Source organism: Pleurodeles waltl, chromosome 12 (assembly GCF_031143425.1).
Source record: "Pleurodeles waltl isolate 20211129_DDA chromosome 12, aPleWal1.hap1.20221129, whole genome shotgun sequence".
Classification (NCBI taxonomy): domain Eukaryota; kingdom Metazoa; phylum Chordata; class Amphibia; order Caudata; family Salamandridae; genus Pleurodeles; species Pleurodeles waltl.
Window position 1 is genome coordinate 82398521 of NC_090451.1, and position 288358 is coordinate 82686878.

Consider the following 288358-nt stretch of genomic DNA (forward strand, 5'->3'; position numbering starts at 1 on the left):
CTCATTAGTCTTCAGTCATGCAGACACATGACTGACTGCCCCAGGATTCCCACTCTCAGAGGCATAAGATTGAGCACAACACCTCAGAGGCAGACCTTGAGTCAATGCACAGTTGGCCGCGGACTCGTAGGCGTATAGGTTCTCGTCATCTTCCTTTGAAACCTGTGGAACACACACATACAAGGTCTTTCCTTCTCTGCTCTTGGGTCCATCACCTCCATCCTCACAGACATTATCTTAAGTATCGTTCTCACTGGCTTCTTCCTTTCCCATCAGACTTGTTGCCTCCTCTTCCTCCTAATTGTCCCTACACCCACCGTTTTACAGACATATTTGCTATCCACCCCTCTGTCTGCCTCTCTCACCATCCCAATCATACACACTCTTCAAGTCCTCCTTTCCCTGCTGTCTCCTTGTCTTCAGCAACCACTCATCCTCCAGTTTAATATTCTGAAGATATCAAATCCTTTGCCAAGCACTCACTTCTGTCAATTGTCAATTACAGGTTTCCGAGGACAGCATCTTCAAGATTTTCCAGGCTTAGCACCTTATCAGGAGTGGCAGTTCTCTTTGTGTTGAGGTGACAAAGGTGCACAGGACTCCCCACAGGGACAGTGAGCTGTAGAAAACCAGATCATGATGACATTTAGGATTTGTGTAGCACCTCAGATATTTCTCGATCACAACTGTTTTTCTGTACTGCGGAATTAGCTGACAAAGGTTGGTGTGATTTCTGTTCAGAGATGAAGTAACTAGATACCTTGCCATTGATGGAAGCCATCATCATGTTCACAATTAACTGAAAGCCACTTGTTTAGAAAAGCTGTGCTTTGCAAAATGTCCAGCTTCATTATTTCTATTTTGAAAAGCCACCGAGCTCATTCAAAGAGCCGATCATTCTTCTGATGAAATCCTTACTGTTGATCCCAGACAGAGAAGGGCAGGGCAGCCTAATAAGATTCTGGAATTATATTGATGTTTATGTAAACAGACAACTGATATTTCAAAAACTGAGTTACTTTTTACAATTGCCTTTTCTTGACTGGACAGTCTCCACAAATCTATGACCCACCACATAGCATCATGTATGTGCATTTTGTACATCTACAGTTTTACCAAGGCTTTCTCAGCTCACTGCCAACAAAAAGAGCCCTGATGAAGGCAGGGTCAATACATAGGATTGCTGAAACGTGTAAACTTTATAATATTATAGACTAATGTCACAAGTTAGTGTCATTTTATTAGATAAGCATTATTCGTCTTAGCCAACCATTTCAATTTTCTTATTCTGGCTCTTTTCGAAGTATAAAACGAAGACAGCAAGAGATTATACACATTAATGCTTGTTCAACAGGAAGTTAAGTGATTTGTTTACAAATGCACACAGTGAGGTATTTTGTTAAACTTCAGAAAACACATACAAGACGCCTTGTCATTAAAATTAGATATATTCTGAGAATGGAAGCAGGCCCAAGTTGAAGCAGAATGTTTACTCAACATAGTCTTCAGAGAGCAGTAAATTAGCATTGAGTGGCAGTAACATACTCTCAGACAGTGTGTTCCATTGTAGGTCCATGGGAGACTGATCCAGGCCATATTTCAGGATACTCACTCAAGATAAGTAAGTTTAGATTCTGCAAATCTAATTGGAGCACATTCACATAGAAAGTGATTAACTTATCCTCAAAATCTGGACTGGGTCTGTCCCTCTTGCACCCTTATTGCACATCCTTGCTCCAAGAGGAAGGTAACCTATTAATACACTGAGCAGTTCCAACACTTAGTGGGTGGTACAGAAAGCATGTCATGAGACACTGTGGACACCAATGAACCCATGAAGATACAAAAAGCAAAAAACACAGTGTACAGTCATTCTTTACTCTGATATGTGAAAGTAACAAAGACTTGTTTCTTTTAGAAAATGACTACTTCACCAAAAACTCAGAGCAGCCTGTAGACAACAATGTACAGTGATAGAAAAGTGGTTGTTGTGCTTTTTCAAAAATGTTTGAGTTTGTTCTCTTGGCTCATTCCTGCATCCACCCAGAACAGCATCTTTAAAAAACTCACAGCAGATTTTTTGAAACCACAGAAGCACCCCAAGAAAGGTTGACCTAGCCTCTTTTCACATTCTTTCAAGAAACAACTTGACTAGCTACAAGTGATCTCATGTGCTAAATCCATTGTAATCCATTGATCTATCTCAGTAGTCTTCTTGTTCTGGACCGACAGCTCTAACTTCCTCCAATTCTCCCCTTTGAACCAAACCAGGGAAGTCATGGCAGATATTGCTTGTTTCCTCTATTTCGCAGTTAGATCATCTTCATGTTAAACTTTCTTGCCCCACCTTGCCCGGCAGCAGACGTGGGACCATCCACCTTCCGGAATGAGTACTCTACTGAAAAATTGTTCTTGTGCTGTCCTCTCCCACGGCTCCAGACGAAAAGGAGCAAGAAGCAGAAAAGGACCACCCCCAGGAAAGTGATACATCCCATGGCGGTCGATACCAAAATGGTCTTGAGGTCGAGGGTGAACTTCAGAAAGACTTGTGTGTCATTGTGGGATGTGTCGTTGAATTCGCTGAGGTACAGAGTCCGATTTGCATATATGGACCCATCTCCTGTGTGAACCTTCACTGTCAAAGTGGCAAAATAAGTGTCGTTGCCCCCAGCATTGCTGGCAATGCAGATGTAGGTGCCGCTGTCCTGCATTTGCGCAAAGCGTATTTCTAAGGTGCCACTGGAGAGGACAGTTGTCCGCCCAACACTTTTGGTGGTGATCATTCTCCTTTGGGGAGACACCCACACAATAACGGGGGTAGGCTCCCCATCTGCCCGGCAAAGGAATGACACTGGCTGACCTTCTTGGACAGTATGGTGCTGAAGCTTTCGGTCCCTTATTTTAGGCTTTTGGCAGATAAAGTACTCAAACAAAACAGAGTCTGGGAAGTCCCTCAGGGCATTGCCCTGGATTTCGGTGGGTGAGGCACACATAGGCTGATGGCCATCAAAGTTGAGAGTCTTTCGGCGCTGCAGGATCCAGAGGAGGCGACAATCGCATGCCAGGGGGTTCTGGTCGATGCGGAGTGTTTCTAGAGTGTTGACAGATTGGAAGGTGGCCTCTTCTAATGTGGACAGAAAATTGTTCGAGACATTAAGGAGGCGAATTTGTCTGAGGCCAAAGAATGCCTGATGCTCCACCAGAGCTAATGTTGTGCCTACTATATGGAGTTCACGAAGCCTAATGAGGTCCCTGAAGGAGGCCCTCTGAATCTTGGTGATGGGGTTGTAGGACAGGTTCAGGTGTGTCAGGTAGATCAAGTTTCTTAAAGCTGCTGTGGGGACAGATGTGATGTTGGTGTAGGTGATGGAGAGTGATGTTAGATTCAGTCCCTGGAAACACATTGGCGGAACATTCTCCAAAAAAGGCCAGTTGTCAATTTCTAGCTCTTTTAGGTTGTACAACCTTTTAAAATTCTGCTCTTCTAGTGCGCCAATGCTAAGGTGACGGAGCCTAAGAACCTCCAAGTTATGCAGGTGAGACAGGGATTCAGCTGACAATGTGGTCAGGTTGCATTTTTCTATGGTGAGCTGCTCGAGCGATAACAAGCCTGAGAATGCCTTCTGGGATACATACACCAGGTCATTGTCACCCACCTCCAGACTCCTTAGGTTTTTCAGGTCTTGAAACATGTGGTCCAATAAAATCACAATTTTGTTCTCGCTGATGTCTAAAAGAGTTAAGTTGGTAAGTTTGGTGAAGACCCCGGTGGGGATGAGCTTCAGCTGGTTCCCGCGGAGGTGCAAGGACTGCAGGTTGAATAGGTTGCCGAAGGCCCCTGGCTCGACCGTGGAAATTACGTTCTCACTGAAGTCAATCTCTTCCAGGAGAGGGTAAGGAGAAAGGTCACCGGGGCTCAGGCAGCGGATCTTATTCTTGCTGAGGTCAAGGATCTTAGTCTCTGTGGGGATGCCCTCAGGGATGGCGGTGAGACGCTTGCGGTGGCACACAACAGACTTGATGTGGGGTGCACACTCGCAACGGGCTGGGCAGGCTAAAGCAGAGTTTGTGTTGAGGAGAAGCAAAGGAAGACCTAAGATAGGAAGCCAGCATGATCTCATTGACAGGAACATGGTCTCATGGGTACACAAACATCCTCCCACTCACCTAGAAACAGAAAAAAAACACAAGTCAATTATCTCTCATAACAGCAATATTTACCTTAGAACTCAAAGACATTATTGGTGAAGCTTGATTGGAAAAAGTGTTATCAGTCAGTTTTTAAATCCCTCAAGAGGCTAATAATCAGTACTAATCCATTTGCAAATTCTAATAGTGCCTATTCCATAAATTGCCATGTGAGAACTCTGTATAATTCACCAAAATCTAATATTCTGAGTGGAATTTTCATACAAGGGAAAAGGCAGGAATTCTCCAAAACATTTGAGGCACTCTTCGGAAAACCAGAGGGAAAATCAGATAATTCTCGTGCACAGCACCCACAATTTAAAAAATATCCATGAGACCTATTTTACCAAAATATCTGTAAATCATAATTACTGTTAGCTGCTTTTCAATTTAATGGCAATTTGTGAATAAGAATGGAAATTACAGCATGACATTCCTGCCAATGGTTGTAAGGTTTTACAGAACATGGCAAAAAACGTTTCTGAAACTATGAGCAAGCATGTGAAAGATTTTTTTAACACATAAATAATTTGCTCACTGCCCAAATTGTACTACAATATACTCTTAATTTATTTTAAATGAATGAGTTTATCTCATCACCCCAAAATGGAAACAGAATAATGTTCCAGTCATGAAATAAGTAATCTATAATCAATCACTTCTGAAAAGTCTGACTCCCTGGTGCCCCATGTGTGCTTGTTTTGCTGTATGCAGCAAAGAACATTCACACAATACACCAAAGATGTCTTCCGTCTGCTGGCGTCCAATTTGCTATACCTGACTTGCTATTTAGCATTAATCAATACTTCTTAGAGGTGACTCTGACAGGCTAGCAACAGAAACCTGTGGCCATATTTGCTTGCTGCAGTACTCAAACCATCCTACAGTCTTGTTTCTTTTACATCACATCAACGTGACATTCAGCATACAAATCTTACGCACCCTAGGAAGACCAGATTGCTAACCGCTTTCCAGCTGCATGAATTCATGCAGATAAAGATGGACTGCTCAAGCTGTTTTTGTGCATGAACGGTTCAGTGCAGTGTAGCCCCTTGTGGTACCTTCCACACCGCATGGAGGAACTACCCGCGGAATCTACAGATGTAAAACTTACATAGACGTTCACATGGAACTCATTTATTCAATTTTCATTATATTCTCAGATAGGGGCCCTGTTCCCTCAGTTTATTCCAGTCACTATTGAGAGAACCCACTCCCCAGGTCACCCTCAGTCCTGAAGAGACCCTTCTATCTCTTAAAGGGTCGAAACCCTGTCAACCTGTCTGCGGACAGACCATTGACGATCACAAAACTATGCAATCTTAACCTAGTGTTTCTGTGTTTCCTGATGAGAATATCATATATGGCTATCTGCTAAAACCAATATATCTGTGCGATACTCATTGTCTCAAGTTTCTTGGTTATGGTATGTCACTTGGTGTTAATTGGCACTTTACACTGTTTTTTTACTTTTTCCTAAATTCTTGTATTTTCCAGTGTACAATATATGGTACTGGAATGGCTGAAAATATTTAAAATATGCTGGATTTCTCTTGATTGAATCTCAACAGTGATTGTGCTGTTTTAATGAAAATTGTATAAATGAGTTTCCTGTTTGAAGCTACAGATATGTTAAATCAATTTTCATTGTATAACTTTAGTTTACCCCCTTAAATGGGAAGTGTTCAGGATAAAAAAAACTCCAGTCCCAAGCCCTTATTGCACATTACAGCCTGTGCACAGTCAAACTTTAATTGCTTTTAATAAGGGTTTTGAGAATAAGAACCCTGATATTTCCGTTTTTACCACACAATGACTAGTGGTAAGATATCTGAGGAATTCATTAACATATTTCACAATAAAAAATCAAAATTGGGCAAATAATATTCCTCCTTCAAATATGAGTTGTCAGTAGTGTTTATGTACATCAGCAAATAGTCTAGATTTTAAAAATCAAAATGTTCCTACAGAGCCACAACAGATGGACCTGGAGTAAAAAGTGAGAATTGATCAGTCACTCATTTCCTTTTATTTCGGTCAAATTACCATAAAAAGACAATACAGATCTTCCATATCAACATTAGAAAAACAATAAAAGAGACACTTCAAGACTTATAAAGAAACAATAAAATATCATCATCATTTCAGTGCAATGAGAATTGATACATTTAAATTCTTTCACATCCTATACATCTGTTCGTTCAATATCTTAACGGTGAATATGACAGGTCAGAAACTTTTAACATTTACACATGCAAATCGACATTCAGGGCGAGGTCACTAGTCTACGTACTCCAAGGTTTCCTTATATATGATTCACATGATATTGAAATCTAAAACACAAAACATTGAAAGATCTGTATCTACTGTATCAGTTCACACAATGGAACTTGATTAAGTATATGTACAAGCAGATGGTGAGTATCTTAGAGTGGATATTTCTATGGTGTGGGCATCAGAAGCGGGGGGCCTTGTGATCTTCAAGGAGGGGAGTGTACAGAGCCCACCACTATGCTAGTGAACTAGTTCTGCAAATGGAATTGCCCAAAACAGAGCGATATGAATTTAGATAATCGTGCATGCATGAAAATGCACCAGGCTCTTGGGCGTTCTGTCTCATTGGAGCGTGATATTGGGTGACATGGTCGATCGAGCCCTATTTGAAGGAACCCTGAACAGTCTGATGCCTAACGAGAAATAGATTATCTCTTTTGTCCAATGCTGGCGTGTCGACGAAAAAATCCATTATGAGAATTCCATTTTGAGATTAAATCATAGACGGAAAGTTTGGTGAGTGAAAGAGAGCAATACAAAATTTATTTTTTAAAACTTTATGTTTTAGAACTACATAATACTTGAACAGCAACATTGTTATCATTCAGAATAGGAAGTTGAATGCCTACCGTTCAATAAAACACACTGGGGTTACGTTTCAAAGGTTTTGTTGCTATAAACTAAATATCTGCAAAAAGATGGATTTGTAAGTGGAGAATGGAGAAGCGGAATACGGTGAGAGCACCAGCGAATTATATTGTGAATGTTTGTCAGACTCCCTTATGTTATGTTAAGTTGCTTATATAGCGCATGGCTACCCGAAGGCCTCCCAGCGCTTACTCACATATTCAAGGGGTGTAGAGGAAGGCGTTTCACCATGATTTTTGTTTCGTGTGAATAAAAAATGAAAAAAGTAAAAGTAGGCAATATACACATTTCCCGCCTACTAAGTCCTGTGGGTAAGCCAAAGGCACTAGAAGAGCATGAGTACTCTGGTAAATACAGTACAGTATAGTAAATACAAGCCTCTAACACACAGATTTCAGTAGCAATGTTGAGTCTCATCCTTCTTTGCTTGCAACACCTCAAAATACTACAAAAGGAATGGCTATTAGAATGCCATGAAGTACAAATGGTCAGAACATTTCAAATTAGGCAGAAAGAATATATCGTAAGTTTATGGTTTCAATTTATATTATGTGTGTTTGTTTAAATAAAGGAAAATAAGAAACATTTAAAGATTACTTAAAAGTATTTTACTTTCATTTTTTTAAACAGTTGCGCATGTCCTTTGATCCCCTTGGGAGTCCAATTTTGGCAATAAATGCAAAACTATCAGAAAAAAATAGAAAGGGCGATATTGGAAAACGGGGTGGGGGCGAGCCGAACATACAGAAAGTAGACACAAATGTTATGTCTTCAAGCTTTTTAGGCAGGTGCAATCAATGGTCTTCCCGGAGAAATGTCCACAATTTTCTTCAAGAAATTACTAAAGTACTGAAAGTGGTGGCTAGGGAGTGGGTAATCACCAGAGGTGACTCTGACCAAATGGTAATCTCGTTCAGATAGGTTTGATGGGAGACAATTAACCATCCATGGCAATCACCTCAACGAACACTCTCTTTGTACCTTCACATAATTTGGTGCTCATTATGAGTGCAGCAATCTGTTAACTGCTGTACTCAGATTAAATGTAATGTAATAAGAAAATGGCTCTTCTGTACATTTTGATTTCAGAACCTGACCTTAGTGAACCGATGTTATGTAGAGGACCGTCAGAAGGGGGCTGTGGGTTGAGCGGTCTTTTTAGGTCGAGCATAGCAGTGCGCAAGTGCTGCTTTTCGATGTGTTGTAATCTATTCTGTGGGCTAACCACGCCCATCTCACGCCCATCACTTTAATTCTTTCCTGAGCCTGCCTTTCAAAAATCCCTTCATTTCATTGGTAATTGCTTTACGTTTGTCCCGCCTTCAGGCGGTTTTATTATACCTTGCAGACTAACCCTGTTAAATGGATCAGTTCACTTCTGTCCATTTAATTAGTTTCAGGCACACTACTTTTTTCTTTTGACTCGGCTCACACTGCTGTCCCCCTACACCTTCCGCCTGTCCCTGAGTTTCCTGTTCGTGTCTGCCTGTTCCCACCACCCCTCCCACGTCATTCTCCGAGGCTGGAATGACTGCCGGGAGAAACAGGAAGGAGGTGGAATGCAGCACCGAGATAACACACCTCCTCTCCAGCTCCAAGCTGTGCTGGGGACCTCAGGGGACTGCACGAGAAGTTCAGATGTGAGCACCGTTCAGCAGACCTGCCTGCTTCCCAGCTGCCATATATAAATTAAAACATGAAAATCATTCACTGTAATAAAATAAAGTTAGTACATTCTGAGTTCATAGTTGTTTTCTTAATTGTGGGCACTTCTCAAAATTGTCCGGAAGCCTTGCAATAACTCTGATGCCACAGGCTCTTAAGATGTATTAAAATATCATCAAGCTTAATCTACTGAAAAAACTAGATGGGTATAAGCCAATCGTATAGCTGCACATGGAATCAGAAAAGGCGATAACAAAAAGTCAATTGAATTTATTACAAAAAAGGCAACACATAATTTCCTCTCATCGAGATCCAGCTAAACCCACCTTCCACCCACCACTGTTCCCCCGTACCACAGTGAGAAGTCTACCGTGGGGACAGTAGGCCACTGGCTTTTGCAAAAAGATATATAAAAAATATTGGTTACTATTAGAATAGTGTGGAAAGTAAATTAGTACAATACAGAACAAAATAGTCTATCTAATGCTCCCTCAGTTCTGTGTTTTGAGCAGAAAATGCACAACTCTGTAAAGTTACCATCTAGTGGCTTAAGCACAGGCCACATACAGCATGCACATCCTTAATTAAAAATGGTCTCATCACCTTATTCATTAGGAGGAAATACCATTAGAATAGCACTGTCGTTCCTCTGCTATTCTCATATCTTCAATTTAAGCTTCAAAGCTGTATTAACGTATTGGCCAGATAAAGGTTTCCCCTGGGCAAGTCTCAAATTCAGATGTCTCATTATTTGAAGGATTACAGTCTCGGCGTGGATGGCACTGTCCTAATCCTATGGTTAAAGATTTTGCTAAAAACCAGATATTTGAGGTGAGCAATTTTAAAGTGTCACTAATGTTGAAGGGCGCTCTACACAGGAGATGCTCTCCACCTAAACTTGGGAACGGCCCAGAGTTCTCTGCTTTTTTTTTGCATAATTTATGCAGCACTCTAAGCCTGAAAGGGTATTAAAGGGTATTGTTTTGACTTATACTGGGTGCTCCCTTGTGTCTGAACAAAGCTAAACCTCTCTGAGGAGCTATAATGATAGCGAAACACGTGTCAGGGGTTGGTTTTGTTTGTTCCAGGTTTTACCAATCCAAAGCTGTAATACTGTGCCTGGAGTGGTAGAAGGCTTTTGGCATTATACAGTTTGGCGTGGATGGCACTGTGCTAATCCTATGCTTAAAGACTTTGCTGTATAAACCGGCAAAATATTTTGTCCCTTTCTAGCTTGGCGTGGATGGCACTGTGCTAATCCTATGCTTAAAGATTTTGCTTGAAATCAGACATTTGAGGTGAGCAATTTTAGAGTGTCACTGTTGTTGCAGGGTGATCCTTACTAGAGCTGCTCTCCACCTAAACTTGGGAACTACCCAGAGTTCTCTCCTTTAATATATATATATGTGTGTGTGTGTGTGTGTGTGTGTTTTCATATCACAATTACATCTTAGTATCTCCATGGCTCTCTTTTCTTGGAAGTCTCCTATGAATATAGTCCTAGAATTTGGTTTCTAGAGCTGCTGAGTTTCTCGACCAGTCTACAAATCAAAAGTGATAATTTGAATACTTTGCATACTCTAGCCACTAATGGTCCTCGGATGGTGCCTCAGGTAAGACACCTTTCACAGGCTGCGTGATTAAGGTCTTGTCATCATTTAGCGAACCCTTTGCCCTATATAATAATTGTCAAGCATCCATAGTCTCTTAATGGGAGCATCCTTGCATCCGGGGGGTCAGTATGTTATTAGTCGAAGGGGCAGCTTCAAATTAAGCATATCTCGAGGTGGATACCTACCTTTGATCCCAAAGCTTCAGCCCCAGATGCTACTTTCATTTGAGAGTGTGCATAAGTGCTGCATTCACGGTCTTCCATCCCCTCATGGAAGAACATGATTTTCCCACTAGACTGGGCTAGTGATGACTTTTGTTTTCTCAAAGTATTGGCTCAGGTTGACGTCTCCGAAAACCTTATTCTTTAACAGTCATATGTCTTGTCCAACTTCATAGTCCTGCTCAGTAAAACATACAACTAATGATCCTTATGATACTGGTAGCTCCCCTAACCATTATCATAGATTTAGCTTTATTAATTAATAGGTCCAATGGGTTAAGCATACCATTGTATGTCACTGGGATTCTACGATGAACATTTAGTGTTTTTGCTATCATCACTGTGACATCCAGGAACAGAAGGATTGGGAACCATAAGATCAGATATCTTTGCACCACTTGACTTTGGATCAATCAGCACTTTAAATACATTTTTAAAAAACATAAAAATTAAGAGTTCTATGGCAAATTTCTTCTTTCTTCCCCGGCTTTGGATATTTACCATACAGGATAGATAATGTAAAGAGGTACAGTGTAATTCAGAAGGCCACTATCCATTCCTCATATCCCTAAGTACAGACCACAGCAACTCTCTACTGACCACATCAAGCACAGTCCTTGGTTCCAAGAAGCCCATCTACAATCATTTTCAGCTACAGTAATCTGTCTCACAGTGTATAGAAAGGCATAGCATGAGCAAAACATCTGCATCAATCAGAACATCCTCTACCATCTCTTTGTTCAGGTTCCTTCTAAATACAGTCCTCCATACTTTCCCGGATTCATTTTGATGTCTTCTGTCCCTGCCTTCCACACTTTCAGCTCATGATGCCTAGCTTATAGCTCCATCTTTTTTCATCAATTGCGCCTCAAATCTTTCTGATCTCATCCTATGAACTCTGGTAGATTTGATCAGTCAATAATTGGGCCAGCAAACCATGTTCTGGAACCTCCAGAACTGAGAAATTATCTCAAATGATAATCTCTAGTTGCTGAAGTAGTTTCTCATACACTTGTTCTATCTCACTGGGATATCATTTTCCCATTTAGGATCTTCTGGAGGTGGCCACCAACATGTATGCACAATTTTCATCTTTTGGGTTCACCCGTCTTCAAACCTCTCATTCTATCACAATTGCACCTACAATAGGTATATGATCACTTTCAGCTCTATCTGCAGCCTTAAAGTTCAGCACCTCTGAACAGGAGTCAATATTAATTAAATATTGACCAAGTCCAAGCTGCATCCCCACCAAAAAGGTATTTCTAGACTTTAGTTCCCATGCCGTTTGACCATTTAGAGACTGAAGTCTACAGATCTGGCATACATTAATCTCCTATTTTATCATGTTTTCATTCAACTTCTGTCAAAGTTGGAATACCCAAATGTCTTCTTCTAAAATTGCCTCCTCTTAGGATTCACTTGTTAGATCCACTGTGTGATTGTAGCCTCTCCAAATGTACCCAAGCAAATCTTGAAATAGGCAAAGTGTCTCACAAAAAGGACTGTAACTTGTCCCAGACTTTGGGCAGCAGCTGTATACATCGTTTCAACAGTAACCGTAGACCCATCAATCCACTTGCCTACCTATCCGTTTTTCCATCCATCTTATACAGTAGTCTTATCAGTACTCAGTTCTGGTCACAAGGTCAATAATTTGACCTTTCAATACGTCTACCTGTTGATCAACCAATGCAATCATACAGATATTTTACAACCAGTCCATCTGTCAAACCTCTCAATAGCTCCTCCTGTGACATCACCCACCTGACAAGCCACCAACATCTCATTGCCCCTGCTGGCCATTCATCCATCTGTTCAAGCACTCACCTGTAAATAAATCCTTGGCAGCTCACTCCACCAACTCATCAATATCTCTCCCTTATATACTTATGTATATTAATTTATCAGAGAACTTGTCTCTGTCTGTCCTTCCACCCTATGGGCTCACATCTAATCACTCACCTCACTCACCAATTCAATCACTTATGAAAATCTCACAGGTCACAATGAAATAACTGATATTACTGGTGTTGAAAGAAGAACATTTAAGTTAGGATGCTGGTCATCGAAGGAACTAAGGGCCATATGTACCAAAGTATTTTTCCATTGACACAGAATGGGTAAAACCCTTTGATACATCTGGCCCTAAACGTTTTAAAATAGGCTTTCTGGCCCATGGAACAGTGTTTCAGTGTACAGATTGCCTGCTATATTAAAACAATGATAATATTTGCCCTGGTGGGGACATCTTGGTGTTGTGAAAAGAAATAATTGTGTGCAGGAGCCTTGGAAACAGCAGGAATGGATATGGATGAAGTAAAACATGTTTGGCTTAATGAAGAGAGGAGAGCTCTTGAGATATATGATTTTTTTTGCTGAAAGTAGAAGAGAGTAAATGTTACCTCGCTAAAAAAGAAAACATGCAAAACTGGCCATTTCACTGCATTTTTTAAGAAAATGGCGAATGATTAATGCAACTAAAATTGCTATAATTTACTTAGGAATATAAAATCCAAAGCTATGTGGCTGAAAACCAAACACATAGGAGGCATTTGTAGTGCTACAGGTAATTGTGGTTAGAAAGAGGATCCCCCAAGAGATGTTAAAGACATGCAGGCAAGCGAACCTTAGCCCAGTGATGAGGAACATAGCGGCACCTAACTGGACAAAGAGTGATGCTGACCACGTGAAGCACGGAATGTGGCCATAGGGCTTACTGATCAGAGCTTCATCCTACAAGCATGGGTTGCTCCTTCATCCCTGAGGTAGACAGTGCAAATAAGGGGGACACTTGTCAACAGTATCCGCCTCTGGGAATGGAGCCTCACAGGAGTCTTCGTACACCCTTACGTATTAGTGTTCCAAACTACTTCTGATGATTTAACGGCGGATAACAGAAAGTCTTGATAACTTTAATATCTGATTACACAAGGCTTGCTGTAGTGAGTTGATGGAGATTAAATAGATTCAACTGGTGTTACGGATCACGCCCTTCTACTCAAGCACACGCTCTCAGATCTTCATTGCGATTGTTTCTGAGACAAAACGGAGATCCAATAGGATTAAAGTCATAGTAGAAGTCCAAACCTTACTATTCGTCACTGTAGAGTGTATGTTCGGGGAGCATGAGCTGATGATGTAGTAAACAAAATGGTGACAATTGGACATTAGCTACTATTGGACAGAGGAAGGATGTGTTAAATGCGTGTTATAGTATGAAGGGAGCGGTGAGATGACATGTGCTTTAGAACTATGGGACAGTCGGACACATGCTTATGGAGAGATGCAGAACAAGTGACACTCTGATGTCTGCTGAAGTTGTGATGAATCAAAGAGGCAGACAGATTTGTACTGGTTGTAGGACAGTGTAAAGAAAAGGCCGACAGCCACGTTTGTGGTGTAGTCAGAAACAAGATGGCAGCCGAACATGCGCTTGAGGCGTAATCATGAACAAAGTGTTGGCAGGGCGAGCAGCAGACTCTGAACGTATGACAACCATAGCAACACAAGGGCATGCGCTGAAGCTGTGATAAACACCACATTGGCTTAATATGCCCTTACAGTCTTTCTTCTAATTGGGACTACCGCAGGGTGGCAGCTGGCTGCATTTAAGAAGAGCGATGGGCAAAAAAATGCAAAACAATAACAGCTAATCATAGCAGACAAGTACTTCCGGGTGCAGTGCTGCATCTGCCCTCCATTTAAATGGCTTCTCATTAACGACTGCCATGAGAGCAATTCTCCGTTTATGGAAGAAAGTGCCTAATGAGAAGGAATGGATGCAGGATATGGCAGTCGGCCTCCTTGAGCAACTGTTATACGTCGTCCTCTGGCAAGCTGTGCTTTATTTGTAAAAGAATAAGTGCTGGTGCCCAAAGTGTAGCCCAGAAGTCCGCGGCCGGCTCTATCGAATGTCGGGGTGCCAAATGCCAAGGCTGCGTCTTGATTCCACTTCATGCCTCTTTTTTTGTACAGTTTTTTTAGTGTGCAAACTCGACCCAATGGGGTTGGAGTGCTTTACATGAGCACCAGATAGATACACTGCACAAGGACACATTCATTTGTGCTTTTTAGGCAGAGGGAGATTAAGGGATCTGCTCAGAATCACAGGATGTTGAGCCGAAGCAGAGATTCAAACCTGTTTCCCCAGTTCCAAAGTCGGCAGCTGTGGCCACATCCTCTTTTATTCGCCACCATACACTGCCTACCCATTTATTCCACTCTGTCAGGTTCTTTTTCACTGCTCCTTTCTTTCTTTGTCACTGTTTTTCTGTCTTTCTCTTCCTCCTTCTTTCCCCTTTTGTATTTTTCTGTCTCTTGTACTGGGTTATAGTCTGAGGAGGAAAAATAAGTTCCAGTCCCCTGAAATGAACGCCGGTGGAGCCCACCGGCAGCCACCGGCTCACATTAAGCAGTTTTGTTAAGTGTATGTATGGGGGGGAGAGGGACATCCCTACTCCTCGGGCATCAAGATGTGGTCTGGACAGCAGGTAAGCAACAAGAATTGTTGATGAACGGGGACTGACTGGGAAACAAAAGATGCTCTGGCATATTTGTTAGATCGGCCCTCGCTCTCCACATAGCGAGCAAGTCTGACCACTGCCAGGAGGGTTGGGGTGGGTTCTCCACCAAAGAAATATTTGAAGAAAATACAAATATGATGCGTTTTACAATATATTTTCATGATAGAACCTTGTCCAATAATTGAATGGATGAATAGAGATAGGAAGCATGTCTCAATGAATGATTAAATAGTTGGATTGGTAAGGAGTGGGTGGATGAATGGATAACAAAGAAAAATACTTTTATCTACGTGGAACAAAGGGTCTCAATGTAAAGACCAAGGGTGTGCACTCTAATTTTCATTTTAGCTTCTGCATTAAAACATCACCCTCTCCAAGCACTACCACCATCAATCCTTGCGAAACATGCGTAGCCGGGATGTACTGAACACATTGCTCTGGTTTAGCTCCTCAAAGAGTTCATCACAAGGCATCAAGCTTTGATATAAAAAGGGGAAGAGAAAGAAGTAAACATGTAGTGGCCGAACTGCACACTGTGAAATTACATTTTTTCACAGGGCCTCTAATTTTTGCATCTTCATGTGAGATCACCTTTAAATACATCAGCTCAGGGTCTGCACTTCACAAAAACGAAAGACCGTAAAGGTATTTCATCAACAGTGAAACACTAGACCACATACAAAGGGCCAAAGACAACTGATTTTCTTCTTGATTCACTAATAGCATCATCATCGAGGTAGTGGCAGATAGGTATGAAGGTTTCTAAATTCACTTTTAACAATTGTCACTTTTAACAATTGGTATAATTTAATACTCTGAAGTAAGTTGCAATGGTCACATTTTAAAGAAATACACTGTTTTGAATTTTGAAGAGTCTTTATGTATGTACTAAACTCTCTGAGACAGTCAACAGAAGGCACCTCACCCTCCCGTCTCCCTACCGCTTAATTTGAGCCTGTGGTTTGCGGTGATTGGCACCGGTAGTTAATTGTCAACACAGTCACTTATGACAGTCTGCCACATGGTGGTGCTGTTTGTCTAACTTAGAGAAGAGCACAATAACATTTGTTTATTAATTCACTATACTTTAAAAATGGCTTGTACCTGCCGCCCAAGCCATTTTTACAGCTCTAGGGGGCAGGAATAGTCTGAACTGGCACACCTGTAGGAGTGTGATGCTTAGTAGTTTTGAAAGTACTGTCACTGGCAGTGCGGGCGGGAGCCATGGGTGTTGCAAGCTGCAGTGGCCTCCTGTTGAGGACCCTAGCATGCGTGTTTTTTTTTACAAATTAAGCACTGCTTCTTCCTGAATCCCTGAAGGTCAGCACTGCTGGTGAGGGCCCTGCAGACGATAGGAACCAACCAAAGGCATAACCAAATGGTTTTGACACAAGCATGGCATGACCAACATGCTTTAAAACTACTTGTTATGCATTGGTTGTAAAGCGCCGCAGTGTTGCAAGCAGGTAACATGTCCGGCCGGGCCCCAGCAATAAAACCTGATCCCACGCTGCCAGCCCACCAAGAAAAAGCGCAGTGTGCGGTAGGGCCAGTCCAGGCCCACACGTCTTAGAGGTAAGAGGTGGAAGGTCAAATGAGCTCCTCAGCTGCAAGAACATGGACCCTCGGGCAGGCCCCAGCTCTGCCCACAGCTCTGAAGAGTGAATAAGCCACTCACTGTGCAGACTTCAATGATAAGCTTCTTGGTTGTTCACCACACCTTCTTCAATCTTGTCAGTGGGCGGTGTGGGTCAGTGATGCTACTAACCGTGCCTCACACCACAGTGTGAGGAGAAAGGAGAAAGAGATTAGACAGCCTAATAAATGTATAGCCCCTTGCGGCGAGGCGGACCACTGAGGCCAGGACCAGGACTTTGTAAGCCCAGAACTCTCTGTCTGGTTGGCTGCTGCTGGTGCCTCCATGTTGCCATCAGGCAGATTCCCTGCCTGCCTCAGACTGCCACTTGACCCACACAGCCAAGGCAGACACTTGTTATTCATGACGTCAGTATTAAATAACAGGCTAATGTTCACTATTGGTAGAATAAAATAGAGGTAGAAAAGGAGGGTGGAGCCCCCAACGCCCATATGTGCAAGCCACATCTGAGTGTGGCTTTAGGTGGGGACTCATCGTCTACTGGTTGTTTTCAACTCCATTCACATTTTGCTTCCACTGGCCAGAGAATAAACCAGAGGGCTATCGGGCAGCCCACTTTAGCCACTGGATTGTTTGCACTGTGATTAATGGCATTTTTCCTGAGTACGTGTGCATATCCCCCTAAAAAAGTGTACTATACTGCTAGGATTGAGGGATTAATTATTTACTTTGTCACTGATTTTCCATTGTTAATTGTTTTTTTTGTTTTTTTTTGGCATTCTTCTGTGTTTAAGAGTTGCCTTCAGTTTTACAGCAATTCACAGTTAATAGTGTCCTTGCAATAAAAATCAAAATTTTCTGTGATGTGCACTAAAACTAAAAAGCATTTCAATACCTGTTCTAAGCTTCTGGGAAGCAACCACACAGCCGCATTAAAATCAGATGCATTCTTCTTTTTGGACTTCTGAAATTTTATTGTAGGCACGTGGCCATCATGGCTATCAAGGAGCATGTGTTCATTATTTTCTTCTTTTTATTGGAGTGGCATATGCTCACAATAAAAAAAAACATTCCATCCACTTGGCAAGACCAGATGTAATGGATTTGCCAAACCTTGTTATATGATGGTCTGTTCTGGTTCTCCTAATGATATTGGACTAGCTCCTTCACCTTCTTATGCCTTTGGCTCAGCTTATTCATCCCCTGAAGTCATAGGCCCAGTCACTTCACTCTCCGATTCTATTGGTGGCTCAGCTTTTTAAATCTTTGATGCTATTGGCCCAGCTAGTCCACTTCTAGATGCCACTAACACTGGCCCATTTCCTTCAGCCCTGATTCTATTGGTATTGGCCTGACTCCCCCTCCACCGGATGATAAGGCCTTAGCCCCTTCTCTCCATAAAGCAATAGCCATTGGCCGGTTTCATTAACGTCTGATTTTATTCCCATTGGCCCAGTTCAAATGCTTCTTGGTGCCAGTGGCTATGTTCCTCCATTTATTGATGCTCATAGCAAAGTACCAGCTCCTTAACTCTCATTGCTGTTGGCATTGGGCGCACACCCTCATATCCTTCTGTCATAGCTGTTGGCATCCCTCCTCCACTTTCTGATGCCATTGCCACTGTACATTCGCCCATCATCAGCCATTATGATCTCTTAATAGACTTTAATGTTTGTTTGAGAATACCGGCTGCTCTCGCCAACATAGGTTGGTGGAGAACTTATTTTTTCTATGACTCCCACTCAGTAATTGAACCTTTACGTGCGTACAGCAAGGCATACTTTGCCGAGGGCCTTTTAGCAGAGACAATAATTTAATTGGTGCAGAGATGGTTACCCAACCCCCTCAACTTGGTCTGATCAGTGAGAGGCAACCAAGGGAGCCTTTGTCCCAGGGACTCACTTGTAGTAAAGACCTGAGCATGGTACATGTTGGTATAAACCATACACCCTCCCATATTTCTGATGCACGCATAGAATCCATGTCCCTACGGATCAGATCTGTACATGGTACATTTCTCTATGATCCAGACATTAGGTAGGACAAATCCCCCATCATGCCCAAGGTCTGATGTCCCTATTGATCACATGCCCCCATGGACATGATGTTATGTGGGGAAATGGTCCTATAGACCTCAAAGCCATCCTGTTGTTATGCAGGCCAGATACCGCAATGGACCACATCCCACCATAAGCCAGAAGTCCACGTATACCTGAAAATCTATGACCTGCCCAAAGAAGTGACCCCTTGGAAGACTTCTGACTTCATAGGAGCCAGACAGTAGAAACTCTAGCTGTCAACGAGTATAATCTTCTCTTGTTTCAGAAAATCCTGCCTAAAATGGAGACAAGTGTGTCCTGAGAAATATAATCTTTTTGGGGGCAAGCGGTCCTCGTGCTGCTTCTGTCTGCACCTCATTAGGTATGGCAGACATGTGCCACTCACGCCTATGGCAGCCCTACCTTATGTAACCAGCATTCAATAGCACAAGGATGCTGCCTCGATTACCAATGAGATGTTTGCAAGGTGTATTGCCAATGGAAGACTGGTAATTTAGTGCAGACACATTGCCTCAAATGCCAACAAGGAACTGGCACTCTTTAGTTTGGTGGCTCAGTCTTTAAATGCAACTGAGGGATGGGCCCTGGGAGAAGCGATGTCAGCCATGTAAGCCAACTCAGCACTATATTGAACTGAAATGTGTGAGGGCCTTGAAGGGACTAAAATCTAGAGCTTGGTATATTGGCACTCTAGACCAAGGTATAAGCAGCTTAGAGAGGCTGGACTCTAGAGTAAATAAATCACATAAATCTGTTAAAGTCGGTGGGGGAATTCATGGCCACCCGTACACCTCAGTCCTGACCGGCGCAGCCCAAATTCATTGGTACATCACTCAAGTTCTGGCCCTTGCTTATTCTGCATCTAGGATATTCACAATGACCATGGGAGCTCTGACCTGCAACCCTCTGACACATGGTGTACTGCCAGGGCCGGCTTTAGCACGGGTGGTGCCCAGTGCAATAATCTTTTATGGTGCCCCCCATATGACTTCCTCCTCAGATTACCTCACTGCCAGCAGGGCAAAAGTGTCCCTCATCTCTCCATAGCCCCTCTTTCACATACATTTCATTTGTTTTAAAGCGCTGGTAAAGGCTTGCTTTACTAATCCACTCAGCTATCTACATAAAATACAGATCTGTGATCTGCATGGTACACCTTAGTTGCAGCAAACATATTCACCCTCTGTGTTACTTTATGGAGGGTCAAAACTGCCACTAGCAAAATCTGATCTCTCTTTCTAGCAGGAACATTAATCACAAGAGTCATCTTGACATTTTTATTTCTGCCTGAAAGGTGAAGCACAAGGAACTCTGCAGCAGGTGCTTTTAAATTGTACATTATTGCTAAACACAGCCCCCCTGAGTTCAGTGTCCCCCTTCAGGTCAGCTCCTAGTGCGGATGCACCAGTCCCACTGCCCTAAAACCGGCCTCCACAGCAACCCAGTCCTGACTCTCAGCATCTCCATACCTGGAACCAATGCAAATCCATATTTTGGGGAAAAGAAAAAAACATGTGGGGGAATCAATGCCAGGCAGCCTCTGTACTCAGAAGCCCCTTGCATTTTGCAGCATTGGGGGTGTGCTCCTGGGAAACCTCTGAAGGACTCTGCACTTATTTGTAGAGATAAAGATAGCCACATAAGACTGAGAGAGGAAAAGAAAAAATATACAAAGACATAGAAAATAGTGGATAAGAGAAAGAGGAAAACAGAGAAGTGGAAAGGGAGGGAAAAAGAGGAAATCTTACAGCAGGGAACACTCAGTACTTCATTAGGCATCAGATGAACACAGCCTCTCATTAATTCGATAACGGATGCATTCACAAATTATACAGGTTCCACCACCGTGCGCAGAGCAGATGGCACGAACCACCTCCGGCTCGCATAGGGATGGAGGCAACCGAAGAGCTGGACAGACAACTTCTGCTGTTACAGAGGGCAGAGCGGGGCAGGACTGAACTTTCTGCCACTGCGGGCTGCTTCCGGGGCTTAATGGGCTACCATCACCGACCATGAAAGTACCCAATGGCCCATTCTAGTTGCTGCCTCACGCAGGGTGTGGCTAGCTTTCCTAAGGCTTATTTTAGTTTCTGGTCCAGCCCTGGAAGAGACAGATACATAGGAAGGTGGGTAGGGGGCTTCTCGATTAGCAAGGCCAAGTCGTGAGAGAGGGCACAGCAATGCTGACTAATGCAAAAGGCTTTGAAGAACATTCAGGCAAGGGTTGCCATGGACACTCACAGGGGCACTGCCCAATGGGACAACCTATCACCAAGCTCTTGGAAACACGCATAGCCTATGAAAATGTAAAGCACTGTATTCTACAAGACCCACGTAACAAAGACATAAAAAGTAGATGTTACTCAGTCTGCTTTCTTGGAAATCAAATCTCTATGGCTTGTGGTCACGATTGTAGGCAGAGAAGGAACCAGCGAAAGTTGATAGGTCAGACATCCTTACGGATTGTCACCATCTATTAAATAATATAAGCAAATGTGGAATTGGCAGGACTATGCCACCTTCGCGGAGTGTAATGCATTCAGAATAATGCATGGGAAAGGCAGCACAGTAAGGCTTCTCTACTAAGGGGGTGAGTTTACAGAATAATTTATAGCAAAGTAAATCATATGCTGTAGGCCTTCTCTGCATCACAAGCTTCTGGCACAAACAGAATAATATATGGGATCAGTGCGCTCCATGGGAGCTGCTCTTCCCTTTGATACGTATGAAATATGGTGCTAAAAAGTGCTGACAGAGACGATGTTTGCAAGTCTGAGGACTCTGGAGGTAAGTTCTATATATATAAGTGTATCACAAGCTGAGGACAGAAGGTCAGGTCTACTGTCTAACACCTCTTCATCGCATCCATGACACTTTAACTATGCTGAATCCAATGGCAGGCAATATCTTTTGTTTTAAAAATAAAACTGGTTTATTCCTCTTCAATTCCCATTTTGATTGTTTACCTTTTCATTTGAGAGCTGTAAGTGCTCCCTTAAATGTTATAAGATTAAAAACAACAAATACAATCAAATTTGCAACAAAGGCGCATGACCTGCATGCATACTTTTGGACTGAACATCAACGGTTGCTGCAAAATTGCAAAATCAATGCGGTCTCTCCATATTATGGAGAGAAGACAAGCGTGGACTCTAGACCATGGTGCGGAATCCAAAAAGAGGGGTTCCTTCTGCTGCACAGCGTGAAGGGCAGATTCACCCCACTACTGCTGCACTTACTTGGGTATCCAGACTTGGATCTGTAGAGGCTGCCCCCTTCAACTAATGTACTTCCTAATTGTGATGTTTTAATTATAATGCCGCAGGCAGCACCATGTTCTTGCCTGAAGAATTACTTCACGCTAAAGTCCCTGGTGTGATCATCTGAGCTTGCTGGAGTCGTGTCTGCTGGTATCATAGCAGGGGATAGTCTGCTTGCCTGTTTCAAGTGCCCATCAAAAGTACCTAAAGTAGGACTATCTCCCTTTCAAATTATACAGCCTCTTTCTGCAGGCCTGATTCCTTATACTGCATGCATGCTATCTCAAACAGCCTCCCCTGCATTAAGCACTGACCTTTACTAAAAACTTCTGGACGTGGCCTCTTTCTGTGGAATGGCCCTCTCCTTTCCCTACAGCCGCTGCGTGCCTCCTACCTCTGAGCAGAACCTACCTCACATGCAGGTCTGCCCTCATCACTAGTATTGTATTTCTGCAAATTGCTCACAGCTCATTTCATAGATTGCATCCTCTCCTTCTTTGGAAGTCATGCCTCTGCAATTCTTCCACACAACGTGTTTTGGAGGAGGGCGCAGCAGTCAAGAGCTGCACGTCATGAAGGTTAGATCCCACACTCCCCAGTGGAAATCTACCACGCAGCACTTCATGAAGGTTAGATACTCCCTCAGGGGAAGATACTATACAGATACTCCCTCAGGGGAAGATACTATACTACACTTCAGGAAGGTTAGATACTCCCTCAGAGGAAGATACTATACTGCACTTCAGGAAGGTTAGCTACTCCCTCAGGGGAAGATACTATACAGATACTCCTTCAGCGGAAGATACTACACTGCACTTCATGAAGGTTAGATACTCCCTCAGAGGAAGATACTATACAGATACCCCCTCAGGGGAAGATATTATACTGCACTTCAGGAAGGCCAGATACCTCCGCAGGTGGTTTTCTAGTTATGGGTTGAGGCTATGTAGCCTAACCTATGTCGACATTTATGTCCTCCCTTTGTGAAACTGACAGACCTATAATTAAATTGTGGGTGAGATAAACATTGCTTTTATTGGTGTCTTCCTACCACAAGATTAAAAACAAGAGGGTTGAGCAACAGACACTGTTTCTTTCTTCCTTCTCCATGTCTCAGCACTCTAATACTGCTGCTGTGGGGTTTGGCGCATTTCTCAGGACTGTCACATCAAATACTGTGAAACAGTCCCTGATTCATAGGGCATGTTATGCAAGCTCATTCAGAATATCTTTTGGTTACCGTAAGATAGGGAACAGCAGTGGAAACACCCCTTATTCAAAGAACTGGGAAATGACTGGCAGACAATGTGCAAGTGTCCCTCCTTCAGAAGACAGGTTCAACAAGGGTAACAGCATTGCAAGGGTTCCCAATCAGATAACATGAACACATCAGGCGGGAGAAGTTCAATCTTTGCTTAGTCACAGACATGTACAGCCTGGCAGTAGCAAATCAAGCTTCCCCCTCTCATAGAAGGCAGTAAGTGCAATCTGCCATTCAACAGAAAAATGATCCAATAGAGCAGAGTGGTCCAAGCTTTCATGGCTCATAGAGCAGGCACAGCTAAGGCATGAGTGAGAATGTAGGTGATGGACGGGACTGTGCAGCAAGTGCTTCACTCACTTAAAGGAAAGTATAGGTGGATGAGTGAGTGAATGTGAGAGTTCTTACAACACTCTCAGGCAGGTGATATTACATGTCAGAATCTTAAAGATCCCGCTGATGTCACTCTCATCCTCGGTCGCCACTGCTTTGACGCCCACAGGGTGAAAACTGGGACTACTCCCATGTAAGAAGCAACTGTACCCCATGGATCAGCACCATCAGGACCCCACATTATCAGTGCCATTACTGACCTCAAGGCACGAATAATACACACCTGTCCTAGCAGGAGGACTTCTACTGAAAAAAACTGATCAGCACTGGCAAGACCAATAGTTTGGCCTTTGTAAAGTGAATGCCAAGCGATCAGCTTTGCCAATGCGTGTTTGTAAATCACTGTTAAAAAATGAAAGCAAAAGAAAAAACATTTAAAAATACCTGAGGACAAGCAAAACTATCCTAAAGTATTTTTAAACTTTGCACTGAAGTCAATCGGTTTCACTCTTTAGAAATGTCATATTATTTCACAAATATTTTTCACACAAGACACTCTCTGGAGTATTTCAGAGGGCTGCTGCTCTAGATCCTGGTTCCGGTAATGTTAGCCTTAATATTAGAGAAATCAACAGTAAAACCGGCCCATCTGGCCATAGAACAGGCCCACAAACTGATACAAGCCAGCCAATGGACCGATCTGTGAGACCAGATCGGGCACAGACTTATTGCCCTATTGACCAGTCTGACCCTGGAGCTGGGTGGTCCCAGAGAAGCCAAAAGCTGGTTGTTATATGGAAGACTAAACATTGTGGATGCTCATAAACATTTCCAGGGCCCGCCTACATGCAAATACATATGTAAAGTTGTGTTTTTGGGGTATAAAATGAGAAAATTTAAGATTGGATGGCTAACGAAAAGACAATTTGCATGTATCCCCTGCCCTATTGCGAAAAGGGTGCTTCCCTGTTGGCAAAGTCCAACTATGGTCCGCCAATGGGGGTCACTCCCCTGCCGGGGTGCTAATGCTGCCATTGGTCACACTGACCGCTCAGTTCAAACAAGTCAGTTTGCTGCCTCCGGGCAAGCCTGACGTAAACCATGGCGGTCTTGCACGGCACCACCCAAAAGCATGTTTGGCTTACTGCAAGAAAACTCCCAGTATATCAGGAACACTTCTAATGTGGGCACTGGACATATACCCCCAGTTCATGGCACGTTTCAGGTACCTGCATTAAAGGACGAGAATTCCTCTATCCTGCGCAGGCAGGTGAAACAGCTGTACATAGTTTCCCCTGAACCTGGTCCACATTGGCTTGACGGCAGGGACCCCGGCGGGCAAACCCACTTCCTTCATTGAATGGGTTGGCCCCATGTCACTAGTGCCGTACTGGGGACATCTGTTTCACTGTGGGCCAGGTGGCCTGTTCAGACCTCAGAATGAACCCTTGAAAAACTATTCTGTAAAGAGACATTTTGAGACCAAATGAGGGATCCCAATCTATATAAAATCTATATTTTATATAGGTTTAGTATTTGAATAATGAGCAGATCTGCACACCTGGAAGAGCAGATTATCTCAAATAGGGCCTGATTTAAAGGTTGGCGGACGAGAGTAAAGGCAGTCAATGAATTGGGCGCATAGGGTTCTCCACTGCAGCTGCAAGACGAGTCAGTGCATTTATACCTGCAGACAAATTCCACTAAGATTATAAAACTTTCACCATTCTGCCCGGTCTCTTGAGTTAGCTACGAGCATGTGCAGAATAGCGAGCTAGCTTGGAGCTAATCCTTTCCGCTGACGATCCTATTACAGATTCGGCTACAGGATCTAACAGGCCCATAAGACCTGCAGGGAACATTTTATTGCTGTGGTGGAGGGATTATCTACTAAAAATATTTTCAATCCTCATCCCGGCACAGTTTTTTTTTTTAATGTTCAGAGAAACCCAACGAAAGCTGAATATAAGTAGGGGTTGGCGGAATACCATTTATGCTTTTACACTACTGCAACCGATGGAAATTAAACTGCTATTCTTTTTTTAGGCCAAAAATTGTGATTTGCTTTACATTTGGCCATCTGTCAGCACTGCATTTGGAGATCAGTGGATCTTCTTACCCCGGGGATTAATTTGTGACAGAAAAGCAGATCAAGAGAATGTGAGGTTTCAGGAAAAGGATACATTTCACACTTAGCTCTGTGGGCGGTGTTATGACCTCAAAGCTTAAATCTCCGCCTCTTAAAAGGCAACCCTAAACAGGAAGAAGAAGCAAAGAGGGCTGGGGGTTTGTGGGGAATCATTCTGTGATACCTGGCTGCAGCGGCCAAACCAATCCTGGAGTTGTTCCTTGAGCCGGGCTAGCTGTTTAGCCTTGCACAGTCACCTGGGCAGTATCTCTTCAGCCATGTGTAGTCACCCAGGAAGTACCTCTTTGGTCATATGCCTCACGCAGCAGGTTGTCCTTCAGCCATGTGCAGTCACCAAGGAAGTAGCTCTTTAGCCTTGCACAGTCACCTAGGAAGTACCTCTTTGGTCATATGCCTCACGCAGCAGGTTGTCCTTCAGCCATGTGCAGTCACCAAGGAAGTAGCTCTTTAGCCTTGCACAGTCACCCAGGAAGTACCTCTTTGGTCATATGCCTCACGCAGCAGGTTGTCCTTCAGCCATGTGCAGTCACCAAGGACGTAGCCCTTTAGATGTGTGCAGTCATACAATAAGTATCTCTTAAGCCATGCATGCTCACTCAGTAAGTTCCTCCTCAGTCATGCACAGAAATCCCTTGAGATAGCTTTTTAGCTGTGCAGAGTCACACAGGAAGTAGATCTTTAGCCATATGCAGTCACACAGGAAGTAGATCTTTAGCCATATGCAGTCACACAGGAAGTAGATCTTTAGTCACATAAAGTTACCCAGGTGGTGGAATGTGCTGCTCTCTGCAGTCGGAAGCCTGGAAGATCCACCGCCATTGGGAAGGTAAGTTATGTGATGATGGAGTCAAGCTTTATGTCTGACCAGCATTCAGAAAATGTGGGATTAAGTGAGGATTCATTAGTGATGTGGGAAATGAATGCAGGTCCACCGAAGTGCAGAAGTTCACTGAGCAGGGGAATTAACCAGATGTCATTGTATTGCATCACAACAATGAAACAGTGAGTGACTAGTGCCCTATGAAAGTCTGTAACTCAAGACTAGTGGTGGGAGGAATGAGTGAGGCTGCATTTGAGGAGGCCCCTTATGTGATAAAGTAATGAGACCATTAAAGTGGACACCAGAGTGACATGGAAAATGAGGAAGACCTCACTCAGCTGGAAGAAGTCACTGAGGTGGAGAATAAGTCAGATGTTACTGATCCTTCCAATGGCAATGGACATGGAAACACACCAGATCATGTTGTAAAGTCTAATGGCAATGAAGTTGGGGATGTGCCAGAGGTTACTGAACCTTATAGTGGCAATGACAATGTGAACGCCTATATGTGACCGAAGCCTCTTTAGAAAATGACAATGGAACCAGCAAAATATTATTGTAACTTGTAATGGCAATGAAGAAGAGGAGGATCCAGATGTTGCTGAAACTTTTAAAGGCAATGACTTCACACTCAGCCAGATGTTTTTTAATGTTATAGTGGCAGTGATGAGGTGAAAGTCCCCAGTGTTACTGAAGCTGCTCTAGGCAGTGACAGGCAATGGTCAGTTATTATTGTACCGTGTAATGGCAATCAAGCAGGGTCTTGAGCCAGATGTTGATGATTCAAACGGCAGTGGTGTGAACAATGAGCCAGAAGGTATCGACCCTTATAGTGGCAATGTTGAGATGATTGAGCCAGATGTTATTAAAGCTTCTATTCGGAATGACAGGAGAAACAGATCTTATTGTAATTTGTAATGGCAATTTAGTAGGTATAATCCAGATGTTGAGGATTCTAATGTCAGTTGTGTGCACAATGAACCAGGTGTTATTGACCCTTCTTGTAGCAATGGTGGGGTGCAAGAGTCAAATATTCTTCTAGCTTATAATGGCAATGATTTTTAGACTGAGTCTGTTGTTACTAGACCTTATAATGGCAAAGGCATGGGAAATTGGTCATATGATAGGGGTCTACGAATAGGATTGACTTTGGGAACAAACCAAATGCGGTCAACCCCTACAGTGGCAATCAGCCAGATGTTTTTGAGCTTACAGAGGTTTGGAATAAGCTGGATAACCTAATCAAGGGTGCAACATGCTGAACGAGAGAGCTGGTAGAGGAGTTACTAGGGGCAATGGGTTTTTTGGACTAATTGGTCGTCCCGTAAGGGCGACCGTCAAAGCCTTTGACATGTGGAATGACAAAAACGATGGGAAGATTATGCATCTGCTGTGCACAGTAGTGGAACGAGTGATGTTCCAATGAAATGTGATGTTCATGACTTGAGCAAGAACTGAGTTCTTACTAGATCACCCAAGTGCCAGTGAGGGGTAATGAAGCAGAAACCCCATGAGGGGGAGATTCACTATTTGGTTGTAGTCCTTTGGTGGTTGAGTGAATCTAGCAGTGCACGCTCTTCTGTTTTGCTGTATGTAGCCTGGGAGACCCTGTGCTGGTGCGCACATCTGGCTGTGGGATGCATTTCCAAGCAACCAGACTCCAATAAGATGCGTTGATGCACTCCCGACCTAACAACGTACCGTGATTGAATCTCATCCTCGACACCGATGAAGGAACATAGGAGTGAGTGAGACTCCACTGCGGCATAGGAGGCACATGTGATAGGCAGATTCATAATCCAGTACAGCACAAGGTCTGTCACATGAGAATGAGTGTCATTCCATTGGAGGAGATGGGCCAGAGCCATGGGAATGAGTACGATTTCCTGCAGCACATGGGTTGGACGAGCAGCAATACGTGAGCCGTTCTGAGGTGTAATGACTCTAATTGATATGCAAATGAGTGAGATCTTGCCGGAGTATATGAGGTCAGTGATGTGTGAATGAGCGAGCGAGCGAGAAATCACTGGAGTTTATGAGTGATGTGAGAAAAGGTGAGGCCTTGCAGGAGTTTATGAGTTCAGTGAGGTGGGAATGAGTGAGACCTCAATAGAGGATAGAATTTATTTAATTCCCCATAAACAAACTGGTGTGAATGCATGGAAGGGTTATCTTAAATACACAAAACTAATCTCAATAGCTAACAATAACCAATAATATTGGACTAACCACTAATCTTGGGTTCCGGAGAAGAGTGCTGACCGGAGTAAAGCGCTTCAAAGCCTCGTCAGGGGTAGTAAGTGCAATATAAATGCAGTTACGTTTCCAATATGAAGTCAGGAGGTGAGAATGGGTGAGGCTCCCCTGGACTATATGAATCCAGTATTATCAGAAGCCTACGAAGCCCAGATGTGAAAACGGTTGGTACTCCACAAACAAGCCTGGGACAGCTTTGTGAGACAGAAATGCGTTCCGGCCTCTGCTTATAAAGACATCCAGTTTCCGATGCTAGGCGCTGTGAAAAGCCTTGAACAGAAGAGGCGAGTCAACTGGAAAGAGTTGTCCCCAGGGCTGTCTTCACAGCCAAGGGCTCTGCATGGCAGCGGCTGAGGAGAGGAGCCGGGGAGTGACCTGTCAAGCAGCTATCTGGTGCTGGAGGCACAACATGGCCGGTAGGGCCGGGGCCGACAGACGCCTGGGGGACTCGAGGGATGTGTCACACCCTCCAGAGGTGGCCCCCGCTGTCTAATGTATTCAGAGTCCTGACAACCTTCCCTGGTGAAGCATAGCCGGAACCACTGGAATTATGAGGCCAAGGAAGACCAAATTATGCGGCATGGTTTACTATGCGGCATGGTTGGCTAAATTATGCAGCAATAAAGTCAAATTATGTGGCGTAATGCAGCACATTTTCTGATAGCATTGCTTTATTATTTTTTGTTCTTACCACATGCTAAAACTCTCTGGGCATAGATTTAGGCCTACATTACGACATTGGCGGGAAGTACAGCCGTCTGCCAAATTATGACCACAGCTGGATTTCCGCCACACGAAGGGCGGAAATCCGGCTGTGGCCATGCTGCCAGATGGCGTTAAGGTGACGCTGCTACCACCAGCAGCGCCACGCCAGTAGACCGCCACCAGCCATATTATGAAAAATAATACAGCCTGGCCGTGTTCTGCTTGCGGTAGTTGTTGGCGGTAGCAGCGAACTGTCCCATCCCCTGCCGGAAGACCCCCTGGATTCATGTAAGTTGGGTTTCTGACAGAGGGAGAGGAGTGGGAGCTGTTGTGTGTGTGGGTATGTGGGGGTGTGTGCATGAGTGTGTGCGTGAATGCGAATGTATGAGTTGTGTTGTTTGCGTGCTGGAATGCATGTGTGAGAATGCGTGTAAGTATGGATATGTGAATGCGTGTCTGCGTGTCAGTGTGAATGTGGTGCGGATCTGTGCATGAATGAATGGATGCATGCATGTATGAATGCGTGTATGCCTGGGTGAGTGGGTGTGTGTATGCATGGTGTGTGTCTGCATGCGTGTGTGTAGGGGGGTCGTGGGGAATTGCAAGCGGGGAGCGTGGATGGAGGGGGGCATTTGGGGAGTTCCGATCAGTGACAGAGAAAGAATTCCCTGTCACTGATAGGTCCTACCGCCATGGTTTTCGTGGCGTTGCAGTAGGCAGGGTCAAAATGCCTGAGGCAGTACAATAGTGGCTACCGGGCTGGAGATTCTTATCTCCAGCCTGGCGGCTGCTACCGCCATAGTGGTCGGAGTGGTACATTGGTGGGTTGGCTTCAGCCATAATGTGGCGGTATGTACCGCCAGCCTGTTGGTTGTACCACCGCCACATTACCACCGACCACCGGGGTCAAAATGTCCCCCTTAATCTCTTTAGTATCAGTTTAAGAACAAAATACAGTAAGAAATAACTGAAATTAACAATTAACTTTGGTAAAGTGTCATCTACTATGATTAAACACGTATTGCCTAATTTTTTGTAATTTTTATTTGATTACCCAGCCAAATTCTTTTGTTAAAATCTGCAGATTATCACGACGGATCAACTGGCAAATGTAGAAAACCATAATTAAGCAGAAAGGGTAGTAAGCGCTAAATAAAGCATCCCAACGGACGGACCTGAGCATACCTTGACCTGTTCAGCAGAGCCAGCCTTTGCTAAGATATCACCCTGGACGTGGGCGGAGAGAAATTTGGTGCCCTAGCTGATGGCAGTAAAATAAATGAGGAAGCAGGGGTTCCTTTTTAGATTGAGCGCGCAAGTGCTTTTCGACCTGTTTTAAGTATTCTGTGGGCTTTTAAGCACGCCCATCTCGCACGCATCATTTTCACTCATTCCTTGGCTTGCCTTTCAAAATTCCCTTGATGTCATTGGTAAGTGCTTTACATTTGTCCCGCCTTGGGGCAGTTTTGCTACCGCCTTGCAGACTGGCCCTGTTACATGGATTATTGCACAATTGCCAATATACTTCAGCGTGGGCAAACTATTTTTTTCTTTTGTCTCTCCCCTTTGTGCTCCATGGTAGCCATGGCACTCATAGTGTAGAACAGCACGAACTCCATTGGTGGTATTGAAGCGCTGGTCACATTGTTCACACTGTTGCCTAATCAGAGTAATTTCTTTTAGCTCTCCCCTTTACGCTACATAGCTTTCACAAGAACACTTGTAATTGATAAATGCTTTATGTAAAAAACACAGAAATCCTCAAAGCACTTTCCTGACACAGCAGGAGAGCCGATACTACAATATTCACTGCACTCGGGAAACTCGCCCCATAATGCTTTGCAGGGCATTAATTTTAGAAAACATTTTTGCTCATAACTGTAACTGTGGTAGTCTTAGGACAATGTGACTGTGAAAGCTGAATTAATCACTAACAAATTTGCATTTATTATTTAGTTATTAATTTACATGAATTAGGCTAACATAGAAAATAATGTGTGTCTTGGGAAATGTGCTCACTTGAGTGGCCAACATCACGTGTGTAATATTTACTAATGAATTCACAGTTATAGTTAATTAATATGTATGTGTAGAATAAAACGTTCACGACAACGTGCTCTTTCTGTCTACATCATCTTTGGGCCCCCACACTAGGTTAGTGGGGACCCCAAAATAATAACCCCTCCCACCATAGTATTTTTGTAATCTCTCTCATGGCTAGAACTTTATATTTTACAGTTGGGAGTAGTTTGTGTTTTAAGGGCCTTGTTTGTAATATCATTGCAATAGGCCTTTCATGTTGTTATGCCCTCTAGGGGATCACTATATGGTTACATGACTATGTTTTTCGCAAATGCTATTTTCATCGTGGTGTTCTTAGGGGCTGTTCTAAGCATTACAGTCAACATATCAACATAGTATAATATTCGAGGCACAGAAACTCACCCCATAATGCTTTGCAGGGCATTACCTTTACAAAACATTTGTGCTCATATGGTCCTAGGACAATGGGACCACCTTCAAAACAATCACCACAACGTGCTTTCTTTCTACATCATCTCTGGGTCCCCACACTAGGTTAGTGGGGACCCCAAAATGATAACCTCTCACACCATTCTGTGTCTTTTTAAGTTCTTTCATGGCTGGAACTTTTGTTTTGTAGCTGGCAGTAATTTTTTTTAAAGGACTTTGCTTGTTAAATCATTGCAGTAGGACTGTTAGCCTCCAAAATGTCTAATGCACTACACCCTCTAGTGCCAAAAAATATATGTTTACACTGCATTACGTTCTGCCATTCTCCTTTCATGTGGTTAAGCCCTCTAGGGAGCTAACAATATGGTTACATGAACATTATTCTTACAAGTGCTATTTTTATTGTGGTGTTCTCTAGGGGCTGTTCTGAGCATTATAGTCAACATACTACAATAATCACAGGCACGAAAACTCTCCCATTAATGCTTTGCAGGGCATTACCTTTACAAAACATGTTTGCTCATAACTCAGCATGTGGTGGTCCTAGAACAAAGGGGCCATCTTCCAAATGTTCACTACAATGTGCAATTTCTGCAAACATCATATCTGGGTCCCCACACTAGGTTAGTGGGGAACCCAAAATAATAACCTCTCCCACCATTCAGTGTCTTTTTAAGCACTCTCATGGTTGTCACTTTTGTTATACGGCTGGGAGTAGTTTGTGTTTTAAAGGGCTTGTTTGTAACTTCATTGAAGTAGGCCTGCCAGCCCTAAAAACGTGTAATGTGCTATGCCCTCTAGGAGCTAAATATATGGTTACAGTGCATTACTTTGTGACATTACCTTTTCATGTGGTTATGCTCTCTAGGGGCTAACTAAATGGTTACATAACCATGTTTCTGACAAATGCTGTTTTCATTGTGGTGCCCTCTAGGGGCTGTTCTGAGCACTATGACCATGATTCAGGCCGACTTAACATCCTTATTACATTATGACTGTCTGAACACTCTTGACATGTTTGGGTCACCCTTTCTAGTTTACTTCTCTTGTTACTCCTCCGTGGCTATCTTGCATCTTGTTTTTTAGGAATTGTGTTTACCAGCCAGCAACTCTGATGGTGTGGTGATGAAAGTGATATTCTATTGCAATTAGCATGGCAGATTTAAATTAGGTTGCTAAATGGCAACATTTTCATTTTTTTTTTGGCTTCAGATAGAGAAAGAACTTAAATTGAAGCGCTTTAGTTATATGTAGAGCCCCTGGAATTACGGGGCAGGAAAATACCAAATTATGAGGCAGGGGTGACCAATTTATGTGGCAAGAAAAGTCCAGTTATGAATTTCCAACACCAATAGCTCCAACTCAAGCAAAAGCAAGACATTTTGCTTTGCAAATGTTTGTTCAGTTCACTGGTCAGTACCTGAAGGAGCATACACTGGCCCTGAACACAAATGTCCCCAGACCTCCTTCAGCTCACTTAAATCACAGATAGCTTAGCTGCCTCACGCACATGATGGTTTTGTTGATGTATGTCAGCAGGGGTCAGAGGGTGAAGGGAGAGCAAATAAGGGGCTAAAGGAGCGTTAAAAACATCACCCGCAGTATGATAATGAAAGACTAAACCACTTTAAACTGGCAAATCAGACAGAAACGAACAGGCAGGGACAAGAAAAAGGCTGGGGCAAGAGGAGAAGAGCGCTGCTGTTGGCATAACCTTAATTTACACACCTCTATGCGCTCCTCAGAATATTGCGCCCTGGGCCCGGCTCGCCCATGCTATCCAGCCTGTATTACAAGGGTTAGAGGCCTCAAAACAAGCAGACAATAGGAATGTCATTTACCTCAATGGATTGTGCCCTGAAGACGTCTGTTTCTGGGGGCCTGGATCGAAAACTACATGTGGGGCTCCATGTCTTCAGATTATGTCAGGTGGCACAAACACCTAATCCAAAGTATTAAAAAAAATCCTCCAGGGAAAGAGAAAATAAGGCAGGTGCAGTCTGTGGTGCCACCTAGTGGCGGTCTCATCATTAATACATTTTACAGAAAAAACAGGCTTGCTTTATAAATCTATAAACATATTTTGCAGCAGTAGCATGGGGACCTGCAATATTACGACCTTGTGGCATAGTGTAACCTTATCCCTCTGTCTTGTGATGTCCTGCCTAGCATAACCCTGAGACAACCTCGGGCTGCCTGTTCATTCACACTTCTTTGTCATCCCATACACTTGGTTGTCAGTGCAAACATTGATCCACCAGACTCCTCAGTAGAGTGCTGGGTTGAAGTTGACTTTTTTTTCTAAAATAAAATATAACCATGCCAACTGTGGTGGCTCAGAGCTGGCACTTGTTCCAAGAACCCTTCCCCTCTAATGTTTGCAATCTGCAGTGAAGTTGATGTAATCTATTCCTCATGCCTTTATGCATAGTGGCAACCAGCACCCAGGGGTGGTCGGTCTATAAGAAAACTGGGACACTTCCTGTTAGATATGATTCTTTTTAAAGGCTTGTAGAGCTCAGACAAAGTCAGCCATAAGTGAGGCCCAACCTGACGTGCGAAAGACTTCGCATAAGCCCCTACCTGCCTACAGGGCTGGCTATGGCACTGGAGGTAATATTTTTTGCCGCCCCCCATCCCCTCTTTCACATACATTTAATTTTTTTTTAATTGCTGGTTAAGGCTGGCTTTACTAATCCACTCAGCTATCCACATAAAATACAGATCCGTTCTTTGCAGCAGGCATATTCACCATCTGTGTTACTTTAATGGCGATTCAAAAGTGCCACTAGACAAAAATCTGATCTCTCTTCCTAGTAGGAACATTAATCACAAGAGTTAGCTTGACATTTTTATTGCTGCCTGAAAGCTGGACACACAAGGAACTCTGCAGCAGGTGCTTTTTTAATTGTAAGTTATTGCTAAACACAGCGCTCCCCCTGAGGTCAGTGCCCCTCCTCTGTGTCAGCACCCAGTGCAGCCGCACTAGTTGCACTGCTCTAAAGCCGGCCCTGCCTGTCTGTCAATATCACCAGGTCTGCTGCGAAACTGAAGTTAGGACATTGCGCTGCCCAGCGTAAAGCACTTCAACGCCTCATCAGGGGTAGTAAGTGCTATATAAATGCAATTACAATTGCAATATTCCCCAAAAATTCTGAAAGTATCCCCGAGGCAGGAATGCTCAGTAATGGTGTCGAATGGTTAAGGCGGAGGCAGTGAAATGCATCCTTCCCTTGTGAGTAATGAAGGAGAGACATTCCCTAGGACGGAACATTTGTAATCTTCTGACAGCAGGGAGAGAAGCGTGGTAGATTAATCTGTCAGAGAGCAGCTAGTTCCTCAGCTCGTCAAAGCGCGCTGAGAGCAGATTTGTGCTATCCATGTGCTCTCCGCAAGCTGATCTGGCCAACAAACAGGAGCGGCGCCATCTTGGACTGTGCAGAGAGGGTTGGTGCATCTCTGATCCTATAATGCCCTCGAGGTCTGAAATCATAATTGATATTTTTGGTAGCGTGTACATCACTGGGCAAAGTAATACCTAGAAGATTTGGTACTGAAAAGCACTGAGTTGGACAGGGTTAGACCTTGAGTGAGCATTAATGCCGAAACCTACTTTCCCCAAACTGTACATCCCAGAAAACATCTCCAAGTTGTAAAATGAACACAAAGCAAGTTACTTTCTGTGAGTTTGAATCCTCATGTTTGAGGATCTTCCACCTGGAGATCTGGGAAAACATTCGATTTTTCTAGTTCTTTCGTTAGAGTACATGAAGAAATGTGCTTTTATGTGGAAGGAAGGGAAAGAGCATAGGAGAAATGCAAAATAATTAGAAGATTGCATTAAAAATTACAAAAAAATGCCCCACATCCCAAATCTTATGTGCTTGTGGATATTTGGAGGGACATGTATTATGCACTGGAAGAACTAGAGTAGGTTATCTAAAGTAGACTATCTGGAATACAGTAGGAGACTGTGAGACAGGAAAGGACCATAGAGTGAGAAAATAACAAGAAGTGATTCTGGGACAGGAGAAGATGTTAAGATGGGAGAACATTCTGGGACAGAGACTCTGGGGAGAAAGAAGCACTTGGGACGCAAGGAGAAATACAGTGTCAGGGTCCATTAGTATAAGGTTAACTGTCCGTTACACTATGGTTAGAATAGTACGTCAAAATCGCAATGAAGTGTGAATTTCTGGGGTTACAAATTTGGAAATGAGCTTCAAGCTCCTATTTTTGGACTCAGTCCCAAATTAACTTCAAAAGCAGGACTTCAAATTCAGGATTGGGAACTTTGTTATTAATGTACATTGACAACCGCAGACCCCTTCACCCTCCAAGCCCTCTATATATCGGTGTCTCTAAATTTTGCACTGTCCACAGTTTTGCAGGAATGTACTTGCAAAAGATCTGCCTTCCTTTTCTTTCTCTAGAAAACATGGAAGAAAGATTCATCCCTCATCTGCAGTGATGCCCTGAAAGGTGAAGGAACATAGATACAATCCTATTTTCTTAGCAGAGCATCATCGATTTCAATATCAGGACTTTGGGTCAATCTGTAAGGCTGAGATTATGTGTCAGATCAATTCTGATTCCAATATGCCTCTATTATCATTTGTTTTAATTGTTATAGTAGAACTGGATCCAAAGAAGTCTCACACTCATCCCTAAGGCTTTTGAAACTCAGAGAAAGCAACTGGCATAGCCCTTAAGAGACAAGTGAGGTGAAGTCAGATACGTTGTCCAGGACCGGAGCAAGGATTTCTACAGCTATAGGAGAAATGACATATTCATGCCACTCTCTCCCTGGCAACAAGGCCACAGTACTTGCTTTTAGAGACAATTGATTATCCTCTGCTGATGACATCCTAGGTAGCTTACAAGTAGGGCTTGTCCTACAATCAACACCATACCTAACACCAGAACCACCTGAACATCAAGTCATCTGCAGAAGATGACATAGAAGCATTAGATATAATGCCAACCAAGGGGTATTCACTTACAATATTTGGTGGTCCCCAAAAAAGGACTCAATTTAAAGTAGTAGGCGTTCCTTTCGAATATCGAAGATGGAATATTAGGGTATAGAAATATCAAGAACAAAATATCGAAAGGTAAGTAGAGGTATAGGTACCACAATGTGGTGATGTGGAGTTAGGAAGAGTAATTCTTTACTTCCTCTATTTGCACCCACCTTCCAATATTTTGGTTCTCAATGTTTTTTCCATACTTTTTTCATAACATGATATTTCCATCTTCGATTATCAGTAGTATAATCAGAGAAGCTGAAAGAGAACACGCATAGCATGTTACAAAGTCCTTATATGTGAATATATACCGCATCCCTGATGCTGACCATCAATGTGATACCTATAAGAAATCCTTGTCAATCAGAGGATTTTCCATGTCTCCCTTAGCCCAGTGCGCGGCTTGGCTCTTACCGTCCTACAGCGGTGTAGAGGATCCCACATTTGGGTGCAGAGAGATGGCTTGAAGAACAACAGGATCGGTAACGTGGTCTTCATTCACCTAACAGACGGTCCCTAGAGGAAAAACCAGAAGAAAAAGTTCACAAATATAGTCTGATTTTTGTCTTTATTATTAGCTTAAAACACACCATTTCTCCTTGTGGATATATAATCAGCTGTATATTGTTAATCATAAGCAAACCAAAGCATATTTACCTAGATATTCCCTTTAAAGAATTACACAATGAATGAATAAAATGCAGCTTTAACATAAATATATCTGTGTATGTATATATTTTCATTAAATTTTTTGGAAAACAAGAGTTTAGCAAGACAGAAGCTTTCTCTAGACCAGATCTAAAAGTAAGGCTTAGTGGGACTCCATGAGACTCCTAATTCCTGTAGGTCTGTGGGTGTCCCTGAACTAGGTCAGGTTATGGTTGAAAGAGGTTAGTTCAGTCAAGTGTGATTTAAGAATATATGCTCTCTTACCATAAGTCAAACTGTTGCTATGACATTATTGCTGTTTGATGGCAAAGTAACCTGAACGTCTAAGTTCTGATATAATAAGGATGTCTTTATGTTACTCAGACATCATGAAATGTAATGTTACCCAGTGCTTAATTTATAAAAATATATTTTCCAGGGCCTAAGGGATCACTAAGGATGCAACGGCAGCTTGAACTACCCACTTCCCCTGCCAATCCTGCAGAATGCTAATACCAATGCTCTGAACACACGGTTATTATTTTTTTGTGCATATTCCATTGCTAAAATGATGTGCTTTGCTGAAATTACACGTACAGGGCCACCGTGTGGTGGACTGTCATAAAAAGTGCCAGTGGAAGAAAGATAGCAAACACCAGCACAAATTGAGCACTGATTAATACCATTTGTAGCATTATCAAAGATAAAATCAGCTAACATTCAGCTTCTTCGAGAGTCTTTTCTTACAGCCAAACCTGCTCAGATCTGTCGTACAGTACGGAGTACGTACTGAATCTTTGCCACTCTCTACATTTCCCCAAACGGTGACGCCCTGCAGAAAAATGAACCGTGTGTTGGTTGTGATACACAATAGAATATTATGCACCCACATACAGGATGGGTTGTCTTGGTCCGAGCTTTCCAGATACACAGTTTTTGAGGGTGCTCCTTGTCTAACGCTGTGCAAAGCCATGGTCATGGTGGATGATGTTGGATGGCAGAACTGTAGTCAGAACTACTAGAATTGTGTGATTGAGTGGCAGTGGCATTTTCTTAATTATTTTCGATGCCAAATAATGTATCATGAAGCATAATTGACAGGTTTTACCAAAAATGTTTCTAGCTTAAATAGATCAAAAGTTAATAAAAATGAAGCTGCGTGGGTTGCAGTGCAGTGAAAGGTCTTTCTCAAATGCTGACTGGTTACTTTCAGTTGCTTATTGCTGTACCTGGGCGTTAAACTGGTACTAATAGGAGGAAACCTTTGCCCAGGCAGTGTTAACATATGTTAAAATAATGCAGTAATACTATCACAAAATGGGCCACATTATGCTAAATAATTTTCCTTTTCTTGTCATATGATTTGGTTAAGTCTGTCGCATAGTTTGTCGTCCATTGTTGCATAATTCCAGTGGCCCTGACTGTTCTTTTATATTTGGGCACACTTGGTTTAACAAAGGCCAGAGCATGGTTCTTTCCCAGGTTATCAGCTAGGGCAGGGTTAAGGTGGAACATGACGGCACCCAGGGTACAGGCAGGAGAATGACAACTAAGAAGGCGACACAAAAATGCAAAGTCATAACTTCGTGGTTGTCCATGAATATTTCCCCATACCCCATTTACATGTAAATTTACTCATGACATGGAATGGGATAGGAGTGTAAATGAAAACTAAAACTGCCCTAACACCTTCATTTGTTCAGGGGTATATGTAGCCAGAAATGTATGCACTAGCAATATTATTTGACCGGTGGAGGAAATAAACATTACATGTGTTAACTAATATGCCTAGACTATGCAGGGACTGAGCACTGTAGGCAGTAGTAGGATTTTGTTTCTGCTGTAGGGAAGGGCCTTGCAGGCCACTGCATGAACCCACTCACCTCACAAGGGGTGCACCCCCTTATTACGAGCTCTGAGATACCCCCATACTCGAGATGTCCCGGATCTTTAAGACGACCATCACTATAGCTATCCCCATCCTGCCCATAGCGCTCCACTTCCGCTGCCACCCGTACACGAGAAGTACCCGCAGACCAATCCCAGAAGGCTTTGAGCACCCTGCAGCTCAATTTTCCTGGAACTGAGCAGCCCCAGGCTGCCACCTGGGCCCTCCGCCTGCCCACCTGGAAGCGATCAGGCCTCGGATGCTCCACAGAACCCCTGTCCCCATCTCTGACCAGGGCTGTCACAAGAGGGGAGCAGCTAGAGCTGTTTTCCCCAGGCCTCTCTCTAACGTCTTTATAATTGGCGACTTCTGACGCATCCAGTTGTAGATTATAAAGAAAAGATGTCAGAACTCGACTATTATAAGTTATCAGGGGCGTAGCTTGGTTAGTAAGATTGGGGAGGGGAGTGTGAGCTTCAAATTTCCCCAACAACGATGCTGGCATATCATGATAAAATAAATTGTATAAGCAGGGCATGAGGGGGCTTACAGGGCAGTGGAAAAGGAGAGCAGTGTGGATCAGGGTTACATAATAGACAGTGTGTTGTAAAATAACCAACAGTTTTAAAAAAAGGTCAACGCTGAGAAGAGAGATGGGAAAAGGGAGTGAGTGTGTGTTTTTTGTCTATGAGTGCATATAGAAATCGTAGGTGAAATCTCTGAAAGCACCTGCTCCCAACTATTTACTAGAGAATCTATTTATCAGGGGGTGTAACACCCCAACCCCACCCGAGCTAAGTTATTGCAGTTGATTTCTGATGTCACAATGCCTGCTACCAGAGAAGGCAGCTGAGATGAAAGGCAGATGGGGTCATGGAGCATAAATGAAAGAGCTGTTTAAAGAAACAAAAATTGAACTTGCCTTTATTTCTTCTGCTCTATTTTTATAGCTTAAACTAGGAAGCGGAGGGAACAGGTTTATTTTTTTGCACCCGTTCAATACAGAAAAGCTAGAATCTTTGTGCATTTTTCTACACATTCTGAGCTACTGCAGCTTTTTTTGTAAAAAAAAAGGAAACTGACTTGTACTGAAATATTTCCAATATCTGTTTGCAACAAATATCTAACATGTTTTTGATGTGCTTAATTTTGCCCTAGGGGTTTTATTTGTATTCTTCATGTTTGCAAACACTCTCCCTCTCTCATATGCAATAGCTATACACCAAAGTTGTAAGTGGCTTGTGAGAAAGGTGTTGGTGTGACCATGTATTATATGGGATAAAGTACCTCCTGGTGTACATGAGAAGGAGACTGCAAGTCACCCTGGAGTTCCATACCCTAATAAAGAAACTCAGCCTTCGGCTTGGTTCCTCTATATGGTTATGGAACTCCTTGGTGACTTGCAATATCTTTATAATGTACGGCAGGGGTACTTTATCCCATATATATTATAGATCACAAAAGCAGACATATGGAGACAGGCAACATCAGTTGTCAGTAGGTGGGGCCATATAGTGGGGCTGCTCTGAAGTGAGCCCTAGAATATTCTTCTTCTTTCAAAAGAGGTACTCATGTGACAGAGAGCTACCCTTTCCCCGAAATCTAAAATAACTCTAGTGACCCAGGCCTCACAAAAACCCTCTGACTGGCCTGTCCCTGCCCTTTCTTGTACCTGCGGAGGCCTGTCTTTCAAAGGTTTATGTTGCAGAATGTCCTTCTAAGGGGACATCTCAGAGCAGCATATTTGATAGTGCACTGGGCCGGCTGGGTTGAGCTACTTTGCTTCATGTGATGTTGTTTTGTGTAACAGCTGTAACAAAAAATGATGGCATGCCTTGCGGAATGTGGAGGGGGGTTCCAGAATATCCAATATCTCATTTATATCCATATTGTTTTTTAATGAATTACCCGAACCCCTGGAATGGTGGATCCCTCCTGCGTCACGCCCCGGGCTTGAGAAACAAAAGCTTTGCTTCCTCGCGAAGAGCTCAGAGGGGCTCCAATTATGTTCAGCAACATGCCCCCACCAAGACCCCACCCTAGCCATCCTGAGAGAGAGAGACCCCCCCGACCAGCTGGCTAGCCCTCCCCGCCCCTACCCTAACCCCAGGATATTAATAGCCACCCCACGAGAAGGCCTGGAAACAATGAGCAGGGGTGACACCACTCGTGCACACCTGCTGACACTAGTGAGTGACCATCACCCGTCAATCCACAGGGAACCCTGCACCGACCACCTCTCTGAATGAACCCTATGGTAGGGACTGCCCATGACGCGTCGGTCCAATTGTTAATACCATCTCTAATATTCCATAGAAATTAACTGTTGCCTGAGGACCAGTGGGGCTGGGTCCAGGGGGGTAGATATCAGTGGTGCAGAGCGTGCACTGCACCCGGGCCCAGCCTGCCCTGCACCGCTTCTTGCCATCCTTTTGTAAACACAAAGCCAGTCGGGCTGGCACTGGTAGTTTAGGTGGGGCTGGAGGGTATATGAATAATGGACATAGGATTGTTCAGACTCATTTTTAGTAGCTGGCTGGACTCAAGTCATTTTAAGGCCGCTACGTTTTCCCGTTTAATTATGGATATACTGCACTTACCAGCTAACCTCCAATTGCAGCAGAGTTTGCAGAGTTTGCAGAATTCAACAAAACAACGAGTCTACATCACAGAGATCAAAAGTTAGCAGGAAAAAGGCACCTTGTGTGATCCTGTGTGAGGGGAGACCCTCTGCTAAGGTTAGCTGGGTACCTTCTGGTTTCTGTTTGCTGGTTTTGGGTGTTGAGTTGGTACTAAAGTGATGAAAACATAACCAAGACAGCATTCATGGGTGTTAAAATGACAAAGTATTGAAATATTACCACAGAGTACGCCACATATTTTTTGGTACTTAATTTAGTAAACCCAGCTGCATGATTTAGGCCTCTTTTCCCGCATAATTCCAGAATCCCTGCACCAGGGCTTGGCTGCTGATTTGTATGACTTTAGATAGTTGTTTACATTGAAACTTGTTTCAGTTGCCCAAACAAAACCTTGAAATTCTGTATACTCAGGTCAGAGGAATGCTGGGAACTTTAGATCAGGGTCAATGGAATTATACAAATCCGTGGCTGCAGTGATTTTCGCATTAATATGTCTTTGCCGCATTTGCCACGCAACCCATCATCTGCTGCATAATCTACAGATTTTAACAAAAAAATAGATTTTAGCTCAAACCGAACAAAAGTTACAAAACATTGGTGACTGGGGTTCCTGCACACCAGAACGTGTTTCCCAAAGTTTGACTGTTTATCTTTAAGTTGCTTATTGCTGTATGTGGATGTTAAATTGTTGCTAATAAGGTGGATTATTTTCCCATATACTGCTACCAGGTGTAAAAATGACAAATTAATGAAGTGATACTATCACAAAATGTGCCTCTTTATGCTGTAAAATTTGCCTTTTCTTAGCGCATAATTTGTTCAACTCTGCCGCATAATTTGGTCCTCTGCTGTATAATTCCAGTGGTCGTGGCTTAGATGGACAAAAGGAGACAGAACCTAATCTGGCCCTGCAATGTTTTCTCAGTGTTAAAAGAGAGTTCTGCTGACCTGAAACAAATGCTGCCTCTGTTGGCCCCAAAGCATTTGGGGAAAAAAATTAACCTGAAGCCAGAACCAACCCTGAGTTGTTCCTGCTCTAGGCAAAAATACTTAAGAATGCCCATCACACCTCTCCCCAGAAGGGATGAACACACCCACCTGAGGAAATCAGAAAATTATTTAACTAACATATACTTTTCAATGTATGCAAGTTTTACATATTTTGTAAGTAATATGCAGGCTTGCCAGCCCTTTGAAAGTAAACATATCTCTACAGAAACCCTTATACTTGTAGTTCAAGATGTGTGGTACTAATGAGACACAAATTCACTCATGAAGAGATTGCTCTAGTACACTGTGCATGCTCAGTGTTGTGATGTATATTTCAAAAGCATCTGTTGTGAGAGGTACCTAAAAGACATGTGTGCGGTTTTACTAAGGTTCGGATCGGTTTCTATTGTATTAGAGCTTTGAGATGAACTCCCAAGCACTTACAATGATATGCGATCCGCAAAAGTAATAAGCAGTGTGAAACATACAAATCTGTTTACACATCATGTTCAGTTGTGGCCCACACGTATCTTTTTCGCACTTAAAATGAATAATTGTGTTTAGCAAAACGTTTGAAACCGAATGAAGACGTTCGAAACAAAATGGAAATATTTTCAAACAAACGCAGGGTACGCAGGTTAGCTGATTTAGAAAAAATATGAGTTTCACTACCACTCAGTAAATAACATAACTTGGTTGTATTTTTTTTTAAATGGTGCCGGTTTTTTGTGTTGAGCGATGGCTGCTGTATGTAACAGGTAATATTTACACCCCAATACCACACTTTAACTTTTACATTTATTTTGAGAAACAGACACTCTACCAATTAAAAAAAATCAAAATGGACAGGATTGATATCCAGGGACTGAAGGAGTTTTCTGCACCACGTTTCGAACTGCCTAAACCTAACAACGTTTGGGTGTGTAAGGTTTAGGTCCAGCTCTTTCCGGACATTCACAACATATTTATTTTTCCCTACAACTGTTCATCTTTGATGGCATTTCCTTCCCGCTGTGATTTCTAACAACCAATTCATTTTCCATACAGCTCAACGTCTTCATCGCCCTGCCACTACCTCCCAGAGACCTCTACTTCCGCCCCAGACACTCAATCACTTCCGTCGCGCGCGCCCTCCGTCCCCGCGGGCCCGAGTTCCGTGTCCTCACTTCCCCGTCGCCATGTTGTGTACACAAGATTGATTCCTGACAGTGTTGCCAGATTGGGCGATTTCCCGCACAAATGGGCGATATTTTTCCCATTTGTGCGGGAAAAAAAAAACAATTGCGGGAGCCTAATTGTTGGGCTATTATTAGCCCTGTGTGCGTAAAATTGTTTGTGGGGCGGCGGTGCCGGACATTCACTGCCCCAGGCCCCGCCCCGTGAGATAGGTGTCAGGTGACATCCTCCCCTGGACCCTCCCTGAGCCTGCCTGTGCGGCAGCGCGGGCTGCTGCTGCCTCTGTGTGACTGTGCGGCGCACACCGTCATGCGTGTGACAGTGTTCAGCTCATCATGTTGGGGCAAAGGGCCGTCAATCTAGTAGCGCGCGAAAGCGCTACAAATTGACGGCCCTGCCAAAACTTATTGGCTTGCCCCCGCGGCATTATTTAAAATGCCTGCGTGGGTGGGCACCGCATGCGAGCCGAGGAGCGAGCGAGTCAGTCAGTGAATGGCACACTGTTTACTCACTGGCTGCGCATGTGGTGGTGGTGTCTGGTGTGTGTGGCTCTTCTCTTTTTGAGCCCTGCCACGAGCATCAGCCTGCACAGGTGTGGTGGTGGTGCCCCTCCCCCCCCCTGGAAAAGTCTCTTTTGTTGTGCGCTTCAGCCTTGGACCCCGAATTAAAGCCAGCGCCCAGCCCCAGAGTGCGAGATTGGGGCCCGGTAGAGGGGAGACACCCCCCCTGGCCCCTTCCTGTTGTGTAGGTGCTACCTACGGCCCCTACCTACACTGACGTGCGGCCAGTTGGTGCGCAGCTGCGGAGGACAAGGTAAGTGTCCTTCAATTTGTGCCTTTGTGACTTGTTGAGAGTAGATGTATTCCTTATTTTTAATATTCAGGGGCTAATTGTGGATTGAGAGTGCATAGGATCTAAAGCATGGCAGGATTGAATAACAATGAGTGGCATAGCCAGTGCTTAATTTGTAAATAAAAACGTGCCGGTGTCCAAAGCTCTCCTCTTAAACATGCAGCTGCTGCAATTAAATGTGCAAACATGGAATACTAGGGCAGCGTAATCCTAAAGCCATGTTGCGCCTCTTTAGTCCATTTTAAGCCATTTCACCTCACTCCTGCAGCTTTCTGCTCTCTCCCTTTCTGGCGCTCTTTTTCATTTTTGCATTCCTCCATCTTTCCCATATGTGTCTTTTGCTCGCAGTAAATGCTTGAGGCAGGAAAAAAGAGTGCCGTCCCTCAAAAATAAGTGCCGGTGCTCTGCACCGGAAACAACAGACACAAATTAAGCACTGGGTGGAATCACATGAAGGTTGGCGATGACAAAGAGTTATTGTTTTTGACTCGTAATGCAAGGGAGTTACCAGCTGAGTAGTGCAGTGTGTGCTTTGCAGGGCAGTGAAATAAAAAACAATCATTCAGTTTGGGTATTACTTAAACCATTTTATCTGAAACCTTTTTGCACGTTTGGTAGCAGTCTATCTTATACTGCCAGTAATGCAAGTCTAACCTAATGACTTACATTTGCACAACACGCAATTCTCCATTGCAGCAGTGAAGATTTAATTCTGCGGCTTTTTGGTTACACACAGACCTTTCAGTGCATTAACTAATAGAGGTTTCATAATATACAGTGATTAACTTAACTTTTTTATTTTTTATGTTAAGGCATGAGTTATGTATGTGGCTAACTGAAAGAGAATATATATATTTTTTTTTTAGCCACACGTTTAACCCTGCCCCATTGCATGCAGCATCACTGTTCCCATCCTTTTTTTAATGCACTTTGAGCTGTGTGCTCAGCTGATTTATTCATTTATTTCACTCCAGTTGCAGGCAGTGCAAGCACAAATGTGGTCTCATTGGCTGAGCTAAGCGAAATGAGGGTACATGGTCAGTGCACAGCCTCACTGCATGGTTCTGTTCGTGATCTTAGTGTCTAAATTATTGACATCACTTGTAGTCATGCTCTGCTCAGCGTAGCCATTGCTTGCATTTGACACAAAACACTAGCCTTTACCAATAACTTAAGTTCAAGTTCACTGAGTTTTGGTCACTGTGTTCTGGCCTCTGGTAGCAACTTGCAGAAGGGTGTCTATCGCCTCACACAAACAGCCTTTTTCACCTCACACAAGGATGTATTTTTCGGCAGGGCCCTGTTGACCTCCACTGTCCAGGGTAGAGGTAGCCCGCTAAAACAAGTGTAGGGGTAGTGCCTGAGTACGTCTGAAGGAGGCAGGAAATGAGTGAAATGTTGGTCTGCTGCCCATTTAATGAAAAGTCCAGAAAGTAGAACAGTAGTAGAGCAGACTGCAGATACACACTGGGAATGCTATATGGCTACTTGTATTTCACCTTTATCTACCGTGTGCATCTGAAAGGCAGTGAAAAGAACAAAGGTTGTGCTTTGAATCCATTTGGGGGGGTGTTGATTATCATAGGTTAATGACGGAGCTAATGTAGCAAATGTTATCTGTGCATGTTGGGGCTGACATATTGGAATTAACAGGACTTGAACTGTAAAATGCAAAGGGAAAACAGGATTGGGTCTGCTTTCCACAAACTTGAGTTTGGCATGAAAAGTTGAGTAATTATGAGGGGTAGTCCATTAAGATGTATTACTTTTTGCTGTTATCGGTGAGTTGTTGCTTTATTATAAAAACAGTTTGAAAGCTAGAGCATACCTCTTATTTAACCTTGAATACGAAGGAGTTGCCATCCTTTGGCTCATTCTCCATTTCAAAACATGACAAATCCAAACAGTCAATTGTCTGCCCTGAAACAAATCACTTGCCCCGGCGTGTGTAATGCAATGAATAATCTAGGCACTGTGAGTTTCACATATTTGCTTACAATAGAAATTTGATTTATGCTTTAAAATGTTTGTCCAGCCTACGATTGCATTAGTTCAGTGTTAAAAGTTTGGGCTACTCTTTGGGCTGGGACCAGTTCATTTGGGCTTACTTTGGGCTGGTCGTTCAGCAGCTTTGGGCTATAGAAGGCTTTTAAAATCTGACAACACTGATTCCTGAGGAAGCCCCGCCGCGGGCGAGGACTGCTGCTCTCACCGGGTGCCCACTCTGGCGTTCATCACCAGACCGGATGCGGAGAGGCCGACAGTTTATGCAAAATACAAGACATCTGCATCTCCATGGGAGGGAGGGATTTCATGTCAGGCATTAAAAAAAAACACAGCCTCTGCGAAGCTTGTGAAAACAGCAACTCATTTACTGCTCAACCCAAACATACAAAGCTCAGCCAACTTCTGGGCCCGTGCCAGCCACTGCTTAAGCCTTCGCACCTATGACTCCATGTTGGTCCTGCGTCACCTGCTTCGGATGGTTAGTCCACTCAAGGCCGAGGTGGCCATGCTGCCACTCTGGCATTGATTTCCCTGGTAGATCTTGGGCTTGGGATCTGCTTCCAGAGCTGGACGGACTGTCAAAAAGTATATGAAAAATTATTCAAATTTGACTCAAAAGCAGACCCAAAAATACACAACTCTCCTCTAACACTGAGGAAGTACTGCAGGGCCAGATCAGGTTTTGTCTTCTTTTGTCCGTCCAAGGCACAGCCACTAGAATTATTGCAACAGACGAGGACCAAATTAAGCAGCAGGGTTGAACAAATTATGCGCCAAGAAAAGGCAAATTATGCAGCGTAAAGTAGCACAATTTGGGATAATATTACTTCATTATTTTGTCATTTTTACAGCTGGCAACAATTTTGTGGGAAAATAATTCTCCTTATTAGCAACAATTTAACATCCACATACAGGAATAAGCAACTTTAAAGATAAACAGTCAAACTTTGCTAAAAGAGTTTTGATGTGCAAGAATCCGAGTTGCCTTTTTAAAAAAAACTTTTGTTCAGTTTGAGCTAAAAACATTTTTTGGTTAAAATCTGTAGATTATGGAGCAAATGATGGGTTGCGTGGCAAATGCAGCAAAGCCATAATAATGTGAAAATCATTGAAGCCACAGATTGGTATTATTCTATTGGCCCTGATCTAAAGTTCCCACCATTCCTCTGACCTGAGTATACAGATTTTCAAGGTTTTGTTTAGGCAATTTAAACAGGCTTAAGCCTTCTATGTGAACAACTATCTAAAGTCAAGCAAATCAGCAACCAATCCCTGATCCAGGAATTCTGAAATTATGCAGCAAAAGAGGCCTAAATCATGCTGCTGGGTTTACTAAATTAAGTAGCAAATAAAAATAAGTGGCATATTCTGTGGCAGTAATTTAATCTTTTGTCATTTTAACATACATGAATGCTGTCTTGTTTATGGTTTCATCACTTTAGTACCAATTCAACACCCAAAACCAGCAATCAGAAACCAGAAGGTACCCAGCTAACCTTGCAGAGGGTCTCCCCTCACACAGGATCACACGAGGTGCCTTTTTCCTGCTAGCTTTTGTGCCTATTGATGTAGACTCGTTGTTCTGTTGAATTCTGCTGCTATTGGAGGTTGGCTGGCAAGTGCAGTAAATCCATAATTATATGAAAACTGCAGCTGCCCTAAAATGACTTGAGTCCAGCCAGCTACTAAAATGGAGTCTGAACTATCCTATGTCCATTATTCATATACCCTCCACCCCCACCTAAACTATACAGAGAGTAAACACAGTGCCAGCCCCCAGCAGGCTTCGTGTTTACAAAAGGATGGTAAGAAGCAGGGCAGGCTGGGCCCCGGTGCACTGTACAGACTGCACCACGGATAGCTACCCCTCGGGACCCAGCCCCACTGGTCCTCAGGCGACAGTTAATTTCTGTGGAATATTAGAGATGGCATTAACAATTGGACTGACGCGTCATGGGCAGTCCCTAACATAGGGTTCATGCAGAGAGGTGGTCGGTGCAGGGTCCCCTGTGGACTGACAGGTGATGGTCACTCACTAGTGTCAGCAGGTGTGCACGAGTAGTGTCACCCATGCTCATTGTTTCCAGGCCTTCTCGTGGGGAGGGTATTAATATCCTGGGGTTAGGTTGGGGGCAGGGAGGGCTAGCCAGCTGGTCAGGGGGGAGGGGACTCAATCTCTAAGGATGGCTAGGGTGGGGTCTTGGTGGGGGCATGTCGCTGAACATCACTGGGGCCCCACAGCCCCTCGGAGCTCTTCAGGAGGAAGCAAAGTTTTTGTACCTCCCGCCCTGGACAAGACGCAGGAGGGCCTCAGCATTCTAGGGATTGGGATAATTCATTAAAAACTATATGGATATAGGTGAGATATTGGACATTCTGGGACCCCTCGCCACATTCTGCAAGGCCCGCCATTGTTTCGTGTTACAGCTTTTGCACACGATGACGACACATGAAGCAAAGTAACTCCACCTAGCCGGCCCAGTACACTATCAAATATATTGCTCTGAGATGTCCTCTGGGAGGGAAATTCTGCAACATAAATCTTTATAAGACAGGCCTCTACAGTTTCAAGAAAGTGCAGGGACAGGCCAGTCAGAGGGTTTTTGTGAGGCCTGAGTCACTAGCATTATTGTAGGTTTCGGGGGAGGGGGTGGCTCTTTGTCACATGAGTACCTCTTTTGAGAAAAGAACAATATTCTGGGGCTGACTTCAGAGCATCTCCACTATATGGCCCCACCTACTGACAACTGATGTTACCTGTCTCCATATGTCTGCTTTTGTGATCTATAATATATATGGGATAAAGTGCCCCCGCCATACATTATAAAGATATTGCAAGTCACCAAGGAGTTCCATAACCATATAGAGGAACCAAGCCGATGGCTGAGTTTCTTTATTAGGTTATGGAACTCCAAGGTGACTTCCAGTATCCTTATCATGTACACCAGGAGGTACTTTATCCCATATAATACATGGTCACACCAACACCTTTCTCACAAGCCACTTACAACTTTGTTCTATAGCTCTTGCATATGAGAGAGGGAGAGTGTTTTGCAAACATAAAGCATGAAAATAAAACTTCTAGTGCAAAATTAGGCACATCAAAACATGCTAGATATTTTTACAGAAATTAGAAACATTTCAATATGCCAGTTTCTTTTTTTTTTAAACTGCAGTAGCTCAGAATGTGTAGAGACATGTAGATTTTACTAACCAAGCTACGCCCCTGATAACTTATAATAGTGAAGTTCTGACATCTTTTCTTTATAATCTACGACTGGATGCGTCAAAAGTCGCAAATTATAAAGATGTTAGAGAGAGGCCTGGTGAAACAGCTCTAGCTGCTCCCCTCTTGTGACAGCCTGGTCAGAGATGGAGACAGTGCACCCGAGGCCTGATCGCTTCCAAGTGGGCAGGCAGAGGGCCCAGGTGGCAGCCTGGGGCTGCTCAGTTCCTGGATAATTGGGCTGCAGGGCGCTCAGGGGCTTCTGGGACCTGGAAGTGGCACAGCTGTGGCATTGGTCTGCGGGGACTGCTCGTGTCCGGGTGGCAGCGGAAGAAGAGCGCTATGGACTAGATGGGGATAGCTCTAGTGATGGTCATCTTAAAGATCCGGGACAACTCGAGTATGGGGGTATCTCAAAGCTTGTAATAAGGGGCTGCACCCCTTGGGGGGGGGGGTTCATGCAGTGGCCTGCAATGTTCTTCCCTGCAGCGGAAACAAAATCCTACTACTGCCTCAGTGCTTAGTCCCTGCATATTCTGGGCATATTAATTAACACATATAGGCCCTCATTATGACATTGGCGGTAAAAACTGCCTACCGCCGAGGCGACGGCTGCCAAAAGACCGTCGGCGCGGCTACCATCCGTCCGCCATATTATGACTACAGCCGGATTTCCGCCACAAGAAGGGCGAAAATCCGGCTGTGGCCATACTGGTGGATGCCGGTAAGGTGGCGCTGCTACCACCAGCAGCACCACGCCAGTAGACGGCCGCCAGCCATATTATGACAAATAATACAGCCTGGCGGAGTTCTGCTGGCCGTAGCAGCGCCCCATCCCATCTCCTGTCGGAAGACCCCCTGGATCCAGGTAAGTCAGGTCTACAGCAGGGGAGAGGGGTGTTGTGTGTGTGGGTGTGTGCGTGAATGCAGGTGTGTGTTCAGTGCTGATTGTATGTGTGTATGTATGGAAGTGTGAGTGCGTGTAAGTATGGAAGTGTGAGTGCGTGTAAGAATGGAAATCGGAATGTGTGTTTGCGTGTATGTTTTGAAGTGTGTGCAGATGTGTGTGTGAATGGATGGATGCATGCATGTATTTATGTGTGAATAAGTGTGTGTCGGCGTGTGTGTGAATGGGGGCGTGGATGTAGGGGGTAGTGTTAGGAGAGGTATGATAGGGCCTACCACCATGGTTTTCATGGTGTTACGAATGCCACTAAAACTATGGCAGTAGGGAGGGTCATAATCCCGCCGGTGGCACAATGGCGGCTGCCGGGCTGGAGATGGTTATCGCCAGCCCGGCGGCTGCTACCATCATGGCGGTCGGAGTGGTACATTGGCAGGTTAGCTTCAGCCAACGTGCCAATGTCATAATGTGGCTGTAAGTACTGCCAGCCTGTTGGCAGTACTACCGCCACATTAACGCCGACCGCCGGGGACATAATGACGCCTATAATGTTTATTTCCTCCACAGATCAAATGTTATCTTGAGGGCATACATTTCTGGCTACATATACCCCAGAACAAATGAAGGTGTTAGGGCAGTTTTAGTTTTCATTTGCACTCCTATCCCATTCCATGCCATGAGTAAATTTACATGTAAATGGGGTATGGGAAAATATTCATGGGCAACCACGAAGTTATGACTTTGCATTTTTGTGTCACCTTTTTGCTTGTCATTCTCCTGCCTGTGCCCTGGGTGCCGTCATGTTCCACCTTAACCCTGCCCTAGCTGATAACCTGGGAAAGAACCATACTTTGGCCTTTGTTAAACCAAGTGTGCCCAAATATTAAAGAACAGTCAGGGCCACTGGAATTATGCAACAATGGACAACCAAACTATGCAATAGATTTAACCAAATTATATGGTAAGAAAAGGAAAATTATTTAGCATAATGTGGCCCATTTTTTGACAGTATTGCTGCATTATTTTAACATATGTTAACACTGCCTGGGCAAAGGTTCCCTCCTATTAGTACCAGTTTAACACCCAGGCACAGGAAAAGCATCTGAAAAGTAACCAGTCAGCATTTGAGAAAGACTTTCCACTGCACTGCAACCCGCGTAGCCTCATTTTTAGTAACTTTGGATTTATTTGAGCTAGAAACATTTTTGGCAAAATATATCAATTATGCTTCAAATGATACATAATTTGGCAAATCCAAAATAATTAAGAAAAGGCCACGGCCGCTCAATCACACAACTCTAGTGATTCTGACTACAGTTCTGAGACCTCACTTCATCCACCATGGCTTTGCACAGCGTTAGATATGGAGCACCCACAAAAACTGTGTATCTGGAAAGCTCGGACCAAGACAACCCATCCTGTATGTGGGTGAATAATATTCTATTGTGTATCACAACCAATACACAGTTCATCTTTCTGCAGGACTGTCACCATTTGTGGAAATGTAGTGTGACAAAGATTCAGTACATACTCCGTACTGTACGGTAGATCTGAGCAGGTTTGACTTTGAGAAAAGGATCTTAGAGAAGCTGAATTTTAGCTGATGTTATCATTGATGTTACAAATGATAATAATCAGTCCTCAATTTGTGCTGGAGTTTGCTGATGCTCAGTACCAGCACATACTTTTTAAGACCATTACTTTTTATGACAGTCCCCCACACTGTGGCGCTTTCTGTGTACTTTCAGCAAAGCACATCATTTTAGCAATAGCTAATAGCAGCAAAGTCTGGCGCGTTAAGGCTGTGCGTCTGGCCAGGCTGCACTTTTTCATTTACAGTGTGTTTGTGATGGCAAGTCTCTCCCAGGTAATCATATCTGGGGAATTCTGGTAATGACGTTTATTTTTCAAGAGCCAGTGTCAAACTGAGCTTCCCTCTAAAATTAAAACTACATGTGTATTATTTAAGTGTTGTTTCAAAGAATGTCTCAAAGTGCTCCCTGTGAAATTTGTAAGGTGAGCTTTCTGGCAGGATGTAAAATTATTCAAATTCAGACCTATTTATAAGACATCCCATGACCTTGGGAAAAGGGCTTTATCTCACAGTCTCAAACCCGGTGGCTGAAAACCTATTAGGGAATCTATTTATCAGGGGGGATGTAACACCCCAAACACCCCCCCCGAGCTACACCCCGATAAGTTATTGTATTTGAGCTCTGATGTCACAATGCCTCCTCCTGCCCCACCCTAACCCCGGGACATTAATAGCCACCTCACGAGGAGGCCAAGAAACAATGAGCAGGGGTGACACCACTTGTACACACCTGCTGACACTAGTGAGTGACCATCACCCGTCAATCCATATGGAACCCTGCACTGACTACCTCTCCGCAGGAATCCCATTTTAGGGGCAGCCCATGATGCGTCGGTCCAATTGTTAATATCATCTCTAATATTCCACAGAAATGAACTGCCGCCTGAGGGCCAGTGGGGCTGGGCCCAGGAGGGTAGCTATCAGTGATGCAGCACATGCAGTGCACCAGGGCCCAGCCTGCCCTGCACCACATGTTCACATCCTTTTGTAAGCACAAAGCCAGGACTGTTTAATCTCTGTGTAGTTAGGGTGGGGGTATAGGAATAATAGATATAAGGTTGTTGAGACTCCTTTCCAGTAGCTGGCTGGACTCAAGTCATTTTAGGGCAGCTGCCGTTTTCCGTATAATTAGGGATTTACTGCACTTACCAGCCACCCTTCAACAGCAGCAGAGTTTGCAGAATTCAACAACAACAAAAACGAGTCTACATCAAAAGGACCAAATGTTAGCAGGAAAAAGGCACCTCATGTGATCCTGTGATGGGAGACCCTCTGCAAAGGATAGCTGGTTACCTTTTGGTTTCTGATTGCTGGTTTTGGGTGTTAGATTGGTAGTAAAGAGATGAAACCATAACCAAGACAACATTCATGTGTGCTAAAATGACAAAATATTGAAATACTACCACAGAATATGCCACATATTTTTGCCACTTAATTTAGTAAACCCAGCTGCATGATTTAGGCCTCTTTTACCCGCATAACTCCAGAATCCCTCCACCAGGGATCAGTTGCTGTTTTGTTTGACTTTAGATAGTTGTTTAAGTTGCCCACAAAAACACCTTGAAATTCTGTATACTCAGGCATAGGAATGCTGGGAACTTTAGATCAGGGTCAATGCAATTATAAAAATCTGTGGCTGCAGTGATTTTCGCATTATTATGGCTTTGCCGCTTTTGCCACACAATCCATCATCTGCTGCATAATCTGCAGATTTCAACAAAAAAAAAAATCAGCTGAAAAAATGGCAACTCGTGTACCTGCACATCAGTACGCTTTTGACAAACTTTAACAGTTGATCTTTAAGTTGGTTATTCCTGTATCTGGATGTTAAATTATTGCTAATAAGGTAAATTATTTTCCCATACACTGTTACCAAGTGTAACAAGCATTTGCAGTGGAACGGATCTCGCGTTTGCTTAAGTTAGAGCTATTTGCATTAAACTCCTAGCTGGACTTTTCTTGCCACATAAACTGAAAAGTAAAACAGTTTCACGTAAGCGAGCCCACGGCCAGCATGAAGCGTGACATAGACACACAAAAAGGAAACAGACGTTCGCTTGCAGTAAAACGTATCGACAAAAGAGCAATTATCTATGTTACCGCAAAAGTGCAATTAGTCATGTAACAGGGTCGATGTCATGCAACGCTCTTGACTACTGCTCAGCGAGATCGCGCTGCCTATGAAATAAAGAGAACAAGCATTTTCAATGCAATGGGTCTCGCATTTTTTCGAGTTAGAGCTATAGGCATTGTAAAGAAAAAAAAAAAACAGGGCGATCGCGCTATGTAAAACGCAGCGCAATCGCGCTATGTAAAATGCAATGCGGTCGCGCTATGTAAAATGCAGCGCGGTCGCGCTGCGTGGAAAATAAACAGATAAAGTAGTTCAGACTCCAGGCTGAAAACATCGAGCCTCGTATGTTTTTTGTACTTTTCCGGTGCTGTGTAGGTGGACTAAACACCGGAAAAGGCATGACATATGCATGCCTTTCACAAATGAAAGCAATCAGATTTTAAAAGGCAAGCCCATGAACCAATGTAAGTGACTGACGTGGCATGGGCGTGGTTTCAAGACCAAAGAGAGACTACAGAATGGACGGAGCACTTTGTGCTCGCCCATAAAAAGTAGTCCAGAAACCATACGGAAAACATTGAGCCTCGTATGTTTTCAGTAATTGGTCGGTGCGCTCGAGAAGAGCTAAACACCGGAAAAGGCATGACATATGCATGCCTTTCACTAATGCAATGAATCGAATTTTAAAAGGCAAGCCCACGAACCAACCAAACTAATGGGCGTGCGGTGGGCATGGTTAAAATCCCACAGAGATATTACACCAGGGACAGAGGGATTTGGCCTCGACCCTAAAAATGATAACATAATCAAGTAATAGTATCACCAAATGTGCTGATTTACACTGCATAATTTGCCCTTTCTTGGTGCATAATTTGCTCAACCCTGCCCTATAATTTGGTCCTCGTCTGCTGCATAATTCCAGTGGCCATGCCTTGGACGGACAAAAGGAGACAGAACCTGATCTGGCCCTGCAGTGCTTTCTCAGTGTTAGAACCGAGTTCTGCTGACCTCGTGAAAAAATGCTGCTTCTGCTGGCCCCATAGCATTTGGGAAAAAAAACATAACCTGTAGCCAGGACCAACCCTGGAGTTGCTCCTGCCTTAGGCAAAAATAACTAAGAATGCCCATCACACCTCTCTCCAGAAAGTATGAACATGCCCACCTGAGGCAATCGGCAAATTATTTAACTAGCAAACATTTTCTGCCCTATTTTCTACACAAATTATTTAACTAACATATACTTTTCATCCTATGCAAGTTTTAATATTTTGTAAGTTATATGCAGGCTTGCCACCGCTTTAAAAATAAACATATCGCTACAGAAACCCTTACCCCTGTAGGCCAATGTGGGTGGCATTAATGAAACACAAATTCATTAATGAAGAGATTGCTCTAAGAAGCTGGCCATGCCCAGTGTTGTGATGTATATTTCAAAATCATCATCTTTTGTCAGGGATACAAAAAAAAGGCACGTGTGTCGTTTTACTAGGTTTATGGTCGGTTTCTGTTGTATTAGTGCTTTGAGGTAACCTCCCAAGCATTTAAATTAATATGCGAGCTGCAAAAGTAATAAGCAGTGTGAAACATACAAATCTGTTTACACTTCATTTTCACATGTGACCCACATGTATCCTTTTTCGCACTTAAAAGGAATAATTATGTTTAGCAAAACTTTTGAAACGAAATGGAGACGTTTGAAACAAAATGGAAATATTTTAAAACAAATGATAGGCTACGCAGGTTAGCTGATTTTAAAAAACTGTGAGTTTCACTGCCACTGGGTAAATAAAATAAGTTGGTTTTATTTGATTTTTTGGTACTTTTTTGAGTTAAGAGTGATGGGTGCTGTATGTAGCACACTTTAACTTTTAAATTTATTTTGAGAAACACTCTGCCAATTAAACAATTAAGATGGATAGGATTGGTTTTCAGGGATGGAAGATGTTTGCTGCACCAAGTGTTGAACTTCCCAAACCAAACTTTTGGGTGTGTAAGGTTTGGGGCCATCTCTTTCCGGACATATTTATTTTCCCTACAACTGTTCGTCTTAGATGGCATTTCCTTCCCCCATGATTTCTAACAACCAGTTTGTTTTCCTCACAGCTGAGTGTCTTTCTCTCCGAGCCACTTCCTCCAGGAGACTTCTACTTCCGCCACGGACACTCAATCACTTCCGCCGCACACGCCCTCAGTCCCCGCCCACGCGGTCCTGAATTCCATGCCGCCACTTCCCGGTCGCCTTACTGTGCACACAAGATTGATTCCTGAGGAAGCCCCACCACGGGCGAGAACAGCTGCTCTCATCGGGGGCCCACTGTGGCGTTCATCACCAGGCCGGATGCGGAGAGGCCGACAGTTTATGCAAAAACAAGACATCTGCATCTCCATGGGAGAGAGGGATTTCATGTCAAGGATTTAAAAAAACACAACCTCTGCGAAGCTTGTGAAAACAGCAACTCATTTACTGCCCAACACACACAGCTCAGACAACTTCTGGGCCCGTGCCAGCCACCGCTTAAGCCTTCGCACCCGTGACTCCATGTTGGTCCTGCGTCACCTGCTTCAGGTGGTTGGTCCACTCAAGGCCAATGTGGCCATGCTGCCACTCTGGCATTTATTTCCCCGGTAGATCTTGGGCTTGGGATCAGCTTCCAGAGCCGAATGGGCTGTCAAAAAGTATATGAAAAATGATTCGAACTTGACTCAACAGCAGACCCAAAAATACATAATTCCCTGATAGGTTTTCAGTCACCGGATTTGTGACTGTGGGATAAAGCACTTTTCTTAGGGTCATGGGATGTCTTATAAATAGGTCTGAATTTGAAGAAATTTACATCCTGCCAGAAAACACACCTTGCTAATTTCACATGAAGCACTTTGAGACATTCTTCAAAAGACCACTTAAATAATACACATTTAGTTTTAATTTTAGAGGGAAGCTCAATTTGGCACTGGCACTTTTGATTACATAGGAGAGACTTGTCATCACAAACACACTGTAAATGAAAAAGTACAGCCTGGCCAGACGCACAGCCTTAAAGCTCCAGACTTTGCAGTTATTATCTAAAATGAGGCACAGCCATGGAAGTGCCTGTAAATATAAACTCATACATCTCCGAAGAGATAGTTCTCTGAAGGAGAAGGCCAGATGCAAGCAACTGAAGGGAAAAAAGCTCACAGGAGGAGAATTAGATGAAAAGTAACCTTTATGTCTGATGTGTTTTTTTTATTCCTTGGCCTTGTAGCAAAGAGGACTGTCTGAAGTAAGACACTCCAAAAAACAAAAGGCAAACTTTGGCAAAAAACCCTAGTACTAATGTTGCAGGAAAAATCATAAATGTCCCTGATAATGGAGTCTGAACGCAGACATTGAAAAATGAGTGAAGTGGAAATATGAAGATAAACCCTTTTTGCATAGTATGTTAAAAGTGACAATATTCTCTCAGCTAAAATTTGGTAGTATGCATATCTTACTCCAAGCCTTTTTACGCTAACGTGATCGGGTGTGCTTACAGCTAAATTGAGTACAGAGATGTGGTTAATGCTTGAAATCTTAGGATTTGAATATACTAGTTTATGGAGTATTCATGTTAAGTGACATTCTTAATTATATTGGCCGGTCATGGTTCACTGCAATTCCCATTAAGATTAAGAAAAATGTACAACCATCTTAATGGTGATGAAGGAGCCCCAGAGGCCTTCATTGCATTACTACACATTAAGTTTGATATTCTCAAAGTCATTATTTTAATTCTGAAGGCAGCCTTTCACCAATACCTGATCGATCCTCCCCGGTATCTTCAACACCGTTGGAGCAGTAAAAATGGCATCTTTTAATTGTCCTTAAAAATATGTGAAAAATGTCAGGGAGAGACAAGGCCTTCCAAGCACAACAGATATGTTCAAGGTATTTTCTAAAATTATGGCAATTACTATGTTTACCGATAACTTCAAGTTAATCATTCCAGATGGCCGGTATGAAACAGCAAGCTTTTTTTTAATCAGGTTAGCAGGCCTAAGGCAGGGACATCTGGGAATCAATTCTCAGACTTTAAGATCTTTATATGGAATTTTACTTGTCTTCTTGGGTAATCAGTTGAGGAACTGGGTCCAGTGACGATTTTCGAAAATGTAAGCTACTAAGAAACTAATGGCGAGATCTTTTAAACTATGCAAGTATACTTTTTATTTGATTACCTATCACTATAAATACAATGCTTTCTTCCCCTGGTAGCGTGCTAATCAATATCTTCAGTATCCACATATAAAGGACGTTGGAGGTTGAACCACATTGAATTCAATTTTCTGCTAATATATAACTGCTCAACAGTTTTTTTTTTATAAATTGCACATTTTTGAAGGACCTCCTGGACCTCATAAATTTGGATAAGAAGAATGAGTTCTGCAAACCCAGAAAAAACATTACTTCCAGGCCTGGTGACTTCATGGAAAATTAAAATATTATGGTATTATGCAGCAGTGTGTTTATGTTTTAACAATTCCATTCAGACCCTGACATCAATCTTACAAAAAGTAATGTGCCCACTAGTTAACAGTTTCTGTAAGGATTCGAGGTTATAACCCCCAACAAAAAGGGCTCAATATTTTGTCATTTATTTTGATTGTTTTCTGTTTGTCTAATATCCATTTGTGATAATAGCAAATGTAGTATCAAAACTCCTATCAGAGAATAGGTGCCTTCAGAAAGCCTTGTAAACTAAGACAAGATAATATACTTTAAACAGGTAGACCTGGAAAGGGGCTATAATTATCCCAATGTTTAAAAAATGAGACGCACGCTGCCCTGCCAACTACCGTCGAATTAGCCTGCTGGATAATCTTAAAAAAATATTTGCTAGGCAGGTACTCGACAAATTGTTGGGTTGGGCAGCTAGCAAAGAGGTATTCTCATACCTGCAGGCAGGATTCCGGCCCAAGACAAGTACCATTGATCAGGTATTTAGGTTTTCAGTATTGTACTGGAAGCAGGTTTTACTCCAACGTCAAAGGTTATATGTAGCCTTTGTTAATCTTTGAGACGCTTTTGACTTAATTCCATGAGCTAATCTGTGGCAAATCCTAAGGAAAATGGGAGCCCCTAGTAGTTTAGTGGATATCATGATCAGGTTACATCAAGGGAATTATGCCCAGGTCCGCTGGGTAGGGCATGGAGAAGTAACATCTAGAATTCCAATAAGTAGGGGTGTCCGGCAAGCGTGTGTGTTGGCCCCCTCACTCTTTTCTTTATATGTGAATGACATCACCGAATATCTCGGCTAGTGTATAAATGATTCACCCACCATTAACGGTGAGAAAATTCCCATCCTTTTGTTTGCAGATGACTCACTGCTAATTTCCAAGTCCCCACTGGGACTGCAAAACCTGGGTCTTTCTGTAGAGAAAGGGGATTTGCGATAAACTGCTCCAAGACCAAGTATATGGTCTTTGAAAATTCTACACCAAGAATGAGGAGCATAAAAGTGGGTGATTCTAATCTTGAAAGAGGGCTTGAATTAGATTATTTGGGTACCACCTTGTCTTCCAAACTAAAATGGGACTCACAAGTAGCAAAACGTTCCCTAATTCTAGCAGACAGATCTAACGCCATTCTCAGTTTTTTTAGAGCTACAAGCACCTGTTCTATCTCACCAGCCGATCGAGGCATATCGAGCTAAAGCCTTTAATGCAGCAACCTATGGTGTAGAAATCTGGGGGTATGCCAACACACATAAGATAAAGGTAGCTGAAAACAATTTTATTAGAGTGCTAGCGGCTGTACCAACTAGCACTCCTCTTATCCCCTTGTGATATGATATGGGTATAAATCGGGTGAGTGACCAAATATAGCTAAAACCCCAACTTAATTGGGTTTGGTCTACCTCGAGCTGGCCATGTATAGCGCATGTTTAAGACATTTGGTAATGCTTGACTTAGCCCGGAAAGTTCCATGGATAAGCTTTGTTTACACCTGGTTTAAAAAATTTAAGCTTAATTTGCTCTGGGAACAGCCGGATTATATCCGTAGAGGAGATAAACGGGTAGTTAAGGGGGCTTATTGGCAGCATATCAGAGAGTGTCAACAGTGCAGCGCCAATCAGGGTCACCTTACAGAAATATATTTTTAGAGTTTAAAGCCGTGCCTAAATATGAAGATTTCCTGGACTGTTACCCCACCCGAGGGCAAGAAATCTGTTCCTGCGTTTTAGATATGGCTGTTTGCCGGTGAATGCCTTTTCCAGCTCGTGGGGCAGAGACAGGTCATCCACCTTATGCCCCTTGTGTAAATCAGTGCCCGAAACAGTCAACCATATTGTCATCTTCTGTCCTGGGCACTGAGTCTCCAGGCGGCGGAGGCTTAGGCCAGATTGCCTATCCCTGGGGATTGGGGACTTTAAACTGGCACTGCGCCTATTTAGGAATAGTACGGATAAGGCCATAATTTACCCACTGAGCTGTTTTCTCTTGGGTGTGTGGTTCAGAAGAGAGAGAGCTCTGGCTAGGGAAAGGGGAGCTGGGGAGATATTTTATAGTAAGTCCTAGGATTTGAGATAAGGACTCTTTCGCTAAACTTGCTGCCAGCACCTGCATTTTGCGAGGATGGCGAACGGGCTAGCCTCTAGAACTGACACAGAGCTGTGCCCTGATTGAGTATCGATCACAGCGCCAGGAGGGCTATAAAGGTTTTAATTGATGTGCTTAATTTATTATCGAAATGGTTTTAATGATCTGTAGCTGCCCAAGAGCTAACAAGACATTTGTTAAGATGGGCCAAGCACTATTATGGCAGGTAATACTGGGCAACTAAGGAACAGAGCTCAAGGTAGATCGGGGATCGATTGGACTCTGCAGTTTATAGAAGTATTTATTTTAACGAATTTAAGTTAATATTAAATAGGCTCATATTTATAATTGTATTGTTTTATATAATGTATATATGTATGCTTTTATAGCAATCTGCTGAAATAAAGTATTTGGAATAAAAAAAAGTAGACTCATCTTTTTTTATCATATTGCTATGGAGCTGTGGCCATATAATCCATTATATGCTTCCTTAAATCACCCAGAGTATCTAGTCCTGCAAGAAGAGTGTGCCTGCACTAGAGCCAAGTAGAGAAAATAGGTGAACATTGGGGTGTTTCAACTGAACTACAGTCAGTAGTCTCCCGTCCTCACTAAATCCTTCTATCGCCATAAGTAATAACTCTAATGTTAAGTGAATATTAATAATAAAAAAAGTAGTGAATCCACATTAGGAAATCTACTTTAATTTCCGCAATTTGTTGTACTTTAAGTGGTAAGCTGGCACACTAGTTCACCATAATGTATTGTTCCACAGTATTATAGAAAGCATGGATATCATTTTTTAAATATGTAAATGTGTATGTCATTTTTTTTAATGTGTTCAGTTTAGACTACCATTTCTATTTTCATAGATGTATTTAATTGTAAGGCTATGCATTTGTCAATGTATCTAAATAAAAATGTAAGAAAATAAATAAATAAAAGTTTTTAAAAAAATCCTTGCATGGTGAGATTTTGGTATGTTTTGATGGCTTCATCCTCTGCTGTCCATCCTACATGTTTGGATTACAGCGGCAGTGAAGGGGCAGAATTTTCCTCGACCGGCTTCACCTACACGAATAGTGAGCATTGGAAGGCAGCAACATCCGCACGTCAGAATCATTCTTTACAACTATGAAAGTCTCATTGGTTTAGCTACAATAGGATTAACTAAGACCTTGCAGGTTGTCCTCAGAACCTGTCCAGATCACCCCTTAATGGTCAGCAGGTGTTCTGACCAGAAGTGCAGATCTGAAACGATAGGCAGAGTTTGACCACAGCAGGAACATCTTGCCTGCTATTTTCACGGCTCGGCGGGGAGCACAAGGCCTGCTGCAATTTGAACGCAGTTCTGTCGCTGTGACTCAAGAGCATCAGCAAAGCCCTGCAATTACACCCAGGACTCCCTATCATTTGAGAACCTGCCAGTCACCAGGCAGAATAGGCGCTATACTTGGGTACACCCCTGGGCTGAACCACTGACAAGCTGACGTGCACGTGCGAGAAGAGCCCCTCCATTGGGAGTTATCCTTTCCTAAGTCTGTTTCTTTCTTTGTAGGATAAAGGCAGGGCCACTAGAATTATGCAATATTGCAGCTCTGCCGTTTTATGCATAATTGTGGATTTGCCACATAATACAACACCTGTTGCATAATTTGTAGATTATTTTTTTTTTAAGTATTTTGCTTAAACAGATCAAAAGTTACTAAAAGTGCTACATCTCCTTTTACTGGGCAGTGGAAAACCCTGTGCAAAGACTTACTAGTCAACTTTCAGTTCTTTATTGCTGTATTTGGATGTGAAATTGGTAATAATAAGTCGATTCCTTAGCCAAAACAGTTAACATGTTCACAAATGACAAAAGAATGAAGCGCCACATAATTTAAACAATGCAACTGCATAATTTGGTCCTCCCTTGAAACATAAATCCAGTGGTCCTGGACACAGACAAGAACCAACATCCAGGTTACAACATGATATTTCAAGAAGCCTTTGTAAGACTATGTGCATCTTTGATACAGATTAAGGTCTCTCCTTCACATCTCTGTGTTAGCCTAGTGCCATTTGGTATAGAACAGGTATCTTAGGATGGAGATAACTGGGGTGGAAGGTACTTTCTCTGGCCCGTGTGTGTCTGACTGTATGGTCTGCATTTCCTGATGCTTAAAATATAGAGCCTGCAAGGGTGTTAGGTCTCTTGGCCTTCCCTGAACCCGCATGAGTTGATGCAGTGTCCTGTGTTCTACAGTTTCAAGTGGCCCTACAATGAGTCTACAAGGGGTTACGTCTAGTCACCTCCCTATTCGCAAGTATTTGTGAACACTATTCACAAGTATTTGTGAACCATTTGTCTTGGACTTTGCAGTTCTCTGTTTCACCACCAGATAGTTTTCCATGAGTAGGGCTGTGTGACCTTCCCTAGCCCATGAATGTGTAGACCTCATGTCCTGTTCTCCACAGTGCTGTGAGACACTAAAGTTGAGCCTTCAAAGAATATGGTCTTGATACCTTCATGGCCATATACCTTCAGTATTCCTTCCCTCGTCTTGCACTGCTAATCACCCCAAATATTACAGCACTCATGACAACTTTTATAATGTCAATAAAAATATCAATGAAACATTAGAAGTCAAATTATTAAAGAAAAAACTGTGTATGGTGGAGACGTGAGTTATAGTTACCTTAGGCCGGGAGTTAAAGTTACTTGAAATAACTCTAACTGCTGAATTTCTATGGTTTTGTGCAGGTAAATTTAGAACCTAACTATAACGTCCCTGTAACCTTTGTTTTTTTTAAGTGAATTTCTAAGGTTTTTTAAATTCTATTTCCTAACTATAGCGTCCCTATGACCTTTGATTTTTTCAGTGAAATTCTATGTTTTTTTTTAATGTAAAGTAATTTTCATTATTATACTTTAATCCAACGACCACCGTGCATGGCCTTTGGCCATGTACATCAGGCGTTGGCCACAGGGCCTGTATCTCTGGGTGTGAGAACAGGTGTGAGAGGGTGTCTCTGGGTGTGAGAGTGGATGTGAGAGTGTCTGGGTGTGAGAGAGTCGGTGGGTGTGTGAGTGTCTGATTGTGCTCCAAGAGATGAAAGATGCATTCACTTCCATGAAGGATTTCAGATCGTTTTTCAATACGGAAATGCAGAGTAAGCACACTTGTTTTGCCTTCGCAAGCCCAGGAGTTAGGATCATTTATCCGTTCCAGAAGTGGAGCTTCAACTGGAGCACCTGCTATGTTTATATTTGTAACTGCTTCCTGTTGAGGTTCAATTTCTGTGAAATAAGCATCATGGCCAGGACAGAAGCTCACCTGCTCGTTTATCCAACAAGAGAACACAGTTTTGCACAAAATGTATACCCAAATAGAGCACTTTCTACTGGTTAGTCAGTGCTACCTCATTGGGTTAATGTCCATTGTTGGCGAAGGGGGACGTAGGGCCCCCTTCCCAGGCCAATTTCTACCCTGGGGACCCGATCACCCGGGGCCCACTATAATTCCATTGGGGGAGCACACAACCCCTCCCTCCCCAGCCAATTTCATCCCCGGGGACCCCATCCTCAGGGCACTGACCTTTTATTATTTTTGGTGGGTGGGATGAGGGCTGCATGCTCCCACTCACTCCGGCCAATTTCAGCCCCAGGGACCCCACGCCCCAGGTCCCAGATATGTATCCTGGGTGCCCTGGAGGGCAACCGGTCACCATTGTTCGGGACTGTGGGGGGAGCCCCACGATCCCAGCTAGCTCCCCGCTTCCTGCAGGAGCCGGCATTGAGATGGAGCTGCTAAACATGTAGCTCCCTCTCTGTGAGAGCATTAGTTTCCTCTGTTTCCCTGTCTGCGTGCGCAGACAGGGAAACAGGAAACCTCCACTTCCAGCAACTGAGAGCTGTTTGACAGCTCTCAGTTGCTGGAACTGGAGTGTTTGCTCTGACTTGGCAGGAGCTGTCAAAGCTCCCACCAAGTCAGAGCAAACAGCTATGTCCTGGAATAGGCACCCTGGCACATAGCATGAGCTGGCCCTAGGGGTGGCGGTTCCCAGGGCCCTTATTGGCTTTATGAGTGGGGCTGCGTGGCTGCCCTCCAACATTACAATTTGCTCCGGGGAGGTGGCTGTCCCTGGAGGCAGGGTTCCACAACGGACCCCTATCTTATTTAATATCAGCCCCACGAAGGTGGTGGTCACCAAGGCTGCAGGAGGGCGGTGTGGCCCCCGCACTTAATTTAATAATTTCACTGTGGAGATGGCATTCCCTGGGGCTGAGGTGGGGGGGAGCCCCCATTGCATTTAATTCTAACTTGGACCCCAGGAGGTGGAAGTCCCTAGAGCTGTGGTGGGGGGGGGTGGACAGCCCCCCTGCATTTCTTTTAATGTGTTTCCCAAGGAGGTGGCGGTCCGTGGGGTTGTGGGGGGGCCATATGCCCCCAGCACAGTATTCAAAGTTGATCCCGGGATGTGGTGGCTCCTGGGGCACAGGGGGTCTGCAATATTCCCCCTACTTAAATAAAAGTATTTTACCCCAGGAGGTGGTGGCCCCAAGGCGCGGGGGTCGTGCAGCCCCACCGCATTTAATGCAATAATTGCCACGAGGACTTATGGTCCGTGGGGCTTCAGTAAGTTCAGGAGGGGTGTCCTGTGCACCCTCCTCCTTATTTTTAACATGCCCACGGGACCTGGTCCACTTGGAGGCTTCATTTAAACAAGCGATGGAGCCCACACTTTTTTTTTTTTTCATTGGATCTGCGGAACTACTGTGACTCCCGGCGAAAGTTAAAAAACAAAAAAAAACACCTCCAGCGCCAAGGGGTCAGGGTGTCCTTATCCTGGTCCCTTTTCTTATTGTTAATCTTTTTTTCTTCCCAACATGGTTGCTAACAATTCCTTGTTGAAGCCAATCAGATCTCAGCACGAGACCAGGAGGGTTTGTGGAGGCTACACGTCCCTATATATACCAATTTGTTTTTTTCTTTAATTTCTCAAAAAATAGTGAACAGATTTGCACCAAACAACAAAAAATTTGATATCTGTACCAACAGCTACCTTTCTGCCAAATTTGGTGTAATTCTGTCCAGTCGTTCGGGCGCTATACCTGTTCGAAATCCCTATGGAAAATGTGTTTTGGGACCCCCCTTTTTTCTCGGCAGTGATGAAAATTTCATAAAGATTCAGTGAATGGCACCAAAGTTATTAGCAAAACAAAAAACGCCTTTTCTATAGAAACTAGGTCCTAACTATAACTACCTAGTGGTGACTGCAGTGGTGGGATATATATATATATATATATATATATATATATATATATATATATATATATATATATATATATATATATATATATATATATAGAGAGAGAGAGAGAGAGAGAGAGAGAGAAAGAGAGTATTTAATGTTAAAAAATATAAAAAATAGATGATGTTTTATGATGAAATATTTGAATAACCCGTTTTAATTTAAAACTAAATGTAACTTTATTTTTTTCGAGAATTAAGTTAACCTATATGAATATCACACATCAGCATTTGTAATTTTTAATACAAAGGTAAATATAAAATTTTTACTTTATGTAGGATTTTTTTTTTAAATAAATCTTTCAAAAGTGATTTAAGTTAACATATTTATATTTATTAAATATTACATTCAAAATGAATTTGTTAGCCCGGATATAACATATTCCCTCCTTTGCTTCACGCCTTTTTTATATGCATGGGTACATGGAACCACTTGCGTCTTATTTGGCCATCTTGCCAATCTGGCATGGATGCAGTCATCTTGAACCAACATTGGCCACACCTAATCTAGCCTTACTCTTCGTGGTGCCAGTTCTGCCCTCTGACCACACAGATAATCATCTCATTCTTTCCAGTCAACTGCATCAAACTGAACAATATGTGCATGCATTAAGAAGGAGGCACCACTGGGTGCCGCATGATTGGATAAGTCATCATGTCCTTCGATACTGATCATGTGACGTGAAGGTACATCACTGTCTATTAATTTTAAAAAAAAGAACAGTTATTAAAAACGTGATGATGCTTTTTGCCACCAAACACTGGTTTATTAGAGACACAATCCACTGTTAAAACGATTAAAAGGTAAAGACATATTTTATTCTAAAGGATTAGCAAGACTGATTGGATAACATGCATTATAAAGAGGTCAAAAGTCACAATGTGAAACTAGTGGTGTTGGGGGATCAACGGGCAGAGGCCCTTATTTGTGACCTAGTGTTATGAGTGACATCTTCATACAGTCCTGAACTACCTGTGGTATTCTGAGGCTGGTAGTTTCACTGTTAACATTACAAGCATGGACTAAAAAATGTCTGGTTTCTGTATGGTGGAAGCTAATAACCAGGGCCAGTTGAAGGTATCCCATATGACATGGACCGCGGTTTCAGAAATAATGCGTACTATTTGACACTAGACAGGGAAGGCGCAGAGGTAAGATGCTGCAATATTGAGCAGTGATGTAGGGGGTTCAGAAGTAAGCCTTGATGTAAGACTGGGGAAGATGTATTTGCAGTGAGAGGTTGTTTTGTGCATTTGAATGAGGAGAGGTCTGGGTTAAAAGGTTGCAATGTTAGACTTCAGAGAGATTCAGAGTCGGGATCATGAGTGGTATACAAGATGCTCAGGATTGTGGAAGTGACAATATTAAACTGTGCACCTTATTGTGGGCTTAGAAGGAAAAAAGTCACAGGTGGACAGATTTTGAAAAACAAAAACTGGGAAATCGCAGAAACACAGAGTAGGATTATAATTGTGCATCGACTGAAAAGCACAAAGCACTTACTTGACATTGCTTACCAACAAAGAAAACACAGACAATGAAGTGCAACTTTAGCACACAACCATTTGTATTAATCTTTTGGTTTCAGGTAAAAGCTGATAACAAATTCTGCAGGGGAACACATACAATCCTGCCTACTTCTGTTTTCAGTCGACCCTCTCTAAAAACTAGGACATGTGCTAAATTTACTGAAATTTGCCAGAACAGATGGTGAAACACCAGGACTGTCACAGCAGACCCAGGTTGCCTGGCCACTCTAGCTCAAGTGTAGTTCCAGGAGGAAGCCTGTCTAGTTACTTCACATTCATAAAGCCTGCTTTTCTTTCATGTCATGGGCACAGTAACCTTTGGTGCACCAGCCCTCTGCGGTTTACATTTAGTGACCTTTTGGACATCTGACAGGGGGTCAGTGACAAGAAGTGACCTACCTCTTTTGTGTAAGGGGGGGTTTACGTCACTATATGGTTGCACTAAATTGCTCCAAGTCGAGGTCTGGCAGATAGGAGAGGTAACAAGCATTTGTAATGCAATGGGTCTCGAATTTGCTTGAGTTAGAGCTATTAGCGTTGCAAATTCCTAAATAGACTTTTCTTGCAACATAAATTGAAAATGAAAAGTAAAACAGTTGACATAAGCAAGCCGATTCAAAGCACCACAGCCACCATGAGCATGAGCGCGAAGAAGAGACACAAAAGGAAAAAGAAGTTTGCTCACAGTCAAACGTATCGGCAAAAGTGCAACTATCCATGTAACAGGGTCGATGGCCAAAGAGGTAACAAAACTGCCCCAAGGAGGGACAAATGTAAAGCATTTACCAACGATAACAAAGGATTTTTGAAAGGCAAGCCCATGAACGAGTGATAGTGATGGGCGTGGTTAAAAGCCCACAGATAGATTACAACAGGCCAGAGCACTTGCGCGCTCGACCTAAAAAGTAAAATACTATGAACATAAAGAATTTCTGACTTCTACAGTGAACATTTTTTTGAAGCCCCAGGCAAAATGACATTTAGATTTTTCAGCGCTCTCTCTTCCCAAGGGCAAGGCCTTTCTTTGTAATCCTTTTGCTCTAATTTGTCTTTATCTCATGTCCAAATGTAGTGGAGTCACAAGGCAGCTGTCTGTGGTGGTTTTAAAGAAGCACCCACCCTTTCTGCTGCTATCACTTCAATACATTGGCAGACAGGTTGTATTAATAATTTTCCTGACTTGTATCCGTGAACAGCTATTACACTTGAATAGGCGAAGCGGAGGCAAATACAATTTGTATACTACTTGGGATCATCATTTTAAAGAAAGAGTGGACAAAATAGACATTCCGCCCCTAACCTACCAAGGAAAAAAACACTAGGGCCCTTATTAAGAGCTTGGCGGGCGTGGAAGCTGCCCGCTAAAACTCTTTGGATCGGAAACCACCACTCCAGCTGGCGCTATTATGAGTTTCCCGCTGGGCCAGCAGGTGGAAACAGCATTTCCACCCACTGGCCCAGCGGGAAACTCAACACTACATTGACACCGGCTTGTTATTGAGCCAGCGTCAATGTTGCGTGTGTCGTGTGAGACAGCACCCATCGCACTTTTCACTGCCTGAAATTCGGGCAGTGAAAAGCGTGATGGGACTGTCCATGGGGGCCCCTGCACTGCCCAAGCCAAGTGCACGGACAGTGAAGGGGCCCCCGGCACCCCGTCTCCACCAGCCTTTGCATGGCGGAGGGATCGCCATGCAAAAGCCGGCGGAGAGGTGAGTCATAGCACTGCCCTGGCAGATTAAGACCTCAGGCATCGCCAGGCTCTCGACTGGCGGCAACCTGGCGATGCTGGCGGTCAGACTGTTGTGGCTCCGCTAGGGTCATAATGAGGAGGCGGTTCGCTGGTTTGGCGGCAGTCCAACTGTGATTCTGGCAGTCCCAGGACCCAGAACGGCAAGACTCTTAATGGGTACCTAGGAGTTTAGCTGCTAAGCTCCCGTATTTTGTGATAACACCCCACTGGCATTTTAGCTAACATTAGACTGCAATCTGGGACAGGTAGTTTCACATATAAAAATCTCTCAGGTTTCCACTTTCCACGGGCAAGGGGCATTTTCAATCCAGGATTATTCTCTGCATGCTGGGACTAGTAGTCCTGATTTATTTAATTTGCAAACAGGACTCCAAATCAAAGAATGCACAGGAAATAAAATCCTGAACTGAATGGGTTACTCACATGTGGAACGGGGAAGCTTGAGTATAGTGCAATTACTATATTTGTTGAAGCCAGAGCTCACAAGTTTCCCCATGTCTATGTGGGAGTAACTCATCCAGACCAAGTTTTTTTGAGTTCTGGGATTTGCAGTCCTGATTTTATATTTGAACCAACTCACTACAAACCCCATTTTGCAAAATAAAAGTGACTCACACCCTTCAAGTTTCCAAGGATGAGTAGCTGATCCAGCCCACTTTTTTGCACTGTTGGATTGGTGATACTAATTTTATATTAGGACAAACAGGACTACAAATCTCAGAATGAACAGGAAAAAAATCCTTCGTGTAAGTTGTGCAAATGCCAGAACTCGCATGTAACAGTGTATGTTTGCCAGTACCTGATCCAGGCCATTTAAAAAAAAAAATCAGCATTCTTGGTCGTGTTGTTCTGATTTTATACTGGATTACACAGGACTACAGAGCCCAGACTGGAAAGCAAAAACCTGGACTCTGTCGGCTACCCACGCACGGATCTGGGAAAAGTAAGTGCTCTGCTGAAATGGATGACCAGCTCATGCATGTGACCTGGAAACTTAGAGGCACCCCCATATCGGAGACCAGAGCTTTCAGCATGCATACAACTGTAACTGAATGTATGGAGTAACTGCGCCAACAAAAACACACAGACCAGCCGCCCCCACCTTGTGCCCGCAACGGATGTAAACACAGTATATGTTGCTGCCACTCCCAGCAACAGGTGTCCCTGGGGCCCTACCTGGTGACGCACGCACGCCCACGACGCGGCACGCAGGCGGAGAGGGACGTCACCGAGAGAACAATCGACTTCCTGCGTGCGCGTGGGGCCTGCCGGACCCAGCCCTGGGTGCACGAGCCACCGCCGGGCTTGAAGAGGACAGCTGGCGGATGATGCAGGGCGGCGGGTGCCCGGTGGGGCTCCGGCACAGCCAGGCCCAGTGGGGGCGAGGCATTAAAAACAACCAGAACCCGCTTCTGAGAGCGAGGAACCTGAAAACGTGAACACTGGATAGACACAGACATACCTGCTGCCCTATTCTGAACTCCCCATTTGTGCCTCCAATCTCAGGTCTTCTTCGTAAACAAAATAGGGCTGTTATTTACCTCACTTTACCCCAACCCCACCCCCCCCCAAAACAGTATCCACAAACAACATCCTTCCTCAGGTCATACAGAACACCAGGGCTCTCAAGTTTCCCTTGTCCACGTGTGAGTGGTGCATCTGGAGTCTTTTTTATGTCATTTGGAATTTATGGTCCTGGTTTTATTAGGCAGTCAACACGAATCCCAACATGCAAAGAAAACAAGCATTTGCAATGCAATGGGTCTCACGTTACTCAAGTTAAAGCTATTAGCGTTGTAAACCACTAACCAGACTTTTCTTGCCACATAAACTGAATAGTAAAACAGTTTCTCAAAATCTTTGAATAAGCACACTTTGCACCTTCGTTTAGTCCTCACATCTATTCACACATGCTATGTTCCCTTCCATAATTCTCACGATCAAACCCACTTTCTGAATGCTTTCACCCAAGTCTCCAAGTTACACACCTGTAGGGTCACAATATGGCTCAGTGTCATAAAGACATCTTGTGTCAAATTCTAGGCTTTCATTTGACACAGCACTGCATTCTGGGGTTTGTAACCTTTTGTAATTCACTGCAATCCACTGGACAATGACACGTAAAGACTAAACTGAATGAAAATTCTAGGATTTGAAAGGTCGTGTCCTTGTGATTTAAGGGTAATTTGGTTGCTGTACATAGTCTACTCCGCAGGTCCTATAACTGGACCCACATTCCTTCACCCTCTAGCAATACTCAGACAAGATGCTTCCTTTTATCACTCTCCCAAAACCTTTTAATAGTTAAACATGCTACTTCTTTCCACCATTTTAACCAGGGTCCTTACATGCCGTTACTCTTTTTTGATGTCCATATCAGAAACTTCATTTCCCTATCTTATCATCTCAGTGCTTAATTTGAGCCAGTGGTTGCATGCCTGGCCCACCAGAACATAATTCTTTGGAAGCAGCACTTTTTTTCCCTAACTAGAGTTTAATCCAGAGAAAGAATGTGAAAACACACAAATGGGAAAGCGGGAAGAGAAAGACTGGTTAAAAAGAGAAAAGGGGGGAAAACAGCAATGTGCAAAAGTGAAGTAAAGAGGCTTGTGGTGATTTAGAGAGGCACAAGGTGGAATGGAGATAACACAACCTGGTACTTGGCACCCTGACATACAAAAGGGAGTGCCACAACCTGGTACTTGGCAGCCTGACATGAAATAGAGACTGCCGCAACCTGGTTCTTGGCACCCTGACATACAATAGAGTCCGCCGCAGGCTTCTGAGCAAACTTGGGACCTGGCACTTATTCTTTTACAAATTAAGCACTGCAGACATGGTGAATGTAGCGGAACACAATGCAACAATTTTTATGTAATAGGGTTTTAGCCGTTCTTGGTGGTTTGTGCAGCCTCCAGGCCAAGACAGCAAATTTGTCTATTGTTGTAGAGGTTGTCGAACCACATGGTTCGACGTGTTCCTGTGCTGTATATTAAATGAGCACAGATGGTGGGCTCGAAGAACAGGATACATGTCAATTATTGATGAGATTGGATCAGTGTCCCAGCGGATATCAGTGCCGCGTCCCCACACAACCTGTTGCTACCATGCTCTGCCATCCAGTCCAGGTCACTGGGACTTTCCTGAACTTCAGACCAACAAAATAACCCTTGTGTATTGGGCGGATGAATCAAATGAGGTTGTGCATACTTTTAAGGTAGTGGTGGGGTAGTTTTAAAGTGTTATGGGCGGTAATGGACTGCTGGTTGGTAGTGTTGTGGTGCTTAGGTGGCCATGCACTGGTGTGGGTGTTCATACAATAGCGAGAACTGGTACTTAGGGGTCGGTCATAGCAGTATAGAGTTGAAGGGTGTTTTTGTAGAGCAAGAGGAGGGCAATGCAGTGGTGTGTACCTGAAAGGTTAGGTGGTAGTGGTGCAGTGATTAAGAAAAGGCAAGGCCTGGAGTGGTCAGACTAGGAATGATGATGAAAAGAAAAACCCTTGTGGGGTTTTACTGATAGACGTGAAATGGAAAGCCTGGTGAGATGTAGTGATGATTGATTGTGAAATGGAAGGCCCTGGTGAGATGTGGCGATGATTGATGGTGAACTAGAAAGCTCTGGAGAGGTGTAATGATGGATGATTGTGAACTGGAAAGCTCTGGTGAGCTATGATGATGAAAAGGCAAGGCTGGTGAAGTCGGATTAGGAATGAGGGCGAAAAGGAAAGCCTTGGTGAGATGTAGTGATGATTGAGGACTGGAAAGTCCTTGAGAGGGGTGATGAAGATTGATTGTGAACTGGAAAGCCTGGTGAGATGTGGTGATGATTGATGGTGAACTGGAAAGCTCTGGAGAGGTGTGATGGTGGGTGATTGTGAACTGGAAACCTCTGGTGAGGTGTGATGATGAATGATGATGAAAAGGGAAGGCAAGTGAAGTCAGATTAGGAATGAGGGTGAAAAGGAAAGCCTTGGTGAGATGTAGTGATGATTGATTGTGAACTGGAAATACCTGGTCAGATGTAGTGATGATTGAGGACTGGAAAGTCCTGGAGGGGTGTGTTGAAGATTGATTGTGAACTGGAAAGTATGGTGAGATGTGGTGATGATTGATTGTGAATTTAAAAGCCCTGGTGATATGTAATGATGATTGATTGTGAACTGGAAAGCCTGGTGAGATGTAGTGATGATTGAATGTGAACATGAAGGCCCTGGTGAGATATGGTGGTGATTGATGGTGAACTAGAAAGCTCTGGAGAGGTGTGATGATGAATGATTGTGAACTGGAAAGCTCTGGTGAGGTGTGATGATAAATGATGATGAAAACTCAAAGGCGGGTGAAGTCGGTTTAGATATGAGGGTGAAATGGAAAAACCTGGTGAGATGTAGAGATGATTGTGAACTGGGAAGTCCTGGAGATGTGTGATGAAGATTGATTGTGAACTGGAAACCCTGGTGAGATGTGGTGATGATTGATTGTGAACTGGAAAGCTCTGGTGAGGTGTGATGATGAATGATTGTGAACTGGAAAGCCTGGTGAGATGTAGTGATGATTGATTGTGAACTGGAAAGCTCTGGTGAGGTGTGATGATGAATGATGTTGAAAACGCAAGGCCGGGTGAAGTCTGATTAGGTATGAGGGTGAAAAGGAAAGCCCTGGTGGGATATGGTGATAATTGATTGTGAACTGGAAAGCTCTGGTCAGGTGTGATGATGAATGATGATGAAAAGTCAAAGGCGGGTGAAGTCGGTTTAGGTATGAGGGTGAAATGGAAAGACCTGGTGAGATGTAGAGATGATTGTGAACTGGGAAGTCCTGGAGAGGTGTGATGAAGATTTATTGTGAACTGGAAGCCCTGGTGAGATGTGGTGATGATTGATTGTGAACTGGAAAGCTCTGGTGAGGTGTGATGATGAATGATTGTGAACTGGAAAGCCTGGTGAGATGTAGTGATGATTGATTGTGAACTGGAAAGCTCCGGTGAGGTGTGATGATGAATGATGATGAAAAGGCAAGGCCAGGTGAAGTCGGATTATGTATGAGGGTGAAAAGGAAAGCCCTGGTGAGATGGGGTGATGATTGATTGTGAACTGAACAGCCTTGGTGCGGTGATGGTGGAGAGGAAAGCTGCCATGAAGCTTGGGGATTTGCAGCCTTTAAAGCCAGACACTGATGCACTATTATTGAGCTCTCAGTGTGTACAGCTGTGTCTGAAACTAACGCGCCGCTGCGGGACTCAAAGGGCTCAGCCAAGCATGAAAAGCAGAAAGGACAGGGAGGGTAGAGGGGGCAGAGGGAGCGAGTCTGGCAGAGAGAGAGAGAACAGACGGGGAGTGGGAGAGAAATGACAGAGTCCATAGGGGGTGGACGCCAGTCATTAAGGATTTAGGTGAGATGGGGAGACAAGAGAGGGCAGGAGAGAGAGCATGGTAGCAGGGAGGAGAGGTGGGGTGGTTACAAGGGCACCAGTGAGGAAGAGGAGGCGTCAGCGGGGGAAACAGGCACAGTGGACTGGGAACCCAAAGCAGCCCTGGCAAATTTTGTCAGACCAGTCCACATAAGGTGCATTTGGAGCAAACCCAGCCACTACACTGCGGTTTGGGGAGGGGGTGGGGTTCTCCTCGACAAGAAAATTTGGGATAAAAATGGCAAAAACAGTGCATTCTACAACACATTTTTCATTATATATTCAACTGTATTAGGTTCTAAGGTTTTAAAGCATATTAACTGATGACATTACAGTGCATCAATATCCAACAATCTTTATTGGGGCTCTTCAATGATTCCCTCACCGTCTAACTGTGCCTCCCATCTCTCCATAGCCCTCTAACAATTATTTCATTTGTTTTATAGCACCTCTCTTACAAGCGTAGGGTATTGGAGCACTACACATCATTCACACATATATACAGAGATAGCAAATCATATGTGTGTAAATCAGTGTATAGAAAATGTTATGTAAGACAAAGGGGACTACAAGGTGTAAGATTCACGTCATCGGTACTGGCAGACATTTTTTAAGAGTGGCTGGTCGGGGGAAGCAAAAACTCAGGATTAAGAATGTAACAGTGGTTAGGGTTGACCTTAGTAATAACAATTTACTTCTACCCAAAGACATTTTTAGCAAAACTACGATAATCAAAGACTGAGAAAAAAAATAACTTTCTAACCTGTCCCATGCAGTGTTCATGCAGCTCTTTGATGGCAGTTCATATCTCACTCTGCTAGATTATGATTGTACCTTGTGAACTGCGTATTAACAATAGGATCTCTGTGACAAAAGTGCTATCCCACTGAGCTATGCACATAAAATACTGTTCTGTGATCTGCATAGGGAACGTTCTTTGCAGCAGGCATATTAACCCTCTGCGCTACCTTAGATGAGTCGAAACTGCCACTAGACAAAACCCCGATCTCTCCCCATCAGGTACATTAATCACCAGAGTTATTGCAGCACTTTTATTGTTGCCTGAAAACTGTTGAATATACAAGGAACTCTGTAGTGCTTTCAAAGCTGCCACACTACTACAAAACCAGCCCCCCAGTTACAAAAGCACCCCCTATCCTCCAGCCTCCCGGGGAAAGGCCTGATGCCCGCTGTCATCAGAGAGGTGTACACAATGCAATGATCAGGCAGCAGTAGTAACGAGGTACCATAGGCCAGAAAAAGCAGATAGAAAGGAGGGTGACACAGCATCAGGAGGTAGAAAAAAACTTCTGAGTCACAAGGGGAAGGTAAGGTGACAAAAGGTTGCCAAAAAGAAGAAAGCGCTTGGATGCCCTACTAATTAAACCCATGTGCGCTATAGTCATGCCTAATACTAACAGTAAGTGATATAGAAAGGGAAGTACGCAGTCGCGGGTCGCAGAGGGGAAAGGGGCAGGGTGGTGTGTGGCAGGGGGAGGAGGGGTAACGACAAAAAAATATAATTAAAATATAATTTAAAAAAAGACTTACCTTCCTCGACTCGCCGCGCCACGCTGCTCTGTTGTCCTCACTGCAGGCACAGGCTCCCAGCCTGCCCTGCAGCCAATACTAATGCTGCTTTCATGCTCCAGCCAGGGTGCCTAGAGGCAGAGTGGGAGACTCTGCCTGCTTTCTCCAACCCGGCAACACAGTGCCGGGTTGGAGAGAGCTCAGTGCGCAGGTGTGTTTGACCACCCCGAGGCGGCCAGCCAAACATACATGTGCACTGCGGGGGAGTGCTATGCACTCACCCTCCATCCCTGTCATCGCCCATGGCCCAGCCCCTTTTACGATAAAACCACGATGAACACATTTTATTATGGTTTTATTGTAAATGTTTTGCAGCTGCTGCTGATGGTGGAGAGGGGCAATGCTCCTCTGCCATAGGCGAGGAACCGCTGCTGGAAGTATGTTGTAAAGCCAAGGAGGAGGAGGGAAGGGCTCGGGGAGGTATGATATTATAATGGGGGTGAAGTAAAAAGGGCCAGAAGGAGGGAATAGTGAGGCAGACTGATAAGACCGTCTGGTGGGCACAGGAGGATGCTGGAAAGGGGCAAGATTTTGGAGTCAGAGCATAGATAAGAAGAAGAGAGAAGAGAACAAAACTGTTAGGCCAACAAAAACAAAATTTAGGAACAACAGAGTCGAGAAACAGGGTCCAAACTTTACAACAAAGAGGGGCGAAAGGAAGGAAAAACACTAAACTGACTTAGAAGCCACTGTAGGGTGAAAAACTCATAATTGCGTCAGAATTCACGATGATGCACGTCATTAGTGAGGTAGAAAGATTACACGTTTAGGCAAAATGTGACATAAGGAAGCAGAAACATTCCGCAATGAGGCTAAAATAGGCACAGAACGACATGAGGGTCTGTGGACAGAGGTAGAGAGAGCTGTAAGGAGGCCGAGGCAGATGGAGGATTGTAATTTTATTTATACAGCACTACCCCTGACGAGGCGTCGATGCGCTTTTCAGCGAGTAGCACGCTACTCCGGAACCTAAAATGATTAGTGGTGGATTAATAGAGGGAAATATCAGTTAATTTGAGTGACAGACATGCGAGTCTGTTTTCTGGACGGAATAGAATAATGGAGGGATAGAGGAGGGAGAAGTCTAGAAAGCGGTAGGTGGGAAATCAAAGTAGTAAGATGAGGTTTGGGATGAGTGAAGGGAAAGATGGGGAAGAGGATGGAACAAATAGACACAGAGGTACGAGGTGATGTTAGAAGGCACAGTACCTCAAAGAGGCCGAGAGAGCTTCAGGAGGGCACAAAGAGCTACAAGGAGGTACAGAGAGCCACAACAAGACACAGAACCTCAAGGAGGTGCAGCGGGCCACAGGGAGCGGCACAGAATGTCACACGGGGCACCGAGAGCCACGGGAGACAAAGAGAGCCCTAATGGGAAACGGGGTACAGAGAACTGCACGGAGGAAGCACAGAGATCTACATGTGACGAGTGCTCCCTGAGGCTCCCAGAGCTCCCAGACTGAACAGGGGTCACATGAATGCATCCCGTGCAGCAGGGGTCCAAGGTACCCCTGGTGCTAGAAGGGGGCACGAGGTGGGCGAGGGCACAGGGCGGCAGTGGGGCCAATACTATGTGCCAGGGAGCCAGAAAGAACTGCAAGGACGCAGCGAGAGGTACAAGGGCGCACATACAGCCATCCGGTTTTCACTGGCACCACTCCTGGTTTGACCCCCTGCACAATGTACGCTTCCGCCGTCCCACCGCACGTGCACCTCGGAGTACGGTATGCACCACTACATTGCTTGGCTGGAAGCTGTGGGTGGCCGCTCTGGGGTTTCCAAACACTCTGGAGCTCAGTGCGCACGCGTCTTCTAGGCGCTCGATGCTGCTGGCTGCTCCCAGGCGGCAGAGGCCCGCGGTGCCAGCCGGGCAGAGCATCAGCTGTCTCTCCCCGTCGGGATGTTTGATTGAATCAGACCCGCTGCTCCCTCACTCCCCCGGGGGCCCCGAGGATTATCCGCTCAGCCTCCTGAGCCATCTGAGAAAACCCCATGGCGCATTAATCGCGGAGCCTCTGCGAAGCTCTCGCTGGGGGCAGCAAGCAGGGTTCTGCTGACGAGGCAGTTTGCAGGGCTTCTTTTTATTTATTTATTTTTATTGCCGTTTATTTTGTTATGTATTTATTTCTGTACGTATTTTCCATTGATATTTATTCATGTTTTCATTTATTTATTCCCGATAGCGGGCTGGGCCTGCTTTCCACTGTAGTAACTTCACTCCTTAGGGTTTCACGAGGGGGTTCGGTAGCGCCCGATCCGTCCAGATGGAAAGGCATCCATTAACCAGCAGTGCTCAAGTTGTAAAAGAGTAGGCCCCGGGGCCCAAAGTTTTTCTCAGAAGTTCGTCACTGCACATCTGCAGTTTAAAAACGGTGTATATAACAGATGTTACTATTAGACAATTATTGACACCCGATTCACAAAACTCAGAAGAATTGACAGCTGAGGCTGCTTGGCCAGGCTTTGAACTTATGGCCTCCTGCACACAGCATTTGACAGCGATGAACATTCAGCTCACTGAGCCATCCGCATGGCACTGAGGTGGGGGATCTGAGATGGACATCTGCCTTTGTTAGTGAGTGTCTGCTGTAGCCAACCTCTGCCAGAGGCCCTTGGTCCCTACTCTAAACTACCTCACAAAGTATGAGGCATCATTCCAGACGTGGTTCAGCACAGAAAGATGGAGGTCTGCCACACTCCAGGCCCCGGGCCCACGCTCCTCCCTGGACTCACCATCTCAGCTCCTTCAGCCCCACTGGGCACTATACTCAGCACATATAGGAGTGAAGCAAAGGGGGAGGCGGTGGATCATTCTGAGTGAATGGGCCCTTAACCTAAGAGTAGCCGAGTTCCTTATTTGTCTGCTTTCTCGAACCTTCAACCCAGTTCCACGTCCCAGGGCAGGAGGAGGTTTCAGTTAGAGCAAAGAATTGCAAAGGAGTAACTCTACTGGTGAGACGTAAGCAAGCCCTAGAAGAGGGGTGTCCAGGATGGGCCCAGGAGGGCAGGATCCATGCCAGATCTTTAGGATAGCTAAGTAAAGAAGATGTAAATACAATCATCTACATAGGCATTACTTATCCTAAAAATCTGTCAGGAAACTGGCCCTCTTGGATCTAAACTGGACCCCCCTGCCATAAATATGAGTTGATCAAAGTAAGAAGCAACTTTAGGGCTGAGATCCAAACCACAGTGGTTACAGAATGCGTAAGAGGTATGAAAATCGTAATTATGCAGCGGAAGAAACACCTATTTAGCCTTTAGGGATTTAAGTACAAGGTTGTGGCTTGTGACAAAGAGGTAGCCATAACATCTTGACTGGATAGGGTCTGTCATCTCCAAAATGTCTTCTTAGGCACGAGGGGAAGGCCTCTCTAAGACATGGCACACCAGGTAATTTATTGTGAGGGAATTCAATCTCCAGTCACATGGAGAAGTAGACGATACAAGGCAAGGTAACAAAGTTGCCTAAGACTAGGCGTGGGCGAAATATTCTGTTCCATCTGCAGAATTGGCTGAATTTTAGCAGCTCTGTGATTCTCGTGTAATGCGGAGTTCCGGCCAATCGCTGTATGGCAGAATCTTTTCTTGCACGCCGCTCTAGAACGGCAAGTTGGCGAACGAGATTTGGAATCCCTTAGCGTGATTTTCAGTCACTAGGAGGACATTTGGCAACATTTATCTAACGCAGGTGGGGTTACCAATCATGTTCAGAAGGCTGGTGCTCAACTAGGAACTCTACTTGAGCAGAAGCAAAGTCAAGTCGAGTAGCAGCGCCCTTTGGCTCCATTCACGTTGATATTTCAGTGCTGAATGTGCTCCCGGCCAGTGGTCAAAGTGCATTAAAAAAAGTATGGGAACTGTGATGCTGCATGCAATGGGGGTGGGGTGGGGTGAGTCAGTGTGGGGCCGGGGTCAAAGGTGTAGCTAAAAAAAAAAAAATATTCTCCTTCAGGTAGCTACATATATAATAACTCATGGATTAAATGAAAAAAAAAAAAGTTACGTTAAATAGTGGTAAGCGCACTTTTGTGTATTTTGAAACCTCTATTAGTTAATGCAGTGAGAGGTCTGTGTGTAACCAGAAAGCCACAGAATAACACCCTGTTTGGTGCAGTGGAGTATTGTCGCTTGTGCATTGTTAGTGCTACGAGGGTGCAGCCTGTGACAGAACACACTGAGAATGTGTAAGTCATTTTGTTAAACTTGCATTACACCCAGTATAAGAACGACTGCTACCTAAATGTGCAAAAAGGTTTTAGATAAAATAGTGCTTCCAAAATATAGGTTATAGTAATACCTAGACTGTACCTAATGATTTATTTTTATATAACTGCTTTGCAAAGCACACACGGCACAGCTCACCTGGTTAACTCCCTTGCACTATCAATCAAAAAGAATTAATCTTTGTCGTCATAAAGCTTCATGTGATTCGATGAATTAAACCAGCACTGGCTCCCAAGCCACCTTCACATTTGTAGGCTCAGCAGCTGTGTGCATTTGCATTTGTTTCCGGTGAGGATGCACCTGACAAGAGGCCTGGTTATTGTAGAACTGCCTGCCCCTCCCTCGGTCTCGCAGCACAGGAGACTCCCTGGATGAAACGGAAGATGAAGCATTGGCTCGATCGCAGTTTACCGTCCCGGAACAGTTTTCTTTTCATAAAAAGCAACAGTGGCGGCCGTCCTTTAGGGGGGAGGGGCCACCCCCCCACCTTTTGCCCCTCATGAAGAGTGTCTGTCAGGCTGAACAAAGGTCAGCCTGACAGACACTCTCCATGTTCAGGTCAGGCAGCCAGGAGCAGACATGCGCGATTTGCGCAGACTCCTGGCTGCCTGAGCTGAACTTTGCTGGGCTGCGGAGGTCACAGCTCCTATGGGCGTGACCTCCTCGGCTCAGCAAAGGTGCCTCGAGGCCCTCCCCTGGGTGACGAGGAAAGCGTCACCCATTGACACTCGCCCTGGGCGCTTCAGGTTTAAGCCCTGAAGTGCCCAGGGCGAGTGTCAATCAGTGACACTTCGTCACAGAGTGGGGTGGGGTCAGCAGTCTCACTGACTCCATCCCATTGGCACCTAAGGTCAGCCAATGAGGGAAGGCAGCAGTCCCAACTCTCCTGGGACCTGGAGGCTGAAGGTAAGTGTGTGTGATGTTTTAAATTGAATGTTTGGTGCACGCATGCATGTTTGAGTGTTATGAGTGTTGAGTGTTGTTAATGGATGTACGTGCGTGAAAGAATGAGTGTGTGCGATCTTTTAAAATGAATGTTTGGTGCGTGCGTGCATGTTTGAATGGTATGAGTGTTGTTAATGGATGTGCATGCGTGCGTGTCTGTGTTGAAAGAATGAGTGTGTGTGTGTGTTTGTGTGTGTGTTTCCTGCCCGCCCCCCTCCCTCCTAAAGCTGCCGGCCACCACTGAAAAGCAGAGGAACGTTTTTTTACAAATTAAAAAAGTAGGGGCACATCATGCCCCTCCGATCCCTCCCACTTCGACCACTGCTCCCGGCATTGACTCACAGCACGACCAGCCAGCGTGACTTGCCTATTTGTGCCCGTTGGTGGAACGCTGGAAACCTGCAGAGTTTTTATGTGACTCCTCTGAATTCGGAGTCAAATTTCAAAAGTTCGGCTTACCCCTCCTAGGACCACCAAATACTGCCTATTTAGATCTCACCTAGCAAGAGCTTAAGCTTTACAAAACTTTCATAGTATACATTCATAGAAGGGCTCTCGTCCAGGCCCCTTCTCCCATTGGGCTGTTAAAGTGTCTTTCACATTTTGCTTTCACCAGTTACAGCAAACCACATTTGACAGTAGGTCATCCATTGGCTCGCTTCACTCTGAGTGACTCCATTGTCCTCATGTAGACGTGCACATTACATATGTTTGCAAATAATGAAGACAGATCGCAGTCTTTCCAAGGCCAAAGATATTACCCTTGCCATTGCTTATATTTCAGAGTATTGCAAACGCTCCAGAGTAGTGAAAATCCTTCTCCTTTCCGGGTAGAATTGAACTAAACTTTCACGCAGAGGCCTGGAGTATAATGTCTTATTTTTGATCAGATCTGAATCTGATTTTAAGACTCAATCTACCTTCAGACTAAAGCCTGAAGTCCAGTAATACTGGCGCCAGTTCACTAGTACCTTCCTCTGCCCCCCATCATATGCCTTTGTGCTGTAGTGCTCTGAAGCAAGTGAAAGGTGGGGTTGGCGCTTTACAGAAAACACACATTGCAATGCTAGATCTGGCAATGACTCTGACGACAATCTCTCCTTTAGCATTAAAGCTCTGATTACAAGTTCAGGGTCAAATTCCGATCCCACAGGGATTGAAATTCCAAGTTGAGTGATATTTATAACATCCTTGTCGCCCCCTTCAAGCCGCCATCTCCCATCAGTTGGTTAAAAAGGGTGAGGTATTTACCACATCAAGAAAATGCAATTCTCTCTGGGGGTGAGGATTTTTTTTGTTAAATCGGGGTACAGTAATTATATAATATAACAAGTTTTTCATCTGAATCTGTCTGTAGAAAGCAGCAGGGGTGTGATTATTATTGCAAAACTCATAATTCTAATCCCTCTACAGAGTACTCTTTGCACATTCATTGGAAATATTCTCCAATGAGGATTCATGGGCCAATGACACCAGTCGGCCAAACCTTAGGGCAGTGCTTAATTTGTGAAAAAGTAAGTGCCTGGGCCATTGGCAGGGGTTCAGTGCAGGTTGCACCTCCAATTCCCTCTGCCAGTGCTGCCAATGACGGTGCCACCAAAACTACTATCCATCATACTTCTCCAAGTGTGGCAATCCAGACTATTCCAGGTCCTCACGGCCAAAAGAATGGCTTGGGAGGCAGGTATTAGTCATTTTAAGGTATTTTGAATTAACAAACAACTGTCATTGTGCTTGTCTCTAAATTATACAAACAGCGCCACCATGTAGCAGACTATCATAAAAGCCTGTGTTGACATTTACGTACTGCTGCCGAGCACTGGAAACCAGCAGCTCAAATTAAGCACTGCCTTAGGGCTTTGGACTCACACATAGGACTGGACTACAGTCACACAGTTTTGAGCAACTCATCCTCACATACTCGACTGGACCTCAGCATCACACAAAGGCAGTTCTCTAGTTTCACACTGGGCTGGGCTTCAGTCTCACACACAGGACTGGACCCCAGTATCACACATGGAGTCCTCCAGTCTCATACATTAGGTCGGGCTCCACTGTCACAGATAATACCCTGGCGCCAGACTCACACATAAGACCAGATTTGAGTCTCACTTATAGGAGTGGGCGCTAGCGTCATAAAAGGCAGTCCTCCAGTCTCACACATCGGAGCCGACTTCAGCATCACACATTGTACTGGGCTCCAGTCTCACAAACAGTCCTCACAAATAAGACAGGCCTTTAGTCCCACAGCTAAGACTGGACCCCAGCATCACACATAAATAGTGCAGGCAGATGACTCCATGTCACAGAAACACAAGTTTAACAGTTCTAGTTTTTGATTTACATATTAGTCTTGGTTTATTTTAATTGAGCCAATTGCACCCACTCACTTGATAACAATGATATGTAAAAGCAAAGTCCAGGAATGGAAAAGTGCTGTCCCAGAGAAATGGAGCCATCTGGACACAAGACACATAAACAGTTCTTCATCCTCAGATATGGCGGGGGTCTAGTACCACACATAGCACTAGACTCTGGTCTTACATAGTGCAGCTGGCTTGAGCATCATGCGTTGTAAAGGTGTCCAGTCCCATCCGTAGGGCTGGACTACAATTTCACACATATGGCTGGGCTCCAGCCTAGTCTCACATATAGGCAGGACCACTGGAATTATGTGAATGTGCGGCTATGGCGTTTTCAGCATAATTATAGATTTGCCTCATTTGCTGCATAATCTGCGGATTTTAACAAAAAGTATAATGCTTTTAGCTGAAAGGGTTCAAAAGTTACTATAAACAAAGTGACATTTTCCAGCGCAGTGGAAGATCCTTTGCAAAGGTTGACTGGTCACCTCTCTGTTGCTTATTGCTATATTTGGGGTTGAAATGGCTAGTAATAAGGCATAAACAATGCCCAAACAGTATTAACAAGTGCAAAAGTGTAAAAAAGACAAAATATTGAAGTAATACTATCACAAGACGTGCAGCATTACACTGCATAATTTGCCTTTTCATGCTGCATAATGTACTCAACCGTGCCGCTTAATTTGGCCCTCCCCTGCCACATAATTCTAATGGCCCTGCATATAGGACGTGACCCCAGCATCACAGGTAGACAGTCCCCCAGTCGCACCAGTTGAACTTCATGCCTAGATCGGGTTCCCTTGAGAATAGAGGGTTTATTCAGAATAAGATTGGGTGAAACATGGTGGGCGACCCCAGGTGGTTCCTGCGCAGGTGCCACCTGAATGTGAGTTCTCACCAATCATAGCATCTTATAAATCTCACACAGCCCACCAATCACACTTGTTTCTTACCGTCTTATGGCTGAGGGTAGCTTTGGGCACGGTAGGAAGGCTTGGGTTGAACCAGGTCAATGCTGGGGCCTTGGTTCACCTACCCGCGACCATCTGGAAGAGAAGACGAGAAGGGGTGTAAAGATATACTGCGACTCTTTAATGGTAACTAATAAATCGATTCAGCGTTACACGTTGATGATGTCATGGTAACACATAAACGTTAAAGCAGTAGAAGAATGCAACAAACAGACTACCACTTTTATCCAATTATTTTTCTCACATTAATTAAATAAAGAATAAACTCCTTTAGAACACCTTCAAAGATAATTCATACCGCCAAGCAGCACACAGGAAAAGGGGAGAATAGATGGGGATCCCCCTGGTAAGCTGGTGCACCTGTGATAGCAGCCATTCAACTCAACTGTACAGGCCATTGTTTTTGTTTTTGAGAAGTTGAGGTTCATGCCACATATATATTTCCCCGCTAATGTTCCTGGGTAGAATTATCGTGCAATCGTCGTTCGCAGGCTTTTAGATCACTCGGCAGGCATAAGTGACCCCATCATTGTAGAAACGTGTTAACTCTAGGATGCATATCTGCAATAAATATTATAAGTACCAAGTTGTACACAGTTGTTTAAGGCATCTTGAACCACTGCACTGCTTCCGTAAATGATCTAGGAGTGTATGTCCCGGTATACTGTGGTCGAAATATCAACCTATGAAAATATTGCTTCCGCAGTATCGAGTACGACAGATATGCATAAATTTACTAATCTTAACTCTATATCTACTTATCTTGATATTATAGTGGTAGCAATATAGAATTCAATATTTTTGCAGGTCGATATTTCGACCACGATTTAGTGGTATTACACTCCACTGCACCACGCCTGCTTTCTTTACTCGTCGTTTCTGGTTAGGCTGGTGGTTTGAGGACCAATCAAATTTAACAAAGATAATGCACAATATCCGGTCTAATCACAGACCCATCGGAGAAGCGTTCACTTGTTTCTAAAAAATGGCCTGCACCTAAATATTGTTCCTTTTTTTTTCAACCAGTCTTCCCGCATGTCCGTGCGTCAAGCATGATTCTCATATGGATGATCCCAAACTGAAGTGGCATGGTGTGCAAAATAACTATGGGCAGGATTGCAACCTGAGTAATTACCATGTGTTCAGATTAACTCAAGCATTCCGCCCATCACTTTTTGTACATTTCAGTTGCCGGGGGGAGACTCGAGTTGATTGGCAAACCACCTCCATTCCAGGACCATACATTTACATAGAGTAGCTGGATGCTGCCTCTGATTGGTGGCTGGGAAGCGAGTCAGCAATTGAATTAAAACCTGGCTCAGGATTAAATATCTACCAGTAGGTCTCTCTTGGTCTGCACCTCTGCTAATTCTGAGATTTTTGTCCTGCTCTGGAATTAACCTCCCAGCAATCTCTTTCTTCCAACAGTCTAGTATGTCACCTCGTGATCTTTCTAGGAACATTAGACTCCCCCTCTTTGTCTGGGTGAATGTTTAAACCAATTTACATCAATTAGATCATTTACATTACTGGAGTAAGTTTGTCTTAAAACATGCTTATCACTACAGGCCCATATGAACTCTTGCCATTCCTAGGTATATAGGTATCCTCTGATCCCCACCGATCCATCCACCTGTCATCCAGGAAGATTGCCACCCTTGCTCAAGACCATCCTCCCATTTACTGTGTCTCTTTGGTCTCTGGATGTTGAAACAAAGAGCTCCTGGGGCTTCTGACTCTGGGGTACATCTGGGTAGGAATCAGGAGAGAGTAGAAGGTTTCATTCCGCCCATTGAATTAGCAGAATTTTGTGATCCCACATTACTCTTGTAACACGGAGTTCTGGCTAAATTCCACCAATCACTGCATGGAGGAATTTGTTTCTGCAAGGCTTCAGAAATGGAAGCGTGATCCAGATTTGGCGTCGCCAAGCGCCATTTTCTAACACGAGCGGTCCCGGTCAGAGAGTTGCTTCTTGTGTTGATTTGCTGGCAAAGAGTAGATTTTCTACTCAAGCGGTAGAAAAATCAACTCGAATGACGTCGCACTCTTGCACACCGCATTGTGTTGTTTGCACTGATTTTTCAGCACTGCTCATGCTACTGGCACTGACTTGCAGCACGATCAGTGCCACATGCATATTTTTCAGCCCATTGGTGGAACTCTGCAGACTCTCGCAGGTTTTTATGTAACTCTGCGGAATTCCACTGAGTGAAACTCGGCTAGTTCTGCCCACCCCTGGTAGGAACGCAAGGAAACATTGGGTGCCGCTTGCACATGTTCACAAGGAGTGGTGCAAAGCCTGGCAGCCAGTGGATTCTAAAAGTGGAACTAAATGAGCAAGCAAGCATGTCTGAAATGAAGGAAGGTGTTACAGGGTTTTTCTTTTTGCAAGCCACCCATTACATTCTGTGTCTCTATTTAAATAAAAGTGGCTTAAACCAAATGGGGCTGTGCCACAGCATGGTATCATTGCTGCCTTTAATTTTTTTTTAACAAAGTCAGCTTTTGTTGACATGAAAATCAACAGAACAGCAATTCAAACCTGCATTTCGGGAAATTGATATCAACATGTTTAGCCCATGACACCAGTAGTTGTCTTTTATATATTGATTTTTGCAGAAAGAAGTCAACTTCCACTCACCAAGCATCTGGGAACTGAAGAAAGCTTTTAAACCGTGCAGTGATGAAGGGAGGCCCGGTTGCCACACTTCTGCCCCCCTGGCACTGCCCAAGGCAGTCCGGGGGAGGGCGGATGAGGGGCTACGAAGCCTCTGCCAGTCCAGAAGTCCTGCATTTTAGCCTGAAGGTCTGTCATGGGCAATACAAGGGTTGGGATTCCAGGCATAAGAAAGGAGCACCCAACTGAACGAGATGCAGCTCCCCTTCAGCATGCTGCACCAGGCTGCACATGTCCTCCCCTCCTTGAGGCCAGGCCTCCAGGACCAGGACTAGCTGCCAGATTCCTCCACCAACACAACCCTCAGGACCACCCACTCCCACTTTCACACTGTAAGCCAGCTCTGACTCCACTCTGGGCACAAGAATAGCTCCCTGGCAGCCTTATGCAGAGCTGCTAAGATGTCCATGACCATCGGTCCTGATGCCACTGCAGTGGCTTGGACATTGAGGGTGAATGAAACCTCGACACGTGCAGAAGTACGCACTGAAGCCCTCAGTTCGTCCGTCTGAACAAACAGTCTTGTCCAATCACCGTGAGCAATCTGCCACACTTGGCTTTGAATTGTTGGGAGTGCTGCGTCTCCCCATGAATGGGAGGGCAACCCCCCAAAGCTCCTTAGCACCAGCCGCCACTCAAGGAGGGATTGTGGATGGGTAGCTTATGACGCACCGCCAGGCAGTCTGATTTTCAACAGGTAGGGAGGGTGGGCTGGATAGGTAGTTAGGCAGGACACAGTTGGATTTTGGAGAGGTTGTTCTGCAGGAAAGGGGTTGGAATTTTGATAAAAAGTTACGTAGGAAGGGGGTTGGATTTGGGTTGGTAGGTAAGAAGGCTAGTGTTGGATTTCAGATAGGTATATAGTCTGGAGGGTGTTGGGATTTTGGGCAGGTAGAAAGCAGGCACGGCCCATCCTTTAGGGCAGAGGGGCCACCCCCCCCACCTTTTGCCCCTCATGAAGAGTGTCTGTCAGGCTGAACAAAGGTCAGCCAATGAGGGAAGGCAGCAGTCCCAACCCTCCTGGGACCTCCGAGGCTGAAGGTAAGTGTGTGTGTGTGTATGTGATGTTTTAAAATGAATGTTTGGTGCGTGCGTGCATGTTTGAATGTTATGAGTGTTGTTAATGGATGTGCGTGCATGCGTGTGTGTGTGTTAAAGAATGAGTGTGTGTGATCTTTTAAAATGAATGTTTGGTGCGTGCGTGCATGTTTGAGTGTTATGAGTGTTAAGGGATGTGCGTGCATGCGTGTGTGAAAGAATGAGTGTGTGTGTGTCATGTTTTAAAATGAATGTTTGGTGCGTGCGTGCATGTTTGAATGTTATGAGTGTTGTTAATGGATGTGCATGCGTGTGTGCATGTGTGTGAAAGAATAAGTGTGTGTGAACTTTTAAAATGAATGTTTGGTGTGTGCGTGCATGTTTGAATGTTATGAGTGTTGTTAATGAATATGCATGCGTGTGTGTGAAAGAATGAGTGTGTGGGCTTCCCGCCCACCCCCACCTCCCTCCTAAAGCTTCCGTCCGCCACTGGTAAAAAGATTTAGTAAGAGGAGATGGGAGACCTATGTATGTGAGAAGGCACAGCACTTGTAACTCATTCTCAAAATCTAAATTCCAAGAGTCAGGATTGGTAATCTTGGGTGCAATGGGATGATGAGCTGAAATACTACTGCTGAGGATCAAGGTCACCCGAGGTCCAGAAACATTCTTTACTCTCTGATTTATAACTTCATCTTCCTGGAAGAGGTTGAAGACTAGACGCAAGCCTGGGTGCTTGTGCCCAGGCGCCAGAGGGCCCAATAAACAAACACCATGAATCCCTGGTTGGCAGAGAAGGATAAGCAAAGACACAGAAACCAGCAACAACTCTTCCCTGGAATTACACTGAATATACACACACACTTGAAAAGGGTAAACAGTGCTGGACTGGGCGTTTAGGGAACAGAGCATGGTTTCTTTGAAGAGTGTTTTCTGTATTTGCAGAAGATGGTTTAAGAGCCCTACACACTCACTGCCCACCCATTTCAGAGCTGCACGTTTCAAGATGCCAATCTGTCAATGGTCTATTATGGGTATATCCAGTCGCTTGGTTGTGGGGGTATCCAGGTAATTGACCATGAAAGTAAGTTGATTATAATAAGTCCCAGTTAACTGATTATGTCAATGCCCAGAAAATTGATTATAGAAATACCAAGTCAGTTGATTATGATAACTTAAATTCAATTAATTATGGTAAACCTCAGCTGTTTGATTATATGAATGGTCAGGTAAGTTTTTCTTGGACTATCCAGTCAATTGATTGTCAGAATTGCCAGTCAATTGATTACTGGAGCAGCCACTCATTTCTTTATGAGAATGCCCATTCTATTGGTTATGGAACGCCCAGTCAGTTGATTATGGAAATGGCAAGTGGACTGATTATGGGAACGCCATGTGAATTGATTATGGAACGTCCTGTCAATTGGTTATGGGAATCTCCAGTAAATTGACTAGGGAATACCAAGTGAATTGGTTTCCTGGAACGCCAAGGCACTTGATTATGGGAATGCCAAGTGAAATGATCATGGAAACGCCCAGTCAATTGATTAGAAAATGGCCAGTGAATACATTATGAGTATGCCAGTTAATTGATTAGGAAACTCCCAGTGAACTGACTAGGGAATGCCCAGTCAATTGATTAGGGAATGCCCAGTGAACTGATCATGGGAAGATGCAGTTAGTTGATTATGGGAACAGCCAGTCAACCGATAATGGGAATGTCTACTATGTAGATTATGGGAGTGCCAAGTCAATTTAATTAAGTGAACATACAGTTAATTATTTATGTGACTGTGGTCGTCATTTCAATATTCCAGGATAATTATGGACCTGCATTATTGGCCTTGTATCTAGACATCAATCAACGGGTCCAGCACCAAGCAAATGACTGATTATGGGGTTACAGAGGCAATGAATATATTGTAAAACCCGGCTGTGTATGACTCATGCTCTTAAATGTTCAGAGGAGGCTGCAGTAAATTGTGAAGAATGAAAGCTGGTGTATTCTCAGTATCAAAGCATGTGGGGACTTCCAACCAGCTGTACGGGACTCGACTTGGGAGCCCGGTATACCCGCTGACGTGCTGCAGCCTGGTCTCCTGTACTTCCAGTAGGACATTTGATTCTGCACATCATCTGAGATCACCAGCTTCAAAGCTCTAGATTCAGGAACACTGCACTTCATGGATCAGGAGGTCTCAGCTCAGGGTCCAAGCTTCTGGAATGTGCTCAGTGAGACTCTGAGTGAGGATTAAGATTATAAACACTTGAAAAAATCGAATAGAGCATTTTTTTATATTAGCTTTTTTGTCATCTAAATGTGTTTAAAAAAAATATTCATTTGCTTCACACTTTAAAATCTGTTCGAAAAAACATATTTTGCACTTTGGAACTTTGAGAAGCCCTAGCGCTTAGAGTGTGTTGTGTGCTCTGTGCGCTGAAGTCTGGGTATGGTACCAACATACCTTTGTCAGAATATCATATAAATGGTATAAATACAGTTTTCTAAGTATTACCTACAAATAATCACCTCGGAGATAATAATAGAAAATTGGCACCCGACAGCACGGTCTTTTTGTAAATTTAATTTTGGATGCCATAACTATGTCAGGTGATGTCTCTGATATCCCTTTATATGTGCTGTGTGGTAGAGTGGGGTGGGAGGCCATGCGAGACTACATACTCATCAAGTAGTATTTGTATTACACATTCAAAAGTCCATTGCATTTACAGTATATTTTATTACAATTTCACGCACAGGGAGATTAAGTGATTTCCTCAGAATCACAGGATGTCGGGCAGATGCCGAAGCTTAGGTTAGGATCTAGGTCCCCAGGTGGTAACTGAGCCACTCTTAGGCCATATCTTCCAAAGGAACAACGGGCCTCTCATCCCTGGGCTTGAAATAAAATACATAATTTTTTAGGGTACATTGGACCTGTTAGACTCCTTAGCCCCGGTGCTACTGCACCTGCTGCACTGTTCATAGCCATGCCTCTGATATCTTCTCCTCTTAAACCCCTTTCTGTAATTCAGCAAAACAATAGCACCCGCATTTAGTTCTGATGAATGCCAAGTTCCTTCTCCAAAGCAGCTGCTAGGCAGACGTAATTAAATATTGAAACACAGTTTCTATTGGTGCTGGACCCGTTGATTGACGTCTAAATACAAGTCTAATAAAGCAGGTCCAGAATTATCCTGGAATGCTGAAATGACGACCACAGCCAGTGCATGTAGGAGGGAAGACCGGTGCTTGAAAGAGGTACATAGGGGGGTCTTCCCAGGACGTGACCTTGGTTGGTTTGTGGAGCTTAGAGAACGGGAGAGGGGCAGGTGATGAGAGGAAGGAATGTCTCCTGGGATGCTTCTGAGATGTGCTCACCAGCTGCACTGTGCTTGGTGTAATTGCATGTGACTGGTCATTTTGCATACAGCGTCCATCACCGTGGTCACCGGCCTGCATTGCAGAGTTGCCAACTCAAATGGTACTTCGTGTGTCAACCGTAATCAACTTTGGTCACACTGTCACCCAGTGAGGAGCCAATATCACCTGGTGAGCACCAAGGCGAGATGGAAACCTCTGCAAATAGTGGGTTTCCAGCTTGTCTTTGTAGGCTGTGCTCAGCTGATATATTATGTGCCCACGACATCAGTGACAATCTATAAAGCTTTTGTGTGTTTGTTTGGGGGGAAGGGGGTGGAGGGCGTAAGTTCTTCTAAGGCAGCGCTCCGCACAAAGCTCCAACACCTCTTGGCTTGGTAAATACTTATGAGAAGCTGGCAGGTCTGTGAGCAACACAAAAAGATCATGGACAGAATGCTGAACATTGTCAAACTCTCACCCCCCATCACAGTCCCATCCATTGTATTTTTTGCTTTCCATGCCACCCCAGTTTGGACCCAGCCATATGCAAATCAGTCTTGACCCTGGTCCCCATGGGAACAGTCCAGCTCAAGCTGCCAGGACAGGTCCTCCCTGTACTGAAAACAAGCACCCTGGGACGGGATTCGGGCAATCACCCCTCATCAGCCAGGCCAGCTTGAATCCAAGCTGTGCAGTGAGCACGGGATCCATATCTGGGCATACCCTTCCCACTTAGGGCGACTATAGCGACACAAAAAGATGATGGACAGAATACTGAACATTGTCAAACAGTCAGAGTACCAAATGCCTACTCTTCATAGCCATGATTTCACTTCATGCCTTTTTAATACTTCACTGAATACTCTCTCACACTTTATCTCACTTTTTCAGGATCTTTTTATCCCTCTGACACTGGTTTTCCATCCTTCTCTTACTCCTTCTTTCCACCTTTCCTGTTTTGCTCTCTCTTGCTGGACCAAAGGCTCAGGCCTCAAGGCTAGTCCACCACTCTGTCACAAAATCATCATTTAGAGTTTGGCAGAGGGATTACTCCATCACAACGGTGACGGATATTCCATCCACCGAAATATAAATCCCATTATTTCCTATGGGATTTATATTTTGGGGGACAGGATATTTGTCACTGTTGTGATGGAGTACCCCATCCGCCAAACTCTAAATCAGGCCCCTAGTTGTCCTAGCACTGAACTGATCTGGTGTTGCTAGAGGCAATCTCTTCCCAAGATCCAGAAGCATGGACGCGAACTAATGTCAATGCCTGGGCAGCAGAAATTACTGCAAGCATCATAACGTGTGTACTTTTATAAAGTGTATGTGCACTCGTGGGTAGCCCACTAAGCCACCAGACCAAGCTTACTGATGTCATCAAATGACATCACAGAGGCCACCACTTTTCCCTTAATTTTCCTCTTAACTGCCTTATATACTCCTGGGTACCAATAAAACCTGCAAGAAGTGGAAGAAAACCTGCAAGAAGTGGAAATCCTTGAAAGTAAATCGGACTCACTGAACCTACTTCACTTATCGTTCCTGCTGGTGCCCCCCTGATGCTTTAGATGATAGGTATCCAAAGTAGTGCCAGGGGCAAGTGATGGGAAGAGGGGGTCAACTGCAACCCTTGACCCGCCTTACTTGACATCCGTTCCCCGATGACTACATGAATGTGACATTAACTTCTTAAACCAACCATCCAACAAGACCTACCACCCACATGGGAACGCACTACTGTAGAAGAGGTAGGAGTAATCCCACTGCACGACCCAAAGAAAGGCATAGACATGTAAATGGACTACAGCATAACTGACTGACGCGAGACGTGCTTAAATGAACCAGTGAGGGTTCTCCAGGTGCCTTGAGCTAGTCCCATGGATAACTATTTTCAGCCGTGGGGGTGCTTTGCGAGGCCACCCCTTCCGCTCGGCTGATGGACACCTGCCAGTCCTACTGAGAAGTTCCTGCCTGCCTTGTGGGGATCCTTTTGCACCTCATGTTAACAGTGGCAGTTTCTTCATGAGGATGGGGAGCATCGCCCCCACCGCCTTGTTTGAGCCGCACAGGCAAAAATAAAATGGCAATGAAGAGATTCATTGCCATTTTACTTTTACCTGCACAGTGCGCACTGCAGCAGTGCACCAGCCACGAGCACAGAGCCACGGTGGGCATGTCCTTTGCTGCCGATTGGCAGCAGAGGACAGAAGCAGGGCTGACTCGACGCTCCAAAGTGTGCATGTCACTTTGGCTGGCTGTTCTGCGCCGCCCAAAGTGACATGCGCACTTTGAAACTCTCCACTCAGTCTTAAGACAGCTGGGTGGAGACCAAGCACGGACCTCCAGAGCCTGAAGGGGCATCCAGCCATTCTGCTCCATCCAATCCAGGCGCTTCTATCATGCTGGTTAACAGCATGACAGCAGTGTCTGGAATGGTTAGGGGAGCAGAAGAACACAGAGGAAGGCACGCAGCCTGTGGGTAAGTGCTGTTTTTTAGGTCGAGCACGCAAGCGCTTTCACCTGTTGTAAGTGTTGTGGGCTTTCAACCATGCCCACCTCACGCTCATCATGTTCACTCGTTCTTTGGCTTGCCTTTCAAAAATCATTTGATTTCATTGGTAGAGACTTTATGTTTGTCCTGCCTTGGGTGGTTTTGTTACCACCTTGCAGACTGCCCTTTACATGGATTATTCCACGCCTGCCGTATACTTCTGTGTGGGTGAACTACTTTTTCTTTTGTCTCTCCCCTTTGTGCTGCATGGCGGCCATGGTTCTCACAGTGCAAAAAGGCACAACAGTGTGATCTCAATTGGTGGTATTGAAGCACTGGTCACATTGTTCACTCTTACCTAACCAGAGTCATTTCTTGTGGCCCTCCCCTTAAAACACTTGAAATTGGTAAATGCTTTACATAAAACAGAAATCCTCAAAGCACAGAGGGAGAGTTGGTACTACAATATTCACTGCACTCTGGAAAACTTGACCCACAATGCCTTGCAGGGCATTATTTGATGAAACATTTTTGCCCATAACTCAGTCTGTGGTGGTCCTAGGACAAAGGGACCACCACCAAAACGTTCAGTGCAATGTGCTCTTTTTGTCTACATCACTTCTGGATCCCACGTTACTCCAAAATAATAACCCTTCCCACCATTCGGCGCCTTTACGTGTTCTCATGGCTGGAACTTTTGTTTTACAGCTGAGAGTAGTTCGTTTTAAAGGCCTTGTTTGTAATATCATTGCTATAAGCCTGTTACCCTAGAAAATGTGTAATGTACTACGGTCTTTAGGGGCTAAATGTATGGTTACGCTACATTATCCTCTAGTGGCTAACTATATAGTTACATGACTATGTTTCTTACAAATGCTATTTTCATTGTGGTATCCTCTAGGGGCTGTTCTAAGCATTACAGTCATATCAACATATTAAAATATTCGTGTCATGGAAACTGGTCCCATAATGCTTTGCATGGCATTTTACAAAACAGTTTTGCTCATACCTCAGCCTGTGGTAGTCCTAGGACAATGGGACCACCACCAAAATGTTCAACACTATGCACTCTTTCTGTCTACTCATCTCTGGGCCCCCACACTAGGTTATTGGGGACTCCAAAATAATAATCCCTACAGCCATTCATTACCTTTTTAAGCTATCTCATGGCTGGAGTTTTTGTTTTACAAGTGAGAGAAGCTATGTTTTAGGGCCCTTGTTTGTAATATTGTTGCAATAGACCTGCTTACCTTGAAAATGTGTAATGCATTATGTTCTCTAGGGGCTAAATATATGGTTATACTGCATTACGTTTACCTATTTTTTTATGGGGGTATGCTCTTTTGGAGCTAACAATGTGGTTACATGACCAGGTTTCTTGCAAATGATATTTTTGTTATGGCATTTTGAGCACTACAGTCCAATGCCAAAAGTTTATTTCTGAGAAAGGCTTAAATTATAATTGTATATGTTTTAATAATCTTTCTTTATTACAATTATGACCATGATTCAGGCCAACTTAAAATTCTCATTACACTACGACTGTTTGAACACTCTTGATATGTTGGGGTTACCCTTCTAGTTTATTTTTCCTCTGTGGGTGTCTTGTGTCTTTTTGGGGGAATTCTTTTAGCCAGCTAGCAACTCTGATGGTGGAGTGTTGAAAGTGGTATTCTATTTGAATTAGCATGGCAGATTTAAATTAAGATGCTAAACGGCAACATTTTCATTTTTTGCTGCAGATAGAGATAGAAGGTAAATGGAAGTGCTTTAGTTATATGTGGGTCCACTGGAATTATATGACAAGAAAAAACGACATTATGAGGCAGGGTTGACCAATTTATGTGGCAAGAAAAGTCCTGTTATGAATTTACAATGCCACTAGCTCTAACTCAAGAAATTGTGAGACCAATTGCATTGCAAATGTTTGTTTTATTTTGTTTCAAACATGTAATGCATGTAAGTGTGTAATGCATGCATGCGTAGTGATTGTGTTTTACTTTGTATTTAGTGTTATATTTTTATTTGGCGTTTTGGAGGGAGGGGATATTTTATTTCTGCCGTTTGGAGGGGGGGGGGTGGTTTACTTTGGGGTTTTGGAGGGAGTTTTTTGGGGAAGTGGTGGGGCACTTCACTCGCCCCATCACTTACAAAGGGTACCAACTGCCCCTGATGTTTGCCTATGCTGGATATTAATACACTTTCAGTAAAGCTGAATGCTGGCGGGTCCCTTCGTTTTTCTTTTTCGCTCTCAGAAACAAAGCATCCAGGGGTGGAGTTATTTTTGAAAACAACAAATCAACAACGTTGACACTAGGGAGATTTCTACTTATCTGACAGGGCTATTGCTAGTTTTTGTTTCCTGTGCCCTCCATACTTTGAATGGCAAACCTGGACAAGAAAAATCTGCATTGGGTGATGCACTGTAGAAGCTCCTGGAATGAAGGAAGGCCCAACCAGATCTGGCAGTTGTTATCACGCTGGATCGGGGCCAGTCTGGCCCCAGTGAAATAAGCAGAATTTGTCTTGTTGTAATTTGCAAACACCGGGGAACATTCAGCAACAATTCCGCACATTGTCTGTTTTCTATTCGAAGCACCAACATGCAACACCAATGGGGCCTTCTTATGTTACTTTACAGCTGGGCCCAAACAAGAAGCCACCAGCCCTGCCTTCGTTCGAGTATGATGCTGGCTCAGAGCCATTGGAGCCTCACACGTAGGTGCCTTAACCCCGCATTTAAAAATGCAGCCTTTCTAACTAATTAAGGAGTCCTGTTGCTCCTTCTTGCCAATTTCTTTGTGGTAGAGTTTAAAAAAAATAAATGTATAAGTTGACTGTAAAACTACTTTTCATGACTCCGCCCCTAGTGACTCCACCCCCTTTTTGATGCTGCATATCAGCTCCCAATTTATGGGTTCCTGGAGTAAGGTTTTTCCAGCACTGCCTGTAGGTTGGGATTCTGTCCCAGTGTACTGTGGGCCACATCTCTGTGGTAGGTGGGCTTCTACCAATGACTGACCACCAGCTCCACCAATAGAGATTAGCCCGGCAGACAATCAGCGCCCCCCCCCACTAATAAATGTGTCATAATCCCTGCTGCGCTAACACCTGAATGACACCCAATATCTAGGACCACTCCCTGACGTGGACAATGATTGGCTGGCTCGATTATTCCTTTTCAAGTTGCTCAACTTGGGCAAAAAATTCTAATAGAGGCAATTCTGTAAAAACAGACCCTGTAAATAGCACATGTATAAAGACCCAAATATCCTGTCACTCTTAGAATTAATCCCTGTTGGCTACAAAATCTGAAGAAATGCATGCAAACTTAGCTACACTAGAGTGAATGAATGATGTGCTTATAAGAGCACATTCATCCAGGGGCATTTTATAAAGGTATAAAAGGGCAGTATGGAAAGAAAGAAAATGAAATGTCAGTGCGTCACAGAAGGTAGTGTGGTTTGTGATGCAACAGAGGGGTATTTCAGTGCCACTGGAATTATGCAATGCAGACCCAGCAATTTTTGCATAGTTATAGATTTGCATCATTTGCCACATAATACATCATCTGCCACATAATCTGCTGATTTTAACAACAAAAAATTGTTTCTAGCTCAAACGGTTCAAAAGTTATAAAAAATGCGATGACGTGTTGCAGGGCAGAGGAAGGTCCTTTGCAAAGTTGGGCTGGTTACCTTTTCAGTCGCTCATTGCTATATTTGGGTGTTAAACTGGTACTAAAGATGTGCAACTAATGCTCAGACAGTGTTACCAAGTGTAAAAATGACAAAATAATGAAGTAATACTATTATAGAATGTGCCACATTACTCCATATAATGTGCCTTTTCTTGCTGCATAATTTACTCAACCTTGACACATAATTTGGCCCTCTCCTGTCACATAATTCTAGTGGCCCTGGGTATTGGTAAATGGTTCAATGAACAATATGTCAAATAATATTGAAAAAAATGCACAAACATGAATACGGGTCTAGTCTATAGATATTGACGTAAAGACTAAAATACCCATCAGTTGGTAGAGGTCATTCCCGAACAGTTTCGCAACACCACATGGGCATAGATGCAATCCCGAGCAACCTCAACAAGTACATGAGCTTGAATACTGAGCTCCCCTAGAGACACTGACGTAAAGACTGAAGATACCTACAACAGACAGAGGTAATTCTCCAACCAGACATTTACTGTCGCAAGGGACGGATCTGAACTCCATCACATCTGTGAGTGCGTAATACAAGTCTCAAGGGAGGTGTAATGTGCCTCTTCCACCGAGTAAGTGTATCCCTTACAGTTCTGTGACTTGTATTTGCAATGCATAAGTGAAATGTGAGGTCCAGAATCCTTCCTTTGTTTCAATTACAAAGCGCCTAGAAGGAGCAGCCAAAGAGATCATATGAATGAATTAGCCTGCCCACCTCCCTCTGCCACCCTTCTCCAATCCCACCCATCTTATCTTCAAATCGTTGGTTTCTTCTCTAAATGCCAAATGGAATTGCCCATTCTGTAGACAATCTCACAAAACCAGCACTGGTGAAGCTGCACTTTTTCCAGTTAGGAGACACATCCAGTGTTTGGGAATTAACAAGGAAAGAAGCAGTATTACAGAGAGAGAACAAAACGCATTCATGTGAATGACTAGGAATATTGATGATATCAATGGCAGAAAAGGTCGATCAGGCTGAAAAAGATGCTCATGTCTTGATGCTGTAAGACCTCAGAGTGCATTCAAATCCTGTCTTTCGTTTCCTCCTTCTTTCTCCACTCTGCCTTTCTCCCTTTTGCTCTTGGTCAGAGCCTAAAAATGAGCGCTGGTGCCCACCACCAGCACACCTGCAACTAGGGGCACAGATCCAGTACTTGGTATTCAAGTCTCACAAATGTAGGGGTGGCATCAGCAGAGCTTTCAACAGGTGGGCAAGGAAGTGAAAGGGACACAATTTACAGATTGTGTACACGCTAAGGTTTGTGCAGGGCCATGGAAATTATGCGATTCTGCAGCTATCTTCCCATCATTATAGTTTTGCCGCATTTGCCAAATAATCCATGCTGCTTAACCCGCAAAATTAAAAAAAGAGTTTGTTCCTAGCTCAAATGGATCAAAAGTTACTTAAAACGTGGCAATGTCTTTGCAGCAGAGGAAGGCCCTGCACAAAGTTTAATGGTCACCTTTCAGTTGTTTATTTCTGTATTTGGCCGCTAAACTGATGCTAGTCAGGTGAAATATTTGCCCAGGCAGTATTACCATGTTTAAAAATGACAAAGCAATGAAGTAATACTATAACAAGCATTTGCAATGCAATGGGTTTCGCATTTGCTCAAGTTACAGCTATTAGCATTGCAAATTACTAACTGGACTTTTCTTGCCACTTAAATTGAAAATGAAAAGTAAAACAGTTGACATAAGCAAGCCGATTCAAAGCGCCACCGCTACCATAAGCATGAGCACGAAGGAGAGACACAAAAGGAAAAAGAAGTTTGCTCACAGTCAAACGTATCGGCAATCGTGCAATTATCCATGTAACAGGGGCAGTCTGCAAGGCGGTAACAAAACCATCCCAAGGAGGGACAACCGTAAAGCATTTACCAATGATAACCAAGACGTTTTGAAAGGCAAGCCCATGAACGAGCATAAGTGATGGTCGTGCAGTGGGCGTGGTTAAAAGCCCACAATATGTACAACAGGTGAAAGCGCTTGCTCACTTGACCTAAAAATGGCTGCATAATTTGCCTTTTCTTGCCACATAATTTAGCCCACAAACAATGTAATTTGGTGCTCCCCTGCTGCATAATTGCAGTGGGCCTGCTTCTAAAACAATATTGTTGTTTAAGAGAGGGGATGCAGAAATTTTAAAATTGTCATTTGCATGCAAAGTCAGAACATTTACCTTGGGCATTTCAGGTGAAATTGGTAACTGCCCTAACTCAAGTCAGGAGACGATTTCCATCACTGTCACACTTCACCTAAGATCCCAGCTACAAGCCAGTGTCAGTTTACTGTTGCAAGAGGTCATGTTAGTGTGAAATCCTACAGTACATCTTTGGGCCGTCTGCCTGCACCATCCTGCAAAGTAAGAGGTGCCATGGTGGTGTCTGGGGATAGTGCGATGGGACGTTGAGTGGTGTATGAGAGCGTGCAAGGTTCCTGAGACCGCTCGGTGTAGGGACAAAAAGCATGAAGTGGCCAGTGTGTGGTCCAACGCAAGGTAGACTGAGATTGCAGTCAGGATCTAGTGGAGGTTAGGAAGCTTAGAACTAGAGACGTCTCACAAGAAGTGCTGGTCCACCTCAGGAGATCTGTGCTAGAAGAATTGTTTTCTGTAGAAGTGAAGCTCATTTGTGGCCTTTACGATTTTTTTTACTTTGTGAACTTTACACTATGCAAAGGTAAAGTGGTTTGAAACAAGTTTGCAAACCTCCTTATTGGGATACTTTGCACATCCCTATGTAACAGGAAATATTTGCAGGACTCCACACAGTTGAACAGGGCTGCTAAAGTGGTTGTCTCCAAGAGCCTCCCTGAAAGAGAAGAACATGTGCTTCTACTAGTTCTTTGCTCACTTCACTTAAGGATATTCCTGACCTCAGTCATGATTCTTCAACCACAAGATACAAACCCAAAAGGAAGCAATTAAATCTTTGAGGAGCAAACGAAATAATGACATTTGTAATACGGTAAATTGATTCTGAATGCTATAAAGTAAAAATTGACCTGTTGTCCATACTTGGTGTGCAATGTCTATGAACTGGTTTGCACATTTTCATGGCCTGTGAACTATTGTCAAAAATGCTAAAAAATGCTTTGAAGATTTGTTTTGGGGCACACGTCACCTTCCAGCCTTTTCATGAAAGGATGGTAGACACGGAAATCCAGTTGGATGTAAGTGTGATCACCCATGCGGTGATGATTGGCTGATTAGGATGCCTGGTTCTCGATCGAAAGCGTACAAATGAACATCTCCTTTGTCGGCCGCTTCCTGGAGAGAAGATGGTCAGTGCTATCTTCAAGCCTGGGCCTTTGAATCAATACCTTGTGACCCTGAACTCCGAGCGACCTACATAATCTGAAGTCCATTGCAATTAAATGGACAGGGTGGTAGTCTTTTTTTATTAATAAATGACTGTCCTATGCTTTCCGTCCTTCTCTCATTCATTTTTGGACCCTGGGAGGAGGAACACGGTTTGAAAGTTGGCCTTGTCCAGCTTTCCATCACTGACAGCATGGTTCCATAGTCCATATCAGGTGCACATTCCAGAGCTGGACATCATGGATCCCAGTGCAGAACAGAAAGGTGGAGCAGCTGTTTGAAGCTGTCGGTCCACCTTTCACTGCCTGTGGTGGTCCACACCTTATATTCAATGGGGCATATGCCTGTGATGGATGCCCAGAGGTGCTGAGAATCTCTCATTCTCCTCCCAAAGGTTGCCACACTTTGTCTCATAGGGTTTTCTCCTTTAAGAGTATGACTATGCAGACAAATTCCTCTCTCATAGTTGAAATGGTAGAGCTGGGTGTGTGTCTATACTAACACTTGGCGCGTGTGGGGCTAGCATTATGACTCTGAGGCGAAAAGGAACTAAAAGCAAACAAACCTTGGTCTGTCTACTAGGATATCCTTTTTGATGGGTGGCGGCGCATTCTCCTCCATGCATATATTTTTGGTCTAATTGGAGACAAATTCTCTGACACAACATTGTGGCTACTCTTCGAATATTCAGTCGTTCGTCGGGCTGTTTTTAGGAAAGATAATAATGGGGGTCATTCTGACCCTGGCGGCCGGTGGCCGCCAGGGCCACCGACCACGGGAGCACCGCCAACAGGCTGGCGGTGCTCCCACGAGCATTCTGACCGCGGCGGTTCAGCCGCGGTCAGAAGCGGAAAGTCGGCGGACTTTCCGCTGCTCGGGGGAATCCTCCATGGCTGCGGAGCACGCTCCGCAGCCATGGGGATTCTGACACCCCCTACCGCCATCCTGTTCCTGGCGGGTCTCCCGCCAGGAACAGGATGGCGGTAGGGGGTGCCGCGGGGCCCCTGGGGGCCCCTGCAGTGCCCATGCCCATGGCATGGGCACTGCAGGGGCCCCCGTAAGAGGGCCCCGCAAAGTATTTCAGTGTCTGCCATGCAGACACTGAAATACGCGACGGGTGCAAACTGCACCCGTCGCACCCCTGCAACTACGCCGGCTCAATTCTGAGCCGGCGTCCTCGTTGCAGGGGCATTTCCTCTGGGCCGGCGGGCGCTCTTTTGGAGAGCGCCCGCCGGCCCAGAGGAAATATTAGAATGGCCGCCGCGGTCTTGTGACCGCGGTGCGGTCATTTGGCGGCGGAACCTTGGCGGACGGCCCCCGCCGTCCGCCAAGGTTAAAATCAGGCCCAATGTCTGCCAGTAATGGAGATCTCCCTATAGTAAAGGGTAGGGAAGTGTAAAAAAGTTTATTAATCTTTATAAAAAATAATACACATATTTCTATGTTAAATGCTGATGTTAATTAATATTGGATATGTATTTTAAACATAGAACAAAATAAAAATGTTACAGTGTTAACCTAATTTAAATTTAAAATGCAATTATTTTGAATATTTTAAATTGAATTAACATCATTTTTTATGAAGTCTAAACTACAAAATCCTATATAAGGTAACAAATATTTTATTATGTATTAATAATGATTAAAAGTGTAAATAAAGTAATTGAATTGTATTTTAATAATAACTAATGTTACATTAATTTTGACATTAAAACGGGTTATTAAAATATTTAAAAATGAAATAAATAATGTCTTATTCGTAAATGTATTTAGATTTTTAGATGTTGTAAATAATTTAATTTAATTTCAAATTAATTCCTAGATTTTATTTTAAGCCCTACCTCCATTATTTTCTATGGGAGCATTTTGCAGCACCTTTGGTTGGCCACGTATTGCACTAGACATATTCGAGCATTCATTTACTACTGTTTTGGGTTCTTTTTGGGTGTAATAACTTTAGAAGCACTGCTTGTAAATAATTATGGGCTTACTCTTTATTGGATGGGGAGTATGTTCTTCCCTCAACCCCTTCCTAGCCTTCAATAAACCTCTCCTTACTCTTCCCTAATCCCGTCCCCTTTAGTTCTAAATATTTCCCATTTTCCAGCTGCTGCCCTCTGTACCTCAAATTTACTTCTAAAACATATACTTATGTGTGCGTAGATTCCACAGTTTGGGAGGGTGGGGGGGGGGGGGGTGATCTCCACACAGAAAAAGATAGGAGATGAAGGTGGGCCCCCACATCTAGGTCACTGAATAGTATTTTGTAGTACTTTAGTTGTGCTATTGGCGTACCACAAAATGTACTCCAAAAGCAGCTTGTGAATAGGACCCTGGTCTCTGAAGTCCAAGGGCCGCTCCTTCCACATTCCATCACAGGTATGCTCTTGTGATGCACTCTCCGGTGACATGGTCGATGAAGTTTTGAGGGTTCTGCTTCATAATAAACTCAGCTCCAGCCTGTACGGCTCTGGCCCTCGAGTACCAGCTGTGGTCACATCACTCTGTGTATCCCTTTGTAAGAAAGTAAACATGCGCCGACACCAGATACTGGGGGAGTGCTCAGATAACCAGGAGCTGGTAAATGAATGAATAATTTAATGAACGGGGCTGCTCACAGGTCAGAAGGGAAATACAGTGCAGGAGAAAGGGTCTGAAGGAACATATTGAGACAGGGAGAGCAACAGTGCTTAATTTGTACACAGCTAAGTGCCCGGGCCCAAGGTACACTGACTGGTACACTGCATCTAGCACAACCCAAGTCACTTTTCAACTGCAGGTTTAAGTTCAAGATTTATCATTTTTTTAAGTTATATTACATAGTTTAATGCTGCACTAATGATCAGTGCCTGCATGTGTATTTTTCTCATAATTATGTACCGGCGTTTACAATTAAATGCTGGTGCCAAGCACCAGAACACACAGGCACAAATTAAGCACTGAAGGACAGGTGAGATGGAGCACAGACTGGAGAGGCAAGGTTTCAGGTGTGGTGAAGTTGAAATCAGACAAGATTTAGGGAGAAGCAGAGGAGGGCCAGACTGAGGTAGGGTGGTTAGATATGTAATGGACAGATTACCTCTAGAGGTGAAATGGGAGGCCTATTCTTCTCGGCCTTTCTCATGAAGGTACATTTCAGCATCAGCTGTGTGGCACTTGTGATGGGGGTTGGAGGGTTGGGGTGACTCAGAGCCCAAAACCCCTGATTCAGAGCACCAGGAATTGCCGGTGTCAACTGGACACAACAGTATGCAACTAACACCAATAGGCTAGGCTTTTGTATAGTGAATACAGATAGCAACAAAACACCCACCCACTTGGACCACTAAATATGTCGCCTCACAGGCAACACATTTACATGCATGCAACATGCTGTGGGCTAAAAAGGCAGGACTGGCTGGAGGTGTGACACAGAACATGAGATCAGCCCACAACTCTGAATGGGGTACCACTTATATCAGTGCTGAAAATAAGACATCTCATGCGAGAGTGAGGGAGGGGCCATCACAAGCAGGTGTGTTTGTGATGGTCTGGAAGCAGGAGCATGGCGCGGACTCCAAGCCCCTTGTACGCGAACAATCATATGACTTCATATACTTTGAATAGTTGCTTCCACTAGTTGACCAAAAAGGTGACCATTTTTCAATTTTTAAATCTAACAAGCATAATGATATCAAATTAATTACATTACAAGGCCCTTGTACAGGTAATGATGTTGCAGAAAATCAGTTCACATTAAACGGGCTCTAGAGCAGTGGAAATGATCATGTGGCGTCTGTCCCACATATTGACTACATTTGTATAAAATGTATTTAACTTTCTTTTGCGTGATTACACAAATGTGCAGACAAATCCAGCAAAATTACTTAACATCCACCATTTAGTGTTATGTTATAGTGCAAAATGTGTCCTTGTGTGCGTTTTGGACACAAAGACCCATTTTATCCAAAAAAAGCAAAAAACAGAAGTGACAAAAACAGCAGCCGCTCATGTTCTGGTCGGTTCTTTGTCCCTGTGCTCCCACAGTATGATTTTTTTTGTTTGAATGTGCTTTAAAACCATGACCTGGCGTAGTGATGTACTTTTGGCTAACGCGAAGTGCGCGAAATTACGCCACATTGTGACTTCATAATGAAAATTTCATCCGGGCTCACTCACGACGCCTTTAGAGCCTCCCAAAGCCTCACGAACGCTGTCAGTACCTCCACTCGCTGCTGCAGAACAGGCTTTTTACAGCACTCAGCGCCTTCAGCGAGTTTCCCAAAAAGAATTGGGGTGACCTAAAAAATCCGTACCCAGTAAAGTTGCCAAAAATGAAGCAGTCTACTGCATATGGGCCTTATATCGAGTTTGGCAGAAAAGTCGCGGATACCCTGCCCTCTATATCAGTCTGTGGCACTTGTAAAACGCAGATGGCATATGAACACACTCGTGATGGAGTATCCCTCCGCCACATTCTAAATAAGGCCCTAAATCATTTGGGCTGACAAGTATGTAGTGTGCGGAAGGTTCCCGATCCAAGCGGCTCCCTCGGTTACATGAGCTAGATGCTGTTGCTCGGTCTTTCATGCTTCACTCCTTTCACAGTCTTCTTCGTTCCGCTATCCCCGCCCCCTCACCTTGCTGGCTCCAGTACCCAGCATGCACCTCTCTATGCAGGCGAGCACTTTCCTTTTACTCCTTCCTCCAGTCCCACTCCTACTGCATTTTTCATGCGATTCTGTGCTCTTCTGACGACTGCAGCTCCATTAGATACCTGGAGCTGCCGAGGTACCCTAAGGAACTTAATCCACTTGTCAGACCTGTCGACACTTGTGGTGCAGCGCGGCTCCTCTGCTATGGCGGTGGAGCGTTGTTCCCCCGCCAGCAGTAGCCGCTGCAAACCTTTAATAACAAAACAATAATGAACTATGTATATTATCGTTTTGTTGTTAAAGGGTGAGGCTATGGAGGATGACGGGGACGAGGGGAGTGCACTGTGCACTCCCCTTAGTGCGCATGTGTGTATGGCCGGCCATATCGGGCTGGCCAAACACACATGCGCACTGTGCTTTCTCCAGCCCGGCACTGTGTTGCCGGGCTGGAGAGAAAAGGCACGGGCTCCCAGTCTGCTTGGGAGCGCTCTGGCTGGGAGCTCCGGCCAATCTTAAAGCTGCTTTGAGCAGCGTCAGGATTGGCTGCAGGGCAGGCTGGGAGCCTGTGCTGCCTGCTGAGGGGATAGAAGATCGATTTGGCACGGCACGCAGGTAAGCTTTTTCATTTTTTATTTTATTATAATTTTCCCCCTGCCCGGCATGCGCCACCAGACTTTGTTTTAATCCCCACGAGCCGCAACTGATGTGGTGCCACCCTATGTCACACAGCTGTCAAAGTGAGTCAAAAATATGTGTACCATGAACATGGGGTGGGGTCCGTATGGGGGCAGGCTGAGACATGTAGCAAAAAAGAACAAAATATTTTCTAATTATTTTATCGAACTTTCACCATATGGTAACTGGATATCAAATATAACACACACACCTTAAAAGAAACATAAAAGCAAGTTAAACTAATCTGGGAAAAATGAATTGCTTTGGTAGGAAAGCTGTCGTGGCTAATGGATTCAATTCACATTTTTTATGCATGTAACAGGAGCTTAACATCTGAATAAAAGTTGGTGCACTAGAAAATAGTGATGTGTATTTATAGTGCTGTGAATTCCAAGTCAGTAACAGAAAGCACTGTAAATATGTAAGTCATTAGTTTAAAAAATGTATTGCACCCTGTACAAGAACAGCTACCATAATGTACCACAAAATGTGCACAAAGATTCAGTGTTTGAGCGCTTATACTACTTTCAGAAATTTTATTTTTAGTACTACCCAATCAGACTGTATCTAGTGCAAAAATTTTGATTGTCTGCTGTCGCCAGGCAATTATGTGAGAATCACCAGGAGAGTGGCTTCTGCTCCCCCCACGTTTTGGGAGCTAGCAGTACATGGTTTGATTGGGCAGACATTATGTGCTACCACAAAAAAGTGCTTGCCCTCCACACAGCTGTGATCATTTTGTTTCTTCATTCAGCTGCTAAGCTTGAACTCTCATGGCCACACACATAACATCTAATGCTATCAAAATAGCATTACAGTGTTATGTGTGTGCCCTTGAAAGTTCAAGCTCCGGCATAATGACTAGATAATCTATCATGTTTTTCTCTGGCAGCAGCACAGATGGGAGGAGGGCAGTGATTAACCAAGGTGGATTTTTAGGTCTGGCCCGACAGTGCAACTCTCACCTGACCTTTTAACCTACACCAATATTATTCCACAGTTCTTTACTTCCACACAAATACATATTCGTTCCATGCTATTTACTTGAAATGGTTCAGATTACCATATAACATTCCTCTAAAGCCAGGCCTATTGGCATTGCCAATGCCTGCTTAAAAGGTTCCCAAGTAAAGGACCCATTTCAGGACTGATAACAGCCTTACACTACCTCTCAAAAATATGAATTAGTTCTCTCAAGGAAGCATCGAATGATTCTGTCAGTTAAAGTCTGTACTGGACCCCAAGTAGCCTTTCAATTAGCTGTTTAACCAATTGCACACACTTACATTTCTTTCGGCTAGGAGGCATCCTGGAGACAAGGCTAGTTTCTTCTTTAGCTGTTTGTTCCTTCTCATGCTTCAGGGAACAGAAGTCCCTTCAGCTGGTGATAACTCAAGGTTGGCATTCACTATTCAGGAATTTATGTTTTCCACTAATAAATATGAGACCTGTTGAAAATGTATGGGAACATTGTTCCCAGAAAGCCCCACCACTTCTACTTTTGGTTGTGTCAGCGCCCTTCACACAGTCATCAGATGAAGAACTGGTATCACACAGCGAACGGATAGGTGAACCAGAGTACCAGAATGCCTTGCGTGGTGTGCTTTTCAGCTGAGAAGGCGCTATAGGTTTTGAAATGTTCCAAGGACATCGGTGGCAGCCTCAGAACCTTGTTTTTATTTATTTTGGGATGTGTTTGAAGTACTTCTTAGACAGTGATTGGTAGAAAGCCCAGCCCCTTCCAATGCCCTGCCCCATCCTCTGATGTGGTGAGTTTTTAGAGACTGGCAGGTTTGCAACCCTGGCAACCGGTGGCTTTTTGGGAGGATGCAGCCTGAGTCAGTAATGATGCAGAGACAAGAGTCAGTCTGCTCACCTGTAGGGCATCCCTTGCCAAATCTACCCACAAGGCCACAGCACCACTGTCCTCTGGTGTGCTCCAGCCTCCAGGGAAGAGGGCAACCAAGCATCTAAGGCCCTTCTGACCTCCAGGTCTTCAGCACAATTGACCTCAACTCTGCACCTTGACTTTTGATGTACTGGAGGGAGAAACTGGAAATATGCAGCTGGGAAGTTGTGTGCAGGGCTACATTTTCACTGTTTTCTCAATGATAACCCGTATTGACCCAACAGCAAAGTTCCTTTTTACTTTTCTCTTTGGAACTGAAAAATATATAAAAACCAAAGCCGACAAAATGTCTGCGGGACTTTAGAAGACATCAAGGACAATTTTTTTTTTTAATTGATGTCTCTGGATGGGGTCCTTGGACACTGCCTGGAATTGAGCCCCGGTAGATGGGGTCCCTGGGCCATTGTATGAGTTGGGGAGTGGGCCCTAGACTCTCTCCACAAATAAAGATTTCATCGGCTCCTGGAGGATGGGGTCCAAGGGGCCATCAAATGGCTCAGGGAAGGCACCACACACCCTCTCCCTTTAAAATATAATACATACATGGAGGCCCCTGGGGATGGGCTCCCCGAATCCTTTAAATGGCACAGAGAGGGGAACATCCCTTCTCCTTATATTCATGATGTGGCTCCCCGGGACCTAGCCCTCCCCGGGGTGATCCAAATTGAAAAAGGTGCACGTCTTTTTTTCACAATTGACCGCAGTACTATCATCTTTGGCCAGAGGGGATCCCTCTGAGCTGTCCCCACAAGGCCCACGGGGTCAGGGTAGCTCTAACTTGCTCCATATATGTTTTTTAAAACTTGTTTTTGAGGACACTGAGAATGAGTCCCGAGTCCTAAAATGGCTGCCAAACCTCTTTGACGTAAGGCAGCCAATCAAATCTTATCTTTTGAGCTGATGGTCCTGCAGTATTTCCACGGCCTGTACATTTTGAACTTTAATTTCTCCAAAACTACTGAACAGATTTTCACAAAATCACAAAAAGCACACTTTCTTTGTACAGATCTACCTTTCTGCCAGACTTGGTGTAATTCTGAGTAACTGTTTTGGCTGTTGCTGCATCTAAAGTTCATATGGGAAACTGCATGGGGAAATCGTGGTTTGGGACGCCCTTTTTCTTGGTTCCTGCTCGACGTTTCACCTCAAAACTTTCCAGTAACAGTTTGTGAAGATTCGTCAAACAGCAAAACAAAAAATCTATTTTCTCCTAACTATACCTACATAGTGGCAACCGCATCAGTGTGAAATACACAAATATGCAAAGAACATAACAAATTAACAAACATTTTTTTTGTTTATATATATATACTGATTTAGTCCACACTGCTAGCTTTTTGACGAGCTTTAATCACAAGACTTTTACTGTTACACAATTAAATAGCATCTATTCTACAGCAGTGCTCCTCGCCATATGCCCAAGAAAGCAGGATCCCTGGAGTGTTTTTCAGGATAGCCACATAAGATACATTTACATATAATTAATTTCCGAGGCCCGCATTTACATAATTAGTGGTTGTCTACGTATGCTGGCATGGGTCCAGTCTCCTTCGCCCAGCACCGTTCGCCCCCTGATTACAGTAATAGCTTTAGGGAGTAGAGGAAATGCTGGCACACACCCCAGATCTCTTACAAATGAGGTGACCCCGAGCCTGCAGTGATATAATGCACAACTCTGCTGCCTAATACTTCACTTACAGAGTACTGAGCACGTTTCCCCCCTTTCACAATGAAAACTGACATCTTGGGAAATTGTTTTCTGCAGCACAGCAGCATTGCTGTTCTGTCCTTCCTGTGCAGGGAGGGGGGTGCTGAAAACTGCATAGAGTCCTGCCCGGGTGTCTGGTGTCTGTGCTGAATGATGCATGCCACAGGCCTTTTTGGAAATTATTGAGCCAAGGACCTTGAACAGGGCAGATGTGTTTTGGTATTAGCAGTAACATTTATATAAGAGATAAAGTACCCCCTGCTGTACATTATAAGGATATTGCAAGTCATGGAGGAGTTCCATAATCATGTAGAGGAATGAGGCCAAAGGCCAAGTTCCTTTTAAGGTTGTGGATCTCCGAGGTCACGACCACTGATTTTCCCTGTGGGTTCTTTTATGCAGGGCCTTGCAAGCCTTCCTTTCCACAGAGGAGTGCAGGACTCATTGCCTGGCGCTTTTCTTGGTGGGGTGTCAATGAGCTGGAACAATCAGCATCAACAACCCTGCAGAATGCAAAGTTTATAATGTCTGCATCTATGTGTACAGCAAGCACCTGCGGGGCAGTGGGTAAACTGCCCCACTCGGAGCCAAAGTTGTCCCCTCAGCGCACGGCTATCGCTGCTCACTGAGCGAATTCCATCCCTGCAGCCGGATGCCCCGCCTCTTCCTGGTTCGTTCAGGAAGTCGTCACCTGCAGCAGGCAGATTGGCCTAAATGTGGCCTCAATGGAAGGCAGGAGACTTTACACACCTCATAGCCAGGGCCTCTCCAAATCTTGATCGCAGCTTTAGCCAAAGGCAGAGTGTTGGGTAGAAAACTCGGTATAGATCTGAGGGTCACCAAGAAGCACAACCAACGGGCGTGTAGTACTCAGGAGTGAGTAGTAGTGAAAAAACGCGAGGCTCATCGAGACGAGGTCTCCGATTACCAACGCCTTTGGAAGTTGGGTACACAAGTATAGTGTAGGCATTTGTCACTCTTGCCCCCCCGCCACCTCCTCAAAAAAAGAAAATCAAACGTGATCCCTTAGCCCCCAATATCACAATCAGATTAATGGAATCTCTGCCGCATTATTGTTGCGGGCAAAGACTTTAACAGATCTGGCTCAAGGACTGGCCTATTCTTGGCTTTGAAGGTTCTTGGCGATGCAAGTCCCACGGCTGATGGGAGCCTGTCCAGAGGCTGGTGCTGTACCAGTTCAACATCTGTGCTCAAAGCTGAGGTTTCTATCGAGACAAATGGAAAAACACAACATTTCAACGTTGTTTGTTAAGAAGGTGGCACATAAATACATGAGTCAGGCAGTAGGAGCCTTGGTCTGTACAATATCTAGGACTGATTCCCAAAAAGTCCCACATGTTTTGATAGTATTTCTGCTAATATATACAATTGTTTCAAAGGAGCGCACTCTCTGGGTGGCAATTGCCAGGCAAGAGGTTTTACAAGGTGAAGTATCCCTAAAGTTGTGTTTTGTTTTTTAAAAGGGATATTAGCAGCACAGTTTAAACTTGTTTTTCGATGCAGCTGGAAGCACACACAGAGGGCACAGCCTCCAGAGGTGACCTCACTCGCAGGATAGTGGGAAAGTTCTGTCCGGCAGGGAGGGCTGGGAGGAGACAGTCACATGCCGGGCAACGTTTCCTGACAAGCCAGAGTCTCTGGAAAGTGGCTAAGCCTGGGTTAGAGTGATTGACATGCCAGAAAGTATGTGATATCAGTGCCCCAGAAAGGCTGCTGGGCTGGGGCAGGGTCAGCTACGAGTGTGTACCAGAACACTGAGAATGAAGGTATATGTTCTATATGTAACCAATGTAACAGCATATTCTGTACATAAACTAGGTCCATCTATGTACTCCATCCAGATCTTTGATTTACATGTCACTCTTGTCTTAACTGTATACGGTCTGTGAGTGATGAAAGTTTGTACTAGTCTGCCCTGCCGAGTATGTTCTGCAGGGAATGGAAGATTTCCCTTCCTGCCTTTTTTGAGTGAGGGAAGCTTGATTTACCTCTGCCATGCAGTACCCGCTCTAGGAGAAAGCAAAGCTTGCACTGCTGCTGCCCAGCTGGTACTTGTCCTGTGATGGGGTAAGCGCGTGCTGCCACCCTAACCTTACCAGTCCTCTGAAGAAGTGTAGCATGTGCAGGATCTGCCCAAGGGTTAGCTTTTCAATAAAAAAAAGATGCTCCTCCATCTTTAGAAAAAGAAAGGATATATTGAACACATTTGCAGAACAAGCACTATGAACCAGGGATTTTTCACAACATTTGATATGAGATAACAAGTCCTGATGAAGGCCCCGACCCCTTAGGGATTGCTTGATGGCTGAAACGTATCGATAGAAAATAGAGGCAGGGTCTGTTGGTCAACGCTTATTTTATTTTTACTTTTGTGGAAGGAAGCGCTAGTAAAAACATCGTAACTCTTCTCCACATAATTTTAATATAGCTCTAATGATTTAACAACAGGAGAACAGAAATATTAACATTATGAACATAAGTTCACCCAAAGCAGGGAGCCCATAGCTAAGAAACTTTCAACAAGTGAACAAGAGTACTCTTGGATGCTTCCCTGCGTTAGATGTGGGACATTGCATGAAGGTGTACACGAATGGATGATAACCCCGTAGGGGGTTTGACTGGTTCTGTAAGTTTTATGTCTACAGAGAGTAGATGTCCTTTAACACCTCTCACTCCCTTTTTAGTGGGTTAGTGACCTGTGTTGCACCTGCCACATATGTGCGAGAGAATCGTGTGATGTTGTTTCGCCTCCTGCCACCGCCCCTTTACTTATTCTTTTTGTTAGGTAAGCTTGTGGTGCTGCTCTGCGTGTTATACCTTTGTTCTGTTGTGAAACTTGGTGCAAATGTTTCCACTAAACAAAATTCAAAATGGTCCGTAAAGCCTAAATGGACTAACTAACTTTGTAAACTTGTAAAACATGGCTGATAAGTGGCTACATGCAATGTATGACAACATTGCCAACTCTGACATTTTAGACAATCAGGCAGTGCATGCTGGAATTGTGAGTCCATATTGACAGTGGGAAAACAAAACTACAGTCCCCACAATGCAACATCCAGTAGGCTGAAAAGCCAGAACTGGTTGATGGTATCCTATGTCAGGTACCAGCTGGCAGATACGGGAAATGCAAAATAAAATGTAATTCCGGACGTTCTGCCTTTTTTTTAAGGGCAATCAGGGGTTCAGTCGCACAATGGTTCAGAGGGCCCAGATAGCCTTTTCAAAGCAGAATGGAGCATCTCACTGCTAATGGGCTAACATTAACACTCCTTGGAAAAACCAACAGGCATGCTGAAAAGCCCTTCTTTGCCAGAACAATTCTAGCAGCACCATCTGAACCTATCTCACGACGCACTGAGGCAGGAAGTAGAATATGCTGGCACCCCTCTTACTGGGCCCATTCTCGGCCTGGGGACTGATGTGATCTAGATGGGCCCCCTGCAGCACTTATATGATGTGCACTGCCCTGAACAGGTGCAGCACGTGCTGCAGGTACTGCCCCGTGAGGGCAGTGGTACACGTCTTACCGGGTGATTTAGACCCATGTTGTATGTAGATATGTCACAAGGGGAGGGCAGATGTTGTTCCTTGCCTCAGCCCTGCACATTTCAGGGCCCTCTTTTGTTACATGTTTTTAAATAAGAAAACAGAAGACGTCACCTATTCTTTCTTGATGCAGCAAAGGCGGCAACACCACCAATATGCATCAAATACTGAGGCTTCGCTTGTCCCACGGTCAATGTCCACTTAATTACAGCGGCTCCTTAGATCGGAAACCAGAAAGTGACTGACATGCCTGGTGCCGGCGATAAGGAGGAGGCAAACTGGATCAGATCCATCTTAGATCCTGTGTCTGAAACAGGCAAAATGTAAAGAATGTAGTGATAATGCCTGGAAAACCAAAAATATCAGTATGCTACTTTGCGTAGCTTTGCACCACATGTGCACCAACAACAAAACAAAGTAAATAACTCCTATTCGAGTTATTCCTTCTCATGGAAGATTCTTCCAAACACAGCTTTTTTTACATGAGTAATTCTTAGAATTTATGAGGAACTGCCCAACCTCAGCACCTTCAAGGCACAGTCTCTGAGTCTGCTTAGCCCACCTTTAGGACGCGAGTTTGATTGGCCAACTATCCGTTCCGCAAGTAACCTCAAAGTAGTTTGGAATTACATGATATCAGTCTGCAAGAGAGTGATAACCCTGCATCACGAAAATAAGCAACATACCCAACAGGGACTCTACTTTCTCAAGATGTTTTTCAGGAATTCTTTACTAAACACTTAGGTGGAATCGGCTATCCAGGATCGCCCCTGTGGAACTTCTATGCAAGGGTTGTAAGATAAGATTATATTTAATCCTTGATGTCCACTGATCAGTCTGTTAACAGTGGTTAATGCTCTTTGCAGAGGGTGTTAACTGCTGCTAATTGCTCACGTGGCAGTTATGGACCTGTGCAGAATGGGAGGTTGCATAATTAGGGAAGGGCAATTAACAGCTGTTAATGCCTGGTAGCGGGTCGCATTAAGGCTTCTCATTCTACCAATGTCCCCCTACAGCCCTAGACACAGTGACCTGTGCAGAATGGGAGGTTGCATAATTAGGGAAGGGCAATTAACAGCTGTTAATGGCTGGTAGCGGGTCGCATTAAGGCTTCTCATTCTACCAATGTCCCCCTACAGCCCTAGACACAGTGACCTTGTCTGCACAGTGTCCCTGCTTCACTCTCACGGAACCAAGAAACTGCCAAAAAAAGTAGCTAATGTCAGCGATCTGAAGGGTCTGGTTTGCTCTGATAATTTCAGTGTTCCATAGAGGGTGACTTTTTGTTAATAGCGCCTTGACAAGAATGCTGAGGTAAGCAAGGAGATTCTTGCCTCCAGCATAGCAGCTATTTATAATGCAGTAAAATATACATTCACCATGAAAATTGATTCCCCAAGTCACCAGGGTTCCTCTCAAGAATGAAGGCGCGGGCAGGCAGGGGTCAGCAAGTTCTGAATGGGAAGGCCCGGGGTCCGCACTACATTGTTTTCCTTGCACCACAGCCAGTGCTTAATTTCTAAATGAATAAGTGCCCGGGCCCAAAGTGTCACTTGGTAGCCCGCGGCCGCGATGTGGACTATAGGGGGCACTCATTATCAAAGCTGTGTACTCTTAGTTCTTCCTCATGCTTCTTTCATCCACCACGGACACTCCCTGCCTCTTTATCTCACTCTTTCCGGTACTCCTTCATCCCTGCTTTCCTTCTTTGCCACTGTTTTTCTGTCTTTCTCTCCCTACTCCTCCCCCCATTGTGTGCTTTCCCCTCTCTTGCTCCGGGTCAGAGTCTAGTGAAGAAAAATTAAGTGCTGGTCTCCAAAAATGAGGGCAGGTGGTCTCCAAAAATGAGGGCAGGTGGGCTGCACCTGCAACATCAGCTCAAACTAGTTACTGAGCGGAGGAGCTTGTCACGGTACCGCAGCTTCAGTGCGCTACAGAATTGCTGTTAGTTGAACCCGGGTTCAAGTTTTCCAGTGAGCATTTGATGGAGGTTTAGCAGCCACTTTGGGTATCCATCACCAGGGGGCAAGAGAATGAGCCAAGAAGTTATAAATAGAACATACAAAGACATCAGAACTGGCACTCCTTCATACACAGCTGGGAAATGAACTAACTCAGGTGGATAGTGCCACACCAGAAGGCAGAACATCACCTGCCTGGAAAGAAAAAATGCAAAAAAGAGAACACACGAGGACACACTTTGTCCACCTATGACCCCAGAATCTGGAACAATGTCCCCATCTACGTCAAAACGTACCCCAACCATTGTAAACAATCCTGAGTTGTAACTCAGACCTCCCGCCATTGTTCGATGATCTCCTGCGCGTGAGCTGGGCGCGCGCTCTACAAACACCTTTCCATGCATGGGTACAGGGAAGGGTGATCCACAGTGGAATGTGGCCTCAGACACCAACCACCCTACACCAGCCATGAAGCCCACCTTTCTATTGCACTACTGAATATCGAACATAGAAATATTATGATGTAAGAATATAGTGGACAAAAATTGAAGAATAAAATATCAAAATGTAAGTGCATATGGAGGAAGTATAAATGTACTGTTCATGACTCCACATCCAGGCACATTGAAGATAAATATTTTCAGGTATATGTATATAAATATATATATTTAGAGAGAGAGAGCGAGAGAGAGAGAGAGAACGAGAGATACATATATAGAGATATATATAAAGATATATATATATAGATATATATATGTGGAGTGTAGAAAATCTACAATTACTTACCTTTCAATATTTTGGTTCAGTTTCAATATTTTGTCCTCAATATTTCCATACCATGATATTCTGCCTTCTATATTCAGGGGGCTTTCCCACCTCTTTAGACCAGAGATTCTCTACTAAAGCTCCTGTTTTTCAGCGACAGGCAGGCGTCCCTAAGCCTTTCAGCACTCCCTCAGGCAGAGAGATGTATTGAGGCAAGGGCAAAGTGGGCTCTAGCCCAGGGACCCAACCTTCCAGGGCCCCTGACACAGCCAGCTCTGTTCTGCAGGGTCGGGCCCGGTGACTTGCAGTCATTCTTAAACCGATTGTTTTAAATACCGTTTTCCTTTAATTTATTTTTTAGTGCTGGTGGTGTGTGGGAGTCTATTACAAACATTTTGCAGAGAAATGTTATGTTTCATGCAACATCCATAAAACACTTTCTTTAGATCAAAACAGGACCTGACCAGAGGCATGGGAGGGTGTCACAGAGGTTCTTTGCAGTAATATTGGTGAACTGCTGCAGTGTTGCTAAACTGAGACACATGTCACTGTCCTTGAATATTTCATGTAAACATATTTGGAGTCTGGATCTGCCTGTGCAGTCAGTGACCTGGCCAAAAAGGGCAAGAAGGAGCTGAAATTGGATCATAAGTACAAGTCTCTTCAGACCATGGCCCCCGCTCACCGTGCCTGGGGCTCCTCAATGCAAGGCACTTTGAGTTTTTTTAGAACATGGAGTGGGATCTGGGAAGGGATGAAGTTAGACTGCCAAGTGGTGGAATGCAAGATCAGTGGTGTGTATTATGAATGAGCGCTGACAGCTAATATTAGAAGTGACGTAGGAGGAACTTATCAAAAACAAAAGATATTTGTTCATAAATGTTGCTGGCCCCAATGTACAGACTGCACCGCAACCTATGTTTTGTGCTGCTGTGCCATTTATTTTAGAATTGATTTCAAAATATAATTTAATTAGAGGACACAACGCAATCTTTGGGAAGCATTGCAGTATTCGCCCGTGTTGTAAACTGTTATACAATTACTATAATGCAATACAAAACAATATTATGTGCAACGGGCAGGGGAGAACCAACTTAGTTGGGAGGGTTGACTAAATTATGTGCCAAAAAAGGAAAATTATATGGCATAATAGGGCGCATTTTCAAGTAGCAATAGCTTGTTTTGAAATGTTTAATCATTTTAACACTATATTGGCAAATATTTCACCTTAATATTATCAGTTTGGCAGGTAAATACAGCAATCAGCACCTGGAAGGTGACCTGCCTCTGTATGACCAAGGACCCGTGTGCGTGTGGTAACACGTGTGGTAGTGTTTTTGTAACTTTTGATCCATTTGAACTAGACATTTATTTATTAAAATTTTGAAATTGCAAATTTAGTGTGGCAAATATATAATTATATGGAAATACTGAAGCCACAGAACTGCATAATTCCAGTGGCTCTGATTATAGGCCAACAGAATACAGTGCTAGGTCTCCTACATTTCATATAGTAGACAAGCCGTGAGTTGCAGATTATGAGGTCTGCGAAGCTGCAAATTATTTTTTACTCTTTTGAAGATCTAGTGAAAATGTTTTCACATTGCCACTTTCGGGCGAACTTTTGACTTTCACGACAATTTGTGTTGCACACGTCATTATCTAACACTACCAGATAGATTTTGCATGAGATGTACTCTGTACACTCCTCAGAGTACTCATGGTGCCTGTCTGTTGTGCAAAGCCATTGTGCATAGAAAAACAACTCCAAACAAAAACATGCAGAGAAACTTTTTGCACAAAATTTCCAGCTTGGTTGAGTTCAATTAATGTAAAAATGATTTCACCATATGCGGAGAATTATCTTGCCATGTGGTAAAAAAAAACTTGCTGCCGACATATCTAGAACACTGACATAGCGCTGCAACAGCACACTCATGACGCAAACTCCCAAATGCAGCAGAGACAGCCATAATTCATGTCACTCGTGCAAAAGGCCCACCATGCAGCAGATGCATCCCTAAAATGCACCTCTGGTGCAGGAACAGTGATGCAGCAGACGTACCCGTGCTCGGCTACCTGTGTACGGCATGTCAAACATGCACACATGCAACACACCTGCAACACAGACACACACTTGGAGCGCAATGATCCTTGGAAGAAATTGCCCCATGCAGCAGACTCTCATTAGTAGCAGGCCGGGTGATGCAAGAGAGTGGCCAGTGCTGCACACAAATCCCTACTCACATTTGCAGCAGTCATACATGGCGGAGACTCCCCCCATGCTGCAGATTTACTTCTGCAGCAAACTCAGTAGCGCAGATAAATCACTTGTTCAGTAGACTTACCTCTGCATTTGAAATGTCTGTGCTGCAAACTCACACCTGGTCATGCAGCACACTTACACCAATTTTCCTGACTCAAACCCATGCAGCAACCACACTCATGCAGCAGGCTAACATGTTCAGCAAACTGTCCGCCAGCAGTAGACTCACACATGCCGCAGACTTACACCAATGTACCTGACTGAAACCCATGCAGCAACCACACTCATGCAGCAGGCTGACTTGTTCAGCAAACTGTCCGCCAGCAGTAAACTCACACATGCCGCAGACTTACACCAATGTACCTGACTGAAACCCATGCAGCAACCACACTCATGCAGCAGGCTGACTTATTCAGCAGACGGTCCGCCAGCAGTCGACTCACACATGCCGCAGACTTACACCAATGTACCTGACTGAAACCCATGCAGCAACCACACTCATGCAGCAGGCTGACTTGTTCAGCAGACGGTCCGCCAGCAGTAGACTCATACATGCCTCAGACTTACACCAATGTACCTGACTGAAACCCATGCGGCAACCACACTCATGCAGCAGGCTGACTTCTTCAGCAGACTGTCCGCCAGCAGTAGACTCACACATGCCTCAGACTTACACCAATGTACATTACTAAAACCCATGCGGCAACCACACTCATGCAGCAGGCTGACTTGTTCAGCAGACAGTCCGCCAGCAGTAGACTCACACATGCTGCAGACTTACACCAATGTACCTGACTGAAACCCATGCAGCAACCACACTCATGCAGCAGGCTGACTTCTTCAGCAGACTGTCCGCCAGCAGTAGACTAACACATGCTGCAGACCTACACCAATGTACCTGACTGAAACCCATGCGGCAACCACACTCATGCAGCAGGCTGACTTCTTCAGCAGACGGTCCACCAGCAGTAGACTCACACATGCAGCACACTTACACCAATGTACCTGACTCAAACCCATGCAGCAACCACACTCATGCAGCAGGCTGACTTGTTCAGCAGACTGTCCGCCAGCAGTAGACTCACACATGCCGCAGACTTACATCGATGTACCTGACTAAAACCCATGCGGCAACCACACTCATGCAGCAGGCTGACTTGTTCAGCAGAAGGTCCGCCAGCAGTAGGCTCACACATGCAGCACACTTACACCAATGTACCTGACTGAAACCCATGCAGCAACCACACTCATGCAGCAGGCTGACTTGTTCAGCAGACGGTCCGCCAGCAGTAGACTCACACATGCAGCACACTTACACCAATGTACCTGACTGAAACCCATGCAGCAACCACACTCATGCAGCAGGCTAACTTGTTCAGAAGACTGTCGGGCGGTAGTGGACTCAAACATGCAGCAGACTTGCACCAATGTACCTGAGTCACATCCATGCAGAAACCACACTCTTGCAGCAGGCTGATTTGTTCATCAGATTGTCGGGCACCAGTAGACTCACACATTCAGCAGTTTTTGGCAGTCTGGTATTTACCTTTCTGCCAGACTAACGCTTGATTACAGATTCACAGCAGTCAGTAGATTCACAGTTGACCTGCAGCAAATACACACCTTGCACAAGGACACACACTCTGGCTGCAGACTGACATCTAGTGAACAAAATCTGGGCATGGGATTCAAACTAATGCAGCAGAAATAACAGCCGGGGAGAGGTCTTACTAGCAGCAAACTCATCGGCATCAGGCTCACCTGCATCAGTATAATGCGCAAGACTCCCAACGCACAACATGCAGCTTTGAAGCTCTGCCTCGCCCATACAGCACTCACTCATGCAGCAGACCCTTCTGTGCATCTTACTCAACCAGACAGCAAATGTGCACATGCATGCAATTCACTGCGATGCAGTGTACTCAAGAGTGCAGCCAGCATCAAACACACATTCTTGCAACAGATGTATGCATGCAACAGACTCACCTGTTTGGCAAATGCACACCTGTGCAGCAGAATCACTCATGCTACAAACTGGATCCCTAGAGCAATGTCCCTCCTACTGAACACTCTCTGAAGTAATGGATGCATCTAATGCGACAACTCACTTGTGCAACAACTCAGCCATGTTGCGGGAACTCACCTAGTAATAATAATAACTTGTTTGATATAGCGGATCGAACAGTGACTCACCTGGAGACCTCTTCCATACAGAAGATATTTACATACAACAGACACACACCCATGCATAAGACCTGTGTGACAGATTCACCCTTGCAGCAGACTCAATGGTGCTGCAGACTCACTGAGAAAGCACTCACTTGTGCAGCAAATACATCCCTAAGACTCACCTGCACAACACATACAGCCATGTCTGAGGCTCACTTTGAAGTCATCTCACCAATTCAGCAGACGCCCTGCACAATATACTCTCTATCACAGAGTAGACTTGCATGCCTAGCACACTCTCCTTGCAGTAGAATTCACTATGCATAAAACTCCCCCTTGCAGCAGATGCAACTATCCAGCGTTTGCCCTTGCAGCAGACACGCCTGCACAGTAGACTCACCCATGCAGCAGACTCACGTCTGCAAATTCTCCTTGCAGCAGGCACTAGCATGCAGTAGGTCCACCCGTGCACGTTACAATAGTGCAACACATCCTTTTAGCAGACTAATATGCACACCAGACTGACCTGTGTAGTAGACATGCATCGGTAGCAAACTCTGCTTGCAGCAGACTCTACCATGCCCAAAACTCTGCCACTCAACTTATAGATCTGGGCAGCACTCATGCAGCACACTCGCCTACATGCCAGACGGACCCATGCACGAGAACTGCATCGGTAGTAAAGTCTGCTCACAGAAACTCAGCCACGCAGCAGATACACTGCCCAACACTCACTCCTGCAACAGACTTGCCTGAACACCACACTCAATTATGCAGCAGGGTCGCATGGATGGCAAATTCCCCTTGCAGCAGACAGTACAATACCATGCAGAAAATTCACGGAGCAGCCTCTACACTTGTGCAACACTCACGCATTTAGCAGACTTGCCTTCGCACCAGACTGACCTGTGCAGTAGACCTGCATCTGTAGTAAGCTCACTTGCAGCAGACGCTACTATGCACAAAACTGAGCCATGCAATAGCTAGATCTGTGCAGCACTCAGGAAGCAGCCACCTGCATGCCAGACTGACCCACGCAGCAGACCTGCATCTGCAGCAATATCTGCTTGCAGCAGACTCTACTATGCACAGAACTCAGCCATGCAACAGATAGACCTGCACATTACTCCCTCCTGCAGCAGACTCACCTGCACACCACACTCAGCTATGCAGCAGAGTGTTATGGATATCAAACACTCCCTGCTGCAGACTTCGTAATACTGCAGAGTCACCTGTGTTGGCAGCAGTAGCATCATGAATGCGACTGACTCTCCTGGAGAGCAGATACACTCCCTGCAGCATACTCGGCGGTGCAACAGACTAACCTCCTGGAGCAGGCTCACGCTCCAACACTTACCCATGCAGCAGACTCGCTAATGTAGCAGTCACATAATCTGCAGGAGTCTCACGCTTGCAATAAACAGAAATACGCAACTGATTCATCATTGTAGGAGACACACGTCATGCAGGAGCCTCACACATGCAGCAGAATTACCAGAGCAGTAGACACACGTCCTACAGACACCTCACACATGCAGCAGATTTACCACTGCACGAGACACGCGTCCTGCAGGAACCTCACATGTGCAGTAGACTCACCAGTGCAGGAGACACATGTCCTGCAGAAACCGCACACGTCCAGCCGACTGATCAGTGCAGGAGACACACGTACTGCAGGAACCTCACACATGCAGCAGAATTACCAGAGCAGTAGACACACGTCCTACAGACACCTCACACATGCACAGATTTACATTGCAGGAGACACACGTCCTGCAGGAACCTCACATGTGCAGTCAATTCACCAGTGCAGGAGACACACGTCCTGAAGATACCTCATACGTTGCAGGAGACACACGTCCTGCAGGAACCGCACACGTGCAGCCGACTGATCACTGCAGGAGACACACATACTGCAGGAACCGCACACGTGCAGCAGACTTCCTAGTGCAGGAGACATGCTCCCTGCAACAACTCCCACTTGCAGCAGACTCACCAGTGCATGAGACGCAGATCTTGCAGGAACTTTAACTTGCAATAGACTCGCCAGTTCAGGAGACACGCGTCCCGCAGGAACCTCACACTTGCAGGAGACTCATCAGTGCAAGAACCACGCACCCTTCAGCAACTCACAATTGCAGCAGACTCGCTATCGCAGGAGAAAAGGGTCCGACAGGAACCCCACACATACAACAGAGTTTCTAGTGCAGGAGACGCGCCCTGCAGGAACCCCACACATACAACAAAGTCACCAGTGGAGGTGACACGCGTCTTGCAGGAACCCCACTCATGCAGCAGAGTTACCAGTGCAGGAGACACGCGTCCTGCAGGAACCCCACACACATGCAGCAGTCAGTCAGTGCGCAGGGACTCACCCTGCAGACTCCGCAGCCCCTCTTCCTGCTTCCATGCCCGGTGCTCGGCGTCCCCGGCTCTGCATCACCCCGCGGCCGCCCTCATCTGCAGCCGCTGCGGCTCTCTGGCCGGCTCGGCGGTCCCGGTGCCGCACCGGGGGGCTCCGGGAGTCCCTTGCTCCCCTCCTCGGGGGTCTGCAGCCCAGAGAGGTCGGTGCCCTGGCGGTGGACCCCGCGGAGGTCTGCGGTGCCCGGACCCGGCACTGCCCGCGGCTGAGAGTGTGACGGACTGACTGTCTGAGCCTCCGCCTCGGGGGCGGGAGCCGGACCCTGGCGACCCCCTCCCGCAGGAGCCCGTGTGCGCGGCTCGCCTCAGTGGGATCACACACACGGTGTGTGGCAATGTGCCCGCTCTGCGCGCACCCCTGTGTGTCACCCCCTCCCGCTGCAGCCAGTGTGCAGCAATGTCTCAGTGTCCACACTCCGTGCTCACCCCAGTGTGTGTCACAGTGTTTGCCCCTCCCACTGCAGCCTGTGATGTCTCAGTGTCCACTCTATGCTCACCCCAGTGTGTGTCACTGTGTGTGGCCCCCTCCCACTGCAGCCCGTGTGCGCGGCTCGCCTCAGTGGGATCACACACACGGTGTGTGGCAATGTGTCCGCTCTGCGCGCACCCCTGTGTGTGTCACTGTGTGTGACCCCCTCCCACTGCAGCCTGTGTGCAGCACTGTCTCAGTGTGTCCACACTCAGTGCCCACCCGTGTGTGTGTCACTGTCACAGTGTGTGCCCCTCCCACTGCACCTCTGTGTGTGTGTCACTGTCACACAGTGTGTGTCTCTCCGACTGCAGCCTGTGTGCAGCAATGTCTCAATGTGTCCACTCTGTGCTCACCCCAGTGTGTGTCACCGTGTGTGACCCCTTCCCACTGCAGCCTGTGTGCAGCAATGTCTCAGTGTCCACACTCTGCGCGCACCCCGGTGTGTGTCACTGTCACAGTGTGTGCCCCTTCCACTGCAGCCTGTGATGTCTCAGTGTCCACTCTATGCTCACCCCAGTGTGTGTCACTGTGTGTGACCCCCCTCCCACTGCAGCATGTGTGCAGCAATGTCTCAGTGTCCACACTCTGCGCGCACCCCTGTGTGTGTCACTGTCACAGTGTGTGCTCCTCCCACTGAAGCCTGTGTACAGCAGTGTCTCAATGTGCCCACACTCTGCGCGCACCCCTGTGTGTGTCACTGTCACAGTGTGTGCTCCTCCCACTGAAGCCTGTGTACAGCAGTGTCTCAATGTGTCCACACTCTGCGCGCACCTCTGTGTGTGTCACTGTGTGTGACCCCTTCCTGCTGGAGCCCGTGTGAGCAGCTCGTCTCAGTGGGATCTCTCTCACACTCACAGTGTGTGTGACAATGTGTCCACAGTGTGCGTACCTCTGTGTGTGTGTCATACAGTGTGCGCAGCTCGCCTCAGTGGGATCTCTCTCACACACACAGTGTGTGATTCTCCCACTGCAGCCTGTGTGCAGCAACGTCTCGATGTGTCCCCTCTGTGCGCACCCCTGTGTGTGTCACTGTGTGTGACCGCCTCCCACTGCAGCCTGTGTGGAGCAATGTCTCAATGTGTCCACACTCTGTGCGGACCTGTGTGTGTCACTGTCAAACAGTGTGTGCCTCTCCGACTGCAGCCCGTGTGCAGCAATGTCTCAGTGTCCACACTCTGCGCGCACCCCTGTGTGTGTGTCACTGTCAAACAGTGTGTGCCTCTCCGACTGCAGCCCGTGTGCAGCAATGTCTCAGTGTCCACACTCTGCGCGCACCCCTGTGTGTGTGTCACTGTCAAACAGTGTGTGCCTCTCCGACTGCAGCCTGTGTGCAACAATGTCTCAGTGTGTCCACACTCTGTGCGCTGCTCTGTGTGTGTGACACAGTGTGCGCATCTCGTCTCAGGGGGCTCTCTCACACACAGTGAGTATAGAAATGTGTCCACACTGTGCGCACCTCAGTGTGTCCCACTCAGTGTGTGATTTACCCAATGGAACCTCTGTGCGCAGCTCTGTTTCTGTGGGCTTTCTCTCTCACACACACTGTGTGCGCAGCTCTCTGTACGTCACACAGTGTGTTGTGTTCTCAGCTCTGTCTCAGAGTGTCTCTTCCCACAACAGTGTGTTGAGCTGTGTCTCAATGTGTTCCACACTCGGTGTGTAGTGACTATGAAGGCTGTATCTCATTGTTTGTGTACTAACTTCTCAGCTTGCTCTCAACTCCGTGCGCAGCTCTGCGTGTGCGCGCTCGCGTGACTCTCACGCGCGATGCTTGTCATTCGAGTAGCTCTCGCTGTGTAGGTGAATGCAGCTCACTGCTTGTGCACGCCATTCGCCTTACCCTGTGTGCGTAATACTCTTGCTCGGCGTGTGTGTGCACGCGTGTTTGTGTGTGAGAGATGGAGCCGCCTGCTGTAACCCTATCACCATGTACCACGGCTCTTTCCCTGTCTGAGTGCGCTCCTCGCTTCTATCCTGCCTGTGAGTGCGCCCATCTCTCTCATATGTGCAGCACGTGTGTGTGCGTGTTACGTTGGTGTTCTCCATTCACTTCATGTGTTCACCGTCTCTCTCAGTCTTACATACCCAAGCAGATCGTCACGCACGGTGCGTGACGGCTACGCTCGCTCCATCTTTACTTTGGGCACCCAGCTGCCCTCATCACCAGCTGTAGCACTCACTCATTTAGCGTTAGTTCCTCTCCACCTCACTGTGTGTGCAGCTCTCCCATTTTGCTGTGAAAATCTCTCTCGTACGTGTCTCTCGTAGCTTTTTGACTATAGCTCCCTCCCTCCCCCTGCAGGAAGCTCTCTTAATCATGGTGTAGCGCCCCTCTTAATGTCTAACCCACTCACTACGTGTTTGCGAAGCTGGCTTTCCTTCACTGTGTGTAGAATTTCCATAGAGTTTCTATATCTAACTCCATATATACCTTGGTAATGTACACAATCTAGGTACATGGATGTGGATTAAGAACAGTAAATCAACACCTCCCACCGGGCACTTGCCTCTTCTATATGTTGTCCCTCAATGTTCTGGTCATGATATTTGGATTAGTTCATATTCTGATTTCGATATTCCCTACCACAATCCAAAAATGAATACCTTGAGTTAAGCAAGTTTTGCATCTGTAATAATCTGATTTGCAGCTTTATACACAAACACATCCCTCTTTCATCATTAATGCAGATTAGTTGCCTGGAATACAGTGTGACTGGGGGGGGGGGGGGGGTGCATCAGATTTGCCTTCTGACAGTTATCCTATGGCCCAAAGAGATATGGAGCTGAGAGTCAATGATTTGGGATTGACCCCCATGTTGTTTACCTAAGACTGTCTGTGTTCTGCCTCCTGCTGGAGGTTGGCAAGCCACACAATTCAATGGTGGAGCTGAGTCAGAGTCCAGGCTGGGGACCTAAAATGCCCTAAGTACCAAAGTAGGAGCCACGTCTTCCAAAGACCCATCCAGGGAGGCGTGCAGCGAGTGGCATGTAGAAGTATGACAAGAATCTCTCAAATTCAAAATTACTTTTTTCATTTCTGAATGTTTCAATTCTCTACACAAGATTACATTACTACCTTGAGCTGCAGTTTACACAACCCACAAAGGAAATCTTTGGATTTAGTGATGAAAACCCTGATATCAGTGAGATGGATGAAGAGACTAACAAATTTGTTGTGTACTCTACAGAAAATGTTAATATTATTACCACATTTGAAGTCTAGTATATTGAGACACTTAAGCACACAATATGCTGAAATGAATCATGCCTAAGTGTTTCCAAATGTTGCTGTTACATAAATTAGTCAAACTGAGAAAAATGGTGTTACCAAGATCACACATTTTGGTCACGTGAGGAGGTTTGGATCAGACTGGTGTAATTCAGGCAAAGAAAGCATCACTTTGCTTTACTTGCTCTATATCAGAGGCCACTAATGTGTACATTGCAGTTTCTAAAGAGGCATAGTACACTGTAACCTATTACAATGGTGAAAATTTAAAGGTAAAGTAGCTGAGGGCTTCATTTATACGTAAATGTCACAAGCCTACCATGAGTTAAGTGACAAAAACCTCTTTCCAAAACACATAATATCGGTAGAGGCAATACAAGAATATAAAACACCATTGCCTCATTGTATGAAAGTGTGTAGGTGCTTTAGGCTTTGGCAGAATAAGTGAATAATGAATAGGTTATAACATAATCGGATCACTAACAGAATATTGGAAACAAAAATATTGTGTGGACAGAATATCATGTGAAAAATATCGAGGACCAAAATATTGAGAAGATGAGTGCAAATAGGTAAGTATAGAATTACTATTCTCAACTCCACATCTACATACCTCAAACGTGCCGGTGCCCAAAGCCCTCCTCTGAAACATGCAGCTGCTGCAATGAAATGTCCAACCACAGAATACCTAGGCAATATAATCCTGAAGCCATTTCGGGCCTCTTCACTCCATTTACAGACACTCCTGCCCTTTCAGTTCACTCTTGCAGCTTTCTGCTTTCCCTCTTTGTGAAGCTTTCCTGTTTTTCTCTTCCTCCGTCTTTCCTATGTGTCTTTTGGTCGCAGTAAATGCGTGAGGCAGAAGAATAAGTGCTGACCATCTAAAATAAGTGCTGGTGCTCTGCAACAGAGACAACAAGCACAAATTAAGCACTGTATATATATATATATATATATATATATATATATATATATATATATATATATATTCATGGTACATATATATGGAGTTACATATAGTAAACTTTACCTACTTATACAAATTTAGCTACACAATATTTTCGTCCTCAAAATTCTTGACACAATATTTTGTCCCACAATATTTGTGTTTCTGATATTCTGTCTAAACACCAAACATAATCAGAGTGTATGTGATGGAATACAAGGGAAGAAAAGGCAATGGGGATGCCAAACATGAGATGCTTGGCTATGTATATCACTGGCAAACTGAAGAGGGTGTAGAAACAGAATCATTTAACCTAGTTTTGCTTGCCCTCCGACATTCCCCACCACTTTACAGAGTCGGCTACCACCTTATCAAGCTTTTGTATTGTCAAACTATCCAATCCAAAACAGTAACTACCCAGTGTCATGAAGGTAATCAAAATATAGGTTGTTTTACTATCCTTACCTCCACATCTCTGCACCTTGATGATCAGGTGGCTGGTGGCCCCCCAGCACCTAGATCTGCAGGGAAGGTGTGCCTGGTTCGCTAGGTGATTTATGTATTTACATTTCAATAACCGTATGACTGCACTTATGTGATCAATCTCGATCTGAGCATCCCCAGTGAGCATCCACCACAATACGCTTCTGGGAGCAGCCAGCAACCACCTCTCTGCCGATACAGTGAGGGGCCTTTAAAACCCCATTTAACACAAACAAGTTAATGTATGCTATGATGGTTTCATGAAGGACATTGAGTTACCTGCCACACCAAATAGGGGTTACACAGTAGTCCTAGGCTGCCATCTAGTGGCACTGCCAACTTATTGCAAAAGGCTAATAAAAATTAACTTTCTTAATTTCCATTTTACCCCATATGCTGAAATTCCTCACACTGTTCCTGCTCACCATGATCTATTTGCCGTACATGGGGGCACCGTTTTACTTCACCTCCTCACGCCTCCATAATGATATGTTCTTTTTCCCAATTTTCCAGAAACTCCTAGCCTGCGTGCGGATTATAAATGCTTAGTCCCGATTGCAGCCAATATTCCATACCCTCGTTGTCTGAATATATACAGGCCATCGATCACTCTTAAGCGGCATCTTTGCAGGAGATGGGCAGATTCTCTCTCCCAAATCCCTTTCAGTAGCATCTCATCAGCTTAAAATGACTAAATGAGCAGATGGAGGAGTTGAATTTGCCAGAAATAACTGGCCCGGGCTCAAGTGTTACTAAATATCGTTATCACAGCTGGGGACAGATGTTGTAGCACATTAACAGGGTGTGAGCTCTTCAGTTGTGGTGCCAAGATTATGTAGGTCTTTAAAAGTATTAAACTTCCACTCAAGTGCCTTCCCTAAACCTCCCAGCTCAACACGGAGACATGGCAGCTCCTGCATGTATAGTATTCTGGTGTTGGTCCCTAATGACACCCCAGTGAATTCTGGTACTTGCAGTCTTTCATATCACATCAATTTTAGCATTCAGGTGTTGGCTCCACGTGAGCCGACAGGGTATTCTGGCATTTGCAGTATTTCACATATCAGCTATTCATACTTGGCCTAATCTAAATTCCTGATCAGTTTGCATATAAGCAATTTTCTCAATTATATTTGACAGGCTTTACCGATTTTTGGAGAGGTCAGCTTTTCAACAGCTTTGAATGCCGCAAAAAATAGCAGCCAAATGCCTTCATTCCGAAGCACGGATGTAGTCCGTGTAAACCATATATCCCAAAAATACCTGGGCAACATCTATTTGTACATAACATTTTACACGATCTTCTGCATATCTGGAATGGGGTGAGCACAATATCGTATGACACAGAAGTCTTTAAAGCCCATTTCTCCACAATGGGGTGATTGCAGGTGAAGTCACAAACACGGTCAGTAGAGTCGAGTGGCCTTGATGGATCTGTGAAATACTCTTGGCAAAGGAAGTGGTTTTGTCCCAAAGCAGGATATGTGGCTGCCAGATACACGCGGTGGCTACTTACTGCAAACTTCTCTTCACCTGGTTGAAAGAAACCTTAATGACTAAAGGATGCTCTGAAAAACAAGGTAATCTTTGTAAAACAAATTTCAGCAGTTTCTTACCCTTATACAAATTAATTTTAATATATCTTTGTTAAAAACCAAACATGTTTACAGTAATTTTAATAACACAAAAGGATGATGGACATAGTGCTGAACAATGCAAACACTCACCCCCAGTCACAGATCTGGGTTTAATCCATCGTTCTTTTGCTCACCATGCCACCCCAGTTTGGACCCAGCCATATGCAAATCAGTCTTGACCCTGTTCCTCATGGGAACGGTCCAGCCCGAACTGCCAGGCCACGTCCTCCCTGGACCAGAAACAAGCATCCTGGGACCGGTTTCAGGGTATCACCCTTCATCAGCCAGGCTAGCTTGAATCCAGTGGCACAGTGAGCAAGGGACCCACGTCTGGGCATACCCTTCCCACTTGGGGGCAACTTTAGCAACACAAAAGGATGATGGACGGAGTGTTGAACAATGCAAACACTCACCCCCAGTCACAGATCTGGGTTTAATCCATCGTTCTTCTGCTCACCATGCCACAGCAGTTTGGACCCAGCCATATGCAAATCAGTCTTGACCCTGTCCCCCAGGGGAACAGTCCAGCCCGAACTGCCAAGCCACGTCCTCCCTGGACCGGAAACAAGCATCCTGGGACCAGTTTCAGGGTATCACCCTTCATCAGCCAGGCTAGCTTGAATCCAGTGGCACAGTGAGCGAGGTGGATTAATCCCAGATCTGTGCTGGGGGTGAGTGTTTGCATTGTTCAGCACTCCGTCCATCATCCTTTTGTGTTGCTACAGTAATTTTAATCACTGCTATCTTATGTTTAAAAAATAATCATGATTAAACCTGGCTCCAAGAAGATATAAAAATATACGTTTTTGAGGGATATTTGAGGATTCCATCATGGCTGAGAGTGCACTGGGGGTTTACAATAGAGAGACACTTTGTGACACTGGGGACACCTTGTGATACTGTTGGTGCAGTCAGAGAGACACTTTGTGACACTGGGGACACCTTGTGATACTGTTGGTGCAGTGAGAGAGACACTTTGTGACACTGGGGACACTTTGTGGTACTGTTGGTGCAATCAGAGTGACACTTTGTGACACTTGGGACACTTTGGGGTACTGTTGGTGCAGTCAGAGAGACACTTTGTGACACTGGGAACACTTAGTGATACTGTTGGTGCAGTGAGAGAGACACTTTGTGACACTGGGGACTCTTTGTGATACTGTTGGTGCAGTGGGAGAGACACTTTGTCACACTGGGGACACTTTGTGATACTGTTGGTGTAGTCAGAGAGACACTTTGTGACACTGGGGACACTTTGTGATACTGTTGGTGCAGTCAGAGAGACACTTTGTGACACTGGGGACACTTAGTGATACTGTTGGTGCAGTCAGAGAGACACTTTGTGACACTGGGGACACTTTGTGATACTGTTGGTGCAGTCAGAGAGACACTTTGTGACACTGGGGACACTTTGTGATACTGTTGGTGCAGTCAGAGAGACACTTTGTGACACTTGGGACACTTTGTGATACTGTTGGCGCAGTGAGAGAGACACTTTGTGACACTGGGGACTCTGTGATACTGTTGGTGCTTTGAGAGAGAAACTTTGTGACACTTGGGACACTTTGTGGTACTGTTGGTGCAGTGAGAGAGACACTTTGTGACACTGGGGACACTTTGTGATACTGTTGGTGCAGTCAGAGAGACACTTTGTGACACTGGGAACACTTAGTGATACTGTTGGTGCAGTCAGAGAGACACTTCGTGACACTGGGGACACCTTGTGATACTGTTGGTGCAGTCAGAGAGACACTTTGTGACACTGGGAACACTTAGTGATACTGTTGGTGAAGTCAGAGAGACACTTCGTGACACTGGGGACACCTTGTGATACTGTTGGTGCAGTGAGAGAGACACTTTGTGACACTGGGGACACTTTGTGGTACTGTTGGTGCAGTGAGAGAGACACTTTGTGACACTGGGGACACTTTATGATACTGTTGGTGTAGTCAGAGAGACACTTTGTGACACTGGGGACACCTTGTGATACTGTTGGTGCAGTCAGAGAGACACTTTGTGACGCTGGGGACACTTAGTGATACTGTTGGTGCAGTGAGAGAGAAACTTTGTGACACTGGGGACACTTTGTGATACTGTTGGTGCAGTCTGGGTTTAAGGTCCACACTGTAGCAGGCTCAAGCTGGTTGCCTCGTTTTACTAAATGTATCTGTCAGTGCTTAATGTCTAAACATATAACTGGCAGGACCCCCATCAGGAGGCCGCTGCAGCTGGCACCACCCATCGCCCCTCCTAGTGCTGCCAGTGCTAGTACCAACTCAACCATTAACCATCACTCTCCTACAAGTGTGACCATTCAGTGTATCCCAGGCCCCTATAGCTATAAGAATGGATTGGTTGGCAGGCACTAATAATTTTTAGTGTATATTAACTAATTAAATAACTTTTAGTGAGATCACCTCTAAATTAGACAAACAGCACCACCTCGTGGCAGACTATCATACGTGCTGGTGTTGACAATTAAGTGCCAGTGCTGAGCACCGGAAACCACTGGCTCAAATTAAGCACTGATGCCTAAGTGGTATTTGTATATTTCAAACCTAGCCAAATGGCAGCAGAGCACTGTACAGAGTCAAAGGCAAAGATACAAATAGTGATTGGAGGGGTAGCTTGGATCATGAATCAATAGTGGAATATTATTGTGTTGTGACATAGCGCTCTTTAAGGAGGGGTGTCTTCAGATCTTTCCTAAATTGGAGCAGAGTTGTGAGGGTCCTTGTGCGAATTAAGTTAAATATAAGGTACTAAAAACAAGCTACTTTCCAGTGTACGGCATAATACCAGGGGGGCATCATTGCATATATTATGTTTCCTTATTGAAATGTATATATCATGTTTCAACTATTTCTATGGTCTAGTGACAAGGAGAAAAGTCAAGAGTTGTTTGTTGCAGCTCGCTTTATCACTGTTTTTATAAGTTTTCCCTGTTAATTTTTAACCGAAAGAGACCACACAGAGTTCACCAACACCTGACTGCTAGGAGAGCTAGTGTGGGACCATAACTGCCCGCCTTGTTTTCAAGGATGTAGCATTCCTTGGGAAGCATGTGTGGCAGCCGGCTGGTTTAGTGGGTGCAGCCTTTTTACTCTATTCATGGGGTAAGTTCTATCGGTATCTGCGGAAATGCTTGCAACTTCTCACGAGGGCTGGATTTAGGTTTAGGAGGATGGGTTACTTCATCACAACAGTGACAGATAGGCCGTTCACCGAAATATAAATCCTCAGATGGGATTTATATTTCGGCGGATGTGCTACCCGTCACCGTTGTGATGGAGTCCCGTCTGCCGAATTCTAAATCAGGCCCTACAACTCTAAAAGGTAAATCTCTGTAACCTTGAGATGATCTGACTGAAGCAGAAAACAGACTCTGATCTGTTAGAGAGACCTGGACAGAATCCCAGGTCAACATCTCTAATTCTTCTCCAATGTAGAGAAAATTATAGTCAAGAGTTGCCCAGTCTATGTCATGGGTAGTTCAGGCCATAGCTGATGCCTGGCTGTCATGCAAAGCCTTCAAACTGCAACCGATTGTGCATTAAATCAATATATAGAATTCCATCAGATAGTTGCAATACAGCAGACCAAGTGCAAGAGTTGGAGTGGACTTTATGGAACCGACTTCTACCACAATCAGTGCCATTAAGTTTATTCCATCCATACAACTTTCTAAGAACACTCCCGCCACCCTACCCTACTTGGTGGCAATGGGAGTTTACTCGAACCTCACATTCCACAGATCGAGGTCTATGTTCCTTGCATTTAACCAGCACAGTGTTAAGGTGGTGGTTGCAGCAAACATGGATGGGGAGTAACTGGAAGCTGAATGCCAAGGCAGAGATCCTAGTTGTTGGCATTAATCGACAACAACGGGGCAGGGCTCTGTGGCCGGGTAAGTCCCCCGCGATTGATCTCAAGAGATTTATCAACGCAATCCAATAAAATGGCAACCTCTTCTAGCTGTGGGCAATGTAATATTGCCATTCCAGGAACAGGCACATGCACATTCCACTCGGCATCCTTCTCTCAAACGCTAAGTCTGCCCATTTATGCACTGTCAACGTCACTGAGTGTCTTGTGTAATGTTCACTTTTATAGCCTAGTGCCCACCAGAATTCTCATGCAGCATGTTTGTTACACTGGTGTCATGTGGCTTGTCCGATACAATGGTGAACCACGCTCCTATGTTGACTATTTCCCCACCTCAATTCCCGCTTATGTTCAACACCAAATGTTACTCTGTAATGGCCACTTCTTGGTCTTTGCACTATTAAAACCTCATCTTTCATCTTGAATTCATTCTCTTGCTTCTTCCATATAGCTCACTGCTTACTCTTCTCCCATGGTCAGGACATATTTTACTAAATTTCCTCCTACAACCTAATGCCGTGCAAATTTCACTCAAGGAGCGGCAATATTTTGTGAATACAGGCTAGATGTAACTGACTTTGTCACATATAAGCCTCTGTGGTCTTTCGGTTGAGCATGTATCTTAGTCATAGCACGTGCCTCCGTCGCCCTAATCCCTTATGCATATTTTTCAGACCGTTCAATACTCCTAACTACATTCAGTCACCTTCATCGTGCCTCCAGTGCCAGCTCACAATTCTCCTCATCCTAATTAAAATCTGATCACGCCATCCTTGCTCGTAAGTCATGTTCTGAAGATCACACCAAGAAGCCATTTTCTAAACTCAGCTGCATGTTAATCGATACTTTCACCCACTGCTTGCCCTGAGGAGTAGAAACTGATACGGCTCTGAAGGAGTATTTATTTTCCTTCCAAATCCTTCCTGCATCTGTTTCAAAGTGTGATGGTGCATCCGCAGACCTGTTGGCAGACAATCCAACTTTGCCAAGTATATGTACCACTTCACTCCCGAAGCCCACAAACTATTTTTTAAAACAGCCTTTTGTTTACGCGCATTGAACAGTCCCATCCAATCTACAGCATGCAGGAGTCCAAAGATGTTCTTGGAAGCCCATCCCGGTGCTGTTGAACGCTGGGGTTATGAATATCAAGGCTGCCTACTCTTAATTTCACATCATGCCTCTTTCTTCCTCCACCGAGCGGCTCTTTTTCGTTCCTGCTTTCTCCCCTTGTCATGTTTTCCAAACTTTCTCTTTCCACCCCTTTCTGCCTTTCACTCTCTTGCTCTGGCCAAAGTCTGATGACGCACACTAGCGCCTAGAGACTCCTGTATGTGGGATTACAGCGCTTCACAGGAATTGATAAATAGGTCCTACAAAATGAGTACTCATACTGAGCCCCTGCAACCTCCTGCACAAAGTAGGCACTACACATACGCCTTTCTGTTAATTTTGTGCTATAGAAATACCACATCCATACACACATACACATATGCAAGAGGAATGGCTATAAATAAGATTTCTTCACACCATGTAACTTTGGAAACATTCTTTTGGGAGGAATTGTCCTCGCTTCTGAGATTTTCCCCTCATGGACTGAGGGGACACGTCCTTGTGGCAGAATGCTCCTATAACGATAATTACTTCACCGAGAAGAGGCCTGCAAGCTATGTAGGAAGCCGTCCACCCCAAGAGCCCTCTCCTCAGCAGACAACCTTATTAAACGCCATTAACCTTGGCGCCGAGATGAAAGCACCAGCAGTCCTTCACGGGCATGAAAAGCCCCTGCACGTTAATGTGTTTTTTCACTCATGATCCTGGGGAGGGTTTCCCGCCAGAATTCTCTCCTCTGAGGTCACGCGGTGCCTCGCGTGCTAACAAGACCCCTCCCCTCCCAGCCCTCGGCCTTTTGACCTGTCCTCCTCGGATCATGCGTCACATCCGGAGAGTCCTCAGCAGGTGAAAGACGGTCACTGGAAGTTAGGGTGACCACCCGTCCGTTAATTTCACGGACTGTCCGTAATTTCGCCCTGCCGTCCGTTGTCCGTGATGAAAGTCTTCACGGACAGCATTTGTCCGTAATTTTAGCCTTTCATCTAAAGGACAACGGAGGCAGGGCGAAATTACGGGCAGATCAGTCTCCCCAGCTGGACTGGAAGGCAGGGAGTCTCCTGTGCTCTGAGGGAGGGGCAGACAGATAAGAATCAGACCTTCTTGCCAGGGGGTCTCCTTCCCTAAAGACATGCAAATGTGCCCAACTGGTAAATCTGCAAATACAAAGGGGCTTGAAAACCTCCATTGACTTTACTAAAAGGAGTCACTTTAAGTTTTCTGGTGGCAAAGATATTTCTTTTAGAGAGGTATTGTAATGGTGTTCCAAAGTGAGCTGTGGGGTGTGTGGTTTTAATGGAGTGTTATAACATTTTTTAGTACTAGGTATAAACTGTATATTATTCAAATCTGTATTTGAAAAGCACTTTTTTTTTTATTTAACCGAAATGTGTTTGCGCATTTTGTAGCAGCCTTTATTATGATGTAATTGTATTTTTCACAGTTCTTTCAGGTACCTCGGTACCTCATAGTACTAACAAACATTGGCAAAGCCAATAGATCTCATCTACGAAAGAGTTATTGGCCTTGCTAATGTGTTTTAGCCCTTAGCAATGTTGTACACCAGAGTAGCTGCTGTTCAGCATGGCTTAAAGTTAGTGGCATAGCTGTGTGGAGTGGAGTAGAGTGGCATAGGAGCAGTGGTGTAGAGCCCCGTGGTGCAAAGTATAGTGCAGTGGGGTACAGTGCAGTTGTTTAGAGTGCGTTAGCGTAGAGTACAGTGGTTTAGAGTGCAGTGGCATGGAGTGGCATGGGACAGAGTAGAGTGGCATAGAGTGCAGTGGAGTAGAGTGGCATACAATGGAGTAGCAGAGAGAGCAGTAGTGTAGAGTGGTGCAGTGGCATAGATTGCAGAGTAGACTGGCTCATCCTCCTCTTTTATTATCTTTGGTTGGTAGTCCGGGCTCCCATTTCTGAGATAAATGTAGAGTCCCAGACATACACTCTAGTGTTGTGAGACCAGAGACAAGTTATGGGTACATCACATCCTGACATTAGGTGTGAGACTGTCGCCCACAACATCTGCCCTGCCTCGTTAAGTTGAAAGTCCATGGGCGGTTGGGGTAAGCCAGATGTTTTTGTTCAATTTGTTTAAACTAGCATAAGGTTAATTACCTTAATGTTTCCCAAACTGTTTGCCAGGGGTTTTAAAATGTTCAGAAACATAATCAAAATGTTGCTGTTACTTTCTCTTCAGGAAAGATCGGGTAGATTTGTGTAGGGGTGATGGCCTTGCCGCAGTACTGAAGGGCATTAATTTACTACTGAACAAGGACGTAATGCGACACCTGAATGTAGCATACCAGGAGGCAATCACAAAAAGACCACAGTGAATAAATAGTGCTATGTTAAAAAAGAGTAAATAAATGCACTGACAACATAGTGAGGCATGGCCTCTCTTGCGTGTGTCTGTAAAACTGACGTTTGTTCTTGAATTTTTGTCCTGAATTTTGACCCTTTGTCCTGAATTTTTGTCCTGAATTTTGACCCTTTGTCCTGAATTTTTTATAGTCCTGTCCAGAATTTGCCTCAATGCCAGGTGGTCACCCTACTGGAAGTCCCAGTCACACCCGCCGATACCCTATAATCAGTGTCATAAAGCAATGAATGAACCCATCTTTGATTCCGTTTACAATGTCCAGGGAACTTGCCTCTTCTTACATGTGGAACCTGAAACGTCAAAAACAAGGTTTAATTCTAAATGTTATTAACGACTCTCTGTGGTAGTTATTCACAATTATTGCCAATGTGATCCATTATTTCAGTGATCTGTATTGTCAGAGCTACAGAGGTCCATTAGAATCATGTGGCAGTGCACGTCCAAATTATGTGGCAAATTCATTAAATTATGTTGCAAGAAAAGGTAAGTTACCTAGCATAATTTGCTACATTTTATGGAGGTTTTATTTCACTTTTTCGTAATTTTTACACACACTATCACAGTCTGGGCAAATATTTTCCCACTACCAGTACCAGTTAACACCTGCCGCTGCGTGCACCACTTGTGGTGCTTTTCAAGTTTAAGGGCCTGATTTAGACCTCAGTGGAGGGGTTGCTCCGTCACAACAGTGAAGGATATCTCATCCGCCGAAATCTAAATACCATTGTTTTCTATGGTATATAGATTTTGGCGGATGGGATATTTGGCACCGTTGCAACGGAGTAACTTGCCAGACGAGTTCTAAATCAGGCCCTAAATCTGGACCAGAAAAAAACTTTTTTTAAATTGAAAACTGTCATTTATGCACCAGGGAGATTGATTATGAGGCAAGTAAGTTCAACCATAATTATAGAGAAAATGTCACTGCATCACATACCGCTAGTGGTCCTGCATTGATAAGAATACTAGTCTAGCTGCATATCTGTGGTAGTGCTTAATTTGTAAAAAACATAAGTGCCGGGGGCCTTGTGCGGATGCCACTGCAGGATGCATCACCCACTGCCCCTGCTGCCAGTGACAATACTAACACGGGTACCGACCATCATACACCTACAGTTGTGACAATTCAGACTTTTCCAGGCCCCCAAAACTATAGGAATGGCTTGTGTGCTAGAAATTAGTAATTTTAATGCCTATTTAATCAATAAACAACTGTTGTTGTGTTCATCACGAAATCAGACAGACAGCACCACCATGTGGCAGACTGTTATAAGTGCTGGTAATGACAATTAAGTTTCAGTGCCGAGCACCGGAAACCACTGGCTCAAATTAAGCACTGATTCTGTGGACATTCTTACTGACCTGTAGTAACATGGTTCTATCTGCCTAAAACATAGTTATCATTGGAGAGCTTGCTATGCCAGAATTATTCTAAAGTGGAAATTCTTGGAGTCGGGTAGAACACGCAGAATATACTTCCTTTGTCTGACCAGAAGAATAAGTGCCACGCTTTATCTGTCAAAGGTAGTAAACAAATATTGAGTATGGATCTACTCAGACTTCTTAATTGGTCATTAAATCACAGTAGTAAACAAAAATGCAAAATTCCACTGTGCCTGTGCAGAATATCTAGTATTCCACTAATTTCACAAATTTTGCTTCACATGAATTTCACGGCTGCAAAATTTCATGTAAATTTCCTCAGCAGCGGTCTTGTTCAAGAAGAAAATGTTTTGTGGGGGACATTTTCTCATTAAACAAATCCAATTGGTTGTAGTTCATGTGATTTATGAATGTGAGCTTATTTACGTCAGCTGCTGTTCCCAGGCTACACTACTGTCAGGAACATGGTGGTAGGAGCTTGCGTTCACTTACTTAAAATAAGAAGAGGCCTCGGATTTGTAAAAGCTCAAAACTATCCGCATTAGAAACACATCAATCCATCAGCGAGATTGCTGTTGAAGGCCTTCATTCATTTTCTTTCTGCCCGCTCTGGTCTCGACTTTCAAGATGGCAGACGCCCAGTTCACAAAGAAAGGTCAGCGGTCTAGTTCTGGGCATGAGCGGTGTTCAATGCTCACCACGCGTGTGCTCAGAGAGAAAAATGTCGCACTTCAACTGAATTCTTGAGGCGCCAATAGGGTCTCATTTTTGCACATTTTCTTCAGAGGATTTTCAGTCAAGAAAAACAAGCCTAGAAATACTGTCTCGTTACAATGCTTCTCCAGTATCTTTGATTAGTGTCTCGGCTTCACTTCCGTGCCGCAAGTATCTCTGAGCTATCTCTTATTTCCGAAATTGAAGGAGTTTTGGAGAGAGTAGTTTTAGCTCCTTCAATCTACAGGTCAGCTACAATTTTTTGTTCAGAACTTCATTGTAAATCCTGGTAAGATATTCCTCCCCAATTGCAGTAACGTCAAGAGGAATGTCTCAGTCAGAACTGTCGCTTACAGGAATTTTCAGATGTTCATGCAAATACTGTTGCGAGCAAAAGAAACTACATTAATATCTCTCTCGCTCTGTCTCTCTCTCTCTCTCTCTCTCTCTCTTTCTCCCTATATATATATATGTGTGTGTGTGTGTGTCTGTGTGTGTGTGTGTTATTTACTCCATTTGAAGACTTCAAATCAAAAACTCAGTGAGAAGAACTGAATACTCATGCGCGTTGCCCAGGAGACAATGGCTTATAAGAAAAGACTTATTTATTAGACCAATCTATGTCACTTTACTATATAATCTATTAATCATCAGTGGCATATTTCAATAAGAGAGTAGCGCAAGCCTTGTTTAATTGGGGTAATTGATACATGTATTTGTGCATATTTTACATACAAGTTTATGACAATTTAAAAATGTTAAATAAACCAGACATGCAAACTGTACATATGTGATTATCTCTAATCTGCAGGTAGCGGACTTCGTAAGGTATAATAAGAGAAAACACGAAGAATCGAGGTGGAGTTCCCTGCAAGGCAGTCTCTCTTGTTCTCTATCCACTTCCCCTTCCCCCCACTGTTGTTCCATGCCGACTGTTATAAGTATTGTCGGTGTGGATATTGGCGAAGGGGCGCTGGGTGCAGCTTCTGTGTAATTCAACTGAAAGGTACTTTGGCCGTCTTGACAGCGACTTGCTGTAATCCAAGATCCAGAAATGCACACTTTCCTTTCAACTCTATAGTTAACTGAAATTTCAATGGATGAAATCAATGTGCGTCATAAGAGTTCAGATCCGGAAATATACAGTGCCCAAATCTGAGGAATAAACCTTGTATGGCATCATTAAAAAAACATCTAAACTAAGTTTCTTCAGCTGAACCTTCACAAGTATATAGTAAGGTGTTGTTACTACTCAGCCCTTCATGAGGGAAGAAAGTCCCACTGCATGCAGTTCATTACCACCAATGACTGAAACTGGTATGAATACCATCACAATTCCTATTTATTTGTTTTTTATGTATGTTTTTAAACCATACAGGAACATGTAATCATCAACAACTATTGTTCTTAGCTTACGAGAGTTTGCAGGCGTTCAGTATAGGATGGAGCGCTCATTGCGCAGTCAGGCAGCGTGCTACTGGACGCCGCCCTCAGCACACGTTTAAGAATGCTTGTTGCCCATACTTCACACCACGGTCGCGTTCACCCAGAGGGCCGTCTTGCTAGCCACGTGGAGTGTCTAGTGAGAAGGATGGCAGTGCGACTGTTGAGCTCAGCGCTGGGCAGATGTCAAAGTGGTATTCTTCCTGTGCCAAGCTTACGCTTTGAATTTCAAGAAAGGGACATGGACACCTTATAACCTGCTCTTTCCAAGATGGTGGGCTGCCCAGAAAATTCTACCTGAGGTTCCCAATCCAAGATTATTTTTTCCTGTGATGTCAGTTCCTGTTTGGATCACATATAAGGAGTCATTTGTAAGTGATGGATGTGTTACAATGCATTTGTTCCCTTATTTTTTGTCTCATTCTTCTCCCACTTGCTACAGTTTCTGTTCTTGATTCTTTATTTTAGCAGTCGTAACCACTAGTGGATCTACATCAGGATGTTTTTGTGTTGCTGTTTACTCTTCCCTTATGTGTGGCAGAAGTTCCTGTACCTCAGCTATTAAGCTGCGTATTCATCTTTATCTGCAATCACGCTGCCAGGTGCCACGGAGTGTTTTTTTTTAACCATTTGTGGGCCTTTTTTTCTCGAACCTTCTTAAGTACACACACTCTGTAATAAGAAAATATTTTTAAGGCTGGTGTCCCTAATCCTTTTTATAAAAGCCTATTATATTCATGGTTTTAATGAGGTTGCCGGTATTAGTGCCATTCTCTCGCACACTAAAGGGCGGGAACTGGGGGCGGAGGGGGTAGACTGAGTGGGAAATAAAGTTGTTAGGAGTATTTTATTCAAAAGATGCATTTAGTGAGACAGGTACCCATCAGTCAATTCTTGTCCCTTGACTTCTCTAGGACCGCACTGATGGTGTCACTTATCAAAGATCTTGGTACTCCCATAGCCTTGTGGGTGGGCACTGATGTGGCTGAATTCAGGCCCACTGCAGGCTAAATAAAACCACTTTTTTATTTTCACACACAGCATCTGTAGGTGAGCTGGGACAGAGGCGCTGTGAGGCGTGGGCACAGTGGGTAATTGCCCAGGGCATCCACCTTCTAAGGGACCCCCGTGGATGATACATTTTCCTCTATCTTACTTTACCTATTCTTTATCTCAACCTTTAATGTAAAAATAAATATTATTTATTTATGTATTTATTATTTGGCATCATGAGATTTGGATAAGTAAAAAATGAGTAATAAAACTCAACGTTGTCCTGAACAGGAGCCCCAAAATATTTCTCTCCCGGGGCCTCCAAATCCTTCAGATGACACTCAGATGACAATCAGATCTCGGAAATTTTATATTAAAGCGGTGCTTTAAATGGGCCGGTACTGTCCGGTACTGAGTACCAGCACTTTTTTATTTTGAGAGGGAGAGTACTTGCACTTCCCAAGAAAAACGTAATACTTTTCATTGGAGAGTACCGGCACTTCTCACAAACAAGCAGGTACTCTGATACAGAATACCTGCACTTCTAATTTTCCATTTCAAGCACTGTATTAAAGAGAACTAAAAAACTGAGAAACCTGAAGCTTGTGTTGTCCCTTAGCCTTTCTAACCAATCAAATTCTATGCCTTAGATTTCCCATTGCTATGATGATCTGAGAGTGTCCGACTGATATTGGCACATCGCGGTTTGGCTCATTGGATCCCGGGATGTTAGGTAGATTATCAAGACAATGGAAGACGATGGGAACGCCCACATTTAGTATCTACTGTGGTTTCTAGTGACGGGAAGATGGAGACGCGTGCTATTGAACATGATTTGGAATCTCTACAGGGCTGAGTGCCTCAAAGCTCTTAACTCATCTACTACAGGTGTATGAAATTAAATGTTTCAAATCTACTGGAAGGCTGTGCCGAAATTTGCTTAATATACTTTGCAGAATGTATGCGAAATGTAAAAAAAAAATTAAGGAAATTATGTATTATTATGCAAATGATGGCCTTGGCATTTTGCACTATTTTTAGGCATAAATTAATCTTTGTAATCAGTTTTTGACGTGAGGACACATTGATAGATTTAAAAAAGTGCAATATCACGCATGACACGGACAACAGTCACTTACGTTTGGTTTGTTCTGATTCCTTCTGTGCCCTTGCAATAGGATTTTTACCCAAACAAAATCTCAATTATGCACCAGGCCGTACCGGGCATCTGGCGTTTCCCCGGGATGCTGGAAAAGTAGGGGCGGGTTTTGATATTGGGGGTCATTTCTGTAGCAGTGCAGCAGTTTTGAAAGCACTACAGAGTTCCTTGTATAATAAAGGTGTCAAAATAACTCTGGTGATTAATGTACCTGGTGGAGAGAGATGACAGTTTTTTCAAGTAGAAGTTTTGACTCATCTAAGGTAGCGCAGAGGGTTAATATACCTGCTGCAAAAGATGTGTACAATGCAGATTATCGAACACTATTTTATGTGCATAGCTCAGTGGGATGCTGTTTTTGTCACAGAGACCCTTTTGTTACTGTGCAGTTCATAAATTACAATCATAATCTAGCACAGTGTGCTATGAGCTGCCATCAAAGAGCTGCATGCAAACTGCATGGGGCAGGTTGGAAAGATATGTTTTTTTCCTGACTCTTTCATTATCCTAATGCTGCTAAAAAGGTTTGTTTGGGTAGGAATTAATTCTTATTAGTAGCCTCCCTTGACCACTGTGTTATGTTCTGAATCCTGAGTTTACGCTTTACCAGACCAAGCAGTCTTAATAAAATGCCTACCAGTGGGGATGACACATGTCGCCTACACCTTGTAATCCCATTTGTCTTCTGTAACATTTACTATACGCAGATTTACACACGCATGATTCATTGTCTTTATGTATGTATGTGATGTAAAGTGCTCCAGCTCCCTACGCTGGTAAGAGACGCATTATAACACAAATGACATACATGTGAGAGCCGGGCTATGGCGAGATGAGAGGCACCGCTAGAGGGTGATGGTGAGGGAATCATTGAAGAGCCCCAATGAAGATTGTTGAATCTTGGTGCACTGAAAGGTCATCGATTTCTATGCTTACAATTGAATATATATTGAGAAATGTGTTGTAGAATGTGCCATTGTTGCCAAAATGTTCTTGGGGGGAGGGCCCCCCAAACCCCCCTTGTAGTGGTCAGGCTCACTCGCTGCACTCACTATGCACTATATGGGGACTGGTCTGACAATATTTGCCAGGACTGCTTTGGGTTCCCAGGCCTGCATTGATCATGCAGCATAACATAATGGTGTGATCTAAAGTATCTTGTGTAACAATCTTAATGCAAAATGCCGGAGATCACATGAAATTATGCTGACGTAAATTTCACCTCGGCCAACTTTTGACCAGATCCCCTTTAAAGTATTTGGTAAATTGCAGCAGGTTCAAGTAAATTTTGATAGAGCGATCATTGTGGAGCTAAGAACTAGGGCTTTCAAAATTAAAACCTCCATGAAGAATAGAGGATTATCTGCTAACGGAGTTTCTGTTGGAATGATACAGCATGCCAGTGATATCCTCTCTGGTGAAAAATTATGTGGTAGAATCACCATTGCCACAGGAGTGGCACAGCAGATGTAATTCTGCTGGTGGATTCCACAAAGAACCCTTGTTAAGAGGAACTAGAACTTCCTCTACAAATTGTAGGATTTTCCAGTACCACGCAACTCTAAATCCTGCAGTTTCCAGGTTTGTAGGACGAGGGACTTTGACTGGTTCTTCCACAAAAGTACTTGCAACAAATACCCAGTGCTTAATTTGTGCTGGGTGGCACCAGTTCATAGTTTAGGGAGTAGGAATTATGTTTCATTATTAGAGCAAGATAGGAAAAGTGGAAAGAGAGAACGAGAAGTGTAGGATAACAGTGGCAAAGGGAGAGACTGGGATGAACACCATCCTGCAATAGTAGGATAAAAAGACAGGAAGTGCAGGGTGGATGAAGAAAGTTGCTTAAGGAGGATTTCAGAAGTGGCAGCCTTGGCATTCGGCACCCCCAGGATTCTGCTGTTCAGTAGGGGTCTGCAGCCCAGCCAACACAAATGGTGCCATCGCGTGCCGCACGATATCGGCTCCCTTCACACGATATTGACTCCTTTCACACGATATTGACTCCCTTCGCATAATTATCTAGTAAGGAGCCGATATCATGCGGTAGAAAAAACAAGGGCTGGAAACCCTAAACAGAGCGGGTTTTCAGCTAGTTACAGCTGCCAGGTTTTCCAGGGTGCGACTAGTAATTCCAGTTCAAGTTTTGTTCTTAGAACTGCAGGACTTGTATTCCTGGCTCTATACAGTGTCAAATAAGCCTACAAGTCCCAGAATTCTGAGAAAAAAAACAAATCTGGGCTGTCCTAGCGAGTCACAGAGGGACCTGGGAATTTGTCACCGATGGCTAGCGGTTAGAGCCTCTGCCAAACCGATGTCCATTAGAGGGTTTGAAAACAGCCGAAAACACCAGAGGCTTTTTTGAGGGGCAATGGGGCTGTAGAAGTGCCTCACACTCTGCATATAGCCCCCCATTCAAACCGCGAGAAATGTTGAGTGGTTGGCAGTTCTGGTAAAGTCACCCACAACATCTGGTGTCAGAGAGGATATTCAGTGCCTGCGCTCAGTGGGCGTGAGTTACCTTCATTATTCCGACAGCAGCATCCTATGGGGACACCTGTCTCCTCTCACTAGCTTCAGTGAGCTGCGCGGGCTGGCGGAAGGGCATCTTTCCCCTGCTGAAGGTCACTCTAATCCAGAGGGCCCACACATCCACTAATTGGCAGACCTTGCTTATAATTAACACACATCTGCTGAGAACCATAGCTTCAATGTGCGGGGCTCATGACCTACAACGTCACCTCCTTTAATGAAGCAGGAGGTGTCATCTAGCCTACAAGTTGTAATGATCCCAGCTCCTGCGCCTCTGCTTGAGCGGGTTGTCTGATCCTGGGAAAACCAATTCTGCCTGCTTCCAATGTTCTACTGATTCTTCAAAATACACAGGTGCAAGATTGTCGGTCGGGTCACATAAGTGGTGCAATCTAGGAGTGGGTGTAACTGGCGTAATTCTCTCAAGCATATTTAACTCATAATTACCGCGAAGTTACTGGTAAGTATGCACAATTATTTGAGAAGTGTTATCCTGCATTTACCTCTATTTTCTTAGTGCAAAATGCACCTTTGCATCTAAAATGGGCCCAAGGATGCATTTTGCGCTAAGAAAACAGCATTAAGGGCCGTATTTATACTCTGGTTGCGCCGAATTTGCGTCGTTTTTTTCGACGCAAATTCGACGCTAAACTAACGCAAAATAACGCCATATTTATACTATGGCGTTAGACGCTTCGGGCGCCAAAGTGCCCGGAGTGGGCGTCATTTTTTAGCGTGAACCCCTTCCTTGCGTTAATGATATGCAAGGGAGGCGTTCCCGTCTTAAAAAATGACTCCCAGGCCTTTACGTGGTATTTATACTCCCGGGCAAAAATGTCGCCCGGGAGTGGGCGTGGCCAAAAACGGCGCATTTGCGCCGCTTTTTAACGCCTGGGTCAGGCATGGCGTTAAGGGACAAGTGGGCTCAAAATGAGCCCAGAGTGCCCTCCCCTGCCCCCAGGGACCCCCCCTGCCACCCTTGCCCACCCCAGGAGGACACCCAAGGACGGAGGGACCCACCCCAGGGACATTCAGGTAAGTTCAGGTAAGTATTTTTTTTTTTTTTTTAATAATTTTTTTTGGCATAGGGGGGCCTGATTTGTGCCCCCCTACATGCCACTATGCCCAATGACCATGCCCAGGGGACATAAGTCCCCTGGGCATGGCCATTGGGCAAGGGGGCATGACTCCTATCTTTACAATGATAGGAGTCATGTTGATGGGGGATGGGCGTCGTTAAAAAATGGCGCAAGTCGGGTTACGACGATTTTTTCCACGTAACCTGACTTGCCCCATTTTAAGACGCCCATACGCCATTTTCCCCCTACGCCGGCGCTGTCTGGTGTACGTGGTTTTTTTCCACGCAAACCAGGCAGCGCCGGTCTGCTTGCGCCGGCTAACGCCATTCCATAAATACGGCGCCCGCATGGCGCTTCAGAATGGCGTTAGACGCCGCAAAATTTTTTGACGCTAAACTGCGTTAGCGCAGTTTAGCGTCAAAAAGTATAAATATGGGCCTAAATGCTGCAGGACACGAACAGCAGAAGCCACCAGCCGCTCACTCTTTCTTAGTTCATTGTTCCTGGGATCCTGCGGTAGAATTTTCTCTACAAATTACTCTTAGTTACTCAAGCTGGCATAGTTGCGTATTTTCACATCACAAGAGTAATGCGTAATTAGTGCAATTACTTTGATCCCTCTGGCATAATTTAAATTTCACCCAGGCCTAGTATTCTCCAGATTGGTATAACTGGTAGTTACCATACCTTTAGTTTCCCTCATTCGTTACCATAAATGTGGCCCTATCCTTATGCCAAGGCTTAACCCCCAAGGGTGGCACTCATGACCAGGATAAAGTCCGACAAGGTGCCAAGCAAGTACAGAAATACAATTGTGGCTCTAAATGAAACCATGGTGACCCTTTACTTACTAACTCTCAATATTTCAAGCCACATGAGCATAGTTGTGAAGATTTTTTTTGCTCACTTCCTTACTTTTTAGGTTGAGCATAGCAGCGTGTAAGCGCTGCTTTTCCAATGTGTTGTTATCTATTTGGGCTTTTAGCCACGCCCACCTCACGCCCATCACTATCACTCGTTCATGGGCTTGCCCTTCAAAAATCCTTTATCATCATTGGTAAATGCTTTACGTTTGTCCCTCCTTGGGGCGGTTTGGTTACCGCCTTGGACATCGACCCTGCTACATGGATAATTGCACGTTTGCCGAAACGTTTGACTGGGAGCGAACTTCTTTTTTCTTTTGTGTCTCTCCTTCACACTCACGCTCATGGCAGCCATGGCGCTTTGAATCGGCTTGCTTATGTCAACTGTTTTACTTTTCATTTTCAATTTATGTGGCAAGAAAAGTCCGGTTAGGAGTTTACAACGCTAATAGCTCTAACCCGAGCAAACGTGAGACCCGTTGCATTGCAAATGCTTGTTGCCATTGTTAACACTGTCTAACCGGTTGTCGCAAAAGTTCTCTGCATATGAACTTTGCTGTGAAAATTGAGACACTTCCGTTGTTGCAACAAAAACAAGATCACCCACATGCAATTTTAGAGTCATGAGGAAACATATTTTATGGTTAACACACAAGAAAACTGCACACCCATTTTTAGTGTCCAAAGTCACTAGTAAATATTGCTAGTTTGTGTGGAAAAACTGTACGAGTGTGCAGACGTAGGAAAAGTTGGAAACTACACAAACTATGAGTAGGTCAATCACTGGGATCAATGGGGGGCTTTTCTCGCCTAATAAATACTTTTCACACCTCTACTTCAATTACACTGCCGGGTGAGAGGATTGTGGTAGGGAATATCGAATCCGAAATGTCTGTGGGTCACAACAGTGGTGTAACAAAGCTTGAAGAAGCCCCCTGCAAAGTACCTGCAGGGGCCCCCTTCCACCTGGACTCAGTCAGGGGCTTGTTGTCTGTGCACATTACTGTGCTGAGGGGGCTGCCTGGAGCTCAATCAATCAATCAATCAAATATCAAATAATTTTTTTTAAGTGCACTACTCACCTGGTAGGGTTTCAAGGCGCTGGGGGGGATAGGTGCCGGTAACTGCTCGAAAAGCCATGTTTTTAGGTGCTTTCTGAAGGTTAGGAGGTCCTGGGTCATGCGTAGGTCGGTGGGTAGGGAGTTCCAGGTCTTGGCGGTGAGGTGGGAGAAGGATCTGCCGCCGGAGGTGGCGCGTTGGATGTGGTGGACTGTAGCGAGGGCGAGGTCGGCGGAGCGGAGATGGTGAGTTGGTATGTGGAAGTTTACTCGTTCGTTGAGGTAGGCCGGTCCAGTGTCGTGGAGGGCTTTGTGAGCGTGGACGAGGACCTTGAAAATGATCCTTTTGTTGATGGGCAACCAGTGTAGGGATCTGTGGTGGGCGGAGATGTGTTCGTGGCGAGGGAGGTTGAGGATGAGCCGTGCGGTTGCGTTGTGGATTCGCTGGAGTTTTCTTTGAAGTTTGGCTGTGGTCCCTGCGTAGAGGGCGTTGCCGTGGTCTAGTCTACTGCTGATGAGGGTGTGGGTGACTGTTCTTCTTGTTTCTAAGGGTATCCATTTGAAAGTCTTGCGAAGGGTGTTGAAGCAGGAGGATGATATGACATTGATTTGCTGGATCATGGAGGGGGATGAGTCGAGTGTGATGCCAAGGTTGCGCGCGTGGGTGGTGGGCCACCAGGAGTCGTTCCATGCTGTCTTGTTGGGGCCGAAGATGATGATCTCTGTTTTGTTTGAGTTCAATTTGAGGTGGCTTGTTGTCATCCATTTGGCGATGTCGAGGAGTCCGGCGTGCAGGTAAATCTTGTCGGTGGCTGGGTTTCTGGTGAGGGAGATGATGAGCTGGGTGTCGTCAGCGTAAGATATGATGGGGATGCTGTGGGGACGGAGGATGTTGGCGAGAGGAGCCGTGTAGATGTTAAAGAGGCTGGGGCTGAGGGAGGATCCTTGGGGGACCCCACAGATGATCTTGGTGGCTGTTGACCGGAAAGGAGCGAAAGGAGCGAGGCAAACTCTTTGGGTTCTTTCGGAGAGGAAGGAGGTGTGCCATTCCAGGGCCTTGTGGTGAATTCTGGCGTCGAATAGGCGTGCGCGGAGGGTTTGGTGGCATACAGTGTCAAAAGCTGCAGAGAGGTCTAGGAGGATGAGGCCGACGGTCTCGCCCTTGTCCACTCTGGTCCTGAGGTCCTCTGTGCAGGCGATGAGGGCGGTCTCAGTGCTGTGGTTCTTGCGGAATCCAGACTGGGAGGCGTTGAGTATGTTGTTTTCTTCTAAGAAGTGAGACAGTTGAGCGTTATCTATCTTCTCAGCGACCTTTGCGGGGAAGGGGAGAAGAGAAGTGGGACGGTAGTTTGTGAGGTCTTCCAAGTCTGCTTTGGTTTTCTTGAGAAGAGGGTTTACTTTGGCATGCTTCCAAATATCTGGGAAGGTTGCGGTGTCGAAGGAACTATTGATGTCGGCACGGAGCTGGGGATCGATGATTTGGCTGGCCTTGTTGGAAATATGGTGGGGGCACAGGCTGTTGGGGAGCCTGAGTGGATGGAGTTCATAGTTTTGCCAATTTCGTTGTCGTTGGTGGGGGTCCAGGTGTTCAGTCGGTTGGTGCAGCAGGGTTTTGTAGTGTTGGTTGTGTCGGTGGTGGTGGGTGCTGATGATGAGAAGCTGTCGTGTATTGTTGGAGAGGGAATTGAAGAGGTCTTGGGAGTGTGGGGGGTCGATGGTGCTCAGGGGCCACCCTGCACTGTGGGGGCTGCAGAGGCCTTTGTTACACCCCAGCTCACAATATCATGACAACAATATCGAGGGGCAAAATATCAACAGCTACGTTTACAGAGGGAGGTAAGAATTTACTGTTCTTTACTCCACTTCTAGTACTTTGAAGATATATATGTATATATAGTGTGTGAGATCAAATGCATCATGGCAGAACGAGAACGAATGTTGAATAAAACACGTGAGCACATCACATTGGTGTCTGCCCCTGGTCTTTTTGGATTGACAAATCTTCAGGAAACAAAAAAAAAGGTGCCCCTGGAATTCTTGTTGCGCACGGAAAGTTTTGGGGTGATTTGTTAAGCAGGGGCAAAGATAAAGGGGGTGGTCAAAAAATTTGTGTTTTCCATGTTAATTCCCTTAGGATCTTTAGATATGACTGCAGCCCGAACCACTGGACGGAGTACACCAAATGTGGCAGAAAGTTAGCTTTCAGTACACAGTCTACGCTTTCACTTATTTGGTGTAAATCCATTCAGTAGTTTGTGAGAAATTAAAGAAAATCCACATTTGTATGTCTGAGCTCGCGAATAAATTGTGAATATTCGTGTACGCGCGTGCGAATAGAAGTGCTGTAATTGGCTGGCCACAATCTGAACAGAAAGTTGCGGCCACCATATTGTCAGCGGTGGGCGCCGCATAACGCAAGTGAAGGGGGGGGCCGAGACGAGGTACAAATAAAAAAAAATTAAAAAAAGAACTTACCTCGCCTCCGTACCTGCCGCCTACTGCTGCCTCGCGCTCCTCTTCCTCTGGTGTCCCAGCATTCATTGCTGGGACACTAGCACAGGCTCCCCAGCAATCCTGGCGCTGCTTTTATGCAAAACCTTGCATGAAAGCAGCACCAAGATTGGTCTGAGTGGCAGTGACTGCTGCTCAGACACGGTTCTGGGGTCTGTTCAGTTTCTCCAGCCCGGCTGTTTACATAGCTGGGCTGGAGAAACCAAAGTGCGCATGTGTGTTTGGCTGGCGTCAGACGGCCGGCCAAACACACATGCGCACTTAAATGCACTCTCTCTGATCCCTTCTCCCACCTCCTGTGGCCAAGCCCCACCCCTCCCTGCACTGCTGGCTGAGCCAGGAGCAGACAAATGAAATGATCTATCGTTTTATTTGTCTGCTTCTGGCACAGCCAGTAGGGTGACGCTCCTTCGCCATATCGAAGGAGCCACTCCTGCATTTTATGCTAAGGGAGAGGGCTGAAAAACAAAACGAAAAGTAGAATAAGGGTTCAGGGTGGTGGTACTCTGACCCCGGGAGTGTGAGACACACCCACTCACAGACCCACTCAGACCATCATGCACCCACTCACAGACCCACCCAGACAATCACCCACTCACAAACCTATTCAGACCCTCAGGCACCCACTCTCAGACCCACTCAGACACTGACACACCCACTCACAGACCAACTCAGACTCTCGTGCACCCACTCACAGACCCACTCAGACCCTCAAGCACCCACTCACAGACCACCTGAGACACTGATGCTCTCACTCACAGACCCACACAGACCATCATGCACCTACTCACAGACCTACTCAGACACTGATGCACTCATTCCCATGACCCACTCAGACGCTGTCGCACTCACTCAGACCTTCACGCACACACTCACAGACCCACTCAGACCCTCATGCACCCACTCACAGACTCACTCAGACCCTCATGCACCCACTCACTGACCCACTCAGACACTGGCACACCCACTCACAGACCCACTCAGGCTATCACGCACCCACTCATAGATCCATTCAGACCCTCATGCACCCACTTTCACACCCAGACAGACACTCTCACACCAAGAGACACTCTCTCATACTTATTTTGACACGAAGAGAGAAAGACTGTTCGGCTGTGCATGGTGCAGGGTTGTGTGGTTATAGGGGTGGGCCGCGGGCCTGTGGCAAACCCCTGCTGTGCACAGCCAAAGGCTGGGCGCAGTGCTGGTTGGAGTGGGTATCAGGGGTTGGCTGCAGGGCCTGGCCACAGGCCTGCCACTCAGGCCAACCCTTGCTGGGCACAGCTGAGGACTGTGCATGGCAGTGGTTGGATTAATGTATAGTAATGACAATTACTATATGTTGAAAAAAACATAGAAATTCACTGAAAAAAAGGTTACTGGGACATTATAACTAGGCTCAGATTGTAAACATACAAAACCATAAAAATTCACCTGTTATAGTTATCTCAAGTAACTATAACCCGTGCCCTAACGTTACTATAACTCGCGCCCCCATGCACAGTTTTTTTGTAAACAATGATACTGCAAATATTACATTGATATTATCAGTGATGTTATCAAAGATGTCATGAGTGCTGTAATTGTATGGGTAATTAGCAGTGCATGGCGGGAGTTATAGTTACTTTAGGGCACGAGTTATAGTTACTGGAGATAACTCTATAACAGATGAATTTCTATGGTTTTGTACGTCTAAAATCTGAGCCTAACTATAACGTCTCTGTATATATAGACCCTTAATGTTATAGTTATAATAAATTGACCTGTGAATATTCTAGATTTGATATTCCCAGCCTACACTGATTGAAAGGAGGGAAGTAACACTTATTTGTTGCTTTGCGAAGCTTTAAAATTATTCGACCGTGTGCGGTAACTGAATAGTACTAAAAGTATTGTGTTCCAAACATTGTTTAAAGTATCGCCCCGTTGGAGTTAACATAAGATGTACAGAAACTGGAAGATATTTTTGTAAACGTTATTTACGACACTAGATCAGATGATACTTCTGTACATAATATTCTGACATACCAGCAACCGCAGCCCAGATCAGTACCAGATTTTACAAGCTATCCCCATTGAACACGTTTGCATCCAGTAAATCTAAAAGTAGCTCATTAACATATTTTTATTCTGAAACTGCAGCATGGAATCTGCCCTCCTGGACCCCTTTGGGCACCCTCATTTGGTCTTTCACTCATGAACTCACTCACACTAATATTCCATTCTTCCAAAGCACCAAATCTGGCCCTCCACGAGCACCACACATTAGGAAATTGTCATCGAGTATGAGAAAAATAATGAAGACCTCTGGGGAAGGGGATATTCACCTGGGAAGAATGATGAAATAGAGGTATTAGAACAAAGGCACAGAGAGGAGGGTGATACAAGCTGAGACAGCTGCAATGAAGACAAAAATGAGAGGCAATGGAGAGGAACACTGGAGGGGGATGGAGAAAAAAAGCAAAGAACGGAAAAAGGGGTGGATGAAAGCCAGCGAGAGTCAGGGATAAAGGAAGATAGAAAAACAGGAGGGAGGAAACAAGGGAGGAAGGGCTGCAGGGATTCGAGGATGTAGATGAAGAGAGGTAGGTGGGAGGGGGAAGAGGGCCGAAAGATACTAGAAACGAAGGAAGAGAGGCAGGGGATGGAAAGCTCGAGGGAGATGCTGTTGAGATGGCACAGGTGAGAGAGATCATGTTTTGACAGCATCAGTGGTCCTGGGGTGTGATGAAAACACACGCTCCGGGGGATGCATCCATTATTATTCTGCACTGAGCCAGGAAGCATCACTCCAGCCCTGGCGCCTCTGCACAGCTCCCCGACAGCATCATTTGTGGTACCCGCCTCAGCATCACTGAGCTCTGTCTCATGAAATATCCAGAAACAGATTTGGGGACGAGCCGAGCATCCTGGGGCCTGGAGACAGCAGCTACCACCAAGTATTCAGTATTCAGCAGGGACCTCCGCCTGAGCTAATTCAATTAAAACCACTGCAGCGGGGGGAGAGGGGTGTTCAGGAGACGGAGGGGGCCTGGGTCTCAGCTTTGGGGTACACGGGGACGGAAGGAACAGAAAAGAGGATGTCAGAAGGAGGGGGAGGCTGACAGAAGGCATTTGGTACCCAGGAGGGAAGGAGAGCTAATGGTGGGGTACACAGAGGAGGGGAGAGAATGAGAGCAGAGATTTGGGTACACGTGAGGGAAAGGGAGGAGATAGTGGGGTTCAGGGTGGCCCATTTTCCAGTGTGTACCCATACAACCTAAGGCGATGCATTTGTGTGAGATATGAGAGTCTCAGGGGGGCCCACCCCCTGGTGCATAGGTGCATTACTTTATGTCAGTGGGAGAAGGTGGGTACACCGAGGATGTGAAAAAAACTCACAGCAGAGAAATAGAGATACAAGAGGGCAGACAGTGAGGTTCACTGAACAGACGGTGGGGGGCACATGTGAGTCAGAAGGGGCGGGGATCAGCGAGAGGTGCACAGCAGAGGGTGTGATGCACAAACAAAGGGAACACGGGCGTAGCTAGGCTTAATGCGGCAGGTGCAGTGGCACCAGGGCTCAAGGGTGTGAGGGGCCCACTGCACCCCAAATACGGCTGTCTTTAACTACCCGACCAAAGGGGTATGGGGGGCAATTTTCTATGCCTACATTATGACAAATGGCACCTGTGCTATTCCACTGAGAGAGAGGAGGAGGAGAACAGAAAGTGTGAAACCCAGATGGGAGGGGTGCAAACAGGGGGGGGCTGAAGTGCGGGCAGTGGGAAACACACAAGGGCAGACCGAGAAGAGAGGAGGCAACACAATATGGCACATAGAAGATGAGCCTGGTACTGGAGCGTGGCCAAAGGCAGGGAGATGGTTCCGGGTTACTGAGGGAGGAAAGGGAACTGGGGGCCAATAGGAAAGAGAGCCAGGGAGAGAAGGCGAGCAGGGTCGGACTACATAAACCCAGGCACCAAAATAAAAGAGGCCGTCATTACTAAAGCAGATAGCCAAAAAGTGGTAATATCAGGAAAATAAACATTAAAAACTGGCCCGCCCGGCCATAAATCTGGCCCACAAATAAATAAAACAAGCATTTGCAATGCAATGGGTCTCGGACTTGCTCGAGTTAGAGCTATTAGCATTGTAAACTCCTAACTGGACTTTTCTTGACACGCAAATTGACAATGGTAAGTAAAACAGTTCACATAAGCAAGCCCATTCAAAGCGTCACGGCATCAGCGTGAAGCAGCACACAGAAGGAAAAAGAAGTTGGCGCTCGCAGACAAACGTATCGGCAAAAGTGCAATCAGCCATGTAACAGGGGCGATGTCCAGGGCTGTAACGAAACCGCCGCAAGGAGGGACAAATGTAAAGCATTTACCAACGAAAATAAAGGATTTTTGAAGGGCAAGCCCACAAACGAGTGATGGCGATGGGTGTGCAGTGGGTGTGGTTAAAAGCCCAGATACAACACAACACGTCAGAAAAGCAGCGCTTGTGCGCTGCTCTGCTCGACCTAAAAACAGCCCACACCGTGATCTGTCAGACCAGCCCATTGGGCATTGCCTGACTGCCCTACAGGCCAGTCCGATCCTTGAGGTGCAAAGTTAGACAAAGAGTGGAACAGGCAAATGGAGAAAGGAAGCCTAGAGAAAGAACGCAAGATCTAAATCGTAGCGGTTGATACTCTGACGCCATAAGTAGATCAGGCTTCCGCGGCTGCACAAAACTTGTGCAAATTTTTCACATCCACCTAAAAATAGTACCTCCCTTTTCAGTTGCAAAGCTGGCTAAAGGTTATGGAGACTTTAAATATTGACCACATATTTTGCCGGCACTCTTATAAAAATTATGTTATAAGTTGCTTCATTGATATTGAAACATTGTAGCTGTCTATTTGAGTGGATGTTTTGAATTACATTTATTTTTGTCTCCTTCGCGTACATTCTTAATAAAATGTGTGGTGTGACTGATACTGAGGATTAATGTTAAAAAAAAAAATTGTTACACAGGCACATTGATTCTTGATTTTTACATTTGTATTGGAAATATACAGCTGTCATGTTTATTTGACAGCATATTATATCTTAGCACGTTTGTGGCATAGACTTGCAATACAAAAAATAACTAAAAACAACCTATTGCACCTGCTTTCCAAGGTCAGACTTATTTGTTTTGCCAAGGCTTGTTTATGAGTGTTCCACTGACTGAGCCACTCACCAGTGGTGCAGTAAGGGTGCAATGGGCCCTTATGTAAGCAATTAAAAGAATCTCCCATCTCCAAATGGGTCGCAAAATATAGCCATAATTGGGGTGTAGCGTGCCCCTCACACACCTGGACTCCAGTGCCACAGTATAGATAGCCACACGACAACTCCTCTCTTCCTAGGGCGGTCTTGAGTCTGTTTAGCCACCAGTCTCACCCTGCACCCTGTGTTTGATAAATGTGTTCTATGGTGCCCAGCTAGCCACATCACATCGGGCAAGTCGTCAACTACTTGTTTAGCCCAGTAACAACCAATCTATATCAAGCTCCTAACTTTTCTCATTACCTTACATGGCTTTTGACGTTTTGACCCATGTATGCTTTAGAACCGGGCCTTCTTCAGGACAACAAGGAAAGGAGCATCTCTGTTAATCGAAAGCTTGTGCGCAGTGTATCTTCGAGGTCCATTGATCCGGGCACCAGGATAGCGGATTGTACCAGTTCTGTGTGCATACCAGGACACTGGCCCTGTAGTAACACCTCCAATCACCAATAAGTGGTTTTTAAGAGGATAGCCATTCCTTTGCATATAACTGTGCATAGGATCTAATTGATGTGATATATGTTGTACATTTCTCTTCAGTTGTGACCTCACTTTGACGAGCACTGTGAGATCCCACCTTGTGGAACACCCTCCTATATAACGCTGTGGTCTTATAATTCTTAAATATAGTTTTGTTTTTGGCTAAGTGGTGTGTTGTTGTAAGTCACTAGGTAACCTGCTTAAGGGGGATTCTTTGACCCGTTAGCAAGAAGCTGGTTTCTCACAGTTACATCCCGTGCAGCCTGGCCAGTGGCAGTGAAGGTGACACTTGCACCGAAAACCACTGCAGCACACACGCCCAGACACACACACAAGCGCCCAGGCATACACACAAGCACATGTCCACGTGCATACACATATACACCTATGTCCATAGGTCAACACATACACAGAGACACACACATGTCCACGTGCATACACATATACACTTATGTCCATAAGTCAACACATACACAGAGACACACACACATGTCCACGTGCATACACATATACACTTATGTCCATAAGTCAACACATACACAGAGACACACACATGTCCACGTGCATACACATATACACTATTGTCCATAAGTCAACACATACACAGAGACACACACATGTCCACGTGCATACACATATACACCTATGTCCATAAGTCAACACATACACAGATACACACACATGTCCACGTGCATACACATATACACCTATGTCCATAAGACAACACATACACACGCACACACAAACACGTGTCCACGTGCATACACATATACACTTATGTCCATAAGTCAACACATACACAGAGACACAAACACATGTCCACAAAGACACACACACACACACACACACACACACACACACACACGTCCACAAAGACACACACACAAATGCTGCATGACAATAACAGAGCCTGCTTCGAGGTAATGCCCAAGCAGCGGAGCTGGGTTTCCAGAGTGCAAGCTTCCCTGACACACGGAACAGGTTCAGTGTAGAAAACAGTACGGCTGCCTGCCTTCCTTCCTTCACCCTTTAGGGGAGGAGGGGAAGCTGTTGTAGGTCTGAAGTTAAACATCCTCTTGGAACCGGGGTACGGTAGAGCAGATATCCGCGCCAACGAATGCTTTGATTTTATTTAATAACATAATGTACTCTGGCAATTGTAGTCTTGACCCCACCCCCTGAAACCAGTTCGGATACTCTCCAAGACAGCTCTGACGTGTAAAAGAGGCCAACGAGCATGGTGTTGTTGCACACCTGATGTCAGACGGAAACTTCAAGGCACAACATTTCCAGGTGGTACCCAGACATATTAGGGTGTGCCTACCCTGAATTCTCAGCAAAACCTTTTTGTTCGGGGCAGAAAATCTGCGCGGATGCAAAGGCGGTTTTTTTCTACCTTGCCCCGCAATACCTGGTGCGGCTGTGCCCGCTTCCCTCACTCCGCACAGGTGCGCCCTCTCACCGTCACTAGCTGCTGTAACCTACTTTCAGTGCCCGTGGAGGCCGGCGAGCCCAGGGCGCATGCGCGCTGGCTCTGCTGACTCCCTCAAAAACGCTTATTTTTCATATTTTCTCAAAGTCGCTCGGGACAGAACTGCTGTATCAGCTGAAATGCTCGGGGAAATGTCAAGGGGTGGAGGGAGGCGGTTTGGGGTGGAGGAGAGATCTGCGCTTTAAAGTATTTCGAGGTATAGATCGTATTCTGGGTGTGAGGCTGCCTGAACAAAAGGACCGAAGGGAAGTCCAACTTTGAAACGACCGGACATGACATGAACCGGGCTGGGGGAACTTTACTCCGTATAGTAGATGTTGTCCTAACCCTCCCCCCATCCAAAATCTGTTTTAGATTTAGAGTTATGAAACGGCAACTTTGTCATGTTTTTTCCTTCTTACAAACTAGGTATAATGTCACAAACAGTCATAAATCATAAATTATTTAATTTTTTTAGAAGCATTTTTTGTTTTTTTACAGTGTATGGTTATGAGTAACTGAGTATTTATTGTCAGGTAGCACCAGGCAGAACTGCTGGCAATACCTTAAAAACAGTGCCTAATTACACTACTGTAGAATAGTTGTGACATATACATGCACCTGTAATAGGAAAATTACATCATGGCGACGTCACAGTTGTACTCTGGGAGCCAGCAGATGGTGTGAAAAGCATCTCCAGGTAACAGTTACTTGAAACCATAATTAAACAGAGGCCTTCACACAACATTGTTGTATAGCTGTGTAACTAGATAGTGACCACATAACATACTCCTAGGTTTCTTATTAGGTAATATATAGGAACCTATACAAAAACTGCATTCCGCAGTAATGGTGCTGCAGTAGCATAGCTCATATACTGCAGAGTGCAGCTGTGGGTGGCTTTGACTTGCTAGGCCTGAAGTAGGGACTGCCCACAGGCCAGGAGTGGGGACAACCCCCACTGCACATGTCACAAGCATATGCAGAGTGGTGGCTGGCTGGTCTTGATGGGTAGTTTTGCTTTTAACAACCCATACAAGGGTTAAAAACTAAAAAATCCCCACAATCATAATGTTGTTGGTTACAATACCAGTAATGGCTAGGAATGACACACAAGGCATGAATCATGTATGGGTGCCATTAGTCTCGCTTCATGGAGAGAAGTGGGACCATGCAGTGGAGGCCTTTTCGGCTCTTCCCACATAAAACACAATTTCCATCACATCTGATCGCCTCCCGGAAGGCAGAACTTTCACCCAGAAGTGTTCAGCACCTGGAGGAAGGGTAAGGGTTGTAATAGCAGCTTTGAACCACATACAATCCTCTTTTGTTCTTTCCCCACAAGGAGCAGTAGCCGTGCCTGCCTGTATGAATGCCCACCCACCCTAACCTTCTTTTTCAGCAAAGGCCTGGTAAGCATTCTTTATGTCAAAAAGAAAACTTTGTAGGGCCTAGAATGCCTTCCTTTGTCACAGGAGTTTGAGCCTGGTACAGGACTGGTTGGAGGACAGACTGACCTGGTGGTCCAGACCCTCTAACCCCACACCATTGTTGGGATCTTTTACAATCAAACGAGTAATAATTTCAGGAGCAGTCACACTCTATTGTAAAAAAGTTTAAGATGAGCTGCATAGTCTGTGTGAGCTGGACCAATCACTGCAGCCGTTAATCATAGACTTAAATAACCCCATCCACCTATGAATATGAAGCTCTTTCTAGATCTCGCCTCCAGACAGCTTTTAGCTATCTCTTGTCTAAAGATCTCTTGTGAACGATACCAAAAATCTACATTAAGCATTGTGGTAATCCTACAATTGCTTGGCTTCTTGTCCCTCTCATTTGTTTTCTTCTTATTCAGTGGCTTTCCTTTCTCTTCTTGTGTTATTACCACCCCTCAAGTACATATTCTTTACCACCTAAAGCTGTAAGAATGGCCCGAGAACTCTGATGTTATTTGCTTAATATATATTGAATTGTTAAACAAACTGCTGATTTGCTGTATTTAAAAATAAACAGACAGTGCCACCATGTGGTGGAATATAAAGGTGTGCTGATTTTGTGAATGAGTGCTGGTGCTGAGCCCTGGCAACACCGGCACAAATTAAGCACTGGGCAAAGTGAAGAAGTGGGTGTTTAGTCAAACCTGATTCTAAACTATTCATTTACAATCTAAATTGCAATGTTAGAGCTTCCACAAGAAAGATGTTTGAGCTTGAATGGAGCGGCCTCCGGATATCTTGTATCGAGTCCGACAAGTACCAGATACCTAGGCCTGTATTTATACTTTTTTAGTGCCGTATTTGCGTCATTTTTTTATGCAAAAGCAGTGCAAACTCACAAAATACAATTATATTTTGTAAGTTTGCGCCACTTTTGCGTCAAAAAATGACGCAGATACGGCACTAAAAAAGTATAAATATGGGCCCTAGTCTCTGACTCAAGGTTTATGACTGGCAGGTTTCGCAGAAACAATGTTACTAGGTAATGAGGTGAGTGACCATGAACCATCTGGTGGATGAGACAAAGGCTTTTAAAGGCTGATTGTTCTCTTACTGAAGCCACTGGGGGGTTCATTTCTTTTAAAGACCAAAAAGAAGTGAGTCACCTAGTTCTGAACTCCCTTGAGATTTGCAATATTTTCTAAGAGACAAGAGCATTGGCTGTTGCAGTAATCCAGGCGCGGCATGACCACAACGCGGATTAGAGTGATGTTCTAGGAGCAACTGATTAATGGCAGAAACACTTCAAACATTTAGGAGTCTGCATGATGCTGTTTTGGAAACATTAATTTTTGGGTTGGGCTGTAGGACAAGTCACTATCAAAGAGCACTGGGTGCTTAATTATCCCATGGGATTGTCTTGGGTAATATCCATTCCACGTGTCAGGATAAAGGGGAAGCAGAAGCATTGACCGGGATAACGTTTATCAAACACCAAGTGGGATTCACTCTATGCGCAGTGTATCCTTAATTAAAAGAAGATCTGGGACTTACTTAACTAGTAAATGTACTTAATGATAGCCCTAATGTACATTAATTAAGAATTATGGGTAAACTAAGTACACTCCCAGGCATGGACTTAGGACCTATCTGAGGTCAACCACTCAGTCTCCCCTTTACCATGGTCTGGGACCTGCCCTATCAAGCACATCCCCTAATTTGGAATAGAACTGGGCTGCAATCCTCGAAGCTCACCAGTGAATAGTAACAGGGACTAGGAACAACATTTCATCAAATATACTCCTTTATTACAGAGTGGGACACGCTCCACCAACACAATCACAAAAAGAAGTGTGTTCCGCCCAACCTAGCCCTCCAATCATAATAGAAAAGGTAATGTGACCACCCAGCACTCCCACTCAGCCAATCCCTTCCAGCCTCCCCTCTTTTCAGCAAGAACACCCCACATCTTGAGTATCCTTCTAATAAGAGCAAGAGCTGGGTATCACAGTAGCAGGTGCGCCCCACTAATAAGAACATGCACTGTAAGCCTTCCGAACAGGCCCGACCCCCTAATAAGAACATGTGCTATGACCAGGGCCTCTGAGTTAGGCAGCATGGGGGCCAATTATGCATCTGGTTAACTAAATTATGTGGTAACAAAGGAATATTTTGTGGCATAATGCAGCACATTTTGTGATCGTATTAGTTCATTATTTTGTCATTTTTAAAAACGTGAACACTATTTGGGAAAAGTCACCAAATACAGCACTAGGCATCAAAAAGATGAGACAGTCAACCTTCCACTGTGCAACAACGTGTTGTCACGTTGTTGGTAACTTTTGATCTGCCCAAGCTCAAAAATAACTTTTTGTTGTTAAAATCTGCAAATTATATAGCAGATGATGGGTTATGTGGTAACTGCGGCAAATCTATAAGTGCGTGGAAAAACCGCAGCCACTCAGTTGCATGATTCCAGTTGCCCTGGCTATGAGCCAATCCAGCCATCAACCCCCTCTAATAAGAACGGATCAGGCGCTGAAGCCTTTAACCGCACCCCTGTAATCAGAAGAGGGTCAGGGACCCATCCTATTTGACTCAGCCGCTCGGTCAGATCAGTAGCCGATTTGCAGTAGATCTCCCTGACTTATACCTGCTCCCGGCGTCGGCCTGACTTCCATATTACTGTGATGGACTCCCTGGAGACTCGCCTCCCAGCCCCATCCATCACCCCGAGACAGGTCACAGGGCGGGAACAAGTTGTCACGCCATAAAACTCCTGTTGGACACTGTCCAGCCATGCACATGAAGACTCCACAACGAGAGGGGAGGGGGGCTGACTGAGTAGCTTAATGTAATGTCTTATCCTCAGGGGGGAAAAGTTCAATCAATGAGCCGTCCTGTTCCAGGGGGGAAACTGAAACGTTTCATGTGCTGCAGGCAAGCACTTACAGGGAAGGTGGGCGTGCTGATGCGCGTGCGCAGTCACACACGCACACACACACTCTCTCTCTCTCTCTCTGTCCTCTCTCAGTCTCCCCCCCCTCTCTCTCTATATATATATATATAATACATATTATTATATATATATATATATATATATATAAATATAAATATATATACTCTCTCTCTGTCCTCTCTCAGTCTCCCCCCCTCTCTCTCTCTCTCTCTCTCTCTATATATATATATATATAATACATATTATTATTATATATATATATATATGTATATATATATATATATATACATATATATATATATATATATATATACATATATACTCTCTCTCTCTGTCCTCTCTCAGTCCCCCCCTCTCTCTCTCTCTCTGTCCTCTCTCAGTCTCCCCCCCCTCTCTCTCTCTATATATATAATACATATATATATATATATATATATATATATATATATATATATATATATATATATAATATATATATACTCTCTCTGTCCTCTCTCAGTCCCCCCCTCTCTCTCTATATATATATATATGTATATATATATATATAATACATATTTTATATATATATACACACACATACTCTCTCTCTCTATATATATATATATATATATATAAAATACATAATATATATATATATATATATATATATATATATATATATATATATATATATATATATATATACACACTCTCTCTCTCTCTGTCCTCTCTCAGTCCCCCCTCTCTTTCTCTCTCTCTCTCTCTCTCTCTCTCTCTCTCTCTCTCTCTCTATATATATATATATATAGATACACACACACATACATACATACATACCCACACACACATATATGAAATATCCTGGTGCTGGTGACAGTGCCAAGGCTTCAGCTTTCTCAGAAATACATTTTTAGCAACATTTGTTATTTTATCACATATTCCTTGTCAGCACAGGCCCAAACCAGAAGAAAAGGAGGTTTTATGTTTAATGCCCTGTTTTTGATGTCTCTGGGTATCATCAATGATGCCAGGCGTGGGGAAGGGCCAGGCTTTAGACAGTCCCTGCAGGTCCTTAAACACTGCCAGTTCAAAGACCTCTAACTGACTCCATCACCCCAACTGATTCTCAGACACCGCCACTCGTTGTTCCTCAAAAAATCCCAGCATACTTCAAAACAGTACCACCAGGCCCTGCGAGACCCTCTTGTGGTACTGCCCCAACCTACCTGATCAATGAATACAAGCCGGCCCTCAGCCTCGAAGCACTCTACCCACCTTCAAATAGCCCAGCTGGTCATTAGACACCAGCAGGCGTCACTCACCAGCTCTCAGCCTACTTTCAGAGACTACCAGAAGACCCTCAGAGACCCTCGGCTGGATCCTGGCAACCCAACTGATCAATGCACACCCCTTGTCATACCTCTACACCCTTCAATTAGACAATAACCAAGCCCTTTGACCTTGCTGTGGGTGCCTCCAACCCGTCCCTCGACACCATACAGAAACGGTTAGTCTGCCTTCAGACAGCATCTGAAGACCCTAAGAACCCCAAGGCTGTAGCCTTTAGACCCACCGCTTGCGTTGAGATTCTCACAGACTAGCCCTAAACTCCCCCGGCCAGCCATCAGACACCCTCGGCATACTATCAGAGACCCTCGCATTGCCCTCTGCTATCTACAACTGTGACTTCAACACCCCTGACTTGCCTTCAGTCACTCCAGCTGGTCCTTACACACCCCTAGCTGTCCTTACACCCCCTAGCTCAGTGGTCTCCAAACTTTTTTATGGCGCGCCCCCCCAGTTGAAAAATAAAAATCATTGGGCCCCCCTCAGAATTTTTCACAATTATTTTATAAAGATGGCAATGTTTAGATATGTCTAAATGTATTTAAACATTGCAGTTAAGTACTGTGACCTTTTCAAAAGTGCAATAACATGTTTCTTCTTAAAACAAAAGACTGTTATCTGTGTAATGCTTCTTTTGGGCAGAGCTTGCCCCCCCCCCCCCTGGGATCACGTCAGGCCCCCCTAGGTGGGCCCGCCCCCCAGTTTGAAGACCACTGCCCAAGCTGTTCTTATACTCCCCTAGCTGTTCTTACACCTCCCTAGCTGTACATAGACTCCCCTAGCTTTTCTTACACTCCCATAGCTATCCTTACACTCAGCTAACTGTCCTTACACTCCCTAGCTATCCTTACACTCCTTTAGATGCCCTTACACTCTTGTAGCTGTCGTTACACCTGCGTAGCTGTTCTTACACTCCTCCAGCTGTACTTACACTCCCCTAGCAGTTATTACACTCCCCTAGCAGTCCTTACACTCCCATAGATGTTCTTATACTTCCCTACACGTCCTTACACTCCCCTAGCTGTTCCTACACTCCACTAGCTGTCCTTACACACCCCTAGGTGTCCTTACACTCTCCTAGCTGTTCTTACACTCCCTTAGCTGTCCTTACACTCCCATAGATGTTCTTACACTCCTGTACCTGTCCTTACACTCGCCTAGATGCTCTTACACACCTCCAGCTGTACTTACACTCCCCTAGGTGTCCTTACACTCTCCTAGCTGTTCTTACACTCCCCTAGCTGTCCTTACACTCCTCTAGCTGGCCATTAGAGATCTTCAGGTGGCCCTCAGACACCGTGATGAGGCCCCAAGGACCTTCAGAAAGTCTCAGAGACCCCTTGCTGGCTTTGAGACCCCTTCTCTGGTCATTGACTACCTCGGAAAGCCTTTGGCCTACTTTCAGACACTCCCCAGACCTTGTCATCAAATGCCACCAGAGGCCCCTTGGAGCATCTCAGCTTCCAATAATATATTCTCAGCAGGCTTTCGGAGACCCTCAGGCAGGCATTAGGCACCCTTACTCACAGCCACACCCCAGGCAACTTTCAGAACCACATACCTTGAAGGCCTCCAGCAGGCTGCATTGTCAATCGCCCCTCAAAGATGTTGGTGTGCCTTATGCTGCCCTCAGCATGCCCTCAAGAGACCTAGAGCCTGTCATCAGACTCCCAACTGGTGCTACACTACTCCAGCCTGCCCTTACAGCTCCTCAGTGTGTCCTCAGGCACCACCAGCAGACCCACAAAATACCCTTAGTTTGCTAAAGAGACACCAAGCTGGACCTCAAAGGTCATCTTCAGACACAACCAGCTGTGGCATCATCTATCCTACAGACACCAGCTCACCTGCCCCCAGACACCCTCTGACTCATCTGGTCTTTACTGCCTGGGGGCAGGACGCCCAAGTCTCTCTCTAGCTACCTCCCTGACACACTCAAAGAGCCATTCACCCTCACTAAATGTGCTCTTAAATCACTTATAATTATGAAAGGGGTAAATGTAATTTTAATTATATAATGCTTACTACCCCCTGACAAGGCTTTTGCCTATTTATCAGTAATCTGCATCAAAGAGTAACGCGGAATTACCTGATTACTCCGGCATAATTGAAATCAATCTCATTCTCTCCACACGCCCCTCCCCCCCTCACCAAGTGAGGCTTCAGGGATGAGAAACAACAATCTTCCCAACATAATACACACACACGTTGAGGCAGCTGTAGTGCTGTACACCAGTGTACAGGCTGGCACCTCCGGGGCAACACATTGCCCCCCCCTTAAAGCGGCAATGCTGCGCCCATCCTGCCACACAGTGGGACCTCAGGCGCTAAGGCATTACAGGACTCGCACCGGAAGGCCTGCCTCTGATTGGTCCGCACGGGCCCCCTCTGCCTATTATACTTCCACAGGAGGGAGGAGGAGGAGGGCCAGGGATGAGCTAATGAGGGATGTGGCCTACAAGCTGGAGCCACGTCCGAGCCCGACAGATGCAGATATAATTACTTCTGCCCCCCTCTCATCATCACCCCCTCCCAGGGACCGCCCCCAGCCCCGCCCCCGCTGCTCCCCGGAGCGACACCCATCAGCTGGAACAGGCACGCGGCCACGAGAGGCTTTTAATTGCTAAACCTATTCACCTAGTGTGTGACGCGCTGTTCATCCGCAAAGTGAGAGGCGGAGGCGCTATCCGTGGACAGCGGGAGGCGGGCCATCCTGTGGAGGAGTGGTGTTGGCATTGCTGAGAGAGAGGCTCTTACCCCTCACTCCCCAGCCATAGCACAACGAGGCACTGTCCGGAGGTAGGTTGTCTTGTCCTCACACACCACACCGAGTGGGACACTATTCGTCCATAGTAAGCTGGAGGCACTATCCACCCACTCTGAGGAGGAGGCACTAACCACACATTCTGACATTCCAAGCTGAAGGCACTATCCACCCACTCTGAGCTGGAGGCACTAACCACACATTCTGACATTCTAAGCTGAAGGCACTATCCACCCACTCTGAGCTGGAGGCACTATCCACCCACTCTGAGGAGGAGGCACTAACCACACATTCTGACATTCTAAGCTGAAGGCACTATCCACCCACTCTGAGCTGGAGGCACTAACCACACATTCTGACATTCTAAGCTGAAGGCACTATCCACCCACTCTGAGCTGGAGGCACTAACCACACATTCTGACATTCCAAGCTGAAGGCACTATCCACCCACACTGAGCTGGAGGCACTATCCACCCACTCTGAACGAGAGGCACTATCCGCCCATTAGGAGGGGGAAGCACTACCCACCCACTCTGAGCGAGAGGCACTATCCACCCATTCTGAGGGGGAAGCACTATCCACCCACTCTGAGCGAGAGGCACTATCCACCCATTCTGAGGGGGAAGCACTATCCACCCACTCTGAGATGGAGGCACTATCCACCCACTCTGAGCGAGAGGCACTATCCACACATTCTGAACTGAAGGCACTATCCACCCACTGTAGGCTCGAGGCACTATCCACCCATTCTGAGGGGAAGGCACTGTCCACCCACCGTGAGCTGGAGGCACTATCCACCCACTCTGAGCTGGAGACACTATCCACCCACTCTGAAATGGAGGCACTATCCACCCACTGTGAGCTCGAGGCACTATCCACCCATTCTGAGTGGAAGACACTATCCACCCACCGTGAGCTGGAGGCACTATCCACCCACTCTGAGCGGGAGGCACTATCCACCAATTCTGAGGTGAAGGCACTATCCACTCACTCTGTGTTGGAAGCACTATCCACACATTCTGAGCTGAAGGCACTATCCACCCACTCTTGAGCTAGAGGTACTAGTCACCCACTCTGAGCGGGAGGCACTGTACACATACAGCTGCTAGTGGAAGGCGCCATCCGCCCAGAGCAGAGGGAACTTTCAACCCCCAACGCACGGGAGACACTTTCCACCCAGAGCGAGCTGTAGGCAGGACCCACCCACAGCTCAGCAGAGAGAGCGGGAGCCACTTGGCATCCACACTTACAGCACAGCGAGTTGAAGGCACTGTAGGCTCGCACTGAGTAGGAGGCCCTCTCTAGGCTCAGCGCAGCCGTAGCCACAGAAGGCCCTGTCCACCTAGAGCGAGCAGGAGGCGCTATCCGGCCACCTCACGCGCAAGACATTACCCACCCACAGGGCTGCCGGGGCGGGAGAAGGGCACTATCTGCCAACAGCTGTAATACGCAGAGTGAGGGACATATCCATCCACAGCTCTGCCGCAGCGAGTGAGTGACACCGTCCACCCACAGCTCTGCCAGAGTGCCAGAACTCTGCCAGAGTGGGAGAAGGGCACTATATGCCAACAGCTCTGCCTGAGCGAGTGAGGGACACCGACCACCCACAGCTCTACTAGAGCGAATGAAGGACACCGTCCACCCACAGCTCTACCAGAGCGAGTGAGGGACATCTTCCACCCACAGCTCTACCAGAGCGGGAGAAGGGCACTATCAACCCAAAGCTCTACTAGAGCAAATGAGGGACACGGTACACCCACAGCTCTACAACAGCGAGTGAGGGACACCGTACATCCGCAGCTCTGCCACAGCAAGTGAGGGACACCATACACCCACGTCTCTGCCACAGAGAGTGATGGACATCGCCCACCCACAGCCCTGCCCACAGCTCTGCCGCAGTGAGCGAGGGACACCGTCCACCCACAGCTCTGCCGCAGCGAGTGAGGGACACTGTCCGCCCACAGCTCTACCAGAGCGAGGGAGTGACACCGTACACCCACAGCTCTACCAGAGCACTGAGGGACACCGTACACCCAGAGCTCTACCACAGCCAGTGAGGGACACCGTCCATCCGCAGCGAGTGAGGGACATCATCCACCCACAGCCCTGCCAGAGCGGGAGAAGGGCACTATCCACCAAGAGCTCTGCCTGAGCGAATGAGGGACACCGTCCAAACACAGCTCCGCCACGGCAAGTGAGGGGCACCATACACCCACGGCTCTACCAGAGTGGGAGAAGGGCTCCATCTGCCAACAGCTGTACTAGACAGAGTGAGGTACACCGTCCACCCACAGCTCTACCAGAGAGAGGGAGTGACACCGTCCACCCATAGCTCTACCACAGCGAGTGAGGGACACCGTCCACTCACAGCGCTACCACAGCGAGTGAGGGACACCGTCCACCCACAGCTCTACTGCAGCGAGTACGGGACACAGTCCAACCACAGCTCTGCCATCGTTTTATGGAGTGCGATCATGTCCCTAGGATCAGAACAAGCTACACATTTTGAAGCAGAGGGATAGTAGGTCAATTGATTGGAATCACATGTTTTGCTGATGCTGGGTGAGAGTAGATGGGCTTGCAGGTCAGTACTCACTCTGCCTTCTATCTTTAGCGCCTGTACCTCAGACTACTGGTGAGGCCATCTTGCAAGACTCCATGATTGTGAGGTTGCTCAGTAGGCAGGTGTGCTTTCATCCTCTCCACAGGAGATGGCAGCACAGTGCCTCTTTGCGCTTCCTTGACCCCACCTTGACTCCCTCTGGAGAGAGAATGGCTGCCACACAGAAGATCCTCTCCTGGCCACGTGTTTTCTGGGAGATGAAACAAGACGAAGCAAGTTCTGCCTGAGCAGTCCAGCAATTACACACCTCTGGTGGTCTTGGCTAGATGTGAGAGCCTTAGCAACACAAAAGGATGAGGGATGGAGTGCTGAAACTTTTCAAACACTCACCCCCAGTTGAGCAAAATAAGACTGGATTAAACCCAGATTTGTGACTGGGGATGAGTGTTTAAAAAGTTTGAACACTCCGTCCATTTTATTTTGTTTTGTGATGTTGCTTTGTGCACCCTAAGTGGCTGGGGTATGCCCAGATGTGGGTCCCTTGCTCGCTGTGCCACTGGATTCAATCAAGCTAGCCTGGCTGATGAAGGATGATCCCCTGAAACCGGTCCCAGGATGCTTGTTTCCTTCCCAGGGAGGATGTGGTCTGACTGTTCCCGGCTGGACTGTTCCCACAGGGAACAGGGTCAAGACTGGTTAGCATATGGCTGGGTCCAAATTGGGGTGACGTGGTGAGCAAAATAACAATGGAATAAACCCAGACCTGTGATTGGGGGTGAGTGTTTGAAAAGTTTTAACACACTGTCTCTCATTTTATTTTGTTTTGTGATGTTGCTAGATGTGAGAGCCGACCAGAGGGTCTCCAGCAGTTGAAGCTTGTGTGATACTTTTGTCGCGTGGCAGCATCTCACGCTCCGACTACATGGTGGTTGAAAATGCAGCTGCCGCTTGATCTTAGACATCCCTTGGAGATCACATACTTCTCACTGTCTGCTGGGGTAAACATCCTGAACAACGAGGTCTAAACCACTACTTGCCTGAACCACTACTGCTAAACAACTAAAAAGTCTTACAACGAAGTACTGAACAACTCTAAACAGTGATTTTGCCTGAATAACGATTGCCTGAACAGCAAATTTTAAGGTAAGTTTTTCTTTTTTTATGGTTTATTAGTTGTTTAGAATATATATATATATATATATATATATATATATATATATATATATATATATATATATATAATATATATATAAATTGCTTAGAATTTATATATATATAAATATATATAAGTTGCTTATATATATATATATATATATATATACAAATTCTAAACAACTAATAAACCATTAAAAAAAAGAAAAACATACCTTAAAATCCGTTGTGCAGGCAATCGTTATTGAGGCAAAATCGCTGTTTAGACATTAGTTGTTCAGTACTTCGTTGTAGAGACTTTTTAGTTGTTGAGCAGTAGTGGCTCAGGCAATCGTTGTTTAGGACCTAGTTGTTCCGTCACATATTCGTCTGCGGGAGCTGCACCGGCTACCAGTTAAAAAGAGGATTCCTTTTAAAGCGCCTACCATTCTGCATCGGGATTTTTCCCAGTGGGAAGCCCAGTACCTGATTCAAAGTACTAAGCACCATCTTCCCTCCAGACTCCAGTGCTCGGCATCTGCCTTGCTAGTCACCATCCCGAGTATCCCTATGTAAGATGTGGAAGCCGGTCCTTCATGGCTGTGGCTGGTGGTGAATGGAACAGGCTTCCCGCCTCGCCCCGCTTGATCTCTCGTGAACCATCCTTCTGTAAAGCTCTAAAAACATATCTCTTCTCAGCAAGGTAGCACGGTAACCTGGTCTTCCTTACTTTTGGGGCCCCCAGCACAGGGACTCTCCTTAAAATAGCTGTGTGCTTTATTCCATTCATTCGTTCATTAATTCAGCAATCTCATATCAGTTGATTGCTAATCTCCCATATCATCATTCTTTTATGTTCTCGTAGGTTGGAACTGTCCCATAGATGACTGAATGGCTAAAACAAGCTATTTGCTTGTTTGTGAGCTAAGGTCTCTCTTATTCAGCTAATTAATCAGCCTAGATGCAATATTCCCTATACATTGTATTTAGTTGGATAGACCTCTGAAGATCTAGGGTTGTGAAGGGTCCATTCCTATTGCCAGTGTATACTCCCTACCAGAGAGTGTAGTAAGATTTAAACATTTCCAACAAGATTTAATATTCCTTTAAGAATGACTCCCAGACAGAGTCTCAGGCCCTTTTTTTGCCCTTACCAAAAAAGAATACTTTTTATGAGCTCCCTGTTGGTATGACTAATTTCAGTTTACATTATTTATATGCAAGTTCACTACATTTTCAGAGTTTGAAAATCGAGGGTGTCTGGAAGGCCAGCATTGGTCATCGTATCATTCAGCATTCAGTGTATTTGTTTTGGTTCTTGGTGCTATCTTATAGCCAGTCCAGGCCACTGAGGTCATAGGAAATTGTTACAACTCAATCTAATACCTTGACATTGAATATTGAGTGGTATTTGTACATTCTTTGTTCACATTTAAATGGTCTTATATTGTCTTACACTTTTCCTCAGATATTTTCTGGGAAGGTGGTCACTCATGTGCCTTTTCTTAGACGGTTGTTACTTAGGAATTTAGATCTTTGGTAATAACCCGAGGAAGGGCCCTACCACAGCCGAAACATGCGTGCCAGAGGTAAGTATGAACTGTTTGATGTATTAATGTATTTGTAGGATCGCTGTTGGACCTACTTTTTATTGACAACTTTGTGCAAAATACATAATGGATTTTACAGTTTTTAAAGCTCATCTGAAATGATAAGTGAAGCCATTTGGTTCTACAAAGCAAGAGAGTAGTCTGAGAATGGTGACAGTGTGTTCTGCACTTTGCAGGTAGAGGGCCTCCTTGAATAAGGATGAAAGTCTTCAGTTTTCACCAGGAGGGTCTGTCAGAAAAGTATTCAATTTAACTGGGAAGGCTTTACTCTTTAGGGTATCGTTTCAGAGAAGGATCAAAACCAGATCTTGCTTTAGTAAAGAGTATTGGGGCTTGGCCTGTGAAAGTGAACTGGCAGCAGGCTTCTTGAGCAGAGCTTCGGGCACCGGGACTCATTCTATTACAAATTAAGCACTGGTTACTTCTCTTACACTTTTTGATTTATGTCGACTTTCCATCGCCCTTCCACTATCTGATGCTTGTGTGGGATCGTACAACATCCTGAGATGCAAACTCTATCTTACATTAACATTCACAGAACTCATAAAGCATATGGCATGATGTGTTTTTGCTCTGCTACGGTTACTCGCCATCTAACTCCAAAACTGGGGTTCAGCTTGAGAGTTCCCAATACAAATAGTAGAAAAAAAAATGACCAAAATCCAAATCATAGCAGTGCTCGTGGGCACATCTAAAAGTAACTGAGTTATTAATTCAAGTTCACGAAAAAAACATTATTGCTAATTAATTACTAATTTCCACAGAGGTCTCAGTTCGCAAGAAGGCCAGCTAGGACATCAAATGGTCTGAAGTTAATTAAGGATGTGGGTGCTGGAATGGCAATGGTGGGTGATAAAATGTACAGTTGTGGTCAACATTTTGATAGCTAGGAGACCCCACGGGATCTGGGGCACCCTCTGGTTTGTAGCTCGACCAGTTGGAACAAGGAACTGGTTTGTAGGGTTAGAGTCTAGATGCTAACTATATGGCTTTACTTCAGGGACAGTAGGAGCTGGAGAGGTCACTCAATGGTCAGGACACTCGGTAAGCAGCACAGGAACGATTACTGCCCCATGACTTACAACATAGACTTCACCTGGGCTGTAATGGGACACACTGGTGTAATGATCGTACAGGGTCGTTCATGTGCAATGCCGGCTTAACACACCCATAGTCCTGGACAGCATCTCATCAGGGCGCCAAGCTCTGGTCTTCTACTTGCTTCTTGAACAAATCTGGGGCCGTATTATACAAAGTGCACCGAGGTGGAACAGGCACCTGCGCCTGCTTTGCGTCCCCCTGGGGCACTTTGGTATTACAGCAGTAGCCACAGACGCTTGTGCGGTCCCTTCTGTAATACAGATAATGCTGGCGCACGTATAGCACCAGGGCCATCAACAGTGGGTGTTCCCGCATTTGCTTGGGGGCATATCCCCATGCAAATAATGGAATAACTGTGACTCTTTGCCCACCCCATATTATAGATGCAGGTGCAAAGGCAAAAAAGCCATCAGGAGGCCACAAAAAAACTAGTGTAGTCAGTGTGCCCCTGTTGGCAGCCCTCTGGAGGGAGTGAAGGGGGTCCTATGGACACCCTCAAGATTCTCTTGCGGGCGTACTCAGTCACTTACTGCACCCGCCTGCAAGGTGATCTTTCAACCCTCTTAAAAGTGCAGGTGGGTTGCTGCCTGCATAGAGAAACATGGCTGCTTCACTTAAACGCGCCGACCTTAGGGCAGCACGAATTTGCGAATGCACTGGGAGCAGCGTATTCAATCTAATATGGTGCATTCTCAATGTTTGCATGGGGCACAGCGTTCTGGCCTTTCTTATCAGGGGATTAGCTCCTCTCCGCTCTCAGAGACACTCCTGGTGAATACCAACAGAGATGTGGACCAGCGGTCACAGAATTGGGACTGTTTTCCGCGTTAGTGATATCAAGCAGTAGTGAGACATCTGACTTGGTCTTGATTCCTACAAGGCGGTGGTGATGGAGGTGGCAGGGTCAGAAGTGGTGTCTTTGAAACCTTTAGCTCTAGCACGAAGATCAGCTGTGAACTGCTGATGCTGTCATTGAAAGAGTCCTTTTGTGAAAACCACATAAAGAGCTGTGAGGTAAAACCCAACTTGATCTTATGTTAGCTGTAGAGTTATCTTTTTTCAGTGTTTAGGGGGGATTGTGGGTGCCCAGCTATACAGGAAAGTTGTGAAGTATGACATGAAAAACGTAGTATAATCAGGGCCACTAGAACTGTACGGCATGGGAGGACCACATTATGCAGCAGCGTTTTATTTTGTCATTTTTTCATGGTAACATTACTGGAGAAACATTTCACCTTATTATTACTAGAGTAACACCCAAATACAGCAATAAGCAACAGAAAGGTGAACAGTCAACCTTTGTGAAGTACCTTCCACAGCACAGCAACATGCATCGCTGTGTGTTTAGTACTTTTTGATCCATTTTAGCTAGAATCATTTTTTTGTTAAATTCTGCAAATCTGCAGCAGATGGTGAATTATATGGCAAACGCAGCAAATCCATAATTATGCAAAAAAAGCTGCAGACACATAATCACATAATTCCTGTGGCCCTGAGTATAACGTGTATTTATAAAATCTACTTCCATCCCTTGGTGTATCTTGGAACTGAACAGTACAAGGATCCTGATGATCCAAACAGGAAACCATTAATTTAAACAAACATTCCTGTTGTGGTTGCGACAGACCCACCAGGCTTTTTTTTGCTCTCTGCTGTACTGGGTTCAGGAACTGTGTGAGCTCTTGTGTAGTGTGGAGTCGGGATGACAGGTCTCTTGACATATTAGAGGGCAAAAATGCTTACCTGGCAACAGACCTGTGGACGAGTGGATAAAGTACAGATATAGGACTACTTGGCTTCACTTTAGGCAGTGCCTCTGTCAGATTCACTTAATTGTTCATCAAATAGACAATAACTTGCAGTTAGAAAGTAACAGTCTGGAAGGATTTGAAGGCGCACACAACAGGTGGAAGTCCAGGTACAATGGACAATGGGAATCTTGACAAGCAACATTGTTAGTTCTTTTCATTTATTAATACCCGAGACATGGCAAACATCAGTAAAATCAACTTTTTGAGATTAAGGAACAATAAGTGATAAACCATTCCTTGTTACCATTTGAGCATGAGGAAATCTGATGGACAGTTTAGGAAAAATAATCCCAAGAAGCCTTCTTCGCATCAGTGTCGGGCGAGATATCCGGCAGCAGAGACTGGGCCGGTGAAGTGAAACTTCTGGGAAGTTCACTTTTGTTCATAAAGTGTGAAATTCCTGGACTGTGCCATGCTTTGAAGATGGAATGTGTTGTGGCCTCTTTCTATCTTATGCAGTCTCTGCGTGCATTTAAATGGAATAAACTGTACAGTGGCAATGTATTCAGGTGAGAAGTCACTCACCGGCGTGGAGTATTTGAATATTTTTAATAGGAATAATGTAACTTTAGATATACTGTCATGTGCATTTTACTCAATGCCACATATTGCTTGAGTATATTTTTCAATGCTGCTATACTGGATTTTAAAGATGCGTTGGGTTGAATTGAGTAATTTTATGTTTATGCTGACTATGCTTGCCACTGCTGAAATTAATTTTCAATGCTGTATTGAATTGAGAAATGTTATGCCGTTACTGACATGTTTTAAAGTTGTTGAGTCGTGGCATGTATGTTACGCATGGGAGGTGCACCCTAATGCTATTTTAACATGGAATTTTGCTTTTCATATTTTGTGTGTGTAAATTGGCCTGAAGTTTTAAAACCATGCTTGATTTTAGAGATGTATAATTTGAGGTTGGATGCTAGCATCACATGCAGAGTGACATTTTAATGTTGTGATATTAGTATATTGATCCATATTTGAGATTGTGTTTTTAACCATCCTGCCTAAGGGGTTAAGGATGTGGGGGCAGTGTGTTAAGCCCAGTGTTAAGGGGGCTACACCCCAGTGATGTGTCAATCCTTCCTATGGGGTTAAGGATGTGGGGGCAGTGTGTTAAGCCCAATGTTAAGGGAGGTACACCCCACTAAGGATGTGGGGGAGGTGTGTTAAGCCCAATGTTAAGGGAGGTACACCCCAGTGATATGCGTCAATCCTTCCTATGGAGTTAAGGATGTGGTGGAGGTGTGTAAAGCTCAGTGTCAAGGGGGGTACACCCAAGTGATATGTGTCAATCCTTTCTATGGGGTTAAGGATGTGGGGGCAGTGTTTTAGGCCCAATGTTAAGGGAGTAGGTAGTTACATCCCAATGCAGTAGAGGGTAGGTGAAACCCTGGTCCTGTTTAGCTGAATGGTGATAGGGGTACATGTTTACACCCCAGTGCAGTGGAGGGTAGGTGAGGCCCTGGTTCTCTTTAAGTGAATGGTGATGGAGTAGGTGGTTACACCACAATGCAGTAGAGGTGGAAGAAACTCTAGTCCTGTTGAGTTGTGGATGGCAACAGGCTGGTCCTGTTATAGTGTGCATGATGTGGAGGGGAACAGGTAGTTAGTGTTCTCTGTTGGGTTAGCAGGGAAGTTTTGTGTTATTTGTACACTTGTATTATAAATTTGTGGAACGTACTGATTAACTGTGTTATGCCATCTTACATCCCATTGGAGTATTGAAGTTATACAGAGTGAGTGTTTGTTAACCTGTTCTGTTTATTTCGATGGGGTGGTACTCAGTTTTGGAGGACGGTTGATGGGGGGTGTTTTGCCGTTCTCCGTTCTGTTGAATATTTCATTGTTTTCATAAGGGGGGAGATGTGTTGTGGCCTCTTTCTATCTTATGCATTCTCCCCACTACCTTAATGTTCCCTGCTGCTCAGCCAGTGAGTGGGGTCATTGTATGGTTGGGATGTTGACAGTGTTTGTGCTTGGATGAGTGGACAGTTGGAGTGGGAAGGGCTTAGAGGCAGGATGCTGCTCCTGGTGGGGCTTTATCTGTAACCTACAACTAAGCTAATAAACCTACCCCTTTTATAACCTACGAGCATCCATCGTTGATTACAACAGAATGTTTGACTTCAAGCATCATCAAAATCTAGCGTCTAGCAGAAGAACAGATAAAAAGTGTATAATTCATATGGTAGCTGTGAGAAAGTATCCTCTTTCTAGCCTTGTTACCCCCACTTTTGGCCTGTTTGTGAGTATATGTCAGGGTGTTTTCGCTGTCTCACTGGGATCCTGCTAGCCAGGGCCCAGTGCTCATAGTGAAAACCCTATGTTCTAAGTGTGTTTGTTATGTGTCACTGGGATCCTGCTAGCCAGGACCCCAGTGCTCATAAGTTTGTGGCCTATATGTGTTCCCTGTGTGATGCCTAACTGTCTCACTGAGGCTCTGCTAACCAGAACCTCAGTGGTTATGCTCTCTCTGCTTTCCAAATTTGTCACTACAGGCTAGTGACTAATTTTACCAATTCACATTGGCATACTGGTACACCCATATAATTCCTTTGTATATGGTACTGAGGTACCCAGGGTATTGGGGTTCCAGGAGATCCCTATGGGCTGCAGCATTTCTTTTGCCACCCATAGGGAGCTCTGACAATTCTTGCTCAGGCCTGCCAGTGCAGCCTGAGTGAAATAATGTCCACGTTATTTCACAGCCATTTACCACTGAACTTAAGTAACTTATAAGTCACCTATATGTCTAACCTTCACCTGGTGAAGGTTGGGTGCAAAGTTACTTAGTGTGTGGGCACCCTGGCACTAGCCAAGGTGCCCCCACATCGTTCAGGGCAAATTCCCCGGACTTTGTGAGTGCGGGGACACCATTACACGCGTGCACTATACATAGGTCACTACCTATGTATAGCGTCACAATGGTAACTCCGAACATGGCCATGTAACATGTCTAAGATCATGGAATTGTCACCCCAATTCTGGTATTTGGGGGACAATTCCATGATCCTCCGGGTCTCTAGAATAGTACCCGGGTACTGCCAACCTGCCTTTCCGGGGTCTCCACTGCAGCTGCTGCTGCTGCCAACCCCTCAGACAGGTTTCTGGCCTCCTGGGGTCTAGGCAGCCCTGGCCCAGGAAGGCAGAACAAAGGACTTCCTCTGAGAGAGGGTGTAACACCCTCTCCCTTTGGAAATAGGTGTGAGGGCTGGGGAGGAGTAGCCTCCCCCAGCCTCTGGAAATGCTTTGATGGGCACAGATGGTGCCCATCTCTTCATAAGCCAGTCTGCACCGGTTCAGGGATCCCCCAGCCCTGCTCTGGCACGAAACTGGACAAAGGAAAGGGGAGTGACCACTCCCCTGACCTGCAACTCCCAGGGGAGGTGCCCAGAGCTCCTCCAGTGTGTCCCAGACCTCTGCCATCTTGGAAACAGAGGTGTTTGTGGCACACTGGACTGCTCTGAGTGGCCAGTGCCAGCAGGTGACGTCAGAGGCTCGTGCTGATAGGCTCTTACCTCTCTTGGTAGCCAATCCTCCTTCCTTGGTAGCCAAACCTCCTTTTCTGGCTATTTAGGGTCTCTGCTTTGGGGAATTCTTTAGATAACGAATGCAAGAGCTCACCAGAGTTCCTCTGCATCTCCCTCTTCACCTTCTGCCAAAGGATCGACCGCTGACTGCTCAGGATGCCTGCAAAACCGCAACAAAGTAGCAAGACGACTACTAGCAACCTTGTATCGCCTCATCCTGCCGGTTTCTCGACTGTTTCCAGGTGGTGCATGCTCTGGGAGTAGCCTGCCTCCTCTCTGCACCAGGAGCTCTGAAGAAATCTCCTGTGGGTCGACAGAATCTTCCACCTGCAATCGCAGGCACCAAAAGACTGCATCACTGGTCCTCTGGGTCCCCTCTCAGCACGACGAGCCTGGTCCTTGGAACTCAGCAACTCTGTCCAAGTGACTCCCACAGTCCAGTGACTCTTCAGTCCAAGTTTGGTGGCGGTAAGTCCTTGCCTCCCCACGCTAGGCTGCATTGCTGGGTACCGCGTGATTTGCAGCTGCTCTGGCTCCTGTGCACTCTTCCAGGATTTACTTCGTGCACAGCCAAGCCTGGGTCCCCGACACTCTAACCTGCAGAGCACAACCTTCTGAGTTGTCCTCTGGCGTTGTGGGACTCCCTTTTGTGACTTTGCATGGACTCCAGTTCACTCTTCTTCCAAGTGCCTGTTCAGGTACTTCTGCGGGTGCTGCCTGCTTCTGTGAGGGCTCCCTGAGTTGCTGGGTGCCTCCTCTGTCTCCTCCTCCAAGTGGCAACATCCTCGTCCCTCCTAGGACACAGTAGCACCCAAAAACCTCTACTGCAACCCTTGCAGCTAGAAAGGCTTCTTTGTGGTCTTTCTGCGTGGGAACACCTCTGCAAGCTTCATCGCAACGTGGGACATCCATCCTCCAAAGGAGAAGTTCCTAGTCCTCTTCTTTCTTGCAGAACTCCAAGCTTCTTCCAACAGGTGGCAGCTTCCTCGCACCCTCAGCTGGCATTTCCTGGGCTCCTGCCCACTCTCGACACTGTCGTTACTATTGGACTTGATCCCCTTATCTTACAGGTACTCAGGTCCGGAAACCCACTGTTGTTGCATTGCTGATGTTTGTTCTTCCTGCAGAATCCCCCTATCACGACTTCTGTGCTCTCTGGGGGTAGTAGGTGCGCTTTACAACTACCTTTCAGGGTCTTGGGGTGGGCTATTTTTCTAACCCTCACTGTTTTCTTACAGTCCCAGCGACCCTCTACAAGCTCAAATAGGTTTGGGGTCCATTCGTGGTTTGCATTCCACTTTTGGAGTATATGGTTTGTGTTGCCCCTATACCTATGTGCTCCTATTGCAATCAACTGTAATTTTACACTGCTTGCATTACTTTTCTTGCTATTACCTGCATAAGTTTGGTTTGTGTACATATATATTGTGTATATACCTTATCCTCATACTGAGGGTACTCACTGAGATACTTTTGGCATATTGTCATAAAAATAAAGTACCTTTATTTTTAGTACTTCTGTGTATTGTGTTTTCTTATGATATTGTGCATATGGCACCAGTGGTATAGTAGGAGCTTTACATGTCTCCTAGTTCAGACAAAGCTGATTTGCCATAGCTACCTTCTATCAGGCTTAGCTGCTAGAAACACCTCTTCTACACTAATAAGGGATAACTGGACCTGGCACAAGGTGTAAGTACCTCTGGTACCCACTACAAGCCAGGCCAGCCTCCTACAGTAGCCTATGGGCAACGTATGTTATTACAAGAGGGATTCCAAGATATCTACATTTTAAATCTACAAATTGGCAATAATTACAAGAAAGCACATAATTCTCAATGTCACACCAGAGGTTGTATAGGTTGGTCAAAACTTGAGTTGTTTTTCATTACAAATAGGGGTGCTGAAGTTTGAATAAAACACAAAGGGAATATGTAAAGCCGAGATAAAATCCAAAGCATGTTGCTGGCAATTTGCTGAAGCCTATGTAGCACTGGGGATCTCAGAACAGAACCAAATGTTGCTTGGTATAACCATTAAAAAAATCCAAGTTCACTAGGTTGAATGCTTTTTTTCTATTATAATTAGATAAGAAGCAAAAAAGAGTTTATCAGCAGATATACAATGCATTTCTTCAATAAATGAATGGATCTTGTCAGATAGGTGGCCACGCTGGATAACTCCTGTTTGATGTTCACTGATGAATAAAGATATTCTTTACTCAATGACATTCAGAAGTATATATTTCCTAAAAATATTACAATTCCTTGATCTTCCTCTAAGAGAGCTATGTTCCTTGTACATGCATCATACTTTTGCAGCTGTTGCATTCTATCCATCCGCTCCATTGTAGTTTTGTTTCAAAACTGGTATCTTTTCAATGTATCAGACATGGTGGTGGTCTTAAAGTCGTCTCATACAACTTCACAACACCCTGACCTTTCATTTAGCAAAATACATTCTTTATTTCTTTGAGCGACTTCCTCCCTAAGTTCTGCATCAGCCAGAAAGAAGCAGCCATTGCAGCTCCGTTGTCTCTTCCCTGCTAAACTCGCTTTCAATCAAGGAATGATTTAATACCATTATGTGCTCAATACTAAACTCAGAACAATTTGTATTGTCTTCGTCCAAGAGAAGATCAATGCCTAGATAGCCAAAATGCACTTTTCTGACATTTAAACAAGTGAAGGTTGGAGTTTTGTTGACGACAGACATCCCATAGATTGAAAGTGCTGATCACTTCGTGAAGACGAGATAGCGCTATTGATTCGCAATGACTTCATACAGCAGCAGAATGGCTTTCGGTCACCTTTGTAATCCTTCTGCCTAGTAAAGAAAACGTAAAAGTGAAATTAGCACAGAAGATTGAGGCTTCGGGACACGGGCCAAGAGTCATAGCTAAATCCTGCACTGATCTAGGATCATCTGCAAGAGGGTCTTTGTGATTGGTCATTGGTATGTTTTTCCCTTTAAAATACTAATTAACACAGACTGGACACAGCGGGTCGATTCCCATAAAAAACACACCTGCAATATTGAGTGTGTCCCCTATATAAGAGTAGGGGCAGCTGTTGGTTGATGCACACATACCCTAAACGTTTTGCACTGTTCTTTTCCTATGTAACACATTAACAATTACTGAAAATATTTTTTAAATTCACTATTTTACTTACCTTTTAGTTAAACCCTCATTTGTCCTTTAAGTAAAAGCAACCTGCCGCTCTTAAGTCCACTGTTTCCTGCACTTACCCCCAGTGCTCACCATATACTGACCCACCTGCGCCTTACTAACTGTCTCAGCGGGAGCAAAATTGAGGCGCATTGTGGCCTGCTCCCTATTCGGTCTTCCTCTGCACCGAGGCACCCAGTAACATTAGAAGTTGAGTGTTAAAGGCTATTGTGGAGCCAAAGCATCAAAAAGGAGAAGAGAAACCATGACAAGAAGAGAAGAGAAAAGGAAAGAAAGGGAAAGAAAAGAAAAACAAGCATTTACAATGCAATTGGTCTTGCATTTATTTGAGTTAGAACTATTGGCATTATAAATGCATAACTAGACTTTTCTTGCCACATAATTCAAGTGGCCCTGCATATAACTAAAGGGCTAGCAGGCCTACTGCAATATTATTTCAAACAGGGCCCTTAAAACACAAACTACTCCCAGCTGTAAAACAAAAGTTCCAGCCTTAAGAGAGCTTAAAAAGATACTGAATGGTGCAAGGGTTTATTATTTTGGGGTCCCCTCTAACCAAGTTTGGGGACCCAAAGATGACCAAGACTGAACAAACACATTGTGATGAACGTTTTGAAGGTGGTCCCGTTGTCCTAGGACCACCACAGGCTGAGTTATGAGCAAAAATGATTTGTAAAAGTACTGCCCTGCAAAGCAATATGGGGTGAGTTTTCGTGCCGCAAGTTAACTGTAATGTTCAGAACAGCCCCTAGAGGACACTGCAATAAAAATACCATTGGTAAGAAACATGGTAATGTAACCATATAGTTAGCCCCTAGAGGGCATAACCACATGAAAAGAATATGACTGAAAGTAATGCAGTGTAACCATATATTTAGCCTCTAGAGCGCTTAATGCATTACCCATTTTCAGGGCTTGCAGGCCTATTGCAATGATATTAAAAACAAAGCCCTTAAAACACAAATTACTCCCAGTTGCATAACAAAAGTTCCAGCCATGAAAGCGTTCAAAAAGACACTGAATGGTAGGAGTTGTTGTTATTTTGGCGTCCCCACTAACCTAGTGTGAGGACCCAGGGATGATGTAGACAGAAAGAGCATTTCATTGTGAATGTTTTGAAGGTGGTCCCATTGTCCTAGGACCACCAGAGGCTGAGTAATGGGTAAAATGTTTTTTTTTTTGTAAAAGTAATCCTAGAAAAGCATTATGGGGCGAGTTTCTCGAGTGCAGTGAATATTGTAGTATCGCCTCTCCTGCTGTGTTGGGAGAGCCACTTTGAGGATTTCTCTGTTTTTAACATAACACATTTACCAATTCTAAGTGTTTTTTTTAAAGCTATGGAGCGCAAAGGAGAGAGTCAAAAGACAACAATGTGACAAGCACTCTAATACTGCTGATCGAGTTTGCGCTGTGAGCGCCATGTCTTCCATGAAGCACAAAGGGAGAGACAAAAGAAAACAATGTGACGAGCGCTTCAATACCGCTGATCGAGTTTGCGCTGTGAGCACCATGGCTGCCATGGAGCGTGAAGGGGAGAGACAAAATGAAAAAGTAGTTCACCCATGCTGAATTATATCAGCAATTGTGCAATTATTCATGTAACAGGGTCAGTCTGCAAGGCGTAACAAACCAGCCTCAAGGCGGGTCAAACTTAAAGCATTTACCAACAACAGCAAGGTATTTTTGAAAGGCAAGCCCAGGAACGAATGAAAGTGATTAAAGCCCACAAATAGATTACAACAGGTCAGAAAAGCAGTGCTTATGCACTGCTATGCGCGACCTAAAAACTATGAACACAAATACTATAAATAGGGAAATTAATTACTCTAAAACAACCCAACACCACAGCAGTCACATCAGCAATATATTTACTAAAATCCCAACTATCCAAAGTTAAGTTTGAAATTTACATTTTTGATAAGAACTTACTTTTTATACTGCACTTCACACCACACTCCGCCATTTCTGTGTGCTGTAAGTACTGGATGTTACAATGACGTGGTATAAAGGTGTTTGATTTACTGACTTTACACAGAAGGAAGTCAGAAGGTGCATACCCTGGATTAGGGAGTTTGACCTTCTGATCACTGCAGATGTCAGTGGTGAACATTTGCTCACTGAGCCATCTTGCTAACCGATGTGTAGGATCACTGTAGATTTTCAGCTTTCCAGCAATTAAAAAAAAAAAAACTCCATGAGTAAGTATTACAATTTGTGACTGTTGCAAGTGCCAGAAGAAAAACAACGGATCCCTTCTGGAGAGATTTTAAGCCTAAACCTGTGTATATATGTTGTATACATGTTTTATGGACATTACCTACACAACGTTTCACAAATGTCACTATTCACCTTCACTGTATCGTTTTGGGGCATCTGTAATATGACATGATGTGCTGAAAAGAACTTTATATAGTGAATACAATTAACTGTATAATCACATTTTGTTGCTTCATAATCACACTACTTTGCCTAGGAGGTTTAGGTTTCGAATCTCTCCCTAAGGGAACCACTGTTTTTCATCTGCATTCAGCCCAGGGTTAGAAAGTTGCCTCATAATAGTTTGTTGCAGCTTCCCAGCAGCACTCACATGCCTAAATATTTAGACATATGGAAATGTAACACGCTTACTTTCCTGCCTGTAAAAATACATTGGGGGTTATTACAACTTTGGAGGAGGCGTTAATCCGTCCCAAATGTGACGGATATACCACCAGCCGTATTACGAGTTCCATAGGATATAATGGACTCGTAATACGGCTGGTGGTATATCCGTCACTTTACCGTCACTTTTGGGACGGATTAACACCTCCTCCAAAGTTGTAATAACCCCCATTGTCTAAATGCATTTAAATGATTTAACTTTTTTCTTTAAAAACAATACATATATTATTCACTTCTTCTAAGCCTCCAGCACTTCCCGGGTTGTTCCCTCCTCTTTCATTCCCTAGAGGTAGATGTACACCTGCTGCTTACTTCAGGAAACCTGACTGGTTTTCTGACTGGTGTGAAAGCACCTGCAAAAATTTGTAAACACACACAAACATCTGAGCGCGCAATACCTTTTTCAAGAGCCACTTTCAAGGACTGTACGGACCCAGTAGTCTGAGCAGATTTACTGGAAGAATTTTAAGTGTGAATCAAACCGTTTGCAAGGGCCAAATATGATTTTTGGATTTGCAGCGAAAATGTATTAATTGACCCAGGAGGGTTATTTAATCTGTTCCCCGGAGCCTATGGTTTTGTTATGTTGTATTAATTTGTATAGCTCATTAATCACCTGAGAGGGTATCTAGCCGGTTGGGCAGGTGTGAAGTTTTGTGGTCCCCAAGATGCTTATACAAAGATCCAAGTCTTCGGCTTCTTGCAGGACTGAAGAAGCGAGGAGGAGGATCTGATGTGTAGAGGGAGGTCGTTTCATGTTTTGGGTGTATGTTTTGGGTATGGTTGTATGTCGGATGACTTTGGCCTGGAGTGTTGAATTTAAAAAGATACATTTTCACCTATGCCTTCAGCGTATTGGTGATCCACTTCCCATCTAACTGCTTGGCAGCTAACCAATGGTGTTTGTTATGTTTGTAAAAGTGTGTAAAAATGCTTGGATTATTCTCACCACTGGTAATCACTCAGGGCAGCATCCAAGTCCATTGTTATTTTACACACCATACAACCTCAGTTTGGCCCCAGCCATATGCAAATCAGTCTTGACTCTTCTCCAACAGGAGCCGTTGAGCCCAAACAGGCCACGTTCTCCCTGAACCAAGCACATGGACCCCAAGACCGGATTCGCCCTGATGGGGCTCGTCTCTCAGGTGCAGCTTGGTTCCAGTGGCAGAGAAAGCATGGTCATACCCATTGCACTTAGGGCATCACACTGAAGTAAACAAAAAAGTGATGGAGGGAATACTTGAATTAACATCAGCCACTGGCAATCACTCGGGCCGTATCCCAGTCCATTGGTTCTTATGTATCGCATACCTAGCTGCGTAGCAATGAAGTGCGGTGTACGTTAAAGGAAAGAAAGGTATGGTCGAAAACAAAAGTAGGAGGAGGATCTCCTCATGCACCGGTCGCGGTTGGAGATCCACTGGGCTGCTATCAGTGTTGGAAAAAGTGATGACAAGATGGCTTCTTAGCTGATTTCTGAAGTGGAGGAGTTAAGGTGGTTGTCAGAACTACAGCATCAGTCTGTTCTGGGCCCTAATTTCATAGCATAAAAAGGCTTATTCCGTGGTTATCTCCTTCTTGCACCTCTTTGTTTCCAGTCTCTCAATCTCAGGAGCAGACATGCAGTGCTTAATTTGTAAACAAAAACGTGCTGGTGCCCAGAGCCCTCCTCTGAAACACGCGGCAGCTGCAATTAAATGTGTGAGCACAGAATACTGAGGGAGTGTAACCCTGAAGCCATCTCAGGCATCGTTAATTCATTTAAAGCCACTCTCTGCCCCTTCAGCTCACTATTGCAGCTTTCTGCTTTCTCCCTTTGTGTAGGAGGCTGGACTGGCTTGTACTGAGTACCAAGGGGTACTTACACCTTGCACCAGGCCCAGTTATCCCTTATTAGTGTATAGGGTGTCTAGCAGCATAGGCTGATAGATAATGGTAGCTTAGCAGAGCAGCTTAGGCTGAACTAGGAGACGAGTGAAGCTCCTACAGTACCACTAGTGTCATATGCACAATATCATAAGAAAACACAATACACAGATATACTAAAAATAAAGGTACTTTATTTTTATGACAATATGCCAAAAGTATCTCAGTGAGTACCCTCAGTATGAGGATAGCAAATATACACAAGATATATGTACACAATACCAAAATATGCAGTAATAGTATTAGAAAACAGTGCAAACAATGTATAGTTACAATAGGATGCAATGGGGACACATAGGGATAGGGGCAACACAAACCATATACTCCAAAAGTGTAATGCGAACCACGAATGGACCCCAAACCTATGTGACCTTGTAGAGGGTCGCTGGGACTGTAAGAAAACAGTTAGGGTTAGAAAAATAGCCCACCCCAAGACCCTGAAAAGTGAGTGCAAAGTGCACTAAAGTTCCCCAAAGGACATAGAAGTTGTGATAGGGGAATTCTGCAGGAAAGACACAAACCAGCAATGCAACAACAATGGATTTCCAGTCGAGGGTACCTGTGGAACAAGGGGACCAAGTCCAAAAGTCACAAGCAAGTCGGAGATGGGCAGATGCCCAGGAAATGCCAGCTGTGGATGCAAAGAAGCTGCTACTGGATAGTAGAAGCTGAAGGTTCTGCAGGAACGACAAGGGCTAGAGACTTCCCCTTTAGAGAATGGATCCCCCACGCCGTGGAGAGTCGTGCAGAAGTGTTTTCCTGAAGAAAGACTTCCAACAAGCCTTGCTAGCTGCAAATCGTGCGGTTAGGGTTTTTGGATGCTGCTGTAGCCCAGGAGGGACCAGGATGTCGCCAATTGCGTCTGGGGACAGAGGGGGCGTCGAGCAAGACAAGGAGCCCTCTCAGAAGCAGGCAGCACCCACAGAAGTGCCAGAACAGGCACTACGAAGTGGAGTGAAACGGTGCTCACCCGAAGTTGCACGAAGGAGTCCCACGCCGCCGGAGGACAACTTAGGAGGTTGTGCAATGCAGGTTAGAGTGCCGTGGACCCAGGCTGGACTGTGCACAAAGGATTTCTGCCGGAAGTGCACGGAGGCCGGAGTAGCTGCAAAAGTCGCGGTTCCCAGCAATGCAGTCTGGGGTGGGGAGGCAAGGACTTACCTCCACCAAACTTGGACTGAAGAGTCACTGGACTGTGGGAGTCACTTGGACAGAGTTGCTGGATTCAAGGGACCTCGCTCGTCGTGCTGAGAGGAGACCTAGGGTGCCGGTGATGCAGTTCTTTGGTGCCTGCGGTTGCAGGGGGACGATTCTGTCGACCCACGGGAGATTTCTTCGGAGCTTCTAGTGCAGAGAGGAGGCAGACTACCCCCACAGCATGCACCACCAGGAAAGCAGTTGAGAAGGCGGCAGGATCAGCGTTACAGAGTTGCAGTAGTCGTCTTTGCTACTTTGTTGCAGTTTTGCAGGCTTCCACCGCGGTCAGCAGTCGATTCCTTGGCAGAAGGTGAAGAGAGAGATGCAGAGGAACTCGGATGAGCTCTTGCATACGTTATCTAAGGAAATCCCCAAAGCAGAGACCCTAAATAGCCAGAAAAGAGGGTTTTGCTACTTAGGAGAGAAGATAGGCTAGCAACACCTGAAGGAGCCTATCAGAAGGAGTCTCTGACGTCACCTGCTGGCACTGGCCACTCAGAGCAGTCCAGTGTGCCAGCAGCACTTCTGTTTCCAAGATGGCAGAGGTCTGGAGCACACTGGAGGAGCTCTGGGCACCTCCCAGGGGAGGTGCAGGTCAGGGGAGTGGTCACTCCCCTTTCCTTTGTCCAGTTTCGCGCCAGAGCAGGGCTGAGGGGTCCCTGAACCGGTGTAGACTGGCTTATGCAGAAATGGGCACCATGTGTGCCCATGAAAGCATTTCCAGAGGCTGGGGGAGGCTACTCCTCCCCTGCCTTCACACCATTTTCCAAAGGGAGAGGGTGTTACACCCTCTCTCAGAGGAAGTCCTTTGTTCTGCCTTCCTGGGCCAAGCCTGGCTGGACCCCAGGAGGGCAGAAACCTGTCTGAGGGGTTGGCAGCAGCAGCAGCTGCAGTGAAACCCCGGGAAAGGCAGTTTGGCAGTACCAGGGTCTGTGGTAGAGACCCGTGGGATCATGGGATTGTGCCAACTATGCCAGGATGGCACAGAGGGGGCAATTCCATGATCATAGACATATTACATGGCCATATTCGGAGTTACCATTGTGAAGCTACATATAGGTAGTGACCTATATGTAGTGCACGCATGTAATGGTGTCCCCGCACTCACAAAGTCCGGGGAATTGGCCCTGAACAATGTGGGGGCACCTTGGCTAGTGCCAGGGTGCCCACACACTAAGTAACTTAGCACCCAACCTTTACCAGGTAAAGGTTAGACATATAGGTGACTTATAAGTTACTTAAGTGCAGTGTAAAATGGCTGTGAAATAACGTGGATGTTATTTCACTCAGGCTGCAGTGGCAGGCCTGTGTAAGAATTGTCAGAGCTCCCTATGGGTGGCAAAAGAAATGCTGCAGCCCATAGGGATCTCCTGGAACCCCAATACCCTGGGTACCTCAGTACCATATACTAGGGAATTATAAGGGTGTTCCAGTAAGCCAATGTAAATTGGTAAAATTGGTCACTAGCCTGTTAGTGACAAATTGAAAGAAATGAGAGAGCATAACCACTGAGGTTCTGGATAGCAGAGCCTCAGTGAGACAGTTAGTCATAACACAGGTAACACATTCAGGCACACTAATGAGCACTGGGGCCTTGGCTGGCAGGGTCCCAGTGACACATACAACTAAAACAACATATATACAGTGAAAAATGGGGGTAACATGCCAGGCAAGATGGTACTTTCCTACACTTTGTGACACTTTTTAATTTTTCTCTTCCTCCGTCTTTCCCATATGTAACTTTTGCTCACAGGAAATGCTTAAAACAGAAAAATAAGTGCCGGCCCTCAAAAATAAGTGCTGGTGCTCCGCACTGGAAACAACAAGCACAAATTAAGCACTGCAGACATGTTGATATCATCTGGCTGAGAGGTGGTGTACTGTATGATGGTACACAGCAGATGCTGAAAGGTGCATGAATACGATTTTGGGTGCAATTGGGAACTAGTGAAGTATTGACTTGTTCATGGGGAAGTGATCAGATTTCTTCCATTCCATGATGAGACTGTTTGTTTCATGCAGGACCTTTTGCAGGGTGGCAAGATGACCTTTTTATTTGTCTAAGCTTATCTGTTGTGTTTTGTCTTCTTTTGCCCACTTTTAGTGCTGTGTTGTGTTTACCTTCTCAAAGCGCCGGGACGCCCCTTTGCTGGGGCAGCTGTGCGCGGTACAAATAAAAATAACATAACATAACATAACATGAGCATTTGAGGCTCCTCTCAGAAGGGTATTGTGCCAATATGGTCTTATTTCAGCACCTCTGCTCTGCTCACAGTCACATGTATGAGCTTCAATGTCTCAACAATTTACTGCACCAACAAATCAACTATATGGTTGAAAATATGTGAAATCTGACCTTACTTATTTTGAGTTCCATGCGGGTTCTGCCCATGGGATGCTGTGGCTGGAGTTTGATGTCTGTGTTATAGGGAAAGGTTTAAATACGGGGTGTAAGGAGGGGGATTTTCCTGAACAAGTGCCACAGAATGAAGTTTGGTGAGTGTGGATGTACTTTTGAATGAGGGTGTGAGGGTACAAGTTGTATAGTGAATACAGCATCAGTTGTAGGAAGGGGCTGAAGTTTATCCAGTTTACAGAAATGATGATGGAGTACATGTGAATACAGAGACAGGAGGCAGAGTAAACAAGTAATAGGGAGTTAGTGCCATGCATGGGTTGTAACATGAGTGCTATGGTACAGCAGGAGCAGAGGTTGACACGTGGCAAGTCAGGGTCGGAGCCATGTTTGGGGTGTGAAGGCAAGGCTCCAGGGGTGGAAATTGGGATGGTGCACTGAGAACCAGTGCTGAGCTGGAGTGCAGCAGGCGGAGACTGAGCTGGGCCGCACATGCTGGGCTTGGATAACGTGGGGTTGGATTGCAGAGCTAGAGTTAAGGAGTAGGTGTTGTATTGGGGTAGAGAAAGCTGGAGTTTAGTAGTAGCTGTGGTGATTGGATAGTGGGGGCGGGAGTTAGTTAGGGAGAGCTGTGATTGGGCAGCAGGAGCTATAGTTAGATAGTGGGAGCTCTGGTTGGGAAGCAGGAGCTGAAGTTAGATAGCAGGGGCTGTGATTCGGTAGTGGGAGCTAGAGTTAGGTAGTGAGAGTTGTGATTAGGCAGCAAGACATAGAGTTAAGTATTGATGGTTGTGATTGGATAGCAAGAGCTGGAGTTAAGTAGTAGGTGCTGTCATTGAGTAGTGGCAGCGGGAGTTAGGCACTAGGTGCTGTGATTGGGTAGTGGGAGCTAGAGTTAGGTAGTGAGAGTTGTGATTGGGTAGCAAGACATAGAGTTAAGTATTGATGGTTGTGATTCGATAGCAAGAGCTGGAGTTAAGTAGTAGGTGCTGTCATTGAGTAGTGGGAGCTGGAGTTAAGTAGTAGGTGCTGTCATTGAGTAGTGGGAGCTGGTGTTAGGTAGTAGGCGCTGTGATTGGGTAGTGGTAGCGGGAGTTAGGTAGTAGGTGATGTGATTGTGTAACGGGAGCTGGAGGTGGGTAGTGGGTGCTGTGATTGCGCAGCAAGACACAGAGTTAGGTAATGAGAATAGTGATTGTATAGGGGACCTGGAGTTAGGTACTGGGTGCTGTGATTGTGTAGAGAGAGCTGGCGTTAAGTTGTAGATGCTATGATTGGTTAGTGAGAGGTGGAGTTAAGTAGTGGGTGCTGTGAGTGGGTAGAGGGAGCTGGTGTTAGGTAGTAGGTGCTGAGATTGGGTAGAGGGAGCTGGTGTTAGGGAGTGGATGCTGTGATTGGGTAGTGGGAACTGGAGTTAGGTAGCGGGTGCTGTGATTGGGTAGAAGAAGCTGGTGTTAGCTACTGAGTGCTGTGGTTGAGGAGGAGAAGCTGGAGTTAGGTAGTATGTGATTGGGTATTGGGAGCTTCAGTTGTGTAGTAGGTGCTGTGATTGGGTAATAGGAGGTGGAGTTAGGTGGCGGGTGCTGTGATTGGGTAGTGGGAGCTGGAGTTAGGTGGTGGGTGCTGTGATTGGGTGGCAAGAGGTGGAGTTAGTAGGTGTTGTGATTGGGTAGTGGGAGCAGGCGTTAGCTACTGAGTGCTGTGGTTGAGGAGGAGAAGCTGGAGTTAGGTAGTATGTGATTGGGTATTGGGAGCTTCAGTTGTGTAGTAGGTGCTGTGATTGGGTAATAGGAGGTGGAGTTAGGTGGTGGGTGCTGTGATTGGGTAGTGGGAGCTGGAGTTAGGTGGTGGGTGCTGTGATTGGGTGGCAAGAGGTGGAGTTAGTAGGTGTTGTGATTGGGTAGTGGGAGCAGGCGTTAGCTACTGAGTGCTGTGGTTGAGGAGGAGGAGCTGGAGTTAGGTAGTATGTGATTGGGTATTGGGAGCTTCAGTTGTGTAGTAGGTGCTGTGATTGGGTAATGGGAGGTGGAGTTAGGTGGTGGATTCTGTGATTGGGGAGGGAGAGCTGGAGGTAGATAGTAGGTGCTGCGATTGGGCAGTAAGAGCTGGGGTTGGACAGTAACAGCTGGGGAGAGCTGGGGTTTGGTAGTGAGAGCTGGGTTGGGCAGTGAGAGCTGGGGTTTGGCAGTGAGACCTAGTGTTGGGCATTGAGAGCTAGGTTGGGCAGTGAGAGCTGGGGTTTAGCAGTGAAAGCGGGGTATGGGCAGTGGGAGTTAGGTTGGGCAGTGAATGCTGGGGAGAGCTGGGGTGGGGGCGGTGGGGGCTGGGTTTGGCAGTTAGAGCTGGGGATGGGCAGTGAGAGCTGGGTTTGGCAGTTAGAGCTGGGGATGGGCAGTGAGAGCTGGGGTTGGGCAGTGAGAGCTGGGTTGGGCAGTGAGAGCTAGGGTTGGGCAGTGACAGATGGGGAGAGCTGAGGTTTGGTAGTGAGAGCTGGGGTTGGGCAGTGAGAGCTGGGGTTGGGCAGTGAGAGCTGGGTTTGGCAGTGAAAGCTGGGGAGAGCTGGTGTTGGGCAATGAGACATGGGTTGGGCAGTAGGAGCTGGGCTTAAAACAGTGAAAGCTGGGGAGAGCTGGGGTTTGGTAGTGAGAGCTGTGGTTGGGCAGTGAATGCTGGGGTTGAGCAGTGAGAGCTGGGGTTGGGCAGTGAGATCTGGGAATGGGCAGTGAGAGTTGGTCTGGGCAGTGAAAGCTGGGGAGAGTTGGGGTTGGGCAATGAGAGCTGTGGAGATCTAGGGTTGGGCAGTAAGAGCTGGGGTTGGACAGTGACAGCTGGGGAGAGGTGGGGTTTGGTAGTGAGAGATGTGGTTGGGCAGTGAGAACTGGGGTTGGGCAGTGAGAGCTGGGGTTGGGCAGTGAAAGCTAGGGCTGGGCAGTGAGAGCTAGGGCTGGGCAGTGAGAGTTGGGTTTGGCAGTGAAAGCTGGAGAGAGCGGGGGCTGGACAATGATAGCTGTGGTTGGGCAGTGAGATCTGGGGTTTGGATGTGAGAGCTGTGGTTGGGCAGTTAAGGCTGGGGCTGGGCATTGAGAGTTGGGTTTGGGAAGTGAGAGCTGGGCTTGGCAGTGAGAGTTGGGTTGGGCAGTGAAAGCTGGGGAGAGCTGGTGTTGGGCAATGAGACATGGGTTGGGCAGTAGGAGCTGGGGTTGGACAGTGAAAGCTGGGGAGAGCTGGGGTTTGGTAGTGAGAGCTGTGGTTGGGCAGTGAATGCTGGGTTGGGCAGTGAGAGCTGGGGTTGGGCAGTGAGATCTGGGAATGGGCAGTGAGAGTTGGTTTGGGCAGTGAAAGCTGGGGAGAGTTGGGGTTGGGCAATGAGAGCTGTGGAGAGCTAGGGTTGGGCAGTAAGAGCTGGGGTTGGACAGTGACAGCTGGGGAGAGCTGGGGCTTGGTAGTGAGAGCTGGGGTTGGGCAGTGAGAGCTGGGGTTGGGCAGTGAGAGCTGGGGCTGGGCAGTGAGAGTTGGGTTTGGCAGTGAAAGCTGGAGAGAGCGGGGGCTGGACAATGATAGCTGTGGTTGGGCAGTGAGAGCTGGGGTTTGGATGTGAGAGCTGTGGTTGGGCAGTTAGAGCTGGGGCTGGGCATTGAGAGTTGGGTTTGGGAAGTGAGAGCTGGGCTTGGCAGTGAGAGTTGGGTTGGGCAGTGAAAGCTGGGGAGAGCTGGTGTTGTGCAATGAGACATGGGTTGGGCAGTAGGAGCTGGGGTTGGACAGTGACAGCTGGGGAGAGCTGTGTTTGGGCAGTGAGAGCTGTGGTTGGGCAGTGAGAGCTGGGCTGGGCAGTGAGAGTTGGGGATGGTCAGTGAGAGTTAGGTTGAACAATGAAAGCTGGGGAGAGGCAGTGAGAGGTGGGTTGGGCAGTTAGAGCTGGGGTTGGGCAGTGAGATCTGGGGATAGGCAATGAGAGTTGGGTTGGGCAGTAACAGCTGGGAAGAGCTGGAATTTGACAGTGAGAGCTGGGGTTGAGCAGTGAGAGCTGGATTGTGCAGTGAGAGCTGGGGCTGGGCAGTTAGAGATTGGTTGGGCAGTGAGAGCTGGGGCTGGGCAGTGAGAGTTGGGTTGGGCAGTAAAAACTGGGGAGGGACGGGGTTGGGGAGTAAGAGCTGGGGTTGGACAGTGAGAGCTGGTGAGAGCGGGGGTTTGGCAGTTATAGCTGGGGTTGGGCAGTGAGAGCAGGGTTGGGCAGTGAGAGCTGGGTTGGACAGTGAAAGCTGGGGAGGGCTAGTGTTGGGCGATGATACCTGGGCTGGGCAGTAGGAGCTGGGGTTGGACAGTGAAAGCTGGGGAGAGCTGGGGTTTGGTAGTGAGAGCTGTGGTTGGGTAGTTAGAGTTAGGGTTGGACACTGATAGTTGGGTTGGGCAGCGTGAGATGGGTTTGGAAATGAGAGCTGGGGACAGGTAGTGAGAGCTGGTGTTGGGCAGTGAGAGCTTGTGAAAGCTGGGGTTGGGCAGTGAGATCCAGGGTTCGCGCCTTGAGAGCGCAGTAGCACACTGAAGCGCGCAGGTGTGTCGGCCCTCATGGCGGCCACGCAGTGTACTTCATTCACCAGCCCTGTGGATTATCTGCACTGATGGGACAGGCCTTCATCAGCCCCCTCCTCACAGGAGAAGGCCCCCTCCTCTCCTGCAGACACCATGGGGTTTGGGTGGAAGGCCCCCCTTACTCCAGACCCCCCCCCCCCACACACACCTTCCTCCCCCAGCTCTTCAGACAGTTATCTCTGCTCAGGCGAGGAGGCCTCCATCTTGCATCGATTTCCGCATCATGGCCGCGGCCCGTGGGCTCCCAGCCGTGAGGGGATGGTGTGTGCGTGCGTGTGTGCAGTGGACCTGATTTTCAATTAACGAAACTGGGCCAGGGATGTGCATCCGCAGCACGCAGGTGCCTCGCGCTCACTCTCTTTGCTCCGTCTGCTTCTCCCCTCTAGTCTGTTTTTGTCCCTCCTTCTTCCGCACTATGAGTGCCCTCCTCTCGCTCCGCTTTTACCCTGTTTTCCAAGAGGTGGGCAACCTAGCAAATAATCATGGGGAGCCGGGCCAGGGGTCTAGGCAGAGCTGCTGACTTTGGAACGAGGGAGCCCGGTTCAAGTCTGGCTGTTGGCTCAACATCATCGGATTCTAGGAAAAATCACTAAATCTCCTTCTGCCTAATAAAACAAGCAATGGCAAAGCCAATAGGTCTCACCCTATGCAAGAGCTAGTCACTTTGCCGATGTGTTTTAGCCATGTTGTATGCCAGCGTGGCTGCTGCTGCTAAGCATGGCTAAAAGTTAGTGGCATGGAATGGCGAAGAGTGGAGTAGAGTTGAGTGGCAGAGAGCGTCTTGTATTGGAGTGGAATAGGGTGGAGTGGCATACACTGACGTAGCGTGTAGTAGAGTGTACTGGTGTCAGCAGTGGTCACTTCTGGACACTATTAAGATTTTAGCTCATGCAGAAATTGACAGACTGCTGATATTTTACAATGTAGAGTGTTAGCAAAACCTGTTATTTTGTTACCAAGTATAATGCCGCTCTAGAAACCATGGCTCAAATAGATGAAAGTGAGTGATGGATGCCCACTCTGGGACATGACAAGGCAAGGATGAGTGATGTTAGGGCTTTCAGACTTTGTCAATATGTATTGTATAGAAGTGGGAATGTTAGTAATGGTAAAAAGGGCGTGGTTCGTGAAGTCAGGTGGGATGTCCTAAAATGTTACACAAAACACCATGTTACATTGAGTTACAAAGGTTATGTGATAAGGTGTATCATGTGACTCGCAGAATCGTATCTGAAAAAAATCTGGTACTGCAAAGCATCTTGAGGAGGGGCCCAGAACCTGTTGAGCCCTGGTTAACAATCCTTTTGGAAGGTGACTTCCATAGAGCGGGTCCATCAGAGCGCCACTATTCTTTCATTATACATTCTTGCCATTCTCGACACACATTAGCCACTCTAATCATATGGTCATTTTGTGGTAGGGGTGTGACTTCCCACAAAATGGTCTGCTCATTGTGGGTTTTGGCTGCCCACAAAATGACGTGACTGGGGGAGAAGCACGGCCTGAAAAGGGAGAGGTTATTGGTAAGCCATCATCCCCTTCTTAAACTTCTACCTGTTGAATTCTGATTGGCTGATGGAGGCATTCAGAACAGCCAATACCCATTGGTATTTGAAGTGTAGCAGCATTGCTCTTCCACGACCCCAGCATGCTGGAATTTGTTCGCTGTCTAGTGGATGGCTCAGACTGCAACCAGAAGGGTTTATGCATTGTCCTGTCAGCGTCATGCTGTGCATGACTGCCCACAAAATGGCTGCCTTGACTTCCCTCGTTGCAGTGAAGAGTGGGTAGCCTGCAGACAGGCTCGCCTCAGTCAGCATGCCGCGGCCCAGCAGGAGTGATGCTTTGCAGAAATGGAGAATGAACAGAAACCATAGCAGGGCGACATTGCCTATTGAAGCGGGACTGAGGTCTGGGAACTGAAATTGCATTTTCATTTAATCTTTTGCTGCCACGGGCTGATAAACTGAATGTGGGAATGCGAAACAGATACCATCAGAGGCTGAGAGAGTGTGTGCTTGAGAGAGAAAGCATTTTTAGATGAATCCATCAGAGAATCTGTTTGATCTAGTTTACAATGACACGAGCTAGTACAAATTTTGGTCTCGCTACAAACAGATGCCCCTGACAAATAACCTCGAATGATCAAGGGAGATCCATATCTGCCAAATCTTCTTACAAACATCCCTTTACAAAGATCAAGCCAGAACCAGATTAGTCCAGTCTCCTTACAAACATACATTTGAGAGACAACCAACTCAGTGTTTTACAAGTTTCCAGTTAAGCTTTTTCTGCAGGGTAGTCATTTGTTTACATATTTTTTTAGGCTGAGCACAGCAGCGCGTAAGCGCTGCTCTTCTCGACATGTTGTAATCTATTCTGAGGGCTTTAACCACGCCCATCACTTTCATTGGTTCCTGGACCTGCCTTTCAAAAATCCCTTGATGTCTTTGGTAAATGCTCTATGTTTGTCCCACCTTGAGGCTGTTTTTTTAGCGACTTGGAGACTGACCCTGTGACATGGATTATTGCACAATTGGGAAGGTACCTTGGTGTGGTGCACTATTTTTTCTTTTGCCATGCCGCTTCGGTCATGTTGGTGTATGTTTCTTTGGCTTCCTTGGTTTCGGGCATATTGCTATTTCTTTGAGATGTCTGCGAGGACTTTTTCCTTTATTTGTTTTATGTAGCTCAAACTCGACACAAAGGTATTGGAGCGCTTAATTTCTTTTGGAAGTTTTATATAGCGCAAACTCAATACAAATGTATTGCAGCGCTTTTCATGAGCGCCGGTTACATTACACAAGAACACATTCATTTTTGGTAGCAATGGGAGATAAAGTGATTTCCCCAGATTCAAAGGATGTTGAGCCAGCGCCAAGACTTGAACTGTGTTCCCTAGCTCCAAAGCTGTCAGCTCTGGCCCTTACGTCACATCCTCTCTCCTAGGGTTCTTTGTCTGGTGCACGTTGGGGCAGTCTGGGAATAACTAGGTTTTTTTAATATAGCGCCTGGTAATACGGGTTCTGCCATTTCATAGCGCTGCAAAGCAGGTGTCATTCTTAACAAAATCGCGATAACTCATTTGCATTTAAGCTGCCTCTTCTGTTATTCTTTTAGTATACAGTCAAAGTTTTAAAAAGTTAGGCTGGTATTGCCAATGTAGAGGAATAATTTATTTAAAAGTTTAACACACAGAAATATATGACTGCCCCCTTTTCTCTGCTCCTAACTCTTTTGACCCCCTCATTCTACGGGTTAAATGCTACAAAGGTGCCTCTTTGTGACTTATTTGGTGGTATAAAAGTGTAGGTAAACACACTAGAAAGGATTGCATCTCTACGGTTTCACAGCCAGTCTGTAAAATTGAGGCAAAAGCACTCCCAAGATGGGGGCCTTGTTGTGTCCTCTCTCCTTCAGCGACAGGCCTGGGAGGGTTGCTGTGGCACCTGGCATACATCCACTACACTCCAAACCAAAACACATAGCTAGAAGACATTGTCATTTACAATGCCAATAGCTCTATCTCTCACAAATGCAAGACATATTGCATTGCAAATGCTTGTTGTGTTTCTTAGGGGTCATTATGAACATGGCAGTAAACACCATGGGCCGCCGTGGCATCGGTGAACAGAAGACTGCCATTGGTGGTGAACAGAAACCCTCCATATAAATATGCCAAAAACGGAATCCGCCAAAATTTCTGCTACCACCAGCCACCCCCAGGGCATTGTCGGCAGAAAAGCTGCACATCCCACCCATCCACCGCCAAGCACACAAATCCCCTGCCCTCCAAATAATGATGCACAAATCACCGCAGCAGTTAGTGGTACAGACCGCCACGGCCAGCAATGGTACCCAATAGCAAGAAAAGCACACATTGGCAAGTTTGAAACCCACACACCTGACACATATCCACAACACTATAAAACAAGTACAGACACACCCCACAATCCTTTGCACCGCCAATAGGATAAGCCAGACTGACAACACTACACGCAAACACTGACCGCAACATCACACAAATCACACACCCAACCACACAACAGCACTGTCAACAATATCCACACAACACACCACCCACAACACACACCTTGGCACCCCCTAAGCACCCATGCTCCACAGAAAGGGAGCTAAGAACAAGGGTGGATGAGATATTCAAGGTCGATCCACAAATCTTTGTGGCACAGGTCCAGCACACACCCATTGCCAGGAAAATGGAGTTATGGCAGACTATAGTGAACAAGATCAACGCAGTGGGAAACCATCCATGCATGAGGGAAGACATCTGCAAGAGATGGAACGACCTGCGTGGGAAGGTGAGGTCAATGGCATCGAGGCACAACATTGCAGTCCAGAAGACTGGGGGAGGAACCCACCTACATCCCCCCGAATACACCGACTGGAAGGAAAAAGTACTGGACATCCTGCACCCTGAGGGCCTCACTGGACTCACTGGAGGAATGGACTTGCGTACATCATCTACAATTACACCATATCCACCACACCACACCAGGATCACACCCCACCCTGGCCTCCATCACCACATCCATGCACCTTGTATGCCCACAAACCCACCAACAGGCCAACATCCCTCCCCCTGTGCACAGCCACCCACCCCTGCAAGGTATCACATGGCACTACACCACCCACAATGCAACCCACATCCCATAAAAAATGCAATGGTAACCCCACAAAAGGTCCCTGCTTGGCCCAACAGGGGAAAAAACTGCACAAAATAGGCCAGAGCTGTGCATCCTCATCCGAATTAGTAAATGTAGCATACATGTCCATTCCCCCCCACAGGCACCACCACCCATGCCACGCTGACGGAAAGGACAAGGAGTGCCAGCACCCCACATGGAGACAGAGGCACCACTCAGGACACCGGGGAGGGAACTGTGGACACTGAGGAATCCCCTGTTCCGTCACACAGTCCTGGACTGTCACTCTCCAGCAGCCCCACCCAGGACACCACTGACACCCCTACCACCCAGCCACCAACATCAGCTGTGTCCAAACGACCCCACACCAGGCTACAGGCTACAGACTGGTGGAACACAAGTGCAGAGGTCACAGTCTCCACCTACCAACAGGCAGGAGGATGATGGCCCCAGTACAAGTGGTACCGCAGAAAACACAGGCACAGGGGGCTAGGCCCAGTGGGAGGGCATCAGTGGCCCAGGGGGAGGCCAAATGGTGGATGCTGCAGCCCAGGAGGTGATCTCTGAGGTCCTGGGAGCATACCACCATACCCAAAACAGGATGGGCCAGATCCTGGCCACCCTGGAGCAGAGTCAAAGGCTGCAGATAGCCCAACATCAAGAGACCATGGAGCAGTGGAAACAACTCAATGCCACCATGGCCACTATTGCAGAGGTGCTGCAGCACCACCACCCAACCCAGCCTGAGACCCTCACAAACCAGGAAGCCCCTACCACTGACCACGACACAGACCAGCCATCAACATCTGCAGCAGCAACTGGACTGGTATCACTGTCTAAGGACACACAGAAGACCACCACCCCTACCCGTACAGCCCAGCACCAGAAACTTAAACGGTCCATCAGACCCAGAAATGACACTGAAGCACCTGCCAAGACCAAGGCACCTTCAAAGAAGTGACTTTGACACAAACAGTCTCCCAAGTGTGCCACTGTGCTACCATCCTCACCGGCCAAAAGAAACACAACAATTTGCAAGGTACAGATGGACCTATACCCACTGCCACCAATCGCTGAGACCATGTAGCCAGTATGGACATCCACCATCAGCCCACTCCCTATCACTGTAAAGAGCACCAATGCATTCCTGACAACAGTTAAAACACATGTACACCAATTTCTATGTCCTCTGTCGTTATGTTGAATCAATTGTAAGTGTGAATGCATTTGCCAGTTAAATTCAATAATCAGACCTTTATTGCAGGAATGGCACCCCACGCACAACATTGTGTGGAGTAAACAGAAATGTACACCATGTTGGTTATCATGGCACATGGCACCTGAAATTCTTGTAACAGTGTCAATGACTTCAGACCCCACATTCCCATAGGGAACAAGTCAGACTGACATTATGCAATGCAGACAACATCATCAGTGAACAGTACCTCATAGTCACTGGAAGTACAGTTGGATCAGTTGGTTCCTGGAGTGAACACCTTCCCCCTCTTCATCATCACCATCACTCTCATCCCCTCTCAGAGGAAGCAGGTCTGGATATACAGCACCTTCCTCCTCCAGTAGGGGGATAGAGTTCCTCACAGCCACGTTGCGCAGCATGCAGCAGGCCACCACTATTCTCCACACCTTCTCAGGGACATAGCACAGGGATCCCCCAGAGAGATGGAGGCAACGGAATCTAGCCTTCAGGAGACCTATTGTGCGCTCTATCACTTTCCTAGTACGTCCATGGGCCTCATTGTAATTCCTCTCTGCATCTGTCCTAGGATTCCTCACTGGTGTCAGAAGCCAATTCATGTTGGAGTAGCCAGAATCACCTGCAAAAGTAAGCGAAATAGGACTGTATCAAACTAACATCAGTTGCAGACAGCCTGGTTGTCAACTATGTACAGGAAAAGTGTCAAACACACTCACCTATGAGCCAGGCTCTGTCCCCTTATAGTTGTTCCATCATGTGTGGCACACCGCTGTTCCTCAGGACAAATGAATCATGGACTGATTCAGGAAACATGGCATTCACATGTGAAATGTACTGGTCTGCAGTACACACCAATTATATGTTCATTGAGTAGATGTTCTTCCTGTTTCTGTGCACCTGTTCACCTACTCTTGGGGGGATGAGAGCTATGTTGGTGCCATCGATGGCACCTATCACATGGGGAATGTTGGCAAAGGCATAAAAGTCTGACTTGATGGCAGGGAGTTCAGCCCTTTGTGGAAACTTCACATATGTCTGCAGGTGTAGTACAAATGCATCCAGGAATTTGAACAGGATAAGGCTAAATATTGGCTGTGAGAACACTGCACCCATGCCCACTGTCACCTGAAATGAGCCGTGGCCAGGAAATGGAGTACAGAGAGCACTTGCACTTCCGTAGGGGTGGCATGGTGATTCCAATTTGCCGGTCTCAGTACAGTATCCAGTAATGCACAAAGTTCATGTATAGTAGCACGAGTGAGTATGTAATTGATAATGATGTGACGTTCTACCATGATCTCCAAATCAAGAAGAGGTCTGTACACAGATGGGGCCCTCCCTCGCCACATGGGTCTGTACCTAGGAGTGGAGCACACATGAGGGACACATATTAATTTGCACAACCTGTTGTATATAAAACACTGCTGTACAACATGTAGGTTACACACAAGCATTGTAGGATGTACAACTGGAGTGACATGTTTTAACTGGTATGTCTGGACTGTTGTGGACAGTAAATAGTCATTTGGACATGCGAATGAGGATTGGGGTCCATAGGGCCTGCATGGGGCCCAGGACCAGGAAATATCTGCGTAGTACTTGCAAAATGGCAGCCCTCTGCCATCCAGATATGTAGCAGTGGAAGTGACCTCATACCGCTAGCGGTTGTTGTAATGGCGTAAGGCGATGTTTACCACCGTGCACCCATTCATTGGTTAACATGGTTGTTAATGGAGAATCTGGGCCTATCATGATCGCTGCCGGCGGTGACGGTGCACACCGCAGCGGTGCGCACAGCATTTCGTCACCCCAGGTTCACTTGACTCCCGAATTCCGTGCTTGGAAGTACTCCACTGAGTGTGCTGCTGTGTCCTGACTCTGGTTACTCAAATGGCATGTGTCACAGGGGAAAGGGCCCGGCCCTTACCACGGAGGAGCTGGAGAAGCTGGTGGACAAGTTCCTACCCCTGTATGCCAAGTTATATGGGCGACCAGAGGTGCAGGTGAGTAGGCAGATGGTGTGCATGGATGTGTGTGATGGTGGTGGATGCCTGCATACATGTGTGCACAATTTGTAACTGCACATGTGTTGAATGTTTGGCAATCAGCATGATTGAGGTGGTGGAATGATGTTGTTAAGTGTCCGTCCATTAGAAGACGTATAGCCAGCGTTATCAAATGGACATTGTCTGACCTCTGTGTTACTTTTCGGTGTGTCCCCTACAGGTCAGCGCCCATCAGAAGAGGAGACTCTGGCAGGCCATCGGCCAGGGAGGTGCAGACCCTGGGGGTCTACACCCGGCAGAGCACCCACTGCAGGAAGCAGTGGGAGGACCTGTGGCGCTGGGCCTGGAAGACCTGCGAGGCCCAGCTAGGGAAGTCCTCCCAACGAGGAAGGGGTGCCCGTCGGGCCCTGACCCCCCTAATACGCTGCATTCTGGCGGTGGCATATCCAGACTTGGATGGGTGCTGGAAGGCTGCACAGCAGACACAAGGGGGTGAGTACAGAGACCATTTTATGCCTCCTTGATAGATGTCTGAGGGTGCTCTAGTATGGATGCTGTCTAGTGCCAGGGACTCTGACTGGTGTCTTTTGGCAATTAGATGATTAGGGGCAGGTCTGCAGTTCCTCAGGTCCTTTCGTAATGTAGATGGTTGTATGCTAGGGTTGTGGCCACTAGTCAGGGACACAGGCATGACTATAGCTGTAGGTGCTGCGTGTTGGTGTATTAGCTGGGTGGGAGTATGAGTTAACCAAAGATGTACATCCATTCAGGTGTTAACATATTTCTCTCCTGTTTTATCTCCCCGCCCCTGTACTCATGTGTTGTCTATGTACATCAGCATTATCTGGCAAGGGAGCAGTGGCACCGTCGAGTGGGGATGCAGCAGCCCATGGTTCCAAGGAGGCAAAGTCTACCGACGCCAAGGGGACCAGTGGGTTGGAGGGTGAGGGGAGTACCACGGGGAGGCTACTAGCACTGGAGGTAATGACTCTGATACCTCCACCGATGGGAGCTCCCTGGTGGTGGCGGACCCTAGTGGGCCCACCCAATCTTAGACATCTTCTGCCACCCCCATACCATCACCGCCCTCCCAGTTACTCCCCACCCAGTTGCCCGTGCCCGCTCACCCAGAAGGGTGGGCGTCTCCTTTGCCCCAGGCACCTCATCCCCTGCCCCAGTCAGCCCCACTGCCCTCACTGAGGAGGCTATTGACCTCCTGAGGACCATCTCTGTTTGGCAGACAACCATCATCAATGCCATCCAGGGGCTAGCACTCCAGATGCAGCAGACCAATGCCTACCTGGAAGGCATTCAGGGTGCCATGTCTGGCCTACAGAGATCTATTCAGGCTCTGGCCTCCTCTTTGACGGCAGCCAGTGTCCCTGGTCTTACTGTCCCGCCTCCAACCACCTCTACCCCTTCCAGCACCCCACTCCTTTCACCCATCCCAAGCACACGTTCAGACAGCCATGCACACACCTCAACACACAAGAAACATACACAGAAACACAAGCACCACACTTCCCACCACAGGCATACACACAGCCAACATACACAGGAACACACAACAACACCCACTTCCCTCAGTGTGTCCACCTCTTCCGCCTTCCTGTCTGTCACCTCTACATCCACACTCACAGGCACTGCACCCTCAGCCACTGCTGCTGACCCCATTCTTGCAGTCACCACAACATCAGACATCCAGTCATGCACCCTGGACACCACACCTGCACTCACCACAACGACTTTGAGTGACACTTGCAGCACACTCACCAAACTTGCAAACACCCAGACAGCATCCATTTACACTGGCAGCCTGTCTTGTCCCACTGTGTCCACTCCCCCCTCCTCCAAAGACACTCAAACATTCCCAGATACCCACCCAACACACATCCACCACACCTCAACATACTGTACAGGCACCTGCATCCACATCCAGCACACCTACACCTGTTACAACCACTCCCTCTACCTCCACTCCCACACCTTCCTCCATGTCCACCCGACAGCCCCTAAAAATCTTTTCCTGTCCCGTGTTTACCTTTTCAAACCCACTGGCCCACCGTGTCTCATCCCTAAATGTGCCCACCTCCTTGCCCTGTCCACTTCTTCCACGTCCAAGTCCACACCTGTTCGCCCTTTCCATACCCGTGCACCTTCCCCTGTGAACAAGAAGCCACGTGCTGGCCCTGGTCCATCTGCCACCCTCCCGGTCCAAACCCGCTCCCCCAACTTCCAAGGCTAAACCCAAACCACCTCCACCTCCCAAAATGTAAGTCCAAGGCCCCCCCCCCCAGACGAAAGTCTCTACCCCCACCACCTCTGCCCCTGTTCCCTGGTGTGCCTGGCTGCCCCATTGATGTCCCTTTATGGTGGAGTACCATGTGCACATGTGGAAGTCAAGTTCGGGCCATTTAGGCCCCATCAGCCTTTTTGTGTTAGACTGGCCAATGGCCTCATTTGGACAATCTGCTATTACATTTGTAATAAAGTTTGTGTGCCCAGTGTTGGTGTTGGCACACTCTGGATACGTGGTTCATCGTTTCATTGTGGGGGAGGGGTGTTGTGCCCATGTGTGTACTTGGGTCAGGTTGTCTTGGCCTTGTGTCGGGTAAGTACCTCTTGCTCAGGTGTGTATGGCTTGTGTTGTTGTGAGGGGTTGTGGGTGCACTGGGGGGTGGGTGGAGTGGGTGGGTATGTAACTGTGCCCTTTCTTCCCTTGTTTGGTAGGTAGTGGTACTTACCGTTGTCGTCTTCGTCTGCAGTCACGGTCGTGGAGGTATATGGCAAGGAGCAGCACTGGCATGATTTCCAATTGTCTCTCCATGTCTGCTTCGGCGTGTTGTGTGTGCCTCCGGTGAGTGTTTCCTTTTATTTGGTTCGTTTCCGCAAGGCTTTGAGTGGCAGTTGTTCCCGCCCTGGAACTGACGGCAGTCTTGTACTTCATTATTTGTTGGGCAGGTAGGGCCTTTCCGTCGGCCTGTGGGCGGCCTCTTCCATCGTTGTCGGCACTCCTCTGCTGGCGGTGAGTGGATTTCAGGCTGCCTGTTTTTCATGGGTTCTCGAGCGGCTGGGCTCCGGACACTAGGTACTCTATATGGTAATCCCTTTGGAGTGAGTGTGACTACAAGGGATACCCTCCCTCCGGCAACTCCCAGACCAGAGGCAATACGCCCTTTCCCTCGGGACCCACCCTCATACGAATAATCAGTTCAGGTAGGGTTATTACTCTTTTTTCACCTACTGAGCATGCTACACAGCATCCACCCCCAAGGGATCCTTGACCCTGACGAATGCCCCTGACCTTCCAGCACGTAGAGAGGGCAGAAACATGTTAGTCCCCATTTTTAGACTCTGCAAGCCATTAAATCTCAACGGAGTCCTAACCATATTTTGAACCTTACCTACATGCACCTCTATTAAAATATCTAACTAATCGTAATAGGTGACGTGTATGGTGATTTTATTCCCACCTCATCTGGATCCCTGCAAAATATCCAGTCAGATTTATTTCAGCACTCCCTCCGTTGTTCCTTTAACAACGAGGTTGAGTCCGCCCAGGTAGTACTATCTTACCTGGGTGGGGCTAGGTGGTCAAATGATGAAGCAAGACACTATTATGTGTGTGAGACCACCTAGTCGGAAAAAGGAACTCCCTCTTGAAGACACAGCCACTATAATAGACACTCTTCCCACACAGCCTCTTACATGTATTCTGCGCTGAGCCAGCGTGATTAATTGAGGGTCCACTAATCCAGTTTTACCCTCATATGATCACCCCACACTTCCAGTGTTTTTTGTTTTTCATGTGCTTCATTATTTGGCGGTCCAGACCGCCAGCCTGTTGGCGGTAGTTACCGCCGGCGGTGCCGTCTTTCCCGCTGTGTTCATAATGAGGGCCTTAGTGTAGAAAGTTATCTGTGTGGTTAGGCACTATATAAATGCTTCAGAGTAATATGCTGTCCCACATGTGGATGAGGTTGCTTTTTTCTACAGTTTCACATCTTCACATTTCACCATATCTTAAACAAGCATTACAAAGCAAATAGGTCTCGCCTATGCAGGAGCTATTAGCTTTGCCAATGTGCTTTAACCACATTGTACACCAGGGTGGCTGCTGTTTAGCATGGCTAAAAGTTAGTGGCATAGAGGAGAGTGGCATGGAATGTCGTAGAGTACAATGACGAAGAGTGGAGTACAGTGTTGTAGAGGGTAGTGCCATAGAGTGCCTTGATTTGGAGTGGTATAGAGTGGAGTCGCGTAGAATGGCATACAGTGGAGTGGCATAGAGTAGAGTGGACTGGTGTACAGTGCATTGATGTAGAGTGTTGGAGAGTGCAGTGGCATAGAGTGCAGAGGTGTACAGTGCAGTGGCATAGAATTCAGTGGTGTACAATGCAACATTGTAGAATGCAGTGGCATAGATTAGGGTGTTGCATAGTAGAGTGCAATTGGATAGAGTGCAATAGTGCAAAGTAGAGTAGAGTGGCATACAGTACTGTGGCGTGGAAAGCAGTGGTGGAGAGTAGAGTGGCATAGAGTGCAGTGGCATAGAGTGTGCATAGGGTGGTGCAGAGTAGAGTATAGTATAGTAGAGTGCAGTGGTACAGTGTGCAGTGGCATAGAGTGGAGTGATGCAGGAAAAACTGGCATAAAGTGCAATGCCATAGAGTTGAATGTCGTAGAGTGGAGTGGCGTAAAGTAGATTGTTATAGAGTAGAGTGAAATGGAACAGAGTGGAATGGCAGTGAGTGTAATGGCGTAAAGTGGTGTACAGTACAGTGGCCTAGAGTGCAGTGGTGTAGAGTAGATTAGACTGGCATACAGTGGAATGGCGTAGAGTGGAGTGGTACAGAGTAGAGTGCATTGGTGTACTGTATTGGCATTAAGTGCAGTGTTGCAGAGTGGCATAGAGTGGAGCTGTGCAGAGTAGAGTGGAATGGCCTAGCCTGGAGTGGCAAAGAGCGCAGTGGTGAAGGATTCAGTAGTGTAGAGTAGAGTGGTGTAGAGTGCCTTTGTATAGAGTGGAGTGGAACGGAGTAGAGTCGAGAGGTGGAGAGTGAAGTGGCATTGAGTGGAGTGGTTCAGAGTGCAAATTAGGGTGCAGTGGCATGGAGAGATGCTGAGTAGAGTGCAGTGGCATGGACTGGTGCAGAGTGGAGTGACGTAGAATGGGGTATGCTTGGTGGGGTAGCACACTACAATAACAGACAGCACATTATCAATTGATATGACCATTCATACAGTTTAACTAAAACTATACGCAACACAAACGATAATGTGTGGAAATGGCATCACCTAGTGTATTATTTGTTTTGATCATATTAAAGTATTTGCTTACAATACACTTCAGAATTAACAAAAATGTGCTTCACTTGAGCGTTCTAAATTCTGAAATACTTGAACAGTTCATTTAAATGTTGTTTTGTGCTAGGAAAAAGCCCTTTCCTACCCAAGTATCCAGGAAAATTATCACATAAATCTTCTCACTTTGAAGTCAGAGAAAGAAAAGTAAACACCAAGCTTCCTCTGAAGACCTGGCATGACTACTGACCTCTGTCTTTGAAAGCACATCAAATGTTACAAGATAAGAACAACATTTACAGGCCTGTTTACAGAAATGAGTACTCATGGAAGAATACAAGGAGAGGTAGTGTAAAAAAGCTTTACTCCTTGGGAGGGACAAACGTACGCTGGCCAGCCTAAAGCAAATAAAGCCAGCAAATAGAAAGCCAGAAAATGTGAGTTACAAACCACAAAGCCAATGGTAAGTGTAGGAGGCTGGCTCAATATATGGTGTACACCTATAGATGAGGCACCCTGTACTGAGTCCAGGCAACCCTTATTGATAGTGTAGGCAGCTCTAGATAACCAGAGCAACCTCTCATAGGGGTAGCTGTGGGGAGCAGCTAAGGCCTATCCAGGAGGGTGTAAAGTGGTTGCAAATACCACACAAGTCAGTCAGTGAAGTACACACAGGAAAGAGCCACACCAGTGTTAGAAAAATATGTAATATTTATTATAACTCATGCTCTAGAACTAACTTGGGTATATATCCTAACCAGAGATATGGTCATACAAAAATATACCTGGCAACGGGAAAGTAAAGGCATAAAAGAACATGGGCCCCTACTGGGGGCCAAACCACATACATAAAAATGGAATGCGAAATCCACTCCCAACCCACATTACCACACAATGACCCTTAGGACTGGGGAAGTGCTAAAACCCCAAAAGTAAGTAGATAGGATTCCCCAGGCACCCGTGTGGACAGTAGTAATCTTGGGTCAGTGTCCATAGGCTAACATGAGGAAGTCGTGGTTGGAGTTTTTCGCATTTTAGGATCCTTCCCAGAGGACCCCGAGGAAAACCGTTGGGACAAGGGATGTTGAATAGTTACCCCACCTGTGGATACCCAGAACAGTGGAGTACCTATACCAGGAAGCCCAGGTGCATAGGGGTCAAATCCTGTCAGAATCTCCCCCAGAAGTCAATGCAGACCTTGGTTGTCCAGCTGCCATTGTGACCCATGGACCAGGTTGGTGGATCCCAGGAGTGGATTGTGGACAAAGAGGACCTAAGGAGAGAGGGGACAGAGTCCAGGCCACCCAGATGTGCCCAGGCCATGCAGGAGGGCAATGTAAGTAACCCAGGAAGGGGGTTGGGCACTAACTACAATGACCCACCTATCAGAGGGGGTCAGGGATGTAGCCCATCTGGACTAACCAGTTAGATGATGCCAGGGGCCTCTTCTCATCTTATTTCCAAGATGGCAGAATCAAGTGGCCACCTGGCAGAGCTCTGGGCACCTCCCTAGGGAAGAAGCTGGACAGGGGGTGGTCACTCACATGTCCTTTGGGTGGTTTCACGCCAGAGTGGGAATCAGGGGTTCCTGCACTGGTGCAAACCAGTTTATGCAAGGAGAGCACCAAATATGCCCTTCAAAGCTGTCTGGTGGCACTCAGAGGCACCCCTACCGTAGCCCAGAGACACATATTTCTAAAGAAGGGGTGGTCACGCCTCTATCGACAGGAAATCCTTTGTTCTGCCTTCCCCTGCCCAAGTTAATCTGAGCAGGAGGAGGGCAGAACAGTGTCTGGGGTCAGAAGCAGCATGGGCTGGCATGCAGACCCTGCAAGGCCCTACAGGCAGACCTAGAGGGGCCCCCTAGATAGCCGCAGAGTACATGGTATCATGCAACTGACACTGGAACCAGTGTAGTTACATCATTCCAACATGTTTGATACCAAACAGGCCTATGTTTGGTGAAGCCATTATGTAGGTGGACAACTCATGTTGACCAGTGGCCACTACATACCTTAAGATGGCTTTCCCGCACTTACAAAGGAAGTGGAGCTTGGGGTTGGTAGGGGCACCTCTCCTCATGCAGGAGTGCCCTCACACTTAGAACCATGCACCCTGCCCTTGGGCTGAAAGGCCTACTTTAGGGGTGACTTAAAGGGTCAGAGAGTAGTGATCATGATGTAAAGCAAACCTTATATCTGGAGTGAAAGGTGCAGGCCTGTAGTCACAGTTTGCATGGGCCCCCATGGGTGACACAATACATGCTGCAGCCCATGGGGAGGGGGGTCCCCTGGTGTACCAATGCCCTGGCTACCTAAGTACCATATACGTGGGACTTACATGGGTGTACCAGTATGCCAATTGTGAGGTGTAAAAGTTACCTTACAACTACATTTAGGGGAGAGAGCACTGACACGGGGTTCCTGGTTATTAGGATCCCAGTGTACTAGAGTCCAAACACACTGACGCCAGGCAAAAAGTGGGGGTAACTATGCCAGAAAGATGCTACTTTCCTACAGTAAGCAATATACAGAATGCGTTCCCAGGGTAGCTTTCAGAATGTCCCCAAGCTATCTGGTAGGCTTTGACCTAAAAAACACCTCCTCTATATTGCTAAAACTGTGCTTGAAAAATTTGACTTAACATGGAAATCACGACTCCTCTCTCCTTCCAATCTACCAAATGACTCACTCCTTACCGTCCATTCCCTGCTTGCCTTATTCTCCTGCTGTGTAGCCTACCATAAGTTGCATGCCTGTCTGTCTGTTCTCTGTTATTGTATTCCCGCAAATTGCCCATCTCTCACCTCAGAGCACAACATCCTAGTTTGAACCTTAACCCTGCAACCTAAAAATACATTAAACTCTCTTGTCTATTTATTCATGCCACCGACTACTGCATGTACTCACATATCCCCACTAATGATCACACCTAACTCCTTTTTATTTAATCTATCACAAAGAAACTAGAGATAATGGAAGAAATAGTTTCCTTGAAGTGCAAGAATAAGCCCCAAACAAAAACTAACCATTGCTAACCAATAACCAACAATAACAACTTGATTACCCACAAAGCTTGAGCTACAGAGTAGCTTGCTAACCACCATAAAGCGATTTACCAAATCGTGTGTGGTGGAACGTGGTATATAAATGCAATTACAATACAATACATAAAGGTCAGAGGCAGAGCTAGTACTAAAAGTGGATGAAACCAGGGGGTGAATGAATCAATGAATAACTGAATGAGTGAATGAGCAAGTAAATGAATCAATGGACAATTGTCAAAAAAGTGCAGCGTACAATAAACCCTTATAGGGGGTAATAACAAGAACCCACAGGGGGAGAAAAAGAAGTGAGAAAGAGAGAGACACAAGGAAAAACAGGCATGTTGAAGTAGGAAGTAAAATCATAAGGTATATGAAATTATGAAATGAGTGAATCTAACCATCAAAGAATGAATGAATACATAATAAAATAAAAGAAACATGTATAAAGTGCTTGATGCAGAAAATCCCTTGTATGTGCTTAGCCTGTGTGCGTAATGAGGCAGCGCGAAGAGATGAACGCAATAATGAACCTCACTCATCACTAACGTAAACCGCATACTGTGTCCCAAATGTGCAGAATTTTGCCCATGTCAGTTCATATTGCTTGTTTTTATGTAGTTTTTGATGATATAAACACAATTAATTCTCAGTGTGTGTGTCTGAGCCCTTCTGTGGTAGCAATACTTCTGTTTCTCTAAACTTTATAAACATTATCATTTTATTAGCATCCTTTAATGCACAAGCAGCTATATATTTTCCAGCCTTAATTTACTGCATCACAGGTCTCATGGTGTATTCTAAGTCACATAATTTGTTTCACAAAATTTTGTGAAATGTTACGAAAAGAATGCAAAATTACATGTATGATGCAAAATGTGATCTGCTGGAATACTGTATGAAAATTGAATTCAAGGGCATGCTTATGTCAACTACTGTCAGGAGAATGGTTCGAGCAGAACATTTCTCTCAGTGAGACATTTTGTGCCCAAAGCACCCTTCTGGTGATGAAAATGCATAATGTAAAATTTCAAAGTGTTTCATAAATTTAGTGAATTTTTAAAGTGTAATTATAATTTCACTTTAGCACATTAGTAAAAAACACAGCTTAATAGAATAGGGACTACCCCTCTCTTGGCTATTCCCTTTTATTTTCACGACTTGAAAATTTTCAGAATTTGTAAAGGTTCTACCTTTGTCTTTCACTGCTGACCAGTGGCAGTCTGCTCCACATTTCAGGAGTAATCAGTTAGTCAAGTTGTTCCTAGTTTTGAATGGGTAAGGTTTTTATGGTCCAATTAGTCCCGAAGGACATTGTAAATTCTTTATGTGCACTCTTTGCTAGCAAGATTTACCTCTTTACCATGATTCACATAAGATACTTGGAGGAAGGGTTGGTCAGCAATAGACCCAAGTACTGTTTTGTGCAATCAGAGCATCGGACTTTTATGCAATCATAGTCTTGCTTAAATCCATTTTTTTCTTAGGCTTATGTTTTTTGTGTCATTTTACAGGATTCCACCTAAATATATACTTAAAAATATTATCTGACTACCATACAGTGGTCAAAAATATTGTGATTACAAAAAATATAAGGGACTAAAATATCAAAGAATTTACTATAATGTTGAAGGTTGAAATATTTTTTTAATTATTGCCATTTTTTATCATGATGATTTGTTGTATTGTATTATGTTTTCATTTTCTAATAAATGTTATTATTGTAATGCATTATAAGTATATAAGCAGTATTTGTGTTGTAGTTAGTATTATTTGCAGTTTGAGTGGGTAGTGTTTTTAATTTTATATTAGTTAATGCTAATGTCTCATTATATCAATTAGTTTATAATTTTAATTGTTATTTATATCTTTAAAAGTTTATTCTTTTAATTAAGTATTATATTTTAGTTTCATTATGGGTTTTGGGGGTTTACTGGGGATTGGGTGTGTAGCATTTTAAAAACAAATATATACATTGATATTAGTTGATTAATCTATTAATTATGCAAATGAAACTCTTCAGAGTTACAAAAGTAAATCTCACATCCCTCAAATACAGCACATTCCTCAATGTTTTGTAGGAGTGGAGCTGAAATAGTACACCTGACACCCTTAAAATGTGTGCACTTCCACAACTTATGTTTAGACCCGAGTTATATTAGTAAATCTGACCACACATTCTAATCTATGCACTTTGTTTAAATGTTTGGTAATCTTGATTAAGAATGGTACATCTGACTCCATAATGTATGCACTTTCCCTAATCTTTTTGAGGGTGGAGATGAAATAGTAAATCTAAAATCATCTCTTATAAACACTTTTCCCATTGTTCGTTAAACTGAATGTAGAAAAGTAAATATTAAACCCCCTCCACCCCTGGCGCCATCTACGTTATATATATTTCACAATCTTTGCTAGACTGGAGTTAGAATAGAAAACCTTAACATGAACCTCCTCAACAATGTAGGCACTTTTCCCTAGTGTTTGTGAGACTCGAGTTAGAAGAGTAAATCTGACCCTCATCTAATCTATGTGCTTTCCCTCAAGGTTGCTGGACTGGAGTTAGCATAGTACATCTCCCCTTGCCCAATGTATGCATTTTCCTCAGAATTTGTTAGAATAGTAAATCTGACCATGTTTTGTAGTTAGAATACTATATTTAATTTGATTTGAATTGTTAATTTCATTCAGTTAGAACTGGATTTAAGTTACTATTTTTTATCACTATTTTTTTAATTCAGTTTTAAAAGATTTTAATGGTTTTTAATGTGTATTTTTAATTTATTTGCTATATTTATTATCTTGTTTACTATTTAAAAAGGTTTGTGTTGGCTAAATATAAATTATGTTTTAATTTTGTATAATATCAATATCAAGCATATGTTCCTACATGCTTACTGGGTGTTAGAAATGGGGTCTTTAGAGTTGTCAGTCAGTTTGCACCCCGACCAAGTAGGGACCCTCACTCTAGTCAGGGTAAGGGAGATACCCAGCTCGGATAACCCCTAGTTAGTTTGGCACAAGCAGTCAGGCTTATCTCAGAGGAAATGTGTAAAGTAATCATACCAACACACACAGTAATACAGTGAAAACACCACAAAAGGACTCCACACCAGTTTAGAAAAATAGCCAATATTTATCTAAATCACACAAGACCAAAACAACAAAAACCCAACGTACACAAGCAAAGATATGAATTTTTAAAGTAAAAGGAGTCTTAATCCATAGAAATTAATGGATGGGTTGTTTTAGCACAAAGTACCTCATATGCGTAAAAAATAAAGCTGCATAGGTGTGCGTCAAAAAAGCAAGCGATGTGTCTATTCCTTACTCAAGGTAGTGCATCGATTCTTTCTCCGCGGGCAGTGATGTGTCAATTGTTTCCTCGCAGGGAAGAGATATGTCGATTTCTGGACAAGCAGCCTTGGGTCAGTGCGTTCATGTTGCAGGTTTTGATGCCCAGTGACGATGCAGGGAAAATACGGATGCACAGCAGCAATGAAACCGCGCTGAGCTTGCGATGCGTTGATTTTACTGGTGATGCGTTGATTTTTCAGCTGCAGTGCAGGCGCTGTATTGCTTTTTCTGCTGCTTGGCTACGGTGCGTGGATTTTCACCTTGGGTTCACTAGCTTCTCCTTTCAAGGATGTGACACGACTTGTCAGGGGAAGGGGGTCTCAGCAAGAGAGCCCAGGTGCTGGTAGATGTAGTATTTGATGTCCCTGAGACTCCAGGGCAAGCTCAATCCAAGCCCTTGGAGAAACTTCACAAGCAGGTTTTCAGAAAGCAAAGTCCAGTTCTTTCCCTCTGCAGGCAGAAGCAGCAGGCCAGCACAGCAAAGCAACAAGCAGAGTGGCAGATCCTCCTCAAGCATCAAGCTCTTCTCCTTGGCAGAGGTTCCTCTTGATCCAGAAGTAATCCAAAGCTGTGGGGTCAGCAGTCCAATACTTGTGCTCATTTCTGCCTTTGAAGTAGGCAAACTTCAAAAGAAAGATTTTGTAGCACACAAGACCCTGCCTCTTCCTTGCCCTGCCATGCCCCAGACACACTATAGGGGGTTGGAAACAGTATTGTGTGAGGGCAGGCAAAGCCCTTTTAAGTGAAGATGTCAGCTCCTCCCTCCCACTCTAGCCCAGTAAGACTCATCAGGATATGCAGGACACACTTCAGCTCTCTTTGTGTTACTGTCTAGAGCAGTGGTTCCCAACCTTTTGATTTCTGTGGACCCCCACTTTAACATTAATGGAACTCAGGGACCCCCACTGAATCATCATGGGAATCCGGTGACCCCCACCTGAGTCATTACTGGAAGCTGGGGACCTAATTTGTCAATATTTGTCAATATTTTGTAATTTTCCAGGCTCTCGCGGACCCCCTGAGAAGGCTTCGTGGAACCCCAGGGGTCCCCAGACCACTGGTTGGGAACCACTGGTCTAGAGTGAATACACAAACAACCTAACTGTCACTCTCACCCAGACGTGGATTCAGCAGCCAAGCAGAGGCACAGAATGGGTAAGCAAGAAAATTCCCACTTTCTAAAAGTGCCACTTTCAAAGAGACAATCTGTGGTAGCTGGAATGTATTACATTATAGGGGCTGTAGAATGTAAGATGATTCTATTCCTCAGGTGGTAGTGGGAGAGAGACAGAAAGCTGTTGGAGGAGGAGAAAGCTTATGGATGTACTTTTGTGGATGGGATATTTCTAATAAAGAATCCACTTGAACTATTTCTTTTTGGATCTAATTTCTACACTGGCGACGAGCGACTGGCGTAAGATATATCCTAACACGTCAAAGACTTTAACCGTGTTTGGCTCATTGAAGACTTTCATCAACATCCTATTCTGCATCTGAATTTAAACAGCTTTAGTTCTGTACACTGAATCTGGGTAAGCACTGTTTTCATTGTACTTAATAATACTACAAGTGATCAAGCAGCAACATGTCAAATACGTCAAAGATCAACACGTCAAAGACTTTAACCATGTTTGGCACATTGAAGACTTTCATTAACATCCTATTCAGCATCTGAATTCAAACAGCTTTAATACTGTACACTGAATCTGGGTAAGCACTGTTTTCATTGTGTTTACATAATAATACTACAAGCGATGAAGCGGCAAGCGATCGTTAAATAAGATAATTCAAATCACGCCTCTCTCGTGCCGGCATTCTTTGCTCTCGTGCCAGCATTCTTCCAATTGAGTGCGTGTAGGACTCCTCTGCGTTTTCTCTGAACTTGCCGACACCGGAAAAGCCGGAAAATAAATTTTTCTCACCTTTTTTTTCTGATGCTGAAACGGTTTCTTGTAAGTTGAAACCGCTTTCTGTTTGCTATTTCATCGGCTGATTATTTCCTAATGCAGCGTTTACACAACCAGGAAGTGCACGCGTGCACGTGTCCAAGAGGAAGAAAAGACAGAACTTCCTTTAGAAAACAACCTCTCCGTGTGTGCACATAACGACGGAAGTTCGGCTATAACGATTGATTGGTTTAATGAAACCTTAAAAGGAGAATAATATTTGCATTGAAGGAAAAAAATTAATTCTTTTGGATTACTTACTTTTATCTAAACAAAGCAAAATATACCTCCTCCTCCTTTCTTTTTAACCATGCCAGGAGAAGCGCCCATAATTTGGTCCAAATGGAAAAAATCTTTCTTGCATTATTCTAGAGTTTGTGGCACAAATCTATCCAACGAAAGGAAGACGTCTTTACTCATGCACTGTTTGGGTAGTGAAGGGCAAGAAGTTTTCGAGACCTTACCAGAGCCTGAAGATGAAGGAGCTGACTTAAATGAGTTTGAAATTTGCTTGAAGAAATTAGATTTACATTATTTACCCAAAATTTGCACGATTTTGGAGCGTTATCATTTTGGAATGAGAGAGCAAAAATCTGGTGAAACTATTGAGGAATATATTACTGCCTTAAGGAAATTAGCAGCAACATGCAAGTTTGGAGCAACCATTGATGAACGCATAAGGGATCAATTTATGTTGAAATGCTCCAGTGATAAGATAAGACAGGAACTATGGAGTAAAGATGATCCTTCCCTGCAGGAAGTTGTAATTCTAGCTAAGGGTGTGGAACACACTCTAGCTTGCGTGGAAGAGTTAGAGAAGAACAAGAGTCCTGCTGTTAACAAGATCATTCAGAAAAAGGAACAACAAAATGTATGCAAAGAAGGAGATGGAGATAAAGAAGATGGTAAAGTTAATCAAGCGCAATGGTCTAGAATCAAAGACACTAAGGGGGTCATTACAGCCCTGGCGGACGGTGTTCAAGCGGCGGTCTTTTTTTCAGTATTATGACCATGGCGGTTACCGCCATGGCCATCCGCCGCTTTCCCGTTCCGCCCGCCAGGGCAGAGGCGACCGCTGGGCTGGAGACCTGGGTCTCCAGTCCGGCAGCCGTGACAATACTGCCGCCGGTATTGTGACCCGGCTTACCGCCGTGGATTTCCAGCGGTAGGAACCACCATGAAATCCATGGCGGTAAGCACTATCAGTGCCAGGGAATTCCTTCTCTGGCACTGATAGGGGCCTCCCCCACCCCCCACCCCAACTCCCTCCCCTACACCCCCCACCACCCCTGCCGCCCCCCAAAGGTGGCAGGACACCCCTCCCCACCCCAACCCCCAACATACCATTACTGACACACACCCGACACGCACGCAGGCACCACCAACACACATACACGCACACACACCGACATACATGCCAACATCCACACACACACTCAGACACGTACACCCACATTCACACATTCACGCACACATCCATACAGACATACATACAGACAGACACGCACACATTTCTGAAACACGCATCACCCCCGCAAGCATACACGCACTCACACCCCCCCCTACATATACAGACGCACACCCCCATAACACCCCCCACCCCTCTCCCCTAACGGACGATCGACTTACCTGTTCCGTCGATCCTCCGGGAGGGGACGGGAGCCATGGGGGCAGCTCCGCCAACAGAACACCGCCGCGCAGAATCACATGACGTGATTAGTTCGGAGGTGTTCTGTTGGCGTGGCGGTGGAGGTGGAGCAACCTCCACTTCCCCGCCGCCCGCAAGTATGGCTGATGGCGGCTCTCCGTCGGAAAAACGACGGAGGGCAGCCAACGGTCATAATATGCCGCACGGCAAACCGCCACTACTGGCGGTCTTCCGCACGGCGGTCCCTCGGCGATCTTCTTAAAAGACCGCCGAGGTTGTAATGACCACCTAAATGTTTCCTTTGTAGCAATATTGGACATTATGCTTCTTACAAAAAGTGTCCAGCTATTAATGTGACTTGTAAGATATGCAACAAAAGGGGGCATTTTGTAAAGTGTTGCAAGTCAAGCAAAAGTTCTGCTTCTGTGAAAGTTGTGGAGGATTGTATTTTAACTGTGAGTACACAAGATAAGAAGAAAAAACATCCAAAGGATTTTGTCACTATTTTGGGTATTGAAAGTGAAGTGTTGTTTGACTCAGGTGCATGGTTAACATTATTGTCTAATGACTTTTAAGTCCTAGTGTTGAATTGAAAGATCCAGATGTGATTCCTGGAGCATATGGTGGACATGGTATAGAACTGAGGGGTTATTTCGAATCTGAGGTTTCTTTCAAGACTAATACAACTTTTGGTAAAATGTATGTGCCTGTAAAGGGTGACAGTGTTTTGAGTTGGCCACACCAAAAATAACTGAATGTTATTTTGGATCCAAATGCGTCTACACCAGTCATGATTAAGAGTGAGTATGTCCAAATAGTGCGTGAAATATGCGAGGTCTCTGGAAAAATTGAGAATGAGAATGTTGTGTCCTTGCCTTATTTTGTTGATGAATTCAAAATTGTGTTTAGTGACAAGTTGGGGTGTTTGATGGAATATGTGAATCGCATTAAGATTAAGGAAGGGTCTGTGCCAGTGGTGTACAAGGTACGACCTATTCCTATATCTATGAAGGACGATGTTGAGAAGGAGATACAGAGGTTATGCAAAGAAGGCATAATTGAACCAGTAGAGTGCTCTGAATGGGTTTCTCCTATTGTCGTTGCACGTAAGCCTTCTGGAGAAATCAGGTTGTGTGTTGATTTGAGGAATCTCAACAAGTGTGTTATTAGTGACCAGTTTCCGTTGCCCAACATAACTGAAATGGTATCTTTGTTACATGGGGCAAAGTTTTTCAGCACGTTAGATTTAGCCTCTGCATACCATCAGGTCGTTTTGCATGTTGACTCAAGAGATTATACCACTTTTATTATGCCGTTTGGGACTTTTAGATTCATTAGAATACCTTTCGGATTGGTGTCAGCTGCTGCTATATTCCAGCATATGATGTACAATTTATTTGGTTCTGAACCTCCTGGAATCAAGTACTTCTAGGATGACATTTTGATTTATGGACAGACAGAGAAGGAGCATGAGATGAGAGTTAAGAGGGTACTAACTATTATGAGAGATCATGGTTTGACGCTTAAGTTGAAGAAGTGTACCTTCAGTAAGACAGAAATTGAGTATCTCGGTCATAAAATCACTGCTAAGGGTTTGTTTCCAAAGAGTGATCTTGTTAGGAACATTTTAAGTTTGCGTCATCCAGAAAAGAAAGAGGAACTGTTGTCTTTTCTAGGGAGGGTGGAGTTCCACGCTAAGTTTTTACCTAACTTAGCCTCCAAGACGGAGCATATGTGGAAGTTGCTTAATAGAGGTATTGGATTTTTGTGGGACGGAGAGTATAAAAAGGAATTTGAGAGCATTAAAAGAGAATTGTCCACTGTGGAAAGCTTGAATTCGTTTCATCCTGGAAAAATGTGTGTGATCATGACGGATGCTAGTGCTAAAGGTATGGGAGCAGTTTTGTTACTGAAATCTGATGGTGGTGATATTCTTAAATCAGTGGTGTACAATTCAAGGATGTTGCGAGGAGCAGAGATCAACTATTCTACTATTGAAAGAGAAGCTTTGAGTGTATTTTGGGCAATCAACAAATTCAGGAATTGTGTGTGGGGAACAGAATTCCATGTTTACACTGACCATAAGCCTCTTGTTGAAGTTTTTATGAAGAAGTGACTTGATTTGATTTCTAGTAGGATTAGCAGATGGATTGTTAACCTTCAAGATTATAATTTTAATATGTTTTATGTACCAGGGGCGTGTAACAAAACTGCTGATTGTTTATCGAGACTTACTTCTGAATCCGAGGGAGGTTTAGGGATAAGTCATGAGGATGAATTTAGTGTGTGCAGTGTTACGGAATGGATAATTGAACAAGATGAATGGATAAGAGCTGTCGCTGTAGATTCTGTGATACAACGTGTCTGCGAATCGCTCAGGAGTCATTGGCATTCAGATGTGAAGCGTGATGAAGCATTGAAAGGTTTTTGGAGGGTAAAAGATGAGTTGTCTGTGGCAGAAGGCTTGTTATTGCGTGGATTAAGATTAGTTGTTCCGAGTGCATTGACTGACAGAATTATTGATCTGGAACACTCAGGACACCAAGGCATGAGTAAGACAAAGGCCAGAATCCGTCTTAACTATTGGTGGCCAGGCATGGATTTGATGATTGAAAGGGTAGTCAGGAGATGTCCTGATTGCTGCAACAGTGACAAAATATACAAAACTAGAGTTCCATCTATGTGTGTCAGAGATTTGCCTAGCAAACCGTGGGATGTAGTTGGGATGGACATTGTGGGACCTATTCATGCGAAAGGTCGGACTAGTTACATTTTGGTCTTGGTGGATCAATTCTCCAGGTGGGCTGAAATAGGGATTGTCAGCAGTATTGAAACAGGGAGAGTAATCAGATTGTTAGATGAGATTTTCAGCCGAGAGGGGTTACCAAATTAAATTCTGACAGATAATGGCCCACAGTTTGTTTCTAATGAGATGAAAGAGTATCTTAAGTGTAGAGGCATTAAGCATAGATTGTGTTCCCTGTATCACCCTGAAGGAAATGGGACTGTAGAAAGATTCAATAAGTGTGTAAAGGAATGTGTACAACTGGAGGTGGCAGCTGGCGGGAATTGGAAAGAAGGTTTGAAAAAATTCATTCTTGCATACAGGTTCATGCCACATTCTACTACTGGTGCAGTCCCTTTTGAATTATTGAGAGGTAGGAAGGGGAACAGTCTGTTAGTTCCGGGTTGGGTGTCATGGAATAAAAATAGCACTGTTTCCTGGTCTGACATGGGAGGATATGAAAGTGAGTGTGAAAAGAAATGTATAAGAAGAAGGAAAGAGTATTTTGACAAGAAGAAGAGTGCTTGTACTGCCAGTGTGAATGTTGGTGATGAGGTTTTAATTAAAAAAACCACACTATGTAAAAGTGGAAGTAAATTCATGGGTCCTTTTGTAGTCATCAAACTTTTCAGGAATACAGTCAAAATTAATGATGGGAGGATATGGAATCTCAATTGTGTTGTGATTTCAAAGAAGAAAATTTCATGAGCTTTAATGTTTGTGTGTTCTCATTTTTATTATGTTTTTTTTTGTTGGTGGTTGTTTTGTTTTGTTTTGTAGTGAAGTTTACAGTTCTGCCTGTTTTGTATTTTCTATCATATGTTTTGGGAGGAAGGTGTGTGGTAGCTGGAATGTATTACATCATAGGGGCTGTAGATTGTAAGAGGATTCTATTTCTCAGGCGGTAGTGGGAGAGAGACAGAAAGCTGTTGGAGGAGGAGAAAGCTTATGGGTGTACTTTTGTGGATGGGATATTTCTAATAAAGAATCCACTTGAACTATTTCTTTTTGGATCTAATTTCTACACAATCTAAAAAACAACTTTACCAAAATATGTATTTTTAAATTGTGGGTTCAGAGACCCCAAACTCCACATCTCTATCTGCTCCCAATGGGAAACTGCACTTAAAAGATATTTAAAGGCAATCCCTATGTTAACTTATACAAGGCATAGGCCTTGCAATAGTGAAAAACGAACTTGGCAGTATTTGTCTATAAGGACATGTAAAACACAACAGTACATGGCCTACCTTTTAAATACACTGCACCCTGCCCATGGGGCTGCCTAGGGCCTACCTTAGGGGTGATTTACATGTAACAAAAGGGGAGGGTTGGGCCACTGGCAGTTTAAAACTGCCCACACAGACACTGCAGTGGCAGATCTGTGACATGTATACAGGGCGACTTGTGTGTGTGGCACAATCAGTGCTGCTGCCCCATTAGTAGCATTTGATTTACAGGCCCTGGGCACACATAGTGCACTTTATTAGGTACTTACCAGTAAATCATATTTGACAATCATGGACAAACTAATCACCAATATAATCTATAGACAGGCTGCATATGCACCTTAGCACTGGTTTGCAGTGGTAAAGTGCCCAGAGTCCTAAAACCAACAAAAACAGGTCAGACGAAATAGGAGGAAGGAGGCAAAAAGTTTGGAGATGATCCTGCGAAAAGGGCTAGGTCCAACAGTGGGTAAGTCTGGTTTTGAGGAAGAAAGTTTTTTGTCAGAGAGATCCAAGCCTGGCCTCCCCCAAGAGAGTATGTCTCCTGTTCATTACAGGCGGATTCCTTTTGCAGTGCAGGTGTATCCTGTGTTGCAGTGTAAATCAATATCAGGTGGACACAATATTGTGGCTGAAAAATCAATGACCGAAATATCGACAGGTACGTTTGTATAGATTTCCTCTACCTAACTTAACATCTATGAAACTTAGATGTTGACTCAAGAATAGTAAATCTGTACTTACTTAAATGCATTTATTACTTCATTATCTTGGTTATTGATGCTTTGGTCACAGTTATGTAGACACTCAAAACCCCATATTCGATATTCTGGACTGCAACCCTTTGTTTCTAACTGCACTCACTGATGATAGGTTTCTGGGCTGCAGTTGGAAATGTTGACTGATCCGGACATTTGTGCTATGGACATGAAGTGAAAGGCTGTGGCACGTGAGAGTTCAGTGACTGTCTCCAGACACCGCACTGAGGTGTCACAAGGAGGCAGCTTTAGATCAAGCAGAATGCGGTAGCGAGGAATAGCTCAGGTGTCGTAAAAAGAGGTCCTGCTGGATGTTTAAGGGGCGACTGTTAGAATGTCTGAAGGGCTTCCTTACAGGAAAGACTTTTATGACATCTAGGCATATAAGCTTACTTCCCTAAGTGAAAGTTCTTCCTTGAGTGGAACGTCGCACAGAAGCTTCATTGGGATCCCTTTGCTCAAGTTGTAAAGAAAAAACAAGCATTTGAAATGCAATGGGTCTCGCATTTGCTCGAGTTAGAGCTATTAGTGTTGTAAATTCCTAACTGGACTTTTCTTGCCACATAAATTAAATATAAAAGTAAAATAGTTTACATAAGTGAGCCGATTCAAAGCGCCATTGCTGCCATGAGCATGAGCGTGAAGGAGAGACACAAAAAGAAAAAGAATTTTGCTCGTAGTCAAACGTATCAGCAAACGTACAATTAGCCATTTAACAGGGTCTACGTCCAAGGCGGTAACAAAACTGCCCCAAGGAGGGACAAATGCAAAGCATTTACCAATGATACCAAAGGATTTTTGAAAGGCAAGCCCACGAACGAGTGACAGTGATGGGTTTGCGTAGTTAAAAGTCCACAGATAGATTACAACAGGCCAGAGAGGTTGCACGCTTGACCTAAAAATAAGTGCAGCTGCCCAAAGATTTTCAAAGGACCTGCTGTCAGTGCTGCTGAATGCCTGGACTGCAAATGCCAAGGTTGTATGGTCTTTATTCCACCTCGTACCTCTTCCTTCCTTCTTGTAGCTTCTCATTCATCCTTGCTTTCTCCATTGGTCACTTATTTCCGATGCTTCTCTTCTTCCATTTTTTCCCACTTTTACCTCTGGCCAAAGTACACTGATGAAAAATAGGTCTTGGTCTAAAAAAATAAGCTAAAAAGCCCACCATATGCAGGGACTTGCAGCAATTAACAACTGATTAACTTCACTACAGTCAGAGGCCTGAAACTGCCTGGAGGGTGGTTGTGCAAGGGATGCTACTGCCCAGTGCTCACCATCATTGCTTTGGGAACCCCCAAGTATAGCAGCTACAGCGGGGGTAGGGTTCTGTATAGGCCGACCAAAGCTCATAATTAGAACTATAAAGGAATACTAGTGTCAATGGGAGAGCAAGCCAGAGCACAGAAGAATGAAAGATTGGTACCAGAAAGAAAGAAGGAATATTGAATGGAAGGGGGTGAAAGAAAGAAGGGTGAAAAGGGGTAGAACGGGACAGGGGAAGGATGGGGATGGATGAGTGGGTGGATAAATGCGCCGGTAGATGGATGAGGGTTAAAGGATGAGTGACTGGATAGGTGAGGTGACAGGGGAAAGGAGGGCAGTAGAAAGAGAAATCTCAGAGTGGAATGGATGGATGGAAGGCTTTAATGATGGATGGGTAGGTCAAAGGATATATGTATGAATGGATAGATGCTTGGGTGGAATGGACAAGGGAGCTCTTCTAGATAGGTCAGGCTCCCTAGCTTCGCTTTCTTGGTGCCATCAAAGCTTTGGTTCAAAGTGGGAGGTATTTTATTTTTCTGGCTACTCTGTTGGCCATCATTACCCATTGTCTTGAAGAGTCCTATCGCCTTTGTTTTTCCTTTATCCTTCCCAACCATCACCTTCAAGGATCATCCTTGGCATCCACACTACACCGGCATGGAATTAATAATTGATCACTTTTATTTTTGATAACTCCTGTCTCCATAATTGATGTGTGTTAATGAGACAGTACGGTGTGCCTCGGAGCACAGCCTGCTGAAATTTTAAAGCACATTGCTATCAATAAGTCATGGGCAGGGCCAGAAAGGAACCGCTGACGTCTGTGCTGTATGGAAAGTGGGATGGGGGCTCGTGCTCAGAACCTAACACGTCATCACTGCACCTTCTTCGGGGTGACAAGGCCGCTGCCACCTACAAAAGAGATGCCGCATTTCCAGGTGAAACATTTTTCGCTCATCGCGTACACAAATCAGATAGCTCTTAGAAGCGTGAACACATTTTCAGAAGCGTTCATATGTATTGCCTAGCTGTCGTGACAAAGTGATCTTACATTAAGTTACAGATGTGCGATGATAGATATATTGTCACAAAGACACAATCGGGATTGTGAAATTATGATAATATTGTGTGGTTTTTCTAATGACGTACTCAAAATTAGAGATCCTGCTTCATTAATTATGTCATTTCGCCTTATTAATGTCATTATTTATCCAAGGAGATACTGAATAGAGCACCATTAGCCTCCCCCAGGCCCCAGGGACTGGACTTAGCTGATTGGCTCCCTGAGTCTCTGCTGCACCTGAGGCCCGCCCCCCCCCCACCTGCTCTGGCTCCTTAAGTTTGTGGAGGGAAGGCCAAAGACAGGCACCTCCATTTTGTGTTCCTCTGTGCATTCTCTCCTGTGTCCTGATACAGCCCAGTGTTCAAGGATTGCAAAGAGACCTAGGTAAGGAGCCCAAAGATATTTTCTAGTCAAATAGTATTAATTGTTCAAACAGTGTTTGTTTTACTGTGGACTCTCTGTGTTTTTCAGGCAGCTTGGCCTCTTTTAAAGTGGTGTTTGTTTCAAAATCGTTTTTTTGCTGTGACTGTGTGAATTCCCTTGCTAGTTTAGTGGCTCCCCCCCCCCTGCCCCCCTTTTTTTCACCCCTATTCTTAGTAAAAAGACTACATAGACCTTTCAGAGTGTGGTTTTAGGAGACTGTTTTTTTTAATCTGTTTGTGTGATTTAAATTGTGCTTACAAGCTGTCTGCCCCCCTGTCTTTTTTGCCTTAAAAAGCCCGATTTTTAGAGTGTGCGCCCAGAACTATTGCAGTGTTTGTCTCTTAAACAATCTCCCCCTTACCTGAAAAGTAGACTCTGCTAGCTTGAAAGTGTGGATTCAGCCTGTCTGTATCCAAGGAGATACTGAATAGAGCACCAGTAGCCCCCCCAGGCCCCAGGGACTGGACTTAGCTGATTGGCTCCCTGAGTCTCTGCTGCACCTGAGGCCCGCCCCCCCCCCCCCACCTGCTCTGGCTCCTTAAGTTTGTGGAGGGAAGGCCAAAGACAGGCACCTCCATTTTGTGTTCCTCTGTTCATTCTCTCCTGTGTCCTGATACAGCCCAGTGTTCAAGGATTGCAAAGAGACCTAGGTAAGGAGCCCAAAGATATTTTCTAGTCAAATAGTATTAATTGTTCAAACAGTGTTTGTTTTACTGTGGACTCTCTGTGTTTTTCAGGCAGCTTGGCCTCTTTTAAAGTGGTGTTTGTTTCAAAATCGTTTTTTTGCTGTGACTGTGTGAATTCCCTTGCTAGTTTAGTGGCTCCCCCCCACCCCCCCTGCACCCCTTTTTTTCACCCCTATTCTTAGTAAAAAGACTACATAGACCTTTCAGAGTGTGGTTTTAGGAGACTGTTTTTTTTAATCTGTTTGTGTGATTTAAATTGTGCTTACAAGCTGTCTGCCCCCCTGTCTTTTTTGCCTTAAAAAGCCCGATTTTTAGAGTGTGCGCCCAGAACTATTGCAGTGTTTGTCTCTTAAACAATCTCCCCCTTACCTGAAAAGTAGACTCTGCTAGCTTGAAAGTGTGGATTCAGCCTGTCTGTATCCAAGGAGATACTGAATAGAGCACCAGTAGCCCCCCCAGGCCCCAGGGACTGGACATAGCTGATTGGCTCCCTGAGTCTCTGCTGCACCTGAGGCCCGCCCCCCCCCCCCCCCCACCTGCTCTGGCTCCTTAAGTTTGTGGAGGGAAGGCCAAAGACAGGCACCTCCATTTTGTGTTCCTCTGTGCATTCTCTCCTGTGTCCTGATACAGCCCAGTGTTCAAGGATTGCAAAGAGACCTAGGTAAGGAGCCCAAAGATATTTTCTAGTCAAATAGTATTAATTGTTCAAACAGTGTTTGTTTTACTGTGGACTCTCTGTGTTTTTCAGGCAGCTTGGCCTCTTTTAAAGTGGTGTTTGTTTCAAAATCGTTTTTTTGCTGTGACTGTGTGAATTCCCTTGCTAGTTTAGTGGCTCCCCCCCCCCCCCCCCCTGCCCCCCTTTTTTTCACCCCTATTCTTAGTAAACAGACTACATAGACCTTTCAGAGTGTGGTTTTAGGAGACTGTTTTTTTTAATCTGTTTGTGTGATTTAAATTGTGCTTACAAGCTGTCTGCCCCCCTGTCTTTTTTGCCTTAAAAAGCCCGATTTTTAGAGTGTGCGCCCAGAACTATTGCAGTGTTTGTCTCTTAAACAATCTCCCCCTTACCTGAAAAGTAGACTCTGCTAGCTTGAAAGTGTGGATTCAGCCTGTCTGTATCCAAGGAGATACTGAATAGAGCACCATTAGCCTCCCCCAGGCCCCAGGGACTGGACTTTAGTTAACTTGCTCCTTATATTTGTTCCTCGTGGTTGTTGCACATGCTGTTATGATAGGTTCTTTTGGGAGATGGTGTTTCATTGGTTGCTAGCTCCAGGGATGCATTTATGATTGGTGGATAGGGCTGGGATTCTGATTGGCTGTTTGTTTCTAGGGCTGTGATTGGTGGATAGGGCTGGGATTCTGATTGGCTGTTGGTTCTAGGGCTGTGATTGGTGGATAGGGCTGGGATTCTGATTGGCTGTTGGTTCTAGGGCTGTGATTGGTGGATAGGGCTGGGTTTTCTGATTGGCTGTTTGTTTCTAGGGCTGTGATTGGTGGATAGGGCTGGGATTCTGATTGGCTGTTGGTTCTAGGGCTGTGATTGGTGGATAGGGCTGGGATTCTGATTGGCTGTTGGTTCTAGGGCTGTGATTGGTGGATAGGGCTGGGTTTTCTGATTGGCTGTTTGTTTCTAGGGCTGTGATTGGTGGATAGGGCTGGGATTCTGATTGGCTGTTGGTTCTAGGGCTGTGATTGGTGGATAGGGCTGGGTTTTCTGATTGGCTGTTTGTTTCTAGGGCTGTGATTGGTGGATAGGGCTGGGATTCTGATTGGCTGTTGGTTCTAGGGCTGTGATTGGTGGATAGGGCTGGGATTCTGATTGGCTGTTGGTTCTAGGGCTGTGATTGGTGGATAGGGCTGGGATTCTGATTGGCTGTTGGTTCTAGGGCTGTGATTGGTGGATAGGGCTAGGATTCTGATTGGCTGTTGGTTCTAGGGCTGGGGCTGTGATTGGGGGTCAGGAAATAGGGCTGTGACTGGTGATTAGGGCTGGGTCTCCCACTAATTGGCTAAATTAGGGTTTAAAAATCGGATTGGCTAGGGTTAGGACCAGCTTCTTATTGGCCAGTAGGGCTATAAAAGGCTAGGATTCAGGGCGTCTGAGCCCGGGCGTCGAGGCAAAGGGCGGAGAGGACAAGGGCAGCTGTCTGTTTGGGTCTGTTCGGGACAGGTAGGGACTAGGGACTAGGGCCAGAAATGCTGCCCAATTCCCATTCTCATTCCACCAGAAATGGTTTCTGCCCCAACACATCCCTCAACATGCAAACACATTATCTGCAAAGATATCCAACTCATGCATCACAAACTGATTACAGACATAATGCATTGCCCCACCACCCAACACAATACCCTACATACAACACATATACACATACACCCCATAACTATTACAGTCAAACACCTTCATACTCACAGCAAACACTACTCTATCCCCTCCCACTAACACTACCTGCCACCGCCCACACAATACAAAACTACAACATACAACTCTCTCAGTTTCAGTCTCCCAGATACACACTCTCTACACATACTAACCAAAAACACTATCCGCTGTTCGCTTCACACAGACCGCCTGAACTCATAACAATGCCAAAACCCTGCCTTCAAACACATCATCTACACACACTCTTCCCCTCTGCTCACCAATTACACACAACCATACAATTCCCACATTTCACTCCACCACACATATTACCTCTTCCAGTAATCTCAACTAATACTTATCTCCCTGACACACATCCATCACTTCATATACACCTCATACATTCATCTCCAAAACACATCAACACCCCATCTAACACTCAAATTCCACTTAACAGCACTAACTCGCATACAAGTCCCTCACCAAAAACAACTACACCAATAACCCCTCTCATTATTCCACAAAAACAATACCAACCACAAACATCAGCACATCAAAGCAACACAAACTTACATTACACTCTTCATCATACCCACTCTCACCCCCAAGACTACACACAGGATACAAATTCCACCCTATCTCCACCCCTACCCCCCCACTCTTCACAAACACCTACCACAAGCACCCCATCCCAGCAACCTTCATTCAGTCGCCTCTCCTCCATTGCACAATTTAGAGCCTTACATCATGATCCACATGCTCCTCCCCCACCCCTAACCCATACTCCTTCCACACTAAACAAACGCAAACATAATAAAAAACATGCCACTCATAGCAACCTCGCATCCCCTTGTTTGTTTCATAATAAAACTACCCTACAAAAAACACTACACTCCTCATGGCTCTCTCAGCCACCAAGTTCACCACCCACACACACAGACCCAACAAAATGCCTCCTTAACCTGCTGGAAGAGGAACACTATGTTGAAAAGCAAGACTATTGTGAGCCTCAAACAGTCAACACAACTAGCAACACTCCTGCTTCAAGCTCACATTATACTACTTACCCTTCTACTAAACAAAACAACACTACCACTAACACACCCTATCTAAACTGCCAGCTCATAAATGCTCGATCACTCTCAAAAAACAAGCACCACATCTACGACCTGCTCACAGACACACAACCTGACTTACTATTCATTACGGAAACCTGGTTGGGAGATGACATGGCACCAGTATTGCACGAAGCCCTTCCTCCAGGCTATCAAACCATCACACAAAACCGTATAGGCAAGAGAGGAGGTGGACTAGCTATTATATTCAAACAGGCAATAAACCTCAGTAAAACAGACAACATCTCCATACAAGGTTGTGAAGCCCTCCTTACCAGATGCCACCCTACTCCAACTTCCACCTGTAACTTTCTCCTCCTTTACAGACCTCCACCTAACAACTCCACTTTCCCAGATGCCTTTCTTGACATAGTCTCAAACCTTATTACACTATACTCCAATCTATGCATTCTTGGGGATCTAAACATTTGGTTTGACAAACCCAATATGCCCCATCCAAAAGCTATCACCACTGGCCTACTCGCATTGAATCTACATCAGATTGTACACAATCCCACACACATCGCTGGTCACATCCTAGATGTCATTTTTGCTAAGCCTGAACTTGTTACTATTCATAGCATCACACCAACCACCTGGTCAGACCACCATCTGATAACTTTCCGACAGACAACTCCACAAATCAACACACCCCACAACCACCTACATACATACACCTATCGACCATGGAGAAAACTCAATTTGGATCACTTAGAAACACAACTAACAGCAAAGACAGATCTAGATACAATCAATTCTGTACCTAAACTTTATGAGTGGCTACAGGAAGCTTTTGATGTCCTAATACCACTCAGAAAAACTAAACATGACAAAAGAAAACCAACACGTTGGAGAAACACAGAACTTAAAAAGATTAAAAAACAAATCAGAAAGTTGCAGCGGACCTGGCTCAAAACAAACAACAGTCAAGACAAACTGCAGCTACACAAACTTAACAGGATATACAAATCATCAATCAAAAAAAGCTAAAAAAAGATACTACTCAGACAGAATTCTAAATGCTCAATCTACAACCAAGGAATTTTACAAAATTCTCAATGAATTTCGAAAACCCACATGCATGGAAGGAAGTCATCCCACCACTCAAGATTTCACAAACAAATTGGCAACTCACTACACAACCAAGGCAGACACACTGGACTCCTATTTAAAACAGAAGAAAACCATCAGCACCAACCCCTTTACTAAAATACCCTTTAAGAATAAACCATCCCAACCTCTACAGTCCTTCAAACAAATATCCCAGGATGAATTTATGGATTTGGTCAAAGCAAGCAGACCTTCTGGTTGCCCTTCTGACCCTTGCCCACCACAGATCTTCAAGAACATCCTGCTATCTACTTCCGCTGCCACACCTGTAAGAAGAATCATCAACAACTCTTTAACTTCAGGAACTTTTCCTACAGACCTGAAAAAGGCATACATACGACCATTATTAAAGAAAACAAATCTAGACCCGCAAGACCCAAACAACTACAGACCTATCACAAATGGACCTTTCCTGGGCAAATTGATAGAAAGAGCAGCATTCGCCCAGATGTCACAATTCATTGAAGACAACTCTATACTTTCAGACTTCCAAACTGGATTCCGCCCAGGAAGAAGCACTGAATCGGCACTCATGGCAATCTGGGACGATCTTAAAAACACAGTTGACCGAAATGGAGTTGCTGCACTACTTCTCTTGGACCTCTCAGCTGCCTTTGATACGGTTGACCATGACACCCTAACTCAAAGACTCCACGAAGCCGGCATACAAGGGATTGCGCTCGACTGGATTACTTCCTATCTCCAAAAAAGAACAAATATCATCCACTCACCCCCCTTCTCATCCGAACCCTACCTCACAAAAACAGGGGTCCCCCAAGGGTCAATCATCTCACCTTTGCTTTTTAACATCTACATGATATCTTTACCAGAACTGATCAATGATTTCCATCTCACATGCTACAACTATGCAGATGACACACAAATTCTACTTCAATTAGAAGACCCCAAAAACATTGAAAACTCTCAAATCTTCAGTTGCCTCAGAGCCGTAGATCAGTGGATGACCTGGAGCCATCTCAAACTAAATACCTCCAAAACTGAAATACTCACATGTGGTGACTGGAAACATTATGACCCTCTGTGCGGCTGGCCTGACGATCTCGGACCACCTCCTCAATTATCCAAGGAAGTGAAAAACCTAGGAATCACCATGGATTCCAAACTAACTTTGAATGCCCAAGTAGACAAATTAGCACGCACAAGCTTCATCACCTTAAAGACTTTACGACGCTTTTTCCCTCACCTCGGATTTCCACACAAGGTGCAAGCTACTATCTCACTTGTATTATCCAAACTGGATTATGCCAATAGCCTCTACCATGGATCATCTCTATCTGTTATGAAAAAACTACAACGTATCCAGAATTCCGCAGCCAGGCTACTACTACATATAAAGCCGCAAGCCCACATCTCCCCTGCCTTGAGAGCACTACACTGGCTACCCGTTGCCAGAAGATGCACTTTCAAGCTGCTTTGTATCACCCACAAAGCTATACATGGAACAGGACCGCTTTTCATCAGAAAGAAAATTACCAAATACATCCAACAAAGAACCCTCCGCTCAAGACTGGCACCCCGACTTAGAACACCACCATACAAGAAAAAGACTGTAGGTGGTACATCCTTCTCCGTCCAAGCAGCCAAACTATGGAATTCATTACCCCCAACTATAAGAGCCACAGATAACTTTCTTGTTTTCAGGAAACTACTCAAGAGTTGGCTCTTTCCTTCATAACCACCTTTTTCAAACAACTATGAACTGCATATGCCTATGGGGATAATTATTTTTTTCAGATTATATGTATATTTCTATTGATTTATAGTTTCTTTGGAAACTAAAGCAAGGCTGTGCGCCCAGAGATCCCATAGCAGAAAAAGATCTAGAATCCTTCCTGGAGGTGAACTGATGATGTACTAGAGCGTAATCTGTATCTGACTGTGACGCGCAGGTTCTATCTCCCTCTCCTGGAGACACAGAGTAGAAGGTTCTCCCTTTATGAAGCACCTGTAAGCTCCGCCCGCTGAGCCACGCCCCGTCCACCCTCGAAGTAGGTAAAGGAATTCCCGCCTTTTACCAGGATGACGGACAGCTTTCCAAAACGACCCCACTGCGTTTACCGCCGATTCCGGTGGTGCGTTGTTGATGCACAGAAGCACGAGGACATCTCCACAGAGACACACTAGTAACAATAACATTGCCAAAGGCACACAAGGTTGCTGGAGACGTTTACCCCGTGGCCCATCAGGTACCCCTAGTGTACAATATAAACGGGGCGTATAAAACATGCTAGGTAACGCTTACTGACATACTCGTAGAAAATACTCCGGTTGGTTCGGTCACGATGCTCATTTTTACAGAAACTAAACCTCAACAGGAAACACTTACCAATATAAACGTAGCAGGTGCCCCAGTTGAAGCTCAGCTTCTGGAAAGGACAAGCCACCCTAACTCTCGGGCTTGGCAAAGATAAAGCAAGGCTGTGCGCTCAGAGATCCCATAGCAAAAAAAGATCCAGAATCCTTCCTGGAGGTGAACTGATGATGTACTAGAGCGTAATCTGTATCTGACTGTGACGCGCGGGTTCTATCTTCCTCTCCTGGAGGCACAGAGTAGAAGGTTCTCCCTTTATGAAGCACCTGTAAGCTCCGCCCGCTGAGCCACGCCCCGTCCACCCTCGAAGTAGGTAAAGGAATTCCCGCCTTTTTACCAGGATGACGGACAGCTTTCCAAAACGACCCCACTGCGTTTACCGCCGATTCCGGTGGTGCGTTGTTGATGCACAGAAGCACGAGGACATCCCCACAGAGACACACTAGTAACAATAACATTGCCAAAGGCACACAAGGTTGCTGGAGACGTTTACCCCGTGGCCCATCAGGTACCCCTAGTGTACAATATAAACGGGGCGTATAAAACATGCTAGGTAACGCTTACTGACATACTCGTAGAAAATACTCCGGTTGGTTCGGTCACGATGCTCATTTTTACAGAAACTAAACCTCAACAGGAAACACTTACCAATATAAACGTAGCAGGTGCCCCAGTTGAAGCTCAGCTTCTGGAAAGGACAAGCCACCCTAACTCTCGGGCTTGGCAAAGATAAAGCAAGGCTGTGCGCTCAGAGATCCCATAGCAAAAAAGATCCAGAATCCTTCCTGGAGGTGAACTGATGATGTACTAGAGCGTAATCTGTATCTGACTGTGACGCGCGGGTTCTATCTTCCTCTCCTGGAGACACAGAGTAGAAGGTCTCCCTTTATGAAGCACCTGTAAGCTCCGCCCGCTGAGCCATGCCCCGTCCACCCTCGAATGTAGGTAAAGGAATTCCCGCCTTTTTACCAGGATGACGGACAGCTTTCCAAAACGACCCCACTGCGTTTACCGCCGATTCCGGTGGTGCGTTGTTGATGCACAGAAGCACGAGGACATCTCCACAGAGACACACTAGTAACAATAACATTGCCAAAGGCACACAAGGTTGCTGGAGACGTTTACCCCGTGGCCCATCAGGTACCCCTAGTGTACAATATAAACGGGGCGTATAAAACATGCTAGGTAACGCTTACTGACATACTCGTAGAAAATACTCCGGTTGGTTCGGTCACGATGCTCATTTTTACAGAAACTAAACCTCAACAGGAAACACTTACCAATATAAACGTAGCAGGTGCCCCAGTTGAAGCTCAGCTTCTGGAAAGGACAAGCCACCCTAACTCTCGGGCTTGGCAAAGATAAAGCAAGGCTGTGCGCTCAGAGATCCCATAGCAAAAAAAGATCCAGAATCCTTCCTGGAGGTGAACTGATGATGTACTAGAGCGTAATCTGTATCTGACTGTGACGCGCGGGTTCTATCTTCCTCTCCTGGAGACACAGAGTAGAAGGTTCTCCCTTTATGAAGCACCTGTAAGCTCCGCCCGCTGAGCCACGCCCCGTCCACCCTCGAATGTAGGTAAAGGAATTCCCGCTTTTTACCAGGATGACGGACAGCTTTCCAAAACGACCCCACTGCGTTTACCGCCGATTCCGGTGGTGCGTTGTTGATGCACAGAAGCACGAGGACATCTCCACAGAGACACACTAGTAACAATAACATTGCCAAAGGCATACAAGGTTGCTGGAGACGTTTACCCCGTGGCCCGTCAGGTACCCCTAGTGTACAATATAAACGGGGCGTATAAAACATGCTAGGTAACGCTTACTGACATACTCGTAGAAAATACTCCGGTTGGTTCGGTCACGATGCTCATTTTTACAGAAACTAAACCTCAACAGGAAACACTTACCAATATAAACGTAGCAGGTGCCCCAGTTGAAGCTCAGCTTCTGGAAAGGACAAGCCACCCTAACTCTCGGGCTTGGCAAAGATAAAGCAAGGCTGTGCGCTCATAGATCCCATAGCAAAAAAAGATCCAGAATCCTTCCTGGAGGTGAACTGATGATGTACTAGAGCGTAATCTGTATCTGACTGTGACGCGCGGGTTCTATCTTCCTCTCCTGGAGGCACAGAGTAGAAGGTTCTCCCTTTGTGAAGCACCTGTAAGCTCCGCCCGCTGAGCCACACCCCGTCCACCCTCGAAGTAGGTAGGGAATTCCCGCCTCTTGCCAGGATGACGGACAGCTTTCCAAAACGACCCCACTGCGTTTTACCGCCGTTTCCGGTGGTGTGTTGTTGATGCGCAGAAGCACGAGGACATCTCCACAAAGACGCACTAGTAACAATAACATTGCCAAAGGCACACAAGGTTGCTGGAGACGTTTACCCCGTGGCCCATCACGTACCCCTATTGTACAATATAAACAGGGTATATAAAACATGCCAGGTAACGCTTACTGACATACTCGTAGAAAATACTCCGGTTGTGTAGGCCACAATGCTCATTTTTACAGAAACTAAACCTCAAAGGAAGCACTTACCAATATAAACGTAGCAGGTGCCGCAGTCGAAGCTCAGCTTCTGGAAAGGACAAGCCACCCTAACTCGCGGGCTTGGCAAAGATAAAGCAAGGCTGTGCGCTCAGAGATCCCATAGCAGAGGAAGATCCAGAATCCTTCCTGGAGGTGAACTGATGATGTACTGGATCATAATCTGTATCTGACTGTGACGCGCGGTTTCTATCTTCCTCTCCTGGAGACACAGAGTAGAAGGTTCCCCCTTTATGAAGCACCTGTAAGCTCCGCCCGCTGAGCCACGCCCTGTCAACCCTCGAAATAGGTAGGGGAATTCCCACCTCTTGCCAGAATGATGGACAGCTTTCCAAGGCGACCCCACTGCGTTTGCCGCCGACTTGCGTGTTGCGTCGTTGATGCGCAGGGGCGCGAGGATATCTCCGCGGGGACGCACTAATGGCAATGACATTGCCGGGGGCACACAAGGTTGCTGAAGACGTTTTGCCCCCGTGGCCCATCACGTACCCTAGTGTACAATGTGGACGCGGCAGATGCCGTGGTTGAAGCTCACCTTCTGGAAAGGACGGCCCACCCTGGCTCTTGGGCTTAGCAGGGATGGGGTGGGGCGGGGCTGTGCGCTCAGAGATCCCATGGCGGAGGGGATCTGGAATCCTTCCTGGAGGTGAGCTGATGATGTGCTGGAACGTGGTCTGTGTCTGACTGGGACGCGCGGTTTCTGTCTTCCTCTGCTGGAGACACAGAGTGGAGGGTTTCTCCCTTTGTGGAGCACCTGTGGGCTCCGCCCGCTGGGCCACGCCCCGTCCACCCTCGAGGTAGGTGGGGGAGTTCCCGCCTTTTTACCAGGATGATGGATGGACGACTAAGTATTTTTTACCCATGTTTCTAATTATGTATTGTATGTGCAGATGTGTGTGTATAGTCATGTGTGTGTGTGTGTATAAATATATATATATATATGTGTATATGTTGTTTCTGTGCCTGGCATGTTTCTATGAATTTCTGCTCTCTTTTTATCACACTTATCTACTCATCGCTCTTATGTCATGTCTCTATCAAACTATCCTCCATTCTCACTCGGACTCATCCCAAATCCCTTCGACCACTTCCATCTCCTAAATATCTCTGCCTAAGCTCATCCCTCCACCCCCACATCTAACTCACCAAACCTCACTCTACCTCTGTGACCTCCCACACAACCCTACTAAATTCTCCTGCATTCATCTCACCCTGCTACTATGCTCTCCCTAACCCTTCCACATCCTCTTTCCCCTCCGCCCCCCTTTTATTCATCTCAAGCCTTTGGATTGAGCAAATGAAGGATAAACTCCCAATTAACACTTCTGGATTTCTTTCCTCCTCCACCCCTCCATTACTCCAGTCAATCTAACTAACAAACTCTCATATCCGCAACTCAAATTAACTCATAATAATACTAAAACTGTACTCCTTATTAAATTATACTAATCCATCACTAATTCTTGTTGGGTACCGGAGTAGCGTGCTACTCATCGAAAAGCGCTTCGACGCCTCGTCAGGGGTAGTAAGCGCTATATAAATACGATTACAATTACAATTATTTTCCTCGACAGGTCTCGGAAAGGATGCTGGATCATGGTGGAATTGCTTCATCGAGTATCAGTGCCCTGTCATCTTTCAAGCTGTGTTTCAATAAGGAAACACTGTTCGTTTCTTGAGCCATTCATCAGGTCTAAGATGTTTCGGCAATTCTTGATCGTGCTTTGACCAGTGGACAGTTTGGTCTGTGGTGTGACCGAGGGACGCAGTGATTCCAGCAGGGTGGGGTTTTTGGGGGGCAGGAGAGGAGGAGTAAGGTAGGTGTAGGGGAAGGAAAGCATGTACATCTTATGGCTGAATTGCACAATGGGAAACCAGAAAAACTGGGATGAATCCCAGCTTCTCCGCCTGACCAAACTGTGTGATCTGAGACATTGTTTTAATACACTTTTCCTTCACGATCACATATAAGCGGAGCTTTAAGTACAAGGCCTCATGATTTGCATTCTACAAAACCTTCTCTTGATTAAATAAACTATAATGTTGCTTAGATATAATAGCAACCAAGGATGCACATAATAACTGACTTGCCTCTTACTTAACAATTGGCATTGTTGTCATTGTGGGGGTGAAGAACTAATGTTTCTAAATTCATATTCGAAAAGAATCACTTTAAAAAAATATTTCAATGCACCAATGTTATAGTGAAACACTTCTGCATGTTAATGAAATGCACTTTTGGAATTTTCAAAAGCCATATTTTTACAACTTTGCTGCAAGTTGTTTTTAAAAACGAAGGTGTTCTTAAAGTTAAGTGGACAGGGCACTCTAGTTACTTCCTTTCTCTCGCTTCAATTAACATTTAAATAAATGGTACCTCGTTTGTGGAACATCTTTTTAATGGTAGTACTGAGTCGAAGGACCAGGGGGTGCTGCTTGTAAAGATCAGGAGGGCCGCATGCGGCCCCCGGGCCGTACTTTGAGTATCACTGGTTTAGGTGATGGTGAGTGGTGGAGAGATGCCTAGAAGTAAAGGCGATGATTGAGATAAGTTTCTATACTGATGCAGGTGTGGAGCAGGACAATGGAGTGTGCGAGGACATCTCATGTTCGTCGGAGTGGGATTCGCATCCGAGGGTTACAATTCTAGAGCAGAAGATTCTGCAATCCGAAGAGTCTGGAGTCACTTTTCTGGTCAAGAAGAACCAGTAGAGGTTTGGTAGTGTTAGATTTGACATGCATATTGGTTTTCTACGTGCACCTGAGGAGTAAAATCACAAAGCCCATTTTTTGGGTCATATATTTCATCAGCTTTATACGCATCACATTATGATTGGTACCATCACGGAGAAGCAGGAATCTGTACAAAGACAACTTGTTCACTCTTAGTCATCATCTTCAATCCATAGAGTACATACACTATCTAGCATATAGGGCCTGATTACAACTTTGGAGGAGGTGTTAATCCGTCCCAAAAGTGACGGTAAAGTGACGGATATACCACCAGACGTATTACAAGTCCATTATATCCTATGGAACTGGTAATACGGCTGGTGGTATATCCGTCACTTTTGGGACGGATTAACACCTTCTCTAAAGTTGTAATCTGGCCCATAGTCCCCCATTGCAGACGTGCAACCTAATTACTGTTAATGTACATCCTCAAGTTATTTCAACTATTTTTGTTGTTTTAAGAAACAAAAAGAGACACATTTAGTGGCATGGTTAAGTATCTTACATACTTTTTTTAAATAATATTTTAATCATACATTATTGTTTTGGGCCAATGTCTTGTTCAAGGAGGTCTGGTGTACCCTGGACCTGTCAAACATCTCAACATTTTAGTCCTCCGAACAATATCATTGGTCACTTTCTTACGCCTCCATGTGTCTTTACTATGCTGCTTGTCTGCAGTCATTGACGTCCCTATGAGAGGTTCCTTCCAATATGACATGACAGAGTAGACAAAGCAATGAGCATTGTCTTGCTGGTTACTATTTATAGGAAAAACCTATAAGCTGCAGCAATCTGTGTTTGTCTAATTTTCCTCCACCTATCTTTCATCATCCATGTCTTTTACACATTTTTTTGTTTTTTTCTTTGTGTCTCCTCTGGAGAGGAAAAGATTCCAAGCAACTCTTTGCTGCTCTGTCTTCCCACTAAAAACATCTACTAGGGTTTCCAGCCTCCACCACTGATCAAGAGCTGTACAAGGGTTTCCAGCCTCCACCACTGATCAAGAACTGTACAAGGGATTCCAGCCTCCACCACTGATCAAGAACTGTACAAGGGTTTCCAGCCTCCACCACTGATCAAGAACTGTACAAGGGTTTCCAGCCTCCACCACTGATCAAGAACTGTACAAGGGTTTCCAGCCTCCACCACTGATCAAGAACAGCGCAAGAGTTTCAGCCTCCACCACTGATCAAGAGCTGTACAAGGGTTTCCAGCATCCACCACTGATCAAGAACTGTACAAGGGTTTCCAGCGTCCACCACTGATCAAGAGCTGTACAAGGGTTTCCAGCCTCCACTAGTGATCAAAAACGGTGCGAGGGTTTCCAGCCTCCACCACTGATCAAGAATGGTGCAAGGGTTTCCAGCGTCCACCACTGATCAAGAGCTGTAAAAGGGTTTCCAGCATCCACCACTGATCAAGAACTGTACAAGGGTTTCCAGCCTCCACCACTGATCAAGAACTGTACAAGGGTTTCCAGCCTCGACCACTGATCAAGAGCTGTACAAGGGTTTCCAGCCACCACCACTGATCAAGAACGGTGCAAGAGTTTCCAGCCTCGACCACTGATCAAGAGCTGTACAAGGGTTTCCAGCCACCACCACTGATCAAGAACGGTGCAAGAGTTTCCAGCGTCCACCACTGATCAAGAGCTGTACAAGGGTTTCCAGCCTCCACCACTGATCAAGAACTGTACAAGGGTTTCCAGCATTCACCACTGATCAAGGGCTGTACAAGGGTTTCCAGCCTCCACCACTGATCAAGAACTTACAAGGGTTTCCAGCCTCCACCACTGATCAAGAGCTGTACAAGGGTTTCCAGCCTCCACCACTGATCAAGAACGGTGCAAGAGTTTTCAGCCTCCACCACTGTTCAAGAACTGTACAAGGGTTTCCAGCCTCCACTGGTGATTAAGAACGGTGCCAGAGTTTCAGCCTCCACCACTGATCAAGAATGGTGTAAAAGTTTTCAGCCTCCACCACTGTTCAAGAACTGTACAGGGGTTTCCAGCCTCCACTAGTGATCAAGAATGGTGCAAGAGTTTCAGCCTCCACCACTGATCATGAACTGTACAAGGGTTTCCATCCTCCACTAGTGATCAAGAATGGTACAAGGGTTTCCATCCTCCACTAGTGATCAAGAACTGTACAAGGGTTTCCAGCATCCACTAGTGATCAAGAACTGTACAAGGGTTTCCAGCCTCCACTAGTGATCAAGAACGGTGCAAGGGTTTCCATCCTCCACTTGTGATCAAGAATGGTGCATGAGTTCCCCAAGCAAAATAACATTCTGCACCTGGACTGGAACACTCTTCCTTCAACAAATAAATGCAATTTTTCTGGCTTTTTTGCCTTGGAGGTCCACATTTAGAATGGTCAAAGTGAAACTACTAAACTCTTTATGCTTAAGGCAGTCGAATGAAACCCAGGCTAGCTGAAAGGAGACCTCATTATACTGCACACAGCTAAAAGCTCTGTGTGGTGTGTCCAGGGTTGTAGTTGCCTTCATATAGCGCTTACTACCACTGAAGGCGCACTGAAGCACATTATGGCGTGTAGCACCCACTGCAGCTTGAGAATATTCACTAGACTCTGGCAGGTGTCACGTCGGTACCTGAATGGAAAGGGCAAAGGTCAATTGTGCTCTCTATGGATGGTTGACACCAGGAACAGATCAGGTGCCATTGTTCACCTGAATCATGGGGATGCGATGGGGCAGGTAATTGACAATTTCAATGGACAGCGACCAGGATTTAAACTAGAGCTCTCAGAGGCCACTAGTGGACTGTGAAATGGCTCTCATTATTACAACCTTTCCCTCATTTTGTTCTTTCATTCATGTGAACACTTTATGCTCTATCATTTTATTCGTGATGAAAATGGAATTCCCTCACCTTAAAAATAGACACGGGAGACATTTTTTTAAGCGGCTGAAATTCGCGAATTTTGCATTGCACACAGGTGACTGCTTTAAGCAGAAAATGTCTTGCGGGGGACACTTTCGCCATGAACCAGTCTCTTGACGGTATCTCACTTGACGTTTAAATGCAAATTCTGCATGTTCAATTGTCATATAATGTACCAGAAAGTGAATTTTGTAAAAAGTTGGAATAAGTTGCATAAAACGTATTGAATATATGTGACTTTGCGCACACCTACTGAAAAGATTTACGTTTTATTCCATTGGCTTGTAAAAGTTCCATCCCCAGCCGCACGCACGGGCAAAACTGCTCGTCTCCTCTATGTTACTACCATATAATTCAATGATTCCCCCCACAGTGTCCACCGTCCGCTCTTCGCACTCTCTGCCCAGAAACACATTTATTCTAATGCTCACCTCTTCAAGTGATGGGAAATTACTAATCAGAAGTCGATAATACCCACTACAGAAGAAACTACTGCCCGATGGTAAAACCCACTCCACTCTGTCAACACTGGCCTAGTTCACTCTGGACACACTACCTCGTTCTATGTATGTCTCTCTCAAGGACTATGCAATGGTTCAACACTCGACACTACAATTATACCGTAAAGTTAATGACTGATAATGCCTTGCTGATGTTGTAAAGCGCTCTGATACCCTGGGTCATGCCAGAGCTATATGAAACACTTTAAATACAAAAAAATATGTCAATAAATAACAAACATAAAGTGAAATAAGAAGTAGCAATTGCATTACATCTGCCCTCACACTTACATATACACACCATGTAGCTGGACACCATCCAGAGCAATTACATATACACACCATGTCAATTACATATACACACCATGTAGCTGGACACCATCCAGAGCAATTACATATACACACCATGTCAATTACATATACACACCATGTAGCTGGACACCATCCAGAGCAATTACATATACACACCATGTCAATTACATATACACACCATGTAGCTGGACACCATCCAGGGCAATTACATATACATACCATGTAGCTGGACACCATCCAGAGCAATTACATATACACACCATGTAGCTGGATGCCATCCAGAGCAATTACATATACACACCATGTAGCTGGGCACCATCCAGAGCAATTACATATACACACCATGTAGCTGGGCACCATCCAGAGCAATTACATATACACACCATGTAGCTGGACACCATCCAGATCAATTACATATACACACCATGTAGCTGGGCACCATCCAGAGCGATTACATATACACACCATGTAGCTGGACACCATCCAGAGCAATTACATATACACACCATGTAGCTGGACACCATCCAGAGCGATTACATATACACATCATGTAGCTGGACACCATCCAGATCAATTACATATACACACCATGTAGCTGGACACCATCCAGAGCGATTACATATACACATCATGTAGCTGGACACCATCCAGATCGATTACATATACACACCATGTAGCTGGACACCATCCAGAGCGATTACATATACACACCATGTAGCTGGGCACCATCCAGAGCGATTACATATACACACCATGTAGCTGGACACCATCCAGAGCGATTACATATACACACCATGTAGCTAGACACCATCCAGAGCGATTACATATACACACCATGTAGCTGGACACCATCCAGAGCGATTACATATACACATCATGTAGCTGGACACCATCCAGAGCGATTACATATACACACCATGTAGCTGGACACCATCCAGAGCGATTACATATACATACCATGTAGCTGGGCACCACCCAGAGCAGTGGTTCTTAACCTGTGGAACAGGAATTACGTGACACAGTGGCTCTTTCCTTCCTCATAGTCTCACCCCCCACATATTTTGCCCCCTTCGCTCATCTGCCTAGCACACCCTTATCACAGTCACTCAGACATCTCGAAGTCCATCCTCTTTTGTATTCTCCTCACTCCTCACATCTCTCTTCAGCGCTCAGAGTCCAGCTCTTCACAGGTGCCAGGGTCTGACTGAAATCAGGGGGGGACCGCCCCTCATTTTTCACGCCACCGTTATGGACATATATGCTTTTCAGGGGGTTACCTTGCGTGACCCCAGTGCTTTCAGTCAGCAGGTACTGTCCAGTACTGAGTACCTGCACTTCTTTAATTTGGAAGGGAGAGTACCTGCACTTCTCAGCACTGCTGCAATACATTTAATGGGGGAGTACCTGCACTTCTCAGTGCTGCTGCAATACATTTAATGGGAGAGTACCTTCAATTCTCAGTGCTGCTGCAATACATTTATTGGGAGAGTACCTGCACTTCTCCGCACTGCTGCAATACATTTAATGGGAGAGTACCTGCACTTCTCAGTGCTGCTGCAATGCATTTAATGGGAGAGTACCTGCACTTCTCAGTGCTGCTGCAATACATTTAATGGGAGAGTACCTGAACTTCACCACACTGCTGCAATACATTGAATGGGAGAGTAGCTGCACTTCTCAGCGCTGCTGCAATACATTGAATGGGAGAGTACCTGCACTTCTCAGTGCTGCTGCGATACATTTAATGGGAGAGTATCTGAACTTCATCACACTGCTGCAATACATTGAATGGGAGAGTACCTGCACTTCTCAGCGCTGCTGCAATACATTGAATGGGAGAGTACCTGCACTTCTCTCCGCTGCTGCAATATATTAAATGGGAGTACCTGCACTTCTCTGCACTGCCGCAATACATTTAATGGGAGAGTACCTGCACGTCTCAGCACTGCTGCAATACATTTAATGGGAGAGTACCTGCACTTCTCCGCGCTGCTGCAATACATTTAGTGGGAGAGTACCTGCACTTCTCAGCGCTGCTGCAATACATTTAATGGGAGAGTACCTGCACTTCTCTGCACTGCTGCAATACATTGAATGGAAGAGTATCTGCACGTCTCTGCGCTGCTGCAATACATTTAGTGGGAGAGCACCTGCACGTCTCAGCACTGCTGCAATACATTTAGTGGGAGAGTACCTGCACTTCTCAGCAGCAAACAGATACTCTAGGTAGTGGGTACCTGCATTTCTATGTTCCCCTTTAAAGCACTGCGTAGCCCTGGAAGAAATGTGACGAAAATGAGGGTCGCAACCTTTGTTGAGAACCCACATCTCTCTCACACGTTTTTAAATTCACCCACTTTTCTAACCTTCCATGTTCTCATTGTTCGTGTATTTTCTCTTCATGTATTTGTCTCCTTTTGCTTTATTTTGCACCTCTCCTTACAGAGTACACCCTTCTGCTTCTTCTGTTTCAGAATGAGGTATCCCTCTCTTTCTTGTTTTATATTCTCTTGTTTCCTCTTCTGTGTCGATATTTCCTTTCTTCCTCTTCCAGTTTGTTTCTAATTTCCATTTCTTTCTGGTGTTTGCTATCTTTTGTACACATTTGCTCTCTGTTACCTTTCTGTTCCCTCGGCGCCTCTCTGTTTTTCTGTCTCTCTTTTTACCACTTATTTTTAGGTCTCTTTATATAACCCATTCCTTTTTATCGCCTCTAATTGACAGTTCTCTTATTTTCATTTCAGTACTTCGCTCTCTCATTTTGCTTCCTCTTTTCTTTCTCGTGCTGTTCACATCTCTTTCTCGGCGATCTCGTGTTGGTTTTGCCCTTCGCCCTCCCTCTGTCTACCTACCTAGCCCGTGTCCGCTCCCCTGCCCCAGCCAGCGTGCTTTGCATCCAGGCCCTGCATTAATAATCACGGGCGCGCTGATGCTGGCGCGCGCCGGAAGCCCTGCTCGCTCTGATAAACAAAGGCACCGAGTGACGGCGGCTGCAGCGGCCCCAGCTATCAGCGCGCCTTTGTTAGTGGCGGGAAATGCGCATCGCGCCTCGGGGGCTCTGCGGGGCGAGGGCGCGCCCCTCCCTGCCCTCCCACGGGCACTGCTTTCCCTTTCAGACGTGTGCACGGTATGGGCAACACAAAAAGAGATTGTGTTATCACGTTCGTCCTCGCCGGGATCGTGTGTTGTGTTGCTAAACAAAATACACAAAGAGCCTGGAAGGCGGGAGAGGTGGGTGATGAGATAGGTCGGTAGATCCCAACCTGCGGTGCGGGGACAACTGGGGGTCCGCAAATCCTCTTCAGGGGGGCCGTGACTGCTTACAAAAAATCAATAATATATTGCCAGATTACGTGATTATAAATAAATTGACTACGGTACACCTGAGCATTTTAAAACGTACTGGAAATGTCAAGTAAGTTGGAGGTTAAAAATGAAATTAGTATCCTTAGATTGATTCCTGGGAGCAATGCAGGTGCTTCAAACATAATATTTTATGGACCACATGAGGCTTCAGTTGCATTTAGAAAAGCTCTACTCTTCCTATTAAAATTATTAATTTATATAATTGTTTGAAACTCAAATAAAACGTGTTATTTGTGTACGTGTTTGATGAATGCTTGTTTCTGTATTTTTTGTGTATTATTTTGCAGTGAAAATCATCAACAATGTTTAGGCCTTGGTCCCCGCCTTCCAGTAATGATGCAGTGGGGGTCCCCAAATTCCAGTACTGATAAAGTGGGGGTCCACAGAATTGAAAATGTTGCGAACCACTATAGGTGGTTTGAGAGAAGCTTGGCTCTAAAGTTTGAATGATGTCAAAATACATCTCAAAACCTCGGCTGACATAAGCAAAGAAATACTCTAGATTACCTTTCTTGGTGATTTTTAGTGATGCAGGCCTGTGCCAAGAGAAACATTATTTTTCTCTGCCCTAGAGAGACCCTTGAAGCCCTTCTTCTGTGTTGCTGATATTTAATCAAGGCTCAACTAACACCATCGGATTCTTAAGGATTTTCTGAAACCCAAAGATGGATAACGGAGAACTCTCTTAAAATAAATGGTTATAAGGATTTTATTAGAGAATATCGAGCATCGGAATATCGTGGTATCGGACTATTGTGGACAGAATTTCAGGCAACAAAATAAATCAAGTTAAGTGCATGTAGAGGAAGTATGGATTTACTATTCCAAACTTTACATCTACGCACCTTGAAGATATGTATCTATCGTTATGTTACATATATGGAGAGTTAGGTATGGAACATCTCTACTTATTTACCTTTCAATACAGCGGCCTCAGTATTCTGGTCCCAATATTTTAAGCAGCTGAGATTCCCATATTGATGTTCCAGGGCACACCGTTAAAAGACTAACAGCAGGTTTGAACCATGTGGACCTTCTAGGCTATAGCCCGATCAGCTTGGCGTTGCCTCTTCCCATTCTCTTTAACGATATCGGATGCAAAATGTTTCTGGAACTGACTTCCCGTGATTAGGAATGGTGAAAATTAATTCTACCCTATATTACCCATGCCTGATGTACATAGCATACAAACGTCAAACCTATAGGCTTGACTAACACTTGTTGTTGAGGCACTATCTTTCTACTTTCTAGCAGATGAAGGTGATATGTTATTGCTTTTCAGCGAATTGACTCTTCTGAGGGCACATGGAAGTCCTTGGCACTGGTGTATTTTCCATGTGTCTGGATTACCAGTGGCAGCAAGAGCATGCACGCTCTGTAGATTAAACTTTGTTATTTAAAAACAATTGGAGGAGTGCTGCAAAAACAGATGCCAATCTGCACAGGTTTCTGGCATATATACTATACATGAACTATGAGCAATGGATTCAGGCAATTGCACTCCAAGTTATCTCAAAACTTCACCCTTTAGATCTGTTGGTGATGCACCTTGGATAACACTAAACAGTTGTGTAATTAATCACAACACAAGGCCACTGGAACCACTTGTGGCCCTTAAAGCTTCCGAATCAGAAAGCAGCTCCAAGATCAAACAATACATTTGATCAAATATTACTTGAATTTATACTATTGTCAGTTTATTCAATTGTTAATTATTTTCCTTTGATTCATCTTGTGCAGTGATCCATTAACGTTACAACAACTCACTAAGCATTTTGATCCAGTTGCATTCTACTTCTTTCTGAAATATCACTTCAAATATTCCACAAATGTAGTGTAAAGGAAAATGAAAAAACATGCTATCATTATTCATTAGACTTCATATGCAGCTCAATATCCGATGTCACTGGTAGTAGATTTATATTCACACAGGGCCTATCCTCAAATACCTATGGATGTGTCCCCCAAAAGCGCTCTTCTCTGCCAAAATTCTGTTCTCCCCAATGTTCGTCAGTGTCAAACAACTATCTTAGAAAACCTCTTTAGATGTATTTCCTTGCTATGGTGCATAATGTCCTTCTTCTCTTATTCTTGTTAACCCCTTGACGGTAAGACATCAAAATAAAGTGCCAATTAAGACCATCCTGGTTAATTGATCCTCATCTGCTCAGTAAAAATATTTTTTGTAACAAAAAGGTCTCCTTCAATCACCACCTCCTAATAATGGTGGCAGCAGAAGTGACCCCCCCTCACTTTATACCAGAAGACATAACAGGTTTTGCCTCATGTCTAAACCTTTCCTCAAAAAACAATCAAGCATTGGCATGGCCCATAGGTTTGGCTGTCATCCTTTTGGCTCTGTCAATGCTTGTTTTGTTGTTCATGCCATTTGCAAAATATTATTGTTAGGTAAGCTGCCAAACGCCCATCAATCTGAAAAATATTTTTTTTCTCAAAAGGCGCGCATTGCCAAAGACATTCCTGGCACTGACGGGAACTGGCTTTAGTGTGGATGTGCTCCTTGTGAAAGGACAGAATGCCGTCACTCATGGTGAAGTCAGCCAGCGGCTGAAGTGGGCCGACACGCTGCCCTGTGCTGTATACTGAAGTGAGAGGAACCAAATGTGAATGACATCAAACAGACCAAAGGCAATAGGTGTCTGGCCAAAAGCCTCTAAATATTATTGGATTGTTCTTTTTCTTATTTATTAAAAGAAATACTAATGTTTGCAGAGACATTTGTGCTTCAATAGTGTCCATTTGCCAGATCGTAGTTTTCTAGCGTTCCCCCTGTTTTCTTCTTTAAAATGTCGGATAAGCCAGCAGACATCGTACACGAACATTCCTCGTGGCGCGATCATCGGAGGTGGTGATAGGGCACTGGCTGGCGACTGGGAGCTTGGATGGGCTCATGCGCTGTGCGACGTCCTGCTACTGCTCTGGGCTGATGGAGCGGGCGCCTGGTACCCGAGGGAAGCAGAGTTGCAAGAAAATGTGGAGGGGAAATGCCACATTTGTAATTACTTAAGGCCTCTAAAATTGTTTGAGGTTAAAATCATAATATTATTAATAACAATAAATGTAAAATTACTTATTTTTAGGTTTATGTTTAAATTTGAAATATTACTACTACTAGTAATAATAGGACAAAGCCAGGAGGTTCCACAGGCGAGACCGATTGGCTTTGCCGATACTTGTTCTGCCCTATCTCTGTTGCACTCTATCAACTTTCCAGCCTTCTTCCCTACTCTGGCATTCTCCAGCAATTTGCACACAATTCTCTGGCCTTTAAATATTTGCCACAGCAAGTCTTCATTAGCTTTCAGAAGCAGCAGTCACTTGGGTCCTGCAGGCCTGTTTGTTGCCTGTGGCTCTCAGCTCAGCTGTAATCTGACAGTGGCACCAACAAGCCAAGGCTGCAGCTCTGGGCCTAGGAGCCTAAGAAGCCTGTAGAATACTGATCAGCTTCAGCGGGAGGATGACGTGTTCAAGGGAAGGCAAGCGTATGGGCTCAATCCTAGGAGTGTGCAAAGCTTTCATTGCGCATTGCAGAGTTCCTTGACATTGCAGCCAAGGCGGTGCAAACAGCAGCATTGGTCAGCTTTCTCACGCAAAAGGATTTTTGCACCAAAAGTTTGTGAAGTGCAATGCTAATTGTCAGTGCAATGTTTACCGTTTTACCCCAGATAATTCATGCAAAGTGGGCGTATCTGGGTGGCGAAGGTGCAATACCAGTAGGATTCCACACAAACTCATACCAACTAAAGTCATACAAAGCATCGAAACCTGGTTTTCTTTGGAATACTAGCACCAAATAAAAATAGGCACAAGGAACAGCACATGATTTTCCCATGCTATATATGATTAACTTCTGCAAAATTATACAAATTAGACTGTTTACGCTTAGTAATTGCAAATAGAGATTTGTAATGAAGAGGGTGCGGTGTGTACAAATCTCAAGTAAGACACCATGCACTCGTCTTTTCACAGTAGTGCCATGCTAAACCGTGCTAGTATCTTGCAAACATGGAATTCTCATCCTGAGCATGACGCATGACAACATCAACGCACATCACTTAGTAAATAGAGAGTTGTGCAATTTTACACTTTTGTGTAGTTCAATGCTGTTTTTTTATGGAATGTAGTTCGATCTGCGTAAATCTTTGCTATTGTTTGCACCACACAACCATGCTTGACCCTTTGGCATTACGCTGACGTATGTCACAACAAAATGTCGCAATGACAACATATTACTATGGCAGGACATTCTTTACATTAAACCATAACCACAGTTTTCCTACTTAAAACAGAAACTACATATTTATTATGATGGTTTAGAAAATAGTAATGAGTTACCTGAACTGATTTTTACATTTTTTGTATTGGATATTTTTGTTGTTTGTAGATTCATTGTAACAACGTAGTCTTCTATCCTGTAAAATGCCAGATCTGAGAGGAAGGGCCAGGCCTGCCCCTCAGAAGTCCACTATCTCACCTGGGGCCCATTCTCAATTGGAAAAACATCAATTTCTCTCTTTTTTTTAAAAGGTTTTCAAATAGTCCTGTTGACACAGCTCCCTGTATCCTGAATTCAGCTGCATTGTAACCAGCAGAGTCTTGGGTAGTTTGTAGTATCTGAGGGTTTTTATTCAATAGGGATGGAAACTAATGTCTTCGAATTTTTCCTGAAAATAAACCAACAGCATGGTGTCCTGTGACACCCCCAAGAGAACACAAGGCAGAAAAAATAAATCCCCCATCAGAAGCAAATTCATTATGAAAGTGAAACAGCAGAAACAACCTGAAAAGGATGTTAGTCCCTTCATCAAGGGAAGTAAATAAAAATGAACATACAATAGGAGCCTATTTCTTGGATTGGATTAGTTTTATTTTGGTACTGTGTGAAGAATAAATGAAAAGTTAATAAAATAAATGTCTAGTCACAACATTGGGTAAAATTAAATACAGTCAATGTATCACGCTACATAATTCACATGATAGTCACTGAATGTAGTCATGTGTGAGAGTATAGCACCTTCTTCGAGAATCGATTTGTAACCTGCAGGATACTAGTTTGAAACCCAACAGGGACATTTCAGCATTTCATCTTTCCTAGTTTGATAAAATGGGTATCACTGAGTTGGCTAGTTGGAGACTAATAAGAACACCTGTTGTTTACAAGGCTGAAAAATAGCAAAATGCACTGCAGACATAAACCTAATTTATTACATATTTGATAATGAAAAAATGTGCCATTTGGCATTACAGTTACAATTGGAATGGGCTAAAACACAGAAAAAAGAACATTGTGAAATATATAGATTAAGCTGCTTAAAAAACGTCATTGCGCTACACAAATACCTTTGCTACTCTATAGTGCAGTGTGTGAGTCATTGAATACTGGTAATCTTTTATTAATGACTTGCTTTTTATATTGCACTTCTGCGGTTTCTAAGCACTGGAAATAACAGACGTCACTATAACTCACTCATGGTACTCAATGTACAGATTTTCAGGAATATGGAAGGCTGAGTCGGCCTTGCTAGGACTCAATCTCGAGACCGGACAATCATCTATTCAGTCCTACAACGATTATTCAACGCATCACGCTATCCTATAAGTTAAGGACAGTGCTTAATTTGTGCCAGTGTTTTCCGGTGCTCGGTGCCAGTGCTATTTGTAAACACTGTCACATATTTATGGGAACCAACTACATGGTTACTCTCTGTGTGTATCTTTAAGCAAGTTAAGCATTCAACTATTTATTATATGCTATAAAAAAATGATAAAACTGAACTTAAACTTCCAATTTAAAGTGATGTGCGTTATGCCAGCTGCAGTGAACCAGTGAGTAATACCTTAGGCCCTGGCACTTAAAATTGTACAAATTAAGCACTGGTTAAGGATATTGTATACCACTATTGTGTGCATCTGTCAAGGGTGCTTTTCGGTACCTGCAAAAGGCCTGAAGCCGAGCCCAGTGGGCAGAAGGCATGAAGCATGGTCTGTACTCACGCCAGTCCCCCTACTCATAGTGCACACTGGGCACTAGGCCCAGGGAAAGCCAATTGCCTTCTACAATTTACCCAACATAAAGAAGTACATGTCAATATTATATTTTAGACCAATCCGTCAGTGATGTCTAAAACAGCTGATCTGTTGGGAGCTTTGAGGATTCTTGCCCACTCTGCCCATATCTTCTTGGCCATCAGATCCTGAATCCTGTAGCCTGGAATGATCTCGGTTTTACCCATAAATGTCTACAGTATTGCCCTGCTGCACTGCAAGTACAAAAATACTGCACCAACCACATCAACCTAACCACTACATCCAGTGCTTACTTTGTAAAAAAAAAAGGGCCAGGGCCCTCGTCAGGATGCCACCGCAGCTTGAACTCAACATTGCCCCTACCACTACTGCCAACGGCCCTACCAACACAACTACCAATCATCACACTCCTACAGGTGTGACAATTCAGGCTATCCCTGGCACCCAAAGCAATTAGAATGGCTTGGGCAGCAGGTATTAGTCATTTTAATATATGTTGTATTAACAAACAACTGTTGTTGTGTTCATCTCTTATTTAGACAAATAGCGCCACCATGTGACAGACTGTCTAAAGTGCCGGTGTTAATAGTTAAGTGTCAGTGCTGAGCACCAGAAACCACTGGCTCAAATTAATCACTGACTACATCACAATGTACTCTCAGACTGGGGTAATATACTGTTTGTAGTTAATTGGTTCTCAAATAAAAAAGAGAAAGGAAGTGATATAACTGCTGTAAGAGGAAGAAGTCAGTATTCACAAAAGGATAAGGAAATCGATTGATTAGACTTGAGAAAAGAAATATAGATAAATCTATGGAAACAATAGTTCATATTAAGTTGGTTGAAGCCCTTTTGAGCTCCACTTAGGAACATCTATAAATGTCCTCTTTTTATGTTTCATCTTTTTATGTTAATATCTCTAACAAATTAGAAAAATCTACTTTATCTATAAACTTAACATTGTAAACAGTTAACCCACCAATAACCCCCTTAACCTTGTCCTCGTGAAAAACTGTATCCTGGATTATAATTAATGGAAGCCTGCAATTCCAGTGTAAAAACTTGGCTTTCATTTCCCTACTACTGTTCACTTGTGATGTCTCTAATCACTTCTTATAAGAAAGTGGTATAGCTGCTCAATCGTAAAAATGTATTACCTGCCAGGACCAGCAACCAAGCTGAAATGTATGCTACAGAGAATCATTACATCTTTATGTTGGACTTTTGCTTATGCAGGGTCATCCCAAATATTTTTGCCTCCTGCCTCCTATTTTTTCTGACCTGTCGCTGTTGGCTTTTGAACTCTGAGCACTTTACCACTGCTAACCAGTGCTAAAGTGCACATGCTCTCCGTGTTACTCGTATGTAATTGGTTTATCCATGATTGGCCTATTTGATTTACTGGTAAGTCCCTAGTAAGGTGCACTAGAGGTGCCAGGGGCTGTAAATCAAATGCTACTAGTGGGCCTGCAGCACTGGTTGTGCCACCCACATAAGTAGCTCTGTAATCATGTCCCAGATCTGCCACTGCAGTGTCTGTGTGTGTATTTTTACACTGTAAATTTGACTTGGCAAGTGTACCCACTTGCCAGGCCTAAACCTTCCCTTTTCTTACATGTGAGGCACCCCTAAGGTAGGCCCAAGTAGCCCCAAGGGCAGGGTGCAGTGTATGGATAAGGTAGGACATATAGTAATGTGGTTTATATGCCCTGACAGTGAAATACTGCCAACTTCGTTTTTCACTGTTGCAAGGCCTGTCTCTCTCATAGGATAATATGGGGGGCTACCTTTAAATATGATTAAAGTGTAGATTCCCCTAGAGAGTAGATGGACAAGTGGAGTTTGGGGTCCTTGAACTCACAATTTAAAAATACATCTTTTAGTAAAGTTGATTTTAAGATTGTGCGTTTGAAAATGCCACTTTTAGAAAGTGAGCATTTCCTTGCTTAAACCATTCTGTGACTCTGCCTTGTTTGTGGATTCCCTGTCTGGGTCAGTTTGACAGTTGGGTTGTTTTTCACCTCACACTAGACAGTGACACAAAGGGAGCTGGGGTGTAACCTGCATTTCCTGATTAGCCATCTCTGCTAGGAGGGAGGGGTGGAGTGGTCACTCTCATCTGAAAGGACTGTGCCTGCCTCTGACAATGCAGACTCCAACCCCCTGGTGTGTGTCTGAGGTCTTGCCTGGGAAAGGCAGGATTTCACAAGTAGGTGTGAGTCCCCTTTGAAGAAAGGTGACTTCAAAGACTAAAATGGGTATATGAAGGGCACCCAAATCTACAGACTTTAGAAACACTTCTGGAACCAAGAGAAACCTCTGCCTGGAGAAGAGCTGATAGCTGAGGAAGAAGTGCTGCCCTGCCTGTGACTGTGCTTTGTGGAGCTTTCCTGCAGTGCTGCTTCTGCAGAGTAAGAGGGCAAAGACTGGACTTTGTGTGCCTTCCATCTTGTGAAGAAATCTCCAAGGGCTTGATTTAGAGCTTGCCTCCTGTTGTTTGAAGTCTCAGGGACAGCAAAGACTTCTCTCTGCCAGCACCTGGAGTCTCTGGAGAGACTCCTGCTCTGACAAGTGGTGCCCTATCCAGTCCCTGGGCCCTTGAAAGGAAAGCTGGTGGAAATCCAAGGAAATCGACTTCGGACGACTCCGGACCGACGCCGCTGCTGAATCCGGTGACGCCGCATGCACCCAACGGCGTAACCTTCGCTGGAACGCGATGCTCTTCGCAGGCCCGACGCCGCTGCAGCCCCACTGAAGTCCGCGACTCCGTGGAAGTCACCGCACCACGTCGTGACCAACGCCGCTCGAAGTGCACGGATTCAACGTTTCGCACAGATGCCGCGATCCCCGACTTCGCGCATCGTCTTGTTTTCACTCTTCACCAAAGGTACTGTACTTGGGGGTCTACACGACTCCGTGTCCTGCACCGCTGGTGTCGGCTTGTTGGGAATTACTCCGTCACGACGCCGTGTTAACACCTCATCGAAGCATTTTTGTTTCTAAGCGCTATTTTTTAGTTTAATCTTTAAAAATTCATATCTTGACTTGTGTATGTTGGATTTTTGTCGTTTTGGTCTTGTTTCGTTTAGATAAATATTTCCTATTTTTCTACACTGGTGTTGTGTCATTTTGTATTGTTTTCATTGAGTTGCTGTGTGTGTTGGTACAAATACTTTACACCTAGCACTCTGAAGTTAAGCCTTGCTCTGCCAAGCTACCAAGGGGGTAAGCAGGGGTTAGCTGAGGGTGATTCTCTTTTACCCTGACTAGAGTGAGGGTCCTTGCTTGAACAGGGGGTAACCTGACTGTCAACCAAAGACCCCATTTCTAACACTTTAGTTTAGTTTAAACATTTTTCATTTATCTGATCCGATTTTCTAAAATTAACAGTGATAAAGCAGAAATGAGAAGTGACTGTAATGTGCTTACTTTTTGCAAGCTATACTCCATTGCTGGTGGGCTTTAGTTTCACTCTACTCATTAGGCTTATATTCTTCATGTAATCAAACATACTATCTCTTTCATATGCAGGAGCAAATCATCAAGGAGTTAAGAGGTTTGCGAGATCCGTGACAGTTTGACTATGTATTATGAGGAATAAAACACCCTCTACTGTACTTTAAAAGGATATTGAAAGTCACCTCGGAAATTCCATGCCCTTATAAAGAAACTTACCCTTGTGTGTTCATCCTTATAATATATACCAGGAGTTACTTCATCCCACATATAATCGCTGTGGTATGTGGATTTCATATACTAGTGCAATGCTGAGATATATGGCCTGCAGCCCTAGAAGTCATCCAAATTGTTTCTATACAAAGCACACAACTTTTCTTCCACACAAATCACACTTTATTCTAATTGTTTCTTACATTTTGTTTCTTTTAATTTTATTGTTTTAACATCCACTTAGACTTAAATAGCGGAACTCTGTATCGGAGACATCTTTTGGTTTGAACCATTAGCTTCTTACCTGCTCCAGTAACTGCAAAATTTCAAATGTTTGGAAACTAAATGCTTTGACCAAAAGGAGTGGAACCTTTGAAATCATCCCCTCCTGAGGGACACCTAGTGCCTTCTTGTTCTGCTTAAATTGGGGAAAGGTGATGATTGGTCGTGAATGACCAGAAAAACTATTTCATGTTGAAAAAAAATATATAACTTTCTGAAACTAGACTAACAAATTGCAATGCGCAAAAAAATTCAAATGTTGGATGGATCCAGACAATTCTATCCAAAATAAGTGGGAAACCACCTAAGGTCTGAGAAAATTAGCGAAAATCATTCATTTGCATCATTATGCAAGCTCAAATCCTCTGCTCCCATCATCAGTGTCTTCTGTTTTAGATTGTGAAAAGTATTTAATCTTGGTATGATTATTGGTTTTGCCACTGGTGCTTGTTTAGCGCTCTGATATACTTCCTAGTAGTGGATTACAACTTATTGCTAGTATTTTTTAAGCTAAATGTATAATTAAAGGTATTCTCCCTGTCCTCAAAAATGGGGTCTCAGTACATTCCACCTATAGGAGTCTTCCGGACTCATTCCTAAATCCCTTCCTCCAAATGCTGAAACATTTGTGATTCTCCGAGACGTCCCTCATGAGTTCTTGCTGGTCTTCTACTCTTCTTCTTCGGATGCTATTGTAATCCTCTCTTTTGGACGGGTGATCACAATCAACACTGATGAGCATCTGTATCTCAGCTACACTGCTATGTCTGTTAATGGTCCATTCCTACCTCATTCTAAGTCACCTGATGCTTGTAGACGGGGTTATCAGTACCACTAAAGGTGGTTCTCTTCCATTTTTAATCAAGATTCAAGAAAGCACCAGTTGGGACATCAGTGTCAATGGTCAGTGCCCCCATGTGTGGCATCCTGTGGGGCTTCCCAGGCCTCCAGCGCTCCTCAGAGGGTTCTGAGCAGGGGCGTAGCTTCCTCAGTAACTTTGGGGGTGTGAGCTTCAGTTTTTGTAGCAATATAATGTTTAAAAACATTATACAACAATCAGGATGCACGAGAGGGACTCAAGGGGCAGTGAAAAGCGAGAGGAATGCAGATAGGTAGGGATACTAAGGGGCATATTTACAAGAAAGTGGCACATCAATATTGATGTGCCACTTTTCTTGGGCCCCCCTGTGCCCCACCTAATGGCACCATGGCGCACAACCCCACAATAGCATCAAAAATGTTGCCAGTATTGAGGCGCTTTGCTGCACTAGTGCCAATAATGTTGACGCTAGTCCAGCAAAGCACAGGGAGGCCCATAGGAGATTATGGGTGCGTCATGTTAACGCTTGCCTTTGGCAGGCGTTAAACATGACACCAAAAATGGAGCAGAAAATCTACAAAATGTCACTGTGCCATTTTTTGGTCCTCCCTGCGTAGGAACACTCCCCGTGTATACATTATACCTGCACCAAGCAATATGGCACAAGGGTTTATAAAACGCATTGCGTCACTTTGTAAATATGGCACAGGGAAATTGCCTCCTTAACGTCACGTTAGCGTAAAAACAAATTACGCAAGTGTGGTGAAGGTGGTGCAAGGGGCCTGTAAATCTGCCCCTAAGTGAAAAAAGCCCATTATTTTGTAAAATAACCAATATTTTTAAAGACTTTCAAAACTGAGAGTTGGAGGAAGTGTGTGTGCGTTTTTGTCTGTGTGTGTGAAATGTCAGGGAGAAATCTGGTAGACACCTCACCATACCTGGCTGAAAGCACTGCTACCCAACATTTTAGCCGCAAATACATTTATTGGGGGGGGGGTTAATACCCCAATCATACCCCCTGAAGCTACGCCGCTGCAGGAGAGATACGATACTATTTGAAAACTCACTTGTAACTCATTCCAAATTTTCTCGGGGAATCCGCCCCACCTAGTTCCGAGTTCTAATGGATGATGTCACATGCTATATACTCGCTAACACCTAATGAGACAGAGAGGGATTAAAACACCAGTCTGTGAGTGAAAATTAAACTGTGTGTGAAAATAAAAAAAAGCGTATATGTGTGTGGAAAATAGAAAGAAAAAAAAAGTGCGTGTGGGGAGTTCGGACGAAAGGAGGTTTCCCACTAGCAAACCTCGCATGTTCACAGCCCAGGGTGCCAGGCTCTTCAGTACAAATCTGCTGCCAGGGATGATGCATCTCCCCTCACGCCGGCCCCCGCGCTCCCCGGCTGAAGATAGATCACGTTGCAGCAGATGTAATTTTTTGGGTAATCGTTTCCATAATTAAAAGCCCCTTTGTGCCTCGTCTGCTGACGTCGCTGCGCCGGAGGGGGCTCGTGCGTGTCTGATGAATGGCCGCGAGGGCCGGGGCTGCCGGGCTGAGAGCGCGCGCCCCACAGACGCCCGTGGGGGCAGCCGGACCCCAGCTCAGCCTCCGAGGGAAACATCTGCTCTGACCCCCGCACGGCGTCAGCCTCGGGAGCCGCGCCTACCGGTGCCAGCTCCTGGACCCAGGAGAAGAGGGCACGGTGCCACCATCTTCAGAGCTGGAGCCGCCCTGGAAGTGGAGGGGCAAGCTCCGGAGCACGGGGGTCCATGTCCGTGCATAACAATAACAGCAGCAACAGCATAAAATAAAATGATGGGATGAAAAAGGTCGTGGAAAGGACTTCTAAAAGGGCGTGGCCAGAGAACCATATTGATTATAATAATGCAACAGCAATAATAGCATTAAATAAAATGAAAAAAATGTATGATAATGCAACAGCAACACCAGTATAAAAATGTATTAAATAAAATACAAAACCAAACATAATAATGCAAAAGCAACAATAGCATAAAATAAAATGAAAAATAATTATGATAATGCAACAGCAACACCAGCATAACATTTAATGAAATAAAATACAAAACTTAATAATGCAACAACAGGCATTCTGGAAAGGACTTCTCAAAGGGTTAGCCAGAGAGCCATAATGGTGATGATATTGCAACAGCAACGACAGCATAAAATAAAATGAAATATTTTAAAAACAAATCATAAAAAGAGGCGGGGGGGGGGGGGGGGGGACAGCCATGGAAATTAGTTCTAAAAGGATGGGGCCATAGAACCACATCTGGTATCCTTCTCAAGAAGCGTGGCCTATGTAACTGAGGACGTCACCTAACATATGTAAACTAAAATCCTCAGTTTCAGACCGCGACACTTGATGACTAGGTGGTTGCCACTCTGTGAGTTTTTAGTTATTGCATTCATACCTGTCACACAGCAATCAAGACATATCTCTACAACAAACCAGACTGACTGGTGTCCCTAATGCTGGTAACCTGTGTCTGTTAAATGAATAACCACAATGAAATGTTACAATTGAAGTTGTTTCAATTCTGAAAACACAAGACTTTGAATTAAACATTACTAAGGTCTGTGGAAGGTGTAGGTGCCTTTGGAAGTTCTCTGACAGCCCAGTTCACCTCTTCACACCACTTTCTTCTGCAATCGCTTAACGCCATTTTTCTCAATTTGCGAATCTCACAATTTACCACAATTACCACTGACACATGAGCGACCATTGCTCTGTGTGCGCTTAAGAAAGGCTGACCCCTCTGGCATGTTTGGGAATTACCAGACCAGGCATTTGTGACAAAAGCTGTTTAACTCTGAAATTGGAGAGGATTTTTGCATTGAGCTTAATCAATGACACCAGCTGGAATGACAAGCACTGCACTGGAAGGGTGGCCTACCAGCCCTGAGTGTGTTACAAAACCTGTTTAACTAAGTATACTTACCCATGGTTCTAAATATGTATTAGTATGTACATATATATGTGTGCATATGTGTGTGTATTCATGTGTGTGTGTATATATATATAAATGTATGTATGTGTGTGTATGTTGTTCTGTGCTTGCCATGTTCGTGGTTCATTGCATGGCTCCTGGGTGGGTTGTTATACTAGATATCTATGAATCCCTGCTCTCATCTTATCACCCTTATCTACCCATCACCATATGTCATGTCTCTATCAATATATCCTCCATTCCCACTCTGACTCATCCCAAATCCATTCTACTACTTTCATCTCCTAAATAACTCTGCCTAAGCTCTTTCCTCCGCTTCCACATCAAACTCACCAAACCTGACTTTACTACCATGACCTCCCAAACAACCCTCCTTTATCTCACCCTGCTACTATGATCTCCCTAACCCTTCCACATACTCTTCCCTCCTCCATCCCTCGTTACTCATCCCAAGCCTAAATCCTATTACCATATACTCCCAATTAACACTTCTGGATTCTTCCCCCCCCCCCCCCATTACTCCAGTCAATCTAACTAACAAACTCTCATATCCGCAGCTCAAATTAACTCATAATAATACTAAAACTGTACTCATATTTCCCGATACTAATCCATCACTAATTCTTGTTGGGTTCCGGAGTAGCGTGCTACTTGCTGAAAAGTGCTTCGACGCCTCGTCAGGGATAGTAAGCGCTATATAAATACTATTACGATACAATACAATACAATAAGGGTCTCATAATGAGTTCTGCATATATTTTTAACACATAAGGCAGTGGTTCCCAACCAGTGGTCCAGGGACCCGCCTCAGGGGGTCCGTGACTGCTGAGAAAATTAAATAATATTAACAGTTTAGGTCCCCAGATTTCAGTTTTGACTCAGAGGGGGGTCCCCAGATTCCAATAAAGAGTCAGTAGAGGTCCCAGACCTCCAGGAATGATAAAGCGGGGGTCCACAAAACTCAAACGGTTGCGAGCCACTGATGTAAGGTACTAGAACGTTGCCATACTCTTATAAAATTCGCCTTTGCTGACCAGCACCTTTCCCCAGACAGGTCTCGATATGCTTCTGTTCGCTACTGTTACCCTGGCAAATAATGGATTGATACTGCTAACATTCAGCCAGGAGGGTCTCCTTCCACGTAGTGCCTGGCAGTGTTATATTTGCCTAAACACTTAGGACCAGATTTACAAGGCCCTAGCACCTCCTTGCGCCACATTAGCATAATATTTTTTTTTACGTAAATGTGGCTCAATGAGGCAAAAATCGCTGCCCAATATTTACAAAGTGTCGCATTACATGCATTGCGCCACTATGCGACCCTGTGCGCCTCATTATGCCTTCGCCAGACATAATGTATGCAAGGGGGAGCTTCGCAAAAATGGCGCAATGGAATCTACAAGATTTAATTACGCCATTTTTGGTGTCATTTTTAACACCTGCTCAGAGCAGGGGTTAAAAGGACGCACCCATTGAAATCAATGGGCCTCCTTGCACTTTGCCGCACTAGTGTCAACATTTTTGATGCTAGTGAAGCAAAGCGCAACAATAGCATCAAAAATGTTGACGCTGTTGGCCTAACGTGCACAATGGTGCGCTGTATTGTAAATACGGCACACCCATGGTGTCATTAGATGGTGGTGGGGGGTGCAAGAAATGTGGAGCATCAGTACTGATGCAACAGAATCTTGTAAATTTGGGCCTTACCTTCAAGATCATCTGTCTCATTGTACTTTCAACCAGCCCCAGTCTCTTATGGAGTATATCAATATTTCCTGTATGATTATAGCCTAGTTCCCTTGGCACATAGAGCCTCATAGTGCTTTAAGGACTTCGGCCTGTTTAAATATACTTATCCATCTTATATAAGCCATAAAGGTCTTCCACACTCTCCCTGTGCTAAGCACAGAATCCTCTTAGGTTTGAAATATTCTCAGATCCTCACCCTTATATCAGATTTGAAGGCGGCATCCATGAGAGCTTCTGCTGGGAATCTCATTTGCCTCCCCCTGGTTCTCAGTTCGGTTATTTTACACTTTGATGCCACTGGGGCATGATCTGATAATGTATGTGGAAAATCAAATAAAATAAAATCAATGTTTATAAAGCACAGCTACTCACCCGTAAGTCTCAAGGCACTGAGGGGACTTGTCCTCTGAGCTTCAGTTGAAGAGCCAGTTTTTAAAGTCCTCCCTGAACTGATGCAGCGATGGTGACTGTCTGAGGTGTTGGGGCAGGGCGTTCCAGCTCTTTGCAGCGAGGAAGGCAAAGGATCGCCCACCAGCTGAGGTCTTGTACGGTGGCTAGTGGTTGTTGAGTGGAGCGGAGAGGTCTGGTGGGGGAGTAGAAGGTGATGGGCTGGTTGTGGTAGGTGGGTCCTATGTCGTGGAGGGCCTTGTATGCATGTACGAGGAGTTTGAAGTTTATCCTTTTCTCAATGGGAAGCCAGTGGAGGTCTCTTAGGGGATTGAAGATGTGTTCGCGGCAGTGAATGTCCAGGATGAGTCTGGCAGAGGCATTTTGGATGTGATGTAGTTTCTTCAGGTTCTTCTGGGTGGTGCCAGCGTAGAGGGCGTTGCCACAGTTGAGTCTACTGGTCACCAGGGCATGGGTCAGAGTTCTGTGGCAGTCCTTTGGGATCCATTTGTAGATTTTCCTGAGCAGTCAGAGAGTGTGAAAACAGGAGGATGCCACTGAGTTGACTTGGCGGGTCATGATGAGCGAAGAGTCCAGAATGAAGCCAAGGTTGCGTGCATGGTCTGTAGGGGGTGGAAGGGTGCCGAGGGTGGACAGCCACCAGGAGTCATTCCAGGCTGATGTGGAGGGTCCCAGTCTGAGGATCTAGGTCTTGTCAGAGGTTAGTTTGAGGCAGCTATCCTTCATCCAGGCGGCGATGGCTTCCGTCCCGTTGTGGGAACAATCATCCTCCGCCCACCCATGTGCACCTCCGGGAAGTAGCCAGTAATCAAGCCGCAACAAGGCATTATGGACTGAAGAGCAGTATGTGGAGTCTAAAAGATCTGGACTTCTAATCCTCCATATGTCTACCAATCCATTCTAGTGATTTTTTTAGCGCTGCATTTGTGCTGCTTTTTGATGCAAAAGCGGCACAAAAAAAGTATAAATATGGGCCTTTGTCTGTTGAGTGTCTCAGTAGATGCGCTCTGAGTGCGAGCTGCTACCTTTGAGTGGTCACTTCTCATCTTCAATAGAGTATTGAAGTCCCCACCCCAGAATACCAGGCTTGTGTCAAGCACTCTGAACAATGAAAACTGCTTTACAAAAAACTCAGGGACTTTTATGTTTCATACTAAGTGTGACATGAGCCTTCCCTGGTGTATCTTGGGTTGTTATCATCTTTCATCATCTCTTCAGTCGTTACATGCTGGAAGGGTACGTCCTTGTGTATCAGTGTGGCTGCCACTCACATGTGAGCTATACGAGGAATAGTACCTGGTCGTACTCCAAACTCTAGAAAATTTCTCCTCCCTGTATCTTGTAAAGTGTGTTTCTTGTAAAAATGCCATTTGTACATTATGGCCCTCATTTCAACTTTGGCGGGCAGCAAGCGCCGCCCGCCAAGTTGAATCCGCTGCGTGGCCGCCAATGCAGCCGCACTCACGCGGTGGCTATTTGGAGATTCCCGCTGGCCCAGCGGGGATCTCGGCCGCAACACGGGAGCCAGCTCCAAATGTAGCCGGCGTTGTTGCAGCAGTGCGACGGGTGCAGTTGCATGGGGCCGTGGCAGGGGGCCCCTGCACTGCCCATGCCAGTGGCATGGCCAGTGTAGGGGCCCCCAGGGGCCCTGCGACTCCCCTTTCCACCAGCCTTTTCATGGCCGCCCTGGGGGATTACAACCGCCGGGACAAAAGTGGCGGGAAACCGCCAGTCCCGGCGGTGCGACCGCAGCGCTACCGCCGCGGTCGTAATGCCTGAGTTTGTACTGCCAGCCTGTTGGCGGTACAAACTCCAAAACAGCCCTGGCGGTCTTTGACCGCCAGGGTTGTAATGAGGGCCTATGTCTTTCGTGGTAAGCCAGGACATTCCTAGATTTGTGTATATTGTTCAGTCCTGTAATAATCCATTTTAGTAACTTTAATTCAAACTCTTGTACCTTTTTTACTGTTGCTATACAATACTATCTGATCACGGCAAACTGTTACTGAAAGCTCATGTAGTGGTTGCACGGAATATACTCTCATGTCATACATACTATGGAGCCTGCCAGCAAGCAAAGTCAACCCAACTAATCTTCCATCGAAACTCTTCCCTCCCACCACTCTCCTCTTTAAACTGAGCAGCATTACCCGTAAAACACCACAAAAAAACTTATGAAGAAAAAAACAAGAATTTGCTTTGTTCATCCGGGGGATCTGATGAGGCGAGCAAAATATCCCCGAAGCGGTTGCAAAGCATGGAGCGCTGCTCTCTATCAGCCATCCCGCGTGAGGGCTGGCCGCTGATTTTATGACTCTGTGGTCGAGTTGGTTTCCCATCACCCCTGTAAACACTGGGACACGGTTGTACTGGTGGCTTTATCTGTGGATGAAGATGATGGATACATCTGAGGATGGAGCCCTAGTTCATACTCTAAGCTCATTGGGACAGACACAATTAGTCTGGTGGAGTACACATCACACGGGGGACATTTTAGATGGAATATTTTCCTCATGCAATATGATTACAACTGATATCCTGATAACCCTTATTTCCCTGATCACATGCGGACTTCTTTTGGAATCCAAGAGGACTTGAAAATCCAGGAAGAGCCAAGGAAGGCAGAAATAAGTTCAAACGGCCACAGACTAGAATATATGTTCAAAAGTTTAATGTGGCCCTGAGTCAAAAATGACAAGACAGACTAACTCATACTTACATAGAGATTAACGCCACACAGCTTGAGGACTGGATTGCCACAGTTTTAGATTATGTGGCTCCAGGTAAAAAGAAATGTACCAAAAGGAGCCAATGATATTTCCGTGACCTGCTAGCAGAGAGGCAATCCTGGAAAATCCTAGTGAAGCATTTGAGAATAGATTATAGAACTAACACTAAAGTGATAAATTCTCTTAAAAACATCCAGGAATCTCTGCAATAAATTCACAACACCTTAAGATACCCAGGACAGACAGTCTGGAGAAAGCTTGGGGAAAGAAGTTTTAGGAGTGCTGAAATAGCTTTTGTCACCTAAAAGTTTGGATGAGGAGACTGAGCCATCCCTAGAGCCGTGTGAAGCTATTTCACTGGATTTTGAGGACAAGACACAAAACATTGTCAATCATTGACAGAAGAGGAATGTTTCAGACAACTGCCCGGAGGTAGTGGCAGCCATAGCAGATAATTACCCTTTACTAGGCCAATTCCAAGTATGCGGCCTGAAGGAGATAAAAAGTTTCATGGGCAGTACTACATTGGGGTCTCCCAATGTCCCTGTTCCTGTGTCAATATTCAGTCTATCAAGGGCCCAAATTGCCCCTCGGCTTGTAGAGTTATGCAATATGGCTCTGGATTTGGGCATAGTGTCCAAGATATGGAAGAAAGCTGTGGTAGTCCCACTGCTGATAAAGTGTATTGAATACCCAGAGTTATTAAATAGGTATCACTTCAACTTTCTTGCGTACTAGAAAAAGTGCACGATTCTCAGTTATCATCACTCATAGAAGCCAGCAGTTTACTGGATGTGACTCAATCCGGATTTCCCACAGCAGCCCTGGTAATGGTTATAAATGACATGTTGATGCTCCTGGACCGAGAAAGAAGAGTGGCCCTAAATTTGTTAGACCTAAGAGCAGCTGCTGGTAGATTTCTCATCGCACTCTCTGTGTCAAGCTCAACGCAATTGGGGTTGTCGATCAAGCACTGAAGTGATTTGAGTTATTTCTGTCTAAGGGAACACGATTGTCAATCATGAGAATAAACTATTCAAGCCCAAGGCAAAAGGGTTAAGGTTCGGAGATCGACAAAAATCCACATTGAGCCCCATCTTACTAAATATTTACAAGACACCGATAGTAGACCTTATTTTCAACCATAACTGAGACGCAAATCAAGGTCTCTTTCGGTAGTGATTCTACAGGGACGGGGGGAAAGGTTTCTGGATAGTGTAAGATGAGTGGCGCGTTGGATGAAGAATCATTTGCTTAAATTGAGTGGACATAAACCATGGCTAGTGCTGTTTGGAGGGACTTGCATCACTTCATGCCCTACGTAGTGTCACATGAATTAGGAACCTGCTCTAACTCCAAAGGAAGAAGTAACAATGTGTCTTTGTGAAGGATTTGACATTATCCTGCCCTGTACTAAATAATTAATTGCCATTATTTCTTTATGCTTTTATTATTTACGGATGCTCCGTAAAGTGCTACCACTTTACGTGAAAGCTACAGACATGAGGTGGTCTGCAGAGTTGTACTATCATGCATTGACTACTGCAACTCTCTGTATTTAGGACTTCCAAAGAAGGCTTTTCACAGCATCCAACAGATGCAGAATGTCTCTGCTAGATTCTTGCTAAGTTTACCTCTCGGTAGCTGTACTACAGATCATTTGAAAAAAGCTGCATTGGAATCCGGGCCAAAAATGATTACGTTTTAAGGCCCTTTGCCCATGTCATAGAACATCCAGCAAGCAAGCTCTCCACTTGTTTCAAGCAAGACTGACAGGTTACCGCCCCAGACTACACTCTGCTGAAGATGGACTTTGGGATGTCTTACTTTAGAGCAGGGGTGGTTGGAAACTTTTAGTATCTTGCACTCAAGTTGTAGAATGCCCTACCGAACAACCTTCCTGCCGAAGAAAACTTTCTAAAATATCCTCAAAGCTTGAAAACTTAGCTTTCAATAACCTTGACTTGTATTCCGAATGGCGCCAGGATGCCCTTGGGGGTAGTTGTTTGTACTCAATAAATTATTATAATTTCATTAAATTGTTCTCACTGTATGGCAACAATCCAGCAAAGTTTACTACTAAGTAGGGAGAACTATTCCCAGCCTCTGTTCATCAAATTAGCTCAGGAACAGGCAGTTTCCCAAACGAGACCCGCGGGCACCACTGCACTGATTTAATATATACGGGAGATAATTCATTAGCGGAATATAAATTATGTCTCAGTCAGAAACAATCAGCTCCAGTTAATGAAGTGACAGCTCTGACCTGCTTGTAGATCAGTCTCTGAGGTCTCCATCATATTTCATGTCTTGTACTCATGCCGCGGCCAATCCCTTTTGACTGGTGCACGCAAACGGTGCTGTTCGACTACCTCCTACATATAAGCCGATGCACGCAGTAAGGAGATACCGCTGTTAGAGACTCATTAAGGTAAATACTGGTACTGCAGGGTGTGGTATTTGCTGGGTATGGCATCACCTTCCAGTTCCGAAGGCTTGCTCTTTAGAATGGGAGTTAACAGAGTAATTCTGCGCTAACGCCCCCAACAGAAACTCTGATAGATAATACCCGGCAAAATTTGTGCAGGGAAAAAGTTCAAAATGTATGCACTATTTGTAACTGTGATTCGGCCTCAAACATCTTTTTGTGACATAAAGCCTGATTACGATCTTGGTGGATGGGTTTACTATGTCACAAACATGATGGATATCCTGTCTGCCGTATTATGATTCCATTACATCCTATGGAAATTGCAATATGTTTGTGATGGAGTATTACATCCACCAAGATAGTAATAAGGCCCTAAATTTTGGTTACCGGCTGCCCTGTAATGAGGGCCTTAATTTCGGAATCTGTACGTCTCACTATTTGGAATTTGATATTCCTTAAAAATGCCTCCCTTTCGGACAAGTAAAAAAGATTTTCCTTGTACTCTTACACCAGGACGCAGGTGGAGGGTGGACTTCCAAAAGTGAGAATCTGTATCCCATATCCTGAGACAGAGGGTGTAGTGGGATTGTAAACCCTTTATAATGCACCAGGACCGGGAAACATTCCCATGCACGCCTCTGATAGCACATCCTCCACCTGGGATTCAAACCTCTGAACTGGGAGGACCATGAGGGGAGCGCACCAGAGAACAGAAAGGCCTGAAAGTGACCTTCATTAGGTGACAGTGTAGTCTGAGAACAGAAAAATTATATTCTACTGCTGATAAATGGAAATCTTTGTAATACACCTGGCCAAATGCAACAGACAGAATGGTGAACGAAAATAAGAAAACCCAACAATTCTAAACTAACCAACTTAAACCTTACTAAATTCACGCATTTTGATGGCACCGTCCACAACCGTGCATTGGTTGCAGAATTTCCTTGCAGCCCGCCATGGTACCGTTGAAGAAGAATCGGTTCACAGCCCCACTTGTAGTCTGAGAATGTTTATTAAGCATGATGATACGAGACAAAGCAACAAAGGTTCCCGCCAAAAAACGTGCAGTTTTATAGATGTTGCACATAGGAACCGATGGAACACGTGACAGAAACTCAACAATGAGCTCACTGAAGGTGTACACAGGTCTCACACGAAGGTCGCAATAGACCCTGAGAAAAGAAGCAAGACAAGTACATTTCAAAATGCTGAGCTGGCCACTTGTAGAACAGCTATGGTTGACCTGGACACGCAAGATGGCATCAGCTCTCATTGTAGCGCTAAGGCGTATGCGTGCGCTTTCCCAGTTCTTTTCCTACAATCAGAATTTTCCACTATATATTGTTCCCATTCTTACAAATGAGTATTCTTCTCACTGGTTGCACCGCCTCCCATTTAATGACATTTTCTTATAACCATATTCGCTACCCAACCGTTCAACCTTACAGCTTTGACTCATTCCATCTGTTTGGAATGCTTCTCCCAACTATTACGTATAACTCACAATTCCATAGATGTTCCTCCCAGCATTCTTCATAAGTTACTCAGCGCTGATTGGCTTCAACAATGCTGGGTCACTGAATAATATTTCTTACTATTGATTGCACTTTTCTGGTTCGCACCAAGTTACTTTTGACCTGAAACCGCTTTGTCCTACGCCAAATGTCCATTTCTTAGATAGTTTTGGAGATAATTATTTTCCAAAGAATTCAGACAGATTCAGGAACATGCAGCAATATTTTTGATCCATTGGATGCAGACTTTAAACGGGTGAAGAGCACGGAACCATGGTTCTTACGGTGACTGGCTCATCTAAGACGTAATACGGATGTTGGTGCCTCCTCCATTTTGGACCTCTCAGCAGCCTACACCACCACGGACCATACCTTGTTCATGAAACAAGTAGCAGCTGGTTTTGAAGGACAAGTGACCAATTGACTTCAAAGTTTTCTGACCACTGCATGGATACCAGATGCTCATCCTTTCCACTTTGGATCCTCTATTGATGGTCATGGTGATGCGCAGTTTTGACTCCACCTCACAGTGGCGTAGCGTGGGGGGTGCAGGGGGGGCCGGCCGCACCGGGCGCAACATCTTGGAAGAGACTAAATCCACGGGTTAGGGGGCGCAAATTACTTGCCTTGCCCCGGGTTAGGGGGCGCAAATTACTTGCCTTGCCCCGGGTGCTGACAACCCACGCTACGCCACTGCCACCTCATGCCCCTTTGAGCCACCACCACACTCTCACTGCCTCTTTATTTCACTCCTGCAGGTTGCTGTTTTCACCTTTTTTGTACAGTTTTTCTGTCTTTAATTTCCTATTTCTTTCCCTCTTTTACGTTTGCCTCTGTCTTGCTCTAGATCAAACTTTGTTGAGAAGTGCTGTTCCCCAAAAATGAGTGAAGGTGGGCTCCACCTGCAACCAGCTGCTCAAATGTAGCACCCTCCATGGAGAATGCTTAGATTGCAAATAAAGCTTCGCGTACGGACCACGCGGTGGTGCAGCAGTGTTTGGGCGTAGCACACCTCCAGGCATCATCTACGGAGGCGCGCACCAGGACCACGCACTCTGCCCGGCCTTCGCTTGTGCAGCACCAAAAATGGCGGCCACTTCAATGGAATGTACAGATTTGCATCTAAGATATAATCAGGCCCACTGGAATTAGGCGGCAACATTATTTGGCAGGGTTGAGTAAATTATGCAGATAGGAAGGGCAAAGTTTGCAGCATAATGTGGCACATTTTGTGATATGATTTCATTATTTTGTCATTTTTAAACTTGTTTACACTATCTTGGAATTGGTTGCTCCTCATTAGTACCAGTTTAACACTCAAATGTAGCAATAAGCAAAAACAATGTAACTAGTCAACCTTTGCAAAGGGTCTTCGCTGTGCGGGAAGGCGTGCCACTGCATTTTTTGTAACTGTTGAACCGTTTGAGCTAGAAACAACTTTTTTTGTTAAAATTTCCGGATCATACCTGTAATGCTGCATTTTGTGGCAAATACAGCACATCTATAGCTATGCGAAAATCACTGCAGCCGCACAAAAGCATAATTCCAATGACCCTGGATATAATGTATGTCTGTGCACTAAGTGACTGCCCACAAGGCTGCTGCCCAGTGTCACAGCAAGGATGCCATAGTCCCTAATGCAAGCAAACAAATCGTCTCCGACCCTTCTGTTGGTAATACAGGAGAGCTGCAGCTAGAGATAGGTATACCCTGATGCCACATTATCATTGTGCCAGGCTAGCCTCGCTGATTCCAAGGTGCCCGCTCCCATACCGTGCACCCTTTCCATTACAGATATTTCACCTGCAGCCTACCTTTTTATCGACATTTTAAGGCTGAAGGCCCGTCCAGCCCTACAGAGTAGGAACTTTAAACAGCTATAGCTTTGGCGCACTTACTCTGTCATACCCCATCCTTTCTGAAACGCATCAGCTCTGCGCCCCCTAAACAGTCCCTCTCTCATGTCACACTCTTGCCTCTCCATCCTCTCAGTTGCAACCAGAGCCGGTGGAAATATGGAATTCTGCAGCAGTGGCTTTCTCGTCGCAATTATGAATTTGCAGCACTTGCCACATAATCCATCATCTGTTGCACAATTCGCAGATTTTAACAAAAAAACGGATTCCAGGTCAATCGGATCAAAAGTTACTAAAAGATCTGTGTGACCCATGTTACCACGGAGGGGAAGGCCCTTCATGAAGGTTCACCTTTAGCTTTCAAAAGCTGATATCTGTATGTCGGTGCTAAAGTGGTACTAGTAAGGTCTTTTTGCTAAGGCAGTGATAGCTTTGGTAACAATGAAAAAATAATGAAATATTATCACACAATATGCCGCATAAGGCTGCATGATTTGGCATTTCTTGCCGCATATTTTGTTTTCCCTTCGCATGATTTGTTTTTCTTTTGCGGGTAATTCGAGCGGCCTTGCTAAATCCCATCGTTCTAGATTTTCTCTCTCTGGTTCCCCTCTGCTTCCTAATTCGACCCCAGCTCGCTTCTCCTCTCTCTCCTGCCTTAAAGCCCGAGCCATGAAGCTGCAAAGCGCCGCCACAAATCCTTAGGAGAGCCCTGAAGCGCGCCCCCGGCGCTGCGCATATGCGTCGAGGCGCTGATTGCTATTCCGGGCCAGGCCTGTCCTCCTGTCAGAGCCATTAGACGCCAGGTGAAAAGCCATTTAAGAGAGAGAGGAGGGAGGGGAGGCAGGCGCGGGGGTCGTTACCTGACGGGCCAGACAGACCGCACGTGACAGCAGAGGAGAGAGGGGGCCCCCTCAAAGAGCCGCAGAGAGCGCAGTGACCCCCTGAGCCCAACAGAGGCGAAGGCGAGGCCTGCCTTCTTATGGCATTCTCATCGCATCCTTATGTCTTGTGAGAGAAAAACGTAAAACATCTTGGCTCGAGGTACAATGTTTAATGTGCCACGTATTTTTTTGCTGTTTCTAAGCGCTGTGCCCAACGGGGTTTAATGTTACTCGATTAAAATAAACGTGTTTATTGAGCATGGAAAGATTACATTTTGCGTTGGCTTTGCAGGACGCACAGGGCCCACGTTACATATAGGGGGCGCTGTCCGTGTTGGCGCTGCAGTGCACCAGTACTGGGTGCGCCTGGCACAGATCGGGAATACTGCACCATATGCGCCCCGCAGTGCATCTGTGAACTTCCGCCTGCCCTGGGGCGGCACAAAACTGGGAGGCCACTGGTCAGCCTTTCACTGTGCAAGTGTCTACCCCGCCTGCATTTCATAGAGAGCCCCCTGCAGGATGGAGCAGTGAGACAATCCACCTGTCTGCATGGGGTCCTTGGGACCCACTTTACCCCATTTCCAGGTGCATAAAGGGGGTGCACCGACTGTATGGACTTTGGGCTGTGTTTCCTCTTTTGCATGGGGCTACTCACCATGCAAATGAGGGAACCTCCCCCACCCCAATCCCCCGATCACACTGACGCAAAATGTGTGCCGGCGCAATCCGTAATATAGAAAGGGGCCACACCCATGCAAATGAGGGAACACCCCCTAATGATTACGCTGACACACGTGTGGTGGGGCGATGGATCCAAGTGAGCACGCTGACACAAAATGTGTGCCGGCGAGATCCGTAATATAGAAAGGGGCCACACAAATGCTTGTAGCCCATCGTGTCCTACCAAAATTCCATGGGCGAGGAAGAAGTGGGCGCAAGCCCAGAAGTGGTGCAAATGATCACGCTGGCACAAAATGTATGGCAGCGTGATGGGTATTATAGAAAGGGGCCACACCCTATGCAAATGAGGGAACACACCCTAATGATAACGCTGGCACAAAATGTATGGCAGCGTGATGGGTATTATAGAAAGGGGCCACACTCTATGCAAATGAGGGAACACCCCCTAATGAACACGCTGACACAATGCGTGGCAGCGTGATGCGCCCTGATGATCACGCTGGCACAAAATGTGTGAGGGTGCGATCCGTATTATAGAAAGAGGCCACACCTCATGCAAACGAGGGAACACACCCTAATGCTCACGCTGACACAAAATGTGTCCTGACGCAATCCGTATAACAGAAAGGGGCCACACCCATGCAAATCAGGGAACACCCCCTAAAGACTACGCTGACACACAATGCGTGGCAGCGTGATGCACCCTGATGATCACGCTGGCACAAAATGTGTGAGGGTGCGATCCGTATTATAGAAAGTGTCCACACCTCATGTAAATGAGGGAACACACTATAATGAGCACGATGACACAAATTGTGTGCCAGCGTGAGCCGTATTATAGCTTGTAGCCCACTCTGTTGTACCAACATTCCATGGGGGAGCAAGAAGTGGGCACAAGCCCAAAAGTGGTGCACACCCCTGTAGCGCCACTGGGACATTTATTGTAATATGGCCTCAGAGGTCAGCAAGAAAGCGCTCCCAAGATAATCACAGGCTCGATTCAGATCATCAAGTCTTTGTCACACCCCCTTCTCTATGCAAGAACTCAAGAAACTGGAAAGAGCACATATAATTTAGAAAGGCGTGGCCCAAACCTGTCTGTATCCTCACATAATATTAGAAGTTTGCATACGTTTGGACATAAGAGTCCCCAAAATATTGATCAAGTGAGAGCCGGATATTAGCCTATCACGCATCATGTGATGACACGTTTTATGGCCCAGTAAATGGGTGGTATTAGTTCGGCAAGCTGGACTTTTTGGTGGCCCTTTTTCCAACTAATGCAAAACTAGCAGTCCACGCCCAAATTAACTGTGCAATAGGTTGTGCGTAATTTGTAAATTATTTGAAATTACGCAAAATGCAAATCCGTTATTTAGCGCTATTCTTTAGCATAAAATGTTTCCTTGTGTCGATTTTTGACGCAAAGAAACATTTTACTGTAACAAAATAGGATGAAAGTCACAAGTGGCGCGATAAAAGCCGATCGCGTTCTGGCCGTTTGCATTATCCTGGCCAGTTGGTGTAACATTTTGAAAGGAGCGGCAACTTGCGTAATGGCGGAATTTCAGGACTTTTGCGTAACATGCAGAATTTGAAATTCTCAAAATTATTCAAATTATGCCGGTGTAATTGTAATTTCGCCCAGTCTTAGTTAGTATATACATTTTTAGCAAGCCTCCCTATGTATATGTATGTGCAGAACGGGGTCATGAAATGGGCCAGGCCCCTATGCTATAGAACATCCTTTTGTCTCCAGGGTGATTGGGAGCTACTGAAATTTGAGAAAGCCTTAACACATCTCTTTATGCAGGGAGGTGGGCCTCATGACTACGTCATCAGTGTAGCTTAACCCAGGGTGCTAACAGGGCAGCACAATGGAAGATCTTACACTCTGCAAGAAACCCATAACTTCACATGGCTAAGTTAGATGTCCTCTTCGGTACGAAGGGGCAGTGGTGAAGCAACATTGACAATTAGTGGTCAGACCGGCCACACTCCAACACTCCTATGCACATTCCAAAACATCTGTCAATGTGTCCACAAGGTGCCCATATCTTGCTTAGAACTTTCAAACCCTTGCTCCATACACACTGTGAGCCAGCGAGTGATTTAATACGCTTGAAAAAATGCTTCGCTGGGGACGTTATTCGTTACCATGCCCGCAAACAAGACTGTTTCAAGAATCATTAAAATTGATTTTATAGCTACGTTTTACTCTCATCAATTATTTCTGAGTTACTGCCAGATTGAGAACAATCTAACAAAACAAGGTCAGGCTACTCATTACTAGTCCTTCGGAGGAGGGTGACTTCTTCTGTTAATGTTGCGCATCATTAATGCCCGGCCTTGTCCAATTAGCATTAAGATGACATATGATCAATGCTGCTCCCCAACAAGGCGGAAGAGGTGTGTGTTGGGTCCTGGGGATAGCTCTGGCCTTTTGGTGGTCAATATTTCAGTCTATATCTGTGGGGTTCTGTGTTTATCTTTAGAGCAGATCACAAACAACTGATCGATTGGTTGGCTACTAAAGGGCCTGGTTGGGACATCCCCCAGATTGCCCAGCAGCGGTGTAGACATCGGGGATATACGCAGCAGAGCATGTGCCTGGTGTGCCCAATGCGATCGCCCAGGAAGAAGGCAGAGTCAGATAGATCAACCCAAGAGGAAGTTGACGAGCATTTGACGTGTTGGTTGACAGCATCTCGGAAGGGGCTCCGATGGAGGAAGAATGCAAACAAGGCAAGATGTAAAACAAATTTCTGAGTATCGTGACTCAGTGTGGGCAGTCGGACCAACAGAGAAATGTGTAAACATAAAAGAAGGAGCATAGTTCAAGAATGCTTATGAGCTAAACGTTGATGATGGAGTGGTGAGAATATTAGGTTTGTTGGCAGTGCCAGTGAGCTTGAGAAGGAAAGTGGCAGTTTACGAATGAAGATCTTGTGAATAAAGAGGGCAGTTAAACATAGGATCATGGAAGACGTTCGGTGGCCAGCTTTAGACACTGCTATAAAACACTCTGTGAGGTTTTCTTGTTTTTGTTGAGCAGTGAGTGATAAATGCCAGGTGACGGTTTCATATCTTGTGAATCCAGTTAAAGTTCCCAAGAGGGCATGGAACAGATTGGTTAACAATATCTGGACCTTTTAGCAGTGTAGGAATATGTAAATCCCCATTAGTGTTGCTAGATTTCTAGATCAAGGTTCCGGAAGTGCCCTTTTGTCCAGAACGTTACCAATAGGGCGACGGTGGCATCTAAGATGGATGCTGTCGGTCGGAAAGGCTAAATGGATGAGGTGGTCATGGTTGTTGGCTATTAGCTGAATTATATCAAGATGGAACCGTTTTGGAGAAGGCTGGTATAATGCATGTTAGACATCTTTGCACCATCCCAAGAACAAAGGTCTGGATGAGAGTTTTAACAGAGTTTTGAAAAACGATGTGCAATTATCTACGGTTGGAGGTTTTGGATTGTAAGATGCCGAGGGATTAATTGTAGGCAGTGTGGACAATGCTGCATAATAATAGTGCGGTTGCCACAGTGGTTCTATTCAGAGACACTGTAGCTGTGCAACTCGGCTGACCAGAGGATGGTTGGGAAGAAGTATTAAACCAGAGGATAACTTCTTCTAGCAGATAGGAGATTTTATTCGTAGGGTCAGTAGGAGCATGACAGTACTCTCATGATGGATGTACTGGTAGGGCATTGGTAGAGAATTTAGAAAATATGATGAGTAAGTAAAGATGCGTCAAGGTTTCAGAACGTACGAAAGTGGGTGAAGTGAAAGACGCGGCTGTGAAGTGCAAGGTGGCAAGATGTGAATAGAAACAACCTGTGATCCTCAAAGGAGTAAAGAATGTAGTACGTGAGGTTAGGGTGAGCAGACTATGGCCACCATGACCCAGCGTCTTCTCCACCTCATACCAAAAGACTAGTGAAAGACGCGAAGACTGAGTAGGAAGGCTGGACATCCGAGAAGTTTCAACAATTATGTCATGTCTTAATCCTTCTGGTATTTCTCACTTATTCTGTACACAGTCTGAGGATTATAAAGTGAGGTGGATGTGCTAAACCCTGGGGTTTGCAGTGTTTTGTTCTATTGCAGGATGCATTTGTTATAGTGGGTAGAATGCTGGCAAATTTTCCTGGTGGGTGTTGCTTCCCGGCTCTTGAACGTGTTGGCTCGGCTGTTACTTTTCTCATGAAATAATTCTTTTACACACAGCACCTGCCTCCCCACCACCACCAGTTCAGTGTTGTTTGACAGCACGCCAGTTGCAAGCAGTCTTCTCCAACCAGCCCCAGACCTCAGGGGGATCGTCATCAAGGACAGCTGAAGATCTAAAGGTGCTCCCAAAGTCAACGGGTGCAGCCACTTTGAAGATTTCTACCGGTTGGGTGGAAGATTTATGTAAATTTATTCCACTAAGTCCTATGAGATCCATCAAAGCTGAGTCGGAAGACGCATCCATTAAGTCTCCCCCCCGACACACACAAGCCAGCTGAGGACGCCTGGACACAATTCATTAGCGCAATCTACTTTGATGCGGTTTGCGCCTTGAGAATTCGCACAGCTCCCTCTTCACATGCAGATGAGGCGTGCTTTGAGCATTGAACAGCAGCTTTTCAGGCCAAGGGCACCTTAAAAGTAAACTTGAGCACTTCTCTTCCATCTTCGACTTCCATGGTGGTTTGTGCCACATCCGCCACTGTACCTTTGGAGACGGCCTTGTTTGTCGAACCCAATTGATTGCTATTTGGGCCCCTCTACATTCAAGGGGTCCCTGTTGTGCATGGTCAACTTTTTTAAACCCTGTCTTTATTTAAATGAAGGCTTGATCTGTAAAGGGCAGAGGTGCAAAGACTTTCTTAGGAGACACCCGCGGCGGAGACTGAATAAAAGGTTAGCTGAATAACAAGGGTGCTTGGTCTTTATTCCACCGCATGCCTCTTTCTTCCACCACCCTACAACTCCAGACTCTTTACCTTATTCTTACAGGTTCTTTTCATCCTGCTTTTCCATGTCTTCCCATCTTTTTCTTCTTCTTCCTCTCTTTTCTGTCCTTGTCTAGCTCTGGATCAAAGTCTGAGGATGTAAAATAAGTCCTGGAGTTATGTCGTCATCCAAATGATGCGGATGCCCCTTTCTGGGGCAATGAGAAACAGGAAGTCGAACCTGGGGCCAGAGGGTAGTCTTTTTTTTCTTCCCTCCTCCTGGGGCCAGAGGGTAGTCTTTCTTTTCTACCCTCCTCCTGGGGCCAGAGAGTAGTCTTTCTTTTCTTCTCTCTGGGGGCCAGAGGGTAGTCATTTTTTTCTTCTCTCCGGGGGCCACAGGGTAGTCTTTCTTTTCTTTTCTTCCCTCCTGGGGCCAAAGGGCTAGTCTTTATTTCTTTCATTTCTTTTCTTTTGGCCCCTCCTGGGGCCGGAGGGCCAGTCTTTCTTTTCTTCCCTCCCCTGGGGGGTGGGGGGGGGCACCGTACAGTCGGAGAGAAGGCCAGCGTGCAGCAGGAGCAGTGTCTCTGGGTCCAGGCTGCCGCTACGAGGGGTAGAGAGAACCCCAGGAAGGAGTGAGGGAATATTCCTTCATTTCATTTATAGTATGCTCACAGCAGGCTTACCAGGGGTTTTCAATTTATGTGACAAGAAAAGTCCGGTTTGGAGTTTACAACGCCAATAGCTCTAACTCCAGCAAATATGAGACCCGTTGCATTGAAAATGCTTGTTTTAGAAAAGGTGACACCCACACACCTCTAGTGAGAGTCAGGTTTGAACATGCTTAGTGAAGTGACTGGACAATATCACGAGTACTCCTTCAGAAGGGATGTCCTTTTTACAAGTCAAGGTATACATTATGCTCTAAAATGCATTATTTGAGCACATTTTATTTTTTATGGCGAGAAATCAACCAAACACCACTGAAGCAATTATAGAGATAGCGCTCCACCCTCCTGCTGTGTGCAGTTTGCATTGGGTATTTGCACCACATCACACCCCTGTTAGACATTTCCAGCCATCACTTTTGACAGCTGCCCATTACATCATCTTTGTTTTGATTTGTCAGCATCCATGCCTGCCTAAGGTGTTCCTAAACGAGCATTTAACCCCCTCTGGCACAAAAACCTGCCCCTGACACTGATCTGAACAGTTTGGGTGTGTGGCTGCTACTGTAGGGGGATGCTGGTGGTGATGCAAGGGACCCCACAATACTTTTCTCCTCCCTGTATTCACATGTCCATTGAACTTGTAATTGACATGATCACTGAAAAATATTTAAGAAAACATTGAAAATGTTTGAGGTGATTTTAGGCAGCGCCTTAGCAAGGGTTGAATGAACCCTGATGCCTGCAAGAAAAATGGCCCCTGCTACAAAATGGGTACTAAATTGGAGTCAGAATTGGATGCAGAGGGTCAATCACCCTCTTGGGTAGCCATTTTAGCAGCTGCAACCTCTAGCTTCCCTTTTGGTACTCCTGACACGTGCTGCAAATAGTCCCAGTGGCAGAAACACAGCTCTTATTGCTAGGGATGGGCAACAAATTCCACTCTGCCAGTGGAATTGGTGGAGTGCGGAGCTCCGGCCAAATTCTGCAGATTGCTGTACGGTGAAGTTTTTTTCTCATGTGCGGCTCACCAACGATAAGTTGGTGAGTGCGGGCAAGAATTGGCATTCCTTAGTGTGACTTTCAGGTGCTAGGAGGGCACCCAATGAGATTTTCACAATGCAGGCGGTCACGGCTGGTTGTAACCATTTATGATGGAAAGCTGACACTCAAGTAGAAAGTCTACTTGAGTGGTGGCAAAGCCAACTGGAGCACCAGCGCCCTCTGGTTGGTGCCTTTCGCACTGCGTTTTTACACAGAACAAGCTCATGGCGCTAAAAATCAGCACAGTGTGCTGATTTCCGCCTGCTCACAAGACTCCGTGGGATCTTGCAGAGTTTTTATGTAACTCTGCTGAAGTGTGTGGGGTGAAATACAGCGAGTGCCCCCCTACTGATTGCATTGGAATAATTGACCCTCCATAAGTCCATCAGCAGCAGTTGGAAGGCTAAAGGTTTGTCAAGGTGTCAAAACTATGATGTCATCAGAGTTCATGGGGAACATGATCTCACTTCCTCCACTCTTGGTATTTTAGAGCATCAGCTTTCATTGTAGACCTGTCTGTATCAATGATGATTTGAGCACTTCCTATCCACAGTGTCCAAAAGGATATTTGTTTTGTTGTCAAAGGGTAAGGATTCTGTCAGGAAAAATGTTCGAGTTAATAGGTTGTTAGCTTTTTACCCTGCAGACTTGACTTTTAATCCCAGCTTCCCAACTAGCCCAAACGTTGTGATTGTAGGCAGGCCTGGATTTGGGCATTTTTTGACACCCAAGCATTTTCCCAGTGGGTCGCAGGCTCAAAGACTCATTTTAGAGCTTGATGGAGACCCGTGACCCAACCATGAAAGGCTCTGCAACCCCATTCTAGTCTAAGCTTTCTGCATGTTCGGAGTGGTTTGGACAATTTAGCCATGGCTGATTGTGTTTTCCAGTCTGTCCTGATCTTGGATGACTCACCTTGGTACAGCCATCTTATTTAGCAAAGTTAGGAGTGCCTGAAAAGTCTAGTGGCCACTATGAGGCTGGACATTGAACATCCAGTAACATGTCTGAAATTTTAGTGTTCCACTTTTAAAGAACCAGAACAATAAGTGCTGGAGGAGAAAGGGGTCCAAACGGATTCCAGATCTGCCCATTTTCAGGAGCCGGATCCAGAATTCGGGTCGCTGCTGTCAAATCTTCCCATCAGTGTCCTGGTACACCGGGAAGCCGTAGCGGCGTCAGCCCACGTGCACCATGATGTCACCACGGCCTGCTGGGAGGAACATACCGGCAAATGGACAATATGCTCTTTTGAGATGTGTCCTTGCTGGGAGCAATTGGAACTTACACCAAGCACAGCTGCAGCCCAACACCTTGCCATCAAGGGACACAATGATATACTCAGCATGTTGCTTCACAAATTACCAAGACACAAACTGTGCTCTGAATTTGTTTTTAATTGTTTTCAGTCTCTGTGTATGATGTGTTGGTCTACTTTTGATCAATAAAAAAGTCAGATATATCTGTTTATGTTTGTAAGTGCACCCATAATAACCATTTATATAGCAGATAATCAAAACTAAATTCTGGCCACTGATAAATATTTAGTTCTAGCCAGAGTGACCTTAGCACAGCAATCGCTGACTAGCAAGTAGACCTGGGTGAAATTTAAATTACGTCAGTGTAATTTGCATAGTTTTTGGAATATCGTGTTACACATTCTGCTTGAAATGCCTGAAATTATGCCAACATGCCACTTTGTGTAATTACATTACATAATTATTACGAATGGCACCATTTGTGGCAAACATTGACATTGAATGCACAGGAGCAACAGAACACGAGTGGCTGTCGTTGACTGTGTTTTTATTTAAATATGTCCTTGTGCCAAAAACTGAGGTATGTATGAATTTTGCACTAAAATATAGCGCCAAATAAAGGATTCACATATCACTTAATAACAATAGTTAAAATCTGTGATGTTTCAGACATATGACCTGCCATGGAGCTGTTTGAAGCCTGCACATTACTTATTCAGACGTTTTATCAGGATTGCAACTTGTGAGCTGCAAGTAAAACAAGCATTTGCAATGCAATAGGTTTCGCATTTGCTTGACTTGAAGCTATTGGCGCTGTAAATGCATAACTGGACTTTTCTTGACATATAAATTGGTCAATCCTGCCGCATAATTTGGGGCTAGATGTATCAAAGCCTTTTGTATTCGCAAACGGTGCGAATCACAAAATTCCACCGTTTGCAAATGCAAAAATGCCTTTCAAGATTTATGAAAGGCATTCGCGGTGCAATTTCAAGGAATCGCTAAAATACGGATTCCCTGAAATTGCGACTCCATTTAGGGAATCGCAAATTGCGATTCTCTAAATAGGAAATCGCAAATAGGGAATTCCCATTTCCGACTTCCAAAGCACACGTATCATGCATTTCCTAAATGTGAACTGTACATTTAGGAAATGCAATTACCACCAAATCCAATTTGGTGGTAACCATGTGCAATTTAAAAAATGCATTGTAAATGCATTTTTAAAAATGACATGTAGCGCCACATGCCCCTATGGCATGCGTGCGCTACACATGTCCACTAATATTTTTTGGGGGTGCATTAAAGGGGGCCTCAGGCCCCCAGCACCCTGGAATATGTATTGCCTAATTTGCAAATTCCTAATGGGAATTCGCAAATTCGGAAATGCAAAACCATTCGCACCTGTGGGCCTACAGGTCCATAGGGATGAATGTGTTCCCATTCCCTAATTGCGGTTCGGTAATAGCGATTGCCATTTTTAAGAAATCGATATTAGCGAATCACAGTTTTCATACATCCCATTTTGCATTTCTTAAGTAGCGATTTCTTAAAAATCGCTATTTAGGAAATGCAAACCAGGAGCTTGATAATTCTAGCCCTTGGTCCTCTCTGCCACAAAATTCTAGTAGCCCTGCAAACACGCATGTGACATAGAAGGTCGCTTTCTGAGAGAGGAAGCACGCTGAGCACGGAAAGGAGAGAGTGGGCCATTTGCAAGAAAAAAGCAAAGGTGACAATGAGAAGTTTTAACTAAAAGGTCAGTTTTTCATTATTGATTTTAGAGATGAAAAGAATGTTTTTGGGATTGGATGCATTTTCAGGATGCAAGAATGTAGAAAAAAACATGATTTGCATTATACATCATTTCACTTTGTAACTTTGGTATTTTTAACATGGAATAGAGTTGTGGAAATCATCTGTACATTACTAGGCTAGAAGCAGACCTGGTTCCATCTAGGTGAATTGATCAGTTCAAGGGTTGAAAGTGGATAATAAACACTGTTCGCATATGTCGACGAAATGCAAGAGCTTCAGGCTGTACTCAGACGGAGCATTCACTTGAAGGTTATAGCAATGTATGCCATAACTATAACACTTTGATAAATAGAATGCAAATAGAAATACCTAGGACAAACACGCCCATCTGAGCAATTAGAAAGAGGAACTTCGAAGATTTGACAAACATTCTGTGAAAAAATAAACTGATATGCTTTCAAAATTTGTATTCGCAATGCCAACCTGTAGCAGAAACTGACAATCTCAGCTTCAAAATTGTTTCCAGCCTGACTTTTCTAGAAGATTATTTTATGCCCTCGAATCCCTACGCCACATCCCTCTTACGCAGTTGAAATGACAAGCTGCTACTGTCCTTATAACTGGTCTTGACCCTGATCTCCTGCTACCCTCAACCCGCAAATCACCATGATGTTGTTGGTCACACTCTACCATGGTATTGCTGTAAATGACCAACAACCAGTGCTGACCCAGGTCACTTCCAATCTATAGTTGACCACAAATGCAACTGGCCACTGGGCTATTGCTGAGGAGCGAGACGGCTGCTGCTTGTTTCGCAGCATTTCCGCAGGCTACTGTCATTCTCTGAGTAGCTTCAGAACTCTTGCATACTTCCCACAAATACAGCTCCTCTCTCCGCACTGTGCCCCATGCTACTGTGAGGTACTCACAATGTATTCCCGCACCTGACTGTGTAGGTTCTGCTTCCTGATGCAGATCTTGTCCTCGTTCATAATTCATATTACTGATGCCCAGCTGCTTTCCACCATCACCTGCTTCAACTGCACAATCCGGGAGGGCGGGGAGTGTCCGGGGTCGCAATTATAAGAATAATAACAAACGAGCCACTCTTTTCACTTTTCCAGGACAAGGGGCCACTTGCGCAGCCCCGACTCAATATGAGTGAGGGGAGGATGGACGAAAATGGCAGTGACTCTGCCACGGACTCTACCGCCATCTTGGAATGGAAATAGTTTTCTTCATTTACCAACAGTAACTCAATGCCAGCTACATTTTAGTTTCTATCAAATAACAAGATTAGACAAGCAACTTAAGTAGGATTTCAATAACGTTCAGGGCGTGTTTACAGCGCGCTGTGCTTTCACCTGTGGCTCTGTCGCACTCAAGTCGGTTTTCAATACTACCGCGCTGTCGGGGCTTGGCGAAGCATTGCTAAACACTACTGTTGTGCCCCAGGCCGCGAACTGGGTCGGAAAGTCTTATAAATGGCTGAATTTTTTGGGTATATTTTGAAAAGTTTTTTCCTGTGAAGTTCAAATTAACCCCAGGGAGACCTTGCGATAATAAAGGGTGAGTGTCAACAGAGAAAAAGTTCTCACACGAACACAGAGACATAATCACTGGTAATACGTGTAAACAAAGCATGCAATCTGACGATGTCTTCTCTAAGAGAAAAAACAAGCGGGCCTCAGCCCTCACCACCGGGGATCACGCAGAGAGCCGAGGGAGGGCATATGTGACAAACATAACAGCCTAATTTATAACCCTGTTTACAGCAAAGCTCAGCAAATGAAAAGGGAAGCTTCACCAAACACGAGCAGGACACAAAGAAAAAAAAAAGTCCCCTAAAAAAGGAATAAACAGGACAAATCGTAATTATACAGTAGTTGGTTCCTGCTCCCAAAGAGAAAAAGGAGGGACAAAGAAGCATGACTGACCACTTGCAAGCAAGAGTTTTTAAAGGACACTGCAACCAATTAATTAAATTGCGTTATGCCCAGAGTATAAGTGTACTTAAAAGTATACAAGAGGTCATACGCTTACGTTCAACCTAAAAAGGATTGCAGTAACAATATCCATAACCAACTGAGCTACCAAATGCATACCAAAAATCTGTGAATTTCATGTCACATGCTCCCGAACAGTTAGTTTAACCCAATGTGCTATGTCAAACCTGTAAACAGAGATGGCATACTCTTCAGGAAGTGCATTAACCAACCACTATTATACCCTGAAAGGTATTGAATATGCATACATATGTGCAGCATGTGCTTTAATCCTGGGGTGTTCAATGGGAGGGTCCTGCTGGGTCTCACCACTAACAAATTAAACTTGTGGTATTGAGATTGGACCATAAGGTACTGTCTTTTTCTGTGTCTAGAGGTGGCACATATGCTATGTGGATACAGCAATTGAGTTCACCACTGGAGTTAACTACAACTTTGCCCTGAAACTTATTGCACACAAACATCTCTATAGTAAGTGTCTGAAACTCTGTGTTATCAGTGGGGGAGCCTGCTACTGCCCAACAATGGCACATAAAAATGGGAGTATTGAGAAGGGTCATTATTGGGCTCTTTTTATTGTACTTGATGCCCAAACCCTTTAGCATAAAAGTCTGGAAGTCACAAACCTAATAAACAAAAACCTGAGTAACAGGTATGGAATCAGAACCAGGCTGAAATGGGGAGTGTACATAAGGACACTCTGGTGGACCGAGAGGATGGTGAGAACTAGGATCAAGTGGAACCAAGACCAGGAGGTCAAGGACCAGGAGGATCAAAGGGATCAAGGCCAGGAAGACAAGGGGCAGGATGATGAAAACCAGGTAGACTAAGATGTCAAGGGCAGTGGGCCAGGGCCAGAAGAATGAAGACCAGGAGTCCCAAGTTTTGAGGTGCTAAGGGCAGGCAGACAGGACCAGGAGGGTCAGCACCATGGAGACCACGACCATAAAGACCAGAATCAGTAGGTTGACATTAGGAGGGTAAGAACTAGTAGAGCCAGGAAAGGCAAGGTGGACAACAACAGGACTAAGGCAAAGACCATCAATAGGAAAAGGATTTGGAGGAAGAGCATGGTCAAAAGATTCAGCAGAAGCAAGAGAACCGGGACCTGGGGACCAGGAGAAACAGAAGAAAGAAGGCCAGAAGGACATAAGGACAAGGCATAGAAAAGCAGGGTGTTATAAATGATGACACTCCTAGTGCTTCTATCTCTTTTCTTTATTGCTGTCTCCACTCTCCATCGAAACACCTTCTCCACCTCACGTTGTGACGGAACAGAATCCCCTAATCCCCAACATTCCAAGGCAAGCTCACGCCCCAACTGTAGGGTAGTACCATTGTATAATAAGGGAAAAGGGGGCAGGAACATACTATTAAAATACAACATGACTGTACTAAAGGGAGGGAAAAAAGACAAGTTTTAATAAACTATTGACATTATAACACAGGGCCTGGTCAATCGGGATGAGAGGGGTCAGCAGAACCAGGTAAGAAGAGTCCGAAGGACCAAGAGCACAGTGGATTGTGCTAGAAAGACCAGGGCCAGGAGGACCATGACCAGAAGTACTATGGGAAGAAAGGCCAGGCAGGAGGACCACGATACAGTGGTGAACCAGACCGGTAGGACTAGGACCAAGAAGACCAGGGTGGTTAGGTCCAAGGATACAAGGAGAACCAGTTCAGGACCAAGAAACAGAGGAAGACCAGGACAAGGAAGAAGAGAGGGCTCAAGAGTAAGAACAGGCTCTGGGTGAGGACATGGAATGAAACCAGGAGGATGAGTGAGTGGCTTAGACCAGGAAGAGGAGGAAGATGATCAGGAGACCGAGGATTAGGACTAGGAGCACTATGAGGAGGGCCAGGGTCAGGAGGAAGGGGGATACATCCAACAGGAAGAGGGGTCCAGTAAGGCGATGACAATTATAAGGCGCAGGACAGTGATCAGGAAAGGACAAAGGAATAGGGCAACCAGTTCAGGACCAGCAGCTAGACCACAAGGCTGAGGGATGAGATGAGGAGGAGGACCAGGAGACAGGCCATTAGGATGAAGAGCAGGACCTGGACCAGGAGGAGGAGAACCAGAGAAGGAAGTGGAAAAAGAAGACCAGGAGGATAGGAGTGGCACCAAGAGCAACAGTAGGAGGACAAGGCTCTTCTTAGGCCATTACCCAGTCAGAGATTCCATCTTTTTATAATACTTAAAACAGTCGCCAAACTATCTTAAAATGCAGTCTGTATGTCCCCAATTTAAACACAGGACAGCGTAACTATAACTTTTTCCTTCTAATCCATTTTTTGGAGGCAGACTTTGTAAAAACGAATTCACAATCTGATTGGCAACTCCCCCTGATATCTCCCCTTATGGCTCCACATCCCTTCTATTGCACACAATGTTTCAGAGTAAACTTTTCAAATTCCAGCCCTGGAAAAAGTATCTGTTTTGGAGGGCCAAAATAGTGCTGCAGCAATAATTAGATAAAGTAAGAGGCCAGGTTATGAGAGCTGGTTTCAAGACCCCTGTATAAATGTCTTTACAGAGCCTCTCCCAGTAACTGATATTCAGAGTAAACAAGCACTGGCAAAGCTGATAGATCTGCTTTTTTTTAGGTAAAGCATGAGAGCACAAACATTCACAAAAGCAAGGATGGTGATGGTAAATGTATGATAGCTATGGTGGTGATATACTGATGATGACATAGTGAGGTGCAGTGATGATGATAGTACATGTGTTGTTAATGGCTTGACAAAAAATTAACAAAACAAATTAAAACCCTACTGCAGTAAAAAGTAAAACAAAATGCAACAAGGGATATATATATATATATATATATAGGGAGTCAGGATGGTCAAAGAAAGAAAAAGTTGTATTCATAATATATCGCTTTGGCCTTCTCCCAGGAGGATCGGTTACTCCCCCTTCGGAATGTTCTGGTTCAAATTCCTCCTGTACCTTATGTGGGGGTGGAGTTGGGAACCTTATACACTGGATCTGTATATGCCAAGGTTTAAAGCAAGATCGCAGAAGATATCTTAGCTTTTAACTTCAGGAATATACATACATGTAGGCAAGCGGTAATAGCTGGTTTTAAATCATCCGGTATTATTTTAAATGCAAGATTAACACATTTTTTAACTCAGGTCTCCAATAAAATGGATGTTGAATGTGAGACGAATTCAAGTGAGGGTATGGTATGAGATTGTGATCTTTTAGCATGTTGATATTGTACAAATTCACACGGGCGAAGTGCAATAAGATGGTCTTGGCTTGGTAGCTGCCCCTTACAGTATCCGGTCTTAAATCAAAGTTATTGGTCATGTATACTTCTTACGATCAAATATTAGGGGTTAAGTTGCATGTGTATCGGTGAAGCCTGGCTAACTTAAATTTATATCCTGAAATGATTTTGCACTGGAAAAAGTTTAAGTGTTTTTAAGGATTTCATTTAGATTTAGGTATTGTAATGTAAAAAAATGTTTATATGATTGTATTGTTTTGTATGAAATGTGTATTGTGAAAGGTATCTTATTATGGATGGTGTAAAGGTTTTTATTAACTATTATGCACTTTAATTAATAAATCAAATCAATAAATCAAATAGGCTAGATCTTCTGACAAATTGTTGCTTATTCTTTTAACATGGAAATTTGTGCTTACTTTTTTTAACTGCAAAGTGAGAGGATTTTTTTTAAATAAGCTGTGACAATCTTTGCTGGTGTGAAAGGAAAGGCTGCCAGATGCTGTTTTTCCTAACACCACAAAATGTAAATAGCTATACAGGAAAAGTTACAAATATTTCAAAATATATCCATAGCTATGAAAGTACAAATAAAGCACTTTCTTTTGTAATTATGAAGTGTTATTAAAACAAAAATTTTAATGGGATAAAAACTAATGGAGACACTGATGCTTAAATGAAAAATATTCACTGACACCAGGGCCTAAATTTACTAAGGGCATGCGTTTCTGTGGTGTCATGCAAGGCAACGCAAGGCAAAGCAAGCCATTAAGTCAGATTTATGAACTTACACAAAGCCACCTTGTGTGGCTCTGTGTGGCTTAGTAAATCTGCAGTAACACAAGGCAGTGCATGTCGCTGCCTTGCGTTATTTTGCATTGGGGAGGGGTTTCATGGGTGGAGCGTGGGCGTTCTCTCGCATCCAGCCTTGGGTTTTGGTGCATTCCCTGATTTACTAAACTAGTAAACTTGGGAATGCGTCAAAATGGATATTCCAT

General features: G+C 45.0%; 1 protein-coding gene across 1 annotated transcript; it reads right to left on the minus strand.

Moving 5' to 3' along the window:
* Nucleotides 1-448: 448 nt before the first annotated feature.
* On the minus strand, nucleotides 449-125021 carry LINGO3 (leucine rich repeat and Ig domain containing 3). The gene is made up of 4 exons (XM_069217312.1): nucleotides 124383-125021; nucleotides 85705-85797; nucleotides 37490-37591; nucleotides 449-4167 (listed from the first exon to the last, which is right to left on the minus strand). The coding sequence occupies exon 4, from the start codon at nucleotides 4131-4133 to the stop codon at nucleotides 2313-2315; it is 1821 nt and encodes a 606-aa protein (XP_069073413.1). The 5' UTR covers nucleotides 4134-4167; nucleotides 37490-37591; nucleotides 85705-85797; nucleotides 124383-125021; the 3' UTR covers nucleotides 449-2312.
* Nucleotides 125022-288358: the final 163337 nt, after the last annotated feature.

Coding starts and splice junctions, on each gene's coding strand:
- LINGO3 (XM_069217312.1), bottom strand. CDS start 4,133: ATGTTCCTGTCAATGAGATCATGCTGGCTTCCTATCTTAGGTCTTCCT.